Source organism: Cyrtonyx montezumae, unplaced genomic scaffold (assembly GCF_038088225.1).
Source record: "Cyrtonyx montezumae isolate F1298 unplaced genomic scaffold, pur_monq_1.0 scaffold_2, whole genome shotgun sequence".
Classification (NCBI taxonomy): domain Eukaryota; kingdom Metazoa; phylum Chordata; class Aves; order Galliformes; family Odontophoridae; genus Cyrtonyx; species Cyrtonyx montezumae.
The window spans coordinates 14,150,325-14,408,585 of NW_027071936.1; the positions used below are offsets into that span (position 1 = coordinate 14,150,325).

The 258,261-nt window shown below is 43.3% G+C and overlaps 3 protein-coding genes across 5 annotated transcripts; 1 reads left to right on the forward strand and 2 right to left on the reverse strand.

Moving 5' to 3' along the window:
- Positions 1-36,453: 36,453 nt before the first annotated feature.
- Positions 36,454-202,665, reverse strand: FRAS1 (Fraser extracellular matrix complex subunit 1). The gene is made up of 73 exons (XM_065736478.1): positions 202,585-202,665; positions 199,466-199,497; positions 150,679-150,786; positions 147,707-147,799; positions 145,023-145,182; positions 144,325-144,458; positions 140,505-140,588; positions 139,812-139,913; positions 139,513-139,704; positions 135,625-135,714; positions 133,810-133,957; positions 131,418-131,561; positions 130,984-131,118; positions 122,178-122,321; positions 119,884-120,024; positions 119,327-119,467; positions 118,302-118,475; positions 115,711-115,851; positions 113,488-113,631; positions 106,175-106,327; positions 103,226-103,372; positions 100,166-100,312; positions 98,534-98,674; positions 98,187-98,327; positions 97,462-97,602; positions 96,934-97,204; positions 95,653-95,734; positions 92,902-93,228; positions 88,703-88,856; positions 84,781-84,959; positions 82,714-82,830; positions 79,347-79,461; positions 78,717-78,854; positions 77,889-77,921; positions 77,048-77,179; positions 76,512-76,637; positions 75,735-75,982; positions 74,153-74,301; positions 73,590-73,752; positions 72,674-72,809; positions 71,516-71,706; positions 70,990-71,143; positions 70,272-70,535; positions 69,276-69,464; positions 68,842-68,961; positions 68,194-68,373; positions 66,116-66,240; positions 65,304-65,444; positions 64,601-64,828; positions 64,229-64,342; positions 62,864-63,014; positions 61,638-61,797; positions 61,036-61,198; positions 59,353-59,599; positions 58,427-58,771; positions 58,001-58,161; positions 57,486-57,633; positions 56,406-56,611; positions 55,774-55,930; positions 54,832-55,032; positions 53,352-53,539; positions 52,889-53,164; positions 51,700-51,932; positions 51,365-51,525; positions 50,732-50,946; positions 42,570-42,720; positions 41,778-41,885; positions 40,845-41,004; positions 40,438-40,554; positions 39,846-40,012; positions 39,300-39,505; positions 37,890-38,036; positions 36,454-37,415 (listed from the first exon to the last, which is right to left on the reverse strand). Exons 1-73 carry the CDS (start codon positions 202,640-202,642, stop codon positions 36,831-36,833), a joined length of 11,964 nt encoding a protein of 3,987 aa, XP_065592550.1. The 5' UTR covers positions 202,643-202,665; the 3' UTR covers positions 36,454-36,830.
- A 10,834-nt stretch (positions 202,666-213,499) lies between these two features.
- On the reverse strand, positions 213,500-229,400 carry MRPL1 (mitochondrial ribosomal protein L1). Of its 2 annotated transcripts, XM_065736463.1 has the most exons (9): positions 227,496-227,558; positions 227,281-227,386; positions 226,831-227,074; positions 225,089-225,172; positions 223,594-223,665; positions 223,267-223,378; positions 221,863-221,963; positions 214,388-214,469; positions 213,500-213,764 (listed from the first exon to the last, which is right to left on the reverse strand). In XM_065736463.1, the coding sequence occupies exons 1-9, from the start codon at positions 227,527-227,529 to the stop codon at positions 213,580-213,582; spliced, it is 1,020 nt and encodes a 339-aa protein (XP_065592535.1). In that variant the 5' UTR covers positions 227,530-227,558; the 3' UTR covers positions 213,500-213,579. The 2 variants fall into 2 exon arrangements, with proteins under 2 accessions (XP_065592535.1, XP_065592533.1); XM_065736461.1 differs by lacking the exons at positions 227,281-227,386; positions 227,496-227,558 and adding an exon at positions 229,226-229,400.
- Positions 228,807-258,032, forward strand: CNOT6L (CCR4-NOT transcription complex subunit 6 like). Of its 2 annotated transcripts, none has more exons than XM_065736453.1 (12): positions 228,807-228,983; positions 247,351-247,472; positions 247,897-248,083; positions 248,605-248,690; positions 249,120-249,209; positions 250,129-250,197; positions 252,090-252,247; positions 252,943-253,097; positions 254,166-254,317; positions 255,567-255,791; positions 256,506-256,708; positions 257,061-258,032. In XM_065736453.1, the coding sequence occupies exons 2-12, from the start codon at positions 247,361-247,363 to the stop codon at positions 257,271-257,273; spliced, it is 1,650 nt and encodes a 549-aa protein (XP_065592525.1). In that variant the 5' UTR covers positions 228,807-228,983; positions 247,351-247,360; the 3' UTR covers positions 257,274-258,032. The 2 variants fall into 2 exon arrangements, with proteins under 2 accessions (XP_065592525.1, XP_065592524.1); XM_065736452.1 differs by lacking the exon at positions 228,807-228,983 and adding an exon at positions 231,087-231,129.
- Positions 258,033-258,261: the final 229 nt, after the last annotated feature.

Below are 258,261 nucleotides of genomic sequence, written 5' to 3' on the forward strand. Positions count from 1 at the left end.
GGTGGGTTTAAACACGGTCAATGATTCAGATGGGGCACGTTTGATATCGTGTTGCTAGCATTGCACTTTGTCACATAACGTGAAGGAATCTTCATTGTCGTCGTTATTTGTATTTTGTTGGGGTTTTGAGATTTTTTTTTTAAATCTTCTACCAAAGATTTTAATTCAGCGAGGAAATGGATGCTTGACAGCAACATTTCACATGCGGTAAGGACCTACCAAGCAGCAGAAATTGAAAGTTTTGAAGAAGGGGGAAAAAATTACTTTAAACAAATGAAACGGTTTCAGAAAAGCACGCAATAGGATTCGAATCATTCAAAGTCAGCTACTCTGTGACACCAAATGGAGTTCAAACTATTGAAACCAATATTGTCTCCTGTAGTCTAGGGACTATACTATTAGGAAAATCACCATAAATAAGCTTTTTGCTTTTAGGCAGATGACAGTTTTTCCTGAACTATCCTACAACACGATCCTGAAATTTTAGACTATAATGGTATAAAGGCAAAAGGACCAGCGCAGACAAGGTGTTACAAAAGGAAGGAAAATGAATGCCCACCTGTCTCAGAGGATCTAGGAACGCAGGGAAATAACTCCAGAAGGAGGGATCTCCAACAGGAGATCGTTCCTCGGCGGCAGTCAGCCTTTGAAGGAGGTCTAAAAGGTGTGAAGCTTGGCTCTACCCCTTCCCTTCGCAGAGGCGAATTGCCTTCGCCTGTGCTCCCGGGGCTGACTCGATCTTCCCTTCAGGTCTCAACCGGAGGTTCAGGCTGTGACTCAGCGCTCCCCGTACAAATGGCAAAGCTCAGAATGTACCGAGTTCCTGTAAATATCGAGCATTTCTCAAATACCACAGTCAGCTGAAAACAGACGCATCGAGTTGCACGTGTTTCTCTGTTCTTAGAGCATCCACATTCTAAAATAGAGCACTTTAAGTACTCGGTACTCATTTTAAGAACTCATTGTCTTCTCCGCTCGTGACACAGACTTATTGCCTACCGTGCAGTCTTCTTGTGAGCCACATAAATGTTTTCCTTATGGTAAGACGTTCAGGCTCTTAGGCACGAGAAGCTTCTAATCACTCTATACAGAAAGAGTCAGAACACACACAGCAGCAGGCCAGAGCTCAACTCACACACTTGGTTTTTAGGGGGTGATGGCGCGACATCTTGCACCGTTTCATTTAGCCTCGGCCGTACGTGGAAGATGCATCACATTGGTTTTTTTGCGTAAATCGTTTGAGATAATCCTTACGATACTAATCCACAATACTTACTTTTTTTAGCAGTCGTAGTCAAAGTAGTGATGCTCATTTCCTGTTGATGTATACTTTCCATGGGTTTTTTTTCGTCTTTCTAACGAGTTGTTTTTTTTTTAGCTTGGCTTGCTTTTTCTTTTAAACGTTTTCCTTTGGTATGACACAAATTACATTTTTTAACTTTTTCTGTCTGCCAATTCTTCTTGATCTTATTTAATTAGTTAGTCAGTATACTTCACCCTTCTCTTCTCCACAGTCTGAGCTTAATGCTATCATAACTATAATCGGAAAGCTCTCACTACAGTTTCATCTGTCATTTCAGCATCATTTTGTGCGCTCGTGTTGGTGAACATATAGGAATAGTTCCAGAGTCTAGTTTGGGCTCATTTTCTCACTATTCAATGGAAGGTATAGTTCTTCTCTCATCCGTTCAAACCTTGTTTAACTACAGCACTTCAACTGCAGATTTAGATCAGATGTAAAGAGGAATTTTTTGTACCCAGGGGGAGGTGCGGCCGAGGCTGCCCAGAGAAGCTGCGGACGCCACCGCCGGGGACGTTCAAGGCCAGGTCGGATGGGCCCCGGGCATCCCAATCTCACAAGGGGCAGCCTTGCTCACAGCAAAGGGTTGAAACCGAAAGAGCTTCAAGGTTCCTTCCAGCCATCGCGTTCTTTGAGTGTGATTGTTTCTGAAATTAATTCTTTGTGGGATGAAGTTGAAAAATGAAGTTTTGATTTAGGAATTCGGAATGACTGCTGTCAACACCACTACCATTTAAAACACAAAGCAAAGCATGATTTTTTTTTTTACAGAAACAACCTAAAAACAAGTAGTTTTCGCAAACTTTTTCCCTCTCTTAAAAAAGTAATTACCACAAAGAATACAAGTCACTCCAGCAAGGAACGACGCAGTACGGTCCCAAAGCTGAAAATTCCTTTATTTTCTAGTACTGGTCATTTGACAGGGACAGAAACGTGTAGTTTGCCCCATTCTTATTCTTTCTCTGTGCTCCTCATTTATCTTTCTGATCGGGCTTAGACTACTTTTCATCTTAAAATGTTGCCGGATAACTTAGACAAAAGGGCATACTAGAGGTTCTCCTCTAAAACACAGGTGTTACAAGTATAACAACACACATGAGCTAGGTGAAGCAGCTGCACTCCATATGTAACATTCAGATGGAAAAAGCTGGCATATCTGCATTTCTTTGCATTACGAGTTCTCCTCGAATAGCATTAAACTCACTGGAAGAAGGAGATCACTCGAGACCTCTTTCCTTCTTGGAGGTCTTCTATGTGTATTCCGTATTAATAATATTCACATGAGAGGTTTCTAACTGTTAAGAGGTGGTTCGTAACTTCACTGATTATTTTAGAGAAAAACAGCAAAGTGACAAACTCATAGGAAGACCGTCGCTAGACTGACTTGTGACCGCTTGTTTAACTGTCCAATGTAGAGACAGATTTATTGGAGGTGTAGCCAAGTGTGAGATACGATGTGTGGTATTAGACTGATACAACAGGGAAATATTGTTGTTCAATGTGTTCTGTTTAACTTGAAAAATAAGCTACCACGTGGCTAGGGAAGTTAAATGTAGTAAAAGGAAAATAAGAAAAACACTGAAAACCTAAAGTTACATAACAAGAAAATACTGCATTCTACAACATTGAAATGCAGTTCTGCCAATATAACTTGTCCCGGTAGGTAGCATTTAACAATAAGTCCGCCTCACTGATTTGGAAATCGTAGATTCAGTGTAAAAAACATTAAAGATCATTATCCGTCGTCATTTCTGAAATAAATGAACTCAAGTTGAGATTAAGAGAAACAGTAGGCAGTAATATGCAACTGAATTGGTGCTATTTGATATTGATTTTTTCTTACTGAAATAGAATTAAACAAATTTAAGTGTTAAACCGATGTTTAAATATTCTGTGTAAGTTTGTAAAGCGAGACTTCAGTTAGAAAAAAGGCACAGTAACAAAACAAACCTATGTTGAATTCTCTGTGAAATCCTGTTCAGTATATTTCATTTCCTTTCCTTTGTTATGTTTCTCCCCTTCCCCGGTTGATTTCCCTTCTCATAGAAGACTTATTGAAAAATTATTTCCTTACTTTTCATTTTATTTTATTTTTTCTTGTTTCTGCTGATCTGCCAAGTTCCCTATCTACTGAAGTCTGCAGCATAGTGAACTAGCAATCACAAATTTGAGTTAACCAAAAAATAATAATTAAGCTAAGAGCTTTGTGTGTTATTTTATTTTATTTTTTCGCAGTGGCTTACAGATCGGTTCACATTGTGCCTTACAGAATTCTGGAATGTGTCCCAGGATTTGCCAGGTTAGTAGAATTGAAGTTATTCACCTAGCATATCCCCTTCGAACCTGTAATATACGAAGATAAGGCTTCACATTTAGTAGCTGTGTTTGTATTTCTGGTCACTAGGAGTTTATTTACCGTTATTTGAGAACTTCATTCCAGGTTTTCAAAAGTTACGTATAGCTTTCACAAATAAAAAGAAGAAGAGGCAGAGCGTAGAGAAAAGGCAGGCGGGGGAGAGTCTCACGTGATTATCCGTGCTCCGCTTTTCATCTCAGCCGAAACGTCCCATGATATGTATGTGCTGCAAAACATGCCCGTCTATATTCCATTGTTGTCAGCATACGTATTTTGATTAGCCAAAAGCAAAGTCAAACACTTCTAGGAAACCCTATCCTCAGTAACTCACTCTAAGGCATCTCCACACCTGCAAATTATCTGAAGTAGAGACTCCTGTCAGTAAACTACAGGGGCGGACACTAGGCTAATAGATCGGGTCTGAATGAGGAGGCCATTTCCCATTCGTTTAAGAAGTATATTGTTATAGGACAATACAACGATGGCAGAGACTCCGGACAAAGGAGCGGCTAACTTGACGCAAACCTAGACCGCTTGCGTTTTTGTTTATCTACTTACAAAGGTAGTGGAAAAATATAGAAACTCCCTTTGCTTTTATTGTGACGGGTTATTCAATGTCACCATCTTTTACACAGAAAATAGTAACTACCAGAGCAACAAGAAAATCCTACCTTAAAGGCAGGAGGAGATCTGTCAACACAGACTTATCAAGAGACAAATTTTCTTTTCAAGTTTGTTTTTTTGAATACCAAACTTATTACCAAACCCCAAGAACTATTTCTTTCATAGCAGAAATCTGTTGGCAAAATACAGCAGCTGTCCCAAAGAGCTTGTCGTCTAATTTATCTAGAGATACAGCGTAGCGGCAGTATTGCCGCCAGCACCATAAGACGGTGTTACAGAAAGAAGAACGCTCACCTGCTTCTCAAGATCTGAGCTCTGAAAACAAGTCCCCAAAAGAGAGACCTCTGCCTGCAGCCAGCCCTTAAATATGGTCTAAGAGGGGTGGGTGGAGCCCGGCCTCCACCTGCTCCGGGGGCTGACCGGGTCTTTTCTCCAGGTGCTCAATCAGTGGTTTTGGCAGTGACTTGACAGTTGCGATGCATTCAGCACATGAAAACAGTAATACAGCAAAACAAAAACAAAACATAACAGCAATGCAACAAGCATAAATGAAGATCAAAATAAATGATAAACATTGGCTTAAGTTAGCATCACTGACAGCGTTATAAATTCTATCTAGGGAGGCAATAATATGCTGAGTAGTAGGATACGCCTCAGCTATAAATAGGAAAATGACGGCTGTCGAGTACTGGTTTTCCTCATTCTCTTCCTCTTTCTATAGACCGCAGCTCGAGCGCTGAGGCGGCAACGTCATCTTCCGCTGAAAGGACTTTACGCAGTCTAGTATAAGAAGAAATTTCCAGGGATGGTGAAGTAATAATGCAAATCTTCCTGCATTCTTACAATCATATATGACAAAGTCCACCCCGCGTGGCGGAATTTTACTTACGTCCTTCACCAGCCTCCTGGAAAGGACGCTTTGTAAGGGGAAAGGCTTACCATACCTAAGTTGAAAGAGTCACTCACGTGTTCCTCGACCTTAATGATCTGTCTTCCTTCCTACCTTGAACTGAAGTATCAGGAATGTCTTGAATTCCATGACTTTCTAACTCTTGTGACTCACACCTATATCATTTTCCAGGTGTAGGTGAACTGAAGGATATGGCTACGTGAAAAGTTAAAGGTGACGCCTAGCATAATTAGTCAGGATTTATCTTTACGCATATTGCACAATGTTCTATGTCCAGGATATTTTTTTGACGTGGCGCTTTGTGAAGAGGGGATGATGGAGAGTTTATCAGCAATCTTTATCCGGTCAATGATCGAACGTTGACAAAGATTGTGCGGGCGACTCGGAGCGCTCCTGAACAATCTTAGCGGCGACTGGATCTTAGAGCCTCCCGCCTTTGGATTTCACGGGGACTAACCTGACGCAGATGAAGGGCAGGCTGGCCGCAGGCCTTTCACATCCATTTAAGATACGGTGTGGCATTATTTGTGACAATATAAATAATATTCTCTCCCTGATAAATAATGACAGGACGAGAGGGAATGGCCAGAAGTTGCGCCGGGGAAGATTTAGATTAGACCTGAGGAAACATTTTTCCTCTGAAAGAGTGGTCAGGCACTGGAATGGCCTGCCTAGGGAGGCGGTTGAGGCACCATCCCTAGCGCTGTTCAAGAAGCGTTTAGATGAGGTGCTAAGCGATTTGATTGAGTAGTGGGGTCGGGATGGTGATAGGAGGACGGTTGGACTAGATGATCTTGTAGGTCCTTTCCAACCATATGAACCTATGAACCTATGACAAAACATGTGTACTCTTTTGCGGAGTGTGGCTTTTTGCGAGCGGTGTTCATATTTGTGTATGTTTACATGTGCATATGTATATCCAGGTGCATATACTTGTGGTTAAGCAGAGAAAGGCTGTTGTTGCCTTTTCCAGGAGTTAAAGGCCCGCGGATCCAGCCCCGCTAGCGTCTGTGCACCTGACCCGCCTGGCCGGGGCCAAATGACTGCACTTCACACCAATGTGGTGAACAGCAAATGGCGTTTATTGTTAGCAGCAGCATCCCTGTATAAGTTAGGATCGTGCGTGTGCATTACTACTCCTAAGTGACGCAACATTTTACTTTCTAAAACTTTCTAGAAGCAACTTAGCAAAAGCGGGGAATTGTCTCTTCTCGCGATATCTTGTTCTGTGCCTGTAACTGAGTAAATTGATTACCTTGAGGGCACTGCTGAGATTTAAACAAACGCTTACGAAAGATTTGCTGGTTGGCAGAAAAATGAGAATGAAAACGGTGGAGACTTTCCCAAAGAAATCCCTCACAGAAGTAAATGTGAGAAGACTCCTGTTGAACTGAGACATGCGTGCGTGTATTAAGGGGAACGTTGGCCAGAAATCATATTTGAGTCTTGTTTGCGTTTCGTGCAAATGAGAAGTTGAGGACTTTTTGAGCTGGTAAGACACGTACAAGCTGTCAGCAACAGCATACGGTTGAAAAAAACCGGAAGAGAAATACACGTAAGTATGTCCAGCAAGAGAAAGTGTGACACAATGGACATTGTGGAAAGAAAGTTATGTGAAATGAAGGATGAGCTCTGGAGGCAGAAAAAATAGGTCTGCTCTATGGGTACAGCAAATTGTTTGTTCTGTGAGCTGTGAGTTTCTTTTTTTGCAAGATGTATGTTTTGTTTGCTATTTTCACCATTTCTCTGTTTGGTCTCTGTAAGTATATTAAATGTAACTAAGGAGCAAAGAATGGACCGAGGTCTACGCAGACCTACAAACGGGGCGACCACCCACCGCAGCGGTTGGGCTGAAGGGTCCCCTTCAAACTAAGCCGTCATGAGATTATATGATCTTCCAGGAGTCAGAACTGAATGGTGAGCTCAGATGCTAAATGTATCTATTTGATTTAATTTCAGCTGTATGGAGATACCGGCCACTTCCACAGGGATGGGCTTTTAAGCGTGAACTTGCATCTATAGAAATGCTGTGGTCCCTTGTCTGACTGGGGCCTTAGATGGACTTCCTTCGTCACGTAAACTGGAGGCAAGTACATACGTGTGGGCACCTGCCTTGCTTTGAGAGGTTTCTGACTTAATCTAAAATTAAGGTGATAGAGTTTGTCAGGCTAAATTAAAAGGACTAAGCAGTTGTAAATCTCTACATTGCACTTGATGTTATGTTTGTGGATTTGCAGGATCTCCTCAGTTGGAAGGGACCATGAGGATTACCGAGTCCTGCTCCCGGATCCACGCGGGATCGCTCCGGATCCTTCACCTTCCCTGCGATGCTGGCTTAATCTCGCATCCTGCATGAGTCACCTGTTACCCTTTACCCTGCACCCGATTCGTGCCACCGTGTCGCACGCTGTGAGGTCGTGTCTGTGGCCGCCTAGCCTCACAGCGGGATGTTCACGAGGGCATTTTTGTTCGAGGGAGCCGAGGCCTGTGGTTTTGGGCTAGCTGTCAGAGGCTCGGGTGAGCCCTAACGAGGCCCAGCTGTGCTACCTATGCGAAGGACCCCAGGTGCTGTGGGGCCGGGGCTGCCCCGGTGCAGCTGTGTCTTGTTGGGAGGCCGGGGCAGGGCTTGCCCCGGAGCCTCTTAAATATCCCTCCAGAAGCTGCTGGGAGATACGAGGCTTTTTGGGAATCTAGTGAGAGCTTTTGGGGGGTTTCACTCTTGCAGCTGTGGGTTACTGGATACTTAGAGAAAGAGGTGAGTTTCTGGGGCTTTTTGTTTGTAGTAGGTGGCTGGTGAGTTTGCTGTGTTGTTTTTTTTATTTTAATATTTCTGTTTTTTTCTAGAGCCATTGAAGGATTGGTGTAGTGTTCTTGCTTTTATCTGCTGGATTCTAATTTGTTGGCGGTTCCTTGTCATCTTGGAGGTGAGCAGAGTGGAGAGATTGTGTTTCTCCTTGAGTCAAAAAACCATCCAAAGGGCTGATTATAACTAAAAACAAAACTAGTTGATTTGAATTTTATTCTCTGTTGTTTTCTGTTGTTACAGGATGAAGTTTGCAGTGGGGTGTTTGAAGTGAAAAGGCTGTGAGTGCTGGCTGCCTCGTTTTTGTGATGTGGGAGCTTCTACACGGGCTACGTTCCCACTTAATTTTGTGCGGGCCAGTGTTGTATTCCTGCCTGACTCCCATCCTTGTTTTTTTTTTTCTGGGAGAGTTTGAGCACAGGGGTGCTGATGAGCAGTTACAGGTCAAACATGGCCCTGGGATGTAGTGTAATGTCTGGGGTGGCTTTGTGGGTCCCTTTTTTTTGCTGGTAACGGTGTCGTACCTCTTAGCGTTGGCCTGGTGCTGTTGTATTATAAATAAAGCAATCCAGTGTGCTGCTGAAGCATGTGTCAGAGAGCTGGGTTTTTTTTTTGTCTTTTGCAAGGTGAGCGAGGCCTGTGTTGGAGTTTCCTGGATGAGAGGGTCTACTGGGTGTGGCACGGTCCAGGCCCGGAGAGTCAGTAAGTAGCCAAAAGTAGTCTGCTGGGCTTCTTTTATGTCCTTTCATTTGGCAGCTCAAGGATGGTACTGGGCTTCTGCTGTGCTCTTTTTTGTTTTTGTTTATGCATGATTTTGTTGCTCTTTCTTGGAGCAGACTTGTTGTTGCAATTTTTTTTTTCTTAGGGGCTTATATGGAATGTGTGTTACAGGTGTGTGATGACTGCAAAGTACAAGCCTGAACCAATGAGTGATAACCTGAAGTGAAGATGAAGTCAGCCCTGAGAGCACAGGTGGAGATGGTATGCTTTTGAGATCTGAAAGGGCGGAGCCAGGCTTCTTTCTTCTTCCTCCTCATTTAAGGGGTGAGTGCCATGGAGGAAGGATGTGTTTTGGGTACCTCTTTTATGGGGTACTTCTTATATGGCATTGTCTTCTTTGTGAGTTTTCTCTTACTTTTTTTGTTACTGTTTTTGTTCCTGTTTCAGTGCTACAGATGGTGCTCCTCTGTTTATTTTCTTCATTAAGGGTGACTATAAGTACGGTGTAATATTGCTGGACTGTTTTCCTGGGTTCTGGCTTATGTGGGCACCTTAGGCGTTTTGGAGGTAAGCGGAGGTGGGGTTGGAGTTTTTCTCACCTTATTTGCGATTTAACTTAGACTGCGCAGCAAATGAAGGTGGTGATTATGTAAGGGAAGAATTTATAGGTGGCTTGTACTTGATTTTTTGTTGTTGTTTCTTGTCATAGGATGAATTCCTTAGTCATACACTTTGCAGCAGGAGTTAGCCCAAACGTGTGGCTTCCTCAGAGTGAATTGTGAGTGCTGGGGGCTTAGAGGTCATATAGCCAGGGGGGCTGCTGCTGGGTTACCTTACTATTTGGGGCCTGAGAGGCACTCTATCTTCGCTGTATTTTTTTTTTGTCTTCTTAGAGGGGTTGGTGCAGGACTGCCGTTCAGCTCCAGATGTCATGTGCTGTGGATACTGCATCCCGTTCTGACTCCATCGGTGTCAGCTAGCTGAGTGAGACTACAGTTTCTTATTGTCAGCTCGATCTTCTTAAGGTAAGGAAGTGTTGCAACAGGCTGTGAAATAAGTAGGGTTGTTAGGGTAAATGGCCATGTTAGTTAGGTTTGTTTTTGTTTCAGGGCGAGTCAAGGCTGTGGAATGTTTTCCTGCCTCTGGAGTCTTGAGGTTGTATATGTTCAGGTGTTGCTGGGCTGCTTTTCTGGCTTTTAATGGCTTGGTAACAATAGTGTTTGTTGCTTTGGGGTGCGAGTATGTTGTGAGGTCAGGTGTGGTTTGCGTTAAGCTCATTGACTGAGACCTGTTGCTCACGTGGAGAGCAATGTAGGGGGCTAATGTAATGGATGGCTTTTATTTGACTAACGTGGTGATTTGAAGGGTCCTGGTGAGGCCATGTAGCAGAATTTGTTTTTTTTCTGTTGAATTACCCATTTTCCTGCTTGGACTTGTCTTGTGAGGTGGATGTAATGTTGAAATAGAGTAGGAGAGGCTGAGTCTGTCCTGTTAAATCTTGTGTTGTGTTTTAGGATGAAGGTTGTGTTGGGCTTGTGTTCAAATGAGAGCGGGTGACTTGGAGCTGGTGTAGGGTGGTGAGAGCTTCTGTTTGTGGGAGATCGCATGCTCTCCTGTGCCTTGCTTGCTATTAGCTGTTGAGAGGTGGTGTTTTTTTTTTGGTTGAATGTTGTTTCAGGTCTTGGGCTGCAGTGAGATTATTGGAGCTGCAAAGCTGTGTTTGGTGTGTTGGTGGTGAGTGAGCAGTACTGATTGTATTGGTGGTTCAGCTTTGGCTTTCAAGTGTGGTAGTTTGGGGTCATGGTGTTTGGTGAGGCTGTTTTGTTTTTCAGGTTTGGATTTGTGATCAGGTGGTCCTGTTGGTATGTGCTTATGGTTAATTAATGGAGTTGTGGAGGTGAGTTGAGTGTGGGTGGTGGGTTGTGGTGAAGTTTGTTATGGTGTTGTGGTTATAGTCTTGGTATATGGTTAGGTACTTGGGTGATAAAGGGTTAATGTTTTTTTTGTGTGGTGTAAGTGTAAAGTTGTGTTTTCATGGAGGTGTGAGGCCTTGTTAGGTTGTGTTAACAGCTATGGTATTGTAGATTTGTTTTTTATTTCCTTTTTAGTGGAAGGGGTGGTGTGGTTGGTTTTCCTGTGATGATTTTTGGGTTTTGTTTTCTAGTGTGTGCACTATCTCTAAAGAGATATTTTTTTTTTATTTTTGGTGGGTGGGTGGGTATGCTTCTTTTGCTTTTAGGGCTCCCTGGTTACAGTGGCTCCCCCCTGTGAGTGGGGGTGGCCTCCTGGCTGCTGGGGAGCCCCCCCCTGAGTGTGGGTGAGTGGGGGGGGTCCTGGCTGCTGGGGTGCCCCCCCTGAGTAGTGGTGAGTGTGGGGGGGCTCCTGGTTGGGGGTGTTTATTCTCAGGATAGAGTAGTTGCTCTTATGTACTGGTGGCTTCTTTGAAAGGGTGTTCCTTGGCTGTAAGGAACATGAAGAGGTGGGGAGAAGCTGGGTACCCTTTTCTGCAGAACTAGAAAGGTTAAGACAGATCTCAGGTAAAGCTCTCTTACAAGGGCTTTCAGTTGAGGCTTATGGAGTCACTTAAACTTACCGGTCGCTTTACCTTTGTGTGCTCTAGGGTGCAGGATGTTTTCCTTCTCAGGGCTTGTTAAGCAGTCGGTGCTGAAATATTCCCATTGTGTGTCTGAGTATGCATCCTGTCTTTTACATGGATGTGTCACAAAGTGACTTTTAAACTAAAGAGGCTGAGGTGGTTGGAAAATAACAAGGCCTAGTGACATTATTTATCTGTTAAATGCAATTTCTAGTACAATAAACCACAGTACCTGCTACAGTGAGGAGATTGACAAGTTCTCTGGAGGTAGTATATAACTTGGGAATTTTGGAAGCTGTGGCTCTCAGGACTTACCACCTTAGGGGCCATCAGCGTGTTCCAGATGCTGGAGACCCAAGCGGTGCCTTTCAATTAGGGAGAAATTGTGACTCTCCCCAATTATTTGACAAAATCCTGGAAAAAAATAAGCCTAAGGGTCAATTCACAACAGAAGCGATTGAAGGCTCCTTTGGTGGCTTGGCTGACTTTGCAATTTCAGACAGTGAGATGATTCTGGTGTGAATTGTGGCAGCATAATTTCTTGATGGAGTTATTACTAGGGTTTTTTTCCTTCTGCATAGAGTTACCTGAGCTTGAGAATGGGTGTTCCTCTGGAAAGCAGACCAGCCTCAACTGCCTCACAAAAGTATTTCTGGCTTCCTTCTTTTTTTTAGTAAGGTAAGCTCTCTCAGATTATCTCTGCTTTGCATTTAGAAATCTCAAACTAGTGCTTCCCAGTGAAACCTGCTGTCTCTAATATGAACTAGATAGTTCCTCTGAACCTCTATTGCTGACTGAGAATAAGCTGCAATCTAAGTCACTAAAAGACAAAACATTTTGCTTTAACTTCTTAGCATAAGAAATAGCGTTTGTATTTTGCATCAGTGTAACAAGTTTGCTTGTTATAATCTTGTAAAACCTTTATGTAATTGCATGCTATATAGCATGCAACTAAATCACTTGAAATGGTACCCAGTAGTAGTAGTAGAGAAGTACAAAAAGGTTACCAATAAACTTCAAGTACAAAATTGGTTCCTGACTCTCGATTATTTGTTGAAAGTGTTACCTGATCGTAAAAACAAACAGGCTCGTTTACTTTGAGAGGCACCAGACATGAGTGACATCCTTCCACTACGTGCCTGTCTTGCGATGAGCAGCACAGACTGGTTAATTGAAGATGTAGCCTCCATGATTGCATAGCAAACAGAACTTCCCCTGGCCCTTTCTGTATTGACAGCGGTCTAGATTAAAAATGGAAAAAAGTCACATTCCTTATTAAACCACTATATACTTCGATACACTAAACACTGAATTTCTTAGCGATCCTTGCGTTGCTAATGAGTATGCTGGGCACTGGGCTAAACTTGACCATTAATTCTCAGAAATGAGGGTGTCAAAGATGGGACTTAAAGCAGTTATTCAGGTTCTCTGCTTTTAGGATAAAGAGACTTAGTTTTAAACAACTGAAAAACGTTAGTTTTTGCCAAACTTCTAAATGAATGGTTAACAACTGTAAAGACATTTAAACAGAAGACTGAAAACTTGTTAGAAAACACAACAGCCATCAATGTAGTGGTGCGCCACGGTTATTAAGTAGCCTTTTGTGGAGGTTGAAGAACACGCATACACCAGCCTAAAGCTTGCTATTACCAAATGGGGGTTATACTTTATATTGATTAATGGTGAGGCAGAACTGAATGTCATGCTGACCAGCAGGTACTCATCTCAGAATTTATGATATGACAGACTAGAACTTATGCTCAAGCAGATGTGTTACCTTTGTAGCTACAGGAACAGTCTGTTTCTTTCAGCAGCTGCTTGCACTTTTTTCTGATGTTTTTTTTCTCTTCACCCCTCCTTGTATTATATGTCAGGACTTCACTAGCCTTTCATTCCACAACTGTTTATCTTTTTTCTCCTTTAACTATCAACTTCAGTTCTTAACGTTGCTCTGCTTCCCAATTCTGTAAAACAGGAGACTGAACCTACAGTGCTCTCCTTGCTTTGAAAGCTTCAGAGTTGCGCTTAAGATGATGCAAGCATATGTGTTAAGTACTGGGTACCCCCTGAGCCCACCTTAAAGCAAGCAGTAGTGGTGAACTAGGACATTCACTTTCACACAGGGCCCAGGATCACAGTTGCTGAACTGTGCCACGTAAAAAGACAGCTCCAGCTCATGGGTGCTTTGCAGACCAAACGATGTCAGCTCAACAGGGTGAGGCAGTTAACATGATTAGAAAACACCTGTTTTCAGACTCTGTTCTGACTCTCCCACTGCCCTCAGCCCCTCCCTACATCTCGACTTCTCAGATCTGCCTCAGTCACACTACCCACACTTCAGCTACTTGTATCTCGCCCCTTTGCAAGTGTTCACAAGTAACATTAAGTCACACCGGTACTACCTGTCTCTCCAGAGTCCCTCTGCTGCTTTGGGAAAGCCTACCTCAAAATATTCTAAACAAAGGCAATGAAACACTGAGGAGCGTACTCACGGTGACCAACAGTGTGAGCAGCAGCTGAGTAATCAAGCTGTGGAAAAGTAGCACTGTTTAGGACATGTCTTTCGATATGCATTTCAAACTGTGCACTAAGTGCAAGTACCTATTTCAATCCGCATCTTCAAGTGATTATCAACACGCATACCCCCATAGAGGACAATGGTGGACTTAATAACACAGCAACAACCAAGGAAGCAACCCTAAGTTAACGAAACACTGTAGTGGAATGTGAAGTACCAATACCTTTGGAATTAAGGCTAATAAATAAAATGAGGACATAGAGTGGGTGTTAGAGCATCAACTCCTAATCGCTCTGTGCTCTACATGTTTTTATGATGAGGAATAACACTCACTACCACTCGCTAAGCACGTACAACCGTGACAGGGCACGGCCCCAGGCTGTCAGCTAAGCCCCTTTGGTTCCCGGGAGACCTCTTACTCACTTCAGTTGCAGTTTGTGGCCACAGGGTGTACCCACTCACTGGGGGTGCCCATCTCAGCACGCTGTGCTCAGACTCATGACTTGAAGCAGCACTGAAGACACAAGCACCTCTTAAATGAAAGACCACCAGAAAATATTCTCCAGAGTCATACCTGAAACATTCCGGCTGTCAATTAGCATTCAAACAGGAAGTCCGGAATCATAGAACTACAGAATGGTTTGAATGGAGACCGACATTGAAGGGCACCCAGGGCTGTACCTTACACATCTCCAGGGTCTGAACAAGCACAGCTTCTCTGGGCAGCCAGTGCCTCACCACCCTCCAAATAATTTCCACCTGCAATCTAACGCCTTGAGCAGCAGCGTGGCAAAGTTCATACTCAAAAGGGCCTGCGCTGCGCAGACGAAGGTCCCCCTCCCTGCCTGTAGAGCTAGCCTAGACCTACAGCAAACTAACACATGATTGAAACGCATACAGGGTGAACGCCAGACCCTCATCACCGCAAGTTTCGCTCCGCAGACCGGCTCCTACTCATCCAGGTCTGCTCACGTGAGCCCTGACAGCACCGACAGCCCTTGCTGACAGGTGCCTATTCCTCTTTTGTCCCCCAGCTTCTCCTCGTCCAGGAGATGAGTCGAAGACAAGAGAGGGGACCGAGCTCTGCCAAACATCAGAGCGACCCGGAAAGAGCCAGACCAAGTTCTAGGAAATGGGGCTACGTGAAACAGACACCTTTTCCACAAGCTCACACTACAAATGATTAACACTTAAAGCAGGAAACAAATGAAGAAATTAAATCTATTGCAAGTCGCTCCATCACATTTTAATCACCCTTCAGATTGATGCTCCTATGGGATTATTATTTTACAGGCGCTTAAAGCTAACTACCTGCAAAAACACTTCCCTGAAAGATGAAGTGCTTTTCGTAAGCTGGCTCTCCTCACAACAGGGATAAAATGCTGACATGCTCACCTACGCGCAACGGTCACAAAGGAACCTCCTCAATACACTCAAAAAATTATTTGACCCCAGTAGTGTTTGCTACAGAAACAAGTAACAAAGCTGTCCTTGGGAGCCGGATGCCCATTTAGTGCGTTTCACGTGGATCTTCTGATTTTCCTTGCTGCACCTCCTGGTTCTCTCCACGCAACATTCACCTTACTGGTCAAACACACATCTAACTTCTCTGGACTGCTGTGAGTCAGTCTCCTCAGATGCTTACTCTGTTTATCATCTGCCTCTGAACTCCTTCTACCATAGCAACAGCTTTGTGGGTTTGAAGCACCCCAATTAAATGCTTTCTCACCGCTGTCTGCTTGATGGTTTGCAGACAAATGTAAGGGTTTCTTTTTCTTATCGATTCCTAGCATTTAGTTCCACATTACTAACACATCATAAATAACAGCCTCACCTCATCTTAACAAGGTGCGCGAATCTGTACGTAAGTGCTTTTCCAGGGTGGCTGGGCAAAATGATTTGAACACTGCAACGACAAAGGGACCGGGGTAATGAGAAGATGATACAAAAACAAAAGATGAATGCTCACCTGACTCTGAAGGATCTAGGTTCACAGAAACAACTCCACAAAAGAGGAACCTCCAGCAAAATAGCTGGCCCCAGCAGCAGTCAGTACTTAAATTACATCTGAGGGGGGTGGAGCCTGGCTCCACCCCTTCAGATGGCACAGGTGAATTGCCTTCACCTGCGCTCCCAGGGCTGACCGGGTCTTTTTCTCCAGGTGCTCAATCAGGCTATGAGTCAACAGTCCCCACACAGAGACCATTGCAGCAAAGCTTGGAGGAACGGCAAAGTGCAAACACATCTGCAATTTGAGTCCTCAAACGCATCAGAAAATGCACCCCGCTGCCACCAGGCGCTTTGTCCGCTCCTGAACTCACCTGCCACAGGTGACACTGAAAGCCTACAGCACATCTGCCCCCCACAAACCTCTGCTGTCATCCGGCAAGGTTAGAGGTCTGCCCAGGGAAAAGCGACGGGAGGTCAGAGAGTTTGGACTCCGACGCCGGGAACTCTCACAAGGGAACACAGATGCAAAGGTCATTTCTCTCTGAAAATGGAAATCAAAGTTAGTTCTCTACATATATTTTATAGGAGCATTTAAATGCTTGGGTTGGAAGAAACTGCAGCTATCGTAAAGCTCCAATCCCCAACCTCAGTCACGGCTGCCTCCTACCAGCTCAGGGAGACCATCCACCCTAGCCTCGAACACAAACGTGGACGGGGCAAACAACTTCCCCGAGCGCCCTGGGCCAGGACCACTCTGCTCTCTCAATAAACAACTTCATCTTAACGCCTTGTCTAAAATTCCCCTCTGCTAGTTTGAAGTCATTCTCCCTGTTCCTATCACCACCAGGCCATGTAAGAAATTGGTCCCCCTGCTTATAAGCTCCCTTCAAGGATTAGAAAACCACAATGCAGTCTCCTCAGAGCCTGTTCTTCCATAGCCGAGCTCCCACATCCATCTCAGGAGAGAAGGAGAGCTGTTTCTCTCAGTCTGCTCTAAATCCACTCTGACAGCTCCACATTCTTCCTGCACGGGGCAAGGGATCGAAACTTCAGAACTTCACACGGGGCCCTCACCAAGGTGGAGAGGAGGAACACACCACTTCCCTCACCCTGCCAGCCATTTTACTAAGCGAGAAACAAAAAAAAACAATACACGTTAGAAAAAACAAAACAAAAAAACCACACTGCTTTCCAACATAACACAAACACAACAAAGCAAATACAGATAACAAAAACAAACAAACAAAAAAAAATAGGCTCACCCTGACTAAAAACTAGAAATAATTCATAGCACAATCACCACCACCGTGCACGTCCTTTCACTGTTAACCCTTAAATGAGGCTGAGGAGGGGTGGGGCCTGGCTCCACTCCTCAGGTGCATCGTTTCCACCCCGAGTTAGCCACACCTCCTCACCTGGTGCTCAGCTGTGGTGCGGGCTGTGACCAGGCAATCCCTCTGCGTCCACCGAAAAGCAAAAAGGAGGAAGTGTTTTAAGAGTTTACCACCGTTCATATTTGCAGGCTAATTTTAATTCATTCACAACAGCCTGCTGGACAAGTGAGGAAGATAACAAGTAACACAAATAAGCACCGAATACTGCGCGTGCTTCTTGTAAATCAGACGTTCCTTTAAAATCAGTTCAGAGCTATGTTTTTGGACAAATGAAGTAAAGAAGACTCCTTGCTTCCAAGTGTATTAACTCAAAGATGATATTGGTGACATGGAAACTTAGAATCTGGTTTGCATGCACAGGCATCATCTTAAATTTTGGGACCGCTGGAGTAAAAACGTGAGGAAGCACAGGCACACTTCTCCAGGAGAACCTGATGGGGATCTCTGCGCCACATCTGAACAGTTTCAGTTCTGTGTCATACTGAGCCAGTGAGACATACTGCATGTCTACGGAGAGTCTGTTGAAACACGTCATCAAGCATCTTTGTAGAAACACAGTAATGTGGAGGAGAAGCCATTTGAGGGCACTCGCCAACGCACATCCCACGCTCGCGGTTCTCTATTTCAGTTCGGTCGCTACGTGCTGAATTGCCCGCGTGCACAGGAAGGGCGTGAAGAATCAAGTGCCCATTGCTCTGTGGGGGTCCCATGACTTACTTAAGATAATTAGAAGACTCTGGGTTCCTTATACTTCCTTGACTACGAACATCCAAAGCTTTAGACCTGTCTCCGCAGAACCTCTAGAAGCTCTGTGGTGTTCACAGCATTAGAATTCCTCCTTGAGTAATACCTTACCTTGGAAGGCACCATAGCGTACGTCAAAAGCGTAGGGCATGGGAGAAGAACAAGTACAAAACATACAGTCTGGTACACGTCTGGTTCTCTGGGGTGGAAGAGCTCTATCAGAACATGATTTCTCACCACTGGATAAATGACATATACGACATTTGGGCCTGAAAAAGGCCTTCACGGCCTTTGCTTCTCCCGTCATTTCTACATGTTTATGACAGCAAACACTTGGAAGGGGCATCTAGAGTTCGGTTCACTGATGGGTGGCTGCCCTGAGCGCCGCTACTGCCCATTCTGTCAACATAGAGACATACCAGTGACATGGTAGGTGCTCGAGCGACGCTTCCTACCGTGAGTGGACTACTGCCTGCCGCCTGGCTCTCCCGGGAATCTGATATGCTGCCTGCCTCTTCTTCTCATCTACCGCGTCTGCCTTTTTGGGAATATACTATGCTGGCAACCTCCTTTTTGGAATATATGATGCCACCCACCTCTTCTTGGAATATCCTATGCCATCTATCTCTTCTCGGAATATACTGCTCCACCTGCCTCCACCGGTAATATACTATACCACCTGCCACTTCCATGGAATATTCTGCGCTGCCTCCCTCTTCTGTGGAGCATACTGTGCCACCTGCCTCTTCTGTGGCATATGCCACTCCTCCTGCCTCCTTTTGGGACGTACCACTCCTCCTGGCTCGCTTTGGAACATACCATTCCACCTGACTCCGGCATACACTGTGCCGGCTGGCTCTCCTCTGAATACACGGTGCCGCCTGGCTCTCTTTGGACCGGAGTACGCCACCTGGCTGTCCTTGGAATACAGTACGTGGGAGTCCAAAAAAAGACTATTCAGGGCAGAAGCTGCGGAGGAAGATAAACAGCGTGTGAATGCAACGCTGAGAAACAAGGGCGCCTCCAGAAGAGAAAAACTAAGTCCACAAGCTGCGTGACGGCGGCGTGATAACGCCCCTGACTGGAGAAAGAGCGTGTGGCTAGGAACGACTCTGGCTGGATAAACGCCCGCGTGCAATGTCAAGGAGCATTTGTGGAATGTTTAATGGCAAGTAAAGGCGGATGGGAGACTTACAAGAGAAAACTTGGGAATGTATATAAGGGATGTTACAACCTGTATTAGATGATTGGGGTCATTCGCATCCGAGTCTGTGCCTCACGTGCTGCACTTGTTTACCTTTTGCTTGCTTTAAAAGACACATTTTTGTCCTTGTCAAGAAACCAAATGAAGCTGATGTCAACAAAGCCCACCTCCCGGCACTCGGAGCGTCCACTTGTGTGAACTTGTGTCAGAAAACAGAGTTGTTTTCTCCAGTGGCTGAATGCAGTTTCACTCGAGTAAAAAGGAATCCTCCCGATACGCCTTTCAGCAGGCTGAGCTTCGATTCGGGCTACCACATCAATGTAATTAATGGTACGGATGGTGTCTAACAATTCTGCACTTTCAGTGGTAGAAACACAAGGCTAATATCAGATTGCTCATTAAAGATACACCCGACTGCAAAGCACAGCAGATGAGACGTTCCCCTGGTAGCCAGGTAATGAGGCAAAGACATCCGCAAGCACTTCAAATGGGAAGGCTTAAAGTCTTCGGTGATACCGCGGATGGAACGATCGTCACCCTCGTTGACACTGTCACTGGAAACAGATCGGCCCTCCAGTTACAATGGACTGTGAGTACTTCCAACCCTGCCATACCATAAATGAAATACTGCGTCATCTATTCTTACGTTTCTCAAAGCAGGGCAGACTAAGATAACAAAACAGACAACCTCCTCTGGTACATGCTTATTTGTGTGTGCGAATTGGGCCTCCCTGCTTGGAAAAAAACAGCGAAGTAACGATCTAGCAACAGAAGGAAAAAGAAACAATAGAAAATGAGAATTAAAAAAATAAATACATATCGATCTGGACATTTTGACACAATAAACAAAAGTTCCCGGGGAAAAAAAAAATTCCTTAGGAAAGTACCAAGTTTTTTGCTACTCTTGGCGCATTAAAACTGGAAAATTATGGAACTGCATTCACCTGGTCTAAAAACAAAAAATTTTAGTACATGAACTGAGCTTCTTTTAGTAGGATAGATATGTACGGACAATATTACGCCTGTTTGAAATCACAGACGTAAACAGACTGACTTACATCAGATGTTAACAAAAAACATATTTCTTTCAGTCGTTCTTTACAATTACAATACGTGACTGTGAATATATTATAATAACTCCTTTACTCAGACTCTTTTTATAGCTGAGCAAATCAATCGCAGCAAATAATAGGATCAACACAGGTGATCTTAATTGAGTTAATGAGAATGAACCCTCCCTCCAGTATCCCACGGCATGCTGTTGCCGTGCACCAGATGGCAGCAGAGGGGCACTCTTGCAAAACGGTCTGACATGGACGTGCGTATGAAGCAACGGTGTGTCACCAAATGTCTCCATGGTGAAAAAAATGTCATTCATCAACACTTGCAGAATGCTGATGGAAACCAAACAGTGGATGTGAGCACGGTGAGGCAGCGGGGGCTGCACGTCAGCAGCGGCGACAGTGACGGTGGCTCACGTACACCGGTACAGATTTCTGTAAGCAAGGCATGTTGGCTCTTGCTCGCAGCTGGTGAAAAATGCATAGCCCGTGGTGGAAACTGTGTTGAAAAATAGCGCTTCGTAGCTGAGAACTGCTCTTTTCAAGTATTGTTATTTTTCTCCACGTATCTGTATATAGTATTTACGGAAAATAATGGGAGGCACTACTTTTGGAGCAACCCGTGTAAATAGCAAAGCTTTCATCTACCTCGTGTCAGCTAAATAATAAGCTCTTTTCTTCAGAGCCGAAGCGGAGGGCCTGAGCTATCTGAAAACTGTTCAGGATGTGAAAGAAAACCCTTACGGTGGGAAAGCTCGGTACCTCAGTGCACATCTCTGGTGAACCCGACTTAAAATACTTCTTCGGAAAGATACCACCTGCAGCTTTGTGTACATATCGGGATATATTATTCAACATGAACAAGAATCGGACAGATTTAGGAATGCCAAAACATGGACAAGATTTTAACAGTGCAAGAAGAAAACCTCAGTTATAAACACATTGCTACATTTTATTCTTCCCGAACAAAAAGCAGCGGTGATACTGAAGTATAACGTCAACCGGTTTCTTTTCATTTTTATTTTTTTTTTAACCTCAAAACGAATTACATTGGCTTACATACAATCATTTGACACGATATAGTACCAGGCTTACTTTGAGCCAGGCTGTTTTTTCCCCAAAGACGTTTTTTTCCTCTTAAAAGATCTACATCTCTTCAAATGCAAAGGATTCTACGCACAAAGAAAAACCTTATCCGTTAGGAGTCACGCTACAGAACTCCATAAATGCGCAGCATTTCACAGTAGGGCATTGGAGATCTTGGCACTTTCTTCAGCCCATCTCAGGGGGCCTTTTATTTCCAGGGTCATCGCGACAACTTTTTCAATTCTCCTCTTACCGTTATCTCATTCACGTTTTCTTACCCTGTCACCGTGTTTCCCATTATCTTGATCCTAAAAATTATTATTTTTGCTCGTCCAAGATGTGGGAACGATAAAATTAATGAAAAAACTGCTTCTGCCAACTGTCACGACACCCTTATTTTGCAGCCCGGTCCTTTGCTATTCACCTCTGGATCGGTACACTGGCCATAATTCGGTAGCTAAATGTGATGAAACTGTTGTCTATGGCAAAATCAAACAAATAAACACTTGGAACTGCCCACAGCCTCTCCTTTATAGAGGCACGAGGAAGGAGTCTCCTTCAACTGTCCACGTTGTAAGCGATCACACGATAAACTTAGGGACTCTCATTTTGTGAGATGTACTTTGGACCTACTTCATCGATTACTTCCGGGACTTACTTCCTGAGACCATCCGGGAGTGCAAATCTAGCTCCTCTCTGACTTAATTCTGAGAAGCTCTTGTTCAAAATGAAACGAGAGCTGCGCTGGAGAACGCGGCCTTCTCCCGTCGCCATCTCCCGGCTACCTGGGACAGACACGGCCTCGCTGCCACAGAGCCTCAAGCTATGCTTCTTCCTGGATTAATATTCTTTTAAACATTAAGTATATATTTTTTTGCCTCTGGATTTAGACTATCTGACATTTATACAGACACCTATCAATTGCCACCTCATACCCTGAAGAACCCAGTGAGCTCGTTCTAGTCTACCCACAGGAAATGCTCTTCTTTCCAAGTATCTTACGATTCGTTTTCCTTCTAACATTTGATCAGATTTGTTGATGATGTCACAGCGAAGGTTCTCCGCGAGCGCTGTAAGGAGCATTCATTACTTTCTTCTGTATATCGAAAACACCTCGTCTGAAACCCAACGCTGCAGTGGTCCTACCTCAAAAACTATCCCAAGCATACAGGTCAGGGCGCTCCAGAAGTAACAGTTCCTATTTACTCCCATGGAAACTACAATAGATACAGTGAAACAGAAGGCACTACTTTCAGAGCAGCCCTCACACTTCCTAAGATTACTTTAGACAGCAAATATGGGAGAGAACACCTCGTAGATGTTCACGCCGTGTCTGGCCCCAGGTGATAAAGCTCCGTTGACCATCGGAGCCTTACTGCAGCAGAAACAGGGAGTACATCACAGTTTCATTCCCGCCATTGTAAAATCACAGCCATTTCAAGATTTACATCAACGTAAAAAAAGACAGACCGGGGCCTTCTTTTTTACTAGAAATGATGTAATATGTGTACTCACCTTCACGATTATGCTTTTGTTGTTTAAACATAATTTATTTGTCAAAATGACAGGGCTCAAAAACTTGGGTATAATCATAAGGGACTTGCTTTTGTGAAACAAAAGAGCGCAACGTAAACTTGCTTCTGTTGCTACCGACGTGAGTCTGTAGCCGTCGTACTCCAGGGTTGCTTTCACATTTCCGCTGTCAAATGCAACCGCATGAAAATACGGGGTCATACCAGAATAGGCTGGTTTTAATTTATTTTCTCCATCATTGCATGAGGTCCCCAAATGAAATAGAAAGACACGAATATCGCTGCGTAAAACCCATTGTCAGGAATTCATCGGGAAAAATTAACACGCACACAATAGCACTGCAGCAGTGTTTCTCTATTTGCAGGAGCGTTTCTCTCTAGAGCGTTTTCCCAAAGGTGCTTTTCTAATTTTCGTTCTACAGAAAACGTCCCTGACAGTTGAGTCACCATTTCCCTTTTAAACTCGTTTAAAACCCGTCGGGATGTGGTGCTCATGTGGTGCACACGATTTGGTGGTGGGAGGTTGGGGTGAATCGTCAGGCTGAGCTGGACTGAACCATCAGTCGGTTCTGCTGCCCGAGATTAATGCTTCTGTAATGACCACTATGAAATAGGCAGTTCCCTTTCTGACGTGCACCAGCCAAAACTTCAGGATCAGCACAGCGTCGGGTCTGACTACATCCTTTGGGCAAGTTTGCCTCACTGCTGGCACGGTCCTTTCTGCTCACTTACATGCCCAGCACCTATTTTCCACAGTAAGCAAAGAAGAACTCTTAGACCACATGGGTGAAACATTTCTTCCTTTAAAGAGGTACAAACTTTACACAGCCTTGAGGGTTCCCCCCCCACCCTCCGTTCAGATTTGATTATATTTCTAATCAAAGCAATTAAAACTCTACTGCACTGCGAAGCACACATGTCCAAGCACTTAAAACTGAACACGCTGCCCTTCACCAGAGCAAGCGCGTGGAAATGGATTTGCAGTTTAATTCCAACTCAGGCGCACGCAGATCTCTGCAGTCTTTCCTCTTTCCTGTTGCGTGAACTGCATGTCAGCTCTGACCGTCCTTATTGCTTTTACTGCTGTTGTTTGTTGGTGGTGATGCCGCTGTTTTGAGGAGGCTTCACCCGCAAGATGTAATGGAAACAAACTCAGAACCTGCTTAAGGCAATTTCAGAATCTTCTTCTCATACACAAACGTTTGGAAACTAATTCAGACCAAAGCAGCTGTTCTGCTGTCCGCTAGCACAAGTGAACGCTTACCGACTCAAGAAAATGCTCGACACTTCTCAGTTTAGACACACAGGGAATACAAAGCAGTGATACGTTTTTGTTTTTCTGTTTCCCTTCCCACTTCCCCTTCCCCTTCGTTGACCGTAGGAAGGATGAATCTCATGAGGATTTTTGCAGCTCTGTCCAAAAGCGATGACCGCTCCGCTGCTTCTCATCTCCTCAGCACTGGAAGACGCGGCCGGCTGCGGAAAGAAAACCTCTTTTCAGAGTTGTTCCTTTGAGGTCGACAGTTGATAGTAATTCCTAGGGAGTACAATTGCACAGTGAAATCAGAGCAGTAATTATATTAATTATAGTAACTATCCTCTAGCACAGAGAGCTAGAGGACATTAGCGTTCGTAATATCAAAGTATGAACAGGTCGGCATGATCTTATAGGCTAGTTCACGTAAATACTCAAACACAATCTATTGTACGTTCTGTTGAATAAAAACGTTTGTCTGAAAGACAGTCTGTAGATTTCTGACTATTTCTATAGCTCTTTTCTTTTTCCTTTCCAACGGAGGAAAAGCCAGAAAATCTTTTGTACAATTTTGCAGACGCACGGCTTGACTGGAAGATGAAAGGAATGACCTCTGAAACGCAACCGACAGAAAATGGCATTGAAGACACAGTTTGAACTTTTCAATAAGATACTTCGCACAATACTGATTATTTTTTCATGCCAAAACATGTACTTACCTAGAAATACGTAAGAAAGGACTCGGGCACAGCGTTCTACACTGCTGCAGATCTGTAAAACATCTCATAGCTGGTCATTTCAGACTTTGAGACAAAGCACTCTATAGAGTACAAGATTGGGAAAGCTTTGTTTTGGACAGCTGACGTGAAATAAAAGCAAATCCAGACAAAAAACAGGATTTGGTAATATTTCAGTCATTCTATATAATAAGTCTCTGTACAAGTCCAAAATGGGAATAAAGAACCAAATTTATTCTTATAGTCTGTCCTGTGAAACTCAGTACCACCCGAGTAGGTTTTCCTTTCGAGTTAAGTGGGAAAGTCATTACGCAAGCAACTTTTGTTCCAGACAACAATTTATCCTGGTAATGTAATCTATCTGCGCTGTTAGATGTTGACCAATTCAACAGAAAACACCAATACTAAAGATATACCTTACACACGCTGTACATTGAGGCAATAGTTTACATGGAAATGTAACCTCACGCGGGCTTTTAGCAGTACATTTGAAGAACTGAGAGGCACGAATCAGAAGTCAGACCTATTAATCATCTGCCTACTCTCAAGAGCCAAAAAGAGCATTTCTTTATTTCTGAGATGACAATATATGTTACTATACAGCAGCACCATGCCCTAACACTTTTCAGGCAGCAGGTCTGTTATAAACCAAAGTTCCTCACCGAATCGATCCTTCCCTCCAAACAAAAGAGGCATTTTTCCAAAAGTACATAAATTATTCAACCCAAAACTTTAAGTCATTAAAACCAAGACATTAAAATGGCCGTTTGCCAGCAGAATATTCCAAATGGAATCAAACATAGCACGTGAATGACAAATTCTGTTGTATTCGTGGGTCTGGAAAGGCCTCTTGAGCGCCCCGCAGATCTGGTAGAATAATACGGTACCAGCCTTCAGACGTGAAGATTTCCAACAGTAAAAATGAATATTCACCCGATGACCCTTACTTCATCTATCTGGGAGAAGCTCTAGCGGGGAGGAAAAGAGAAATAAAACTGAAAGGAAGAACATTTAACCCGGCTTTCACAGCTCACTGCTCAAAGGCAGCTCATTTTGGACCTGCAACGGGATGCTATCAGAGGAGATGAAAATAGTAAAAGATAAAAGACATAACAGAAATGTAGAAATATATTAATCAGGAGATGCTCACAAAATACACTTAAAGAAAGACATTTTTTGAATACAGAGGAGAAAAAATAAAGACAGACGGCGCCCAACATTCTCTCTCACAGGCACATTTAATGCTACGAGTTCCACTAGGCATTCATCGCTTAAGACCTTAATACTTGTTTATGTATGTTTACAACAGAAACACTCTAACAGCCAACATCCTTGTCCTTAGGATGGAACATCTCCGAGGTGTGCAAAATGTACTCACTTCAAGTCCAGATTTCAGGTAACTGTACACTTGCTCTGCTACCGACTTCAAAAATGGTGCGTGAATACTTACCCTGAACCGCAGCTATTATTTCATTCCACTTCATTTATTCTGCTTCTCCTATTAGAATAAACCATTCATATTCGTGGGCCTTTTTCCATTTGTTTTCAGGCAGCAGAAGCACAGTTCACAAAAGCATAATGTAAATGTGCAGTTCAGTTAATGTGGAAGTACTAACTTGCCGCAAAACGCAATTGGAATACAAAACGCGACCCATCGTGACACACGGGAAACAACTCTGTCAGATTACGATGGGAAAGACAATGTTATGTTTTGGACAGGTAAATAATTGCACTGGGGGACAGGAAAATTATTAAGAGATTTTTACAGAAAGGACGTATGTTAAAGTTGATAAAAAAGTTGTATTTCCCAAATTTTCATTATTCCTATATTTATTCTGTGAACAACACTCACGCTCCTGCTTTTCTGAATCTTATTCTTTAAAAGAATAGGAGCTCAACTAAGACGAAAGTTCACAGCAAGACATGTAAAGACAACACAAATCACTTCTGTGGAGAGCCATATAAGCTCTTGCAATATAACTGCTGAATCACTGCCTGGACCACTGATGGATCACCTGAGGTGAGCACTGAGTCAGCCGCAGGAGCACAGGTGGAAGCAATGCACCTGTGTGAACGGAAGGGGTGGAGTCTGGCTCCACCTCTCCCAGACCCCATTTAAGGGCTGACCACCAGTGGGGAAGGGTTTCTGTCTGGAGATTTCCTCCTCTGGAATTTCCTATCGTGAGCTTAGAACACAGGTGAGTAAATCTTTTTATTTCAATTGTCTCTTTTCCGTCACACTACTCTATTGACTATCCCAACTATAAAATATCTTAACTATAATACCATTAGGTATTATTCATTCCAACAAACTCACATGTCATAGCTGTTCACCAGGCAAGTTAAGTCTACTCATGAATTCGTGGTAACTAAAGCGTTTGGAACTTTGCTTCCACCTTTTATTTCAGCTGAGATCTTTTAGCTCAATGAAACCACAGGTGTGTTGCTTCCACTCCACCAGCTCCTGGGATTGGACTTATTAACAGCGTCTAAGGCTTCCCCTGAAAAGGAGAAGGGAAAGAAATTTGTTATGTGCAGACCAGCTCCTACAGTAACTTTCTACTGCAAGTTACTCTAGTCCTAGCTCAGTCTGACGTGCTCTATGTCCTAACACTGTAATATTATTCTGGTTAAGCTGTTGCAAGATTGCCCTTATTCAGCTCTGTTGAGAAAACCTACAGTACCAACAGGAAGATATAGTTTTCAATGGAAGCAGTATTAGCCGCATCAGGAGAGTTGTAACTAAACACTAAGGAAACAATAAAAACAAAATAATATATGTACGTAGTGTATTCTCACTAAATTTATAAAGGTAGAGTCCCTGCTCAGGCACAGCCAGGGACGATATTGTTAGAGTGCAACAGCAACTGACCACAGAGCACAGGAAGGACTCCAGAACTACTGCATCACACCTGATGTTTCAAGAACAGTTTGTTTACTACCATTCAAACAAATCGATGCTTGGATGTGCAAGTGTTTTTTGTTTCTTTTGTTTACACACATTTAAAAAAGAAAATGTAATTCGGTATTGCTTAGGGAGTTCCAGTGTGGCTCATTTTAGGTTTAATAGGTGGCAGAAGCCTCTCTGCTTCCTTTCACTTTTCTTCAGTGAAGACTGAAAAAGGAAGGCCTCCTGGATAATTTCCGTGACTTAAGTCCTTGTCTTCCAACGAAGAAGACTAATATGCATTTAAATCCTCATGTAAATATATGTATGCGTCTTTGCCTATGTATCTATATAGTTTCAAAACTTATTTCTAATGTACTGACGCTGTTGTTTTAGATGTACACACAGCCAGCTCATTTGACATGAGCAGTTACTGCTCCGGGGTGTTTACGGGTTGCTTGGATCCAATGGAGTTCCTTTTCCCATAGTCCAAAATAAAATCCTGCTTTCAATGAATATGTCCACACAGTACTAATTAGAATTAATAGAGGGGAAAAAAAATCACTCGCTTTTAGTGCAATACAAAACCTATTATTTTTTACTGTTGACAGCTACTAAGTGCAGTCACGTAAGTGAGAGGGACTTAACTTTACTTCCATGGAATAGGTTGTCCTACTAAGGTTGACTGTTTTTTTTAACTTGGTTGAAAACATTCTCAAGTAAGTGCTTATTATCTATGAAATTATACCCATTATTGAAGTCAGAAACATCTAGGTTGGAAGAGACCTTGATGACCATCAAGCCCAATCATCAGCTTGACCTACTGAGGCCCTTGACTAAAGTAAGACCCCCTACTGCCACCTCCGTGTCTCTTCTACACCTACACGGACAGGTTCTCCAACATGCTTCCCCCAGGCAGCATGTTCTAATGCCTGATCACCTTCTCGGTGGTTAACTTCTTCCTACTATCCAGTCTAAATCTCCTAAGAAAACTCACGACTGTTTCCTGGTGTCACTTAAGTTGTCACCTGCGAAAAGAGACGGATACCCCTTGTTGCAGCCTCCTTTCACTTAGCTGTAGAGGGCGATTAGATCTCCCCTCAAGCCTTCTCCTCTCCAACCCCAATTCCCTCAGCTGGTCTTCCTAACCCTTACTTTAAGTCCCTTCACCAGCTTTACTGCCTTTGCCTGCGAATGCTAGAGCAATTCTATATCCTTAATGCAGTGAGGTGTTTCAAACCGAATGCAGTATCTGAGATGCAGTCTTCACTATCTGTATATCACTCGTAAGAAACCATGAGATCTAGATGATTTTAAGTTCCTTAACAACATTTTGCACTTAGAGAAAGCAAAGGAGCAGTGAAAGAAATCATTAAACAGCCTTATTTGTTCTTATGTATTTATGCTGCAGCGCTGGTAGAAATCACAGTTTTTAATATTTATCTCAAATATAAAACAACTTCTATTGAAGTAATACCAAGAAACAGCTTGTAAGTGCAAGCCCACATGCCAGATTTGTGCTCTTTAGACGTGGGTGTCCTGAGTAATTACTTGCTGTCGGATGCCTAATGACCATAAACAGTACTCAAATCATCTCTTTACTTCAATGCTGCTGCTTAGCTTCTAAGTTCTACTCCTGCATCATACCTTCTCTTTCCAGCAAGGTTCTTTGGTGAGGCTTCTTTTTGCCTTCCTGAAAACCTACAGAAAAAATTAAGTCTTTCAAGATTATGGGCTAAAACCAGAATCTGAAAACAGTAGTCTAGCACTAGCCTCAGTGACACCAAATATAGAAAAAACAGCTTTCCGATTCCTAGCTTATCCTATATTTCTCACTTCTAGCTGCAAGGTTTGACTGCAGTTATAGCTCCTTTGCATAAGACAAGTTCTTCAATTTTAGCTCCGTACACTTAGTCTGAAAGTGAGATGTACAGGTGATTTTTAATTTGTGAGCTAAAATCACCGTAGTGTTTCATTCACTTAGGCAGTTCCCAACTTTATAAATGATTAGCTTTCGAAACTCAGGTTCCTGAATAATCCCCAGAATCCTCTTGGGAAGACTAAGGGGGGTCTGATGTCACGACACAGGAAAGGATCTTAACAGCTGCTTCATCTGTCCCAGTTTTACTGTACAACTACAATATCTATGATACATGTACAATTCTGACAATCCATTTCCTATCCAAATTTTTACCTTAACACATCCATTCCTTCTGTTTTTTTCCCGACTGCTTTATCAAAAATCTGGAAATGAGGCAAAATGGGCCCTCTCTGTCAGGCCTACTTGTTACAGATTTGTCTGACTAAGCTCAAGGCCAGCACTCCTTTGCAGCTGTACAAACTCATTCAGACCGCTGTGCAACAAGAAGTGACAAAAGCAGGTATGCAGGTTAAACTGGATGTTTTCCACCTTCAGTAAGCAGGAAGAGAAAACCTCTGTATACCAGAAACTACAGCTTAAGATGTCAAATGTTTACTTCTCATTTCGTAATTACTAAAATCTCCAAAAAAAAAAACCACCAGAAATGAATATTTCTGAACTGATAAATCCTAATATTAGTGGAGTGTGTCACAGTAGGAAAAACTATGGAGAGAGAAACAAGTACAGTATGCTTTTACACACTCATCCCAGAAGATGTGTTTTGTGTATACTGTTTAGAGTGCAAATACCATTAGACTGAGACATGCTGGGGAATCAAGCTTTCAAGAATAATTAAGTCTAAGGCAAACGAAGAGCACCACAGTACGGCACAGTTTAGCAGCACTAAAAAGATAGAAGGATTACCAGGGTGATGAATAAGCTCAGCAATTAGACTGGTAAAGAAAATACCCATGCACTTGGCTTTATATTTACTTAAGTGTATATTATATATATAGAAAGTATTTATATATGTAATAAATAGACTTATTATACATGTAAATAAGTAAATATTTATAAAACCTTAGGTTCAAATGAAGGAATACGGGTACACACAACATCCTACAATCCCCAGATTCCATAATCTAAGGCGTCTCGGCGACAAACTGAGGAATAGTGGCAAAACACCACATGATTTCAGCGCTACTTGAAAACCACCTCCCTCAGGGTAGTCTCCACTTGGCACTGCAAATGTTTCAGAGAAGGGTGGAGAAAACGCTAAGAGAAGTGGCACAAACCAAATTCATTTTTAGTGCCAATACTAAATGTTACAGGACTAGAGAAGAAAAGGACCAAGGCTGAACGAAATTAAGCCACGAACTCAAAAAATCTCCCCTCAAAATGTCAGTCAGTATATAGCATACAAGTTACTTTCCCTTACGATAAAGGAAGAACAGGTTCCAAGATTGCAGAGAAAAAATATTTTCTTGATTTGCAACTCCATTTCCAGATAACACAAACACATTACCTGTGATTTTTTCAAATGGTATGTGTAAAGTTGCAGTTGAACACGGGCTCATGCCTCTTCATCGGACTTCTTAAGACCTCTCTTACCGGAAATAAGTTTTTCTGACTTGAAAAAAGAATTCAAATTTACCGAAGTGGAAAGGGCACGCTATTTGGTTTGTGCGTAGCACGCTCTACAGTATGACTCAGAAGTGTTTCTCAAACAGCATGTCGTGGAGTACTTCACGCTAAGAAAACCTGCTTCACTTCTGGGCTCGGAAGGTAACCCTGAGGGAATTGCCACATACGTTCCCTATTGCTGATTATTTTATCGGTTACAGAAGCCAAAATAGCTTTTTCACAAGGACTAGGTGACTTTTTCACTAGTACAAGAACAAAAAGCCCTTCACTTCTAGGTCTGGTGTTACTCTGTTACAAACTAATTAATGGAAACCTAAGCTTTTGTAGCACACGCTGCCAATACATACTCCCTGATGCTTTCTTAAGAAAAAAAGAGCTCCATCCGCATTACAGAGGAAGCACCTATTTTGCTTTTCTGCTGTTAAATTTTGGGTACGTATTCTTATCCTTTCACGTGCCACACACAGCCGCTCTTCTTTTCAAGAAACACACAACCTCCCGTGTAAATGATACTGAAACTCAAATCCTGCTGGCCTCAAATGAGTAAATAGTTAATAAAGAAGAGATTCTACCACTACTATGGATCCGGTCAAAATTTTGCTACTCCTTTTGTCTGTGACACTAAAATGTTATCACCAAACAGGCACAGCTCTCAATAACAAATTAATAAAACCCTATAGAAATACATACAAGATTCCAGAAAGCAACGTCCCTACTCGTTGTGGCTCGTACTTGATTTATTGCTACGTAGGTTTTTGTAATGGCTAAAATAGCCATTCCTTGAGTGCCATCGGTTCAGAAGCAATCATCAGCCCAAGCACGTGAGCTCTGGCAAACTGAAAATTAGGTTTGTATCAACACAGCTCAGGCAAACCACACGCTCCTGAGCTCGGCAGAAGAGTGGTACGTCACATTGCTCACGTTGTCTAGAAGTATTCCTCACTCTTGCACAAAAAGTGGTAATCTGAATGGTTCTTAGCAGTCTGCCTCAGGAAAACGCAAAAGACGAACTAAAGTTATAGTAAAGCATTTCGCTTTCCCTACTGGAAGTCAGAGTTCAAGTAGGTCTCTGCCTCATCAGCACGTGGCAGTAATCAACTTATGCAAACACAGGGTTAGTATTAAAACATTTCCATTTGTTATTGTGCCTGGACTCCAAACATGTCAAAATCCCATTGTGCCAGAGTCCACGAACCGTAACCGTGCTCCAAAGAGTGCAGAGCCCGAGTTCAAGCTGGCTTGCCCAATTCCTGCGCCGTGAACCTAACCTCAGTAAACAGGACGCAGAATTGTTGGGCACTTACCGAGAACTCTCCCAGAAAAGTGCTCATCCCAATTGTCACTGCAATTTGCAGCGAGTGAAAGGCCTACGCTTCAGGGGTACCGTGTGTCACGAAGCAGATTCTGGCCTGCAGCTTTCACACGTGCTTTGAGATGTATGCGGATTTTCTCAAGTAGAAAAACAATTCCTCCTCTTCTCAAACCAACCTAAATCAGGACATACGTTCCGATCTCCTCCTGTCTCTTCTATGCCCCAAGGTACTACACTTCGTTCAATAGTACAAAGGAGTTAAAGTAAGGATGCAGGACCACCACTCTCACAGATCAGAGAGCGAGTTATATAGACATAAACAGATTTTCCTCTTCTGCTCTCTGGAAAACCACCCATTTCAGACCCTAAAACAGACCTATGATACTTATATTGTGTAGACAGCGCCCTTGGAAATATTCTGGGTCAGAATACCGACCCGTTCACACCCAAGTTCAGGGAAACCTGTTCTGAGAACCAGCATGCCTTTTGCTGACTTACAAATACGTTTGCAAGGCTGGAAAACTTAAAGGTAGCACAAAACTGTTAAACGCAAAGAAAACGTAGCAGTAAGAAACATTAATTAAAAACTGATCCATCACCTGAAAGCTGCAGAAGAGGCTGCATTCGCACCGGGGATACAAATGACAGCCATTTTATACTTCCTGTTTTCAACATCAAACTTCTAGATCTATTTGCTCCCCAGTCCCATCTCTCCTCCTTCCCCTGGGAAGCAGGGCAGTGAGCCAACGACAACCTCTCAAATTAAGCCACAACACAACAGAGAAGCAAAATGACCCTCCCCGTTGACCAGGGCCACATTACTGCTGAACTGAACACGCACTATGATCAGGTTCTAAAGAAGAGGAGGGATAAAACACCAGCAAAGAAAACCACACTATCAGTAGTTAAGGAACCATGCACATATAACCACGCCTAAGCACATCCCCATTCATCCCTTAAATCCAAAGTCATGTCTAGCGTTTGGCTGACACGTCTGAAAAAAATGCAATGGGAGCAGAGTTCAGCTCGAGGGTACCTGGAAATGAGGCATCGTACTTGGCTGAAAACCTACACCTGAGCCTGCCTGACACAGGACGTGGGTGAGATGAAGGGAAGAGCTATGCCACGTCAGTCAGCACTATGGCCCAAACAAATGCCACAAGAATCCACAGCTCAGCTTGAAGGATTTCCTTACGGGTGGAAGACAGAAACTAAAGGCTGGCAACTGAACCAGAAAGAAACAAGCGGCTTCCTGCTACCGAAGACTTAATTTAATAGTATAAAATTAAATATAAAAATAAAATATATGCCAGAGATGAAAAACTGATATCATTTGAACAATACCATGCAAATAAGTTTCATTCTCGGGGGCCTACATGGCAATGGAAAGCTACCAGGTCCTCTACTCACATTTGAACCGGTGCACCAAAAGGCCAAAGCTCGTCCCGTGATACTGACGCTCAGTATCTTCCTGTTCTTGCTCGTTCCTGCCTCCCAGTTTTGCACGCCGCTTCTTCTGCAGCAGCTCCTGAGATGTGAGGGGGACACGATTAGACCTGAGAAGCAAGAAACCTTGCACCTGAAGGAAACAGGAAACAACACCGCAAAGGAACCCGGCACGCAACCACCCAGCCAAGGAAGAGCTTGCACCCCCATACCCCCAGCGCATCCCCACAAAAACTACTCAGAGCAGCTTTTCTCACCTCACTGACGTACCGTGGAGTTCCAGGCAGTGCTGCAGGGGATCGTGGAGCCAGGCACACAACAAACAGTTGCCGGAGAGTCAGCTCCCCTGCTTTCAGGGGACCCTCAGCCGCTGCCTCCAAAGCAGAGACAACAGACCTCATTACAGCAAGATCGTCCTGTAGAAAGCCAACTAAGGTGCCATCTTTGCTCTGCTAAAATGTGACTGTGCGCCTTGTGAAAGGGAGGATCTTTCACACAGTTCTCCTCACCCCTCCTTGCTGATTTTAGCTTCTGGCTCCCATAGACGCATCTTTTCTCACATTCACCGGTTTTTGGTAACGTACCGGTAGGAAGTTAGACATTACCAATTCATAATGTCTACTGCCACAGATGGTCTTTAAATAGGATACAAAATCCTACATTCAAGCCTAAGTTTCTCTCCGAGTATCTCACCTTTCCTTCCTATAGAGCTTCTTCACCACTCGCCCGCCAGCCAACAGGAGCCCAGAACGCTGCTGTTGGATATTTTATTTACATACAACGGCTGGAAATGCTCACCTAAGCACTATGTGTTGCAGTGTGACTGTGAAGGTCAAGGCTGCCAGAAGTACCTAAGCAACTTAAAAGCTTAAGTCCTTTTTAGGCACTTAGAAACAAAACTTCGCTTTTGTACAAAGAAAGACAAGGAACGCGATCGCTCCCCAGAAAATGCGCTCCAACGCAAAGGAGAACGGAACATACTAGGAAAATTAACACAGGATTTTACTACTTTTCAAGTGCTTTCTTCCAGCTATTTAATCATGACGCTGTACGAAGAGAATCAAAAAGGAGGCTGCAATGAGCTGGGGGAAAAGGTACTTCTTAGAGCTGAAACACGCACAAACTCTGCCTTCAGCTTCCCCTGCTTAATGTACAACATCCACACAATGTTTCCTCTACTTAGTAAGTAATTAGCCAAAACCAATTAACTAAGCATTCGGTATTTGTGAGCCACGTATTTGCTACTGTATTGTGACACTGCACATACACGCTCACGAGCTGATGCACGCACGCACGTGTATACGCATCTGCACGCACATACACTGAACTCCCAAAGATGCATTCACGTAGACACACACACAAGTGCGTATTTATAACTCAACATACATATACATTGACACATACATTTTATATATACTTCTATGTATAGCACAAATTCATACACACGCTACAAGTTACTACTAAATTACTACTAGAAAAGCAAGTGTGTGTTACTTGATTAAGGGAAATGTCTACATTACCCCAAAGGCAGTACACATTCGCGATCATCTCTGTGCCGGGGGAGGTGGTGGTCACCAGACCCATCCCAGGAGAGGAACTAATCAGTGACGAAAGAATCCTCATTTCAGACATAAACTGGTAAGGATCTGGTGTGTCTGGGAAATCTGCTGCTGCGTTCTTGCAGGGATGCTTCAGTGGAGATGCTTGTTTCAATTACTTCGTATTACCTTTTCGGTGTTGCTACTTAAGCAGGCATAGGACAACAGCTCCTGGTGCTGCTCAGTGTGGCTGCTGGTTGGCAGCGGCGTCCCAGAGAGCCCGAGAATTGCACGCCCCCACCCCATTAGGGCAGCACCGCACCAGCCCCTCATGCTGAGTTCACACTGTGGGGCACTGTGCCCATGGCCGAGGGCTCCATACAGCTACAGCTGGTGCTGTCTTGCCTACCACTGTGCCACAGCCCAGGTAGCACCACGTGAGCCGCCCCACAGGCACCCAAGGCCGAGGAGCACTGCCACGTAGAGACGTGGCTCTGGCTGCTTTAGAGCCCAGGGGTACCCATGCTGCCCCCAGGATCAGGAAGCAGGTAAAAACAGTGGCTGAAGGCAGGGAGACGCGGGGAAAGAACAGTGCTGTCACGCTCTGCTAGGTTCATATTGAAACTTTACTCTGCAGCACAGTGAGATGTGACAATTCATGTCCCTTGACCCCCGTAACTCCCCCCAGCAAGCACCACTGCAGCAAAGGTCCCACAGTGCTACAGCCAAGCTGACAGCACACGGCTCGGGCAAAACAAACCCCCAGATCCTACGTCATCGAGCACTGAGGTTGCAGTTCGGATTTCCATCTGGCTTTGCCTCATTTTAACCTGCAAGTCAAGTCACTCTGCCTCTGATATTACATGAGGATACGTTGCTTCTGTTGCTTCCTTCCCTAGGGTGGTGGCGAACGTTCCTTCCCATATCCTGCTGGCAGACGCACTGTTGTGCTCGAGGCACAACAACGTGGATTCACAAACACACTGGGTTTCCCAGGGATTGCTAAAAGTGCTCCGAAGTCCTGCCGGGAACTGTGGTCGCCTCCTTGTGAGGGCTGAGCCAGGCCTCGCCGCGGGCCTGGGCCACCTTCCCAGGGGATTTGTGCCCCTGCAGCATATCCCCCCAGCTCAGACATCGGATGGACCGGTTGGGTGCGATGCAGGAGCTCAGCTACGGGCAGAGCAGTGACAGCCTGGGCTGCTGTGCATCACACCAAGCCAGAGCCACTCCTTTTCTCACAAGAGTATAAAAATATCAGCATACTTATACTTATCTTTTGGTTTTGGTTTCTGTGTTTTCTTTTCTTTTCACGAGTTATAAAAAGCTTTTACAAAACGTAAGTACGTGCTCCGTTAAACTTCTGTTCCGTCGTGCAAATTGTTGTGGACTTTAACTTCTAAGTTCACCTGCTTCACCTTCCTGCTTTTGACACCGGAGACGCCTCCTGTTTCCCTCAGTATATTGATATTCCTCACGGTGCAGTACTGGCTGTTCACTGCCCTCTCTGCACCCTTGGGCAGCTCCACCTTAGTGTTCAGAGGATGTTCCTCCGGGGCAGCTCGGACGGCCTCTCTCTTCCTCCGCAGCCTCCGGCACTTCCTGGTGACAAGGCACACTACCAAAAGCACCAGCACCAGCAGCATGACAGCGGCAAAAGCGCTCCCAAGGGAAGCACCTGTCTGCGACAAGGAGGCTGCGACCACGGCTTCCTCCATCTCCAAGATCAGGGACTTCATGTTGGTGCCGTTCTTGACCTGATCGCCCTCGTTGTCATAGATTAAGGAGTCATCCAGCATCAGCCTCCCATCGCCGTCGACCAGGTCTCTGCGGCCACGTTTTAAGGGGTGAGTAAGAGATCGCTGAACACGAGGCCCCGCAATGCTCTCTGGGCCTATTATGTAGATAACCTGAAGGTACCACTGATGTCCAGCTTCCACCTGCGAGGAAGGATGACATAGAAAGTTAGATAAGACCATTTTGTTGGGTGAAGGTAGAACTGGATGCATTTTTTTTCCAGTTTCTTGAGTCACGCAGGTATCAATCAGACGATCGGTGCGTGAGCACCCACACCGATACCCATCACCGAGTTGAGCCTTCTTGTCTGTCTTTGGCAACAGTAATAATTAACTAAGAACACTGCTAACCTGCGTTCTGGCTCTTCGAAAACGAAAGAACTGGGAAATGGGAATCTACACAGCCGCCCTTCATCGAGAGCTTCCTTCGCATCCCTCCCACTGTGGCAATTCCTGCTGTGGTCTGCCTGGCTTCCCCGTGTCCCAGCCGGCCTCTGAGCGTGGAGGGGGATCACGACCTGAGCTCTCCCGCCCCTGTCAGTGGGAAGGGGTGCGGAGCGCGCTGAGCTAGCTGACAGAGGAGTCAGTTCCAGGCTAACGACACCACGCGGTACGTACCTTGTAGAGAGCATCGACCTTGAGTGTAAATCCATCCACACCAGGCATGCTGCTAACTGAGTGAAACTCAGACAGTTCGGAGGCAAAGTGGGCATCAAAAGGCACATCGTGGAAATACTTATCCGTGACTTCTGGTTGGTTGCGGTCCTGAAAACCAGAGCAAGAGTGCACGCCATCAACGCTGTGCACGTGGACAACCGGGTGACTTCCGTGGGCTGCCTCGGTGAAACTGTAAAGGAAAGCAACTCTCCCAAGTGTCTCTGCTTCCTCTTGCCAGAGCTGACGTTGCCTCACCCTGAGCTCATCTCATTTTCTATCCAAAGGTTTCCTCCTCTCAGGTCAAATATTCCTTTAAAAGATGTCCTTTCCTGCTCAGAAACGCTTGCTCGTGCTCATCTAAACGGGCACAAATTTCTTAACATTGCTCATCATTGTTTTAAAAAGAAATTCTAACCCAATTTGGGGCATTTTGAAGCTCAGCCTGGGATTTCTGCACACCATTCCATAGAGAAGCCAAAAGCGGGGTCTCTCGGTAACACTTGTGCACCGCTGCAGAAAGTAAATCCGAAGGCCCCATTTCCACACACACCAGCATGTACTATTAATGATTACGTTTCTGCATGGGACATACTTCTAAGCCGTGTGGTGTTTCAGCGCATCATAGCGTTTTAGCACCGAGCGGTTCAATAGCAGGTTTGTAGAGAGGAGCATCAGGTGAAGAGCTTAATCAGCCAGCTCACGTGCACAGCAGATGAACAAACAGCACTAAGGTTACCCTTGTCCTGTAAGTGCTAATAAGGCTGCCAGCAAGGACGCTGGCAAATGTTAATTTGAAAGCATGTAATTAGAGCTGAGTGCACCTTGAGAGCATGCCACTGCAGTGAAGGGGGATACTGTGCAGCTGGTAAATTCATCTCCCTTTGTATAGTGCCTGTTCTGTCAATTCCGAGCCGCAGCATAAATGGAGATCGAGAGGATTTTTAAAATCTTGGTACATGGGGTTGTGTGCCTCTTTCATTAAGTTGTTGCTGATCCTCATTTGTTTTTTCTTTAGACTAAGACATACTCACAGATTAAGACTGAGAAAAATCTGGTCTCGTCTTTACAGCTCGGACCTGTCTGCCTAGTGCTACCAAAAAGCCGCAGCATTTCCCTTCTCTTCCCTTTGTAGACAGAGCCTGTTTGCTCTAGGGAAAACAAATCCAAAGCAGAAGCAGAGGACAGCACAGCAAGCAAATTATTTCCGTAAGAACCTCTTACAGTGCTCCCTGAAGTGCTACTTCTCCCCACAAGCAGGAACGTCGTTTAGCCTCCCATCTGTTAGGTTAGCAAGGGGCTGAGACCAGACTTTTCAGACACAACTGTACATAGTGCCCCACATTACGGTTTTGTCCACAGCAGAAAACTTACCAAGAGGAGAAATCTGTGCTTCAGGTGCTTGTTGGGTTGAATACAGCCATACTGCGGCCCCTCGTTATAGACAGTTCCTGTGGGGTCAAAGAAAGGCACGTAGCCGTCCTTGCCGGTGCACAGGTAGACCTTCTCCAGCTGCAGTTTGTAAGCAGCATTTAGGTTCTGTTCAGGATTCCACAGCACGCGGCCATACAGGATTTGCCCTGCAGAGATGGGACGAAAAACAGTCAGGTAAAACTCTCCAAAGGACGTCAACGAAGACGTTAACAAAAAGTTAAACGATTAACCACTGTTAGTCACACACCTCCGGCTACAAGTGGCTGTGCTTTTGTATATGCGCACATGCAGACGACAGAATACCCTGCCACAAGCACATTCTTGTCTTCTGGTCCCGGCACTGCAGTGCTGTGACACGCTCAAACCATCATTTCTTGCTGTACAAGAGGCAAAGCCATATCTGGGTTCTACCCCCCTCTTTCAAAGAAACTGAAGTTCTGAAAACAGAAACATTCAGTACGAGAGGAACAAGAAAAGAAACCTCACCTTTCGAAAAAGCCCCTTTGTAATCCATTTCTGCCAGAGACATTTCGGACTTGGTGGGATCCATGAGAAACACCTTCTCATTGTTACAGAGCTGAAACTCTGTGTTTAGGGAGTAGACGACAGGAACGGGGCGGTTTGTCTGCTGGAAGGCAATCGGGATCAAAAATCTACATTGAGACAGAGAGGAAACGGGTGAGGTTTAGTTAAGATGCACCTGAAGTTAAACGCCGGTGACACTAACTTACATCTGCTTTGCCTTTTTCCCATCCTGCTTCCGTAGCCCAGCAGACTGGACTACAGAGGTACTGGGACGAAGCTTGCCCGTTGCCTCTCACCCTGCCCAGTAACAGTGTTGTGCCCCGTGCAACCAGCTGCAGCTTTCTGACAGTAAGTCGAGGCTTTAATTCCCTCTGGGGACAACTGAAGGTTCCACAGGCTTCCGCGGCCCCAAGGCCGAAAACCGCCCAGCTGAGACAGCCCACAGGGGAGGTCACTGCCCTTCCCCTCCTGCTCTTGTGGTGCATCCCCCGCTTCCTGGGACCACGCAAACCATGCAAAACTGGGCTCAGAGGTGAAACCGGTGACTCCTTACCGCTCAGGAGCATGAGCCGTACAGGGCAGGGGCTTGTCTCCGGGCTCTATCCACGGCTGCGTAGGCTGCACAGTACAAGGAATTAAGAGGATTGTGTACTCTCCAGAGTAGTCCTTCCTGAGAACAGGTAAGAGACACCATCATCACCAAACACAACTCCAAGCTGTTCTACTAGCTGACTCATTCCGCCTAACATCCACGTTTTCCAAATCAGTGGAAGCAAGCAGGGCAACGTTCATGGCAGGACAAAACCCAAACCCTACGAACATCTACTTCAGCAAGTGCAGGAGGGACAAATTTGACTGACAGTGTTTAATTTGACCCCCAGCACAAGGAACATAGAGGAAAGAAGAAATAGAAACAATAACAGAAAAGATGGTTTGAAGAGCTGAGCCTGCGGTCCTCACCTGTTATAAGAGCTGGTTGCCCTCCAGAGCTGATAGGGAGAGTCGAAAGTCTGAGCACTCCACAGCAGCTGCAGATCAAACTCGATCCCTCCCAGGTGGTCTGGAGTCACTAAAGAAGACTTCACATCTGGCAAGCTGTGGTGCTCCATTACAAAGAGCCCTGCGGTGAGGATGAGGAGGTGACAGTAAGGCACTGGGAGATCCCACAACGCACACGTCAGCACAGGAAAGAGGGACCCCAAATCTCTCACTTATAGAATCATAGGGGTTGAAAGGGACCTCAAGAGATCATCGAGTCTAACCCCCCTGACAAAGCAGGTTCCCTGCACCAGGTAGGAGCAACCTTTGAACCTGCTCAGCACCTCAGCTACTGGTACCTCACATCCAAGTTCAGATTTTAACTTCTGGATGTAGCAGACTGGCTAGAGACAACCTTAAATATTTCTGCAGCCTGCTACTCCCAGATACCAGCAGACTCCAGGCTGGCAAGGGATACCCGTTCCCCGCTCCACTTCCTCGTTTTAGGGAAAGGGTAGTGAAACAATAGTGTGAGACTGCAGCAGAAGACATGGAGCTGCCTTGCCTAGTCGGGAACAAGAGAAAATGGAGAAGGCCTCTATGTAAGACATCTGCTGCTAGATGAAGGCTTTTAATCTAACGGAAATAATTATATCCAAACCAGCCAGGGCTTTTGAGGGCGCCAGCTCCATCACTGACGTTAGGCATAAAGTTTGTCAAGTTATAAGTGAAAAATGTGACGTATTTTTAGACTGAAAAGCTACTAAAAGCAAGAACAAATTGGCTCTTGGGCAGAAATACTCTGATCATGAACACAGACCTTAGCCATTGCTTGTTCTACTACCTGTGCTTTCAGAACTGGGCTGCATTCTTAAGGTGCTCTCTTTCTTCATCAGGACCAACATTCATTCTCACCTCTGAACTTGGCCTGGGTCTTGAACTCAATTACCAGTCGGCCATCCTCACGGATGTAGATCCTAATTATCTGCAGCCGGGCTGAGAGGACGCTGTCCGTCTGAATCCCTGTGTGGAACAGCAAGAACCAAGTCACTGGGGAGGCCAGGTGGCACAGCAGTCCTCAGGTGGTGTCAGTCAGCTCCACCTAGGTAGCTCCAAAAGCATCTGAGAAAGCTCCAGCGAGGCACATCTTTCCAGGTGAGTCAGCTACAGGCTTCCAGATACGTTGGGAAAGAAAAAGAAATGAGCTGGAAATAGAAGATGCACAGGATAAACCATAAATATACACAGTGATGTCAGATCCTGCGTGTCACCAGCAGCAGAAGACAGGCACAATGTGGGACCCGGTGCTGTGCCTTTAGCGAGGGGTTACGATGTGAAGAAGTCGATCTGTGAGAGCTGGGAAGCTGAGGATCACAGCTGCAGTTCCCACATGGGATTCAGTGGAACGCACTGGAGAAACCATGCCACATATCCCATGGGGAGCAACCTCCACCTGGCCGCAGAGGTTCTGATGAACACGTAGCTCTTCTCCTGCAGTGTGTTGGTGACAACTGTTCCATTAACAGACGCTGGGGGAAACGACAGCTCCCTCGCTAGGCTTTCACAAATGCAAGCACAACTGGGCTGACACTGCACGCGACCCAGGCGTGGGACTGCAGTGACAGTACAGGAAGTAAGAAAAAGGGAAAACAATAAAAAAAAGCGAACAACAATTCCCCTGTACACTCTCAAGTGTCTTGGACGTACCTGTTCTCCAGAGAACAGTATCGTAGAAAAAGGAGAACTCCATCTCTGTGTGATGCTCAAGAGAAGCCCAACCTCTCGGCGCTGTCACGTAAATATAGGACACATAGAGGGGGACGTGGACTGTTAAGAAGGACTGAGCAGAGTCCCGTACCTGTCAATAGAACCCAAGCAGTTGATTATGCGCTTTTCAAAGGGGAGAAACTGGCCTGGACTTGCAGCACGCTCTATGTTCACTTTCTGCTCCGCAAATAGGGAAAAAGCCACAGTACCTGCAACAGAAGACTCCTATTTAGTACAGGTGAGATGAGACCAAGCACACAGGGGCATTCGGGAGCAAGTCTTCCTCCCTTCCCTTTAACGCCTGAACTATTCACTGCAGGAATAAAACATCTGCATCCTCATTACAGACTGCATCCTAACGGGGAAAGACACAAATGCGCTGGGTTTGGCAGCACCCCTGTAGCTTCCTTGGTACCCCTGCGTCACGCGAGCTCTGTGGCACAGACGTGACCAGGCTGGGGAATGCTACTCTCTCATAACACACAACAGAAATAAATACAATAGCTTTATGTCACGGTGTTGTCCGTGACAGTGACCCAAGGGAAAACCGAGAAGGGAGAGGGGAGAGAAAAAGAAACTGCGTCAGTGGCCGCGCGGCCGCCCGAGCAGAGCCGCGCTCCGGGAGGGGGAGGGGGAAACGGCGGGAAGGGATGGGTCGACAAGAAAACAACGGCACGATCTGAGAAGGAACGGTAACTTTACTAAATCTAATAAAATTGAACAATTGAAAGAGAGAGAAAAAGTTTCAAACCAAAAGCTATGAGCTTACGCTAAGGAGGACCCGCAGGGGAAGCACACGTGCTGAACCTCCACGGCAGCCCAGAGCAACGCGCCCAGACCGAGCGCCGCCTGCATCCGGTGCGGAGCTCCGCCCCTCCCCTCTGCTGCTCCCCCAGCATTAACTCCTTCACTGCTGCATGATGCTCTGATGTGGAATACCGGCATCAAAACCACAAAACCACAACATTCCACCCCTTATTCCACATCATCACATCATGCTTAACACACATCTATACATAACCAAACAGTAATAACATGAGTTACATAGAAACATATATATATATATATATATATACATACATACACATGTAATTACAGACTGCATTCCCCCAGCATCAAATTCCCTTGTGGGACACACTGGACGTCCCCATTTTTATCCATTACCCACCAGGTGCACCCAGGTCCCTGCGCAAAAACGGTTCCACGGAGGGGTTTGCCCTTTCCAGAGGCTGGAAGGACCCACACCGCTTTTCCCAACATGCTCCTCACATGTACCACAGGGACCTTATCTCCCTCTATGGTCTGTAGGGAGCTGGACTGTGTAGGACCCTCTCGGTTGACTGATCCCCTAGTGTTGACCAGCCAGGTGGCTTCTGCCAGATGCTTCTCCCAGTGCTTGAATGTCCCACCACCCATTGCTCTCAACGTGGTTTTTAACAACCCGTTGTAGCGCTCGATCTTACCAGCAGCTGGTGCATGGTAGGGGATATGGTAGATCCATTCAATGCCGTGTTCTTTGGCCCAGATATCCACAAGAGAATTTTTGAAATGAGTCCCATTATCGGACTCAATTCTCTCTGGAGTGCCATGTCTCCATAGGACTTGTCTCTCGAGCCCTAAGATGGTGTTTCGGGCGGTAGCATGGGGTACTGCGTATGTCTCAAGCCACCCAGTGGTCGCCTCCACCATGGTGAGCACGTAACGCTTACCATCGCGAGTTCGTGGCAAGGTGATATAATCAACCTGCCACGCCTCCCCATATTTATACTTTTCCCATCGCCCTTCCTGCCAGAGGGGTTTCATCCTCTTGGCCTGTTTAATTATGGCACATGTGTCACAGTCATGGATAACCTGTGCAATGGCATCCATAGTTAAGTCCACCCCTCGGTCTCTAGCCCACTTATAGGTCGCATCCCTTCCTTGATGGCCAGAGGTCTCATGGGCCCACCGAGCTAAAAATAGCTCTCCTTTGTTCTGCCAGTCCAAATCGATCTGAGACACCTCAATTCTGGCAGCTCGATCTACCTGATGGTTATTTTTCTGCTCTTCAGTAGCTCGATTCTTGGGCACATGAGCATCTACATGGCGCACCTTTACACCCAACCTTTTTGTTCGGGCAGCAATGTCTTTCCACAGTTCAGCAGCCCAAATAGGTTTACCCTTCCGTTGCCAGTTGTCCTGTTCCCACTGCTGCAACCACCCCCATAAAGCATTTGCCACCATCCAAGAGTCAGTATAAAGATATAGCATGGGCCACCTCTCCCGTTCAGCCACATCTAAGGCCAGCTGGACGGCCTTTACCTCCGCAAATTGGCTTGACTCTCCTTCTCCTTCGGTGGCCTCTGCAACTCGTCGTGTGGGGCTCCACACAGCAGCCTTCCATCTGCGATGCTTCCCAACAATACGACACGATCCATCAGTGAAGAGGGCATACGTCTTTTCATTCTCTAGTAGTTCGTTATATGGTGGGGCCTCTTTAGCACGTGGTATCTCCTCTGATGGGGATGTTCCAAATTTCTTGCCTTCAGGCCAGTCCATGATCACCTCCAGGATTCCTGGACGGTTGAGGTTCCCCATCCGAGCTCGCTGTGTAATCAGTGCAATCCACTTACTCCAGGTGGCATCGGTAGCATGATGGGTGGGGGGAACCTTTCCTTTGAACATCCAATTCAGCACTGGCAGTCGAGGTGCCAGGAGGAGCTGTGTCTCAGTACCAATTACTTCAGAGGCAGCCCGAACCCCCTCGTATGCGGCCAAAATCTCCTTCTCAGTTGGAGTGTAGCACTCCTCTGAACCCCTGTACGCTCTGCTCCAAAATCCAAGGGGTCGGCCTCGGGTCTCCCCAGAGGCTCTTTGCCACAGACTCCAAGTGGGACCTTTCTCTCCAGCAGCAGTGTAGAGGATGTTTTTCACATCCTGTCCCAACCGAACTGGCCCCAGGGCCACAGCACGGGCTATCTCCTGCTTGATTTGCTCAAAGGCCTGCTGCTGTTCAGGACCCCATGCAAAATTATTCTTTTTCCGAGTCACTTGATAGAGGGGGCTTACTATGAGGCTGTAGTTTGGGATGTGCATCCTCCAAAAACCTACTACACCCAGAAAAGACTGTGTCTCTTTCTTGCTAGTGGGTGGTGACATACTGGTGATTTTGTCAATCACATCTCCTGGAATGTGACGACGTCCATCTTGCCATTTTACTCCTAGGAATTGAATTTCTTGGGCAGGTCCCTTCACTTTGTTCCGTTTAATAGCAAAACCAGCACCCAGAAGAATTTGGATTATTTGCTCTCCTTTTTTAAAAACTTCCTCTGCTGTATCACCCCACACAACAATGTCATCAATATACTGGAGATGCTCAGGTGCCCCACCCTGTTCCAGTGTGGTTTGAATCAGCCCATGGCAGATGGTTGGGCTGTGTTTCCACCCCTGGGGCAAACGGTTCCAGGTGTACTGAACGCCCCTCCAGGTGAAAGCAAACTGTGGTCTGCACTCTGTGGCCAAAGGAATAGAAAAGAATGCATTGGCAATGTCTATAGTGGCATACCACTTGGCTGCTTTTGACTCCAGTTCATACTGCAGCTCCAACATATCTGGCACAGCAGCACTCAGTGGGGGTGTGACTTCATTCAGGCCACGGTAATCTACCGTCAGCCTCCATTCTCCACTGGCTTTACGCACCGGCCATATGGGGCTGTTAAAAGGTGAGTGAGTCTTGCTGATCACTCCCTGGCTCTCTAGCTGACGGATCAAGTTATGAATGGGGAGCAAGGAATCCCTGTTGGTGCGGTACTGCCGTCTGTGCACTGTTTTTGTAGCGATAGGTACCTGCTGCTCTTTCACTTTCAGTACCCCCACAACAGACGGATCTTCTGACAGGCCAGGTAAAACAGACAGCTGCTGAATGTTGTCTGCATCTACAGCAGCTATTCCAAAAGCCCATCGGTACCCCTTGGGATCCTTGAAATGTCCCCTTCTGAGATAGTCAATACCGAGTATGCATGGAGCCCCCTGTCCAGTCACTATGGGATGCTTCTGCCAGGTTTTACCGGTGAGGCTTATTTCTGCCTCCAACACAGACAGTTCCTGAGAACCCCCAGTCACTCCAGAAATATGAATCAATTCTGTCCCTTTATAACTCGAGGGCATCAGAGTGCACTGTGCACCAGTGTCCACCAGTGCCTTATATCTTTGTGGCTCTAATGTGCCAGGCCATCTAATCCACACAGTCCAATACACTCTGTTATCCCTTTCCCTCCCCTGGCTGAGGGCAGGGCCCCTCTATTGGTTACCTGCAGTGACGGGAGCAATTTCATTGGTGGCTGATCTCTGCTGTAGTTCTCTCACCCGTGCTCGCAGTACAGGAGTGGGTTTTTTATGCCACTTCCTCATGTCCTCTCCGTTTTCTCGTAAGAAGCTCCACATGGCCACACGTGACATGATGTTACTGCCGTCATTTGCTCGTGCAGAGGGGCGGTTGCCTTTGGTGGCCGAGACTTTCAACAGTTTGATAAATTGCTTCATCAGATTCTTTGCGTCATGCTCGTCTTCATCAGGTGTTTCCAATACTGACACAGGTTCATCCCTATTCATCAGTAATGACAGTTCGTCCAGTATAGTTTTCTTTATCTCACCTACTTCTTCTGCTGCTATAGCTGCAATGGAAGCACGTGATGGTGGAAACTGTTGTTCAAAGTTTTGGAGTGTAATAGTCAATTCATAAACTGGGAGTCTTCTGTCTTGACCCTCGAATCTATGGAACATTGCTACCAGTGTACTTGCGTACCTCTCTGGTGCTGTTTTTGAGAGCTTGCGATATACATCAGGTGTGCACCTTACTCTATCAGGATCACGGTCCTGGTGTGGATTGTTAGGGACGAAATTGGGATCATACAGCATCTCTACTACGGCTGTTTCTCTCAAAAACTGGATGCCTTTCTCCACGGTGTTCCATCTTTCCACCTTAGGCTCCAGATCATCTTTGTAAGGGTATCTATCCTTTACAGCCACTAGTACTCGTTCCCAGAGGGTAGCGACTCCATTCAGACATCTGCCAATTCCTCTGTCGATAGCTGGGTCTCGGGCAATGCTTGCCAGTTGGCGGGCTTCGCTGCCATCTAGGGACACGCTGCTGGCACCGCTGTCCCAACACCGCAGCAACCAGGTGACAATAGATTCACCCGAGCGCCGTACAAACTCCTTTCTTGAACCTTGTATTTCAGTCATCTTTAGGGGCCGACGAGTAGTGGTAACAGTGACTCCATCATCATCGCTGTCTTCTCCATGTCTCTCACTTTTCTTAGTGGCCTTTTTAGGTGGTGGTGGTGGTGGTGGTGCTGAGGAGGGCCCCTCGCCTGGATCTTCCTTTTTTTTCTCTGCTTCTTCTTCTTTCCGTTCTAGGCGCAAGGACGGCCGTGTCCATTTCTGGCCTTCCACAGGGGCAACCGACACTGATACCGGTGCTTCCTGTGATTGGTCAGGTCTAACTTCGAGGTTTTCATTTTTGCTTTGGACCTTGGTTTGGAAACCATTTCTCTCCAGAATATCAATTATGGCTCGATAAGCACAAGCCAAACCCCAAACAATACATTCCTTCTCAGATCGTCCTGAGTCACATGACTCCTTACCTAAACACTCACTGAATTTCTCAGGATCCCACAGGTGCTCAAGATCAAAATTGCATAACACCGGGGGTCCCCACGCTTCTAATTTCTTTCCTAATTTTTTCCACCTTCCCTGCCATTCAACACTCTCTGGTTTTGAGGAACGCTCCCTCCACATGATGTAAATTACTATTGCAGAGAGTGCATGCAGAAAAACAGATAACACAGTTGCCGGGCTGACATCTTGAATATAGGTAAAGATCTGAAAAGAGTAATTGGAAACCGTTCCAAATGCCGCATAATCCGTCACGTTAGCCAGGGTGTTTAGGTAGGAGGCATGTAACCCCCTCAGCACACTAAAGTAGCTGTATATCCACATTACTCCGGTGCTGAACGCGAGGAGCTTAAAAAGACGCCAGCATGCTATTAGGTACATGAAAAACCTTAGTCCACTCTGCACCAGATTTACAATGGAGTGCCAATACTGCACTGCCCGCATCCTCCACCAATAATTGTCACGGTGTTGTCCGTGACAGTGACCCAAGGGAAAACCGAGAAGAGAGAGGGGAGAGACAAAAGAAACTGCGTCAGTGGCCGCGCGGCCGCCCGAGCAGAGCCGCGCTCCGGGAGGGGGAGGGGGAAACGGCGGGAAGGGATGGGTCGACAAGAAAACAACGGCACGATCTGAGAAGGAACGGTAACTTTACTAAATCTAATAAAATTGAACAATTGAAAGAGAGAGAAAAAGTTTCAAACCAAAAGCTATGAGCTTACGCTAAGGAGGACCCGCAGGGGAAGCACACGTGCTGAACCTCCACGGCAGCCCAGAGCAACGCGCCCAGACCGAGCGCCGCCTGCATCCGGTGCGGAGCTCCGCCCCTCCCCTCTGCTGCTCCCCCAGCATTAACTCCTTCACTGCTGCATGATGCTCTGATGTGGAATACCGGCATCAAAACCACAAAACCACAACACTTTATAAATCTGAGTGTTTTCCGGGCTGCTTGCACTCACTGAACGACTATCAAGTAAGTGATGTTACTTGACTACTCAAGAGCACAATGTTAGAAAGGGCTCAACAGAGCTCCCAGGTTGACTGCTCCCACTTGGACCCAAGGTTAGGCAGGCCCTTCTGACTGTGGGAACCCTCACTAGGCTTCTAGAAAGAGGAAGAAAGCTTGAGTCCAGGATCAGCTAGAAGTGCAGCAACACGCTTTTTTGTAGACTACCTCCCTAATATGTGGATTTGAACACCTGCAATGGACATACAATGAAAATGGCCACGGTGTTTCTGGGAAACCAGAGACGCGCAAGAATTCCAAAGACCTCGCAGTGCGGGAATTCGCATTAAAAACAATACATTCATTTGCAAAACAGTTATCACCAGACTGTAATTTGAAAAATACTAACAAAGAACTGCTGGTGAAGAAGTATACAAGTATAAGAGTGCTCTTCACATACTAGAAAAACCCTCCAATTAAGTCAGATATCCACACGTCAACCTTCTTTACACGAAAGCACTTCAGTCAAACCTGCATTTCAGATAAGAGCAAGTGCTAAAGCACGCTGCTGTCATTAACACACCTAACAAAAGCAGCTGTGGTCACACCTTTAACTCAAAAAGTTTCCAATTCCGTGAATTAAAATTAAGCAATTCTGCTTTCTCAGTACTGCCCCGAGAGCACCTGCAACGCCACGGGTCTCTAGCTCTGTATACAGCATTTATGATCTGTGGGGTGCAGCTGTACTGTGCAAGCCCCTGAAAGACCTCAGAGGCATTCCGGACTGGCTGGTGCCAGTCTCCACATACTGCATTATGCAGTTGCTCAGTTCAAGGAGCTGCTTTGGATTTGTGTAGATAACTGGAGCTACAAAAGGGAAGTTAACGCAGTATTCCAGACCAGCAGGAATTAAAACAGACTGCATTGGCTATAACGTTCTGACTGGAAATTCAACACAAGAATCTAAGGCAGAGGAGACTCATTTCAGTGAGATGCACGTTTGTAGTCTGTCCACGAGAGGGCAGTGGAACACATCTTTGTCGTGAAAACCACTGTTTTTCAACAAAACTTTTCTGACGTTTGGTCTGAAGGTCAATAAATTAAAGAATTACTTTAAAATGCCTACAGCCTCTCTCCACTGAACATGGCCTCTGCTCTGCTCTTTCCTCATTCGCACTGGCGAAGAATACGATCACAGTTGTAAAAGAACAGAACGCGAGTCTCAATGGTTTGTATTCCCAGTATGTCCTTATGTTAGGAAAAAAAACATTTTATACAAGCACTCTAAAGAGAAAGAGAATAAAACCTATGTTATTCCAATCAGAATTATGTGTATTTCACAAATGCTGTTTTGCTCTTGGTGAAGGAGGAAAAAATGTACTTGAGCTGTACGGAGCAGAGCAGCGGAAATACCCAGCGTGAATTCATGAACACACAGTGGAGGTCTCCCTGAGAACGGACAAGGATCGGGATTACATGCAGAGCTGAGGATGTGCCCTCTTACCTGGAAGTCAGCTGTCACAGAGCCTCCACAGACATCAATTAATTCAGTCATGTCATAATAGGCATCAAAGGTCCATATGCAGCTCTTCAGATTGAGGTGCTTGTACAGCTGGATTGTCTTTGGCTCTCTCACTGTGGGGTCGAACTGGTAAGGGCGGTCATAACCAGGACCGAGAACAATGCTATCATATGTCACTTCATCAAGGAATCCTGCCTCTGGGAGGAAGAGATACCACGACACGGATCACTTCAGATCTCAAGAGTTTCGGCCGTGCGCTGAAGTCCCATTTGCAATCTCAAGTCACGTCAGTGATTTTAAGTACACTGAGGACTTAATGTCTCCTCTCCATCACCCTAGAGGTCAAACTGAACGTACACAAATCTTCAAGGCTGAAAACATTACAGGAATGCGCTAACCACCCTAAAAAGCAAGCTTATAAACCTATTAGTTAAAGGCTGAAGTGAAATTTTAAGCTTAAAGGTAGAACTGCTTGAGCACAAACTGAACAGCGAAATGCAACGACCCTTTTCCCTCCACAGAGCAACCACGGGCCACATAGCCTCGAATGTCAGAGACAGAAACTGACGATATTTTCCAGCTCTGGCATTTACCCCAGCAATGACAACGATCTACCTGAGATGCCTCTAAGGTCTCTGATGGTGACCAGGTTGGAGCAGACGTGCTGGTGTCTGTAGATAGACTCAGAGAGCAGGAAATGCAGATTGTGCAGGGGCAGGGTGGAGATGAGGGGCAGCATACCATCCTGGTGGGGGATCTGCACCGAGATGTGGATCCTGGAACAAAGAGTAGACGAGAAGTAGAAAAAGCAGTGCTAGCAGACGTGGGAGTCCCACATGCCACACAGCAGTGTGGAGCAGACACAGTAAGCCTGGCAGCTGCTACTCTCACGCCAGCTCTGGCGCCCCAGTAGGGCCGGCAAACAACCACGCTCTCCTCCGTGTTTATACCTGTTGGGATGCTCCTTGTGTTTGACATCCAAGTACTTCAGAGTGGCAACGAACGACTGTGCCTGGAAGCCTCGAGCTGTCCCCGCGACCACAGGAGTGTGACAAATGGCACTGTCTGTCCCAATAGTAACTGCGTTGCTCCTCAAGGGGGTGCCCACGTGGCCAGCCTTGTCCACAGCCTTGGCCACGCAGCGCACGTGGAACCGACGACTGAAATAAATGCTGTCCAGCACCTGCAGGGAGCAAGGAGAGAGCAGTGTGCTCCTGGGTCAAACGCACCAGCACCGCAACCTCTCTCCGGGTCACAACAACACTCTGTCCTGGTGTTGTGAACCAGCACGGAAGTGAGATAGACAACTGCAGATAAGCAAAATGGGAGCATGTGCATGCCAGCGTCTGCTCTTCCAGTTGAGGTTGCAGCCGCAAAAGGAGCCTGATTGCTGGGTGCTTCATCGCTGCTTAAGTCTGCCCATACACCCGATGGAAAGGGAAGAGGGAACCTGGCCTGCGAAGGTCGATCTATCCCCTGCTCCAGGGATTTGCACAAATGTCTCAGTGCTCACAGCTGCTTCCTACATCAACAGAAGTAGTGATTTTAGCAGGCTCGGTGGAACAGTGCTAAATTTTCTGAAGCCAAAAGAAAATACCTCCCCCCCAAAGAGGCCTTCAGTATTTCGCACTAATTCACAAACCTGAGATTTTAATCTCTACGTAACCAAAACATGCCCCATTCATACCTGGGTATGCATCACGTAGAGACACACCCAAACGCTTGAAAAGAGCTGAGACACCACAGCTGGGAGAACCCAGGAAAATCCCCCAGAGCAAAAAAGCAATTCCGCTTCCGGGACGGGATACGAACAGCCCCAGGGACAGAGAAGTTTCAGGCCACACGTGGAGCAAGGTAGCAAAATGAGTACCTGAACTACCAGAGGCTGAACGAACAGCGTGATGCCTTTCCTTCAACTTGAGCTGGATGGGAAGAAAGCAAGCAACCCCGCGGGCAAAAAAGCGGGACTCCTGATCACATCAGTGCACTGAGCTTTCCCCTCAAGCACAGTCACTTTTTCCAGAGCCAGATTTCACAGGTGAGCGATCACACAACACGCAGACTAACAGTGCTCCCAAGCCCTCTGCTGACTTACACCGCATGCTTCTGTAGCCTGGCCATGCCAGTACAGCCACATACCTTATGGTTGACGCTGGTGAACGGTGTGTTGTCAGTGATGGTTTCAAACGGGGACCTGGCCCCATTCCCATCTGTGGGGGTTGCTACTTCCCAGCTGAACTGTATGGAAGACTGGTTGATCCCAGCCTCGCTGCAGCGCTCCTTCGTGACCATGAACCTGGGGAAGTGAGGGTCACAGGGAGTGACGCAGATGAGCGGATAGCCCGGGGAAGGGGATTTCTTGGCACCATCCTTGGTCGCTTCTTCCACACGGTCATAATCTGCCAGGGTGACGACCTGTATAGATGCAAGATAAGAGCATTTGCCCGGAGCTGAGGGGAGGAGGACGACAGGGAACCCTTTCCACTCACTCTAAGCCTGCAGCATCATTCCGGCTCTTCATGTTTTTTTCAGAAACCCTACAAGAATTTTGCGTCTGTACTTGAAGGGTACTAAATCACATTCATTGCCATGGGCAACTTACCACGGGAGGTGCTGGCAGAATCAGGCTGCCTGCTGCCTCCTGATCCAAAATAGTCACTGTTGCAGTGCTGGTGTCTCCAAGAACAGCTTCCACTGGGTCATCCGGACCCAATACCAGAGAAAAGGACTCATGCCACTCCCGGTCTTCATTGGACATGATCTCCACCTTGAACATGAGGTGGTCCACACCTGTGAGAGCATATGCAAGAGAAACTGTGAGAATTCAATTCATCGTTGTATATTGCTCTGAAGCGCTCATGAAAACAAGAAAAGCAGAGCGGATCCACGCCACGGCCACTGAAATACAGTGATAAAATACACACTATAAATTATATTTCTACTCATTGCTACTAATAATTTAGCCTTTTCCACACAGGATTTTATACATAAAACTCCAACTATGACAACTGATCAGATTGATCGGGTGATAAGTTGACTAGCAGATGCCATGAGAGGATTAATAATGCCTGTCTTATATTAGCTGTCTGTGACAAGTCTATAATCTGCAGAATATCCCACCTCTGCAGTGCACATCTCTATTCTCTCTCATACCAGCAGGCAGAATTGCTTCATGACAGCTTTTGTCTCAGCAACACGATCTACGCTTTTAGAGGATCCGGAAAGATCTCTGCTGAACCTAGAAGGACCCCTTTGCTAGATATCAGTGCTTCTGGTACAGAGGACTGTTCTGAAGGCCCTCCGTCCAACAAATCAGCCATTTTGCATCACAAAATTACTGCTGCATCAGCAGGCAGGGCTACGGCCCAGGAGAATCACACTTGTGAAAATACCACATTTTACGTCCTCATATAGTTTATTTGAAATACATTACCAGAAAAAGAAAAAGAAAAAAAATCACAAGAAAACTAACCAGTAAGAAAACAAACTGAGTGACTGAATGTACTCAAGAGAATACGAGGCAATATTTGGGCTGGTCTTCCCATCTTTGCAAGCACTTTTCAAGTTCTAGCAAGTGGAAGTCTCGGTCGTCTTTCTGTCTCCTTACAGCCTCCTCAGCCAAGACCTCTCCACCGCTAGGCCTTCATTCCCTCTCTCATTGCCATCCTGCTTGGATAGCAGCTGAGCACTTCGTATTTTGAGCAGAGGGCACTGGTGCTCAGAGGAGAAGCCACTACTTCGGGGTGATGGATGTGAGAATGATTAAGACAGCAAGGGGAATGGAGAAATGACCTGTTACAGCTGTTCTAAGAACTGCGTGTTTTCTCCCACAGACACTGCGGAGAACCCAAGACGAAACTGCAAATGAAATCGAAACCCCCGAATCTAAGGCTATACGATGTCTTCTTACACTTCATGCAGTTTATTTTAACGGAGCAGTTAAACAGGTGCAGTGTTGCGAGTCTAAGGCAAAAAGTCTCTTGGTCCAAATCTAACGTTTCCCTTCAACGCTCCTTTCTAACACACACTAAATGTCTGTGGTGACACCACCAAATCCGACTTCCCCTCCAAGAACTCTTTACCTGGGCCGAACTTGAGCACTCGACTCTTGGGGTAGTAATCCACTCCGGCCTGAGCGGAGCCATCACGAGTGCTGCAGCGCACCTTTGAGGTCCTGTTCTGATCCCCTCTGCGGACCACTTTGATATTTAAAGCAGCAATGCCCTCCGGTCCAGGCGGCTCCCGCACTTGGTATGCAGCTTCTTCAAACTCAATGGTGGGTGCTGTAAAGAAAAAGCGGCGAAGAAAAAAACTCCACGTTTGCACAGCTGTTCACAGATGAAATGAATGTACTCAGCAACCGTGCTGAGCCAAACCCAGCTCCTTATAGACTGTATCTACAGGTCTTCAGATCAGGGGGCTCTTCAAAGCAGGGGCCAAAGCTGCGGCTGTAAGGGTTGGATGTGAACTACAGCAAGGAGTGGGCAAAGACCCACACCTACGGTTGGGCTTCAGAGGATGGCATACAAACGTTACAGCCCTGCTTTGCACTGAACCACGTGGACTCGATCTATTCTGTGCAGTGGTGCTATAGCCTCCATCCCCCATCAAAACTGGGGGACCTGGGATCCTCCTTCTTTCTCCGTGGACCTCTCCAGGACGAGACACTGGAGAAAAAGCAACATCTCCCAGGGGAAGCACAGCTGAGACCGATACAATTGCAGGGGCGTGGGACAAACAGTGAATCCATCTGGGTGTTACCTGATACCACCCATACGATCAGATCAGTGCACAGAGCCCCCTCAGCAGTGACCATGTGACGGTCCAGCACACAAGTCTGTAGTTCTCCAGCAAACAAACCCGTATTTCCATAAGAAACAACCCAACAAAATAGATCTAATGGGACCACGTGACTGAAGGGGTTCATGTGATTAAGAGAATGAGCTTGATGTGACTGTGCTGATGGCCTCGAAATCGCACCCTACACCATAACTCCCACAACCTTGTTGAGCCTACTCCCTTACCATCTTCATCATTGGTGATGGTCACAGTAGCCATGTCTATCTTCCCAATCTGAGCTCCACTCCAATGGTTTCCAAGAGGGCTACCAAGATAGACATGGAACCGCTCCTCTGGTTCAAAGGCAGAGTCATCACTGATGTAAACACTGCAGTTTTTCACCTAAAGCCAAGTGAAGAGGAGATAATAGAAGACACTGAAGATTACCCTGAAGCCGCTGGAAGATTACCCTGTTTTCTCACTGTCTGGATTTCATGTCTGAGTACTGTCAGCCGTGGAAAAAGCACCCTTCTATTTTTAAGGCTACTCAGCGTGGAAAAACACAATTACATGATAAGAGAGCATACAGACAACATCCACTTCTGCAAATCCATCCTTGTTTGCTACAACAATCCCGAGTCTGATTGACAGAGGATTTGCATTGCACGTCTTAACCAGTTTTGTCGTGAAACAAAGACCTTCAATTCAGAGATGAGTCGTATTTCCAAAATCAGAAAGGATTTGTGATCTTCAGTATCTCTGAAGCCAGTCCTGACAGCCACCGTCAGCTCCCTCTAACACAACGGAGTCAAGGAAGAGATCTGCGCCTTTCTTCTCACTGATTCTTCACTCTCCCTGTAAGCCAGGTTCAGCTTACCTTCTCCCCTTTTAAGAAAGTGATGCGGGACTCGTCTGCATTTCTCCTCTCTGCGAAGTCCTCCGTGACCTCGGCTGTCAGGCTCTGGGTGTAGCACCTCACGGAGGATTCGTAGCTCAGGTCGCCGGTGCGGAAGATGGGGATGTGTAGCGCACCCTCCTTTTCCCTCACCGTGAACGCATCCTTGGTGAACTGCATGCTCGGTACTGCGGGAGGCAAAAAGAAATCAGGCAACACTGACATCCCAGAGAGATGAGTCAGTTCCACGGTGCCAGGAAGAGATCGAGGCACATACACCCTTGCAGAATGGTTGCACACAGTCTGAGAGACAAAGAATGAAACGGCAGCTTTATTGTGCCTCAGTAAAGGATTTCATTTCAAATTAACAAGCGAACATGACTGCTATCTGCCTTTCAAAGCACATGGAGCTGGTTGACCCCACGGCACTTCAGAAAAAATATTACCCCTGTTCACTGCCTTTCAGTCACCTGTTTCAGTGGTTCCTGAAACCTGCTCCTTTGCTAACACTGTGGTGCAGTTCCAATGTGCTGAAGAGCAAGACAGGGCTGGCGGGGCAGGATTACGTTTATGGGGCATGTTACAAAGGGATTACAAGTACTGAAATGTGTGCTAGGTCTCAAAGCATTATCCTACTGTCTGTGGACAGACATTGTAAAAATAGCTATAGCAGCAGAAGTGCGTGTTGTCCTTAAAGAAGCAAACATGACAGAGGAAGAGAAATAGGAGAAAAGAGCAATGAAAAGAAGAGAAACAACAACAACAGGAGATGAAACATCCTCACATTGTTAGTAGAGACTTCAGTCCACAGAAAGAATGAATGAGGACAGAGTTGTGTGCAGAGAAGCATGGCTGAGAGTGAACGCTACAGCAGAATTCACGTCCGGCCCTTCTGAAGTCTCCAAGCACACGAGAACAGTGATGCATGGACGGGAACAGGACATCCACATGGAACAGGAGGATCCCAGGAAAACAGGAGTAACCTCACTTGGACTAGCTTCTTGCAGCACTCAAGTGTTAAGAAGCTAGGCAGACCAGACGGAGCTGCAGTGGACAACTTACCATCTTGGATGATGTCACTAATGGCCACAATCGCTTGGAAGGGCTTTATCAGCTCAGCTCCGTGGGGTGAGCTCAGATAAACAACAAATGTCTCCAGCCCTTCTATCACTGGGTACTGAGCATCATCCAGGATTGTCAGAGTGCAGAACTAGAAGGAAAGCAGAAGTCCTGCTTTTAAAAATGTAAAGCTCCCTTCCTGGCGCTCGTTTTTGGCTGTCTAAAGCTGAAATTACATCAAGACTTTTCTAAAGTTGCTAATCAATGGCAACAATGTCCTAACGTCCTAAATATCAGTTCGGAGAAAAGGCAACAGCCAACCTTTACTCTAGGAGAGGTGGTCTGACAATCTTTTCCAGCTGCAGTGCTAATCTGATGTGAATCTGCATAGCAGTTTCATTTACAAACCTCAGGTGGATTTGCAAAATGGTCAAATGGCAAACACAGAGTGTACCATACACGAGAGAGAAGCACCCACATACGGAGCACACTCATCAAGAGACTAAGTGGCTCCTCACCTCTTCAGTCTTGCCCGGCCTGAACTCTATTTTTCTGGAGCTGGGGACATAATCAACTCCAGGGCTGGCGGATGGAGGGTCTGACGTCCGAGTGGCACACCACACCGAGGTGGCGGTTGAGAGATCAGGTCCGTGCCTGAGGACTGGAATTTCAATGTTTCCTGTATTGTGAGAGAGAACCAAGATCAGAAAGCAGGCTCGCACAACAAAAACATTCCTCGACCGTCAGCGGGTGCTTTTTCCATCACTGTTGCCCCTCACGGAATGCTGTTGCAAAGAACGACTCTCAGCACCCCCCCCCCCCCCCGGACTCAGGGCAGGAAGGAAACATTATAACCTTCCACGGATACTACATGATGCTGCTGCTGCGCTGCAAGTCACTCGTTCTGACACCTCACCCTGGTGAAAGCCCCTGCCACTCTTCACCTGCAGCCTCACTGACGGTAAATGTGGCATTTCCCAGGAACACCGTTGAGGCATCGTTGGGGCCACCGATGAAGACGCTGGCTGAAGCCCGGCTGCCGATGCGTGCATTATCTGAAGCATCGGCCAATACTATCTCAAACTCCTCTTCTTCTTCATATTCGCTGTCATCGATCAGCATGACATCACATGTCGACATGGTAACACCTGGTCCAAAAACTATGCGGCTGTCATCTGTCATCCCCCGGGACTTGAAGTCTGAGCCCGACTCCAGCATATAAAGGCTGCTTCCTTTGGCTGATTTGGGGACAGTGTAGCAAACAGCAGACACAGTGCTGCCAGCATCTCCTGAAATGCAACAGAAAGAATGTAACCTCATGGAAATACGTTTACTCTACTTGGTAGAGGAAATCAGACACTGTTGACTTAAACAGTAAAGCAGCATTCGCTACAGAAGGTGGGAAGAACACCATCCCTTCTCCTAAACTTGCACCAAAGCGGCCCAAGCTCTCGCTTCCAGGCACACTCCGAATTTGAACCCTTGGTTTCTATGTCCAGGAAACAGATGGCACTTCGGCACTTGCCTACAAAAGAGTGCAGGGTACAGTGGTAGGGTTCACAAGAAACACAGTACCTAGATCACAGAGAAACGGCAAATGAACACAGGGGGCTGCTCCTGCTCACCCTGAGAAAAGAGAGGGACTCAAGAGCAGGGAGCTTTGACTTGGTGGGACAATCTTTAAAGCAGAACTGGGGAATAAGCAAAAATTAAGCCATCACTCGAGCGTTGTTTCTCGCCATCTCAGTTGTACCACAAATCTATTTCACAGCCTGTACACAGGTGCCTCATGGCGACCTGTCTCCTGCTGGCTATAATCTCCAGGGCTCCTCATCCACCTTCTGGCAGGGTGGGTTCAGATTCAACCCACCTTTCCTTTCTACAGGCGCAGAGAGAAACCCAGCACTCTCGCTGACGTGGTACGCCTTCCTGTCGAACTGCAGCATGGGCTCATCCTCGGGGTCCGCGATGGTGACTGTGGCCCGGGTGATGTTGCCCAGCAGAGCATAAGCTGGCATGCTGAGCTCCACGGTGAAGCTCTCGGTGCTCTCAAAGACATCGTCATCGTTAATGACAATGGTGCAGGCCTTGGTGTCTTCCCTCTCCTCAAACTGCACCTGGAAGGCAGCAAGCGGGCTGCAGGAGTCTGAAACTTTCCTGCCCTTCCCACCTTAACCTTGCCCCAGGTATACACCCTGTACAAGCAGCATTGCACACCAAACCTTAGCCCAGGATAAATGATAGCAGAGGTCAAAGGCAGCAGCAAACTCAGTGTGTAGGCAGGCCCCCAGGCCTTCTGTTCTCAGTCAAGCTTTCAGACTTCTGCATGACTCTAAGTGACATTCCTATCCAGGCAAGCCTGTAATATTTCTGATTTCCCAAGACTACTGCGAAGCGTAATCTTAAAATCACAGGGACCATAAACTTCACCAAGCGACAGAGGTCTTGTGATGAACACTTCATGAACTTCACTCACAGACACAACATTTACTTAAACTGAAAGGAGTACAAGCTGGAATATGCTCAAAGTTAGGGTAACACTTCTACCAAATTACCAACAGCTGTAAAACTCAGGCATTTACACTCTGTACAGGACAAGAGAGAAAGAGTTAATCCGCAGGAAAAGCGGGCTATCTGAATGTTTCCAAGCAGCCTTTGGGTAAAAAGACATGACTACAAATTCCCAGTGCTTTGCTGAGAATGTTTACTGCAATCCTTAACTGCATAATGAAGGAAACTAAGTGAAAGGATAGAGGTGACTATCCCATGCGCAGCACTGAGATGACAGTGGAACCCCTAACAAAATTCTGGGGTCTCAGTTCTAAGAATAGTGGAGGAAGAAATGGCTGGGGTCGGAGAAAAGTCATAGCAACTATCTACACACCCTCTGTGCAGCCAAATCTTCAGGAGTTTTGGCTCTTGAAGATGAAGGCAAAAACAGAACGAGTAACTGATTAGGTGGAAAACACACAGCACTGCACTGCACTATGCTTCCATGTGGAGGAACAGGGAAAAGCACAAATCACGGATGGGAAGCTCACGCCCAATAGCTGCAATGGCCAACAGTAGGAGCACTGTAACAAACGAGTGCTTTTCCTCCTACGGACTTAAAAATCCCAACTCAGGTGCTTTTCTAGGAGATGAATTTTACATGCTACTGTGTTTAAATGCAGACTAATGATTTAGATGACAGCCACATGACTTTCCAGCCTTCTAAGAAGCACAGAAATGATTCCGTGAGCATCGTGCTCCATCTTTTAAGTGCTGGGCCCTGCCCCTCCATCCTTCTCACCCTCACTATGCATCAATCACACAGGACAAGGGAGATGTCAGGGTTAAAAAAAGCAACATAACAGCAGTGCCCAGGCATTCCATGCTGGGATACAGGTGAAAACATAACCCAGCTTACAAGCTTAGCCATGACGATCAGAAGCAAGCTGCTGCCCTCCACCAGCACACCCAGTGTGCCCTGCCCTCCGGCTTTCACTGTCACCCCAGGATATACAGACAGAAGGTTAGCTGCTGCTTCCCCCTGCCCCCATCCCCAGCCTACCTGCCCTGCATACTCCACATAGTCGTGCTCTCCAGACCGTGAACCAGAGCTGGAAGTGGCTGTTCCCTGCTCCGTGCGGCACAAGACAATGGCATACTGGTTGAGGTTACCAATCCGCCGCACGGTGACGCTCACAGAGCCAGCGCTCTCACTGACGTTGTAGCTGGAAATGCATTGAGCAGAGACAAATAACAGGCACTACTTAATACACACGCTGAGGGCACTGGCAGGACCTTCAAGCCGAAGAGCAAACTACGTGTTCATACTGACACCACCATCTCAAGTGCTGTTTGAACTGAAAATCCACAGAATGCTAAAAGCCAGGGACGTGGGCAGATGTCAGCACTGAGCAACCCTGCTCCAGGGTGTAATCCAGCAGGCCTTTCTCACTGAAACACGTGGTCGGCTCCCCCCAGCACACCTACAAATCAGCAGCACATCTGCTGCGTGTGGTGCTATAGCAAGTCCTCAGTCCTGACCAGGCATCAAGAAACAGGCTTAACTGATGGTAACTGCCCCAGAAATTTCCTCTCACGTTGTAGGCCCGTCACATATTAGAGAGTTCAGCCTGGCTCAACCCAGACAAGCCCCATGTCCTTTACCTGGTATACATAAAGCTGAGGAGAGACCACTGGATGTGGAAGACGTTGTCACGGACCACATTGGGTTTGCTGTCCTTCACGAGGAACTGAAAACTGTCCACAGTCTCCTGAATCTTCTCCTCACGCATCACGTACCGAATGAGGCCCTGGTTGACGTCCTCTGTGGGAGGAGACATCCAATGAGCCCACGCAGAACATCAGCACTTTTACAAATGAGCAACATAGACATGTGCACCCACACAGCCACAGCATCAGGATCTCCACAGGTCCTTCACGCTGCTGCAGCTTTTCTAACTTCCACAGTCAAAAGCCAGCCTACAAGCAGCGACAAGTCATCCCCTTGTCTAGTTGTTATTTGCAGTATTTAAAAAGAAGGTAAATTTAAAGCAGTTTTGATCAAATGCATGGAATATGACTTCGCTTGTGCAGCACGTTTCAGCTCTTTTCCATAAGCTGGGATGCCCCAGTGGGGCTTCTCACTGCTGAGATGTTCCGGCTCTAAAATAACATGGGCCTTTTCCTCTTTTTTTCCCTCCTTATTTTTCCCTCTTTTTTTCCCTGAGTACACAGGACACCAGGCTCTGCTGGCAGGGCCTGATGGCAAGGGACAGACAGAACTGCTGACATCATCTGTATAGGACTCGGTGCAGCACAGTGCGAGGCTCCACAAACCACACTGCCAGCAATGCTGAAGGCCGTGCTGCCCATTCACTCTCATCCTGCCTGGGGGAGGCTGGAGGGAGCAAGCAGAAAAAGCACAGTGGGTAGGAAGCAGAGTCACTCCCTCACCTCCTGTTGCTAGCGGAGGACCCACGGTCCCAGAAGAGCGAACTTTCCACATGCTGTTGACTTCGCACTGCTGGATAAACACCTCACCAACCTTAGGATAACACGCAAAATCTACAACCTATAACGTGCCAAACCAAATCTCTAGCTCTAACCTGGAGAGCCGAGGCATATCGAGGGACACAGGAAGGCAAAAATTGCAGGATTTCTGCAACTGACAAGAAGTGAAGTTCACTTCTTATTTTTGGACAAAATCTTGAGCCTTCAAAAAGAGAGCACCACTCCCCTGATCAGGCAGTGAGACTACCCTGTAGTCAGTACTATGATTTTACCCCTTGTCTTTGCCCTTCCCACCGTTTTTTCCCCTCATATATACGCTACTCAGACAAACTGAAGCAGCTGAAGGAAAAAAGCGACAACACACAGCCCATCTTCCATACCCTGAGAAAACGCGGCCACAGCTTTTCCCGGTTTCAGCTTGTTCTCCACATAACCATTCCTGGGACCATTTGTTATCTCATAAATCAGCTGTTTGTCATCTGTGTCAGGATCCATCGTCAGTAATTCCTTCTTAGTGATTAGATTTGTTGCCTGGATTAAAGCCAAACCAATGGAGTTAGACTCTGGAGATCAAGCAGTGCAAGTGTTTTTAATCAGTCACCCCAAAAAAAATCAACCATCCTGCAGCGCTCCATGAGGAAGATGCTGGGAGGTTTAAAACCTTAGAACAGAGGGGCCTTGGACACACAAGGGCTGTGGAGCCCTTGGCACACCCCACATCAAGTCACATAGCACAGGAAGGACTCAAATTCTGCCACAGATCTGGCTTAATAATAATCATTAAAGAACACGTGATTCCAAGAAAAGCAAATTCAAAACACGCTGCCGAGCCCTACCGAGTTGAGGCTAAAAGCTATGACAAACCTTCTGGTTTCAACTGTAAACTATCACTCCACTGACTGCAATGACGCCGAGGTGAGCCCTGACTTTGACAAAAGCGCTTGCAGTCAGCCTCGATTTCAGTGCTGCACTCAGGACTGTTCACGCTGCTTTAGTCAGCCTACAGTAACACACTTTCAAATGACCTCATACAGACCTGCCTCAGTGTCGCAACATTTTGCTTTCCCTTTAAAAAGAAAACACCTTTAAAAGCAAAAGAAAATAAGAGAGAGAATTCAACCGCATGAGACTGTAGGACCACTTTTTCTGAAGACAGGAATTTGAGCTGAGAAAACCACGTCTCAACACAATTCCTTAATACTGCACCTTCCAACTCTTTTTTCCTGGGAAGGACTGAGGTACTTCTTTTCCGTTAACACTCGGTTCTCAAAAATGAGCACAAGGAAACGTTCCCTGTGGTTTTGTTTAGACTTCGGCAAAACAAAGGCATGCCACAGTAAGAAATTCCTATATCTTGAAAGCCATACATCTTCAGTGCAGCTGTTGTAGCTTATAATCATGTCATATAATCATCCCTGTCTTCAGCAAAACTGAAGATAGAGTGTCTTGGGGAGGAGACACAGGGGGCAGAACACCTCTACCTGGTAAGGTGGGCAGAAGCTGCCTGAGCCAGAGAGCTTGAACAGGAAGTAAATGTGTGCTCTGGAGCCACACTGTCTGGATTAGCCAACAGAGCCACAGTGCAGGCATCCCTGCACACCTCTGTCTTCTCCAAGAGCAAAGAGGGGCACTTGCGGTCTATCACAGGAACAAAAACGCCAAAGGATCACAGTGCCCTCGTGTGAAGTCCCTTCTTCTGAAACAACCTGAGAAACATCCTAATCCAAACCCAGGCAACCAGTTACCTTGCCATCCACGTACTCCAGCCACTGCAAACCCTGGTTGGTGACCACCCTGGGTGTCCCATCGTCCACAGGGAGAATGTCCACTCTGAAGCGCTGTGGTGCTGCCGTCATAACCTGACGAAGTTTCAGAGAGACAGCTGTTACTTTGGGAGTCAGAGCCTTGGTCACCATATTTTCACCCCAGCTCCCTGTCTGCTTCATTAGGACCAAGATCCCAGAGCAAATATGCGTCCACAAAACTTGCTGTTACACCACTGAACAAGCAATAAAGCATCACATAACCAAGAATATTCAGCCTTTATCTTCTGCCAAGTCTGCCTCCTCTGAGGCAGCTACCTCTGCAGTCTATCTCACCTCCCTTCATCCCTTTACCTTCTTTCCTCCATCCTCCATAACGAAGAAGGGATTGGTCCCATCAGACACAGTGAAAGCAAAGCGATCCTTCAGCGAGTTGCTTCCATCGTGACTGTAGCTGATGCGGTTCTGGTAAATGTCATCCATCGTGAAGGTGGCGGTTTGGTGGTACTGCTGCCCATTGCTGGTGTGTTCAATCAGGCCATGTCGAGGGGGCTGAACGACTGTGAAGGTAATTGCCTCAACCTGCACCGAGGAGACAGGGCGATGAAGCTGATGACCCTGAACTGATTCACCCTGAGCTCTGCCTGTCCTCTTCTCTCTCCCAAAGCCAGACCCGGAAGGAGCACGAGGACATGCCATTTTCATCTGTGCCAAGCATAAATTCGGCATCAAGATTTAAGCTCAGCTCAAATCCACCAGGTTTGGAGAGGGACCGGGCAAGGGTTCGCTCTGATGATAACACGCAAATATTTTGTGTGCAGGTTTTGATTTATCTGTGTATCGGAGACATCCCAGATGTAGCACGTGTTTCTCAAGCCAGCGCTATGCTTTGTTCAGTCATCCATCTATTTATATATAAACTGGGCCTCCCACAAGCTCTTTGTTTGAAGTTGTTATCAGACAGGGTGTGCGCAGGGAGGGATGACACTCGCTCTCTGAACACGAGCCCGCTTTTCTGATAGCCCCCATGTGCAGCAAAGCGACTGAGGAACCTCACCTTCGTGTCAGCGTCTGTTGCTTTAAGCTCAAACTCTGTGATGGTTTTTCTCACACCTTCCTGAACTCTCATCCCAAAGCTTTGCACTACAGGTAAGGAATCATCCACAGGGTTTATGGTGATGTCAAATGTCTGACTGACCTGGAACAGGAGGAAAGGTCTCGCATGGTGAATTCAGTTGAACAAGAGCACAACTCCACTGAAACAGTAACACTGTAAGGAGATTAGAGTGACCCACTGAGATTGGGTCACTTCCTTCTGGACTTCATTTAGCGAGTGAACAAGAGCTCCTAAGCGAGGATTGTATAAACATGATCTCTTCTATCCCTCCCCACTAATTTCTTCCGCTTTCTGTGATGTACGTAGTCACCCGCTCTTCCCTCCACCACTCACTCTACTTTGTCCCTTTCCCTCTATTTGCAGCTACAATTTTTCCCTTTCAGAAAGTAGGAAGCAGACCTCTCTTGAAGGTCTAACTGTGCTTCTGGGTGCTTTATCAATGCACTGGATCAAAGCTGATCTCCACGAGCAAGCGGTAGACAGAAGAAAATCAGACGTTGGTAAATCAGTCTCGTGGGCCTAAACCTCAGGTAGCTGTCCTTCCCTTCACAGAGCTCTTACCCACCCTGTGGTACATAACATCTCTCGCAGCAGGGAAGACTATTGCTCAATTACAAGCTTATTTATGGCTTTTTTTATTTCCTATGCTATAGGAATCTCCCTCTTGACAGGACATGAGAACAGACTCCCAGCACATCCTACAGAATCAACAACCTGCTCAGACTCAGGGCAAAATCCATGCTGGGACCTACCTCATTTGTTCCATCAGACACAGAGAAGGTGAAGGCATCGGTATGCTTTTCAGCGTCACTAGTGTGAACATACTGGATGCTGTGAGAGGCCAAGTCTGCCTGGCTGAAAGAGCTGATTTTTTTCCCTAGAAAAAGAACAATAGGGGATAATGTGTATAGAAAGAGTGAGGCAGGGAAAAACACAGGGTGTTGGACATACGCAGCCGTTAAGTGTTTGGTATTGACTGGCTATGCTCTAATTCATATTGTACCACGTATTTCATAGGCACTGCTCAACAGCTTCTCAATGAAAAAAGGCACCCCTACAAACTGAAGTATAAACTTAGTTACAGACTTAAAATTCTACAACACCTCAGCTAGCACACCCTGTTCAGGATGAGCTGCTTGTCATAGAACAAGAGAAAAAACTGCTGCAAAAACATGACATGTTTTGATATTTTTTCTTCCATTCTCACTGCCACAAAGGACTGATGTAACCACGGTATCGCTGACTACGGGCAGGAGATTCCCAGCCTCATAGCTTACAAAAACATCCTCAAACTCTCTGCTTTATTTTCCCCTTCTTGTACGCCAGCACGTAGAACAGACTTAAGCCCCATTTTCCACCCTGATTTATACTGACGCTTCCACAGGTCCTTATGTGTGACACGCACAGAAAGGCGGTCAAAACCAATTTTAAAAAGCACTCGAGCCTTTAACCCTTACTGCTGCATTTGTCAATTTTTCTTGCTCTTATCAACAACAAAAACCCTGAAAAAAAGGTTTTCACTAGTTTATCATGTTAAATGGTAGCAGGCAAGTATGGCACATAGCTAAGATAGAGAGAGCTAGCATAAATAAATGACTCAGGAATGGTTGGTCAGCCCAGGCTTCTTCTGAGCTCATTCGCTCCAAAGGTTTGCGTCTTCTTTCGAGCACCGTCTCCTTAGGTTTAGGTCATGTACATCCTGAGAACAGCTCTTTCACAGTGCACAACCCTGTACCTTTTTCAGTCCACCACAGAGCCAAAAAAGCACAGCAATTCAAATCGTCACATCTTAAGTAATAAGGGGAATCAAATCCTTAATCCATCTATTTCAAATGCCATCGTTCAGTTTACAACTCAGACAAAAGCACTAGAAGTTTTTATCTCCTTCCAGCAGGGAATTTGCTTATTTAAATCCTTCTTTTTCTTTTTATTCCTACTCTGACAACACGCCTGTCAGAGTACGTCTTACGCAGCGAGGTTACGAGGCAAACCACACACTGAATCTGTGCTGTACAGGAACTGAATGCATCCTGAAAACACAGCAAGCACACTTACATGTCTTGCCAAGGAGAAATCTAATTCTAAGAAGAAATATCTACATCAGAAGAGCCTATCATATGACAGCACAGATGTAAACTACTACAACAAAAAGGAGTATGATACTAATACTTCTTGTGGATAACTGAGCATGAAAAGCAACTCTGAAATTCAGATCATATTGGCATGGAATTGTTTTCTGAGTTTCACAAGATTGGTCAAAACCTCCGTGAACTACCAGACTTCATTAGTTAGCAGAACCATCACACCACAAAAAGAACTGACTGTGTAATCCCCTTCCCCTCTCCAGAATGTAGCTGGAGATGAGGCTGGAGTTTAAGGTCCAAGGGGCAATGGCAGTATTGAGGGAAACAAAGGAAAGCATCTGCCCAAGAACGTGGGCTCTATTATCACGGTCATTATGGGATGGATTCTTTTGGGTACTGCACTCATTGTGGTCACAGAGAAGGCTGAAGGTTTGCCTGTCACCCATAAGCAGCAGTCAGTCCTGAAAGAGGAGATTCACACAGCACTGCACTAGACTGATCTGCTAAGTCCACCAGGCGAGGCACGGGACGTAAAATCATCCTCATCTGCAATTATCGGGCTGCAGTGACACCATGCACCTTATTCTCCAGCTCTCTGGGCTAATGGCCATCAGTTCCTAACAGGAAGCATAACTATGCAGTTGTCTCCAAGCTCGTTTTTCCCACAGTAAATCTTTAGGACTCAAGAGGTCTGCAGTGCTTTGCTGATAGGATCACCCAACCGAGCAAAATGTCATCCTACTAACCTGGAGAGGACACACGCTCCAGGTGCCCCAGCTGCGGCTGCTTGGTGAGCTTGTACTGGAGCTGGTTTGGCTCGCTGTCCTGGTCTGTGGCAGAGAGCTGCAGCGTCGTGATCTTCTTTGAGGAGTTCTCATCTAAGACCAGCCCTGTATTAGCGATGATGGAGGGGGGGAACCTGTCCTCTGAAAGGGTTAAACACGAAGCAGTTAAGAGAGAGTCTCTCTCCATCCCCCAGTGCTATTCCCACTGAGTACTAGCTCACAAGCAAAAGGCAGCGTAACCATACGTCTCCTGCACGTGCCATCCTCTGCAGGGAATCCTCCCCACCCAGTAATGTCAAAATGAGTATTCTGAGACTTGTCATTAACAGAGGGGATGGAAACATAATGTCTTGAAGACTACCTGGACAGAATGAAGACATTACAGAGAATTCTTATGCCCTTGCGTCTTTTTCAGTGAAGCTTGTCAGAGGCCAAAGAACTAACCTTTACAGCCACAAACTCTCCTCATGCCCCAAACTTCAAAGGCCTTAGAAGTGACAGAGAATAAAAGCTGCACCTCAGGAGTTCCAGCTTAATTTGCTGTACATGTGAAATGGGAATCTATAAAGCTTCGCAGCAATGAAAGCATCACTTTAGACTACTGTTTACCTAATACGCTAATATGAAAAACCTGGTCCATCAGACTGTCGCCATCTGCATCGATCACATCAAAGGTGAAGACAAAATTTCCACCAGGATCCCCCTTCTTGTGACTGTAAAGCACTTGCCCTGGAGAAAGGGTAAGGAGAAAAGAGGTACTTCACAAGCAACTTCATTTAACTCCCAGTTTGGAGTCAGGCTGATGCTACAAGCAGAGGTACTTGGAGCCCGATAGAGTTCCTGGATCTGGGTTTCATTGCTTCTCCTCTTTATTCTTTTTCTTCTACTGGCAAAGCCTTTTTACTACTCGCTCAGTGATTCTACCATTAACAACCTTATCTTACCTTCTCCTCCATCCCTTCTCTTTTTCAAACCATTCCTCCCCTCGTAAAGGGACAGCCATATTTTACTTGCCATGATTACCTAAAAACAGTAATTCTCACCTTTATTTATATCAGCCTGGGTAAAACTTTGGACAGGCCCTCCGACAGAAATCTCGACTGGATTATCAGTATCAGTCAACTGCAAACGGCCCACGAAGGGATCCCTCTTCACGACAAACCTGATCATTGTGTCATCTGGATAAACAGCTGCTGCTTTCAAGTGTTGATCTGTGACGTGTGCTGCAGAACCTGGACCAGAGAAAGAAAAAGCACACGTAGAGCTTTTTAGCCGATCCAGTCAAGTCTAGACTAGGCCACGTAGTCTATAAACAGAAGGCCACATTTTACAGAACCAGGATAGAGTACTTCTTGGGGGAGAAAGAAGAACCCCCCCCCCCCCCCATAAGCAGAACAAGCAGAGTGCTCATCCACAAGGATCCTCCACCTGTATGCTCACTGTGGCACAACAGTGTCCCAGGCACACGCTTTGCTCCTGCTCAACTGCCTGCTCACTGCTGGAGAGCCCTGGACTGAAAAGCGTGTGGGCACTGCACTGCCGTGGAAGAGTGGCTTTCAGCCTTGCATGATGTCATACTTAACAGCCCTGCACAACAGAGACAAAACAGCTTAAGTAGAGCTGACACACTTTCAGAAAGGAGAACTAAGGCTGAGTGCAGACTAAGTTTCTGAAACGTGAGCACACTTGGCCTGCGGTTGTCTGTCAGGACTGGGGTTATCTGTTCTCACACATGCTCCTTCTCAACTAACAAATGTAAAGCACTGGAATATACATTGTTTTTGGGAGGCAGCGCTTAACTGCAGCATGCATAAAACTATCTATGCCTATAACTCTTTTTACCCTGTCCTCTTCCCTTTCAACAGACAATCGATCCTTACTCCACTATGAGGAAATTATTTGGAGAAGACCTCCCCATCAAGCAAGAGGCATGAAAGCACACCTACACCTTGCTGTTACACTCAGCAGGAGATGAAGAGTTTCTCCCACCGGGCTGCCTGAACAAGTGACAGACACCATTCCCCCCGCTTCCCCCATACCGGCAGGGAGCTGCAGGACCCTGTTGACCGTCAACGTGGGCAGCTGCTTCTTCGGCAGCTCCATGGAGAACTCCAGCTTGCCAGTCTGCATGTAGAGACCGTCTGTGATGGAAAAGCTGAACTCATCTGTCTGTGCTGCTGCACCGCTCTGAGAATAAACAATCAGCTCATCCAAAATGTCCTGGTAGGTGAAGGATGAGCCCAGAGACAGCACACGTCCACGCTCTGGGGGCTCCACAGCAGTCTGCCTCCTGCGAAGGTGACCTGACAAACAACAGATGCATCAAAATTATGGGGAGGACATGGCACTCTTTGCGTGCAGGCTGCCAGTGGGATGCATGGAAGCAGACACGGTCTTACTAATAGAACTGATGGAAGGGTTTTTTTGCATACTGCATTCACTATACACCTTGCCTTTGCTTTATCACTGCAGGTAGATGCTCAGCTGTTAGGAACTAAATCCCAGAAGTGGAAATGGGATAACACAGAAGGGAGCTTCCCAGAGATGTGAGTGCAGTCCCTCTCCTCCCTCTCTCACAGATTGGGAAAACTATCAAAGAGCAAGTCCGTCCTGAAGCGTGATTGCGAAGTGACTGCTGGTCTAAATGTGCTTTAAGCATACATTTGCAGGCTTCCTTCTCACATCAGGGGCTATTATAGATACAGGCAAACACACACATACACTCCCACCGGCTTCTCCCAGCCTGTCAGAACTCACCATGCTCAGGACTTCTGGTTACCACGATGACAAGCTCACTGTTCTGGGTGTCCATGTCCCGCAGGTTGAGCGAGGCGTTGGTAACGACCACGCTTGAGCTCTCACGTACTCTGACAGGCTCCAACACCATCTTTGGGGGCTCATCATTGCGTCGCTGCACAGATCCCGAAGTCAAACAAGGGAAAAGGCAAGGAGAAATGTGCACAGTATCACTGCTAATGCCAACAGATGGACTACAGCGGTCTCTCCAAATTTCCCCAGTAACGTGGCTGCTTCTAAGAGGATGAAGACAGCCGAGCAAACCTGGGGAAGAGGCTGCAATGCACAACTCTTCTCTGGTGCGGCAGGGCAATTAAGTGCCTGTTCTAAGGGAAGGAAAAAGTTCGAAGGAAGGGAACTCTTTTATCTCCTACCCACAAATTATAAAGGTGCGAGGAAAGATCACAATTACAGGGAGGTGCACTTTAAGAAGTCAAGTGCCTACGAGAAAAGAGAGGGCTCCTGCAGCCAAAAAGCACAGGTGTACCTGAATGGTGATGTTGATGCTGTGCACCTCGGACTGGCTGAAGCCATCGCTCACGTAAAAGCTGAAAACATCACTTGTTGGCTCGATGCTTTCGTGGACGCTCTGAAAGTAGTAAATGCTGTTCTCTAGAAGATCTTGAATGGAGAAGGATGCATCTGTGGCCATAGCACTCTGCGGTCCAAAACTCTCACCTGTAAAACAGAACGCCTCTGGTAAAAATACGTTCAAGTCACTGATAAACTAAAAACAGAAGCAGCAGTATTAAGGGAAGAATGACACACTGAAGTATGCCAGGATGTCCCTATAATCTGCAACAAGGTTTTTGTCATCTTGTGACCTTTGTAGAAAGCAACATCTGCTGCACTAGAGCAGGCATAAGGAAAGTTGCAGTTTGATATGCACAGTAAAAGCAAGCCCATGTCTCAGAACTACTTACAACAATCTTCAGTGATAAGACCATGGCTAATGTGCCATCTGGCATCGGTACAATCACTGTATCAAACTACACCTTGAAAAACAGTTTCATCCCCCAAGAACACCGACCAATCGTGGACCACTCAAGGATGGAGGCTCTCCATTACCTAAATACCTCAAACTGGGAACAATTAGGATGAAGGATGAGTGATGCTCAGCAAACCATGTACTCCAGGAGGGCGGTATCTGCTGTAACAAGCTGTGACACTGCCAGCCCACGGTGATATTTTTCAAAGGGAAGTGATTTAAGTAAAATGATTTATGTCACTGCTGTTAGAATCTACTTAGCGTAACTAAGCAGACAATCCTCCTGGATGAATACCTCCGGACAGCCCAGCAGAGATTCTACTGTTTCTTGGGAACACAATGATATAACAGAGTGATATCAGCCATGCACTCCCAGACTTCAAGCTCACTTCAACATTTAGAGGAATTCAGCAGAGTTTGCTCCGTAGAACGGGGGCAGTCAGAATAAAGCATGATGAAAATAGCACGTTTGAAATACCTCGTAATGCCCCAGTCTCACAACTGGGGAGAGAATTAGAAAGCAATGTTCTCCAGAGACAGCTTATCTCGTAATGCTGACCACTGTACAGCGGAACTATGATGAGGGAAACTAGAACTTGCAATTTCAATATGTTTTCTTTCACTAGCCAGGAGGAAGAAGATTGCCAGGCACTTTACCTGTCTTAGTGTTTTCAATGTAGCCATATACAGGTAGAGAGATAACCGTGACCCTCAGGTCTTCCTTGGCAGCAGTATCATAATCAGCAGTTAGGTGGTGATGAGCCAGAAGAGGGACTCTGCCCCCTTCATCCACCTGGAAAACAAAAGCGTATGACAAAGTACAGACCGTGCACAGAGCAATGCATGAGTCACGACTCAACAAGTGCATCATCACTCCATGTTGGAGACTTCCCTGGTCCTCACAGTGCTCATATCTCCGGTCCTGTTCAGTCCTCCCTCAGATCTGTTAACCATGAAATAAGCTGGGAGGTGATAATAATAACAAGAAGGTGAGGTGGGCTGGTAAGAACAAAACCTGCCTGGCCCCTCCAAGAGAAGCCCGTGAATATTTTATTAGGGGAAAAAAGGGACCGGTAGAGTCACGATGACCTCCTGGAAAGCAAAATCTACTTTTCTTGTTAAGGAGAACCTTTTGAAGGCAAGGGAGGGTGAATGCCAAGCCAGAAAAGAGGGAGATTACTTCAAAAGGCTTTGATAACAAGTCTGAAATGCTATGAATCTGTCCAAAACACCAGATGTTTTCAGACTCTTTCATCTTCTGCTCATTTTTTTACAAACAACCTGACGAAATAAGGGACCAAATACTAAGCAGGGTAAATCTGACTTGTTCCACGGATATCAATGGGACACCCTAGGAAGAACCTGAGTAGAACAGACGTAAGCAGATGAGGTTCAGGGATGCAGCAGTACATTCGGACTCCTCTGGCCTTCAAGTAACTTCTCAACCCTCTTCACTCATATGCATAGCATCACGCTTCTGCAGAGATTTGCTCTCAGTCTAGGAAAACTGAGTGATTCCACACATGTTAAGACATCCTTACCATTGTTCCTAGTATCTCAGCTACCCACTTACAGTGATATGGTCAGCAAACACAATGAGCGACGGCGCTGTCTGGGCAGGCGTGATGGTGATGGTAAACATCTGTCTGTCAAGCCGGTTATTATCAGCATCAAAAACAGTGAAGTGAAAGACATCTGTAACCGGCTGATTGCTCGTCTCAAACACAGTGGAGTAACTGCAAGTCAAAACATAAGCTGTGTCAGGCTGTCTCGCTGACAGATGGGTTCAAACACCTCATCCACGCACCCCTCTTGGAAGACAAGTGGTATTTGGGTTCTCAACCCATTTCCTGAGCTCTTTGAAATCCTTGTTTTTCACACTGCCTACCTAAAGTATCACCAGGACACTGCACAACAAAAAAAAAATCACATAATTTGAACCGAGTACCTCCCAGATATGTGTAAACCTAATTCTGCATGCAGGAACTGCTCTCGTTTATAGTCTCACAGATTACAATTGCCAAGAAAATATTATCTTTGATACATTTCACTGTCCTCACACAGCCCTGAGCTCCCCGTGAAAAGCCCACTGAGCTTTTAACTAGCATGGCTTGAAGGAGAATAGCTATTTGATACCTGATCCTCTGATTGTTGATGTCTTCCATGGTGAAATTATAAACCCTGGAAAGCTCTTCAGCATGAGTGCCAGACGTCCGTAAGAGGGAGCCATACGTGGGCAGAGATATTAATTGGATTCTTATCTCTGAGTCAGGAGAATTGTTGTCCTAAACATCAAGGAAAAATAAGAAAAACACCATAAAACAGGATTAGTGTTTGCTTCCCTCAACTGAAAATGGAAGGATGAAGAAAACTTTGTTTCAGGGGAATGTATCAAACCGACAGGGCCAGACGCTCAGCTGATGAACACTGAATGAAGCTCTCGCGTTGAGAAAAAACAACTAGGTGGACATTCTCAGAATCTGCTACAAAATGCATTTTCCTTTTCTCCCTGCTCAAAGAGGTTCCCCCTTCTGTCCTTGCATTACACCAACAATGTCCCCTAGATAAAACCAGGACTTTTATTTTCAAATTACTTTACACACCAAGAGGACTGGGCCATTTACATAATATACTTCTCCCAACTCCAGCAAAAATGAGTCAAAAAGACACCCAGCAGAGGGAGCAAATGTTGCCCATTACACTTCAGAGAGATGCTCTCTGTTAAGCTCTTAGTAAAAGTGGTGTGGAGCAATGCTTCAAAAGCCGGTTTCACATTAAGCTAAAAGCTGTTCTTGGCTCTTTTTGTCTTCATTAAGTACAATCACTTCTGTGATGACTATAATAATGACTCATGTCATCTTTCTAACAAAAGCTTTTCTTGCTTGCCACAAAGATAAGACCCAAGGCAGAAATCATATTCTCAGGATATGGATCAGGAAAGAAATCCTCTTTTCTGTGACTGTTGTGCCCTTCACGTTAAACTTGAACTGCTCCCTTGTCAACCTTCTTCTTCATAAGGAGAATGGGACAGATCCCCGACTTTTATCCAGACAGATCCTTTGGAAAAAAACATTTGCCTGCCTTCTCATTTTTACCTTACTCTCTGCACTTCCCTAACCACCTCTCTGGCAGACACTACGTTAGGTTCACGTGTACACTGCAATCTCTCCAGCTTCCTTCCTAAGAGGAGCACATCTGTATACCTGAAATCCACTGCCAATATCTTTGCTGCTAAGCCACCTGGGAGGAGCAGAACACCTTTCTCTGAATTCTGCCTGCAGGACAACTTGTACGATACATGAACACTGGAACCAACTCTAACCACACCAAGGAGCACAGAATCTTGGTTTACTCCAAAAAATCCCTTTAAGCTTGTGCAGAAAAGAATGGGACGATTTCGTAGTTGTGAGATGGGGAAGGAACTGTCATGGGCTCATCGTCTTGAAGACCCACATGTGCCATTAGTGAGTCTGTTTGATACAAAAATCTGGGATAAACTCAGTTCTCATCTTAACCAGACAAAAAGGGACAGCCTTAAAACCCCGCTGAAAGCAAGAATCTGTTGTCCCCTTTTTTGTCAGGACACGGTCAAAACCTGAGCTCTTTGCCAAGACTCCACGCTAATGGCAAAGAGGTGTGGGTGGCAAAGGGTCCGTGTGGGGATTAGGCATGGGATGCTGACAGCATTCACTGGGTTTAGACATAGATGAAAGCTTACAATGTAAGCAAGGTGCAGTCGAGAGAGAGTTGCAGAGCTTTTACTAGCCACAGTGATCGCCAACAGGCAGCCTGGGGCCAGCTGTGGGCCGCTGTTATCCAGCAGGGACACTTCCACCCTCAGCACTGTGGTCACTGTGGTGACGCCGTCGGTGACAGAGATTTCCATGCTGTCTTCTGCTGCCGATGACCCATCATGCACGTACTGCAGAGCATTACGAGTGACATCCTCATAGGTGAAAGTGTCACCTTCCCGAAAAGAAATACGCAAGTCAGGAAAACTGCTCAGTGCACCAATCCAGCTCCAATGGCCTAAGGCCCCAATTTAGCAAAGGACTTAATCACATGCTTACCTGGTATTTAATACCACCCTTACAGAGCAGGGAGCCATGAAGACATTTACATAGGAAGCAATATACATGTACGGCAAAGGAAAAGCTGTAACAGCTGTTTTACTGTCACAGTGACTCTTTTCACAGTGACAGCTCTCTGGTACTCTAATCACAAAAGTGACTGCCCATCAGCCCACATATGTGATATAGAAAATGCACTAACTCAGTCAGGAAGTAAACAACAAACAGGAAATCATCTTTTGTGTACCCTCTCCTGCAGACACGCTCTTTCAGTCAAGAAGTGTAATATGTTTGTGGCCACAGCTGCATCTGTCAGAAGCATCTGTCTCCTCCTACCCAACTAAACCAGTTGAGTGGATAGCTAGAAACTGGATGTGGACAGGCACTCCCTCCTCCATGCTGAAGAAGATTTCTGCTCAACTCACCTGCTCTCATGTGCTCCTGCACACCTGCACCATGCTTGAGCACGATGCCACGATGGGGAGGTTTCACCAGCTCAAAGAAGAGGCCCTCAGGAGCTGTATCTGTGTCACTCACAGCCAACTGGATCCCTGTGCCAGAGAAATAGAACAGAGGCTTTAGCATCCTCACACACAGCTCTGGGAACATCCCTAAATTTTGTGATCTGCTTTTGTAAACAGAGCCGAAGAACTTCAATGTAGTCAGTAGCTGAAAAGACAAACAATTCTGGAGCATCCCTAGCCCAAGGGCTTGCTGCCTTCATGGAAATAATTAGTCCCCTGAGAATGTTTAGATCTAATGTTGATTCAGAGAACTTATTGCCAGGTGACACATAGTACTTCTAGTACGACAACTGCACAAACCTTGAGTTTTTGTGAGAGAAGTGCACATGTCCACATTTAGAAGGATTTTGATAAAAACCCCAATGAACCTCCTGACACCACCAGAAAACAGCTTACACTAAAAAACTCTGCTGCCTCATCCTTTCCAGCCTACTCACCGATGGTGGCCTTGCCCCCCTGGCTGACCTCCAGGAAAGGAGCTGTGATCTGGAAGACTGGAGGCTGCTGCTCTGCAGAGAGCAAGTGAATGACAAACACCATCTCTGGGGTTGTATGTTCTCCACCAGACACTAGACACAGACGAAAATAACAGCTGAACATAGGGATGTGCTTCCAGGGATTCACAAATCCACAGATCACCACCCCACACTGTTGACTTCCCTCCCACTTGGTCAATCTGCACCTTTGGCTGTGGATGTAAATGTACAACTCACACCTATCCAGAGGTATTCACCTTTGCCCCTAACTCACCTTCTAGCACAAAAAGTATAACTTGTAAAAAGGTGAGTGTGTGTGTGTGTGTGTGTGTGTACTATCTTCCATTCATCTATCAGGTGTACCCATAAGTCTCTTTGCAAGTGGATCACTTTGCATGCCTGCGCTAGATAATACATGGAAAGGGAAATGTGTTAAGCAAGAAGCAGCTAATTACTAGCAGTTCAATGGTGGAAAGGTTTCCAAGGCGTATTAAAAATAAAACCACTCACAAAAAACCCCAACAGATTAAAACACTGATGTCCCTGTGCAAGCAGGGAGAAAACAGGAATGAACATGACACATTCCAGGCAACTATTGGAAAAGGTGTGTCTACTCAACTGCATCTTAACTTGAATAAGACACTGCTGGGATGGAGAGGAATGAATATTCCTCGTGCACACGTATTTCCATAAGTTCCTACTCAGTGCCCACAGATGTCCCTTCTGAAAGGCCGAGCTGTAACAGGCAGTGGGAAAGTCACTAGGAGGAAAACTGCCAAGGAAGAGCAAATGGTTTGCATACCTGTGAATCGGAAGTTCACTGACTCTGGCAGACCTGATGGGATAAATACAAGCACAGAGTAATTGTAGGCAGCAAAGGACAGTTCATACTGATGTGGATTTAGAGAGCTTTCAGAGAAAGTAAGTGCAGACTTTTAACCAGACTGGAGACTTTCCTTACTAAGGAAAGCCCTTTTTTCCATGGCTTTCTTTGCAGGTACTGAGAGAAAACATGCTGCTTTTCTCCAGTCTGTGAAACTCCTTCTGATGTCACCATGAAAGGCTCGGTGAAGCACAGAACTGCATCTACCACATACTATCATTTCATCACATAATCCCATTCACCATCTGGTCAAACATGCTTGAACTCTTTCCTATTTTTCCTCCTCTACCTCTCACTCAAGATTGCTAACCTCCCGATGGCAGAAATCCAATATCCTGGCTCAAGTGATTCAATTCATACTCATCAATTCTTGTCTGAATCCCAAAGATTAAACACCTGTTGCAGCTGGCGCTCACGCACGGAAAGGTCAGCAGCTCCTAACCTCAGGGCACCAGATCAGCAGTTTGATCAGCAACACATCCAGTATTAGTGTCAACAATGCTAAATGCTGCAGCGAACACAGTCATACCCCAGTCGTTCACCCAATGCTGATATACTGAACAAGAGGCAAAAAATCATGTTGAAGATACAAGAACGGAGTGAACTGAAACGTTCCCATGAGGCAGATTCCCATGTCCTTTGTATTATTCAAATCACACGCCCCAGGGAATAGCCACAAAATCATTCCAGGACTGGAGGAGAAGCAGCAGTGTGACTTGGCACTGCAAAGAACATTCAGCTCCTTACCTGCAAATGAGAATGCAATCATCTCTCTCAAGTGTGGAGCTGCAGTCGGTGGACGATAAGCAATCTTGCCATGGTTTATATCTGCTTGAGTAAAATACCTGACTGGAGACAGAGGCCTGTCCCTATGTTCCACAATACCTACATAAACAGAGAGCTCAGTATTAAAAGAAGGAATCCATTTATTTTTAAAACAAGACACCATAGAGGATGGCTTCTGTTTATCTTTCCAAGTACTTCTTTTTACACCTTCAGCTGTTGCTAAGTGAGTCAGACAGCTGTGACTGTACCCAGCATGTGTTCTACAGAGCAGTACCGGACATGAGAAACTAAAACAGATTCTTCACTTGGTCATTTCTTCAAATACCTCTCACTCAAGAGGCAAGAAGCAGAAAGCCATAGTGCAACATTCAGTACCTTCTAGACAGTCATAGGAAAAATGTTTGTGCATTGCAACTTACTCCTGGACAAGCCAAAGAAACAAGACATCAGAATGGTAATGAAGGAGGACAAATAGTTTAGCAGATGCTTTCACAGAAAGATATCCTCTGAAAAAAAAACATTAAACGTGCTCAAAGAAGCATTCCAATTAACTCAGCAGAAAGCTGCCATGCTCCGAATAGATACACTTGCCTTGGCCAGGAAGGAGAGGGACTGTCACGTTAAACAGGATTTTCTCACTGGGAATCTCTGGGTCTACAAAGGAGAGGTGATGGGGCTCAATCACTGTCACTCGGTCCTCCAGCACCTCAAAAAACACATTAGAGCAAGAGCATGAACACCAGAGACACGGAAAGACAGTCAGAAATATAACAAGACAGAATTTGCTTTACTATTTAGAACTTCGAATCTAAAGGTCTGGCTCTTAGACATAAAAATGACAAAGACAGACGAGCTGAACCTTAATTGATTTCCTCAGACTTCTACACAATAGGGACTAACTGGGATGAAATTATAGAGCAAAATAAAGCTTAGTAATACATCAAATTTGCTTTTAGGGACATCTAAACTCACTTTCATCTAAAAGCCAATCAAACATGTAACACAGAAGTTGAGTACTACTATGCTCAAGAGCAGATGTCACTACGCAGGCCTACCTCCATTAAGTTCCTTCTGGGGAATCAGAAAGGGATTATGACTTGGGAAAAACAAGAGGCAAATGCTTCCTCCTTCCTGTAACTATGATCTTGCCTCCACTTTCAGACTGTCCGTAAGGGCGGCAGCATTTTTAGCACACTGCCTCCTACAGATGCTGGACCACCTCAGGTGGAGCAATTTCATTTTTCTGCCTATAGGAACCGCGAACAGATGAAGAAAAATCTGTTTCGATCTAACGCTCCCCGGACAAAGATATAATTCACAGCCTAGCTACTTTTCCCATCCAATCTGATGTGGCTGGGCTGGATTTGCTTTTAAAAGAAATCCTGAAAACATCTCAGTCATTCCCACACAAATATAGAGAAACCAAAGCTTTACTTTTTGTTTTAAGTCTGTCTAAAAATGTCCTGATCTTTCCATTACAAGGTTATCATCAGTCAAGGGTGGGCAGCGTGTTACAAGAATTATGGCGCTGTATGAATCAATCTAAATGGACAAAGGTAGTTAAGTTGCAAGTGTTCATGAACCTTAAGCCTGCAGAAATAATAGCTATGAGAAATCACCAAATTAAATGTAGTGCAGCTTGGTATGAAAAAATAGCCCGCTCATTTCATAATCGCTAACAAGACACGGGGAGTACAAGCCAAATTAGGGAAAGTGCAATTAATTCACCTCTGTTGGAACATCAGATAATCGGGTTCAGGAACAAATTGCAAGTTCCACCTACCATATCACACGCAGCTCACTCAGTCCTGACACTTTCATGCTGCTAGGTCCACCCTGTCAAACCTGTGTCCTATCCTGTGACCCAGGCTGCCCAGAGTAGCTGCGGATGCCCCATTCCTGGCAGTGTTCGAGGCCAGGCTCGATGGATTCCTGGGCAGCCAGATCTAGAGGCTGACAACTCTGCTTGTGGCAGGAGAGCTGGAACTCCATGATCTCTGAGGTCCCTTCAACCCAAGTCATTCTATGGTTCTACAACCTTTGAGACCAAGTCAGGACACTGAGGGAAGGTAGGGTTCCCTGACAACAGCTCGAAATAGTGCAAATACCATCAAGCCATCAGTTCATTTCTCTTCAGTACTCTCATACAAACACATGAGAAGAGAAACCACAGCCTCATCTATGAATGTCTGTTGTGAAGCACCAAATAAAAGCTTGACAACCCAGCTTAGATGTGAAACAGTCACATATCTAACTGGACCAAGTGCCATGAAGTTTATTTGTGATATCAGCGTGGCTGTACACAGCCTCTGTAAAAACTACAGGCTAAAAAGTAACAGCAGCATCCCTCTCACGCCACCTCAGGAAGTGAGGACAACCTTCCTTTTCAGATGCTTACAAAAACCGTCTCCTTCACGAACCTCATCTCTGTTTGCATTCAGTAGTGCATAGGTCAGGCTCATGTTACCAGCTGTATCGGTGTGGGGGAAACAGGACTATAGATGTCTGCCCAGTTTAACAATTAAAGCTTCAACAAATTTTCCCTGACCTTTCTCGGTAGGACGCTCAAGGAGACAAGGCTTACAGGTATGGGAAGACTTAACATTTTGTGCTTGCTCTTCTGCTGAAGCCAGACTAATTCTAAAGGAGTTCGAAGATGGATGAACAGAACTCAATCATGCTGATGCAAGGAAGAGCGCAATTTTATGATGAAAAGATTTAGGATTATGGTTTCTTCACAGTTGGCTCCAAGGTCTATTCGTCTCTCCCACAGGTAGGGCTTGCAGGTTGTGAGGCATACCTCAGTAAAATGTGTTTTATGGCACTATTGAATTTTGTGGTGTGTAATTAGCTATAAAATCCAGCACAGCACAGCTTAGTCAGACACCTCTCCCATCAATTTTGCCAATAATGGCAACAACAAAAAGTCAAGAGAAGAAAGACACATCACTGGCTCTTGCTCAGCAGCAATCTGAACATGTTTTATTAGTGCCTGTGAAAGGTCAACACTATTTTAAACCCTGACAAGGCCCTTGCGCCATGGAATCTTCACTAATTCTTCTCCCATTGCTTCCTTTGGTCTTCCCTTGCAAAGCCCCATACTCTCCTCCAGCCCAGGCACTCAGGATCAAAGAGGACTCAAAGAGAAAGAGGAAAGGAAAGGAAAGCTAGATTTGTCCCACATATGTGAGGGGCATGTGGAAAAGGCACACGCTGAAGTAAGAGGGCTCACAAAACCAACTCCAAACTTTTAAATTAACACAATGAGAAAATAGCTACGTCAGAGACACTGCTGTTAGCAAAATGGTCATTCCTTGAGTCAAAGCTGCAAGAAAAGGTAGTTCAGTCCATGGATGCAGATATAACAAGGCTTGCCTGAATAGTTTCCAAATGCGTTATAATCTGTGCTCCTAACATAATGATAAATGAAAACTTCTGATGTAGGAGGGCTACTATTGCAGTAAGTAAAGTGCACAGTGGAATTAGTGGAAAGATCTCCTCTCTAAACGAGTTTCTTCACTCTTGCTATTCCTATGCTCTTGCTATTCCCAATGCCTTCTCAGGAAATGGTACTCTGAAAATGCTAAAAAATACTTTAAACAATTTTATTGATTTCATCTTTTCCCTCTCCTTTCCAGTCTATATATACATTGCTTCTAACACTGAGTTTTTCAACTTGCTCGTTTTTGCTGTTTTTTTTTTTTTCCCACCATTTCCTTTTAAAGCCTATCTAGTTTTTTGTTTGTTTTGACTTTCTTCCATTTCTACCCTAGTTACCTACGTGGTACGTTCATCTCACCCCTTCAATTTAGGTATATGAATCAAGCACAATAGTGTGGACAACAGCAAATGCAAGAACCAACAATCAGCAGTTAATGCTGGATATAAGGCTTTGGTCACTTTGCACTGCAGCAATGAACACAGAAAACCGAGGTCAGTGGTGTTGGCACACACTTACAGCCATGTGCAAAGAAGAGCCAAGGGAAAGCTGAGGCGCTCTGGGTGCCTGTGGGAGCACAGCAACGTTGAACACGTGGCTTTCCAAGCTGGTTTGTGGACTGGCAGAGCTGGACACCTGCAAAGGAAAGATCACATGAATGAAAACTTGCTGGAGGACGTGACTGTATTTCTAGATCAGTTTCTTAAGTTTTTTCTCAACTTGTGCAGATCTACGAAGGCAAAGACACACAATGCTTCAGGACGTACCAGCCCAGGTACAGCAGGGAACCACGGCCTTTAAATGCCAATCAGTTCCTCCATCATTGCCCCTACAGTCTGTTTGCCAGGAACACCTGTTTGTTCCTGCCAGTGCTAGACACTGCTTCCAGATTTAACTTCAACTGGCTGCGTATTTTAGAGGAACTCTTCATCACGAGGAACAGAAAACAATGCATTTTTGAACCATCTTCCCACTCCCAAAATGACAACGCACTGTGCTGGCTTTTCAACTATGGCACCGCCTTGGCAGTAGCTCCCTGTGATCCCAGTATCTTCCAAGATAGTGCGTGTTCATGTTTCAGAAAGACCCATAAGGAATTTTCAAACGCCAAAATTAAGTCAACCGCATCTAACTTACCATAACTAACTCAAAGCGACAACGTGTGAAGCAAATCATATTACATTTGTACAAATTCAAAGAACCAAAACCATTCCATAGGGATACGCCCACAAACGTTCACAGCAATCCTGGGAGGCAAGTTCCTCGGTTACAGCTTTATCTGTCAGCAGGTACGGAAGCCCACACTTGATTTCAACAGAGCCCTCTGTGACTCAGTATAGAATTGAGGACACAATTTCAAGAAAATGCTTAAAAATGCTCAGCTGACTTGAACAGTTATTTTAACTGTTTGCAGGACCTCTTCAGAATTGCTCTCATCTGAAGGTTAAATATCAAATTACTGACAAAAACATGTCAGCTTGTTCTGAGCTGCCCCAGTCCATAGCTGAAGGCTCAGATGTGTTACGGTCTCCTGATGTCAGTCAGGTACTCACAGCTTCCTTTCTTAGTAGGGCTGTCTGTACAATTACTGCTACCACTCCAAGGCACTAAAATCAAACATTTAACTCATGCAAAATGCATACTCTTTAAGAAGAACATGGCAATTAAGCTACAGATTAGCTAGTTCAACATCGACACTCACAAATTCCTCATTATCACTTATGTTAATTACTTTAGAAATTACCTTAATTGTCTCTCTGGTGCTGCAGGAATACCTTCTGAGTTTTAAGCCAGGTGTAAAAAACGCTGCATACAACTGTTTGTGCTGGCTGGGCATTATGGGATGCTGTTAAATTTTTCATGCAAACATAAAGGGCCAATTTGTGGAATTTTTTTGGCCATTAGAACAGTGGGGAGGTGGGACTTATTGTAGTGTCACATCCGCTGGAGAATGTTCCTATCTTTTTGTCTGCTTGCAAGAGGAATTACTGTAGGGCAAAAATTAACAATTCACTGAGGCACTACAGAAATCAGGAGGGCTGCTTGGTGTTGGAGCTTGCAAGACAATCTTAACGCAAAAAAGACAGTCAGTACTCTGCACCTGGAGCATTACAGGTTTTAGGAAAAGGTGCTATAATTACCATATAGTACCAAGGAGCTGAAGCTACTGCTTGACATGCAATAGGACATACAAACTGTCAAGATACGAGCTACAGTAAGACACCTTACATGATGAAGCCTTTTTCACAGAGATGTGGATTTCAGGAATACCCTAGGAGAGCACGGGCCAGAGGACTACTGCAAGTATCTCCTCATGCAGATTTGCTACCCAGCCAGAGGATCCCAAGGACAGCCAAACACATGGCCATCTGAAACCACATCCCTGCTCCTCTCTCCTCCTCTGGGAGCCATTTCACCTCTAAAGAAAGCTGGGGGATGGGGCACATAATACTACAAAGAAGGATGGGAATGTAATATTGGAATGCATCCACCCTGGTACATACACTCATGCACCACACACCTACAAGTCTGTACGTAAGCATGAAAATGCCCACAGGACTGCTCTGTGAATATGAAGAGAAGTACCTGGAACTGGAAGGAGTCACTCTCTACTTGAGTTCCAGAGTGCCTGTACCACACGATGCCGTTGTTGATGTCCTGTTGGGTAAAAGAGGTTGTAGGTGAGGCTGCTCTTCCATCAGGCAGAAGCTGCCACGACCCTGCTGGGCCATCTGCTGGCATTGGGATCAGAAGCACCACTTCACCTGGGAAAATAAAGATGAACAATCAGGGCACAACTTATGAGAAAACAAGACGATGATGCGCTTTCACCAACACGCATCCAAAAACAAATGCCCACCAACTCTACATTTTTTTTCCATCTAGAGTGACTAGGAAATACAGCACTAAAACTCCTAAAAATCACTAATGAACCTTCCAACATCCCAGTGACACAGGGAAATTTTTATTCCTGCCTTGGCAAAGGGCAGGTTAAGCAGCTTGTGCATGGTCATGGGAGAAATACACGGCCAAGCAAAGAACAGGATCTGAAAGTTCAAACTTCCAAAATGTATTTTTGCTCAACGACCAACACATGTCAACCTTATATATCTGCCTGGATAAACTTGAGCAGAAAAACACTTTTTGGAGCTCCCATGAAGGGACAAGAGAAGTGAGACACGATCAGGGTTAAAAAGCATTGCAGCACACTATCCATCTTCCCCTCAAGGATACAACTTAAGTATCAGAACACAGCATACTAATTTTTTCAAGGTCAGCTTTCTTTTCCAGCTCTTTTGGGTACTTATTATGCCAAAAAGTATCCTCAACAGACTTCTCTGAACAGAAATATTCAATTGAAGAACTCTTGAACCGACAGAGTGAAAAAAACCTCTGTATCACAGGCTGAACAGAAAGTCTTCATGCCCTGGTGTGTGGTTCCTACTACAAAGAGCATGCAACTTTTGTATCCCTAACATTCCGCTTACTTCTGATTTTTGTACTGAGAAACAGGTTCTCAGCTGGACTGAAGTGTCACTGGCGTCCTGCAGATGTAAGAGGAGTGCAGGATGGGGGCACGTCCCATTGTTTATCAACTTTCCTCACATACGCCCACAAGGACTCAATTTTGATATCACTACTGATATTCAGATGTCTTTAATCTGAAAATATTAATTAATATTAATCTGAAAATATTAATTAAATACAATTAATCAGAAAGTAAGCGCTATGCACCAAAAGAAGAAACCATGGTCATCATTTTCCCCAAGCCACACAAAATGTGAATGCTCTTCCAAACTACTTACGTAAGTAAAATAAAAACCTGATGAAAATCTATATGATCAAAATAAATGGCATGTTTTTCTGTTTCACAACACAACTTAACTGCTTGGGGTTAGCATAATCTGTAAAAAAAAAAAAAAAAGTGCGTTTCTCCAATCTTTACTGTTCTTGGTTATATAAAGTTTATATGCTCTCTGCATAACACTTAGTTGAGCATTGTGCTTTTTTTTTACTTGTCTTAGAAAGTATCCCGCATTGCCACCAATTCAAAAGCCATCTTTATTACGAATCACTTCCACCCTCTTCATGGCATTCATCTTTCTGTTAGGCAAATACTCATCATAAGCTCTCTCAGTTCATTTCCCAAAACCACTATCATACAGAGTAGTAAAAAAAAGAAATAATTCAAACTGAAATATCACACTTCCATTTTATAATCAAACTCTACGCTGATATTCCCTTACCAGTGAAATCCACTGCCTTAACTACTTTCCCAAGCTGATGCTTTTGGTGTATGGGAGTTCAACCCCTGAATAAAAAGTGTGATTTCTAGAGATGCTAAACAAATCACTGAAGGTGTTAGGGCCTGCTTGTTGTGTATCCCTCCCAAAGAGAAGAAACAGTCAAACATACAGCACGCCTGTGTGTCTCACAAATTAATATTTAACTCAATCACAAAGAAAAACTCTTTTGTTTGCTTATGTAGTTCATGAACATAATTTCATTGGAAGCAAATTGTTTTTAAACAGAAAAGCATCTGTTGATAGGTTACACACAGGAGTGTACAGCTTGTGTACACTCAAGCAATTTCTTGAAATATATAGATCATACAGTTGCAATTTCCAGAGCTGTTCACGGGATTCAGGTACTGAAGTCTCACTCTTTGTAAAGCAAGTGGACACACATCACTTTTTATTGGCTTCAGAAATTTCATCCTCTAAGACTGTATTCCACACAGAGCAGTTTATGGTTTAACAATACCTGCCCTCAGAAGAGAATATTTCTTTCCAGTCACAGAGCTATATTAAAGATCTTCTGTGCTGGGAAAAGAGACAAGGGAGACAACAGTTCCATTTCTAGGGACAAAATGAAGTTCAGGACAAAGAGATACTTAGAAAGACAAGTCCTTCCTGGGAAACAGCTGTAGAGAACCAAGTCAACCCCTACAAATGTAAAGGATCTAGACGGGGATCTTCCTTCCCTAATTACACCCTTTCTGTTGGGTTTCAGGGTCTAGAAATATAGGACAAGCAGCATTCTTTGCACCTTTGTCTACAGAAATACAGAGGCTAATTCTAAAGTAGGTTTACATCCCAAATTTTCTACAGGTATGAATGTCTTCTCTTATTAGTCAAACACTAAGACAGACAGACAAGCCTTCCTTAATTAAGAATTCATTTTCTACAATTCTGTCTGATTTTTCTCCTCTCTTTCTATGAAATAATATTTTAGATGAAACTTTGAAGATCATTGATTTCTACTGCATATTCCTCACTTGAAGCTACAAACACATTTGTGTTACTGCAATTAATTACAGCAGAGATAATTATGGTGATACAAATTCAAGATGATATATTTTAGTTAGGGTTAGGCAGCAGGAGACTAACTCCTCAGGGAAGAATTCTTGTTTTCATCTAAATGCTTATTAAAATTGAGAAGAGAGTACTTCATCTGAAGAAGAGAACACAAATTAATTGTTTCTCTTCTAAATTGCAAAAATTACATAACGTATGTCTCCAACAGCCACTGGCAGCTGCTAAAAAAACCGGTCTGTCCTTACAGCAAAAGGAAAAGCCACAGCACTTAAATTAATGTGACCCTCTAAATTTATTCAGCTCAATAGATTGAAATTAAAAATACCAGTTCATAAAAGTACAACACGTATTACTTACAGACACAGCCCTAATGAAGAAAACAGTGATACTGATGTGGAAAATGTAGTATCTCTTTGTATGTTTATATTTCATTTCCCTCTGTATAGGATGCCTCCTCCTTTCTACGCAAATACTCTGAATTTCTACCTCAGTCACAAATCCTAGCACCTTCCACACTCGTTGGCACGAGTACAGAGCGTACTCCGAAACCTGCAGCCCTACACAGGGGGATGCTCATGTAAGCCATTACTCACAGATAGGAGATAAAAGCCTCTTGCAAGGAATTTGGAGACAATAATTATATGAGGATGAGAATGTTACCAATTCGTGTTTGAGTCAATAACCTCTTCCACTAGTAGAAATTAAATCAGATGTCATGGAGTTCTCCAATTCTTCAACACAAACTTTTGCTCAACTAGAGATAGATACTACTTCATGCTGCTCTTCAACTAGACATTAATTATGGGATATTATCTTCTGGCAGCGAGTGAGACTCTGCTCTAAATGCACTGAGATTTCACTACTCTTAGAGAAAGACAGTTGCATTAGGGAAAGTTACTAGGTAGAATAATAGTGCTTCATTACTTTGCATTGCACCTGAATTGGAAAAAGGAGATTAGTGGCAGTTATTCAGTATAGTATTATGACGAAATATTCCCTCAAATGCAATTTGTTTTGGGAAAATGCCACGGAAGGATCGACTCTGGTACGTCTGTGAAGAACATCCTTTTCCCCAGAAGCAACCAGAACACTGCACCTTTATTAAGCAGTTGGAGACTTTGAAACATGCAGGGTGAAGAGTAACACATCCTGCAGCTGCTTTCTGACAATAAAACAACAAAGAAATTTACCATGTGTTGGCTGGTCCTTGATGATGTTGTAGGTTATCTCAGAGTCACGGGCTCCGGGTAGCTCAGCGTGCAGAATTGTCTTGGAGATCTGCAGCATGCCTCCCTGGGGTACCCAGACCAGGGAATTTGTCACCAGCCGAGGGCTTCTGTCACTCTGCATGTGAAGGGGACAGTGCAAAGAGAATTCGATGAACGTCAATGATGCTGCACTAATGGAAACAGATCTACAGTGAAAACAACTATTTTGTAGCTTTTTCAACATACAGTCCTGGCTGTCTGCTTCAAGGAACCGAGGTGCATTTTTCTACATTTTGCTACACCTGTAGCCCTTATACCCAACTCTAACCCAGCAGGACAGACCCTGCCCTAAAGCGTTTTTCATTTCCTGTATCCAACCCCTAACCCTTCCCAATTTCAGCCTCCCTCTATAATTCTGTTTTTTACTGCCATCCTCATTCTCTCTCTTTTGACTTCTGACAATCGTGACAGAATTTATCTCCTTGGCACAGTGGAGAATTCATTACCAACATCACCTGAAAAAATGTGTCCAGCATCCAGTGGGTACTTGAAATGTATCTGACAGCTTGATGAGATCCACTTTTTCTCTCACCTCTCCTCTTTTTTTTTCTAAAATTAGACACTGTGCTTATAGAACAAACAGAAAAATCTCTCTACGGCACCTCCAGTATCTTCACACACATCCCCGTTGTCATGAGAAAAAACTGGTTCAAAATCAACCTCACTACTTTCTAGCAGAAAACAGGGCATCATTCTCACAGCTTTTTGACAAATCATTTTTTATCCAATATTTATTCATTCATTTTTGAAATCTGGATGTCAGGAATGGATGAAGACATGGTTTCCTGACCAATGTGTATTTCAGTAACCCTACTCTGGCATTCTAAGGCTGTACTAGAGCCCTTTGGGGCTCTACATTACTTTGTTAGCTTATGCTCCATTGGACAGCCCTCCAAAATACGTGTCCTCTTCAGTGCCCCGGCTCTTATAATACCACTTGCTCTAAGTGTGACTTGTGTTCTTGATTTCTGAGGATCCACCTGGAAACTGGCTGCGCCGAACTGCATAATCAGTTAAAATCTGACAGCTTCATCTAAGCGATCATCTTCCTCCTCATCAATGTTGCACATAGTAACGTGTGACCCAAAGAGCTGATGAAAAACTCACTATTATTTTATTCCAAAACTGTAATGGAGATGCTCAAAAGGGTTAGAAAAGTTAAATGAAAAATAACACGTTAAAGGACGATTTCACATCTCCATTTTGACACTTGCCTGCCAAGCACGTTTCACCCATTCAGTTTGCACTTACTTTGAAGGATTAATTTTCAAATGCCATATGATATCAAACTGCATCAGGTCAACAGCATCCCCACAAAACAGCTGCTTTATCTTTTTAGAAAACAAACGGAGTAAGCCAGAGCTGGTGCTACTCAAAAGAACCCTGACAATATATTTAAGTTCTGTTGTTTTTTTTGCTGGTGCCTTAGCACACAATTAATTAATTAAGAGTATGAATGAAATCACTGCTCAGGAAAAGCATTTTCAGAGTGCCTGCAGTGGCCTTCATCCTTCCTAATGCTACCTGCCATGCAGGGAGGGCGAGACGCAGCACCCTGCAAATGTGTTACAGACTGCCTACTTGAATCTCTTAGAGCAGTCCAAGGACTACTCAAATCTTTGAGTTCAGTCTTTGCAGATGTGTACACTAACCCATGGCAGCTGGCAATGACTGCAATTAGTGCAACTGCAGAAGCAGCAGAGGTTAGTAGATCTTGCAAGCTGTGAAGACCCCATGTTTTTCCTCCATTCACACCAGCCTCTTAGGAAGAAAAGGCATCCACGCCCCTACAGAAATAGGCATATCTCACGTGAGTTGGTCTGACCTCATCTGACTTACAGTACACAGCCTGTGATCACATTTTCTAGGACACAGGCTTACTATTCCCCAAGGGAGCGCCACTGGTGTTCTCTGCCAGAAACGGAGCACCCGCAGGTCTCAAATTAACTTCACAGAAGCTGTAATTGTTAAAGAACATCAACAGAAACATACAGCAAAGCAAATCATTATTAAGAGCCCTCAGAACAGAGGCTGACTATTCAGACTGCAGTAGGTCAAATGAAGTGTTTCAACAGGGGCAAACAGCAAAAAGAAAGTTGTTAGCAACCAAAGGAACTAAAAAAAGGCCAAACACCTTGCAGGAAACTAGGCACCCGTTGTGAATGAACACAACCCTCTAATTCATAATACTTAGAAGGTTATGTCATCCTTTTATGTTTTCGCACTTTCACCACAGTGGATTAATGTCTGAAGATTATACTGTCTTAGTCTATCGAATAGGAATCCTAGAGATGTCCTTTCATACCAGGACTGACTAAATAAAACCATCCAGCAATACAGTACACTAAGTTTCGTGTACTTTGATAAGTAGTTTGGTTTAAAAACCACTCCTCAAACTCTCACTCCGCCAGCCAGGGTCCTACCAGGCTCTTCAGCGATCTCTGGATGTAAATCAAGGAAAGAAAGAAGCGTGTTTTAAGCATGTCTCAATAGTATATTTTCAGAAAAAAAACCCTGCATCCAATTCAGCTCCCAAAGCTACTTCTCCAAGATGGTAATTAGGATGAGGCAGAAGCTGGGTGTCTGCCAGCTCCACCATCATACTGAAAGCTGTTCCACTCTCACCTCTGTCACCACCTTCATTCCTCTCTGTAGTCAAGCACTGCACACAGAGACTTGGAAAGATAATGAGAGACAAAGGAGCATAAAACTGGCTAATGAAGGAAACCGTAACTCAGCAATTCACCCTCACTGGCACTTACGAGAACCTGCTTAAACAAATGGAAATCAGAAAACAAAGTTGCAAACAACGAAGTGGTGTCCAAGTATTTCATAGTCCCTCTGATCTGATACTGACTCCTCAGGGCCACAGGAGGGTAAAGAAAGCATAGGTGGGGCTCTAAAAACTGTGACTCTAAAAACTCAGTATCGGCCTCATAAGCAATCCCTTTTTATTTGCAGATGGATCATGTCACTAATTTCCATTAATTACTACACTGCAGATTTAGGAGCACCCTCAGGGTCCCAATGGGATCAGTCCTTCCTTGTGCTACCTACACATAGACGTAAGCAGGGCTTGTAAACCCTCCTCACAATTTTCATACCCAAAACACTGCAAAAGACACTTTATAAAGGAGAGAAGGGGACAAAAGAAGAGCAACAGCATTTCCTCTTAACTCCCTTTTATGGAGTGGAAACACACAAAAGGTTATATAATTCTCAGATCAATACATAAAGAAGGCTGAAAAGTGGACTTTTCTTATTACTGTTCCACACTGACTAAGAAATAAGGAAGCGCTCAGTTTGTTTTTCTTTTTCTTTTTCTTCTTATTACCGTTTTATTAGGGTAGCTCAGTACCAGAATTGAAAAGCTTGCAATCATTCAGCACCTTAATTTTTTTTCAAGAAGCCACCACACGAACGGTTTCACTGGGCTGGGCTTAGCAGCTTCAAAAACAGACAAACGAAGCACCACTGTTTCTAACTTTACTGCTGTAAGCCCTGTAAAATTGAATACAGAGTGCTACTTCATGTCCAGATACAGAAGACAAATAACTGTTTGTACAACTATGAACTTCAATAAAAGTAAGAAACAAAAATTTTAATATTGATTAATGATTACTGAATATAGGTCTCCATACCCTGTCATTAGGGAATTTACCAAGCACACGTAAGCATCAGATGAAAGATTTCAATGGAGCCTGACCTTGGGAGACACCAAAGTACCCAAGATACACCCTATTAGCCAAGCAGCACCTTCATCATTCCCATCACTTCAGCCAAGGGAGCACTTTGACCGTCTCACCAGCCCTCTCTCTCTCTCCATCCACTCATTCTCCAACTTAGCACCCTTATCAGGGCAAAACGCTCACCTGCAACTTCAGGAGATGCACTTAAATTTTTAAATCTCAAATACAGACCTTAATTTTTTGAAGCTGCACAACCTGAGCTGAACCATTCCCATTCCAAGCCAAGAATTCCTGCAAACCTTAATCAATCAATCCACTACTTTCTCCCATCTCTGACCATGGCCTGACACAGGATTAGTGACACCTCAGAGATCTAGTGATATTTCTCCAGATTTCTTATTTGCCTGCAAAGATTTATGCCACAGCAAGTACCTTGGGAGCAATCTTAATGTGGAACAGGAAGTTCTGGAAGTGGTACCCATCGTTCACTTGCAGAAGAACAGCATCATCCTGGGTGTCTGAGCCATCGTGAGCATAACGTAGCAATCCACCAGCAAGGTCATCGAGGTGGAATAGGTAGACTGAAGAAGCTGAGTCCTCGGGAGGTTTGATCAGCTGACCATGACGTGGAGGCTCTAAAACCATTAACACGACATCCTGAGGATTGTCACCATCTCTCACATCGAGCAACAGGTTCGTTATAGTTCCAACTTCCCCTCTGCGGACAAGTAGGGCCTCATTTCTCAGCAGATACGGGGCCTGAAACACAAAAGCAGCTCTTAGCTGTTTGCTAAACCTTAGCGATTAAATCAAGTCTGGAAGGAAAAATGTGGGGTTAAGGAAATTAGTTTGCTTCATCTCTAGAAGCCTGCTGTATCTCAGCAGCAGAGGATCACTGTCTTTATTTCCCCACTCTAGTAGGAAGATCTAACATCTAGCAGTTTAGAATGATTTAATTACATTAAATTAGGATTCTTGAGCCACAGCAAGCTTAGCAAGGACAATTTGGGACAATTCAGGACATTTATACAGAAAGCAATTTAATTATCAGCCAGAATCTGTATTTACTTGCTGTCCGCATGGAGAAGAAACAAGGGACACAGCTTCACTTTACTAACATCCACAGAAATTCAAATGGAAATATGGACCCCAATTATTCTGGAAGGGCTACAATTTAGATGTGGGTCAGCAGCCCCACCTGGAACACAGACACCTCAGATGAAGATTCATATACATGAACAGCAAGTTCTGAGCTGGGGTGGGGATGGAGACATACCACATTTCCCCCCCAGCTGTCATAACTTAGATACCTTTCTGATGCTTGAAAATAGGACCCCCACAACCTGCATTTGGAGGCTATCTGTCTAAAATGAGCACCAGAGAAGAAAGAAAGGAAGCAAAATGCTCAGATGGTGAGCCAAACTGTGAGGCAGAAGCTTGAATTAATACTTCTAAGTAGAAATAAGTTCATCAGCTGACACTGAAGGATTTACTTCTACTTGTCTTGAACCAAGTCCATCTCAAAGTCATCTAAACTGGGTGTCATCAGCACCACTACTTATTTTCCTTTGACGACTCCTCACAGACTCACAGCACGCTAGAAAGAAGACTGTTAAGAGTCCACACTCCTGCTGATTCAAATTAGTTCTCCAGTTCTTCACCATCAACAGTATTCAAAACTGCAGTCTCTATCGATCACAATAAACATCATCTGCCATCAGTAATACCTTGCCTCGGGAGGTAGGCGATCCTGCAGAGACAAAGTCAAAGACCTGGGACCGTTCATCAGAGCTAACTGCTGCCATCTCACCTGTGTACAACTTATCAGGGTTATTAACCATCGACAGGCAAAATTCCTATTATTAAACCTCACTTATGTATTCTGGGGCAGTGACTGCAGCTGCTACTTAGGTGGATGTCCCACTGAGGCGAACAAGAGATTAGACTAAGAAAAGATTTCAGCGCAGGCCAGAATCAATACCCATGGAACAGAATCAAAATCCATGGTTTTTCTCACACTAGGATTGAAATCAGAACAATTTAGAAGTAATTGGATGACTAATACGGAATACGATTAAAGGCAACTCAATGCAATTATGTATCTAATGCCTAACTAAGATTCCTTAGGATAACATTAAATAGGACACACACACGCACATAGTGAATGTAGGATGCAGTGACCAAGCAAGCAGTTCACCATGTTTTTGGGCTGTTGGTTAACAAGCTTCTGATTCGTCAGTTTTTCTACAGAAGGAGTTCAGTGCAAGCTGCAGTCATCTTGGAAACATGGGTCCCACTCTACCAAGCAAGCCCATGGTGAACATACTGCCACCACAACCAGCAGTCAGCGAGGAGCTAAGCCTGGGCAGCTGCAGTATGTCTGGAGCATTCTGAGATGTCACGGCCCCACAGTGCACATCTTGCACACCTCTTAGAATCATAGAATCATAGGAGTTTGAAAGGACCTCAAGAGATCACTGAGTCCAACCTCCCCGCCAAAGCAGGTTCCCTACACCAGGCACTCTTCGCGCCTTGCCTTTCAGGGATCAGCCTTTAGAAAATGATTCACACATGTATTTCCCCGGTTAGTATCACTTGGGTGATGCTCTCCCACACTAGGATGCTATAGATTTTAAGCAACACCAATGAGAGATGTGGACACTTGACAGCACCATCAATTTGACCACAAATGGAGAGCAGTTTAAGAGAGATACTGTAAATAGCATGCGTTCATTTAAGTCCCAGCTATCCTAGAACAGAACATTTAAGTAAAAGCTATTGACTGTCAAGGCATCCCTACCATAAGAATCAATCATCACTCAATTGCCCTCCAGTAAGAGACTGAAGTAGACCATCTGCTGATCCAAACAGTAATTCAAATGCTAAGGACTCCTTAGCTCTCACTGATAATGGTTCTATGATTGCACAGCTACAATTCCTTCTACAAGCAAAATGAGATGGACCAGCTTCTTCAGTCACTTTACCCAAGTCCAGTTCTTCCAGATGACTCTGGCTGCCTCTCAGCTAAACGAGAGCTCGGCCTCACCTGCCTGACCTGAACACTAGCCTGAGTATTGCCCAGCTCCTTTGTTATCACTGCAAGAAACCAGGCCTCTGAATGGCTAAAATAAATAAATGAATAAATAAAATAAAGAGTTTTTTTTCCAAGCTTTGTTACATTACCTGTGTTGAAAATGCTTGAATGTTGATCACCTCAGGATGGGAGAACTGCTGATCGCTGACCCTCAAAGAAAGCTGTCCTTTCCTAAAGAGGTTCCCAACAAGCCAAAATGCAAGGTAATATAAATGAAGAAATCTAACAGGTCTCAGTAAATACATCACATGCATTTTAAAATATTATATATTCATCAAAAACAACTTAGCTAAAGATGCTTTAGATAAAGGTTTTGCAATAGTGGTTTTATGGAGCTTTTTTCCTGAAGAGTAACAAATGGTCCAACATACAATAAATACCTTTAACTATGAAATGATATACCCTCATTTCCTTTTACCCACATAGGATGGTGCTTACAGGATTAAATAATAGCTGATTCTAAATGTCAGCTATTCTCAGCTAAAGAAAAATGTCACTTATGCAGCTATGCATAGTGAAAAGAAGCTCCCATTCTTCGGCATTTCTGTTTCTTATTTATTTTTCAGTAATGCCACCAAAGGCCTTGTACATAAGGTTTCTCATGACAGAATCTTCATGTTTCATTGTGACTACCAGGCAGAAAAACAGCACGATACAGAAATTCATGATGCTCCTTTAACTCTGGTGAACACAATCTAACCCTTAGCATCAGGAAGACACCCAGAAAATCTTACTGCAATCAACGATCAAAGAAACTCCCTAATATCTGCAGGCAGAAATTTAGAACAACTCCACGGGTACCAGTCTGGGCCAAGGCCCAGATTTACAGTGACGTAAATCAAGCATGAAATTTGCCAGGATGCCTGGCCCATTGGCTGGCAGCAAGAGAAATCTTCCTCCTTGCAACTTGCTTGCAGTGTGATCACTGCCAGATGCTAATCACTGCTAATTGTCCCAGAACGCCAACAGAGCTCATACTGCAGGCAAAGCCATGGTAACTGAACGCAGGCTATGCTGCAGAGCAAATCGGTAACGTTTGAGCATCTTCATGACAGTTTCAGGAAACTGCTGTAAGAAGCAGCATAATATACTAGTTCTAAACCCACAGGAGACTGTTATGTTTAAAACAGAATCGTGCATCACATTTCTGGCAGGTGTACTACCATTACCCCTGATGTCACAAAGGGAAGTTATACACTATCACTTCCACTACAGCACAGTATCTCAAAAACAGAAGGAAGATTTATCTAGTAGCAGTGGGAAATGTGCTTTACTGAAGAATGCTTCCAGCAGACAAAGGAATACCTGTTTTCAGGATATAGAAATTTCCTTAATGCAGGAGCTTAGAAAAAGTATCCATGCAGTTATACCTGGATTTCCCTTTGTTGTGCACAAAGCGGACTCTATGCTCCTTCACATCCTTGAAGCTGAAGTGGTCACCTTTGCTTAGCTGCACTTCTTTCCCATTCACCACCATCACTAGCCTGCCATTGGAGGGAGTGCTGTCAATATGGAACAAGAGCTGTCCTGTGTCATCATCCAGATCACGCACATCCAGTAAGGAGAGGTCTAGAGGCTTTACCCCACCAATCCCTACTGTGAGGGTACTGTTTACATGGAAGCTTGAAGGATGCTTGCTGGCTAAAGAAAAAAACAAAAATGCACACACAAAAAAGGAGAAAGAAGTGTTACTGAATCAATGTTCTAAGTAAACACAACACTTAGAAAATCACACACGTGCGCTTTATGAAGAAAAATGTTGGAGAAAAATAGCTGCCAGCTTTTAACAGCCACCACAAAACTGCATTCCAAAAACACCTCTGAAAGAGCATTACATCTGGCCTTACAATCTCCTAGAAATCTACCAGCTTAGATGCCTTATAAGGACAGACACTCACCTTCACACTCTCTGGTCCTCTTGTTGCCATAGAATCCCTGTCCACAGGCAGGAACGCAAATCTTGTCTTTCAGAAAGGTGGTGTTGTCACAGAGATGGCAAAGGCTGTCACTGTCACACTCCAAGCATCCACGAGGACAAGCTGCATTAGACAGAAAACACAACCATACAGAGACACAGAAAAAACAATGCTCATGCTGGTGTGCAGAGCTGTCCCCCAGGTCAGGACGGAAACATCACTGCTGTTACTGTCTTATTTACGTGACAAAATCAAAGGAAACGGACAAACTGCTTAGATAAAAGAGCTGTTGAGAAGTTCCTTCTTCGTTTGACCAGTGTTTTGCATTGATTACAAGGAACCTAACCCAATCTTCCAAGTGGAAGAAACATGCTTTTAAGTTACCGTTCTTTCAATTTGAATAGAAGTACTCCAAATACATATTTAAGTCCGAACACAGCTTCTTGTTCCACAAATACAACTGAAAACTTTCTAACAATGTATTTTTAATATTGCGTTTCTATGGGCAGTGCGTCTAAAATGAATCTCATTACTCCTGCATTAGGCACATGTAAATGTAGATGCGGCCTGTTATTTAATAGTCAAGTTGACTGCATCAATTCAACAGCGAGTTAAAACAGCATCCCCTTCACCTCAGCCTTACGCAGCATACAGAGCACAGCCTACAACCCTGGTTCCTCTCACCACATTACATTCACATTGCTTACCTATGCATTTTCGCTGTGTGTGGTCTGCATAATATCTCTTTCCACACTTATGAACACACTGAGTGTCCAAGAGGAAAAACGGAGCTTCACAAAGGCTGCACTCATTTGGTTGGTGACACTGAAGGCAGTGTTGATCACACCCTAAAAACCACATGCAAAGAATGAATTCATTACCAATGACTGCTCCCCACACTATGCTGTAAAGTCCCCAAGCACTACAGCTCCACAGCATGCAAGTGGTGGACAGCAGAGAGAGATCTGATGCGTGAGCACATCTTCTGTGTGCATCTACTGGAGACAACAGGGCAACCCACTGGTAGAAGTGGTAACACTCAAGAAGAACTCACTCTGGCACGTGTCTGACTCCCTGTAGAAAGCTGCAGGGCACTGTTCCACACATGCTCCTTCATGAAGAACACTGCCCTCCATACACTGCAGGCAGTCGGTCCTCAGGGGGCCTTTACAAGCATTACAGCTCCAGTCACACTCTGAAAGGAAGAACGTCCACAGCCCTCTTTAGGGTGAACAGCTCACTCTGTACATAAACACCTTAGTGCAGTAAAATTAGTACAATAAAAACTGTTAAAGATACACTAAAGACAAATAAACAAACTCCTACTATGACTAATACCGAATGAATTACTACACAGGATATGCATTTCTTCTTCCCCTCTTGGATCTAACATGTCTCAGTTATGTCAAATATGTGCAGACTCAGCTCTTGTTCAGCAATAGCATGGGAGTTGGACTCGATGATCTCCAGAGGTCCTTTCCAAACCCTACAATTCTGTGATCCTGTAATTCAGACCTGCTATCACTGGCATACGTTTCTTGCCCATAAAGCCCGACTTTAACCCATGAATATGAATCCTCCTTCTCTGCAAACAATGTGTTTGTTGCTCATAATTATCCACCCTGCTTCATCGATCTCATCCTTTCCAATGACTGTAACCAAACGAAAATGCAACTGTTTCCCCTCATTGTCCAAATATGTGACTGGAAACCAGAAAGCCTCCAGATCCAGGCAGGATCAGATCTGTCTTCAGATGACCCTTGCAGTCTCTTCCCTACAGTCTTTGTAACAGAGTTCCAACAGTGAACCCACACCAGAGGGCTACTCAGGCTGCCAAGAATACTGTTTGTACCTTGGTGGTACTGAAAGGGCCTGTATCAGTCATTCAAGACAGACGCACTCAGCTGATGAGACGGACAAACAGACAAAAATAATAGAGGGGAAACAAAGACTCATTGAAATGAGTCCACACACCATGTCCAAGACAAAGCCAGCATGTGAATCCTGCCTCATTCCAGCACCCTCAACACTACCTGTCTGAACAACTGCACTGTTAAAGGGATGATGCCACTTAGCTCAGGTAATTGAGAGAGCTAATTAGTAGCGAACACTAAGCAGTCATTCGTATTCTATCACCACATGTCGGTGGCAGCACACAAAAAAGCCATGTTATCCTCACTGATTTCCATTATGGAACATTCTCCTTCGAAGTTTTGGAAACCCTTCAAGGTACATGTCTTCTAAATCACCCCAAATACATTCTTTGCAGTCATCCAGTGATGCAGTATTTAATAAGACAGAAAGAAGCAGGTAAGTACACAAGGCCCTGTAAGCACTCTAAAACAGATTTACACTGCTAAGCTTGCTCATTATTCAGCTGACCTATGACTAAATGAATTCCAGCCCACGACCCTTGAAAAGTTTGCTGGCTCACTTACTAAATCATTTACAAGGGAAGGATTTGCAATAATCTTGTTTTTCACTGAAAGGCTGAGGAATATGACAGATGACTGTTGAAAAAGAGAAAAAGTGTAAAAATCTCATGAGCTATCTGTCACTTAACAACTCCCTTCCCTCTATGTGTATTTTAAAGCAGGCTACTCATGCAGATCACATCGCAACATAACAGATTATTAGTCAAGCAACTTGCAATATTTTTTTCTTTAAACCAGTATTGTACAATCACCTTTGCAAGTCTTGGTTGAAAAATCCAGATAGTACTGCTGAGCACAGCTCTCGTACTGGCATTCTCCAAATAACAGGACCTTAGCTGGATCTCTGCAAGACGTACAGACTGTAGCTGATTCACAGTTCAGGCACTGGCTGCTGCAAGCTGTGGAAAGCCAAAGAGAAAGAAACATACTCTAATTACTGATGCACCAGCTAACTGTGCAAGTAAAAATGTTATTAACCTGCAGTCTCTCTACTCAAGGACTCCTTTCTCAGACACCAGTGGAGACTTCAGAATTTTTCCCTCTCATGTTTCTTCTCACAGTCCTAAAAAAGTAAAAAGCCTCCTTCCATTTGTAAAAGACTGCAATGCCTCCTCACAGAAACTCATGCTGTCTCTTCCTCTCCACTGGGAAGGTCAGGGTAAAACAATAAACTTGGATTCAAATCCCCAAATAACTGTCTACCCTGCCTCTGTCTTTCTTAGTCTCTCTAAGCAAACTGTGCCTCACACAGCTCCAGATTTAACTCACAAATGCACAAATTTAGGGATCATAACGGACTGCTAGAATTTAGCTTGTAAGCCCAGGTGGGACCAAAGTCCCATTTCACTTTATGCTTCTTACTTTTCATCTGCATAGTTTAAAATGTTGGAGTTCTAGGGTTCAAGGTGACAGGAAAAAGTAAAATAAATAAGAGACATACCGAATCCAGGACCAAAAGTCAGAAATGACTTTTGAGATGAGATACTTGAGCTCAGTCCTTTGATGCCCTTAATCTAAACTTGAAGAAATCCATTTTCTTTTGCTTTTCAATCAAGTTCGATTTTTACAATCACAACATTTCCAAATACAGAATATAATGTGAAAATAATGACACCGCTCTTCTTAAAATGAGACCCGATGTCCTTCAAAATTATCATCTGTTTTATCTCACCTCAAAAATGTCACCAAAAGTCTCAATTTTGATGAGGTGCAAATGAATTTCCAGCAAAATATTTATCCAATGATTCTAGTAACTATTTTCAGGTGCGCTGGTGACAGTTCCATTTCACCTAACTCAGAAATAACACACGGGATAGTTACTATCTGTACAGTGCTATGAAAAGACAACTATTAAAAGTACAGTAAAATACACAATGAGGTCAAAATTTGTAGAAATTACGTTTCTCCAAAAAAAAAAAAAAGGCCAAAACAGTAGACAAAAGTGTATTTGAAAGCAGTTCTGTCTGTTAGTAGCATCATCACAACTCTGTAACTGCTTTTTTATTAAACCCAGAAATATCTTCTTAAGCTTTGCATTGTTCTTTAGACAGTATGCTGTTGAGCTTAAAAGCATCTCAAGAGAGCACATGAATGCACTCAGCACCTCTGAACTTCACTGCAAACGCGAGTTCCTCAAAAGTGCACAGACACTAAAATAAACTTTGAAGAGAGACCAAATTTCCTCTGCCTATCTGCCAAGCTCTGATTACATAACTTTCATTACCTGTAAGTGGTAGTTTTCCAGCAGCCTGAGACAGCTGATATCTACATGGCTTATCAACAGTACTTTACTTGAAAAGGCACAAGTGACACTTGGAATGAAAAAAATCCAGTGCACCAACACACCATGCCTTAAGTCTCTTGCCACAGAGAATACATACACTTCTCAAAAAACCATTTGTAAATTAAGAGATTAGAAATGGCACATTGTAGCCAACCTTGCTTGCAAAAATCTATTTGCATTTGAGCTTCTGAACCAAATTCAGGAAGGGCACAGTCCTCAAAAACATTCCACTTCTACCAAGATATCCTAACAGAAGGGGCTAAGTATGTAGGTTTTCATTAGAAAAGGCATTCTGCTGTAGTTAGCAATTTAAGAATCCATACTGCAGGAAAGAACAACGAGAACCTACGACGCCTTTTTTATTCCTCTTTTTTTTAATTCCTTTCCTTTTTTACTTCATTATTATTACTGAAGTACATTTTTCTGTCAACTGAAGAGTGGCACAAATTCTTAGAGTTATTGCTTTGAACTCATGCCAGGCATTTCCATTTTCAATGGTAAAGTGGAAATGATAGTTTCAAGAGAACCATATATTTCAACAAAAGGCAGGTAAAGCTGACAAACATACCAGCTTCTTCCTATAGAATCTCATCAGTAAAGAAATTGCATCTAGATGGGATGACACCGATACCTATATTTACTGCATTGCAAGGAGTTATTCTATCATAAAGTGGTAATTTAAATCAGGATAATTCAGAACTAAACAAATCAAAGTGTTTAGGTTCAGAGCAACCAAGTCCCTTAAACACTCACTCATTTTTAGGTTTGTCTATTATAGTAGGTCAAACCAAGTGAGGGTTTTTATCTACTTCTTTTTTAACATTTCTGGGCCATAATTTTGGCAATTTGGAATATTGAGTAAAATAATTATGCGACGAATAACTCAACCGATGTCAAGGTCAAAGTAAACGCAGAGTAATAAAAGGAAGGAGAGGCTCTGAGAGATTTACAAGGGACAGCATCAATAGAATGAAATATTACTGGACTTAACACCAGACCAATTGTACGAAATAATCAGGAGGTAAAAATACCGTAGCTCTACTAAATCAGTTGGGGATTGCCTAAAAGCTGTATTTTGTTTCTACTGAGGTTCCACACCTGGGAAAAATGTGCCATAAACGCTCAGGTAATAATACAGCTTCCACAATAGACACTCGCAATGGGGAGCGGTCTAAGTAAGAGCTGATTAAAACTCAGCTAAACTTGTCCAGTTTTCACAAAGCACACACAGTCCACTGCATGGCCCCTTCTCTATGTACTACCGAGATGACTTAATAAGAAAGCCTACACAAGCTCTCCGGCAGATTTGTACTATAGGATTCAAAATCCTCCCGTCTTTGAAGCCAGTTAACAGAACTGCAACAGTGTTCAAATTCAAACCACGCTGTAGGCTGTTTCTAAGGCAGCTAATCACTTCTGTCAACTCGCATCACATTTTTAGACACTTGTAACCTTCCTTTTCCTGGCAATAGCAACAGTAAGTGAAAACACTGTACAAAGCAGAGATGGCTTGGAGGGAGACACTCACGTTTGCAGGTCTGGCTCTCATCCCTGTAGTATCCCGGAGAACAGACTTGAACGCACATGCTGGTGTGGGACAGAACCAGGCTGGTGTTGCAGGAGGAGCAGGAAAGAGGGCCGCTGCCTCTGCAGGTTTTACATGAAGGGTGACATCCTGCAGGGACAGCAAGAGCAAATGTTTCTGTTCGGTCAAAATTAAATCTAAGAGAAAGTACCAAATGGGTCTAGCAGAAGTATTCTCAGAGATTCAGTACCAAAAATCCCTATTGAGATCTAGGATCTTACTGGCGCATAGGGCTCAGGTGCAGAACCACAAGCATCTTGTGAAACATGGCTTAAATAGACGTAGTTGTGCTCTCATCTCTTTCTCTTTTCACCCATTCCTTTTTTCTTCAATCTTCCCTTCCCCTTAAGAGCCTTACAAGATCTGACCTAGAAGCGTCTATCAGAAAACAGTAAGGATGAGGAAAGCATGTGGTCAGTACCCCTTCTCACGCTGCCTCTCAACTATTTTCAGGTCAGATACTCCTAAGTCCAATGTACTCTGCTTCTAATCCGCCCTGGCAGAAACATCAAGTGCTCTTCTAACAGCTCCACACATCCCTGAAGATTTATATCTGCTCGTTCAATAGGAATTGCACCAGCTACAACCTATTTCAAGACTCAACGCTGAAAGAGAGATAACAGACAATTACACAGAATCACACAATCATAGGGGTTGGAAGGGACCTCAAGAGATTACAACCCCTCTGGGAAACTGCGCCAGGGCTCTGTCACCCTTATCATAAAGAAGTTATTCTGCATGTTAATATGGGATGTCCTACACACAAGCTTTAGGCTATTACTCCTTGTCCTATCGCTACACAGCACCACCAAAAGCCTGGCCTCACCCATTTGCCTCCCACCTCCCTTTAGATAGCCATGCATTTCTCTATATTTTACTAATGACTCTGTAGGCATCCACCACATTCCTTCCTCCTAAGGTCTCCTGTTTTTCGAGTTAAAGTACAGATGTCTACTTGGTTGTTCACTGTACAGAAGACACAAGCTGCCCCCTCTCAGCTTTCTTCCTCTTCCATTTTGAGATGGGCAGAACTACTCAGAGCATGCAGCGCCTATAGCCAGCAGCAGAACAAGCTCTTCTACTTTCCTTTAATAGTAGCTCCTAACAGTTGATTTGATTTTGCAATATCGCTGAACACTGAGATGGTATTTGCATAGATGTCAAGATCAGAGCAAGGATGCCATCATTTTGTACGTGAGTCTAGAACCAGCTACCTCTGCATCAATGCAAGTGCCCACATCAAACTTCCACCTCTTGCTATACAGACTAAACCCTCAGTTCTACATGATCCTCCCGCTTCACAGCCAGCAAATCCAGATTGTCTCAGATATTTTTATGTTTACCTTCCTTGTTTTCCTTATTCTCTGACTTTCTGCTTCTCAGTTTGGCTTACAGATCTAAAATACCACAGCAGAGGAGGCCAAGAGATCCTAACAACTCCTCGAAAAGGGATACAAGCACACAAAATTATTAGTCTATTTCATGTCTTGATACACCTTTATCTAAAGACTGATGTCATCATTACACCTATCAGGCCAAATTAATCACGGGTGAGAGCAGGCAAAGGAATCAGAGAAATGACTCCATTACATCATGATGGAGATCTTAAATGCCAGCACAAACTGTAATATATGTTCTGACACAGTCTGAATAATGTAGAACTCCTTTTAAATGAAACCTTTATAGTAAAAGGAAGAATTATTATCCCTAGGCTTAAATTTCTAGGAAGGTAAAAATATCTCTCTCAGGGGTTTTTCCTATTAAATGACACTGAATAAATTTCGCAACTGTCAGAGATTTCATTTGCCAAAAACCAAGTAAATAGACAGCTCCCAGTGTGCTTGAGAGCTTCAAAACATTAATCATCAGCAGTCAGATTGGATTAGAAAAAGTTACTTCCTGCAAAAGGTGTACTTTTGGCATCTACATCTTAATGCTAATGTGAAGAATTTCTCATTTCAGTTTTCTTCCCTTCAAATGAACTGCAATACTATTTGCTTTGCGTAGGATGCTTTAACGTGTCTCCATTGGCCACACAACAAGAAAAGCAGCCCACTTATTTCTGAGAGTTCAGGAATTGTAAAGCTGCTCAGACACAGCTTGGAACACAAGATCACAGCATGAAAACAGAAGGAGATAGATGTACATAAATGGAGAATCACAAGGTTGGATAACAAAATATTATTTCAATGCTCCCTCCCCCTGCACAGATGAAAAGTTCAATCTACCATGCCAGCCTACCTGCAAAGGTAAATGAAACTAGCTTTTTGTGTCAGAAGTTGCTAGAGACTTTTGGATCATTACTGTAGCAAGACTAAACTGAGAGTATAAATGTAGAAGGGATTGATACTCCACTTTAGGTAGCAGACTTCTGGAGAAGTTCCTACTGGGAAGAGGTCTGTTTTTTGTGAGTGGAACTTCCACGGTCCTTCGTGGAACAAGTTCAGAAAGCACATTCAGTGTCTGCATCCTGCAACAGTGCTGGTACTACACAAACTGGAGACCTGGTAACGGGCACACGAAACATCTCCGTTTGAAATTACCCCTGATTATATTTAAATAGCCCACTTCTTCACAGAAGTGACCTCAGAGAAGCTACTTCTACACAGAACATGGTGTACTGTCATCCTATTCTCAGTGCCACCGCCTTTGAGAGGTAGGATTTCCCAGGCAGACAGAAAATCTGCCCCTCACCTCTTCCTCACGAGCATAGCCTTGCACGGTGCTCTCATTATACTTACTAATCGTACTGTAACAGTGGGATAAGTCCCACTAGCCTCAATATGCGCTCAAGACAGTGGAGCACTGTGGACCGAACAATAAGCAAACAATATGTCACAAGGATCTCTGCCATCTTGCTGCTACTTGAGGGCTCCTACAGGGACTACTCACGTTTGCAGGCACCACTCTCCAGGTAGTATCCCGCCGGACAGTCAGGAACGCAGCGATCCCCTAGGAGCAAGTGACGGGCGTTCTGGCACTTGAGACAGAGGCTGCCGGTGTCCCGCAGGTTGGCCACACACTGACGGCACAAAGGATGGCAGTCTGAAGGAAGCAGATCATAGATACTGTCACCACAGCTGGACAAAACAGAGCTGATATAGGGGAACATGCTACCAAGAACTCAAGGAAGACATTAGGGACATAATTTTCAAAACCTCTTAACTGGTACACAAGAGCAAGACGTTGAACACTGCACTCCCTAACATCCCTAATCTGTTTGTCAAGTTCTTGGCAATGTGTTTCCCCAAACTGAAAACACTGTGATGCTCAGGAAGAGCATAAGATGGGGATGAGGGCAACACATTCATCTTGTTCTCTTCCTGAGCATCATGATGTTTCCACTTCTCAGCAGACACATTCTCTGCATCTCTTCTGTCCTATCGAAGCATACTCCATTCCATCTGTCCTTAAGTGAGCGTGACAAAGCTTTGTGTCAAAGCCAATTCAAAGGTCTTTTCTTCTTCCAAGCCATTCTCTGCTTTTAGGTGCTTCTACCAACAAATTCATCCTCAGCAAACTCCCATTTTGAAGAACAAAGAGCAAAAGCTGCATAGCTGTACAACCTTCTCCTATAGTTAGTTCATCCTGTTCAGATTTTCCCACGCAAATGAGATATCCATACCCTGAAGAGGACACAGCAGATCCCAAAGCCAACAGCAACATTTAGAGTTCACATGAGAGAGCCTCAAAACCTTTCCCTGTTTCTCTTTTTTTCCCAGCAGCACATGAACTCATGTCTCCTGACCCTTCCCTGAACTTAAGCACTTCAAAAGATTTTACAACAAGCTTTTTGTATGCACAATGGGGCAGTGTAAGGCAACCTGGAGGCCAAATTAATCCTCATTATGGTAATTCAGAAAATTATAAAGGAAATGACGACTGCCTTGAAAGAAATGTAATTATGAGGCTTGATTCCAGTACCCAAACTCTTGTCAGATTTCTACTAAAGGCTCAACTTTCTGTCTTTTGTCTGTTGTGACAGCATTACTACAGATTGTCAGGCAATCTAAATTTACAAGCTGAAGACAGGCTCACATAGGAGACTGGGGGAATTCTGCATCCATACCTGCAGGAGTGTAATAGCAGATGTCGTCTAAACCTCATGTGTTTTCTTTATACGTAACACACAAAATCCACATTGCAGATGCAGCTCAGAAGTCAGTACAACCCAGACTGCACACAAGATTCAAGGCATTCAAGGCTCTTAAAGCAGCTGCCTCCTTCACTTCCTGACATTACTCGAGATGCATCATCTGTCTAGTATATGTCCACACTCCCAACCTTTAAGATGGGAAATTAACAACCAGACAGGAGATAAAGGTGAGCAAAATGAAAGAGTACGCTAAAGATAGTGATCCACTGAGTTCTCAATCCATCACTGTCAGGACAGCACTAAGAAGAGCAAAGCAGTGCACGAGGACGCCCTTAAATTCAGTGACAGACCCCCAAACTTGCTTAAAGGGATTACTGTATTGCAGATTCCTGACTCTCTACAGAAGAGCTTAATATAACCAATGCATCATCCTAAAGAGCATGTACATCTTTACTGTCAGAGCAAGTCAAGGTCCCAAACCTGCCCTGCCATCACATGAGAGATCTGTCATTGTATCTGCCGCCCCACTGAAGTAAGAAGGGACTAACAGAATACAATGCCTGAGATATCATCCAAACGTCCCTGAGTCTGAGATGTAATTGTATGTACAGGGCTGAAGGTGGGGAGATTAGTTTTATGCATTCATATTCAGTAAATTAACAAATTCAATTAGTTGCTCACGCTTCTTAAGTTCAGCTTCCAAGCTCAAAATAATACCCCTCTAGTTTAATCTGGAAACACTGGTTTCTATTACAGAGAGAATTTTGGCAAGAGGCAGTAAGTAACTGAACCCTGCAACTGTTTTCCAGTGACTGAGAACAAGGAATACCTGTGTATGGTCAATAGGTTCCACAAACAGAGAATAAAAATGGGACAGTGAAAACCCAGGGTGCCTGAAGTATCTTCTGTAAATAACGAGACTTTTCCAAACTACTGCTTAAAAAGTTATCTATCTACAAAACCAGGTACTGCTGTACTGCTGCAGTACAGTCTTCTCTTTATCCTCTGTTTGCTCCTAACGTGTTGAAAGAGATCTTTTCCTCAGCTACTGCTTTATGAGAAATCAGCCCCATCACTCTCTTCCTTCTTTGTAAATCCGCAGATCAAAGAACTCACAACAGCAAAAAACTTCCTGATATTCGTGGTGAATTTGAGGGACGCTGGGGAACCAGTGACAGAGTAAAGGAAGAACTGAAGTACTTTGTTTTGGAAAAAGATTATTTAAATATTTCACAGCAGGATCCCTCAGAAACAAAGATGAAAAGAAGCAGCGTATTTTCTTTATGCTTCTCAACAACAGCTCACACTGGTATCTGCTTCCTGCTTCTGCCTTCTTCCTGTCCATCCTCAATCCAGCTCAGCTGGCAGGTAAGTTCCTGCCCGAGTGCTTTGGGATTTCAGAGGCTTTCATTGCAAGTCAGTGTGATGTGACTTAACAATTCTATCAGACTTCTTTCAGAATCTAAGAACTGCATTCTTAGAGCACCACATTACCATCCTGCTCACAGGATGAAGAAGAGTCCCCCTACTCATTCTTTTGACATAACCAACCTGCCTCGAAACAAGCCCGTCTCCTGCTACCCCTTCAGCTGGATCTAATTTTGTCCTCAGTTCAACAGCCTATGCAAAAAAATACAAAACTTACCTATCTCTGATTTTCCTATAAAGCAACTTTCAAAGTGACGTATGATACAATTACTTACACCTATTTCTGTTTCCAGATTTATATGATTTCCACACCCTCTTTAGCCCACAAAGAAAACAAACAGAAAAGATCTGTGCCTCTCCTATACAGAAAAGTATCTATTTTATACTGTTTCCTTGCCTACAAATAGACAGACAAATTGAAAAAATTCCTCTGAAGTGTTTGTGAACACCCATAAAGGAAACTACCTCATGGTTCCATGATTCGATAAGCAATCAACCACTTGTAATGTTTAAATACATCTTCCTTCTTAAGGGCTCTTGAGAAAAAGGTTCCCCCAAAATAAGCTTCTCATTATACTCTAAGGTAAGGTATCAGGCTTGCAACAGAGCAGTACTTTAAGTACCACGTCCTTTACAGGCATAACAGCATATAAACGCTCACTGGAGTAAATCCAGAAAGAAAAACAGTATGATTGATTCTTAAGGACACTTAGCACTGACCAGGAGAAGGGTTTGCTTCTCCCATTAAAGCCCTGACGGGGACTTTGTCACACAAACAGGCAAGGTGAACGCCATGTTTGCAGGCAGCTGTCTGCACCTTCTGAAAAGGCTGGGAGCTTCTGTAGGCAGCAAAGGAGGTGAAATCCACCTCGAGGGAACCTGGCACAAACAAGACCAGTCCCAAGTAGGGAAATGATCTGCCATCTTCCTCATCTGCCAATTTAGCTGTTGATTTCTGTAGCAGTTTGCATGCCAGCGATTAAGTGGAGCTAAGCTACCGATTTCCTTCTTGCTCTGTTTAGAGAAACTCCAACTCTTTGTAATGATATCAGTGTCTCCCTAAAAGCAAAGCAACAGCTCATTAATTTTACAAGGAGCCGAGGGTATTTCTTGTTGTCAGTGTGTGCCTTATGGAATTCTAAGAGCAAGGCAGAAGGGCTTGTTATAGGCATCCTCCCACGTAAGCTCTTCTGGTTTATCTTTGAACATTTTCACAACTGTGCAGAGCCTAAGAAAGCGAGGGTCTGAGCAGCTGAACGCAGGGACTGGAGTTTCCCTGCAAGGAAGCCGATTTTTTCTAACTGCTCTCGCACCAAGTCAGGAAAAGATCAATAATGAAGCCTCAAGACAAGCAGAAGACCTATCCAAATTAGAAAAAGTTAGTGCTGGGTTTTATGAGCTGGGCAGGAGCTTTAGCAGTGGTGATATTTTTGAGACCGATGCCTATAACAATATCCATAAGCTAAGTTGGATCAGCAGCTGAAAGAGAGAGAGAAAGAAACAAAAGAGCATTTTCAAAGCTAAAAAACCAAGTACAGAGAAGCCTTGAAACTCAGCAGCAAACAGCTAAAGCCACAAACACGCTCCTGTACATACACTTCAGATAAGAAATAATATTTATGAACTCAGCATTCTAAAGAGAACTGACACAAATTCAATGTGCCCTAAGTAGAGCTTGGAAAGACATTGATCCATTGAAATTTGTGTCCATTTCGACTTTCTTTCGCTAACATTTGAAATGCTTATTTGGTTATATGTTGAAAGCAAGTTTATTTTTCTATTAATAAGGCAAATGTTCCAATCCTCATTCAAGTAAAATGTACAACAATTACATTAATTCACAGGCAATGATTTCAAGTGACAGTTGGTCTTCTCCACCCTGTGACATATTTTCCCTGCATGTCTCCGTAAAGTATGACAGGCAGTTGCACTGCACAGCAGTCCCTGTAAATCACAACACAGTTCTGCCTGGAGGGTCAGAAATTAGACACAAATTGGAAGATAACTGTAAAAAAAAAAAATACTGCTTTGGGAAGCAAAGAAAACAGCTTTGTTAGATTCTCAGGCATATTCTGTATTACGGAAGTGTCAGAGGTTTTAATGCTTTGTTTTATGGGACAGCTGCTCTTTAACAAGTAATTAATAACTTGCAATGGCAAATTAAGCAGTTCAATCAGTGCTGAATTAAGACAATGAGTGAAATTTAACAATCTGGATGTGGCACTCTTTTGTTTGTAGCAGAACTGGCAACACATATCCTTTTCATAATCATCAGACATAAATCTGGCACAAAGACCAACACACCTAGGACTGCAGGCACCAGACTAAAGCACAACATTTATTTATTTATGGCTGTGGCTGTGCTCCAAGGATTTTAAAAACTTCGGTTAGATAACGAAGCATCACTGCATCTATCTGCAAGATCTCACTGACATCAAGAGTCCTCGTATCACAAAGATCAAGTGAGAATATGTACTGCCCTCTTAAAGGTAAGATGAACACACGTGAGTCACAGAGCAACAGCAAAATCAGAGCTGATAGGAGGAACAGTGTCTCCTTATGCTCCTACTGTGTTGTACCTGAAAAGCCTCTCCTGTTCTGGGGTTATAGATTCAAACATTACTAACACTCAGTGATCCCAAGCACTATCAACTAAGCCTTGAAAACACATTTCTAGCTTCAAGCCTTGAAAACAGAGTTCTAGCTTGAGAGAACAACTCTCCAAACAGTGAACCCATTCAGGGTTTCATGCTTCAAAGTAAAGTTTGCCCCTTAGCAAGAAGACGTTGCAATCACCAGAACAAACTTGTTAGTTTGCAAGGAACGGATGCATCACCAAATTGCTGTTGCTCTGGAGCCCAGAAAGCCAAGCAAGGTTCTTTGCAAGTGATTCATTGCTGTCAGAGTAACGAACCTGGAGGTCAAACCATGCCCTCCACATTGCTTGCGTGACCACACAGTTTGCAATTTCTTCTCATTATTGCCAGGCATTGTGATGTTTACCTACTCACTTGGGAGCATCCTTATTGCTTCGTGGCATTTCTCCAAACTTAGAAGAAGCAGTCATGTAAAAGGAATAATTAACACACATAGCAAGCATCCAGCAGCAGAGAAAACACTTCTGAGACAAAGTCCAGGTTTATGATAAATAGTGCATGTATACATATATATGCACACATATATATATGTACACACACACACACCTTTTGGTTTTTTTTTAATAAAACTTACAGCTATAACATCATGTTTCCAGCAGCCTTTTTCACAGGAAACATAATGCAAAGGAATGGGAAAATAAAGTGCAAGATATAAAGAGCATACAGCTACGATATTACAGGACATTAATGAGCATCATTATAGCCCCTGAAATTTTACAGGGCATAAAAAGCTCATCACACTAAAATTACTTTCAGAATTATTTACTGAATTACTTTCATAGTGTAATTACTTGACTATATGAAACATCTTGACTCCCCACTCTCACTTTCTAGAAATTTTAGGGGATATTTTTCTCAGATACTCTGTTCTGTCTCCTTTCATAGATTAAACAGTAACCGTTGTTTACAAGGAAGGTGAAAATAAAATAATCTGCAGAGAGGAAAGAAATAAGTATTTCATTAAAAAGAAAACAAAATCCAAGAACACATACTGTAAGCAAAAAGAAGTCCCTGTGAAAGGGAACCATCTAGATTAAATTGAGAATGATAGCCTCTCGGTGGATACATTTACTACATTTATTGCATTTTACGCTTTTCTTAGGATTCTTTATCTCATATGGAACTGTTCAACCTAGCATAAGCCTCACATGCTGAATCTTTTATTGATAAAGAAAAAAAATGGCTTGATAAAGCTCAGAAGTCACTGGAGCTCTTCCCAGGGTATGTTTATAGGCGTCTGTGTGATGGATTAAAAGTGATTTCTCTTTTTAAACAAGTAAATGCAATCAGTGGCTTTTGATGATAGGCTTAAGTGCAGGCACCAAGCACCCACAGAGTATAACCCCTGTGCATAAATCCTATTATCTCTCAAAAATGCACACAGCAATCCTAGCTGCGCCAATTTTTTCTTTAGAGCCCCCAGAAATTGCTTCTCTGAATCACAAATGTTTCCTTAGCTCACTTCAGTGAAGCTCTGTGCAGCACTGAAGCAGCTTTTCTTGCTCTGGGTCCACCAGTACCCAGGACTCTGAGAAGAGACCCCAGTCCTGGTAACTGCCAGCTAACGCTCCCAAGGCTGCTCCATCCCAGGAGAGACAGTGCCAGCCTGCTGCAAAGAGAATTCAGAGAAGGACAAAAGCAAGCATCGTGCCTTTAACAAGCACAGGGTGCTCTCACAGAATGAAAGGACAGGGAATGCAGTGACAAGACCAGTGTAAAAACCAGACTGCAATAGGATACAGTTAAATACTTGGCCTGACAAACACAGTCGCAGCCCATCCTATTCTTGAGGATATATTCATTATGTTATTATTAACCATACGAATGCTCTATTAATTGCCAGGTATACCAGTCTATACATGTGATCTCAAGTCTTCAAGCAGCAGCAAGTTTCCTAATGGCATCCTGTATGATATTTCACCCACAACAGGCATTTTGATTTCTTCCTGCTGTATGCCCGAGTAGCTGACAAATGCTACAGGAATACCATCCCAATGTAAGAAGCAAGGCCTTCTCTTACTCACCCACACAATATCCCACCAAGTTGAGGTACTGCTCTTCCTTGCAGCTAGTCCTGCACCTTCCAGCAGCCAGAGTCGCGTGGGGATGGCAGGTTAAGCACTCCAAGTCAGAAGGGCCACGGCATGTCTTGCATGACGGATGGCAGGCTGGGTAAGAAAACCATCACTTGTTGTTATGCTTTCGGTGTAGTCTATCTTATACTCTTCCCTCCCCAGGAAAACAGCCTTTACAATAATCATTTACTCCTACAAAACACGGACATAAAACAACACTCAAAAGCATCAGTGACTGGCGAGTTGTGGTTTGGAAGGCTCTTAGATCCACAATTTGAATAAACGAGATGAAAACAAAGAGTTGAACACTGAAATAAATAAACAGCATTTATTCTCTGTGTTAATCTAGGTATATATGTACACAAAATACAAATAGATTGTCCCTTTTATTCCTCCCTCTGGTATACGCACATACACGTAAGACAGAATGGGACTATACAAAAATTACACTGGCATGAATTTGATATTCATAAGTGGGGAATTGAGGAAATTTCTGCACAAACCCCTCCCAAATTGAAGCCAACAGAATGTGATTCTGTGAACGCTGTGCCAGCTCATTAGTTACTCCATCTCCCAAATCTTAAACAAAAGCATTGCAGAGCAAGTGATTAAGATTGTTCAAAAGTACTTCATTCAGACTGTTTTTGTATTTTTCCATCTTTACAGCCAGATGCCATATTTCCATGGTTTCCACACCTGATCTGAGGGAGAAAGAAATACTAGAGCTAATGATCTGTAAAAATCTCTTAGAAACTACTTTAGAAACTTTTCCATGAATAAAAGCAAACAACTTCGAAGTCTCCCACCTCAGGACTCCCCCAGGCTACATAAAATTGCTCACTCCCCACATGGAAGCTGAGCTTTTCACAGCTGCCACAGAATACAGCTCCAGTGTTTGAGACCTAACATGCCAAGTCTCACCACCTTCTCAGCTTCTCAGGGATCAAGCCTGCGAACTGAGCGTTTAAAAAGAAGAATCAATTTTCTAGACAAACCTCTATTAACTGAGCTTCCCTGTTCAAAAACTGCCAGAGATACAAGCTGGCAACATACTGAGAGGCATCACTTTCCTGACACTGATGTTTTGTTTCTAAGACATTTATATAAACCTGGGATCCAGAATCACATAATACAGCAGTTACCTCAGCTATAAGGCGGCAAAACCCAACCTCGAAACCGATGAAGCTTTACAACAATAAATACATTTACAAGAAACAAATACATTTACGTGGCAGACTGTTTTTCCTTGGACAAAAAAATCAAATAAACAGAGCAATGCAGCACAGAAGGGGCTCCTCTCCCTGAATTTGAGCCCTCCTCTCCCTGAATTTGAGCCCTCCAAGGGCAGCAACCAATAGAACTTCAGCAAATTTATCCGGCTGTCATAAAAGATGTAGGGAAGCCTTACTCAATGAATCTATTGCAAAAGAACAGACATCTTTCAGATGACTTTGAAGAGACCAATCAGATTTCAAACGCCTGCATTTCCCCATCTGCCGTACTTAAAAGCAAACAATAAATGGCACACCCCAAAGGCCACAATTTTCTGCAAGTGGCATAGAAGATGTAATTGTTGCAGTCACTTGGAAGGTCAGTAGTCAGAGCTATCTGTTTAAATGAGATCAAACAACCTGAATGAGAAGCCCACCTGCTGACCAATGCTAAGACACAAATAAACAACACTGTACCTACCACTGATCAAGCACATCCATAGAGGTAATGGCTTTTCTCCTATATCTGCAGAATTCCTTCTTTTAAAACTTTGCCTGATGGCTAGCAATGGATTAAAAATGAAGCTAAAGCTAATTCAGTATGCTTATCTAGCCTAAGAAAAGTAGACCACATTTCAGAGCTGGCCACTAAGATCTCTTCCGCAACAGTGCTGGCTAAGAACTTCATCCAAGCCCAGTGAAATGGAAAGTACAATATTTTCAGGGAAGCTGTCCAGGGAGTAAAACTGATTATAATTTATGATTCAATGTGTATGCCTCCCTCCCATTTGGAAGAGATTCCATTTCCCAAAATTGGACTATTCTATTCTCCCCTGAAAATACTTAAATAGCCTCATGTAAATCTGACAGCATCTCTAATTACTTTTAGAAATGCATTACAAAACGTGCATGTAATGAAATTCCACAGTATAAGCTGCAGGTGCCTGCACTGTGCACTTACAGGAACAGTGATTTTGCTGGCTGAACAGCCCCTCTGGACACTCAGAGAGGCATCTGCCCTCGAGCAGGACGTGGGAAGACAGGCAGGCTGTACAGTCTTGAGAAGTGTTCCCCACGCAGCCTGCACAGGAGGAGTGGCACTCTGTAGGGAAGAGAAAAACAAAGAGACAGAAGCTAGAAATCAATTTAGCCTTCTCTCTGTTGTTACTGTCCTACAGTGCAGCTTTGTCCCCAAAGACAATAGTAACGTGTTTCCCTTATAGGATTCTCTGCCTTATGAAAGGTAGAAAGGGCAAGAATGCAAGAAGACTTACAGCACACTCCTTGAAGATAAGGAGCAACCACAGACACCTGCATATTTAACAGCTTTGCACCCACACAGTTTATCTCCAAAATGCAAAGCTGATGCAAGACAATATAAAATTATTCTCCTGCCTCTAAGAGCTCTAGGTCCTGCAGACTCAGAGACCAAAATCATCTTTTGTTATGACCCTATAGACATCCCAGGAAGGATTTTCAATTCAGCATCGTTGAACAGTTATCATCAGTCATTCTGGAGCAGTCAGATCAAATGTAATGTTGGGCTGGCCATCTGACTTCACAGCTCACAAAGTGAATGTTCATTAAAAGGATTCAGCAAGAAGGATAAGAATGCAGTTAAAATGTTAAGACTTAAGCCTTTACGGTACCAATTCTAAAACAAGTTAGTTTAAACGAAATGATTTGATGAAATAAATATACAAACTGATTATCTAAAAGAAAACCCTATTCATTATAAAAGCAGTGGCTTGAGGCTGCAGGTTGCACTGTGTTAAACACAAAGGAAGACTTCCTGCCCTCTAAGGAGACAAGACAAACACAGGGCTGGAGAGAATAAAAGAAAGTAAATGATTAATGCAAGTACTGTTAGCTGCCTGTCAGAGAGCCAAGAAGAGAATTCAGGGATCCTCATCACAAATGTTATGCCCTGAGGACTATCTTCTGGCTCCACTGACTCAAATAAAATCAGAGAGAAATTTCTTACTTTGAGCAGGGAAAAATCAAGTATTCTAAAACAGAAATATTACTCTTGATTGGCTGGCAATTCACAAGTACAGAGTTAAAAAAATTCAAAATCAACATTATAACCTACATATGAATGTACTTTTTTTTTTTCCTGCACAGATAGTACAGGCATGTTATTTATCTGCTGTGGGTCTGTATTTTCAAAAAGATGCATCTATAAAACTTGTATGAGAATTCAGATGGGTAGCTAGGAGTCTGCAAAGGTGAATATTCACATCCTTCTGCAATAAATCAAATTACTATCCTAATCCCTTCACTAATACAGAAAAGCTAATAAAGTGAGGTTGTGCTGACATTCTTGCTCAGTGACATAATTGAGCACTGTCACCTATCTCTGCTCAGGCCTGTTTGTGCATGTCTGTTCACACACCTGAGGCAACGGTATACAGCTTTCTTTAGTTAGTTGCTATACCATAACCTGGATTCAGACAAGAAAACACATTCTCTGCCAAGAGACAGCCACTGCACGAACTGCTAGGTTCTGCATTAATGCCTTCAGGAACCAGTCCAAAGTACTGAAACTTTTGTAGCATGTGTAGGTCACTGATAAAAGACAGAATCATTCCATAAAGAAATGACATTTCTTCCTTTTAAAGAGCCCTTAAGGCAAAAATAAAACAAAAAACAAAAAAACCCACAAACTCCTGTCAATTTGATAAAACATAAACAACATAAATTTATTTTAAATCAAGTCCACTTCCAAAAAATCTTTTTGATGCTGTTATTACTGTTTCATTATTCAAGTACTGTAGAGTTACCGTCTTCATGATGGCTCTTTTCACATAGGGAAATCATTTCCTCCCATTAAGCTATTTCTCCTTTCCCTTCAGGTGGTCTGTGTTGCTGTGAGGAATTCTGGCTCATTCAGCCTGAATCCATATGCACTGTTTTCAAGGTAGTGCAATGAGTTTGTTGTATTGACATTCTATATGGCTGCCACAGGCTCTGTATAGCCCAACTGAATGACTAGCTGATATACTCAGGCAGAATTCTTCAGTGAAATCTCACAACAGTGGGAAACTACATATGTTAGTGAACACCATTTTAGCCTCTCTTCTAAACTGTAGCCTTCATGGAAATGCTTCCTGCTTGGCACTTCAGGAGCAGCAATAGCACGTGTGCTGTAGAGCATATGCATCAGAGTAGCTTTCACAAAAGAAAAGACTGGTGAGGGAAGCGTTGACCTGCTACAGGGGATAAATGTGGAGAAAGCTCAGCCTTTTCTGAACAGGACTTAACAAATAACCCTGCTTAAAAACAATACAGTGTTAAAAATAGTATACTCAACTTGAAAGAAAAGAAAGCTAAGCTAAGGTGGTCAGACCAGAATCTAATCATTTAAAAAAAAAACCAAACACCTAAATCCTTTACTGACAAATCACACTTAGAGTGTATTTTCCTCCAAAAGTGTTACAGAGGAACGCAAAGCATGCTAGAAGCAAAAACAGTACAAAGTGACCAGGAACATATCAAATCAGCACATCTTGTGCTTGAGGCCTCAAGGAACAGTTTCCATTGTCAACTCACGTCTGCAGACTCCTGTGACATCCAGGTAGAACTGGGCTTGGCAGCTTGAGAGGCAAAAGCCATACACAGCTTCTTCCACAGGCTGATGGGGCTGCAGCACATCCTCTGGTGCCCAGCACTGCAGGCAATGAAAGGCCCCTGGGCCAACGCAGGTACGGCAGGATGGGTGGCAACCTGTGCACGTGTAAAAAGAGCAGTCAGAGCCACAGCTCCAAGGAAAGCTGTCTCACAGGGATGGACAAGGCCCAGTAACCATGCAAAGTTGGGCATCGTGTGAACACAAATTGGGGGAAAACACTGGTTCATGCCCTGCTGTCCTCTTTCCAATTTTGCACTGTGGTAAACAGTCTGACAGTCAAAGAGCTAACCACGCAGCCATGTCTTGCAACAACTCACAGGCTAAGGAATTTGTTCCATAAACAGAAGGAGTGCTGTATCATCTTTGATGGAATAGAGAAATACTCTGCTGCCACACCTTTAAAAGAACAGCTCTTCCCTTGAATAAAGTTGATAAACACAGTTGGAAAACAAAAATCTTGACTGCTTGTGGCACACGATTACAATGCTCCTTTAATTTTTGGAACTGTCAACGTGAACATAATCTGACCATCAAAATAGCCAAAAATAAAAGTATGATGGGCTCAAGGGAAGCAGAAACCCATCTCTTGAATTTTCAGGTTTTCCACTGTTGCAAAATGTATTAAGTATGTGTATTTTACTCACCCCTTCAGTCATCTTGAGAACTGACAGCAATGTGTGCTTATCAAGAGCATGGGATAAAAAAAGTCTCCAAGACCAGTAAATCCTGAAGGTATGAAATTACAAAGTATTTGGGAAAATCTGCTTCTTCTCACAGTGGAAAAGAACCAGTAGGCAAACATGGAAATTACTCATTCCTTGACAAGAACAGAGTAAGAATCAGTGTTGCATTTGAATTCCCAACAATGAGCACAGCCCAACAAAAGCCAGCACAGATACATCAACTTGCAGCAGCTGAGGAATTCACTCAAAATTACAGAGCTTACCCCTGCACGTGTTGCGATCCTGATAAAAGCCCTCTCCACAGCTCTGCAGGCACTGGCCCTGGTGCAAAGCCAGAGGAAGGGAACAGGAGGTACAGTGAGTGGCCAGAGGTCCCTCGCAAGTGGAGCACGAATCATGACAAGCTGATAAAGAAACAGAGCACATGGAATTGAAATATTCTATTTTCCCTCCTTGCAAATTTTATTGCTGACTACAGTATCCTCCAGCCAACAATGAAAACTCCCAGCTGGCAGGATATTCAGCTGTGTGAACTAATGAGAGCAGAAGTTCACTATTAATAACCAGTAACACAGTAATAACTCCTACTCATATTGTGCTGTGGACATTTATCTCAGTTTGTCTTAATACGTTTCACATGGCGAAGAGGTTATTTAAAACAATCCATCACAAGAAAACCCCCAAAGAAAATAATAAACCACGTTCCCCGTGCTCAGTTCCGCAATCTTAAGATTTCCTCCCCAAAGGAAAACATTTGGGGAACAGAAGACATGTGGAGTGCTCCTTGAGAGACTTAAAGTTCATGCAATATGCATCTTACCCCTGCATCTTCCATTGCTGCCTGGGAAAAGTCCACGTGGGCACTCTGCAATGCACTTCCCATTGTGTAACACCTTATCTGAAGCACAGGTCAAACAGCTGGGCCGGGTTGAATAGCATGTTTCACAGGACCTGTCACAAACTACCAAAGAGGGGAGCTCAGTAATGAAACACTCTCAATAAGCAAACAACAGAGGTATCAAACCAGCTAGATAGATAAACTTTTTTTTTTTAATGCTTTTTAAATGGCACCTTTTAAACATCCGTCTCCAGCACAAGTAAACTTTCATACTTTCCTAGAAAAAGTAGTGACATTCACAGAGGGAGACGTGCAAGTACAGACATGTATTCGCTGACCTGTATCGTGTCTACAACTCCTAAGTACAAATACCAGACCAAATAGGTTTATAGTCACACTCCCTCCTTGCATTTGCAGCCCACATGGAGGAACGCCTGGATGGATTAGGGAAAGAAAGACTTACAAATCCCATGGAGTTTCTATTCTCTAAAAGCAGGTCACTTGGAGTGAAAGGTTTGCATCCCCATGCCTGGATCCAACTGCTAGCACTGCAGGTTGTTTCTGGTGCTACCCTTCAGCAAAGGGAGGGGGGGGAGGATGATGTCACTGCTGCCTTACAACTTGTATCATCCTGCCTGCAGCAGACTTGCCTTCTATTTGGTCAGCACTCTCTCCAGGTCCAAAAGGGTTTTCATCCCAACAGCAACTTTACAAGCTAGGCTGCTGTGGCACAATTATATTAATGTTCTGAAAATCATTGTGACGGGCTCTGCCTGTAACTTTTTTTGTCTGAGCAATGCTTTAAGCTGAAAATGGACGCCAATTTTGCATATTTGCATGCATGTCAGACACTATAATCTCTTATTTTTTCTTTCCTAATAAAAAACTCAGAAAACTAATACTCAATGAATCCAGACACAGGTTTAAATGTACTGGGTCATAAAGAAAAAGACTCTCCAGCTAGTGTTGCATTTTTCTTTCCTGTTCACCAATGGTCCTACAAATAAAAAGCATCTCATAAATGTACATAACTCTGTATAACAAACATCAGTTTTCAGACTGTTCAGGAAATAAAAGATGGAAGAAAAGTTGAGCAAAACTTTACCATTCCCTCCCTCTTCCTACAAATCAAAGCCACAAGCACTGAAAATGCATCTAAAATCAAACACTTTAACGCTTCTAACCCATTTCTGTGGTCTATATTTTCCCAGGCAGTTAGTTCTGAAATCAAATGACCAGTTGCTTTGGAGAAGCAGAACGAAGCTCTGGCTCCCTTAAGTCAGCAGCACTACTGCTGGTAGCAGGACTAAGATTTGTACTTGACTAATTTTTGTTTCTTTTCACCACTCACTTTACAGGAGCCTACAGGTCTCCATCTGGATATCAAAACCACTGTTTTCAGAGAATGACGAAAAGCCTGAATCCTGGAGGGTGTGAGGAACAGCTATGTAGTTTTGATGATATTTTATTGCGCTGGCAATAAAAATAATAAAAATAGTTAAGCTGTACCTGGGTAAAATTTCACTTGGAGCTTACATAATCTTTAGCGGCAGAGGCAAGACTTCAATTCTGCACATTTCAAAACACAAGTGTGTAAAATTTACCGGGGCTGTGGCCAAAATCTGCAATAATTTTGTCAACATGCTGCCAGTTTTCGGCTTTCCCTAGTTAGCTGTGCCACAGCTAGCAACAACACCATTGACTACAGTGGAAAGTCCTTCAAAGAAGCTGGAGGTGGCTGCCAGCAGAAACACAGGCTTGGCACAAATGGCTGCAGCAAATTTTAGACTATTTATTGGAGGGTTCTTTTCTTCCCTTCAAGATCTGTTCAATTTAGGTTTGGACTTTTCCCTACAGCTTTTTCTTCCTCCTCTTCTCAGCAAACCTTCCTAGCTCCCAAGTCTCGTCCGTTGTGCAGATATTAGTTATTGTGATGATGAATTACAATCAAATTCACAGAAACCTGCTGGCAAGGGCCATTTTTCTTTCCACAGATAAATGGATTTGTCAAGCTCTCAAAAACAACTCAGGTAGGCTTTCAAGCTGTTCAGTGAGAGAAAAAACATTAAACCTTTCAGCATCTGATTAGCTTAAATGAATTAATAATCTTACAAACAAACAACAGATTTCCTTATCTGATATTTATGCACAAGGTGCATCTGGCTTCTTAAACACGAATAAAATCACAGCTGCTGCAAGGCTGAAAGAAATATTGATTCCATTTTGCAGAGCATTTCTTAGATTTCTTGCAGTTGAGGAAGAAAACAGGCATTTACCACTGCAGACTCCGTCCTTCTCATAAAATCCCTTTCCACAGCTGGTCACGCAGAGCCCTGCTTTTAGCACACGGGACGTGTCTTTGCAGGAAAAACAATTGTTGTCAGCAGGTCCCCAGCATGAAGAACAGGACTCATGACAAACTGCAGGAAATAAAGGCAAAAGATTAATGAATGACCAACTTTCAATCTTCTTTTTAGAATGAGGAATTTGCAGCCATTTTCTTTGCAATTCTGCTCCTTGAATTTGAAGGCATTCACTGCTTTGGAAAAGAAAAAAAGTAAAAACAGATCTCTGCTCTTCCTGTTTGCATTTACATTCATCTCATCTCAGCAGTACGATTTACATCATCATTTTGTACATGCACTGCAACACCTAACGTGCATCAGCAGTGTCTCTGTAGCTGTAGTATGACTAGAAGAGTGTTGTTAATACCTAAGTCCAGTTCATCATCATGCTAGAGGGAAGAGGCATTCCCTTACTGAGTAGAAACACTGGCGGCATCTCTCTGAGTGAGCCACATATCAAGGCTGGGATACAGTAGCGTTTCGCATATGCCTGAAGTCTTATCACATCCCTGCAATGCAGGCAAGTCAAAATGCCCTTTTTCAGGCACAAGGACGTAGCAACATAGGGGCCCAATGGTCATCCTCAAACACGATAACATCTCACAACCATACTCGCAGCTGTATGTAGACCAACTCTGCCCACAAAAGCACATGTCGAACGAGCCACCTCATTCAAAACTGTCAAAGTTCAACTGTGAGAAAATCCAGCCCATTGACGATCTTTAAGGCCTTTTTCAACCTGAGTGATTCTATGATTGTGGTTCCCATTTATGGTGGCCAAGAAGGCCAATCTGATCCTGGGGTGCATTAAGAAGAGCATGGCCAGCAGGTTGAGGGAGGTGATCGTTACCCCTCTACTGTGCCCTGGTGAGGCCTCACCTGGAATACTGCGTACACTTCTGGGCTCCCTGGTACAAAAAAGACTGAGATCTCCTGGAAAGAGTGCAGCGGAGGGCAACCAAGATGATAAAGGGCATAGAATACCTCTCTTATGAGGAAAGGCTGAGAAACCTGGCTCTATTCAGCCTTGAAAGAAGACTCAGAGGGGATCCAATCCACGTATAGAGGCAAAGGGACAAGGCTGGACTCTTCTCAGCAGTGTGTGGTGATAGGAACAGGGAAATGGCCACAAACTGAAGCATAGGAAGTTCCTCACAAATGTGTGTGCAAACTTCTTCACAGTGCAGTGACGGAGCACTGGCACAGGCTGCACATAGAGGTGGTGGAGTCTCCTTCTCTGGAAACGTTCAAGACCCGCGTGGATGCCTACCTGTGCAACCTGGGCTAGGGAGCTGTTTGGGCACAGGGCTTGGACTCAATGATTTTAGAGGTCCCTTCCAACCCCTACAATTCTGTGATTAAATCCCACGCTACCAGTGCTTACACCAACTTCACAAATCACAGTTCTTCTAGCTATCTTTTTTTTTTTCATTGATGCATTCTGAACGAGTTCTTAAATTTACTATTTCACAATCAGGCAGGTACATGCTTGTGTTCTCAGACCACAGCAGGTAGGAGAAAACAGAATTATATGACATTTGCTCTGTATCGATGAACATGCCAAAAGTTGCAGCCACGCAAGACCAACTCATCCGTGAGTAGGCACAGCACAAGGCAGGAATCAACAGATGCACCAGCAGCTGCTCGCTGAAAATTCTGGCATTCTCTGGGAAGCTTAATCCACGTAACTAAAAGCACACTTACATGTGGAATGGTGACAAAGGCAAACACCTTCCTGCCAAAATAAAGCCCCTAAACGAGTGACAATTCATCTTCTCTGCAGTAACAGGTGAGAATGAAGCACTTCCATTCCAAGACCATGCCTAACATTTCAGGGCAAGGGCAGAACAGAGATGGAACGATTATGCGGGACAGCACACAGCCGTAAATAAGTTTACAGCAAACAAGCAGTCACCAGTATTCCCCTCTCACTCCTGTTCCGCGTGACTTTCATGCTTCTTCTGTCTGCCTGAAGCTACAACTGCTCCTGTGGTTTGTTAATTAACGAGGCAGAGCACCTATGTTTGCACTTACATAAGTCATACTGCCCAGAAGATAAACACCCTATCTTAGTGGATCTCATTTACTCCCTGAGGCAGAGGGCGTTATCATCTCTATCTCCTAGACAGGCAACTGAAACACAGATGTGACGTAACATACGTGGGGTTAGAAAAGGGAGTGTTTAGGGGCTAAGATACAGGATACATATCCAGCACTTGGTCCTTTGACCTTCTGGGTGGTCTCTTCTCCAAAATTTGTTTTTGGAGACAGTCACTAAGTCCTTCGCTTAGTTTACCTTTTCTCATCCCTTTTTTTTTTTATTGCTTTGTAAATAGCTCTTTGCTTTCTCCCTTCTCACCTTCCTTCATATTTTTCCCCACATTCTTCCTCAACTCTCCACAATGCTCTGACTATTCTACCTGGTTCCTGAATACTTCTACGTGAGAAGTCTGTCATAAGGATGCTAGGCACTCTGTGCCTGATAGGATCTCTCCCACTGAATCCTACAGCAAGGTAAACTAGCACATATGCCATGACTATCGAGTGCATTTAATTGTGGATGAATCACAAGGCAACAAATACCAGACATCCTATTTGAAGGCAAAGATCTGTGCACACTGTTTTGCAACAAATGGTAATTGCCCTTGCTGATGAAAAGCTCCATCTCGTTCCAGCCTGGATGATTCTCAGGGCATGTTTACACTCGCAAATTAACTGCCGAGTATGAGTTCATGCTGTAAATTCCTAGGTACTGAACTGTCCTCACTTCACCTTCCAGTCAGGAGTATTTTGCTCCTCTTGAGCTCACTTTAACTATTCAACACCTTTCTGAAAGGATGGACACCAGGACTCGATCTTCTAACAATACATTCCCCACTGCACAGCTTGACTTCACTGTTAACTTGCCTAAATTTGTTAAGACGTCTGAAGACCCAGTTGTTTTCAGAAATCGTCATGTACTTTCTGTAGATAACATTCCTTTCCAAGAAATGTTTCTCTGTCCTGGCAGCCTGGTCTCCAAACTCTGTTTAAAAACAGACAGCCTTGCACACAACTGTATTAAAAATGCCCTTTTCCTATGGAAGTCAGGTCAGCTGGGCAAATACTCTAAGGCTGTCCTCCCACTGGGCACCATCCACTGCCTGCAGCAGACAAAGTGCTTCTGAGTACCTCCTCACCTCTATTTATTCTCCCAAGCAGCTGCCCTAAGCTGTCTTATGTGTAGGGCAAAATAAAATCCTGGCCTCCTTCAGCCACACATTTTGTTGAGTGTAACTCTTACCATAAACAGCACCACACTGGGAAAGCTGTTTAGCATGGCTGGACTCACATTTCAGGCTCTTCTCTGGAGCTAGTGCCCAGCAGGACTGCCTCTACCAAGTCTACACACAGTTGTTCTGCTGGGCTTTTGTCACAACAGCCACTGTTCTCACCTACAGTTAAACATGGTGCTTTCTCCCACCTCACCTTCCCTTCTGGCTCTGCCCCTCTTATGCCCTTCTTCAGACATACGGCTTACAGGGTTAACAGAGCAGCCCACAGTTCCAGCTCACCCACCCTGTTCTCTTTGCCAAGAAACCTCACTACAAATGTTACTTCAAACATAGCCAGCAGAAAAACAAGAAGGAAAGATGTTTAACGCAAGGGTAACAGCATTCTCAGTGCCATACTTTTAGTGGGAAACCTGTAATGCCTAGACTTGAGCCAGGGAATGATACCAAACGGCAGAGTCTGCAGCCTGGATGAGTTTAGGATCTTACTTCACTCCAGTTTCCAGTTGGCTGTCACAGCTCCCTGTACTGATCCAGCAAAACCACTTCAGTGTATCACAGCAGCTTTCACGTCCTTAAATGAGGCAGCTTTTATTTCAAAATAACATGTCTTCCTAGAAAAGAAATGACTTCTGCGGTTTCTCAGCTACAGTGAGAGAAATGAAGCGCATCCCACTGGAGGCAGTCACACCCTATGAGAACACCCAGTGAATTTGGTAAAATGCTTGGTACCATTCCGAAATACTGAACAGTGATCAGGCCCATATGGTTCCTTTCAAGCAGCGGATGTACATACTGAGGTTTGGAAGAAGGCAAAGAAAGGAGAAGGAATGCGACTTGATATTGGCAAGACAGACATAGCATTTGGGAGCACAGCAAATGACTCAAAGTACAAGATCAGTAACAATTTCCTCAGGTTGGCCCACAAAAGAAAACACCTTTGCAGCAAGCCTCAGCTCTGCTACCCAGGCTCTTGCTGGAAGCATGTTCCACAGACTCTTCTGACACAGCCATTTCTATATGCAAGGTGGCATATGGCTCCAGGAGCTATTAATTGACCATTTCCAGATGACAAAAAAAAGCAGAACCTTATTCCTGCCCCTACAGATACAAACCAGCGTTTCTTGCGTTTGCAGCAAAAGGAACCAGGCAATTTATTTCCATATCTCAGGGACTGTTGCCCAAGTCCAGCAGCTAACTCACGTGCCATCAGATGGCACAGCCACAGCTGGAGCTGTTGGTGTGGCTGAGACAGCAACTCCACCCTGTCCAACCCTATGTTCATATGCACTTGCACATACCCAGCTTGCAGAGCCTTTGCTCTTTCAGCACTGGATCACTGCCAGACTCAACAGCTGCTCATTGCCCAAAGAGCCAGACACCAGCTTCACTGAAAAAGCAGGGGAAAAATTGAAGTATTCAACGAGCCACTGCCAGCTAAACCATCTTTGTCTGAAGCAACTAAGTGGCTGTGAGAAAATGTGTCAAGAGAAGTGATGGCATTGCCAGGAAACTGTTTTCACCCTTCCTTGCTATTTTCAGTTCCGATTCAGTAGGTGTCATTTTCTATTCCCTTTTCTCTTTGGTGAGAACGGACACATATGCAAGACTGTGCACCTTGCCCAGACACTGCTGTGAGAGTTAGCTTGTGTTTTTGTAGTAGAAGCATCAAAGTATAGGCCCTTACTAAACTTACAACCTTCTTATAAAATGGCTGCATAGGTTGCTTTTCACAAAAAATTGCTGAGGCAGAGACCAGCAGAAGACAAGGCAAATATTTTGCTTGAAAGCAAACTAGAGCATTCTGACTAATTCAAGATAAGGCAGGGTAGGTATAGCACAGGACAGAATAACTGTGATAATCTACACCACAGGACTGAACAAACATAATAATCTGTAGAACGAATGCAATAACCTAACGAAATTCTGCCCCCCTATCTCCAACGAGAAATACAAAATACATACGAAGACTACAGGCTAGTAAAAGATTTAGTACGGAAATATTCCTTAGTAACTGTGTTGAGAAGATCATGAGGCTTAGATGCTCAACCAAGAAACCACTAGGAGAGATGATAATGTTTGTCAGGAAAAAGGAATATAATGGGGTGTATTTTGTTGACATAGTTGGCGTTTCCACTCTTGCTGCAAGAGGCTGCGCATTCACCACTGCGACTGCAAATAAAGCACGATGCTTCACTAAGGTCCTTGCAGAGCTGAACCTATTGGCTGAGAGTGTTTCTCACACTGCTGCTGAAGAAAAGAGGTTCTGAAGATTATGCTTGACCTTCTACAATCCTCTGCCTCAATTGACACAATGGTGTTCATTAAGCTGCAATAAAATATCTTCAGAAAATCAATGCTAAACAGTCAAAACTTAAGGAAGCACTTAATTTCTGTGCAGGTGACAAGAGCACTGGCTCTTGTCTACCACAGGTAGCCCAGAGAGGCTGTCAAGTCTCACTCCTTGGAGATCTGTACTTCAGAAGTCAGTCAGGTGGCTGGGCTTGGGCAATCAGCTCAATCTGTACCTGCTTGAGCAGTCTTTTGGACCAGATGACCTCCAGAGCTCCCCTTCCTACATAAGCCATTCTGTGGTTCTGCAAGTCTTGCTTCTTAGTGAAAGCAAAAGCACTGTGGTGGCTCCTGAGCCAATGCATCTCTTTCTCTTCTCTCTTGCTCAGGAGTCACTCAGAAGTGACTCAGGGTGTTTAGAAGACGACAGGTCCTGCAAAGTGATGTGCCTTTTCTTTCCCGATTGACTAGAAATCAAACAGCGACTTAACAATCCACTTACCAAACTGTCTCATATCCATGTCAGCACAGGTGTAAAATTGCCCAGGTTGATGACAGCAGCTAATGCAAATAGCATCCCAGTGAGAACACAGTTCAAAATCACTGCCTGGCTTTGAGAAAGCACAGAGAGGTCCATGTTCTGTGCTACGCGGTAACAGCAGCCACCTCTAACCTGTGAGCTGGGAATGCATAGCTTAGGCATATTCAGTCACTTACTCTCAAGGTGAGCCTCTGCAGTCAGGATACAGCAGAGAAAAACAACAGGCTGTGAATAAAAATTCAAGGGCTTGACTGCATTGCAAGCTAGGTCTTTTAGTATCAAGTTACACATCTCAACATTTGCACTTCAGGGGATCAAAGCAGAAGCATTTGTGTTCTGCCTAAGCTTTTGAATAATCTTGAAAAACATAAATAATTAAACTAGAAAAATGCAGTGAGAACTCTGAACACCACAAGTCCTTTGAGTCCTTCTGCTCTGCCAGGCAGACATCTTTCATTTTTGCTTCACTTCGCTTCACCTTTGCTGTAGGCTTCTTAACTGTTTGCATGACCTATTTCTTACACGGAAGCCTTCATCGCCACTCTGTCCTAGGTCCAATACAAGTGAACCACAATCTTTAAATACACCACTATGGGTTCTCAACTTCACATTATCTTACTGGTTTTAACACTCTAACGAAATAGATGTGGAGTCAAAGGCATGAAACAACCTTGGTGTAAAACTAAAACTGGGAAGAGATCAAAGAACAACTGTCCTCCAAAATTCCAAGTACATTCAGTTAAACCAGGTGTTATAAAACATCAACAAAAATAAAGATTAATTTTGTTGCAATGCAGACAACGGTGTCTCAACAGCAGATAGGAAGAAGAAACCTCCTACTACTCATCTCCAGAGTGAATTCCACAAGAGAGACTTTACTGGAACCGTAACTATTAACACAGTCTAGTTCATTCTTTTTATGATTTTGGAACATGCTTATCGCAGTTGTTAAAACCATTATGAGAAAACTATTCCTGAACAGCCTAAGGCCCATCTGGGCAATCAGATTACAGATCTGTAAAAAATGAAGAGAATACAAAGGAAGAGTGAATGGAAACGAACTATGGACTGTATCTGAAATTTAAGACTTATTCCACTAGTTTTACTTTATGCAGAAAATGCAGCCAGGCAGAACTAAAGCAAATCAGTTTAATTCCCCCGAGGAAACAGGAACAAATTTTCCCAGCAACTTTCAGCTACCAGCATGCGTGACTGCAAATTTGGATGGAATGTACAATCAGTAATCTACAAACCAGTAATAAAACGAAACATTAGCCTTCCCCTCCTGCTTCAGCAGTACACGGGCACTGCCAACTAAAACACTGGTAGCAGGTGGAAAGGAAATGGTAAAATAAAACCAAATGAAGTAGAAGATTATATGATACTTAAGACTATAAATTCTTTTGGACTGGGTCTCTTTTTTTTCTATTTATATGCACACAATGGGGTCCTAGTCTATAGTCAGCACTGAAAGAGAGTTTCTCAGACTTAGAAAACTTAAAACATATAATCTGCTCTTTAAGGCAAACCACTTCAGAAAAGGAAGCTGGACTTAGAATGTGAAGTGCTTTCCCTTGAAATTTGCCAAATGCCCTATGTTTTTGTTTAATTTTAAGCAGCAAGGTTACTTACAAAGAAATTACAATAGAGGCTCAAGAAGCTGAGCATACGCTCCACACTGTTGTTGAATTAGAGCTGTAGAAATAATCAGAAGCCTTCAAGAAAAGGCCAACGTTGAGAAAAGCAGTAACTTCAGAGAAAACAAACTGTCATAATGAAAAAGCTGCTGCTTTACAGTTTGGGAAAAAGAAAGATATTTCAAAGGAGAAAGAGAAGCTCATAAAAACACTATTAAAGACCCATCAAATAAGAAACTTTAACATTGCTGTCTTAATCTCAGTCTTTCTAAACACTATGGTATAGGATTTAGATATATACCAGTTGTCTTAAGGAATTACAAATTTACTTATTAAATATTCTTCCTGAGGAGAGTTAGCCCTACCAGCTTCCATGAAGAGAGAGTGACACATGAAACAAATGATGGTAGAACAGAACAAAAAACAGTTTTAACAAGTCTTTACTGTGAGTTTTTCTGGTCCTATCAATCCTCCATCCTTCCAAATAATTTTCTCCATATCTCAAAGTATTGCCTTCTCAGAGGTTAAGGATTAGCAGCTGCAGCTTAGACCATGCTCAGCTAAAAAAAAAACCCTACTCAGATCAGATCGTCAGGCAGAGTTCAGGGTGTTATATCTGTAGTAAAATTTAAATGCACACTCTGTTCTGCATCGTCGACACCACAAGGAACACAGTCACATTTCCAGAAGAGAATTCTGAATTGAAAAAGAGGACTGTGGTGGCAATCTGAAACTGCAGTGTTCAAAAGCGGAGAGTTTTAGACCAACCAAGCTCATCAGCTCAGGAATTTTAATGAGTATTTCCCCAACCAGTAATCGGTTTTATACTGTACAACCTGGTTCCTCTGATCACTCCTCACTTTACTCTACGGTGAACATTAACACCTATGTCAACAGCCAGTCCCCCAACAGAGAGTATATCTAATCATTTGGGTAGTGCTTTGTCTGCCATTTTGTTATCACAAAGCACTGTAATCTTTTTTGCTTCAAGTTACCTGCACATATGAGTTGATCCTGAAAGAATCCCTTCCCACATGAAGTCACACACTGCCCGTTCTTCATTAGCAAGGATGTCCGGCAGGAGGTACACTCGAAACCATTCGTACAGGCTGAGCATGTTTCATTGCAGGCTTCCAAGAGAGGAAAAGGAAGATGCATAAATTCCAAACGTATTGATGCAGCAAAACAACCTCTGTTCTGATGAAGAGACAATTTTATCTCACTATGGCAAAAGAACTTCAGAATTCACTCTCATCTGAAACCTCTTCAAAGTCCTAAGCCTATGGCTACCACTCAGTATGTGCCTGAACACTTTTCCAAACAGAGCTTGACAGTCTGTATGGAGTAAGCCTGGGGGATTCTGCAATCAAAAGCAAAACAAGCCACAGAAAACACAGTAATTTGGCAGTGCATAACCACTGCAGATTACCTAAGCAAGTCTCCCCATCCCGATAGAAGCCTGATCCGCAGGTCTCCACACAGCGCCCATTCTGCAGCTGCTTCTGCACATCACGGCAGGCAATACAGTGATCAAAGGACTGTGAGCAGGTCAGACAGTCTGGGTGGCACTCCCCTGGCACAAAGAAAAGACACAAGGGTAAAAACCATCAGCAGTGTTTTCAGTTGAAAAGAGAGAAAGAAATGCATAATACAAAATCCAAGTAAAATTAATTATTAGCTTACACTGCTGGTTCATGTTCTGTTAGTTTTGGAACCAACAATTTCTGTTGGTTTTCTTTCAAACAGGCATGCAAAGGGCTAAATGTTATATTTTTGTGTCCTAGTATGTGGGAACATATTGTAAAGACTCATTTCCTAGGCTATAGATAAAACAGAAATTTCTTGCCCACACTGTTGTCCAGCAGTAAAAATCATAAGCCATCAGGAATTAATGGCCCAAAGCAACCTAAATTTCTGTTTCCTTCAGGCAAACCTTGCAATAAGACATCTGATGCACCCACATCAGGTCACAGAACAGTGCCAGACCGCATCCCCTCCAGTCAGAAGCTTCATGTCACAGTGCTGTAAAAGAATTTTTTGACCACAGGTCAAAAGATCTGACTGGTCTCTCCACAGAGACGAGGAAAAAAGACTATTATTTCTTTACTACTGAGTTACTTCTGCTTGCTGGAAGAAAACCTGTCTGCTTCTTTCTGTCAAGTCAGCAAAAATTATCTCACTGCTGAAAACGCTCCATTTACACTACATAACCTGCAAGCTTCCAGGCAGCTGGATCTAAATTGGGAATTTCTTACCAGTAACTTCCCAAAGGTACACACAACTCCATCCTCACAGACTGACAATGAACCAACTGCTCAGAGAGGGAGAGAATGGACAGTCTTTTTTTGAATACAAAAAAAAAAATCCCTCTGTGCCAACTCAAGTGTTCTTAGTGAGCGGGCATATTTGCTGTTTATTTATTTATTTGCTTGTTTTTTTACAAAACACAACTTCACTTGGGGCAAGATGCTTTACACTGGCTGAGAATAAATGGGTTCTGTCTGCCTGCTTCCCCCAGCACATCTGTGAGAAGCAGCAATAAATTTTTACTGGCTTTAAGGATGTAGATGTGTTAGGGGCTGATGCTCCAGGCTCACAAGTCAAACTACCACAGCCTGGGTTTTGTATCTGTTTCTCATAGCCTCCAGTGCAAAATAGAATAAGAGGGAAAACTCTAGGCTTCAGTGAAGGAAATGCCCATTTACATTTTAGAATACAAAAATGCAGATTTGGCTCTGTAAATCCAATGCTATGACTTCAAAGCGTACATTTTCCAGAGAACTACCACTGCAGAAGCTAAAAGAGTATTTTCAAGGGTTACTGGTACACTGGTGAGTCTTGATAAGAATAACAACAGATAGGTCCAGAGAGCACTTAATAATCTGTTCCCTCCATAGAAGTCGGTGCAGATGCTGTTGCCTTTTGAAAATCCAGGACAATTTTATCTGGACTGCCCCAAACCCATTTTCCTCACTTTTCAATTTGCAGAGCTTTGCATTTTTATTAGCACACAGTAAATAACAAGCTTTAGCACATTAATATGGCAAATGTGCCAAACCACTCCATGCAAACGACAGTATAATTAAACTGTGAAACTATTTTCTTTTTACGCAGATAAACCATTAACTGGAGCACTGTGATAAAACCAAAGTTAGATGAATACAAGAACGGCTACCAAAATGAAACATTACAAACCACACATAGAGCCTACCAACTACAAAATGTAAAGCCTACCAACTGTGATGTGTAAATGAAGAAGGATGAAAACATCCAGGGGAAAACAATTAATCTGTACGTAAAATTAACCTATAGCTAAGGCTATTCTGATTTTTCCAAACAATTATTAACTGGCAGCTGTTCTGCTCCAGGTGAGCAAGGGGCTTAACACTGTAAGCAAGAGAAACAATCACCCATAAACTCCAAAACTCATGTTAAGATTTGCATAGAGAGTCATCTGCATTATAAAATCTGTGTTGAAAAAAGGAGAAGACAAAACGCTTTCAAAACACCATTCCCAAGAAGAGACTCTTGCCAAAAGAAAGCTACGATTTAAAGCAAGGCAAGTCAGTAGGACTGACTTCCATCCTTCAGGATGGAGCCCTATGCCCCTCCAGTAAACCAAATTATGGAAACCAGTTATTTTGCTGCTGCAGACTGAAGATGAGTTAAAATTCACACCAGGTATCAGACCAGCAGGAGGGATCCCAAGATGTGCCCTGCGTCAGATGAGCGCACAATGCATGTGCTCCCACCCAAAAGGAGTGATAAAAAGAATAAAGGAGAAATAAAAGTGATAAAAGCACGACAGCACTGGGTCATACCTGGCTGGCAGCGTGGACAGCAATCACCCTTCTCCCTGACAGCCATGCTGCCTGGTGGGCAGGGTGAGCAGGAGCGCTGAAAGCAGACCACCTCCGCATCTCGGCATTCACACTCTCTGCACAGCCCTTCCTTCCATGTCTCTCCATTCTGCATAACATGACATCCAACAGCCAGCATTAGGGCTCTGCACCACCAGCACAGCTGCTCTGCAGTCAAGCCAAATCAAGATAATGCCTCAGCAGTAACACTGGGTTTGCCACCCAGCAGGGATTCCCTGCTGCTTACTGCTTCTGTGGTGAAGGAGAGCCTCTGTATAAAAACTTTTTTTCCTCATGTGTGGAAGTCCCCCCATGAACTTCAAGGCTACACCAGCGATAGCAATATGCTAAACATCCCTGCTTCTTTTTCAGCTCTGAGGTCAGTTGGTCTTAGTCTATGCATCTCTACACCTCTTGGCCTCTTTGTCTTTCCAAATCAAGGCAATCTGCAAAGTGCTTATGGAGAACAGTCCACGGCCTGTGACCTCCTGATCACATTCCCTCTTAGCACTCCCTCCATAGAGAGGTGTTTTTCAGTTAGCACTAAGTCCTTTCTGCTTCTTACACCAACCTCCATTTTCTCTAACTCAGAGCACTTTCTCATATCTCCGAATTTTGCAGCCTCACTTGTTCACATATTTTCCCCACAGTTCAGTAACCTGTTTGAGCAGACAGCCTTAATCTGTTCTGGGATTGAATCTATTTATTTGCACAATGACCTTCTTGTCACACTTTAAACCTCCTTCTAACCTTGAGATTATTTTACTTTCTTTACTCCTCTCTTCTGTTCTACTTTAAAAGGGCTGTCCACACACACTGAGCTGGTGCTATTTGCTTCCCTCACAACTAACCATCCCACCTGACACTGCCAGCTGACTAGTAATGGGAGGAGACCGTCCCCCCTCCTGCTGTCTGCATCTCTGCATCTGTTTAGAAGGTCACCAAAGCTGCCCCTGGTGGCTGAGGCTCTGCTGGTACCATGTGAAGAAGTAAACAAGGCAGAAACAAGTCAGAGAGCATTCTGAATGCTTATGAAGCTTTTGTGGCAGTTCCTCTTGAAAAGAATAACGCACAAACCAGAATAAACCTAGCATCTTAATATATTTTATCTCACTCGGGTCAGAGAGAGATCTGAGAAAGAAAAGTAAAGCATGAGCATTAAAAAACAAAACAAATAAACATAAGGCCAAAAAAAACCCAAGCACTGAATTTTTCACTTTGCAAATCTGTTGGCAAACAGCAGCCATGAGGTCCAGCTCTCATGTGACAGAGCAGTGAAAAGACCATTACTGGTATATTTTAACCATTTTATGTTTTCCTTCTATGTAACTTAAGAAGGAAAGTTCCTTGAAAGTATTTGTAAAATAATGAACTCGTCATGGTGAACACTGTAATGACTGACCCAGGCAGAACATTACACATTGCCTCTGCTATACAGCCTCTACCAAACAGGTCAAAAGTAAGTTAATTTAACCTCCACGAGATGCACAGGAAACCAATGAATACAGAGATTAAATATTAATGGGAAATGATTGATTATACAGCAGAAAGGAAAGCAAGGCCGATTTAAACTCTGCAGCAGATGCAACAAATAAACAATGTAAATTTTACAAATTCCATACGTTTTAAAAGCAATCTGCAGATGATACTAACAGATAATTTTTCTACCGCACTTGCAAATAATATCCTTCTCGGAACAGAGGAGGGAGAGTCACTTCTCCAAACCTTTACCAGCGGAATTCTCTATTTTGTGCTCTTAAGTACCACAATACTTACAGCTTTGGTATGTTCTTTGTAAACACAATAACTATTACTTGAAATACACTCAGGACAGCACTTCCCATCCAAGTGAATTAATTCTTCACCCTGTGAAGAGAAATGTTGCAGCAATTCAAATGGAATCAACAATACCAAAAATACTGTGGAATGCAGAGGCAGAGCCGCTCTTGCCCTGGAATGCAATCTTCAGTTTCTAATTTCATGTTATCTTCTCTGTATCCTATTTCATCTCTGTGAGTACAGTTTGAAAAATGTGCTTAATGAATACTGCAGTTGCAGAACCAACCTCAGAAAAGGCAAGGGAACTCAGTGAGATAAGCTTACCCCTAAATCTTGCTGAGATAGAACCCTTGGGTGTAATACACTGCAAATATAAAGAACCGGAGTACCATTTTTTACTGTCCTTCTCCAAGATTTTAATGGACCACAATCACGATCTGGATGCATAAGCGTTCAAATGAAGGTACCTTCATTTCCAGTGTTCTGCTTTTTTGCCCAGTAAAGTTTCAAAGAACATGCTCTATTTATGGAAAAATCCTGTTCTTCATTACAACTGTAGAACTCCACAGGTTTCACTTAAATAACCAATAACTTTGGTTTGGAGATAATAAGTTAGATGGAAGAAATGAAGTGCTCTGACTGAGCAGAACTTCTTGTGCCTAAGTGGAAGCTGATTATTCAGGAAAAACGAAGACTGTCTTAAGGAATTAGGGTACAGCTCAAAAGAAACAGCTTCTGTTTCCTGATATGAGTTGTTTCTCTACAAACCAGATTCTCACGCGCTGTAAATTTAGGCAAGGTGATATATACCAGTCATAAAACAGACATAAGCCTACAAAATCACTACAATAAAGAAGCTACAAATGAATGACTAAATTAGATTTGGTGCCAATCTGCAATGAGCGCTCCTTCAATTTATGCTCATTAAAAGTCAATGTTGATATTCATTCCAAATCTCGGTGGACATAGTTTTCCTAACTTTGCAATCAGGCTGATTACTCTCCTAACCACAAACAGAGAAGTCATGACCACTCGTTAAGCGTTTGCAAGGAGCTCACAAACCCAAAGAAATCCCACAGCTCCCGCTGGTTTCCCTTTCAGCATGTTGCTTGTTTCTCTGTCTGGCTCACAAAATTCAACTCAGCACCAAAGTTTGACAGCTCTGCTGAAATACACCAGCCACGCATGCATTCCAGCACAGTCACTCCAGGATAGTTTTCACCTTGCCATCCTTATCTGTATGTGACCTACTTTACATACAGATGGGGCAGTAACATCACCAATGTTCTTCACCGATGCCAACAGCTAATCCCAGCTATGCTCAGGTAGCTCTCAGGCATTTCTGAGAAAGGGCAAGAGTAGAGAAAGAGCACACAGTTTTTGGTCTTTGAGGATCACACACAACCACAATCTCTCTCTGCTCGTTTTATACGTTTTTGTCACTTTAATCATTACTTCAAATTGCTGTTGGCAACACTGAATCTCATGCCATCACTACGTAGTGTAAACTTTCCCATCCTCATTCCTACCTACCTCCCAAGCCACAGTCCAAAACACTAACTACAGGAAAAAGAGAGCATTTCTCTCCTACCCCTCCTAAAAAAAGCAACGCAGGCAAGCTAACCTGCCAAGGCTCAGAAAAGAGTGGCTATGGGAGATATTCCTCAGGCACATATCTGAGCAATGTTACCAGAGTGCTCAATACCAGGCTGCTGGAAAGTGCTCCAGCAGGACTTCGTGATGCTGACAGTTTCAGTGGTTTTGGTTGAGTGCATCCATTTCTACATCCAAAACTATCCCAGCCTGCCATGTATCCCTAGCTTACTGGTACCCTTCTGAAAATGGCTTTCTGAAGATTAGGTCGGAATCCCTGCAGACACTCTCACATGGCAGTTCTGCACAAGTTTCTCTGAAAAGGTTTAACAGCTAAGCCTCCACTCTACCCTCACATAATGCTACTATACTGTGTCAAGCTGTCTAGGATTTGCAGTTCATATCTGTGGCCTCATTACACTTTAGACATGACAATGTGACCAGAAAATTAATAGTGCCTTAATGAAGAGAATCCAAACGTTCCTAGCTTCGCAACAGATTTGTTAATGCAGGTTCCTAAACGTGAAAAAAAAAGGAAGAAGAAAAGGAAAAAAAACATATTTTGCTTTTTGTGAAAATATTTTATTGCAGTTAATTAATATGCATTGTACCACTGAGGTAAACTGTAACTGCACTAACTTGAGGAAACTATTTTATCCTAAGAGAAGCTATGTAAAATAATAAATCCTTGTGCAAATATATCGAGAGGGAACAAAACTCCCGTCTGCAACAAAGGACGCTGCCTTCCTCTCTCTGTCCCCCTAGCAATTACATTTCATTCAATTTGAAATTGCAGTGGTTCATACTCTGACAATCTTTCCACTTTGAGATGCCCAGGCTTTGAGCAGGGTGGCTACTTTTGAGAACCTAAGTTTGAAAAAGAGCTGCCTGAGTGATAACGCACACACTATTGAACCCTCCATTTTGAACCTTACGTGTCATCATCTCCTGCTATCATTCTGTAAAATGTCCCTGGCTTTTCTGCATAATGGATTTCTTGTCAGAACCCAAGATATGAGCATGAATATTAAATAATTTTCCCTACTGAGCCATGACAGCATACCATCATCGTTAGTGTAAATGATCCAATTTACAGCCAAAAGCATGCAGGAAGCTGACTGAAACAGATGCCAAGTGCTCAAGATTTTATGACAATCACAACTTTCCATCCAGAAAAATCTCTCCATGCAGTTTAAGGTCAGATGATAATCATCACTCCTACATCAGTGACAAAAGTTTGGGTCAATGCATTTTTGCTATTTAAAAGGGCCAATCTCAGATGAACACATGCATCTATGCCTAGATACATCCTCTCTGCATGCAGATTCTAACTTTTCTGAACATCTGAACAATCTGGTGAACCCATTATGTGCAGTGTGCAGACTTCAGGTACAACACAAGGGTACTACTACTCAAAATTCAACATGTGGGCAGTCACCAGGAAAGCCCTGTTACTGAGAGAGAAAGCTCAGAAGGCTACATATCCTTCCTTTCTCTTCACTGACTCTGTGGAGTAGCTGGTACAAAGCAAGTAACAACCCACTGATTAAAACAGATGCAGTAAGAACCAAGGTAGAAGTCTTACTGCACTGCAAAAAGGTAATCCAAAATGTGTGTCTTTGCCCAAGAGTGTGTGCCTAACAAACATTTAAACCTATTTAATGCATTTTCCATATTCACTATAGAACAACTATAACATAACCTGTCAGGGTATTTAGAGTAAACAGCTTAGGAATAACACATCAGCTTCACTTCCATGCCCAGAATGGCACGGAAAAAATGGAGAAAAATAGAATACTGCTTTTGATGCTCAACCACCTTACTGAAAGCCACTGTAGCATACAGAATGGTGGAGCCAGAAGTTGGATTCAATGATCCTTGTCAATCCCTTCCAACTTGGGATGTCCTGTGATTTCTTTAACTGTTAACTATCTCTGCCCGGTACATATCTCTGCACATTCAGCTCTGGGTAAAGCCAGTTGTCACTGAAACTAGATGTCTCTGACATTAGCAGGCAAATAGCAGGGTGGGAGATAAACTAAGTTAAATGAGCCACTGACGCAGACTGTCATGCTTCGCAATGCAAGCCTCGTGAGCAGTCAACCTTGCACAGAAAATCCTGAGTTTACTCTCTCCTTTTCTGTGAAGCCTTTTCAAGGTAAATGCACAAAAGAAGCTCCAAAAGGAGGGCAGCTTTTTTGTCTCAAAACGTCAGTTTTGGAAAGAACAAAAGGGAGTAAAATAATCACAGGACTTAATGGGTACATTTTCAGAGAATAAAACCTTTCTTACCTTGGCACATTCCACTTTGGCACACTCTGCTTTGTGACAAATGACTTGGCCTTCATCACACATGCAGAAGTCACAGTGAGTAATATTCCACATCTCACCGTGGTACCTGGCAGTGCCGTCATACAAGCAGTTTTCCTTGGAAGACACACACTCCTCACAGCACTTCCCAGGACGCTGCACTTTGTTCTCTCCCTACAAAGCATCAACAGCCATTGAGAGGCAACACTTAGCCGTGCTCATAGGGACTCTAAGCACATGTGCAAAGTGACACACAGTCAGAATGAATGATTTTCAACTACCTTCTCACATATAACAGAGTCACAGGTTTCTCTCAGACATCTGACTGCCCCTCTATGACACACACATGCATTGCAGGCATTTTTTTTCCACTGTTCACCGTGCTGTTCAAAAAGAATAGGAGAGATGTAAACAACTGTTAAACACTCTTTGTAAATAACAAAGATCTTTCCAGAAATCTATGCAACCTATTGAGTAGGATGATTCCTTCTGTATATCTGTACCCAATGCCAAACTTTTCTGAAGAAATGTTACTTTTACATCATCAGCAAACAGGCAGAAGATATATGAGACCTAAATGATGTGTCAGTGTGTACTTATATATTAATTACAAGCTAGAGACATTGTTGAGGCCTTCACTGCCGTTACTAGCCAAAAATCATTATTAGCAGAAAATCACACAAGATACAAATACTTTGACCATCACTACAGCTTTCTACTTTCCACTTTCAAAAAAGTGTGAAAAGATAAGTGCCTAATCTGCTTCACCATGCGAACTTCCTTTCTGCTTGCCAGCAAATTTTTATCTAGCCCTAATTTCTTTCAGCTCTTCTGGCTGTCCAGGAAGAGAAAAAGAAATTGTTACACTATGTTATTAGTGCTGGCAGAAAGTCAGACATGAGGGAAAGGGAAAAGAGATTATGTGCCAGAAACGTGTGAAGAGCTGGCTCTTGGTGCAGCTCATCAGAGGTTACCTGGTATACCTTTCCCGACACTGAGCAGGGCTTTGGAACACATTCTGGACAGCATTTTCCAGGAGACATCACCAAAATTTCATCCTAAATAGAAAGCAGCAGAGACACAAAATAAGCACATGAAAAGTTAGCATGGAATTCAGCATCGCTACCTGGAATTCCAGGCATTTAACATCTGTGTGGTAAGCCACAGTCAATCCAGGCTTGGTTTTGGCTCCAACCCATCTTCACAGTATGAGATCAACAAATATCTCCTTCTTCCCATTTTCTGGGCTTCTTTGGATGGCAACAGAGATCCAGATATGTAGATAGGAATACAGATAACTATACGTACACAATAGAAATATAGACGCATATACCCAGGTATACAGATATATAGAGAAAATACATATATCAAGTTATATATATTAAAAAAAAAAGCATGAAATCGAGGGATTGGCTCTTAATATACAGAGGTGTTTGCACTGTACTAGTTAAATTCATGCAGCACAACTGTCTGTACAATCATAGAACCATTTGAGTTGGAAGAGACCCACAAAGATCATCCAGGCCAGCTCTCTTGCAATGATCAGACATTACAATTAGATAAGGTTCCTCAGAGCCATGCCCAGCCCGACCCTGAATGCCTCCAAAGGACGAGGCAACCACCACCTCTCTGGGCAACCTGTTCCAGTGCCTCACTACTCTTAATCTTATTATAAAAAGTTTCTGCCTTATGTCCCATCTTAATCTCCTCTCTTTTAGTTCCAAACCATTTCCCCTTGTTCTATCACGGCAGACCCTGCTGAAGAGTCTGTTCCCTTCTTTCTTATAGTCCTCCTTTAGATACTGAAAGGCTGCTATCAGGTACCTCCAGAGCCTTCTCTTCTCCAGGCTGTACCCCAGCTCTCTCAGCCCATTCTCCTAAGAGAAGAGTTTCATCCCTTGGATCATTTGAGTGGCCCTCCTCCAGATGCATGCCAACAGGCCCATGTCCCTCCGGTACTGAGGACTCCAACTCTGAACGCAGAAATCCAGGCGAGGGCTCACCAGTGCAGAGTAGAGGGGCAGGATCTCCTCCCTCGACCTGTTGGCCACACTTCTTTTGATGTAGCCTAGGATATGGTTGGCCTTCCAGGCTGCTAGGGCACACTGCGTGTACACATCCAGTTTGCCATCCACCAGAACCCTTAAGTCCTTGTTAGCAAGGCTATGCTTGACCCTTACATCTCCCAGCTTGTACTGACAGCAGGATTGCCACAACCTAGGTGCAACACCGTGAACTTGGCTTTGCTGAACCTCACGAAGTTCACCTGGCCCACTGCTGGAACCTGTCCACATCTCTCTGGATGGCTTCCCATCCCTCAGGCACGCTGACCTCACCACACATTATAGTATCACCCACAAAGTTGCTGAGGGTGCACAATTATGCTTAAATTTGGACTTAGAACCGGAGTATTCCAGTTTCAACTTTTTCATTACTAATTTACATCATGTTGGAATAAGGCAGCAGTTCACATCAATATAACAATTACTTCATACTACAGTTCCACCAGTTGAAAACATGTAATTCCCCTGCTATAATTTCACGTACATGCGATGACCTGGAATGGGTGAATGGGTATAGTACTGCTCACCAGCACCTCCCTTCAGCCACATCAGGATGACTAGGCTGGAAAAAGCACAGCACTACTATCTCACCTCCTTTTTTAATCACCTCACTAGCTTTCAAAGAAAAAGTAGACAACTGCATATAAAAGTTCACAACTGCATGTTTCCCAGCAGCGTTAAAAGAGCTCATTCATCATGGATTTTGTTGGGACAGCATAATTAAGATCTTCTGTTGGGCCCTTATGGTGGCTTACTGGGCAGACATAAGCAGCAGCAAAGCTCCCTGCAGGCAAGTACAAAGAATGAGCTCAATCTGCCAGAAACTCATTTTGCTCTGGAAGCAAAAAGTGAGGCAGGCAGATCTGAGGACCTTGTATATTCAGAGTACACATGCCCACAGAAAGCACATTCCTAAAAAGTTAGGACCTGCCTGCCTCTCAGATCCTCTTCTCCAATGGTGGGACGTACTCAGGTGTCCTTCCACATGCAACAAGCATTTGTGCTTGTGCTCACACAGCACCAAGGGAAAGAAATAGCTTCTATCTGAATGATGGAAGATGAGAGTTTAAGACTGGTGTCACTCTGTTGGGAGAAGTTATTTATTTGCATTTGATGGGAATTAAAGAAAGAAGAAAGGAATACAGGAATATGCAAGAAAATGTTAGGTATGATTGAGAGCAGAACTGAATCCCTGCACAGCCTGCAAACGCTCCTTCCAAGGTACCTGGGCTTGAAATAAGTGGAGCACTACCAGAATTGGCTTTCTGATGCATTAATGTGGATGGCCTCAGCTAATTATTCTCAGATACATCACAGCAACAACACAGTCATTTTTGTTTCCACTAATTAAATTCCAATAAATAGCTGATGAAACATTAGTGCAATCCATCAGCAGGTAACATCAGTCCATTTACAGTGGGGAAGGAAGGACGTAAAGCAGGCATAAATTTGTTTTAATGTACAGTACTTAAGTCAACTAATAGTAATTGAGTATCTCAGGGAAAAACAATTAGCAAGCAGAGAAACAGGTGTTTTTTCCTCCCATTAAAATAAAACCCAACACCACATCTGGTCTAGTAATAGAAATCTGAGTAAGCATGAATAGGAAAAAAAGATTTATGACTACTGCTTTTGTTTTTCTCAGTGCTACAGTTTTCTCAGTGCTCAGTGCTCAGCTGGAGCACACGTTCCAAAGGAGTTTGATTCATCATTTGAGCACATCAGTAGATAAAAATATACATGGGCAACGGCAACCCCTATAAAATAAAGTCAGGATCTGAAAAAGACAATCCCAGGGAGCGAGTTCCTGTACTGCACAGATGTTCTTTGCATTGCATACTGTTGTAAAAGAGCACATTGCAGCGCCCAAGAAAATTGGGACAGTGGTCCCAAGGAAAAGAAATCCAAAGAGCATTAAAACGCTCTCAAGAACTTCCAGCATGTAATGCAATAAGCAGAACTCAACAAAAAATCAAGTCACATGTACAGTGTACAGCACTGTATGTAGCTGTTCTTACTAGCCAGAGTGTTAATACTGTATATGTTTTGGCTGTTTTTATCACTGCTTAAGTGCTAAGAACTTATCATTTGTCCACAGCATAGACCTCAGAGACAGCAATACCCCACTTGGGCTAAAACATTGAGTCACTGTGTGAGCTTGGGTAAGTCATCTTACTTGTTTTATTCATTTCCAAGCTGAAGCAGATGTAAGAAAAGTGCTCTGAGGCTTCTGTTTCATCTCATACCTAAGGGGAATTTAATCCACATTTGACTTGTGAAATTCAAATGATACTTCCAACCATATTTCTAGATTTCTTGAGAAAGATAAATATAGTAAGCAAAACCTGCTAACCAAATACTAAGGCTTATGAAGGTAACTCTCATTAAAATCTTGTGCTTTCATTCCTTCCCCCAAAGAAATGAAAACATTTTCTGATCAGTTCTACAACTTTTTTTTTCTAAAACCAAAATCACTGTTTGTTTGGAGCATATTTGTGCTCAATCAGCCAGTACATACATGACACAAATACACTGATGGAAACAAAATACATAGGGAAAGAGACAGCACGTTTGCACTGAAAGACTTATCCACCATTCCACATACAACTACTCCATTTTTCAAATCACCCACATCTCCCCGCTAACATGTACGTTTGCATGAAAAATAGATCTTGCCAAGGGAAAGAAGATAGCCATGAGTAGCATCTCCAGAAGGCTGCTGAGTCCTGACCTGTTTGCACAGTACAGCCTCGCAGGAAGCCGTGAAGCACTGAGTTGTGCCATCCCTGCAGACACATTTGGAGCACCGACCAAGGCGCCATTCCTCACCATCCCGGAACAAATGGCCATCAAAGTAGCAGGGCTCTAAGAGATAAGAAAGTAACAGTTGTTTTTTTTTTATTTGTCCTTTTCCTTTCCTTCACCCATAATTAAAAATGAAACCTTATGCATCTTGGAAGTCAAAATTCTCTTTTGTTACTGTTAATTTCTGGTTTGACAATTTCAACAATTTTCAAGGGCCTTAGATTTGTGAATTAAGCTACTGGATTTTAAACACACGAAGTATCCAACAGCTCAGACATTTTTGGAACTTTCAGCCCAAGTTTTCAAGTGCGTCAAGTGCCCTCAATATGTAGGAAATACCTGCACTCTTTTTCCAGATTGCAATACCCAAAATAAAAACATATTCAGCACACCTGCTCACTGCTGAAATCTTATTACTTGCTACAGGCCCGCGAGTGAAGCTATTAAAAATAAAAATACAGTAAAAAGATGGAAAGAGAAAAAAGCAAAACATTTGATCCCAACGTCTTTCCAATGGAGCTGAAACAAAAGCTTTCTACATTTGTGACTAGGATAGTTCCAGCCAGAGAGATACTACTTGGACCACTGGAGTCAGAGAGTAGCCTGTTCACACATGATACTCACCTCCAAAGCCCACACACACGGGACAGCAGGCTCCCTGGGCGGTATATTGCAGCTCATCCCTTCCACAAGTGAGGGCTGGGCAGGCTGTGAGGGTGCAGCTCACTTTCCCATGGGCACAGGAGCACAAGATACATCCAGAGCTAGCCCACTGAGTGCCATGCTGCAGGAAACAACGCAAAAGAAGGCAAAGAAAATACATGCATGAATCCAGCTGCCAGTGAGACTTGTAAATGCATCTTCTCTCTTTTGAGCCCTCCATACTAGTATTTAACTTCACTATTCTGTCAGCTCAGTGAAGAGCTCGGTACACTGTAGCTCTTATTTCTGGCTGCTCTATTAGGGCAAAATACAGATTAAAATTGGTGAAGTAGCAAACTTGTAGACCACCATAGTTTTTCCTTCCTTATGCAGAGGGATATCTAGCAGTAAAACCCTGCCAAAGACTCAGCCTAATGGATATATCTCCTCTTTACTACAGTTTATTTGGGGTGGATATGTTCTCTTCAGATAAGTACTCAAGAGGGGCCCCAACACACATCTGACAACACTGAACACCCTGTGCCCCACATACTTAAGCTCTTCACTATGAGTAAAAGCTCCTAAGTTTTGCTATACATTAATGCAGCAACAAATATCTCTGCCCTGAGTCTACATGAGGCAAAAGTGAGCCCGAGAACAAATGTGTTGGTGTGTTACAATGCTCTCCAACAAACAGAAAAAAGTTTATTTTCACAAAACATGAAGTAATATATCAGGCAGGGAGAAAAAAGCTCTTGCCAGATAAAGGAAACATTTTCTCCTACGTAGCTACCTCTAGGCCAGTGTTGTTAGCTAGATACTTGCAGAAAGAAGCCATAAGGCACTATGCTGGCTTAACGACAAAAGAAAAAACTTCCTCCTTCAGGCCAATCTGTGCCAACCATCAGGAGGAGACTTTGTACTGCCAAAAGAAATCTTTTGATGTTCACCTCACACTGGAACTTGGGTGTGACACACAGCATACGCACAGATATGCCTGTAGTCCCTGTGGGTAGGTCTACTTATTCTCCTGGCTCACAAAGACTCTCAAAGAACCGAAAGGAAAAAGCTGCAGCAAGAGTACAGGAGAAGAAAAATGCGGCAACTGCAACAAGAAATACAATGTAATACAGTGGAGCATCACCCAAATCACAGGTACAAAGAAATAATAGAAACCTGTAGACGTGCTAGGCCTCCTACTTCTGCCTCAGTCCAGCTTGCAACACAGGTTGTGCCCCATGATGCTGAAAGAGTGTTACCACAGTATCTGGTCCAGATGTTTAAAAATATATTTTTAAATGTACACTAGGAATTTCAGCATATTTCTTAAGGTTTGGACCTGAAGTGCCTTTTTTCAAACAGAAAAGTCTGTAAGAGACCAGACATAGGATCAGGGTTCCCTGTTAAGCCATTTTTCTTCTGTATGCCTTCTATTCAACATGGTTCACTACTAGCCATGGATACAGGCATTCTTACCATTTTGGCCTTCCAGATGCCTTAGGTGAAACCACATGCTGCAATCTGATCCTTGAGTAATTCACAATTATGAAACCCAAGCGGTGAGACAGCAATCCATCTCTATCTGCATATATGGCCACTGATAGAAAGTGTTCTTTCAGAGAAGCTAATAAGCCAAGGTCAATATGTTTTGGCTCTCGTAACGTTCCTATATTACCTCAGTCCTTCACAGAAACAGCAAAGTGAATGAGTACGTGGGAAAGGAAACTTTCTCCCTTTAAGCCAAGCATGACATGATATTTGTAGAATCAGAGAATAGCTTCAGTTGGAGGGGACCTCAAAGATTGTCTAGCTCCAACCCCCCTGCCATGGGCAGGACTGCCAACCACTAGGATCCCAGGATCCCATCCAACCTGGCCTTGAATGCCTCCTGGGATGGGACATCCATAACCTCTCTGGGCAATCAGTTCCAGCACCTCATCACCCTCTGAGTAAAAAATTTCTGCATAATATCTAGCCTATATCCTTCCTCTCACAGTTTAAAGACATTTCCCCTTCTTCTGTCACTATCAGACTGCATAAAAAGTCAAGTTGTCTTGACTTATCAAGTTGACTTTTATCAAGTTGGCAAAGACCTTTGCCAAGCTACATAAGCCCAATTCCCTCAACCTTTCTTCAGAGGAGAAGTGTTCCAGCCCTCTGATCATCTCTGTGACACCCCTCTGGACCTGCTCCAACAGTTCTGCATTCCTTCTGTATTGGGGGCCCCAGGCTTGGACACGGTACTCCAGACAGGGCTTCATGAGGGCACAGTAGAGGGGACAATCACCTCCTTCTTCCTGCTGGCCACTCCTCTTTTGATGCAGCCCAGGATATTGTTGGTCTGTTGTCCTCTAGGCTGCAGGAGCACACTGGCTCATGTCCAGCTTCTCGTCCACCAAGACCCCCAGGTCGTCTCCACAGGGCTGCTCTTAGTGAGTTCTTCTCCTAGTCTGTACCCACATCTGGGTACTGCAGTGACACATTCAATTTTTTGCAAACTTTACAGACCAAAATCCCACTATATTATCTGACAGTAACAAAATACAGCTCCAATAAACCATCCTTCCTCCTCATGTCAGAAAAGCATCTTACACTGCTATGAAACAAGCAGAGAGCTAAGAATTGGAAAGGATCATCCCTGTCAAAGAACATGGCAAAGTACTCACGCTGTGGATCTGTCCTTCGTGCTGGCAGTATCCTTCAGCTTGGGAGGCACATTGAGGGCAACATTTGTTTGGGGCTATTTGGAGCACTTCTCCCTAGAAAGATACAAAAATCCAATAAGAAGTGTACACAGAGTAGAAAACTGAACATGAAGGGAAAGATACGGGGTTTGGCTATATTCAGTGCTTTCCGTTTGAAGAGAGAATGTATTATTAAGTAAAATATATATAATGCTGCTACATAAAACTCCTCATTGAGAACCATCACCTCATTTGCTGTTTTGAAGGTAAAATGTCAAATACAACAGGAACAGAATTTACACTTCTAACAGTGCAATTGTGAAATCCTGGGCAGGACTAGTTTTCAAAACAGAATACATAAATGGAAAGCAAATATCCAAAACAACAAACAGGATTATTCACTGATCGTTATCCGAGGAACGTGTTAGAGCCACAACTTTTCGAATAGGTAACACGTCTTCTACACATACAGAATGGATCTCAGTCTAACATTTAGCCACATCAGAAGCTCAGCTGGTAGGCAGAATGGATACACATTCATCACCTGAATGTCTACGGTTTAATAATCCAGCACTCTGTAATAACACTATCTGAAAATTAACTGAAAACTACTGACCACTTCTAACTACAGCAGAGTCTGGTGACACCACTACCACTTTGCTTTGAACATTTTGGGGACTTAGCAAGCTGTTTGCATGCTGCATCCTGATCAGCAGCAAGAAAACAGGTGACGCTGATGGAAGCAACTCATGGCATAAGGGAAAATCACCAGTACAGACATTAGCTAACACTGAGGAAGATCTAAGCCTTCTATCCTTGAAAAATCTCCATGGCGTCTCCAAAGCAATGCTTTCATGTTCCTCACAGCTGCATGTTGATCTTACTGTGCAAGGGTGTCTGTCACTGATGGCAGCACATCTGGAGGCCCTGGTACCACCTGACTACAGGATTTTTCTCTCACAGCTAATAAAAGGACCAGACAACTTTACTGATGCGAACACAGCAGCTGGAGAGGAAGAAAACAGAAAAAGAAAACCAAAACCAGTGAAGGTTCAGGAAGTAAAATGTAGTACATTTTAACCAATAAGGTCACTTCAAAATACTGCATGTTTCTCAGGAGACGTTCTATATCCTTTCCCCGAGGGTAGGGCCAACCTCACAGGGATTGCTCTTGCTCAGGAGGGTGTCATCAGTTTCTTTGCTACAATCAAAAATGCAATGCTCCTAATTGTCCTACCTATTACTCCTTTATTTATATGAGAAGTGTGATAAGAATTATTTGAAATGTTACAAGTCTTCGATGTTTTCTAAAAGAAACATTTAGATTTTTCAAACTGAAAAAAAACGTATTACTGCAGGACTTCCTTCACTATCATCACTGGGTATGCTTTTGCAGACCCTCTGTTTTCGTTTATACCTGGTGTTGTACACAGCATCAACAACATTAGCATCAGTCTCATTGTTCGTAGGTGGGAAATAAAGAGGAATGGTGATTGCTGACCTTGGTTCTTAGTGGCAAGATTTTTGAAGGATGAGCAAGATTTTCAAACAAAGATCCAATTCTTCTCACCGTTTATGTTGCCAGACCTTTGTGGGAGATTTAAGTTGTTCGTTTTGAAGATTACCAATGCCAGAGAGACACAGACTCATTTTACACTGTAAATCTATTTCCGATTATGAGCTTTACAGTTGCCACCTTTTCATTTATTCTTTTTGTTGTTGTTGTTGTTTGTTGGTTTTTTGTTGTTGTTGTTTAAATGAATGACATATTCTCTAGCACACCCATTATTAGGCATACAATGACAGCACTCTCTCTTTTGTTTCTCTCTTCAGTACAAAAATTCACAGTATTTCAGTTGTGCTTTAATCAACACACAGTGATAATAATGGAGAAAACAGTAAGAATCAGAATTACTTCCCTGTTAATACTGTCATATTGGAAAATATTTCAACCTGGTTTATAAAATCATGTAATTATTATATTGGCAGTGCTCTTTAAAGAAGTAATTTTCATTGTCATTCATGCATTCTACCCTAGTAATCCAGATGCTAATGCAACACCAATTCCATGGCTAATTACATATAACCATTAATGAAGGCTCAGACAGAGAAAGATAAACAGGAGACAATGAAGCTCAACAACCATCACAAAGCACAAGAAAGTGAAAGACAATCTCTGCTCTGTTGTTGTTCACCAGGGTGGAAAGCGTCCATCTGCCTGCCTGACAGTGACCCAGCTCCATCTTTAAATGAAAGGTGACTGGAAGCTGGGCTCATGCTAGGAGGTCTCAACTCAGTTTTGGGGCCTTCTTTAGGCACCAGTCTGCTCTCAGAGCACCAGCAGTCTGCCAGCTGTTTTACCATCAAGCTTCTGGCTGTAGCAACAGCCAGAGGTGGTCCATCGCTGTGCTGCAGCCAGAGGCTTCACACACTGGGCTCTGCCTGTACATTTCCCCCTCAGGCTTTCATCAGTGAGGAGTGAATGAGCACAAAGACTGTTCCTGAGCCTGGGCAGTCCCACATAACCTGGGAGGGAAAAAATGAATTCACTGCTCCCCCGTGTCCCCCAGATCCTGCTCTGAATCAGATTCTCAGGTTCGAAGAGAGCTGCATGGAAACAGCTGAACACAGAAGTTTGCTACAGTGACTGCCATAATAATATTGTACAGAGATAAGCAACCAGCTAATCTACTTATTTCTCCTGAGAAGAAAACTTAATGTTACATCCTCTTCTTGTCCCCCTTAAAATAAGAGTTTTACCTCCATGGGGACTGCAGGACCTATGCCCCCCACTATACCTTTATGTGCACTGTGTGTATCCCCACATGACAATTTAACATGTCACTATTCCAGCAGTTTAAAGCAGAAGAAGGCTGGCAACTCCAGTGAGACCTGACATTTCTCCTACCACAAAGAGCCAGCCAGCTGGTGTTCAGATCACTGTAGCCCCTCACCTTCTGAAAGTCACACTGAGGATGTTTGCAGACAGTAGGTTCACAGGTGACAACATTGCTATGGCAGCTGCAGTCTTGGCAGGAATCTGGCTTCCAAACTGTGTTATTCTGCAAACAAACAGAAGTTGAAAATTAGACTCATACAGCACAAGGTGTGCACTATTTTATGAAACAACAAATGGCTCTTATCAATCAAAACAGGCTCTAAGAATAAAGCCTGCAATGGACAACCTTCCCTCCCATACACTTATCAATCACAACTCTGGTACTATTCATTCAGTAAGTTCAAACATACAGTTGAAAGACACAGGCATACATGGCAAATAACCAGCTCCAGCAGCAAGACAGCTGATAGGAAATAACCTCCAGAAACCTCAAGGTGTCTACTGCATATTTGTGACACTTCTCCGTAAAGTTGAGGTGGTCCAAACTGCAGCTACTGTTACGACCACAGCTCGTGCTAAGGCACCTGAGCTAGCTTTAACACTAATCCATCCCTACACAGATTTCTGTGGCAGCATGAAGCATAGCACACGCTGACGGGAAATACGCGGGACCTTACTGAAAGCCTTGATTTCAAGTCAGTTCTCAGCTGCTGACTACAATATTCAAAATATTGAGCCTGCAAGAACGTAGAAGGAAGGGTGCACAAGATGAAATGGTGATTTAAATTGAGCACATTACATTAGGCTGTTAGATGGAAGCAAAGGTCTAAAGAGCATAAGATGCAATTAAACTGATTTAGTCAAAAATGCAAAATGCGTGGTCAGCTACAAAGAGGCTCTACCTAGCCACATCTATCCAGAACAACATGGAAGATGGGAACTCTAACCAAGCAGGTGGTCCAGCAGATTTAGAAATAGTTGTCACCACCACTTGATCAGTGCACCCGACTGGAACACCCACTGCTAATTTGCAAAGGTTTTCACCACCCCTGTTTGACCCTTTCCCATTCCCTCCACATCAAGGTCATGATCCCACGCTGCTACAGGGCTTTCATAAGCCATCTCAGGCCCTTGTCCAGATGCTCTGACACTTCGCAGACATCTCCTCCTCTCGCAACAGTTTCTCCAAGGTCTGAGCAGCCACTTGGGACTGGTTACTTTTGGAAAGATGCTTGGAAAACAAAGCTGTCCTTCTCTTTACTCTTGAACACCGACTTCCAGCCATCTCGATGCTAAACAGAAGCAGCATCCTAGAGAAGCAACCAAGGCTCCTGCCTTCCTACGAATACGTGCATGGTGAATATGAAAAACTGCCTTAAGAGCAGGGAAGCTTAAGGCACTATGTTGGAGCGAACAGACTCCTTGATTGCACTAGGATGCTTTCGTAGAGATGACAGCCCATGAACCAGAAGGCTTGCACCATGGCATCCCTCAGAGCATGGTGCACAGTTTTTGTAGGCAGGGTATCAGGCAATCCACCTCACTTTCAACCAGCATAATCACTGCACTACCAGCAACGGATATCTTAGGAGGGGGATGCAGCTGGGATGTACTGGCTGCTGGGTCAGATTTGTCTGGCAAGGAGATACAGCACTAAAAAAATATGTGCCTGAGCACAAAAGATGATATCCCACTAACAGTGTATTGCAATAGGCAGTGAGTGGCTGGCACTAAGAGCACTCAAAGGTTTTCTCAAAATGCCAAGGCAATGCAAATGGAAATGAGTCCCTCAAAATTGCAACGAGGAGAAAAGAGAGTAATGAGGAAAGGGACCCAGCTTTCATTTATCACGAGTAAAGGTTGAAGTTTAAAGGTTAAATTTGCCTATTCTTACTTAGAGAGTCTCAGTGATGAAGTAAGACAACTCACAAAAGCAACAGTTTGCTATTAGGATACCTACAGGGTAAACCACAGGGTCAGCACTGTCTTTATTTCAGAAATCTTTCCTCTTGCCTGCACTGAGCTCCTCTGCAGTCGTTAGTTCTCCCATGTCAAGTTCCCTTTCCCAGCAGTTTAAAAAAAGCTACCAGTAGTACTGAGATATTATGAAAGATATATTAATTGCTATATCCATATTTAATTATCTGCTTTTAAAAGGCTAAAGAAAATGGAAAGAGGAATAACAGTTTCTTATTATAACAATTCTTTTACATTAGTCGGCCACTGTCCACGCACTAGGCTACATTTATGCCATAAAAGAGATTTTCCTGCACAGTACAGACAGCTGCTATCCAAGCCATAAAGCCTCACTTCAAACTGATCTGAAAGATGGCCAGACTCTACATGGTGTAGTGATTTACTTTAATGAGTTACTTGACTCATAGTGCAATATACTACTGAGGTAAAATGAGAAAGGAAAACACGATCACCAGTTTACCAGCAAGAACACGTTCAGGGCTAGTGAATGAAACTATTCAGTGTGCTGATACAATGCTGAAACGTGCCTTAAAAGACCATCAGAATGTTTAATGAGAGCAAGATCTTGAAAAATCCAACCCTTGTTTAGGCACTCACAGAGAAGCTGCCATGCTCTGTGCCGCTCTGACACCTCAATGCAAGGATGCAACCAACCAATGGCCACACCATACACAGCCAATGCACAAGCATTGTACAAAGTGCCACTGTAGCAGGACTGACAGAGAGCACTGATGGAGGCACCTGCTGATGTGCCCCATCCCACACACCCTTGAGTAGAAAAGCCTCATTTTCAAACTGGTCTCTTTGTCAAAACAAAATGGTTTAATCTTTGACATACACATCAAACTGTGCTTCTCCATTTGTGGCAGTGTTTATGCACAGGCAACGAACAAGCACTCCACCAGGGTCAGAAAAGTAGGGGAGTTTGTTAATGATGCTGGCAACATCTCATCAAGGCATGAGATGGCAGTAACGGATCTGTGGGGCAAGGTATCAACAAGACAGAGAGGACATCGTTTCCATTCTGGTAGTGCAGCTGGAACTCCTTACACACACATAGAGCAGAAACCTAGAAACCATTCTGCCAACAGATTTAATGCACAACTACAGACTAGATTTGGGTTAAGTTACAGATGTGCAAAGCTTCAGTTAGCACTCATGCTACTGTTAACCCATTCTCCTCTCTTCAGCATACTCAGATCCACCCTAAGACTTGAACGCTACCGTAACATCCAGAACTCCTAACATCTTTCCACTGGCAAAAAGTGACAGCTAATCATCAAAACCATGTGATGTATCTATTGATCTGTTCACACACTCGTTTATTTCCAGCTGGAGGGGAATTCCAAAACAGTGGGTGGCAGATGAGAAAAATCTGTGCACAAGTGATGTCAGCATTGAGAAGCTGCCTGCATTTTAAACTTGGCCACTCACTGTAGGGTGCAGACAGTCTCAGAAGCCACTGGAGGACAAGCACTGGGCACACGAGAGGGAAGGGAAGAGATGGTTGAAGGGAAGAGCTGGTTGAATGCATCCCTTGGGCACACACAAAGTGCTGCTTCCAAGGGGCAGGTGAGGCTCTGAGATCGGACTCCTGACCACAATTAATTTTACTGATTTCTCTACAGGGAGGTGGAGGGTTACTCTCTGTAACGCTGCTGAATGTCTGAGTGTCATAGTCATGGTGAACTGAGCAAAACGCAACGCTCTGGTTACAAGCCATTTGATGTGCAAGCCATTTAAATTTCTCTGAGATCAGACAGAAGGGCAGGACACATCCTTCACACACGATGAAAATACACAAAAGAAGCAGGAATTCAATGCTACAATAACTTTTTGGTGGGATTGCTGGGTACTACATCAAAATCATACTTAAAACTAATTCTGCCTGGGTGTATTGCTGAACATATGGCTAACAGTCACTAATATCAAAAAGCATAAAAAGATTGATCGATGCGTATGCAGAACTCTTATGACCTGAAGAATGCAGACTGTAATCACTGCTGGTATTCTCATCACTCTTGTTTCTTCTTTTTCATTTCAGACCTGACTCTCTGGCTAAGGAAATCAAATAGAAGCCAGCAGCCCGTGCATGTTCTGCCTCCAGCTAACTCCAAGAGCTCAGTGAGCTCATGCTAGGGTAATATGCTCAAAGCAAAGCAGAGGCAAAGAAAGGCTTCCAAGTCACTCTGCTGATAGCAATCAAAGTACCAAGCAACCAACTAACAAAGAAGGATCCCACCAACCTGGACTCCATGCTGCAAGGCTTCATTAGTATCCATCTAGCACTTGAAAGATCCCAGATACTACTATTTATTACAAAAAAAAAAAAAATTCTGTAGACACTTAAAAGAAATGCTGTAAATCCACACTACATCTTCTCTAAGGCACTGAACCTCAGTGGATAAATTATCTGCAACAATTAAGCGCCAAATTTCTATCCTGTTAAGAGTATACTTTTATCACCAACACTTGAAGAGACTTTTTCCTTACAACTGCTAATATAATTAACAGTAATAAATAAATAATGAAATACTGTGCACAGAGCACTTTGAAGATGGAAAGCACTCCTTACGCACCAAGTAGGGCCATTATAACTAATTAATGGTTTGGAGTTCCCTACATCAGAAGAATAAATGATACCTAATTCGACTGAACCTAAAATGCCATGCTGTAAAAAGTGATGCACGTGTTCTACTTGTTTGGATTGCAGAACAGGACCCAGACAAACAAGATATGCTCCCAGGCATTCAGAGCTTGACGACACCTAGACACAATGCAAAGCAAAATAAAACCTAAGACACTGGAGCACAGCAAAAGCATGTTGGGGGTTTGGAGAACACTGACAAAAAAGTGGGACAGAAAACACAATAGCTGCACATTCAGAAACGACTGAGATGGAGACAATAAAGCAACTGGCTGTCATGGTAAGAGCATCATCTGAAGGGCTCAAGAGCAGAGAGAGTGGAAGCAGAAGCCCAGGGCAGCTAGAAGTTCTTCTGGGTTGCTGTTGCCACACTCTTGCATTAAGCACAGCACAGAGAGACCTAAATCTCTTCTGACGTGCTTTTTTTGATCAGTCTTCCTAACTTCATAAAGCTGCACCTGTTCCTCCTCTATTTCTGTTTAAAAAAAATATCAAAAATAATGGGAACCTGCTATTAATATCTAAAAAGCCTCAGTAACCTGATCAGAATAAACTTGGCGTGGGCTCTCGCAGCGCTAGATGACAATCCATGCTCTATTCTGGTGCAGTGACTGTGGAAATAAGGCGCGTGCAACAGCTGCTTTGTCTCCCTCCCACTTCCCACGGTTTCATGGAAATGCTTGGCCAAGCCATCAAATGCCACAGGATGCTGGATTCCCTGTGCAGCACAGCAGGGTCAGCTGCTTGGGGGCATTGCTGCAATTACAAAGCAGCAAGAAGGCAGCAGTTTGCAGCTAAAGCCTTAATTGTGGCCAAGAACCAAGGTTGGAATTTTTAGTATGCTGCAAACAGTACCATTGACATTGTTCATTGCGTGTTCTTCTAGTTGCCTCTCCCACTTGTATGAGACAGCAGTAAAATGTGATTATCTCACAACAGGGCTGCTCTGTCCCTGGGCACACATAAGAGCGACTCCTGCATCTGGGGGAGTGAAGGACCTCACCGCAGCCCATTATGTTCTAAAGGGCCGTGGCTCAGCCAGCAGCAGTGCTCCAGTAAGGCCAGGCCACGCAGACCTCCTGTGTGGTTCTCCAGCACAACCGAGTGAGGAAGGCAGGTATCAGGTGTCAGGTGTCCCAGAGCAGCAATATGACGCTGCTTTGTTGAAACCTTGGGCAGAGCCCAGAGCAATTACACTTTGGTAACAATTACCAGCATCACCCACCAGCTGCCAAGTGAGGAGACTTGGCAACTCAATAATAGCGCTTTCATTCATCATTTCCACTCCAACTAGCTGACAGTATCAGGCAATTGGCAGAATAACCTCAGGCGTAAGGGAAGCTGAGCACTACGAGTTGTGCAGGATGGATCCGCGAGCAAAACAATGAAGAGATGGAAGGAATTCACAGATGGAAAGGATTTCTGGTCCCCATTCACACATATTTTCTCCTGTAACAGGCCGCTGCCAGCAATGCCAAGAGCACTTTCCAATTTGGCACACACACGCATGTAATAACCCCTTAGATATGGTTTCTTAGGTTTACTGCAGCACACTCATGGGCAGAACACCATGGGAACGACTCAGGGTCGGAAAGCAAAGGGAAATGCAGTTGGGCTTAACTGAAACAGGTGCAGGCCCACACTCCTGGGAGATAACAGAGCAGTAAGGGCAGAGCACACAGCGGCATCGGCACTACACCACCGTGAGCATGTCGCTTTGATGGGAATTCATGACTAATTTTTCCCTTCGTCCAATTAGTAAGTTAAAAAGTCATGCATTAAAACAAGGTGCTATTCCCAAATATAGTTTGTTAGATGCTTTCTATAACTTCCAGATCAGTGTTATGCCTTTTATTAGTTGACCAGGCCTTTCAAAAAGCAAGACTCTGCAAATAAAACCTCCCCACAGCCCTAAGGCACTGCAGAGCAGGGAGGACTGTGGAGATGATTTAATCAGTCACTGGGGTGCTGCAGCAAAGCACTATCTGCCTTTCACACTGACACAACAGCAGTCACCTACTGCTCAAAGTGAACAAACTCCCTGTGACCAAACACAGGTAGAGGAACTGAAACGAATTTTGTAAACCATCAGTGCTAATCATGATTTAAATCAGCACACAGAAACCTTTACTTAGACCAACAAGTCAACTACTTTTATGCTGCACTGTTCCTATATAAAGGTTCATGTGTTTCGGTTGCTAACCACTACAGTATATTCATCTGTGCTTAGATGCACCCTTTATACTAAATGCTACCTGTTATTACCCTGGTTGGAAAAAAATCTCCTACTTTACTGATAACCCCTTATGTGGCCTTAGTTTGTCACATGTTTATTCCAATTTGCTCCCATTCCTCATCTATTGGCATCAACTCCTATCAGTATTTCTGAGTAACATTTCTGAGTAACATTTCTGAGTGCTCTGAGTTAAATTATTTCCTCTGTAATGAATATGTAAAAAAAAATAATAATTGTAGGAGAATATTTTGCATTAAATTACAGTGGACTCAAAGTATCTTAGATGCACCTCAGAAAATTTTTGCATGATGATCTCTGCCCAAATTTTAATGCTGAAAACAGGGTTTTCTCCCTGTGCTTTTAACCTTTACTTTTTAGATTTAAAGGAAAAAAGGATAAACTGCTTAAATAAACTGAAACTAATTACTGCCTTGGCCTAAGAAGAGAAGGCTCCTATTGCCAGAAATTGATTTACCACTGCTTTCCTACGTTGAATGAAAATAATCCACAAGTTCTAGAGACTGACTTATAAGAAACAACAACAAAATCAACTGTAAATCCATGCTGCTTGCTTTAGTTTGCAATAATGTAAATGATTTAAAAATAATCCTAAGAAATAGTCAGAATTTCAAATGTGTCTTTTCAAACCAAGTTTATGTGAACATATCTGTTCCAATTCTGCATGTTGCTATTTATTTTTTATTTTATAAAAAATTATTTTTTCACATTTAGCTATGTGGATATCTGACATGAAGCTAAAGATGTCACACACCATGTTAAGCAAGTGTTCAACACTAGCACCAATAAACAATGGGTATTTATTTGGAAAACCAAATATCATTTTCTCACACACCTTCTGCACAAAGGTCCTGAATCCAAGCAACATACAAGGACTTCACTTTTATGGACACCATGTTTTTATTTCATCTCTTCTCTGGGAGCAATCATTTTAATCTGTGTCTATGGTTGCCTCATAAAACCAGGACCTGGTATAACCCCACTATGAAATCAGTACTGGAAGAATCAGAGGAGAAAAGTTTTGAGTGTCTCTCTTCTCATGGTGCAAATTGGGCTCATAAGCATTTTTTATTTTATGTTTATTCTTTTTTTTTTTTGTAAAGCTGTGTTGTACATAGGAACACACATTTCCTAATGAAGCAGCAAAAGCCACATGCCAAGAGAGAAGCACCTGAAAAGACGCAGTTGCCCTCCATGTAAACCCACAACTAAAAGCTCACTGACAGCGCAGCAGCCCTGATACATGGCACTGTGTTCAGTTCTCCTGGCAGGGAGCACAACTACCCAGACCTGCCAGGAGCAAAACACTACACACAGTAAAAGACATGCAATAAAAGCGTTACCCCAAAGAGAGGACTCTGATGTCCTTTTGGACGTCTACCTGTGCAACATGGTCCAGGAAGACTACTTTGGCAGGGGGGTTGGACTACATGATCTCTAGAGGTCCCTCCCAACCCGTACAATTCTGTGATGCCTTAACCAAGTTCCCTCTCCCTCTTGAATAAAAATGTCATTTGCATTCAAAATAGATTAAACACCACCAATTTTAATAACACGACCCAAATCAAAAGCTTGGTTTTAAAGTCCTGCGATGTTAAGGTTCACTTGAGGTGCAAAGCTGCCTCCATTTTAGAAGCTTTTATCCAGACGTAAAGCAAGCGGGATTTCTTCTTCATTTTCTTTGAACTGAAATCATGAATTGTTTCTTATTTTCAAGCCTTCAGTAATGGGGCACCTCTTATCAAACATTCCAAAAAAAAATAATGCTATCTATTAACTTAGAGTTGTTTTATGGTTCTGCACTCGTACAAACCCCCCACGCAAAGCCCCCAAGCACTGCCAGAGCAAAGCGGCCCAAGGTTCTGACTGAACCACAGACAACACACCCTGCTCTGTATAGAATTACAGGGGTTAAGAAGGGAAGGGCAGGAATGCTTAGAGCAAGTCATTTTTGCACAGATCCATTACTCCTCAACTTGACTTCTTGTAAAAACATTTTCTTGAGCACTAGCAACCAGGCAGGATAGCCTAGAACAGCTTGCAGTTGCCCTGCACGCTTTCTTCACACGCTGGGCACCTCTATAAAAGGACACAGTGAACTACAGGAAATAAACCCAGTTCTCAGAAGCAAAGACTTGGTAATCTTAATACCACTGCACTCACTGAGAGCAAAGATCCATCTTGCCTCTGACAACACCCAAAGTCAGATGAGAATATAAAAAGGGACAGTGATGTTTCTTCCAGAAATACTCTCTGTGCAATTTACAGTTCAGAGATTTCCTAAGCCAGAAGTCATGTTTCTGCATTTAATAACTCCCAGGGCCATCTCATCTGTGAATGTGTCCACCCCTTGAACTCACAAAGGCTTTAAGCATCAACAGTTTACAGCACGGTTTTAGCAGTTAACCACACGTGGGGTGAGAAAAGCATCTCCCGTGTGGAGAAGCAAAGCCAGGACTGTGCTGTTCTGAAAGGGGCAAAAACAGCCCAGGCAAGAAAATACTAGGTTAACACACCTTGCATTTCCCAGCGTGGCCACTGAGAATAGCTTAGGTAAGGGAGGGTGCAAAATAAGGGAATAAAAAAGAAAACCTACAAGACTTGCCGGTCTCTGCTTCCATTTCTGCAGGTGGCTACCAAGATCTGAAGCAAGATTTTTCTCTCCCCTGTGCTTGCACTGCACTTTCTACACTGCGTTCATCCAGACTGAAGCTTTCCTGGCACTGAGGCTGGTCTTTTTTAGCCCTTCTTCAGCACTGCCATCGTGTGCCCCAATCTCAAGGCAAAGAAAAAAGCTGTGGTTTCTAATCTAAGCCAGGAAACGGCAGCGCTGCTGACCTATGCCTGCCCCCACTGATGCCATCGGGCTGCAAACAAAACCCTTGTGCATACATCTTGACTGCAGAGAACTTGGAAAGGGTGCACAGAGAGACAGTCCTTAAACAAGAAAGGCTTCTTCCATTTACCTCCTTTTGCTGCAGATTTTTTCCACGCCCAATTACGTGTTAAGTTTCATGGATCACACACACCAGCAAATCTCCTTAGCATCCATAAATAAATATTTACTTTCTTTTCCCCCTCTTACTCAACATTTCTGACATATTTCAAACATCCTCTCCCAAATGACTTCTGAATAAATATCAAATCCATTAAGTTTGATTGAACAGTTTTTGCTAAGAAAGGAGGTAAGAGACAGATTTAACCTTAACTTCATCATAGCTTTAATAATAGCATTTATTATATTATGGCCACGATCTCTGGAGCAGCAGGAGTCAGAAACTCTGGTGTGCAACAGTGTGCAAGTGCATCTCAATGCCAAGTGCAGCTTGACCTGCCCAAAAGCAGCAGGGAGGCTTTATTCTGTTCTCTGAAATGTTGCTACTCGTTTAAGAACTGAGTCTGAGAAAGCTGCCAGCACTTCAGCAGCCATCAAACGCTAATGGCTGCAGAACCACAGGCAATCACTATCACTATATTGTGCACAGAACCAGAGCTCGAAGTAAAAAAAAAAAATAAAAAAAATCACCTATTTTAAATTGGTCATTAAACCAATTTGATCTAGTGCATATATTACCAAAGATTCCCTACAGAGCACAGCCTTACTCTGCTTTTTAGGAAACACTGCTGGCCTTCTGAGCACCTGTAATGTTTTCTAAGGGAGGACTTGGTAGTCCCAACACAGACAGGTCAAATGATAAAGGAATACTGCCAGTAGGATAAATAATTTCAAATTCATCCTGCCATGCTGCTGAAAGGCAGGCATCGTGGGGCCAAATGCTTCAATGTTAACCGTATCTAAGCAAAGCAAAATGAACAAGACAGGCTAAGCCTTTTATCCCACTCCTAACAAAAGAAAAAATATCAGGGTATGAAAATCATTGCAGCTCAGCCAGCTGATTCAGCAGAGAAAGAAAAGCTCCTTCGGTAAAAGTCATTTGCAATAACCCCTCTGAAGTACTACACTATGTGAAACATGACTCTATTTTTACTTCTCGAAGGCAACAATATACTCCAGGGCAATTTTGCAAGCCACTTAAGTAAATATCTGTATATCTCCAACTCCAAGCTGGATATTTAGGAAGCATCCTTTGAAAGTGCAAAGCAAGGAAAAATGTGCTTGAATCCTACTATTGTTACCATGGATCCAGGCACAGTAATCTCTCATACAGCTCCCAGAAAAAACAAGCCTTTATGCTCTTATCTTTAATCTGAGCTCCCCATGCAACAGATTAATAAACCGGTTCTCTTTCCATCAAAAGTGGTAGGGGACCCCTGCAGAAGTCCTACAGAGTCATTAATCTCCACAAACAAAGGCTTCGTTACTGCGCAAAAATGATTAGGGAAGCCCAGTAGTACGGGAGACTGCTTAGGCAGTCCTCATGTCTTCTGGTATTGTTTCAAGAGCCTCTGGTTCGCTCGCAGCTGTCAGGATTTAACAAGGTGGTCATTTTATTACTAAACTAACTGAAATTAATGGCAGCAGAAGATATGTAACAGCACAGTATTTTACTTAAGTACACAGGCTCCATGTCAGCTAATGTTACAAGTAGTTAAATTAATTGACTTTGGCAGAGGAGTTACAGGCCTGAAAATAAAATTAGGCTTAAAACATCCTAGAAAAGATAATGATGACTTAAGCATTTGTGTACTTCTTATAAAGAGGCACCTGTGACCTTTTCTGATGGCCAATATATATTATAATCCACTGTTTTTAAACGCTCCATGGCATCCATCTTTTGTCTGTTTTATCCCGAACTTCCTGTAGAGCCATGTTTAGCATTCCATCACCTCACTGCCCTGTGCTCACCAGGTAACACGAGCAGGCGTTCCTGCCTGTCTGCGCCTCAGGAGAGGGACTACCTACCCTGAGAACTTACCCAACTCAAAACCTCTGGCTGGATTCATAACGACAAATGACAACTCAACCTGCTAAATATGACTACCCAGATTAAAACTCCACCCCCTAAAGGCCAACACGCTAGTTAACAGCAACAGAGAAAAGTCTCCCACTTTCCTGTGTCTAGCAAGAAAAAAGCAATTTCAATTGAGCAGTCAGTTCAGCATCCGTATCTGTGCAAAGCACAGCATCATGAGAAGGTTGCAGAGGCAGATACAGCACGTGCCTGAAATAAGAAGAGAGTGGGGGGAGGCTCAAGCACATGGAGAAATACAGTGTTCCCAATTGATCAGCATAAGATCCTACAGTGAAACTACTACTTCTGTGAAGTGGAAAAGAAACACATTCCGGAAGGAAACACAGTGACTCATGGAGGTACATCTTATGACAGGTTGCTGGCAACTCTCCCCATGTGCACCTGAACAACGGCAACTTCTCCAGCAGTTCCTTTTTTTCTTACTACTGTTTGATAATATCTGTCCAGTTGCTATCCACATTATCAGCACATTCAACTGTCTGGAGAGCGTGAAAAGAAAACGTAACACAGAAGGATTTCACCTTGAGATACGCCCAGAACTGACTGACTGGAGGGAAAAAACGGTATTACAATTTGAGATTATAACACACAGTACAATTACCACTGAAGACACAAAGAAAGACTTCCCTGACCTCATTCTTCCATCCCTGCACATCACTACGAAAGCGGTCTACTCTTCTAGCACAAATGCTATAACCAAGAAAACCTACACACGCCTGTAATTGCAGGCCAAATAGTTTCCAAAACTCTTCTTTGGCACTGGGGCAGTGAATGACTGTCAGGACAGAAGAAGAGTGAGAGGACCTCTCACAGTGTGGGATGAAGGAGAGAAGAAACTGCTGAGATAAGAAATACGGTCCCCTACTTTTCACCAGCTCACAATCATGAATATATAACTCAAGCAAAACAAAAGCTGAAGAGTACAGTCAATTATCCCTTGCTCTACTAAAGAAGAAATTCCACCAGTATAAGGAAACCCTGTTGTTTTGTTGTCATTTCTTCCACAAACATCTCAGTTATTACGTTTTCCTAGTGAACTACTAATGGCAAGCCCGGTATTGTTCTTCATTACTGTTAAGAACACACCCACATACAAAGCCAAGTAACATTTTTCTTTGTAACAAACCCATAAGCTTTACAATGCCAAAAGCTCCTTCTATCAAGGTTTTCCCTGAAATAAAGGGAGCCTGATTCTCAATACAAGAAGCACCGCCAAGACCCTGCCAGACATGATCTACAACCACAACTTCACACTCCTTCACCAGGGAGTTAGCACCAGCAAAAACAACAAAGATTCAAGAGGAGGAGCACAAACAAAAAGCGCTTGAGATTGTCTATAGGGAAGCAACTTCGATAGCAGGAAGAAAAAACTTCAGGGCTGGAGACAGCAGTCAACTTAAACACAAGTCATCTGGGAGGTTGAGACATGAAACACTCACGTAAGGCGTTTAACTCCAGCTTGTGAGTTAGGTTAGAAAACAGCAGAAAAAAAAAGCCAGGCCACAGTTGGTCTCTGCAATAGAAGCATCGTTGTGGTAATGAGCACAACTGGCTGTCAGCCAGAAATAAATCATATTATAAGTTGGTAAGTGGCAGGATTCAGAAAGAAGTAAATCGCAGCTGCCTTTTGGGCTCATGTTGGAACACTTCATTTTGCTTTCATTTTTCAGAAGCACTGCATGAAAGGTCATGGCAAAATAGATATCTATGTTTATTTAAAGTTCAAGTGCTGTAATCCTATCTAAATTATATTTAATATTTTGATGCATAAGAAAGCGTATACCATGATTCTATGACCTGCTCTTCCAGTATAACATCAGACACATCAGGGGTTGCTCTAAAAATAAATGCAATCCATACTTAACACATCTCCCCAATTTGCTCTCTTTGCTACAGTCTTTATTCTATTGAAAAAACAATTCTACAAAACTTGACTGTCCAGAAGAGAAGCAATATAAGGGACAAAGATTAACATGACCTCATAATAATGAGCTCATGCACATTATTATTTTTTTTCCTCTCACTCTCAGGACTTAACATCTCGCTCAGAACAAACCTGAGGTAAAAAAACAGTAATAATTTATATAGGAAATCCATAATGGTGGCAAGAGCTTTCAGGGTAAGAAGGAGCAAATGCATAAGCACTTGTTTAGACTCTTGAAAACAGACCAGGTGGTGCTTAAATCTCTCTGATGCTCACGGTTTAGGGGAAGGACAGTTTTACATCACATCATTTCATTCCTGCACTGAAGCACTGAATCTACAGGAGCTCTATATGAAAGATTTAGCAGAGTCAAAACATTTGCATCCCCCTTAAGTTCAGGCTGAGGAATAAAATGCATCTCCCATTAATCCTCAGGCATGCAGGAATGGGCTGAATATGACTGAAAATAACACCTGAAAATTTGCTTTTGTTAAACTTCAGCTAGAACTATTTGAATTCTGTTCCCTTAATAAGCCTAAATGAATGCTTGCTAATGTGTTTTTTTCCAAGCACATCTCTTGGATGTACAAAGCCCCAGGCTTCCATGTCCAGATGCATTCAGAGACGAGAGATTCAGAGAGAGCTTTCATCACATCTCTCTCAGCGCTGCCATGGATATTTGCCAGTCTGAAGATTGCTCACTGACAGGGTGTGAGCTAATTCTTGTCATGCTGCTTCACGCTTGGGTAGGAATAATTGCTGCCTCATTACAAATTTAATAACACCACCATGATATGGTATAACTCTCGTCTTTGCACATTTTTCCTTTTTTTTCTTTTAATATTCTTAAAGAAGATGTGAAACACATTAACTGTTATAAAGTTCCATGATTTAACTAAATTTTTTTTCCCCTCAAATAAGTTAACAATTTGTCAAGCTTTTGTGCAGGTAGCTTTTACAGAGGTTTGGAAACACCTCCACGATGCTTTTAACTCTAAGTTCTTGCAGGATCCTGAAAGGGTTTCGAGTTTTCCTTCATCTGCATCTACACTGAGACAGCTGCCCTGAAAGATGCTCAGCTTTTCTGAAGAATGAAAAGATCTATGAAGAGCGACACAAGAAAACTTCATTAAGGAACCTTCTAACAGATGGGTTAAGAAGGACACACACAGCACAGAAAGTGAATTTCCCATTCCATTCTTCCCTTACCAGCCTCCTTTGAGAGAGAAGCATAGCATGGAACTGCAACAAATAGAGCCACAGGGGAAGCAGGACATATCTACTATGCAAATCTACCACAGCCAGTCATGGGCTGTGAAAGAGTCACAGAGCAGAACAGCAACCACACTCACCATCGATGTAGGGAAGGACAGGGTCCTGCAGGTAAACACACAGCCAAGCATGATGATCTGCTGAGAAAAGGTTCTGGTTGGAGAATGTTTCCCTGCTGTCTTTTCCAAGTACATGCATAGGCAACACCAGAATCTCAACAAAAACTCAGCTTATTCTCTTGCTGCAAAGATCATCGCTTCAGCATTTTGTTCCCTTTGCCATTGGTCCGATACTCAGAATAAGAAATCTAGAATTATCATCCTCATGTGCTTTTAAAAATCTATTTTCAATTATTTTGCCTCTCTCTTTCAAGCATTGGCCAGTTCCTCTCTGATCCAAGTTTCTGCTAACTCAATTTGTGCAGAGCAGCCAAGCAATAACACTGTGACAAGGTACACATCATCCACTCCCAGGCAAGCTGTTAAGCTACTGTCCCGGGGCCAAACCCATCCTCACCAAACAGGGAAAGTGTTTTGGCTGGCCACGTGCCACACAGTCAGGGAAATGCTAAGTTTTTAGGAAGGCTTAATCCTCCTTCATCTGCAAACGGAACATGGAGAAGGAAATAAAGCCAGAGTCAGTCCAATTGAAGCAGGCAAACAGCACCAGGCGGTCTCAAGGCAAGCACAAGGAACCTACAGCCAGCAGACTTCTGATCTCTTCCACAACCCCAGCACGTGGTCAGGTTCAAAGGCTTCCTACAGCAATGATGTGCATCCACAGCTGAATACGTGGGGGGAGGTAAATGTGCCACCACTCCATTGTAATTTGTGCAGACATTATTTTCTGGAAGTTTGTATGAACTCCCTGAATGGTGCGCCTTGAAAAACACACTGGTTTCATTTGTCACCCTGCCCAGTCTGAATCACAGTGGGAGGAAGGTGAGCTTTCCAGCCACAAAGCTCTTTCTTGAGGGACTGTTTAACGCCCTTAGTTCCTCACCATCATTTAACCCATTTTATACTGTGCCATAAAAGCAGGTGACATTATCAACAGCCTGGACACATCCTAAAGCTATGATAATCCCACAAAAGGTATGAATGTGACCAATCTGACTGCACCGGTAAACTCAGTTATAAGGAAAAAGACCTCCAAAGAAAAACCAGGTTAATCCTTCGCTGTGCAAGACCAGTTTCTAAGAGCACTGCAGTGAGGCACAAAAGAATGTCCCCACAGCAATGAGACCTGACAAGTCCTTGCAGCAGCTTGAATCACTGGACTTACTCCAGTGCATCCACCTCTCCCACTGACCTTAGTGATGGAAGTTGCGACCACTGAGGCCTCCAGGCTACAAATGATTTCAAATGTCTGCCTACAGCTTATTTCTCACACTTATCAAACAATAATAGATATATAACGTACAACCTGACAATAAAAGGGAAAATATATTACAAATTTTTTGTTACACTTTTCTTTCCTCTTCTAGCTTTATTTTTTTCCCCAATAAAGAAATGGAGCTGAACAGGGAGACGCAAGACTACTGAACTACCATTCTTTTTTGACGGGTATTTCCCTGCGGCCATCATGCAACGTGGAAGGGGAGAAACAAAGGCCCACCATGCAAGTAAGTGTTGATTAGAACCTGAAAACAAGTCAACTAGACTGAACACTGTTAAAACAAAACATACTCTGGGCACTGCAAAGACAAAATAAACTACAGTTGAGAATGCGAGGAATCCTGGAAGGAAAGCAACATATAATCAACAATCCCTATTACCGTGAGACACCTGGAAGCATATGTCAGGGACTGTAATTAACACAGGTGAAGAGCAGCAGAGACAATGAAGGGCATGTGCAAATGCAACACTGTTTGAGTCCGTGGTGCTGTGAAAAGAATAGATGACAATTCCAGGGAGGAAGCCACACAATATTAATTATGATAGGGTTAGCTCAAGAGTAATAACTCTGTTTTACTGCAAATATCAGAGACAAGCAAGAAGGCAAGCTATCCTCCCCAGCACTGCTCCTTCACTCCACTGTGCTGCGAGACTTTCAAAGAGGTCCACGCAAACAGCGTGATGGATTTTCCAAACAGTTGCATTCATCATTGGATTCTGACCTTCATAGGCCACCTCCTTTCCTGAAACTTTAGTTAGCTTTACCTTGAAGAAGAAAAAAGAGGAAAGTAAGGTGAGTCGTAGGAGTGAAGATAGCAGCTGTAACCAGCCTGTTCCTCAGTGGCTGGGTAACATCAAGCATTTCAGTGCCCTCCCCTATCCTGCAGTAAACATTGTGCTTTAAATCCACATAACAGGTGTTTGAGTCCTGCTGTTCATCTCACTCGCAGTTTCTGTGAGCTGAAGTGCACGTTTATGAGTTTATTCTGCAAGCTGAGAGCCTGAAAGAAGCTACTATAAACGTAACTGTCACCAATTACTGAGCAGCAGCCTGAATAAGAACATCTCTGCATAGGGTACATATATGCAGTGTTCTTGCTAGTATTTCTGCAGCAGAATTCAAGTGATCACCCCTGTCAAGACAGGAAAAAAAAAAAGCAAAAAACCTAACCCTCCACATAACATCCTGAAATTAGATTTAAATGAAGTTTCTGTGGCTGCGTGCAAGTTTGGAACAAGCTGCCACAACACAGTAAGGCTTGGCAGTAATGGTACAGAAGACTATACCATACCCATCTAGCAGGGTTGACAAAATAGTTACAATTATGAATGTTGTATCTGCAGGAATACAGAACTTGCCCTTAGCAAAAACTTAAATATTGAACAGAGGTTGTGTAGTGACAGATGAGTGCAAAGTGGCTGCATTATCACCTTCCAGGACAAACATGAACACCAGACATAACAAGTGGAAATGGCATCTCTGGGCACAGGCTTCTAAAATACTGCCCCTGCAAACATGCACCAGGCAGCTTCAAACTGGGAACAGACTCATCAAAACACAAAGGGTTACCAAAAGCAAACCTGTAGAACTAAAAATTCTTCAGTTTCCTCTCATCTTCAAAGTAATATCAGTCTTTATGAAGCCAAAAAAGCACAGCGTGTTGCTGAAGGAGGACACGTGTGTGCACCACCTCTTCCTTCAGATGTGGAAAGGTAACTGATGAGAGCCAGGCTGTTCCTGCACTAGCAGACAGCAGAAGGGAAAAGCCAAGTGCTGTGTGCTCCCCTCCCTGTCACATGCCAAACCCCATTGTGCTGAGCCATCAAGACAGCCAAGCAACACTGTGCCTTGAACACAGGATAAAAAAAACCCTGTTTCTAACTCCACTATTAACTTCCAGAGATCTCCTCAGGAAGAACAAAGATACTAAATTCAGAGTTCAGCACAGGGTATACCTGGCACGAAAGCAAGCAGATACAAAGACAACTCTTACCTGTCTGATTAATCTGGGTACCACTCCCACCTCCGCAGGCACAATATACCAAGATGAAAATACTCAAGATCTACATGCACAAGTTCCATCACATCCTCCCCACCCCCTCCCACCCACCAACATGCACTGTGGTGAAAGAGTTTTATAACACAGTGTGTCTCCTCTCTAGAAAAAGGACTAGTTACTCCCATGTAACTTCTATAGCCGTCGCTCACGCATCATCTGAGTTACATTTACGGGTCTGTATCTCCAAGCATAACGAAAAATAGGTCAGGGTGCCAGGAGAGTATAGACGTGAATCCAAAGCATCACCTCAGCAAAAAGACAGAAGAGATGGGGAGAAAGGAGAGCAGACAGCCCCCCAGGCTCCCTGCTGGCTCCCCTGGCCAGAACCAGAGGAAATAAAAGGGAACCAGCACTTCTGATAACTTCCTCCAGCTGCACCACCTGCTAGGAATAGTCAGCACACGGGTCCCAACACACGCTATGGGATAAGAAAAGATCACAAAGAACGTCCAACAGTGAGAGCCTGAGAAGAATGTTAATCCAACCAGTGAGCCCTACAATGCATGCTCAGGGGAGCAAACTGTAATTCAGAAGCCTGACAAGCTGATGTTTTAGAAAAAGGAAAAACATCTTCACTTAACCTTTCTTTTGTGACTTTTTTTTATTTCTTATGGACACAAAGCATGAAATTCTCAATACTCAAACCATTTTACCTGATCTACCTTTTCCCACTTGTGGCTGTACTTGCTTTTGTTTCATTGGTCAGCTCTGTTCCTTTCTGCACGCATTTCAAAACTTGCCTGGATGGGGAAAGTCCTGTTGTGACAATGAGAAAACCCACGTTTTGCCGCCCACTGCAAACTCAATATTCAAATGTCTTCAAAATTTTCAGATGAGAAAGTCTCCAAATCTTCCAATTTTTACGTTTTTATACTTCCCCACAATACAAGAGCACTCTAAAATAAAGACCACATATTAGTGGTGATTTTAAATATCTCTGACAAAAAGGACAGTTAAGTATTCCAGCAAAATGTTTCATCTCTGGAAAGTATTTGTTTCCAAAACCTAGAAGGAAAGTCATTTTGGACAGTACTGTATGCAACTTTATGAACACCTAGCACAGCATTAAACACTTCAGCTCCTTGTCTGCAATCATTCTGCAAATTCATTCAAAGAGCAGAACTAGAAATGCAAGTGGCTGAAGCTGCCACTGTCACCACACTGACTGCCACAGCTGGCAGCCAGCAACTCTGATGGGAGCATAAGACACACTCAAGCCTGGAAGCTTTGCTGACACTAAACACAAGTAGTCACCTCTCCCAGTGAAAAAAAATCAAGATTAGAGAAAGACCTAAAGTTCAAACACACTTTGAGAGAATAAAAATATTGCCTTTTCTCTCAAAAATACCTCCTGTGGAAGTTGTGCCCTACTTTTCAGCTGGTCACACGTCCCATCCCAAGAGCTGAGCTTTTCATTCTATCAATGTCAATGTAATGTAAAACAACTTTAATATTTCAGGCGGATGGGCCTGGCAAATCCCTTCCTTCCAGATGTCATTTAAATTTTATGGAGAGGCATAAGGAAAGTGATTTATGCAAGATGGAAGTCCTAGGAGGAGCAGCCTGTCACACACAATTCTCATACTATGTCCATTGTTTCACTGCAACAGCAAATTGCACAAATTCAAAGGAAGGAGACAGCGGGGAACCATACCTCTTAAGAGACAGGCAAAAATGTAAAGCTTTCCACTTTTGTGTCAGCAAGCTGGTAATGAATGACGCTCCATTCTGTTTGGTGGCCTTCATAAAATGAAGCCCATGGTGTTTTGATTCCTAAGTGGTCACAGGTCTAAATAGCGTCTGGAAATTAGGGTCACTTAAAGGACAGTTCCAGTAAAATAGACAAAAAAACAAACTGAGCTTGGATCACACATCACTTCCATCCTCACAGACAGCAGCAGCCAAAACTAAGCTAACATAGATGGTTTGGCTGCAGTGTACTCCCTTCTTAATGCTTTTTTAAAACACAAGTACGCAATTTACAAGCATATGCTTACACATCTTGCTTTCTCACTCCAAAATCTCCCAACTGACTCCAGGAGCCAGGGGTATTTGCTGGCACCTCAAGGTTCAACTGGCTGTTGAGTACACCAAAACACTGAGCACGACTCTGAAACACAGCCGAGTGCAAATACACAGGAGGTTATACACAAGAGTGAGCAAAACTAATCTCCTCATAGGGAGATTTCCACTATTCCAATCTAGAAAACAATTTCAGTAAGACTACTAAGAGGAATAACACAAAGTGCTTCACAAAAAAAAAAAAAAAAACAGCATGGAAAGGCCTGAGTAATGGCAGGCAACTACCTTATTGCCAGCCATTTTTTCATCTCTCAATAAGCAAACCAGAAATAAAGCCTTAATTCCTCATTTTTTAAATACTGTTTTCCAACGAAGTCAGCAGGCAAGCTGCCACCCAGGCAAGCTCTCCATCCTTAACTTCCAGCTAAAGAATTAAGAATAAAAACTGTGTTTAACCAAACACACATCTGACCCTGCATCAAAGCTGTACCTTGCCCTGCTTAGACTTTCCCATGGACAAACAAAAGAAAACAAGTCTCTGGGCTGCAATTGGTTCATCTCATCCTGTCCTTTGGGCAAATTGAACTTCAGTCCTGCTAAGGACAGGGGCACTAGAGATGCCCTTGTGCAAACACTTGGCTTGTCTTAATTACTTCATCTTTGTGCATTCAGCATTTTGCTGATATATCAGCAAGTACAGTTTTGCCTCTGTTTTTTGTTTTTTTTTTTCCTTTCCACTCTTGACCTCTTCCTATCTTGTTAAATTCAGGAAAACTAATCTTAGAAGCTGAGCTAACACACTGTTGCAGGAAAATAAATGAAGTGTCTGCATATGATACCAGCAAGAGACAGAATCCTTATCATTCGTCCAACTATCACAGGGATTTGTATCTTATGGTTAGGCCATTATGATCTAATTCTTTTACATATTATCTAGAGGCCATTTACTTACAGCAACCTGTGGTTAAGGGGCCACATCAGCCACTGTTGTACAAGTTGCAGTGCTCACTACCATACTCATTTGTCAGTCCTCAAACAGGCTCCCATAATTTTATCAGAATAAACGCTCAGCAATTTATGCTGGAAGCAGGCACAGGTAGATTTTATCTGAAGCTGGTGAGACTTCAGACATGCAGCTGAGATCAATAAGGATCTTTGCAACTCTATCTATGACTGACAGAAGAGTACTGGATATTTATACCCAGCCTCTCCCCAGAACAGCTTCCAGTACTAACTGCAAAGTCTCCTAAATAACCTGGCCTTCCTGACAAATCCCATTTTGGCTGTGGGTGAGGAGTTATCCAGAGTGAGGCTCCAGTGGATAGTAAGTCTGATGCTCACAAACAATGCATGCAACATGACGTTGCGTTCCCAGCGCATTTTCTGCTTCTGAAATGGAAGCTCATTTGGGAGTTCGGGCTTGGAGCGTGCGTATGCCGTCTCAATTCTCCACTAGAGAAACCCTAGAAACTCCAGGGAGAAATGCAGCTTCAAGCAGTGCACCACAAGGCCAGATGCAGCTCTAAAAAAGCTTCAGAAATGGTAAAACACATTTAACAAGTGCTTCAAAAAGAAAAAAAAAATAAAAACACATTATGACATAGAAGTCACGTCACAAGAAACAGATGTAATGTCTGCTAACAAAATGATGAGGGAAAAAAAAAGACTATAAATGAATAAGATAGGGTTATTAACTACTACTAATGCTTAAGATAATTTTTCATTGTTGGCTTTACCAAAGAGAAAGCTCTACAGCAGTACCCAAATACAGCAGTACCCAAGTAAACAAAAAGAACATCCAATGAATGAATCCATCTCCTAGAGATGAAATACAGGCCATGAAATACAGAAGCTCTCTAAGATGCTTTCTTGCTTTTTGCTTGAACTACACTGCAAAGGAAGCAAATGTTTCTCAATCTGAAATGTCCCTGACAAATGCTCATCTATAGCCAAGGGTAGTTTTAAAATGCAAAAGACAGCACAATTTGCTTCAATGCAAAAGTAATATTCTGATTTTGCTTAGTCTGGTCTATTCTTCAGACACAAATTGTTTCCTTGATAAAAATGAAAACTTTCAGATTTTGCACTTAACAATACCTATTCTTTCAGCTAGGTCTCCTTTTTAATACTTATGAGATTCTCTTCTGCAGAGAAATGCACTAAATCATGACTGAAAAAGCAAGGCAAAGTACCCCTCAGTGAAAACCGGTGTGCATGGCGGCCCGCCCTTTTTGGTATGTTTGCCTGGATGAGAGAGCTTTACCTGTGACTCCTTTGACATTTCTTCACAAGAGCACATGGCAGTCTGACCCAGATCATGATTTATATCTCAGCTTTCCACTGAAGAGATGCCAATATCTGTAAACTGACCCTACATCCTTCATTTTGTTCTGTCATCAACTAATTGCACGAGACAGCGTACAGTACCTTCACAAAGAACGAGCAACAAGCAGAATTTATCACACACAATAGCTCTGCACAAAAAGGAGTCTCACAAACCATTTGGTGCTGTTCCTGCTACTTAATCGAAGAATCAGATCTCAGTTCACAAGTGGGCTGCTCGTATTTCACAAGACACGACTATTTCCCACTTTGAGGAAAAAAAATACACTGCAACTGTCCGAAAACTAAGGGAGGTCTTTTGGAAGAATTCTCTGTTATACTGAATACCCCTGAGATGAAGCACTTGATCTGAGAACAAAAAGACAGACCAAGTTCTGCAATTCTTGTGAATAATTAATTTAAGTACAAGAAAATGCTCTTCTTGGAAGACACCTTTCCTGAGCAAGCGCAATTTATAAGGGTAGAGCTAACTCCAAGTAACAAGAAGGAAAAGGTGTTAAATAGGTGATGATAGAACTAAAGATTTCTCTAGGAAAGCTCCTTTTCAGTGCATCTGCAGAAAAGTACTCTTTAGGCATGACAGAAACCTTGCACAAAGAACACCTCAGCAAATGGGAATGCAGCAGTGCGACTGCACAAAGCGCTTGCTTTGAGATGGCCAGCCCTTGTCAGATCTGAGTGCATCCTTGACCCTAGCCCTAACTCCTCCATATTTCTACAAAGGGAAGAGGAACCTTGCTCACACAGTGATTATTATTTCTCTCAAAGGCATCAAGGCTTTTTGACCAGCTTTGGAATTCTACTCTCATTTGTCAAGAGCTGGTATTGTTGTTTATTTTCCTCTTTTATGCCAGCTGTTGCAGCTACTAAACATTAAAGTGTTTCCAGCCTCCAAGGCAAACAGCCTTCTTTGCCAGCAGCCACGGACACCTTCAGAAATTCTGCAAGACACAAAATAAATGATGTCACAGGGCTCAGAGACATTTTCCAAAAACCACATGCTGGAACATATAACTTAATGCCTGGTTGACACCAGACAGAATGCAAACACTTCCAGGCTCACTGAACAGAATCTGTCAGCTATGCTACAGCTGTGGACAAGGCTGCTACTTTAGGTGACAGAATCTAGAAGCATAACACTTGCAAAGCTCCATGTAACAGGCAGCAAAGCTACCTCCAATTAAGTGACTTCAACAGCAAATGGTTTGTCCAGCTGGAGTTACCCAGCCAAACAAATGACCAAGCAAGGAGCAGGACCACCCCTCTGGCCCGGACAATAACAAAAGCCAAAAAGACATCAGTATTTACCATCCATTTCCACCAGATGTACGTCTAAACTACTTTCCATTTGTATCTATTTCCCCTCCACTGCTAATAGGCTTTTTCTCAATTTCAGAATTGAACACACAAAAAAGAAACGCAGGAAACAAAGTGTTTGCACGCGCCACTCAGTCTTCCATTTCTATCCTCTTTCTTCTGAACTGTCAGAACTGTACCCTTATTTCCTTTTTCACTCCACCTGTAGTACTGTCTGCATCTGTTTCCTAAAGCTTGTAAAACAAAATCTAACATTACACTCAACTTAATCAAGTCTGGAAAGCTATTTATTTGCTTACATACATATAAAATGATATGCTTTTTTCGTTCACAATAACTTTAAATATGATTTAATCATCTTCAGTTTTGCAATTACATCTCCGGCATCTGCGAATACATTCAAGGAAAATGCATCTGAGAACAAATGTGTTTTATAATCCCCGCAACCTGTAAATGATGTGTGCCTTCCCTAGAGTAAAGTCAGCCTTCTTCAGCTTTCTCTGATTGATGCCTGTAGTTCACTTAAGGATTTCTCCCTGTTCAAGAACCATTCTGAGTTTACTGGACCCACAGCAAGCACCCACCCTGTGGCTCTGTCCATCCTGCCCACTGCAGGATGGGGCTGGTCCCACCCCAACAGCTTAGCTGCAGTTTCAACCCATAGTATCAAGCAGCAGCAACAATATACAACGTGAACTGCAGACTGAGCAGAAAAGAATTAACAAAGCCATTTTTAACAGCCCCTGTGCAAACGGAGCCTCGTCTGGGGACACCTATTTCCTGGTCAATCCTGTTTCACACTACTCCAATACAAAGGGTGACTTCTTTGCTGAAACTTCATCAAACAAGACTATCAACCCAGCAAGGAACAGGAAGACCTATTTCTTTGAAAAAGAATTTGAAGGAAGATCTTCCCATTACTACAGCCTCTGCAGAAATAGCTTCAAACCTAAAAGCTACACATTCAGACCAAGCAGAAACCACAGCCACAGTGAAAGAAGTATTACTGTATTTACTGGAGCAGGAGTCTCGCTCTGAAAACATGCATCCTCCTGCAATCAGTGATTTTAGGTACAACTGCCTCTGCCCCTGATATTTACTGAAGTACTAGCTAGTGTTTATACAGAAGAGACGATATTTCAAGCCATTATAATCTCCTGTGCTAGCCAACTAGGATGTTATCATTTCTTAACATTCTTAAAATTTATCATTTTATCTCAGCTTTAATAGAAGTACTGAGTACAAAGGGACAATCTCCACCAAGCAAGTCTTGTTTAAGAGCGATCTGTCCTGCAGCCGTGCCTAGAGACCACACACTAATCCTACAGAACATCCCAGCAACACATGCAATAAAAACAAACAGAAGGCTTTGTAAACCCACAGAACAGCATGAGAGCCAGAAGAAAGGTAAAGTCTCTCATCCCCTTGGGGAAAAAAAAGCCTCCATACTTCATGTATGCGTGCATAGATATGACAATCATAAAAAGCCTGGGTGAAAGAGGTCAGGGAAATGTGAGTGAAGGCTGCAGATCAGGCCAGAACTTCAGAGAAGAGGCAAGTTTGCAGCTCCATCACAGGATGCAAGGCATCCTAGGGCAAATCATTCAGCATCTCAGCACAGCACCTGCAGAAAAGAATGATTTAGAGAGGCAGTGGTCACAGTAAACACCATGAGGAAAAAAAAATAAAATCCTGAAGAAAAATACAAACAAACACCTCTTCCACTTCTGCTGAAACTCAGGATCACTCAAAGCTGTTCACAATTTAGCTGGGTTTGGACTTGCACTGTTTTATTATTTTTGGTACTTTACTCAACTGGCAGCCTGCCTGACTTGCAGCCTTTGAGATGTCACATATCTTGCAGCTGAAAAACAAGCTCACAGAGATCCCATTGATACTCGTGAGCTTTGTAGAAATACTGAAGTAATACTGAAGTTTAATCATTCACAGGGTGTTCAACACAAAGCAACCAGGCTTCCTGGGCCACATCTGTGAAGAGACCCAGGGTGGCAAGAACAGGTAGCATTCAGTTGCCTGTACACATTAGATGGTGTGCAAATGTGGTGCTTCCTACCCAAAGAAGCATGCACAGCCAGCGTAGCAGAGCACATTTTGAGCAGGACTGAGGATCTTCCCACAATGGAACGGTTTCAGGAGTAAAAGAAAAAGGAACTCCGTAGCATTTAATGACAAATTAAATAATGAAAATCCTAACACATCCCCTCAAGACATCAGCTTGACCTGCTGAACACAGGCACTGAATCATGTTATGTGATGAGGCCCAGAGGCCAAATAATCTCTTCAGCTGCATCTAGCCTATAGAGAACAAGAAGTGATTCCTGTCAGCACTAAACAACAGGCCACTGAAGGGGGACCTTTGTAGTCTTGAATACCTTAAAAGGAGACTCTTAAGACAAAACTGCATTAAAAAAAAAGAAAAAAAAAAGAACTCTGACTTAATGCCAATATGAAAGAAAAAAACAATTGTTTCCTCAAACGTGCCTTCATTAAATGGTCCAGCCTCTTAACGTGCTTCCTATATTGACAAGAAACATGCAAGAGCGGTTTCTCTTCTGAAGCCTTCCCAAAATCTCAAGATTTTTCTGAAGGAGGTATCTAAAGTAGAGACCTCAAACCTACATTTAAGCAGTCACGCATCAAAGTATTCAGTGTTATTCAAAAGTAAATAAATAAATTAAATATCATACTCAGTTGAGCTTCCTGGAGCTGAGAGTAGCCACAGTACAGCTAAAACAGCCTCTACAAGCATCAATATGTCATAACAGGCCCTGCATCCAGTCTACCTTCAGCCTCCCAGTTTTCAAATTGCCGTACAAGTCACAATTAAAAAAACTGTCTGCAGGCAAGGATTTGGGAGATGATGGAGAAAAGGCAGAGCTATTCTGGGGGAACATTTGGAAAAAACATTCCCACTGGGTATTAGATATACTACAGATCCTTTAAGGACAGGCCAGTATCAGCATATAATTCTTCAGAATGGGCAAAGAGGAACAGCTACGAGCATAAATACTCAGAAATGTCTAATACAATGCCACCTTCTGAATTAAAAGCAAGCAAAACACAGTCATTCAGTGCCGGCAACCAAGACACCACATACAAGTAAAAGCACTTGAAAATAATTCTCCTGCCTGGAAAGCAGATGTCTAATTCATTTAATCAACCTTTCAGTCCCTCACCACTGCAATGACTAAGTTGTCAAAGGTGAAATCACAAGTTCCAGATGAACTAATCCCGTGGCCTCCATCATGATCTCCCTCCCCTGACACTTTCTCCTTCCTGACCCACTTCCCAGCATCAGTGCCAGTAACTATGGGACTTTCTGCTGAGCAGATGCCACCTTCTAAGTCACCAGAAAATTCAGCATTCTTTCCTCATTCCCTCTGAAGGAGGCAGGAGGAAACATGACCAGCCCTTCCTGCAACAGCACAGTATACAGTTACAGTGAAATGACACCCTCACATTTCCAGCGACAGATGATATGCTGAACTTGCATTTGGTGGATCTTGCTTAAAATTAGAAAATTAGCACTTAGGATATCAACGTAGAGTCAAAAATTAAGCACTGCTGTAAAACTTCAACTTGTAGTCAGTGTTAGACATCAAACCTCCTAAAAACACAGTATCATAACCAAACATAGCAGCCAAACAAACTGGGTCTTCTATGGTGTTCCTTCTCAGATTTCCACACATGAGAAAGAATCTCAGATAAGTTTCACTGCAGAACATCAAGAACGACTTATTGTATCAGATACAGCAGGACTTGCTGACTAAGAACTCATCAGTCATTAGCAGAAAGTTTTCTTAATTCAAGCTACCAGGGCTTTACTAGATAAGAAGTTTAAAAGCTTGTGGTTTAAAATTCCACCACTGAAGAGATAGAAGAAATTGCTTCAGCAGATTTAGACAGTGAAGAGATATTCTAAACTTCCTACAGAGTATTTTCATTTTCTTTCCTCATCATCCTATCCTATTTCTCACAGATTACAGCACAGCTACCGAACTTGCTTAATGAGGTTTACACAACATTATAGGTACTTGATTTAGCTGTCACAGCTACCATCTGTAATTAATCCTCCCAGGAGCTAGTATGCTGCACAGCTTGCTCCCATAATCTGTATTTCTCATGTGGTGCAACTTATAACCTCCGTAATTCTCATCTCACGTTACTTTCACGCCACTGCATCTTCTCTGCACTCATTTGGCCACTCAGACCAGCCAGTGGAGATCATCACCCACTGGAAGAGGCTGTAAGGAAGCTGAATGGTAACGGAAGCAGGAAGGAGTTCCTCTTTTCCCCTATTCCCTTTCTTTTTCCCCTATTCTCTTTCCTCTCCTGAAATCATAGAATACCATCAAGGATCAAGTTCAACTCCTGGCCCCCAAAAGGACCATCCAAAATTCAACGCTTATATTTGAGTACCGTCCAAACACTTCTCAACCTCTGTCAGGCTTGGTGCCATGACTGCTTCACTGAGCAGCCTGTTGTGTGTGCCTGACCAACCCCTCTCCATGAAGAACCTTTTCTTGACACCCAGTCTGAACCTAATCCTCTCCCCCTCAGTGCTCCATGAAGAAGAGATAACACTTATTCACAAGGCCTAGAGGAATGAAAAAAAAAAAAGAGTTTACAAAACCATCAACAACAAACAAGCTGTTTATTGATGGGAAATCCAACACAAGAGCGTTCCAGAGGTCCATACTGTCTGCTGCGGCCAAGTTAACGGTGGAAGCAGAAGCTGTGATGCAGGCAGGGTGCTGGCCTACAGCTTCTACAATTCTGCCATGATGCAGGCTTGCTGAGGGTAGTGCCAGGTCATGCCCATCACAAGTGGATCCACTTCCATAAGTCCTTGTGAAGGATACACCTCCATAGGCTCCTCATAACGACTGGTAGACAGATGTACCTGCTACCCTTGCCATTATCCAGATAAACGGCATGATCTGGCCACACACCTTTCTCCTGCTGACACTCCTGGGCCTCATCTCTTTTGCCGATGGATCCATGTTCACCATCTGCACACCACTGGATACATTACCACCAGCCCTGTTTGGAGAAAGAGCTCTCCTGTTTAGTTTTAAGAAACATTTGTGGTTCCTGAATGCTAGTCTGCACGCAGACTTCCAAGGAGAAGCTCTTGCCCTTCTAAATCATCTGCCAGAAGATGACCCTGAGGTACACAAAGGACACAATGATGTCCAGGAACATCCAATCTTGTTCTGTTTATATCAGATACCTTCAAGACTGCAGCCTCTCTGGACTCCTTTTTGCCTGAGCATTCTAAAGGGGAAAAATCTTTTTATTAACTCCAAAGGACTTACTACATTGATCTGCTGCTGCTCTTGGTTCGCTACCATAAAGAACCTAGCTTCATCTTCCAGCATCCGTTAGGTAGCCTTCTCTCCTTCAGGCTGAGACACTCCTGCCTGAAGGACCCAAGGCCCACCATACCTCTCTGAGGGAGCCTGCTGTCATCCTGGTACAGAAGCCAAAAGGAAGCCAAGACCACAGTTGCCATCTGGAGGCTGGAGGAGTTTGTGCTTTGGGACAAGTGAAGCGTAAACAGATAGGAAACAGGCCAAGTGCTGGATGCCCAAAGACCCCAAATGTTTGTTCTACTGGAATTCATCTCTGCCTGCAGCCAGTAGTTTGGCAACAGAAACACAAACACGCAGCTGCTCCTGGCTGCTGGTACAAGATAAGAAGAAACAAATGCTTCTGTGGTAGGTTCCCCAGATAAACTATTATACGTGCTCAAAGGAGTCATGTACAAATGTGTTAATACACATACAACAGATCCTTGCTTTCCAAAGCAAATATCTCCTTGTACTTCTACACAAACAAGATTGAAATAAGCAGTGAGAAGGAATCCCTATGCTTTAACTTCTCCATAGTTAATTCACTTCAATGAGATTTCCTCTCCCCGCGGCTGTTGTATGATTTCGTGCTGAATACATGCTTAATGTGCATGACACGTGAAGGCACCAAGGCAAGAGAGTTTTGTGTACTGGTCATTTCCAAACAGACAAGCGAAGCTCATCTCCCTCTACTAACATTTCAAAGGAGAAATTACTGCCCTCTGAAACCACAAGCAGATGCTGAAACAGCAACAAACACCTGAGTAAGGGGCTGTGCCAGATCACTACCTTGTTAACAGAGATACAGGTGCTTAAACATTAATAGGGGGGAAAAACATGACAGAACCAGAAGAGCAGAAAAAAGAAATATGTAGGAAGACTTAAGTTCTAATAAAACTACAAAAGAATGACAAAAACAAGAACCCTTGCTCACAACTTGCCCCCACCAACTTTCACTAGTAATTTTTACTGAGTCTGGGAGCCCCAGACCGGCTCAGGGTCTCACAGCCTACGTGACCTGGTACTCCAAGTGCCAGTTTGCATTATCACAGCAGAGAGAACCTAAAGGAGAGAGAAAGCAAGCCAGTGTGGCTGGAAGCTGGCACGGGGTCCCTCTCAATTATTGGGGGAGGCTGGTGACCAAGTGACGGTACAAACATTTGCTTCTCCTCATACCATATTCATCCACAGCACCAGTAAAGGCTGGTGACATTCACCAGAGCTAGTCAAAATACTGAACCAAGTGCTTTCAATTTAAATACACTGAAAAATAAAAATCTTTGTGTAACCTTTTTTTATTTGGACTGATATACCCTGTAGATTTTTTTTAATGTTATTCCAACAAACTACCCAAAGATCACGTTTACCAGCGACCACATTTCAGATTTTGTATGCACAAAACAAGTCCAGCAAAAGCTCAAGCATGAAACAAACTTCCAAAGGCACAAAAATACAATCACTTTTTTTGATCAGCCTCCAAGCTCTTTTTCTGAAGGGTACTCACTTATCTCCCAGAAACCTGGCACACAACATGCATACCTCCTTATAACACTTCAAAGGTGCAGGGTACTTTCTCTGACGCATGCCAGCTGCTGAGGATACCTTGAGCACTTCAGACCCACCTGTGAGAGAGCTGCCCAGAAGCCCAGAGAAGGGGGAAACCTTTCAGTCCCTTGGACAATGCAGAATGGGGCTCAAGACATAAGAAACAGGCTGCAAAATAGCTTTATAGAGTCAAAATACTCCCCACATGCACAAAATGAAGAGGTAGACTAAGAAAAAAAACCAAAACACTTGGTATTCATATGAACAACACATGAGCAATTTTCTTCCCCTTTGGCTCCCCACTAAAGACGAATTGCAGCTCTGAAACATAGGATGATGCCTGACAGATGGATTTTAAGCACTAAACTTCTCTGTGCTTCATATTAGCCTTTATTTCAACTCATACAACTTAGTAATTTTTGGACGGGGTTTCAAACAGACGTGTACAACCTATCTGCTGGAAAATATGCTCTGAATTGAGCAGGATGTGGCATGTAAATTACTTCAATTAATAGCCTTGATTCAGAACAGCAATTTAGGCAAACACTTAGAAGAAATCTCCTTCAGGAAAGACATCAAATATTTGCTTACTTTCTAAAACAAGTGAACAAAAACCCATTCTCTTCATCTCTGAACTTCTTAGATTTCTGAACATCAGCAAAATCACAGCAGAGCTTTCGGAAACTTTTCAAATGCAATTCACTCTGGGTACACAAATCACTCAGCAATGCGCAGCATACCATAAACTTACACTGGCTGTCCCCTCACCTCCTGCAGTACTTCCTCTTCTTTTCCTGAAATAAGCCTAAAGGTCATAGACTCGAACACAGTGAAGTCCCTCAACTAAACCATTTTCTAGCATCTCACTACTAGATTCAGTTTCTTTGTTTTTTAACACGTTCTCTTTCTTTCTGCCTATGTACCAAAATCTCCCCCATTAGCAGTACATCTCACAAGGGAGGGTTTGTTCCATATTCCTGTTCTACTTCCACATAATTTCACAATTCACATACATGGCTAGTTTAATAAGATTGCTCTGTTCTTCACCAAACGAACCTTCTGGACATTTTTCCTATGAGTTTTTCCTAAGAAGGAAGGTCACAATGGAGCAATACAGTCACCCATAAACTCAGCCCTCCAGTCCCCTACTCATGCTGATTGTTTCCATCCTAAGTCAGCAGAAATAGATCCAGCACCAACATCTATAATTTTCAGAATGTTCAGGGTCCCTGGCTAACTGTTTCATGCATCCTGGTCATGGCAGCAGCTTCTGCAAACAGCATGTGTCAGGTTATAAAAGCTGAACATCACAGGTCCTTCCCTCTTTTAAGGTAAAGGAAGGGCTCTGCAGATACAAAGAAACTTTGGTGTTTTTTTAACTTCCAAGTGTGCTAACGCCTTCCAACCACAACCTCACAACTGTTTTGAACCTTTTGCATCACCCAGTGGAACAAATGGCTTGAAGGCAAGTCAGCTTAACAGATTTCTCAATCATGCAATGGATGTTGGAAAGACAGTTGCATGAGTCTTGTCCTTCACCCAGATCATCCCTTTGAAATGTTATTTCAGCACTGTTGCACAGACAACATCCCTGACACCGGAAGTGAACTCCTAACTCAGGTATCCTTTCTAGGAAGATTACAGAACAAGTTCTAACTACTACAGTCCTCTTTTTTTGATCCATATATTCCTACTGGACTTAAACTCTGGCCTCCACTGAGTGTCTAAAGTCCACAGCTCAGAGTAGAGAGGCTTTCCGCTTCTCTAAGTCCCTAACCAAATTTGATAAAACTCTAAAGAGGCTCCTGTAAGTACAGTTATTGAGATGCACTGTGCAAAAACATATAATGCCTGCAGGAGCTTTTACTTATTCATGTACACGCCCCTATTAAAAGGCGAATGAAACATTAGCAGAAAGAAAGCAGAAGGGAAGAAAACTGGAAACCTCCCTTTAAAACAAGTCTTATCACTGATCAATTTTAACAATCTTGTATGTGCTAAGGATAGCATGAAACTCCAGATTAACAGTTGCGCTGTAGTGCTTTTGTTTCAAGACCACTTTACAGACAGTGCAGTCAATAAACAAGCAATTGGAAAAGGAGGCCAAGAGCTCATCAAAAATCCCCCGGAAGTCAAAGATCAGCTCTCCATACCAGCACAAGACAGGTATTTATCAGCTCTCCGACCCGCCCAACCGAGCTCTGTCAATTCAGACAGATATCAACTTAGTCACAGGAAGGTTTTCAAATACAGATGCCAACAAATTGTAGCTTTCTCACTTCCATAACATTTTTCAGCCAGGTTAGCCAGTAACAAAAACAGCCTGATTTATACCACTAGGAGACAGAGCTCTGGAAAGCAGCCATTGCACACAATCCTACAAAAACCCAGGAGGGCAAAGGAATACAGTTCCTTCATGGACCATACTGAAACAAACAACAAAGCACAATATGAAAGGCCAACATTGTCATTCATCCCATTCTGAAGAAGGGCACAAGAAACGGTTCACAGAAAATAAAGCATATACCGCATGGCAGAAATCTGCAGGGGGTGACAGGACTCATTGTGAAGGGCCAGGAGAGGAGGTCAGAAGATCCACTGCTAGACAAGCTGTTTGTCGGTAAGTGAAGAATTAAATGAGAGCTACAGACCATAAAACTGAAAGGACAAACCAAGCAAAGAAACAGCAAGCTGTGCTTACCAAGGAGCCCAGGCTAAGCCTAAACCAGTCCAGTTAAGAAATGATGCAGCATCTCTATCAACCTGTTCAGATATGAGGTGGGAGAGGAAAAGGCTATAACATTGCCAGTTTTACCTAACCCTCAGCTTAGTACAGAGCCCTTACATGGCCTAAATGTAAAACCATATTAGGCATTTCTCCTTTTACAAGACTTCTGTCCTGTATAATAATCTTGTCATACTTCTGGACTGAAGTACTGAACTCAGCCCACTTGTGCATTTCCTTACATAGTCTGATCTGGAATGCCACAAACACTACATGACTCAAAATGGAAAAAAAAAATCCTTCAGAAAAATCAAAGCTCCCACATACTTGCTCTTCTATGTTACATTAAAACAAGAGGTTATAAACAGAGTTTCCTGGAACTACGTGTAAGCTGAAACGCATCACTGTTTTTATAGCTCCCATAGCTGACTTATGCTGTCTCCATCACAGAAAAGCACAGTGCTGACACTTACGGCACTCTAATGATATCAGATACCTAAAGCTTTTAAAATATCGGTGCAACCACGTAAGGGAGGAAGGGCTCACTTACCATGACTGTCTTTCCTATCGTGTCTAACTGAGAGTAACTGTTAGGAGGTTGTTCTACAAAAAGTGATGAATTCAAACAGATGCTCTCATCATTTCTACTGCAGAGCTTGTAAAAACAGCTTCTATAAATACACTAAAAAAGCCAATGAATTACAGAAGCATGAAATGACTTCAGTGAGGTTAAAAAATTGCTGGCATCATACAGAAAACACTGAAAATATTATGTTCAGAGTCCTCAATGCAGTACCTACAGAGACAGTACTGCTAGTTTTAACAAGGAGATTACTTATTGAAGCAGCAATATGAGAAACAATCATCTCCTCAGTGTGGACATGTGGATTTATCAGTTATTTCTAGACACTAAAGAAGCAATTTGTGTAAACAGAACACTGTGCAGAAGTTACAACCTCGAAGATCAGATCAACACCAATGCTGGTACCTTCAACACAAAATATACATTCACAGACTGCAAGGATAGAGATAACAATGCTATCATTAACAAATTACTGTGGTTCACTTTGTTAAGCTAAGTGTCTAACAACCCACACCCTACCTAACATAGAAATGTCACAACTCTAACTTGAAACAAACCAGAAAAGCTGAGGCTACGTTCTAAATCAGAGCTGCCTGCATCTTGCATATTCATAACAAAGCCACACACTGAATGCTTGCTGTTTATCAAGCATTGATCGACAATACCTAAGGGGTGGAAGCTCAGCATAATATTCTGCCTAGAAGGTGTCATTACTAGTTGATTTTTGATACAAACACTTCTTCGTTTTAGTAGGTTTAGTATTATCATCAAAATAATAATAATAAAATAAAAACACACACAGAAGAACTGAGGAGAAGGCTCCATATTTTAAGTCAATGTATCCAACAGCCTTGCCTGATACATTCAGTGTGACACAGAAAGCACACACACCTGCCTATAACTAAATATAAATACCACGCCAATGGCAAAGTGGACAGTAGAAGACTAATCAAAGCAGAAACGCAGTTAACTGTACCATACCCTCCAAGGATGCACAATATCACTGATTACGTCTTCTTCTAGATACTTCAAGATGCTTGTCCCTCTGATTACTGAAATTTCTCTTTCTGAAGCAAGGAGAACTGACACTCCTAGATCTTGTCAAAAGATACACTGTCATAAGGGCAGATAAGAGACGGAAATACCTATGAAAAACCCAGCACACTCCTTTCCAAAGCCTGAGATCCTAAGATCTCATGATTGTTCTATAGCTACAGAATTCTGCTGAAACTTAGAGGCAAAGATCCCATGACCTTATGGGGACAGGCCGCAGCTAAAATGACACAGAGAACTGGACAGGACAAACAGAACTCTATGCTGAAACACCAAAGGACAGATGTGGCATTACTAAGCTATATCTTCCAAAAGAAAAGGTAGGATTGTCTTCAGTCATCTCTGACAAATCACAGTACTAGCGGACCAAGCAGACAGGAAAAAAAGAACACTGCAGAGCTAAATACTATTCAACTCAGTTCTGCTTTTTAGTACATCAGTGCATCTCAGATATGCTGCACCATCACAGATTCACCCTTCCTTAACCTTGTTAAACACACTGCATACATCTGATTACACTGAGTTATTCAGTAACCTCTTAGGAAGAGAAATTGCAGGGTTGTTGTCTTGGTTTTGGTTTGGTTTCCGTAATAGAGTAAAGCAAAATATTGCAGCCATGCCCAAACCTCTGCAGTTGTAAGAGCTACCGCAGTTATGCAACAGGGCTAACAGCCACAAACACTGTGGGTACAAAAGCAGGGTGGTTGTGACAGAAAACCTCCACGTTATGTTACCTTGGTGTCACCTTCTGCTGGGTAAAAACCATAAATGGGGGTAAGATAAGAGCAACCTGCTTAAACCAGAGAAGGCATAGAACCATGCCAGGACGCAGCATTCGAGTACAGAACACCACATAAACATAGAAAGAGATATGGGTCTAGAATACCCAGCAAATGACCCTTGCTTATTCTCTCCTACAGAAGGGAGAATGGCTTTCCTATTTTAAAGCCTGAAAAGCCAAAACACAGCTCCTTTTGCTACAGCACTCTTCAGTCACGTAATTTTGCTTCCAGCACAACTTTTTACCATTCCTTCCAATGCTTTGCCATTAATTTCTAGTACTAAAGCCAACATGCTCCTGATAATATTTACATTCCCAAAAGAAAGCCTATGATATAAGATTCCTCACTAAATAAACTTGACAGCACTGAGCTTCCCCAGTGCAAACACAGTCCACTTGTGATGACAGATGTGTTGCACGTACTGAACACACACAAAGAGTGCTCGTGGGCAGAGGGAACACCTTATGGACCTGAATGCTTAAGTCTCTCTTTCTCTGTAACACTGAATCTCAGCATTTCTGGGGACTAAAACCAAACTTTGTTGGTAATAAGCTGCCTAGGTAATGCAAACTTAAATATTGGGTCAAATTCTGCTCAATTCATACATGATTATAACTCAATTATCACAATTTTATCTAACAGGATGTCCCAAATGTATTTAAGAGTAACATATTCAACTTGCTTTTGTTCCAAGTATTTCATAATTTTGTAACAAATTTTCATTATGTTTATTGTTCATTCTGCAAATCTACATCTTAAATAAAACTCAGAAAAGAGACTGAAGAATTACTCCTTGTGTCACTCATTGGAAGCACATAATTCACTTGCTTTTTTGGAAAGATTTCCACAACAGCAGCTTCCTTTTTCTTTAAACGCAAGGATCTTGTAGTCCACTGAGGAGCTGAGAGAGAAAGCAGTAGAAACAGTTTTTACGAGCACCTACACTAAGGTACAGCTTGGGTTTCCAAAACAGAGCACTTGTCAAATTCCGATTCTTCAAAACAAAATAAAATCCAGTGGAATAAAAATGTAGCCAAGGATGTTCACTCTGTAACACTGAGAAAAACTGTAAATTTATTCTTTAAATACTAAAGAAAACAATGTACTCTCTATGTATACAGGAGATTCTATGAAACAGCTAACAAGTTAGCTCATGTTTTCACCTGAAACCACGCCACCAGGCTCGATGCATACAAGGATTTGCACTCACTAACTCAGAAATGGTCATTAGTGTGTCAGTAATGACATCTCTTTCTAAATGAGGACGTGCTGCAAGTTTATTACTAAATAACTGAAAACATGGATCCACTACCGAAGAAACAACTTACACCATATGGGGCAAGATTAACTTAGGTTTCCTGCTGGCTAAGCACCCAAAATCAACCATTCCCACCTATCTATGACCATATCCACTAAAGTAGAGCCATATATGAACCCTCAGGAAACAAAAAGGTTAAAAGTTTCAGGGAGATTTCTAGCTTGATAACTGTGACAAATGGGTACGAATGTATATAGCTGCAAGGTCTAACATAACTTATCTTTGTCATCTTGCTGCAATGCCTTAATTTCAGCTGCCACTGACATCAATGAAAACTCATGCTCAATACCAACTTAAACTGATCAAGTTAATCTCTTTGAATTTGAGCCTGCAAGAAGTTCAATACCAATCTAACTAAAACACACAAAGTTCATGAAACTTCTGGGGTCTTTTGAGCGAGTGAACATCTAGCTCAAAATACTACCAATTCATATCAGAAGAAGTAAGACATGGTCATGATTCCTCTTGTGGGACAGGAAGGGGGAGCTTTTTTTTCCTCATTGATCCTCAGAAATTCAGTTAAGGACCTCTAAAATGTCTAAGACTTTCCTTTAGCCACAGTACTCTACATGGTTATAGATCTGATGCCAAGATCACAGGGATAGTTAGAGGATTAAAGACACTGAAGTAGCTACAAAACTGAGTAAGTGCTCAGTATCTTATTCTGTTAAGTCTCCTTAATCTACAGCTCAACAATAAATCATAGCATTAAGAGAACTACAGTGTCTTCCAATGGAAGCCTGCTACATAGAATCACATGTAAAGTTAATTTTTAATTTAACAAGTCTGTGAAACAACTGTAATGATGAGGGGGGTTTCATACTAGCATCTCCAATAGAGATGTAAATTACTCACAGGAAAAAGAAGATAAAAGAATGCATGAAACCAACTTTGAAGATAAAAATTTCAACATGGGACTCCTGTTCAGACGCAGCAGTCCAATTTTGCTTTAAGACTGATAAAAACACTAGTACCTATTCCAAAATACCAAGCAGACACTGACCAGTTTATCAGAATTTGTCCGCCAAAAATATTCTGAGGTTGAGAAATGAGGTTCTGAACACAGCCTAGGCTGGCAAATGTGCAAATGTAATCTGGCACCAGAACAGTTCAAAGCTGACTTTCCCTAAAGCTCGCTGACATATGCCAAGTAGGAGCAAACAGCTGCAACAAAGTTCCCTATCAACAACTTTCCTCTTCACAGCTTCACTGTTTCTCTGGGTTGTCTCCCTGAAAACATACCTGAAGGGATAAGGCATAGGATAAACACTTCCAGATTCTGCCAGTCCAAGTAGTTCTGTTTTGATCCTGAACAAGAGAGCACCAAGTCCTGTTTTTCAACACCAAACAATCATTTTAGCTATCTATATGACTATTCAGGAACACGAGTGCAAAGCCTGGCCTTAATAGATCTGCAAAATATTTTGAGAATTAGTGGAAAATATCACATCCTAACTAACTTTTACATAGCTATCTGCTGTTCCTTGGTGATGCACAAACCCATCAAAAAGTGACTTTTCCATTTGCCCTGACTCACTCCCATGTCAACTGTTAGATATCCTACTGCAAAGGCACAGAAAGCAGCTTACAGAACATATAGAACAAACTCAATCCATCCCAACCATTTCAGTTATAAACAAAATAACTTCCTCTAAGCTTATTTTTATAGAGAGAGAACATTTCTTCTTGATGCCTCCAACATTCCCACTGACAAACAAACCAGAATCCTTCTACGTCATCACAAGAAAAGGGTGCCCAACTTCCACTCACCCTGTGTCATTTGACTCACAAAACACTACCCAGAAGTTCTCTGGAGACCATAAAAATGTATAGCAAATTTCTACTGGTCCAAGGCACTCATTTCAAATGCAAGTTATTTCTCAAACTACTGAAAAAAAAACTCTAGCCCAAAAGACCTTGGCATGACGTCCAATGTCATTCAAAAGAAAACATCATGGTTGAGATATAAACCTATGATGACTGATACTAAACAGAAATTGAAAGCACTGACAGAACGCATAGCTGCTGGAGAAACAAGCACTCTCAGCTTTTAAAAACTGCAGCAGTGTTCACAGCATCTTTCTCAAATTCCATACACGACCGCTTCCCTCCAGCTGAATACCAACACTAGAAGGCAACAGCTCAAGTTCACAGATCACAGCAGTTTGCCATGAGACTTGCCCAGGGTATAGAGCAACACACAGAATACACATCCATATACAGGAAGTTGAAAAAACATTTTGTGCACATCAGGGCCATTGCTTGCTCCCGTGTGCCACAACAGAGAGCACAAACATTTAAAGCTGTTTTCCGAAAGGGATTTGTTCTTAAAGCAGGAAAGCCAGACCGAACTGCCATCTCCCTTCAGGGAGAGGCAATTCTCTACCCACCATCTGCCGTGAGTGGGATATGTCTACATATACAGTACATGTGCAGGGCATGCAGGGATCACAGAGACACAGTCATCTCCTACCCTGTATACCAACAAGAAAGGCATATGAAAAAATCAACACTGCATCACAGGGATTGGCAAGCATGCATGCAGGGGCGGGTAGATACTGACAAAACAGTGAGACTGAAAACAGATCCTCCCCATCTTTAAGCTCCAAGCAAGCGAGCTTAAGTCACTCTTGGTAGGCTCCTTTTTAACAATGCCCTTCCATATTTCTTTCTCATTTCTTTTCTAACACAAAATATGAACCACACACGTTCAGATTTCTTTTTCTTTGCTCCAGCCTTCTGTCTTCATTTTCTCACTCCTAAAGGTGCTAATATACACACGTATTCACAGTGTCAACTCGACTTCTGTAAAATCCTGTCTGGGAATAATTAAAGCTATATTGACTTTGTGGTTAAGTTCAAAGACCTTAATAAGTCATCTAGAGAACATTAACGTTATATCCCAGGAATATCATTACAGATTTTTCAGTAGGCCATAAAAGCTATAAGATAACTGTCTCCAGAGCTGTGGCCTACTGGCTGATCTCCGCCGCTAACAATTATTGGGCTGAGGAGAAGGGAAATCAGTTTTTCAATGAGTTGCCATTTACGACTCCAGAAAGAAAGATGAAAAGCAAGTGCTGACTGTTGAAATATAAAATCAAATTGTAGCACATTTTGCCCACAGAATGATAAAATGAAATCTCTTCTAGAGAAGCACTCACTCCTGACCTGAGTATCCTCTTGAATCTTCTGCTTGTGGCACTGTAGCACTGCATTCACCCACTCCCAGCCTGCTCTTTGCTTCCTGTAACCCTGCTCAAGTGATAACCACCAGTGGTGGTTGTGATGGCTGCATCTCATTTCAGCAGATGACCATCAGTTGGATGTGACTGGTTTTGACAGTGATAAATGGCCCCAAGTGGATCTGTGGGAAACAATGTAAGAGCCAAGGGGTAACTTAAGGCTGTGTGCTCACCTAACCACAGCACTGGTCAATGTCTCTCAGGTCAAGCTGGAAGCATGTCCAACTCGCACCACTTCTGGCAAAAACAGACAGCAGTTCGTGAGCAGTAAACAAATATGGCTATGAATCAACCATCTTATCCCATAAATACTGCACAGCCCAAGAGCCCCTCGAGATCTCCTGCAAGGCAGTGAGCTGCCCAACAGATCTTATCCTCATTAGGGACACATCTCAAGGTTACACCTGCTGCACAGGTTCTTTCTGCCTGGATGCCAGGAGGTTCCTTGACATTACAGATCATCAGTAAAAGACTAACAGCTTACTAAGCTTTGTAAGCTCTACTAGGATTATATCCTTGATTGGTAGTGCACATATAATCCCTCAGATAAAAACCACTGACCAAGACTGGGACTGGGATATAGACACACCTAGGCTTCTTATCTTTTTGGGACAAGGAGCCTAAAAACCTCAAGGGCAGGGTCTCCCAGATGAGTGTATTTAACCCTATCCTCTTATATGGTAAAAAACAACTAGACTGTGCCTTCTCAAATCTAGTTAAGTCACTGCCTTATTTATGATTAAGCTGTGTCAAATTACTATTTCATAACAATAAATATATTGCTGCTTCTCTTTTATGAGTGTGTACTTGTATTTACAACAGGCACACAGTTCAGTCACTGCCAGACACAAAGGCAAGCCTCAAACACACCGAGATGTTCATAAACCTATACAATACCAACCCAAGTGAACAGAACTGCTTTGCACCCAAACTGTAGGCACATTCCAGTGTTTCACAAAGAACAGCATCAGCTTCTGTCTTCACACACTGACAGATCATAACACAACTAAAGATTTGATGACTATCATTTTCCAGCTCCACTTTCATCACACAGCCCATTATGAAGATAACATTTTTTTTTCACCCAGCATTTTTACCAGCTGCAGGACACTGCCTCCAGCTACAAAGCTGGCACTTACAGCCCCAGAGCTTTCACAGCAAGGCCCAGGTTAAGCATACATTCCAATACCACAGAGCTTCTTGCCTGTGCCAGCTCAATTAGAAAATGCATTTGAGACAGGTCCACAGGTGACATAAGCTGTCACCTTTCTATAGCTTCCTACATTGTTTTGCTGTCCACAACTTCCCATTCAAAAGCACTGCATGCATTTTCCACCAGCAGAAACTCTTTCCTGTAACTTCCTTTAACAATTAACTGGACACTCTAAGCCATACTCTAAAGAGAAAATAAACAGGAACCTTGATCAAAGTTTGGAGAAGGTCAAGGAGAGGGAAGGAATGAGCAAACACAACCTGATATAGTAACGTAGTGAAATAAAACAGGAATTCTTCACGTGGGGAATTAAGGAAGAAAAAAACTAAATGAGAAGTTACAAGGACTCACTTGCTAAAGAAGACTCTTCCAGCGTCTTTAGAGAGTTAAAAGACAAAATGATTTGTGAAATTCATAAATGACTAGTAACTGTTGAATTGTTGCAGTGGTAAATGAACCTTTGAGAAATCCAACATCTGCCAAGGCTTTGGTGCATAGAGCCTATAACTGTGACATTAAACGTTAATCATCTACTTAAAGACCACATTTGTGGATGAATAGCTGCCATCCAGGAAGATCACTGAAATGGAAAACACTGAACAGGACAGCTCAGTAAGGACTCCAAACTCCAAACACAGCTGATCCAAAACTGCCTCCCACAATACAAAGATGAAAGCATAAGCCTTCTGCCAGCGCATGCAAACAAGAACATGACAACCAGCAGATGCTCAGTAGTTGCAAGGTAAAAAAACACAAGCTGTAGAAAGCCCAGTGTCTCCAATAGCCTCAAAAAAAAAAAAAAAAAAAACCACAGAACTAGCTTTAAGCTTAATAATATGACCACATTTCTTTTGTTTCTTCTCTGCACACTTCAGAGAGAGCTGCAAGGCATCCATTTCGCAGCACACAACGACATAAGCTTTGCTTCTGCTGCATCGAGTTAGATGTTAAGGCAAAAACACCAGCACCACCACTCTGTAGCGTCTTGGCGGAAAGAGACATCACTCCCTCAGAGAGTGGACTGCAGGACACGAGTCCCTGTGCTACTCCTCTTGGAGACTGCTTTTAGTCTCCTTTTGGAGACTGTATCTAATACAAGACAGTGCATAAGCAGCTGTTAACAGTGCCAGTGGCCTAGAAATTTGTCATTCATTGCAGAAGACCGTTCAGTTGCCACTGGTGTTGGTTACTGGTTTCTTCACGTAGACAAGCACGTGCAAAGTACACTATTTACCACACCACTCATTTCTGATACGTTAGTACCTTGACAGTACCACTGAAACACAAAAGCCCCTCTAAGGCATGGCTCATAGACAGCTCGGAGTCAGAAGCAGAGCCTTCCATCTGAAGCTTAACTTCTCTCTCCTACCAGTTTGGCAGAAGTGTAGTGCCAGCAGAGCCTTCCTGCTTTTCAGGAGAAACTTACAGTAACTTTCCAGGACTTCACTGCAGGAGTTGTTAATCGAGGGGATAATCACACCATGGTGTTAGAGCTCCACAATTGCTTTTCAGGGGTAAAAAATGAAAAGCAACTAAAAAAGGGACTGATGTGCAAGCTATGTTGATCACCTTTATATAATACATCATATTCCTTACACCAACATAAAATACATAAATAGATTCTGAGGTTCTAACTCTATGCTGTTTATTATTGAGAACAAGTTCCGTTTCAAGATCCTACAAATAAAACAAACAGTAACACTGGATGATACCAGCGCTCAGCTATGCTGCTAGCATTCTTTCCCTTGTAAAAGTGGTGTTTATAGTCCTAGCCAAAAAAAATTGCACGTCTTATAGTGAAGTGGTTTTCATATTGAAAAGAATTATTACATCATACTAAAACGTGTGCCTTGATCCACCAAGTAGTAACTCTTAACTGAAGAAGAGACGAGATTTCAGTACATCCCCAGGAGAAAACTATTCATCTTACATCCAAGCTTTTTAACTCGTGCCATAAAAAAAACCATGGAGCCTACCCACATTCCCCCATATTATGCTATTATTATCAGGAACACAAAGAACATGAGCAGCACACGTATTATTAAAAAAAAAAAACAACCAACCACACAACACTTTTCAAGTAGGTACTTTCATCTTTATTTTCCATCTTCAGTTCATCTCAGCACTCTGAAATCCCTGAGGAAGGCATTTCCTACGTAAGAAGTGTCTCATTAATAAACCTGAATGACATACAATTCATGTAAAACGAGAGGTATATTTTCCATCACCTTGCACTTCCATTCACAGCCATATCATGCAAGGATAAATTGGATATTATGCAATACACATAAAACATTATTTACTGTTATGCACTTGCCTGATGATGTGAGAGGCTAGACAACAGCACTGCAGAATGAGAACCCTGATAGACCAAATTCACCCCCCAGCTCTGGCCTCTCCATAGCTACCTGAGAGAGTGACGACATCTAATTCGATCTGCTCAATAAATAAAGATTATCATAGGGCATCATTCAGATCTTAACTCTGCAAGAATAAGAACATGCAACAGCAGGGAAAAAACTACCACAACCTCATAAGTCTCCCACACAACTCATGACCTCCTTAACACTCATGACAAAAAGGTCATCTGCAGAAAAGCAAATTGGAAGTGCTGACTGCTCCGAGAGGAACCCCAGCAAAAAGAGCAACAGAGCACTCTGTAAAACACTCATCTGAACATTACACAGCAGAGATTCATGCTGCTGTAAACTAGAGTTTATAGCTACAGAATATTACTTGCATGTTATAAACAGGAGTTTATAGTTCTGTTCTCAAGAGGAGCTGAGGATGTAACCCACAGGCTAAGTAGGAGCAATTAAAACACATTTTTTTAATCAGCGATTTTCACCATCTTAAAAGTTACTAAGAAAATTTTCAACTGTTATCACTGATTCTCATTTTATTTTTCCAGTATTAACTTGGTATCCTTCTAAAAAAAAAAATTTAAAAAGAGGTTGCTACCCCGTCATTGCTACTCTAATTTCTTCTGTTTCCTAAACAGAAGTTGTCTTCATCTTATAAAGTTGTATTCTAAGTAGTCAATTTATTTAGAATAGAAGCTATTCAGAATGGGATGTATTACTTCATGTTTGAAGAAACATTTTCTAATTATACCTGCCCTTTCACAAGGTACAGATGGAAATAGTGGGGAAAAAAAAAAGGCAACTTGATATCAGACTTCCTTTAGAGTTTACGTAACAACACACCTAAGCAAGTTCAGGATTTTTATGCTTATCTTTTTTGTTCCTATTGACAAAAAAATCTTCTTATGAACATATTAAAAACACATTATATGTAGTCAGTCAGGCCAGAACACTTCAAACTGTTTTCACAAACTTTGTAACATGCAGCAATAACAACATCACATGCATTCTTCTTCAGACCCTGGCAACTGAGAAGAAAAGATCAAGCAAGAAGTCTTCCTCTAACTACACTAGTCATTGAAGTAAATTAAATAAACTAAGCATAATCCTAATTTAAAGAAAAACCTTTGGACCTATGCAGAGGAAGTGGTCACAAACTGAGGCATAGCACGTTCCTCACAAATGTGCACGGGAACTTCTTCACAGTGCAGTGACGGAGCAGTGGCACAGCTGCACAGAGAGGTGGAGGAATCTCCATCTCTGGAGGCGTCCAAGGCCCGCCTGGACGCCTACCTGTGCAACCTGGGCTAGGGAGCTGCTCAGACAGGGGGCTGGACTCTGTTCTCTAGAGGTCCCTTCCAACCCCTACAGTTCTGTGACCTGTTGTGCAAGAGGCTGATTCTTGCTCATTCATCTTCTATGTCCGTACTTTTCTCCTATTTTGTTCTAATGTCTTCCTCTATTGTTCCAGCCCTTTGCCATGGTTTCAAGAATGTTACCACTAGATCATCAGCTCAACCTGTGGTTTAATTAAAACACAGCTGATCAAAGTTGTAATTATACAACAAATGTTTGAGAACCTGTGATTTTTATGAACAGAATGATTAAAAGCTCAGCTATCAGAAGAGCTACTACACAGTCTCTTCCCTTCTCTGGAAAAAGCACAATTGCTAAACTAAGTCTCTTCTTTCAAAACATTAAGTCAGTTAAGAACTTCAACCTTCAACCCCATTTTAGAGTTAGGCTTTTAAATGAAAATGGAAAAATAAATTTTCGGTAGAAGCACACGTAAAGTAGAATTTACTGTGGAAGGTTAGGGCTTTTTATTCCTTATTGTTGTGATTTCCATTCAAACTTCAAGATTAAAACCGTATTACACTTCAAGAGAAGCTGCTGCTTTAACACGTATAGCACTTGTCTAATACTGTATCTGGAAACTTGCAAATCAGTCCATCAGCGTAGAAATTCACCCATCACCAGCAGCTATTGCAACAAACCATAACCACGTTTTAACAAAAACAGAAATAAAAGTTGACTGGACATGCTCAGCTAATCTGTCCTTCGCTATTGCAAAGCTTAGCAGATAGAAAGTGTAATTCATGAAACCACGCTTGTCTTCTAACCCAAGTAATACCTTAAATCGTGACCCTATTCTTCCCCTTTCATCCCGCTGAAAACCATCCTTGGCATAAGCTAAAAGGAAGAACAATGCTGATGGACTTCACCAATACCTCCTCCAAACTTGTTCCTTCACCAGAGCACAACAGTCTCCTCATCCCCACCAACACCGTCCTCCAGCTAAGAACAACCCACAGTGTGTAGTTTCTTCTCTGCTAAACAAAGGACGCAGCTGTGCTTGCTGTATGGACCTCAAAACTCTCTCAAAGATTAACAAAGAGGGAATAACAGAAGCCTCCTCAACACAGTTGGGAACAAAACATAAAGATATGTTTTTCCTCAGAGGAAATGCATGAATAGAAGTTGACCCTTGATACACAATCAGCTAACTCAGTCAAGCAAGATGCAGAATGCTCTCCTCAATGTTAAGGATTCAAGTGCAATAGTGGCACTCACTATATGTGAATGCTTGATTCATGCTCTAAAGATTTCTCAAGTGATTTCAAGAGCCTGCATTTGCTGCAGAGGGAAAACAGCCATGTGACATAAAGCAAGACCTGCAGCAAGTCCTATAACAACATAACAGCAGCTCACTTACAGTTACTTGTCTATGACACATGAAAAGAAACAAAAATAAATAAATAAAAAGAAACCCTGAGTAGTATGAGGCTGAAAGGAAAAAAAAAAAAGGTTTCTAACCATAATTTAAGGAAGTTTCTGCAGATGTATTTGCAGGGAGAAGTGAACAACTCTTTCAGTGCCACGGGCACACTGCAGTGCAGTCACTGCAGGCAACAGCCATCAGGTGAGGCTGCAAAGTTTGACTTGACATCTCCTTGTCATTCAGAAAAGATGTCTTCTCTGTGAGTAAACACACAGCATAAGTAAAGGCACATTCCTCCTCCACAACAGATACTATCAAGATAATATCCTCAGTCTGTAGGTTTGCCCAGCACTGGCATTTCTTCAATGAAGACATTTCTTTATAAGCAACTTCCTACGATCATACACAAACACTAAAACCACAAAGTTATTCCCTAACATACCCTGCTCCCCTCTGGGCATGCAGCAGCATCACTAGTGAGGAATTCTACACCTGTGTTCCAACTCAGAGAACAGATGAGAATCTCACACAGTCCCAGACTAGGACAGTGTCTGCTCTTGCAAACAGCTCTATAAAGTCAAGGGTACTGCAAGCAAATTCTTTAAATAAGACATAGGTAATGCAAGATATCCCATAGTCTTCATGTACAAACTTTATGTTAGGATATCAAGATCTGCACCAGCCTTTCAAACACAGCTGAAAGAGAAGAGTAGGGAAAGAGCATCAGAACAATAGAAGCACAGAAAGCAAAAAAATTGTGAATGACATCAGTAAGAACTGCCCGCAGTAAGCTGCTCTGCTTAAAAAAGAGTGTTCTGTAATACAGTTTATTAAGAGCCCAGATGCTTTCCAATTGCTTTTAAAAGACTGAAGCTACACATCCCATTTCTCACAGAAGCAAACTCATTTGGCCTGATAGGCTTCCCCCAAACCACCCACACAAAACATCCACCCCCAACAACTGGCCCCCACGTTTCCCTCTTAGGGCGACAAGACTTCCTAGACCAAGGGTCCAGGACAGAAAGTCAAAATCCATACAATGGTCACATGTACTTCACACACAGCATGTGTCCAACAGCTAAAGATCACAAGAAACACTCTAGGTTTTTTTGGGACACTGCTACAAGCTGCCTCCCAGACTAGAGCAACCAATCTCTGAGCAAATCAGCTGCAGGACCAGAGGTTGGAACAGAAACAATCCAGAAAAGCAAGCTTTTAGCCCATTTTCTTTGAGCCCGAAGTACCTATGCAAAGAGGAAAAGTGTTACAGAACACAGCAGTTTTTCAAGAAGCACAGATTTCTATTTATGAAGTTATTCACTGAGTATGTACATACAGAGGAAGACTACAAAACAAAACACTTTGGGTTTAGAAAGAAGAGTCGAGGTACGTGTTACTTACCATAGTTAGCTGAAAGAAAAATAATTTGTTCAAGTGCCATGATTAATACCCCGTTAATTTAAGGCAAAAAAAATAACAACTAAACACAGAATGTACCTAACATTACCGAGACAATTTAGAAAAGACTATTCTGTCCTGCTTAGGACTGCATGCTTAAAATCTGTATCTTCCAGGAGCCATAAAATCTCACACAAATAAAGAGATGGAGAATGGTTGGTTTCGCTAAGACCTAGTGAGAATTCTGACTGCCCTGAGGGAAGAACTTATTTTGCCATTGTTCTCCCTGAAGGACGAAGACTCACAGCTCTGCGACCAGCTATAATATCACCCATCCCTAGTGGAAGAGGTGACTAAATCAACAGTCAGACTCAAGTTCAACAGCACCTTCTAGACCACTTCAACCAGCATTAATATATTTCAGGTTACCTACCTCAAACAACAAGCCTTGATAGACACAGGCACCTGCAGGACAAAACCAGAAAATAGGTTACAATCAAGAAACCATCAACCACCACCACTTCCCAGTCATACAAGCGGAGCCTCACAACCCAGTAAACATGAGGCAGAATATAGTGCATTGAAACTGGGGGACACATTAATCTCAAAAGGACCAAACCACACCGTCACCAAGCAGAAGATTTTTCTTTTTGATCAGGCCAATCCATTCCCACAATAACCTTACAACCTTCTCAGATGGGAGACAAAATCCAACATCTGGTGCCACTCAGGTGATGGGGGAAATCTTATCTCCCTTGGCTGCCGTAACAGCTGCCTCCTCTAAGATAGAAATTCTCACAACATACACATAAGATGCAGCTTATGATTGTATTTTTACCATGATTGATGTCCTGAGCTCTCCATGAAATACAGGGAGCCACTGCTCTTCAAGGGCAAAATACAACTCTTAAAACTGCAGTTATGTGGTTACATGGCATTTAATTTGCATGCTAAAGAGCAGACTCATCTCTGCGCTGTTATAATCATAGATTATAAATCCCTTTACCATTTACAGGAGAAACAAATAAGCACACAAATATCCACATAAAAACATTGTGAATCTGAGAAGAGCTGGCATGAATTCCTGCTACTAAATCACTCCACGTGCAATGAGACACATTTCCCCTATCAACAGGCTCACACACTCCTGTGTCCTCCAGGCTTCTCACTACCAACACCACTGGATGAGGGGAAGCATCTCCAAGCAAGCGATAGGGAGATGTGCACCCAATTCAAGCACATTTGATATGCTGTACTTCAATTAATCAAATAAGAAGTTAGAAAAGAAAACCACGAGTAAGTTGAATGACAGTTTTTCCATTTATTTTCTGGGAAGCTGCCATTCTCAAACAACAGTATGTATCTGTCTATTGAAAATGTGACAAGAATCTGAAATCAGAAGCAACCCAAGAAATTGAAAAGATGAAAAGCTGCCTCAAGGGACCACCCAGACAACTAAGAAACCCCTTGTCAGAGAGTGTTTCCCCCTTCCCCCCTGACAAAAGAAAAAAAGCAGATTAAACAAATTTGTACAGAAAACCTTGGAGCTACATTGCTTCAGATCAAGAGCTCCTCCTCTGAGCCAGTCCTCAGCTGAGCAACAAGAGACTGCAAAGGCACCACCAGGAATTACTTTCCTTCGACAAGAAGACGAGCCACAAGAGCCTAGTCGTGCTTCCTTCAAACCCAGCAGGAAGTTTTCTGCCCATGCTGACAACAGACAAATCGAGCCCTGTCTTTCTCATACTCACTGAGTGCAGAAGAGAGCTGCATGCTGAAACACTGAGTTGCATGGTGCCACTTGCAGCACCCTGAGCTACATGGTTAGCCACCTGGCATTTGGAAAACAAGCCCTGCATTTTCCTAGTGGTGTCAAGGGATTTGAGCCCAACTAAGACTACCTACAATTACCTGTTCATTCATTCACTTGAATCTCATAGCAACTCAGGATAAACTTAGTGAAATCTCAACTTCATGATGCTGCATTTGCTTTCTGGAAATAGCGGTTACCTTCTTGCCGCTCCACACTCTCCCCTGAGAAGAGGTAATTTCAAAGTTCATCATCCTATTGCACCTCAAAATTCAGCGCAAAACACTACAAAGTCACTCACGACCGGAAGGCACATGAGAAATCATACTCAACACCAATTATTTAACTCTTTTCAAGAGTAAAACATCCAAGCTTTCACTGTCCTTCCTTTTTTGGTAACTTAACAACTACAGTTCCTTAAAAGAGCCAAAACAATGATTTAAAATCCTGAAAGGTGAACTATTGTGTTGAAGCCCACACTAAGGACCTGAAGTCCTTAAAAAAAATAAAAAAAAGTGTGGGACGGGGAAGAGAAAAAAGAAAAAAACCCAAACCCACCAGCATTTCCCATTTCAATTACTTATTGCATGTAGGGCCCTCTGTGCCTAGCCTTGTGAATACCTTGCAAGAGAGCAGTCGTGTGCCAAGGATCTCATCGTGTCTACAGCACAGAGCAAGGCACGGAATGAGAGCAGCTGCCTGAACAGCATGTGTACTGCCTCCACTGCACTCTGCACACAGGCTCACCTCAACCCACGTGCAAGCACAAAGACAGAGCTTGCTTCTTGCTCTCTCTGTTAAAGGCGCATTTCGCTCCCTCACCAGTTACAAAGGAGGACACTCAGAGACAAAAGATCTTTACAAGGCTTGATAAATCCTCAGTTTCACGTGCATCCTAACTTTTTACTCTTGTTGTTCTCAGTTATTCCTATTGTTCCAACATCCCACCCAGCAGCTCTGCCCCGAGCCCAGGGCCTCGCAACACACGTTAAACAATAACGTCCTTTGCAGCATCCCAGTTTTCCATGCAACTCCACATCATTGGTTGCAAAACTGATCCTAAAGAGCCCCCAAAGATCAGTGCCTTTCATAAATGGAATGAGCGAGGGAAGAAACCCCCAAACTTTCTGTGTAGTTGTTGGGCACACAGGATACAGGCGGTTGATGGGGGGTGGTAACTAGCGTCACACCGGGAGCTGCATTTTGAGAACAAACCTGCAAAATCACAGCACAACGAGCCGCGCTGCACTCCCAAACCTGAGACAGCCATAAGGTCAGTGCTGTGCTGACAGCTGCCATCAGATCACCGCACGGAGCCTCGCACTGCTCCTCACAAAATACAGAACGCCATAAAAAAAACATATATTGTATTTTAACGTGACCTAAGAAACCAACGCTCAACGCCGTGAGCACGCTTCGAGGCGAGAAGTTGCACCTCACCCCTCTCAAGCGAGCAGCAGCGATGCCTGTATCCCGCTCTCCCCCTCCACAAGACGGTCTCACGGTGCCGCTCTCCGCCACCACCTGCGACGAGCAGCGGGACAGGCAGCTCCCAGCTCTGTCCCCTTAAAAACCCTCCTCGGAATAACCCGCCCGCAGCTCGGCGGCAATGCCCTCCCCACCGCCCCAAAATGGCGGGGGGGCGAAACGAAAGCCCCGGGGAAAGGCGGCAGGGGGCTTCTCCTCAGCGCTACGTCCTTCCCCGGCGCTGGGATGGGGCCCGCGGCGGGGCAGCGACTCACCTGAAGCGGAGGCGGCCAGCGCGGCGCCGAGCAGGCACAGCGGCAGCCAGGCGCCCATGGCCGGCCGCGAGCGAGGGAGAGCAGCGCGCTGCGGGGAGGGAAGGCGGCGCCGCAGATCGGGTCCCGCCGCCCCTCGGCAGGTGCCGGGGCTGCGCCTCGCCGCTAAACTTTCCCGCAGACAAAGCGGCCCCGCTCCGCAGCCCGCCCGCCTCTCCTCGCTCCCCCCCCGCCCCCGGCGCTGAGCGGCGCGGGGTGAGGAGCACACGCGCCCGGGCGTGGGGCTGAGCTTCGCCGCCGCCTCCGCCCCCGGCACCGCGGGGCTGCACTGTGACACGTCGTGGGGTAGCGCCTCAGCTCGGGTCGGATGAAAGCTCTGTTAACATAGAACAGCATCGCCCCTACACGAGGAGGCTGTGAGCCGAGTCGGTTCATTGCTAAGGACCTACTTCATAGCAGGATGATCAGCGAGCAGATTGTCTGTGTGTTTTGGTTTGTTTTTTTAACCCTCCTGCTTGCTTTCGACGCAGCTGGTCCGATTAAACGCGACTAAGGCCAGCTAATGTAATAGCAAGTCCTCACGGTAACTCCATCTGCTCAATCCTCATCACTTCCTAATGAACACTGCCGCTCTGAACTCAGGAGTTCGAGGTCATTTTTCTTTTCAGGGCTGGATGCCATTCATTACTGTAACAACTCCAGCAACAAATATGAGGAATAAGATGTACAGCATGGCACTGATCCAAGTTTCAAGCAGCAGTCTGCACGATGAGATTGATCTTGTCGCTGCTTTACCCCGTTAGTGCTCATTAGCTGGTAGCAGGAACTACTTAACACAAAAAGTTGGAGCAGAGAGACATCGCATCTACCAGCGCACACATATAAGTGCTACCTAAACAAATACTTCATTTTAATTTAGAACACTGTAAAATGATTAAGGGAGTGAACACATGGGCCTTAATTCCCTCTTAGTTAATCAAATAAAAATCAGGACAGCTTAAATGAACTCACAGGAGTGTGAACCAGGAAAGGCAGGTGGAAATAGTTAAGAGCCAGGCATTCAGTGCCCATTAACTTTATAGCTGTGCAAAGCCCTAGAGGTTCCTGTCATGTAGAGGCACTTCTGTACCAGGTGCACATTTAACAAAACAACCAAATAGACCATTTCTGGCTGCTTGCTGTGCTCATTTTCTGTTAACCAGCAGCATAAACAAGGCAACCAAACACTGTCAATATTTTCTTGCTATATAACCACCTTCCCCAAATGCACAGCATCTTTCAAATTACTGCTGCAGTCTGCCTGTAAGCTTTGAATCAGATGAGAATCAGATGAAGCTATGCAGAAATGCAGCCTCTGACATACTTCAGTATTTCAGTCAGTGTAGGAGAAAAGCTCCAGGACAACGTAGTCTAGCAATAAATAAGGTGGCTTATGACAGACTTCACTGCAAAAACCAGTAGAAAACAAGATAGTCTATCAACTGTTCATGCTCTTGGTGAGTTTTTTATTCAAACCAATGCAATAAAATAAGCAGAGTCTTGCTTTTGTATGTGCTATAGAAAGAAATGGTCAGGAAAAAAAAATGATTACTAAGGCACGCCAACAATATTTGGAAAATCAATCTGTTAACCTTCTGCTTTTGCATGTACTTTCCATCGCTGTGCTCAACTGCATGCTACTATGTTTTGTTCTGCTGTGTCTACTGCTCTTATTTTCATTCTATCAATTTTTCCCCCCCATCTCCAGAGTGAGTGCTAACCTGCTAATTGTTTCCAGGCCTCTACCTAGCTTCTCTAATTTTTCCAGCTTTCTTCCATTAGATCTTACAAGGGCAGCTCACAGTTGCTGATTCACCTGTGGAGTGACCAGATTTTGCTCCTTTGGCAAAAAATAAAATAAAATAAAATGGTGTTTTCTACGCTTCAACTGCCATTAAAAAAAGGGGGACGAGAAAGTCAGATTTACTATCACTTCTTGTACTTCACATGTTCTTAGCCATATCTACTCATACTCCTATGCCCACAATCTCTAGCTCCCCTGATCTGAAACATTTTGCTCCCTTCTGCATCCTGAGCCTTACTACTACACTAAAGCCCTTAAACTTTTAAGGAAACCAAAGGGTTTGAAAAAATTCAGAACTGAAAGCCAATGAAGGCAGCTCCTTCAGGTGCATATGACCAGTCCACAGGCAAGAGAAGCTGAAGATCCAAGCTGAGCAAAAGAACAAACATGACCCTTGAACAAGTCAACACCTACACAAATCTACTCTGCATTCCCAGGCAACATACAAGAGCAAAGATTTAAGTCTACTTCTTTCCATCTCACCAATGTATATACAGCATGAAGGAAAGTACTTGAGTACTTCTTTTCTATGAGAATCCATTCTGGTCTCACCAGACTTGAGTCAGTGGACTCTTGATTGCATTAAGAGTATCTATTTCACCATTCAACTGTGAAAGCAGATTCTGTTACAGGTTTTAACTCACTCAAGATTACCATAAAAGAAGCTTGCATTAACAGTATTTTAAAGAAGCCATTAAAGTCAGTCAAAGAATTCAAGACATTATTTTGGATACGTAGCCATTCCAGAGGAGAATGCTCTTCGTAAAGATTCTGGAAAATATAAGATACTTAAAAGAAAACAATCCAAGTTTTGCACCAAGGCCTCAGAAATTCTATGTTTTTATATAGCCTTCTCCTTCACATCTGCTTGTTTTTATATCCTTAATTCAATACAAAACCAACACCTGTATTTTGAGTCTGCGAGATACATCTTCCAAAGCAGATTATGACTTTCCTGTAGGAACTTTTTAAATAAATGTAAAAATTCTTCTACCAAACCAGTTATTTTCTGGAATATCTCAAGAAGCAGCAAGTAAACAATTAAGAAACAGATTTTTCTGTTTTTGCCATACCTGATTTTAATTTGGGGGGGAGAGGGAGTCGGGACATCTTTGGGCTATATCTGCTGTCTCTGAATTAATTTGTCTCTCAATTATCTCTGAAGATTATTTAACCTGACCAACTCAGAAAGCAGTAAAATAAACTGACCTTCTTCAGAGAAGAGTCTCATTACTGTGCTTGCACAAATCAGAAGTCTCGGTGTCCATGGAAAAAAAACAAATTCCATAGAGATAATCGAAGAGAAAGAAATCAAAGGCAGGTACAAACAATCCACAATGAAATTTCACTATACCTTCTTCCCTTCCCTGGAGTGAAAAAGCACACATAAGATGCAACTCTCCTAACAAACATTAAATGGCAAAAACAGTTCATCTTTGATAGCAGTGCTGTGCTGAATTGCAAGTAGCAATCTTGTCAAAATTCAACAGAAGTCTCTACCGGTGGATATTTTCCTTGGCATAAAACAATAAAGTGCCAGAGGCTGTAACTGTGCCCTAAGTAAACCACAGTTCTCACATGAAAAACAAACAAAAATGGTATTAAGTGGCAGAAACTTTTTGGGGGGAGAGGATTTAACTTCATTCCCTAACATGTCAAGACATTCCATCGACAAAAAGCTTGGCTTGATTTTAATGGTTCTTTAAAGGATCTTTCTAACCTAAGCTTGAGATAAAGCATGAATGGGTTTTATCTGACCAAAGTAAAAGCAACTTCCTTACATAGTAATCTGATGCTGTGATAAAATTAGGAGATGAAACTTGCTCTCATGCAGCACAAAGCCTGATATAACCTAACATCTTCAACTACTATATGTTGTATTTCAGACTTGTCAAGATGAGCAAAAATCATTGACTTATAAGTAAATATATTTTGAGTAGACAGATGTATTTTAAACACAGTGACTAAGTCTGAGACACAATACACTAGTATACAAAACCCATCCTTGATTTCAGTTACAAGTTTTCCAACTTCTGTAGCCTTTACAATAGCTTTTCACGAAAGCTTTTGAAAGGAAATGACAGTTTAAGTGCCAGTCTAATAAGCTTTAAGAAGAATCTTCATTTCAGGGTCTGGCATTTCAGTACAGTACACATTTTACTTCTTCACAGTATCCAATACCTTTAATATGCAAGAGCACAAACGACTACTGGAGTAAAGGAAATCCAGTAATTCCTTAATGTTGCCACACATAGTCAAGGAATAACGAGTGATTACTTCCATGTGCTATGCATAGCGGTGAAGCTTCGTTAATCAACACACTTAAAACACATTGAGATAAGACTTAGAAATGTAATAGTCCCATCAAGCCACTACAGTTCGATGCTGAATTATTTTAAAGATTTTGAAAAAGATATATACATGAAATATTTCCCTTATGAATAACCTACACCATTACTGTCTCCTTGCCAATACGCAACTGTCAGAAATCTCTAGTAAAAGCAGAACAAAGCATTTCCCATTTCTCTTTACAGGGTGCCTGCTTTTCCGCTGGGGATAGCTGCACAGATGTATCCATAACACAAGCTGAGCACCACACACACACCTGGTTTTCAGCTTTGATGAAGCATTTGATCACCTACACTCATTCAGCAGGGCTTTCCAGCTCAACTGCAGTCAGTCTAGCAGCACCTGGGTAAGAAAGTAAAGAGGCCATCAAACAATACAGGGGGAATCATTCTAGCAGGCACTAGAAACCTCAGGTGTCAATGTCTTCTTACCACACAGAGCATGTACGTATATTGTGCCAGCTAGAATTCTGTTTTTCTCCCAGTCCCTGAAATCCACTCCTCTTCTCTTTTAGGGTTTACTGGGGAAGAGTAACTTTGCTTGCAAGATCCTTGTGAAAGAAAACACACTTGCAATGGTTCAGAGCCCCTGAAATAAGGTTTTTCCACAAGGCGCCTCTGGTGTAAAGTCAATGCTCACCTTGTTAGCATGCCATTTTTCTGAACGCTATCTGCAGGTCACTGCCAGTTCTGTTAATCTCATAACCAGACTTCACTAATGTTGAAAAACATCGTTTTACTGGCTTCCTACAAAGAAGCATATTAAAAGAAATTGAAGTACCATTAGCCTCACTGCTCCCTTATTTCCACTCCAGTCAGTTTTCCTATGGTCTTGCACAAGCCTTGCTGTACTGTAATCACAAGACTCCTCCTGCTGGAAAAACAGATGAAACCTTCATGAGAGAAGAATGTATTGGTTAATCACTACCCTTTCTATTGAAAAAGAAAGTATACTTCAGGCTTGAGTTTTTTGCTAAGCTAAACAGGAACAGCCACACTAATGTTTTTCCACTCTAACAAATCCCACAAAGACTGAAGTTTTAATGGCAACCTTCAGCACAGGTAAAATAAAGGTACAGGCAAAAAAGAGCCATGCTCACCCAAAGATCCCAGTAAGTTAGATCTCTCACTGCCACAGCCCTCACGTATACATGTTTAGCTCCACGAGTGACCAGGACAACAAAGCATTGCACAGTTACCGCATGCAATAACTAGCTTTACTTGAGTGTTTCCCACTTGCCATCAATTTTGGAAGGATGTGATTTCCCCCTTGTTTTCAAGCACTCTTACAGATAGAAAACATCACCTCATGTTTGAGTTGAATTGTACAGTAGGAAACTCAATACTTCTTTGATTACTTGCACAGCTCTCACAGGCTGTTCTAGCAGAAAGCACAAACTTTGTTCTCAAAATCCTCCCCAGTGAGTACTTGCCTCTGCTACGTGGTAGAGCACTCCCCGTGGGTAAAAGCAACCCTAGAACAAGCAACCTGTATTGAAGGGCACGGATCAAAAGCAGTACTAAGCTTTAGATGTTAATGAGCACACCTAAATCAACTCTCTGTTGTTAGTTAGGGACTTAGCTAATGACAGAATTTCCTTGACCTTTTTACCATCTCTATGTGTGTCATGTTAGAAATAAAGCCTGCCTCAGCACTTCGAAAGACCTCACTTCCTTGCAGGCACAATTTGATGTTTAAACATCAATGACATACCTGGATAGGCAGCATACTGTTCCCAGATCACTCCAAGAGTTTTGTACGCTTCCAAGTGCACAGTGTGATATCTTCAACAAGCCTAACTTTCAGAGCAGATACAGACATAGGTACAGCAGAACTTGTCAGCTCTGAATCTGGGAAAGTTAACAAGAACGTCAAATTCAGGATGTGTGCGAGGCTGTCATTACTCAACGTTTTGGACATCTCTAGTGCTTAACAGCAACAGAACAGCAACTGTGAGAATACTGTTAAATCCAACAGTGAGCAGCCCAGAAAATCCTCAGTGAGCTTGGATCAGCTATCCTTCCTTCATATAGGTTTTGAACACTACATTTGCAGTACCCCTACCCTGCTCTAGCTTCACCTCCAACACATAGTTTACAGGAAAAGCTCTGTGAACTCAGTTTGACCTACACAGATTCTCGAGTGCGACTAATTCCCGTACCAGTCTCACATCCTAAACCCTTCATTCCCCACAAACGCATGCATGTTTCCATCACAGTTTCTTCCTTGTTTGGGCATCGATTTATGAAAGAATCAACTGCAAATTTAAGTTCATTGCCTGCTTCTCCTTTGTTAAAGTAACAGCAGTTTCACATAGAGTAATTTAGAAAGCAATCACATATCTGCATTGCTGTGCATATTGCAGCACTCCCTTCTTTCCACAGGGAACACTTTGCAATACTCAAACAGTGGCTATTCCAGGTGCCATACATGATTTCCTGCTTTCTTAGGCTGATAGCACATTTGAGGAAGCAGAGAGAGTGATCATTAATTCAGTAACCTGATTATTTTCCAATAACAACTTTTGGCTGAAATGAAGCTGCCAACCAAATTCAGCACAGCTTAGATTATGTTAAGCAAAGTTGGACAGGATAGAGTGAAGAACAGAAAACCCTTAGGGAGTTAAGACACCCAGCTGAGCACTCTTCACTTGAGCAGCATATGTGAAGACGGCTTCGTGCTTCCATCCACTCTCCCAGGCATCTCTCCCCTCTTGCTGATGGCAATATATGCACTGACAAGTATGGCTTATAAACAGAAAAGACCATTTGGAGCCTCATCTGCTCTACAAGAACAGAACATAGCTGCTCTCAACATAACTTAGTGTGAAGAGTTAACTTAAATAACTCTTTAGCGAAGGGTACTCTAAGTGTCTGTACTAACTGCAAATTAACATCACACAAAAACAACGCAGACGGATTAATGCCTTGAAACACATTTCTTGCTTTGCCATGCATTTACGTAGCAAGACTACATTAACACTGTTTTACTTCTGATAGAAGATCTGTGCTCTCCAAAGCAGGTAGTAAGCATTCATCAACAGAAACTCCAGTAGAAGTTTCCGTCTTATCAGACTTGACTTAAAATAACTTCAACTATTTATCTGTCCTAAATGTTACGTACTGCTGTAACTAATCAGAAACCAGAGAGGCACTACAAATACAAACTGAGCAAATAGTACACCAGCATTCAATTTTAGAAGCAAGAAATGCCATCTTAGTTATGCTTACTTAAGCAATTAAATGGATTTTTTAAGGCATACTGGCACAAGAGACACATGCACAATTCCCACTCTGCATGTTTTTGGACTAAGTCTGTTAAATGGGTACAACCACATGTTTCTTTCACCTTTTCATCTCTCCTCTATTTCAATAATGCATTTCAGGATAAAATCACGATACACACAACACTTGCATAATACCATTTCAGTATTACACAAACCAAGGGCATTGTTACTACATCAATTCATAAAGTCACAACATGCATTCAGAATTGCAAGATAACACCTGAACAAATGCAGCTAAAAGTTGGATGAGTTCATTAGAGACCTTTTTTGCTCACTTGACCTCTAGAGATTCATTTTCAGTATTGCCACAGCAGTCACCACCTTTCTACAAGAATACATAGCATTTCACATTTTTACATCTCTGAAAGTACCCTCAACTATCAGAGGCTAGGTCCACACGTATATTTACACTTAAACATCACTTAAAGAAAAAAATCCATATTTTAAACAACACATTTAGACCCTAGAAAACATCCTATTTATTTCTAAAATTTCAACTGCTAGTGATCCATTTGAGATGCACTAAAGCTTAAGAAACATGTCCTCAAAACAAAGCACGTGTCCCATGGTTTGCTCTCCCCTGCTCATGCAAGGACACATCCTCAAAACAAGCTCCAAATGAATAAAAGGTTACAGTATAAATGCTGTACCTGTACACGACTCTGTACTTGAGCTAATGAAACCAGACATAGTGCAGGCACGGAGCTTGCAGGAAATGACACAAGAACAGCTTGTCAGAAGTCATCAAGTCTTCTTTTGCAGAATAAGTTGCTCTCCCCCTCTACATTGGCATGAACTAGACTTACCCACACACAACCACCAGTAGTCACTACAGCACCTATTTAAAGCATAGGATGAAGGGAAGAAAATCCCTTAAACCTTAAAAAAATTTATATACCTTAAACACTCAAAAAACAGTTTCTGTTCATTACATATCCTACGTCGTTTTCAGAAACTTGCCTTCTGTGTCTCAGTTGATCAGTAATATATACCTACCTGTAGGAACAAGTAAGCATCTTCCCACGCAACATGTTATTTCTTGATCCAAGTAGAATCAGAACAAACTGGATGTTTAGGCCAGAACACTTGACTGAATACATTCAACACAACATTATAGCTAGTCACACCAACACAACTTCCAAAACCAACGCTGTTTGTATTACACTTTTTCCTACAGGACATAGAAGCATAGCCCACAGCCAAAAAAGACTACTTAAGAGGCTGAACGTCTCTGTAATTCAGCTGAAGTCAGTGTGAAGACTTCCTTTAGTTCCTTTGGACAAATAGCTTTTGAAATTGTATAAAGCATTCCACATAGTTATAAATACATGTTTGTGGCCTAACAGCAATATGCCAGGCACCCTCCCTGACTGACAGCAGCAAAATGCTTCAGATGGGGATACAGCAATTTCAAAGCAGGTAAGTGCAGCTCCATTAAAAACAGAACCAAACCACATCCTCATCTCCAATAAAAGGAAATACTGTAAGTCCCAAACACAAGTAAACCTAAGCAGTTTGGATAACCTTATCTCCTTTTGATTAGTTGATCCTTATTGGAATCATATTAATTGTCTCAAATGTGTTTCTACCCACACATGCCTAATAAAGAAGAAGGAAAAATATCATGAACATTTAAGACAGGGAGGGAACAAGAACGCCACCTGCTGGAAACAACATGAAGTAAGCTTGGAAACATGACACAGCCAGGCGGAAAAACACATTGTTTCAGACAGCTAGTCCTCAGCTCACATCTAAGAGTTGGAAAACAACAACTAGATACAGTAACAGGTCAAAGCAATTGCCACACAAACAGTATTCAAGTCAGCAGAACACCAGAATAATATTACATGTATACTGATCATTCTGATTTCATATTTCACAGTTTGCAAAAACAAGTCGTTTTGGTTTTAATTGGTTTGACCCACAGCAACTAGTCCCAAAGAACAAGAAGTTAACGTTGCCAAGTTGAGTCTTCAAATGTATTTAAGAGCTAAATCCTCATCAAGAGCTGAATTTATCTATCAGTAGTCTAGCACATCAGGCTGTGGTATTCCTAACAAAGACCGCTATTTCAGATAACAAATCTTTGCTTTTAAGATTTTACACCAAATCTAAGTAACCTTCACAGCTATCAAGAGTCAGAGGAACAGGTTAAGCTAGTGAATGACCAAAAGGGACTCCACAACCCTCCCCCCATATTGGCTGGATGGAGGCTCCCCATCCCCTCACTAAATCAGTAGTTCCACAACAGGTCCATGGATGCCATTGCATCTCCACAGCAACTAATGGAGCACATGGCCCTATACTTATTAAAAGCTCACTACTCATCTTAGGCGCTTTCCATCCCCATACAGGAACACAATAAATCCTCAAGGCATCAGTCAGCATTATTAGGTAAAGTTTCATCATGAAGAGCACAGGAAGCTTCCTACGAGTCATCTGTATAGGAGGATCTATTACTATAGTGAAGCCTTCTCACCCTGAAACCCACTCACTTACCCCAAGCAGTTAGCTGCAAACCTGTCAAAACAGCTTTCTTACCTTCATGGCAGACAACCAATGCATATGTAAATTTTGCATTTGGGGTGAAAGCTGAGTGAAGATAGTTAAATAGATGATAGTCAAAGGAAGGTCAAGCTGGGTTTTAGGAAAAGATTCCTCACCAGAGGTGGACAGACACCAGATGAGGTTCCCTAAGGCAGTGGTCACAGCACTGAGCTGCCCAAGTTCAAAGAGCATTTGGACAGCACTCGAAAACAGCGTTTAAATTTTAGGTGCATCTGAGGAAGCAGTTGAGCTCTATGATCCCTGTGGATCCCTTTCTCCTCAGGATCTTCTATGATTCTAGGATCAACTCCTTCCAGCTTATTACAAACACTAATTGGATTCCCTGAAAAGCATCATCAGTCAGGCAAAGATTAAACATTTTTCTATTAATGTTGCACAATCACTCCTCTCACAGAAGACACCTGTGGGGAATGTTAAAATGTTATTAACTACTACAGTTCATCCCACAGATTCAAACAAATTCATCTCTGACAGTTGCAGAAAATGGGACAGTAAATTAAAACTGAGCTCTTTTCTCTTTGAAAGTTACACAGCAGCTTCCTACTGGGAAATGCAGTAGTTGCTCTGTGTGGAACACAGCCTAACATACAGAAGTACTGAACACTATGCCACTTCCGAAGCATAAATAACCCAGGATTATGGACATAACGTGTGCTGGCCTTACAGCTGCAACTGTGGAAATTCGATGGTGATGGCTCAGAATTCATAGCAGAATGTATAACAGGCTAAAAATTATCATATGCAAAGAAAAGCTACACACACATTAGAGATTTCAGCTACCAACAGAAAAAACCTAAAGGCATCTTAAGTTTAAACAGACTTCCATTTCGGATCATTTCTTGTAACACAATTTTTAAAAATGAAAGATTTATTTTTTTTCTTTACAGAGTACGGTTTGAATGATACTGTTTGCTTTCCAAGCTTGATCAGATCAGATCTACGAGGACAGGCATCAGGTACTAACAGTTTCTTGGACAGGTTTTTCTTCATCATCTTCTGCAGTTTCTTCTGCAGTTTCTTCTTCTTTTTCTTCTACTTTTTCTTCTGCTTTCTTTGCTTCAGGGAGAAGTCCATCGAGGTTCAATAGCAAGCCCTCACTGGTTGAAGACCTAATGACCAGCTTCTTCACAAAGGGGCCTAAGAACACAACGAATACCAGATATTCAGTTACTACACCAATTTTATGGTCTCCACACTGATTTATCTTAGTTCTAATCCAGATTATGCCAACATAGGGAAGAACCACAAAAGTAGATCGATATGCATCAAAAGACTGAAATAAAATAAGCAATGGTAGATACACTAATACAACACATTCTTGCTACACACATCAAACATAAGTCTCCGTTGTAAACACCAATCTTCGTTATGTCGACACCATTTCTACACAGCTTGGTTTCCAAGCACTGACTACTCATTCCTTAAAACAATTAAGCCCTCTTCCTAACAATGCCAGAATGACCCCATTGGCACCAATGCAGCTCTAAAACATGTTGCAATTGGTTTTCCTCTACTTGCAGCTTCATCTGACTGACTAACTGAAACATAAGTTTCAAGTAGTTCACATCAGCAAAGACACACTCTATCAAAGCCTTCATGGGCTGTCCACTACTTCAGTTGTGATTCACTGAGTTACCCAATTGCTCTCTCCTCCTATCCCAAGCAGACAAAGCAGTGTGGACATAACACCCTGGTTAACTCTCACTTCATCATTTTGATTCAAAAGCTTCAAATAAGGAATAAAATCAATAACTGCTTACCAGAACTAGATGGCTTGAACTTGCAGATATCCTCAATAACTGTTTTCAGATTGGCAACTATCTGCTCTGTAGGCATATCCAGCTGAAAAACAGTAATGCAGAATTAGCCACGATGATCTTAAAGCCTACGTAGACATACCTGAAGGTGCTGGGCATACATTAAATCTGTTTGTATATTTATTTTTTTTCTCTGATTCTGTATTTCTACTAAGATGTTAAAAATCCCACTAACATGTTTATCAAAATGTCTTAAGTATTTTATGAGGTTTTGCTGTCTTAATTATTTTCCATCTTTCTACCCATGACATTAAAGAATTACACTATCATAGCTCCATACACACGTAGCCCTAAAGATGTTTTAAAAATAATACACAAGCACTTAAGCAAAATAGTAAATACATGAAATATGAGGACACATCAAGAGTCAGCTGTCAAAACACAAAACAAATCAATTCCTAAAAAAAAAAAGCACTTGAAATTTAAGGCATTAAGATGCATAAAAGAACAATAGAAATAGTGAACAATCAACCAACACTTGGAGCCTTGCCCCATTTTTACTTACCCCATTCAACTTCCTACGACTTGCAGCACATGCATTGAGCACAGAGCACAGACCAGTCCACAACTACCTATTTTATACACTTAAGTTACTACCCATGGCTTTTTTGATTTTCCAACCAAAACCATGGACTGGTGGCTCCTCATTCTGCACAGTGTCCTTAAAAACAATACACCTACACACTGCTTCAGGTACATAAGCAGCCCTCGCTGGATTATCTCATGTATCTGAGAGTGAACCAACACCGTTCTAAAAAGAAATATTACTTCCTCAGATAATGAACACCTTAAACCATAACTTCTACTTATCTCAACCAGATACTCTTTAACAACGAGCAACTCATGAAGGAGAGACACAAACCCAAATGTCCTTGGGCCAAATCCAGGGCCACAACTCTTAGAAAACAAAATTGGCCATTCCCAGACAATGTGCAGGACATCTTGCTTCCAGGAATGTCATATTCTGTGTGCCCTCTTATTTCACCTACATAATACAGACATCTTCACTTCATTTGTATGCGAGTCATTTTTTCTTTTCCTAGAAGTTATAGAAATTGAACTAAGAAAATAGCATTTTTCTTACAGAATTAACTCCACTTCAATAGACTGTACAGTAATCACTGGGGCCCTAACTTTCTTTCCAACTCCTCCCAGTGCAGCATAAGCAGATTTCATTAACATCTCACTTATCCATAAATGTACTCATTACAATAGAAATGTTGTTAAGCTTCAGTAGTCTCCTCCCAGATTTGGTCCATCGATCTCTTTTTAGGCACTTCTGGCAGACTTCTAATCCAAACACCATTCCCCTGCTACACAGGCCAGTAGTCATTCCTCTTTATTATTGCTATGCTGACTGCAAAGTGTGATGATACACCTTTGATAAATTTACAGATGTAAAAATTTGTTAGCTAATGCTGAACATCTTACTTTACTGACAGACTAATCACGCTTTACAGAAATAAAATAAAGAAATACAAGGAACAATCCAACCAAAACAATTTACCTGTAATAAATAATTAGTAACTACACTTCAAATGAAGGTTTGAGTAGTACCTGCTTCCAAATCTTACACTAGGTTCACATCTAAAGTAAGCCTGCACTTGTAAAGCCTGTTAACTGTTAAGTAACTCACTCAACAGTGAGTAAGTCAAGGAGACAGATAGTTTTCAAGTTTTTTTCTGAGCAATACATTACAGTTCTGAGAACTTAAGACAAGAAAACATACCAAGAAGGCAATTATCTCATCCTATATTCGATACTACAAGAAAATAAGGCAAAGCACATTACATTCCACCAAACAAGATGACATCCCTATAGAGAGGGTGCCATAATTTTATTGATATGTCAATGGCTCCATAATAACCACATGTAATACCCAAAGGGTTCTGACTATTTCAAAGTAGTATCCACATCTACACGGTAAGTACCCCACAGTAACTCTTGGTGTGTGTACAGTCACTGTGTTTCAGCACTTAAATATTTAGGTTAATTCTATGCTTACCCAAACAGACAAAAGTACTCCAGACCAGACCTAAAGCTGTGCAAGCCACACTGCAGACTGATCCACTAGGAAATGGTCTGCATCTTTAAATCTTGAGTCACTCTGACAAATAAGAAGGTCTACTAAAAGATCAACTATTAATCTAATTCTAGTCCATCTTGTATAAAACAACAAAGTAACTTAGAATACTAACAGTATACACTACAGCTGGAACAGAAAATTCAAGTTCTTCCCAGCTTACTCTTTCAAGGTTAGTGCTACTCTAGAGAACAGTGTCCTAGATGCTGCAAGGAGGGTTGCAGAAGTTCATTCAATCTTATTCATAAGAAACACGAATCTTCAACAGTCTCATTACCTCTGCTGCCTACTGTGACATTACCTAAATATATTCAGCATTATACAAATTTAACCAAAACAGAATGAGGAGTACAGACATATCATATAAATACTTAAAACAAGAAATTGAACTGCTTTCCTGAAATGCGCTAGGGGAGCTGTATCAAGCAGTGAATCCGCGCTACTAATGTAACTACTGTGTGTTACTTGTAACACACACATAACAGTAACCATAGAAGGGCAAGAAAACCTAAGAAAAAAAATGAAAAGAACATCAATGGCAAGGACACAGAGCACAGCAGAAAACAAGGGGAACGCTCAGATAAAGGAACATGAAATCTTTTAATTCATAGGTATGCTAACCTTAAGTCAAAAGGAAAACCCCGTAGCAGACAGAAGCATGGGATTCAGATGTATCCCCCTCATAAGCAGGGTTTATGTACACAAAATACATACTAAATATCAAGTGAACCAATCCCACTTTCCTTGTTTCTGTGTACAGTGCAAGCCCTGCAGTTCTCACTGGAGTGACCTTGTTTGCTTTTCTCTACCAAATTCCATCAGGAGAAGGCAAAGAGAGCCTATTCTATTCCCTCCTCTGTACATCTGAAAGTAGCTTTCAGTTCAGACAACAGTAATTTCACAACACATTCAAGAAATTTAAAGGAGCTATAAAGCTTAAGCTTCGGCCTCATTCTCACATCCTTTCTATTTCCAGCTGTCAATATAAAAAAAAAAAATGCAATAACATCATACTCTTAAAAATACTGCAGTGCCAAGAGTCTCACACAGCAAGGCAGATCAGTTCACCCTCTACTCCCAGAACCCATCACGCACTCTTGTGAGATGGCCAGAAGATTCATTAGCACCTATTCACCAACGCATTTTCCAGCTCCTTCCTTAACTTCCTTAACCTCTTGCCCACCTCAAGTCAGTCACAGAACACAGAGGCCTCTACATTAAATGTAACAAACCAGAAATTGGAGTTTCAGCAATTGCATTCAGAACTCAAGCTCCCCTTACTCAAAAAAACCCTTAGAGGATAATGCAGTCATTAATAATTGCCTGCTCCAAAACTTGAACTGGAATTTTTATGGCTTCATGTTATGGCATGTAAGAGAACTGGGCTGGCCAGCAGTCATTCAACCAGAAAGTTTCAATAGTTCTCAGAGCACTCAAACTGGGCTTAAAGCTGCAGTATCCAAGAGGAAATTAAAGAACAAATAAAACAAACTACCCCCAAATCCCCTATTAGGGCCCTTCTAGGACAACATTACTAGAACAAAAAACCCACGGACAGCAGCATTTCTAGTCTCCCTTCTTCAACTGCAAGATCCAGAATTCCAACTACCTACAATAAATACATACCTCTGTCCACTGCAAAACAAGAAATAAGCTCACTAAGAGACATGAGTTTGTAGCTGTTTTTTAAGTATCCTTTGTTTCCTAGAGCTAGTAAGAAATGAACAGATATGCATTTCACCTTTTAGTTAATATAAACAGTAAGAAATTGTAGAAGCACAGTAAGGTGTCAAGTAATTAATAGTGGTACTGCGACCAACATCCTGTAACAATACACGACCTCTGCACATCTCTGCACTATTCAAGTAAAACCACATTTTCCTCTACTTCAAGAGAAACACTTGACTTGGCTGAACTCCAGGAACTGGTCCTGAGAGGCTTCTAAAGGAAATGTTAATAAAACCTCTTTAGAACAGGTTTAGAGCTACTCATAACAAATTCTCTTTTGAGTTGGACCAGCATAACTAAACAGCTGCATTCCACCATAACCCAGGGAGTAGAATAACTTCCATCACACAGCAAGGGCAGAAGCCAGAGCTTCTCTTCTTTCAGGAACAGAAGAAAGCCCCCAAACCAATAGCTGTGTGCTGACACGTGGCAGATGAAAAGCTTGTGCAAAAACATCAGGAGGACAACCAGTATCAGCCAGAGAACCACACTGACAAATTTCGTGCTGCCTTGCTTTCCACCGGCTTCTGCTTAGTTAGGAGTCTTCCTGAGAAAGTAGGCAAGAAGAAGGGGAAAAAGCAAAACTAAGTAAAGAAAACAAAACCCCTCAGAGCTCTCAATAGGAATCTAAACTAACAAGGACCCTGTAGATACAGTCTTCTCATCCTGGCACTGAAGTGGGATGCATTTCAGAGATGGTAGCTATAATACTGCTCTTTCAGAGGCAATAGAAGTAAAGGTAAAAATGCAGGCTATAACAACCCTTACTGAGGCTGTCCTTGGTCTTCTCTGTTGTAAAGTACTATTTCCTAGTTCTAGTTTAGCTTGCTACTATTTCTACCACATCGCCAATTCCCTATTTTGTACCAAATTCAAGCCATCTGCCAGTAAATAACAGGAATGACACCATTCCCAATACAGTGTAAACCACCAGGACCTAGGCAGCACCTTCTACACTCACTGAGGTAGGTAATGTGATGCTGAAAGACCCTAACACCCCAGACCCACCCGAGGCTGATTTGTTCCTTCAACAGCCTACTGCTAGTGCAGATGAGCACTTCTGTTCCCTGCCTTAACACAGATTTCCATGCACTCCTTTATTCTGTACACCCAACTGCAGATATATCCAAATTGGTCTCACTCTCTCCATACTTCTAACCCTATGAAAGTAATCATCCTCCAGAGCAAGCAGTCCATTCACAAAAGGTACACTTAAAAATAAAAATCTCACCTCTCAGAAAAATCTTGCTTTGTTTCATAGAACCATCTCCCAGGCAGCTCTGCACAGATGGGAAAACCAACTGGAAACTTACTCCTGCTGTCAAATTAATTCATATTCTGATTTTTCCAACTACCTCCAACTCAAGAGAAAATATTTTGTTGTGCCCTATCTAAATCCAAAAGCAGTGTCAAAATCCTCAACAGAAAAGACTAAGCTGCCCTCTCCAGATAGTACGATTTTGAAGGAGATAGCTTGAATGTTCTCATTTGACTCTCTTCTACTTTAAGTCCCACGTCTCAAAAGAACTTCCCACATTTTCAGCTTCACAACACCAGATCTACTATTTAAACCTAACTACTGCCAACTCGCAGGCTTCTCAAAGGCGTCTCAATTACTTACTACATAAGAGAACACAATTAACACTGCTGACTTAGATGGGAGTGCAGCACAGCTTCAAGCTATTGGCCATAACTGAACTAACAGGCAACATATGACAGCAGCACTAAAGGGAAAACATCTCTTTAAAAAATGCCAGCCTGGCAGAGTCCCAAAAACATCCACACTACCACCTGGAAAACAGCAATACATGTTCACATCCCTGTGTAATTCACAAACGATTATTTCCCTCGCAGGCAAGGTTTAAAATTAAAGAGCTCTAGATTTAGTGGTGAGCAGACAAGCATAACCACGCAAAGCTCCCACAGCCTCGCCTAAAGCAGATTTCCTTCCAGCAACATTGCACAAACAGCACAACTAGGTCAAGCAAAGGAGAGCAGCTACAGAGGGTGGAAACACTATGCAAGCCATAGCCACAGACATCCTTCTGCACACAACTCTCAACATGCCACATGTGCTGTACTAGTCACCTCTGCCACGTAGCTGACAATATTTGGTCACAGCTAAACTGTGACCAAGTAAATCCCCATCACACAGCTTCCAAACCAAGATTAAATGCTTATTCACAAGTACCTGCTATTTACTAATTAAAAACAAAATTAAATCATATCTCAATATGCACCCAAAACCTAAAGTAAAGCACCAGCATCTCACATCAGTAACACAATATAGTTGAAATTCCAGAAACCCTAGCCACAGCAGAAAGAAGATATAATGAGTAGAACCAACTGCAATTGCTTCAAATGTGGTCAAAGCACCTGAGTTGTTTGATCATTTTCATTCAAAACCTCTGGGTTAGAAAAATAGAAGAGCCTTTACAAGATGCTTAATTTGCAGGTACTTTAAAGGGTGATCTACAACGTAAGATGAGGAAAGTTAAGGAAATGAAAATTTAGTCCAAAGCAAAGGCAACATAAAATAGGGTCAAAATGCTAGAAACCAAGACACCTATAGGTTGTGGTGCTTCACACAGTCACATTAGACTTGCACACAACTAAAGACATATGGGTAGGCTATGAAAACTTAATACATTCTATACTTGAGGAGAACTATCCTGAAAACCTGTTCTGAGTACTGTATATAAGAACAGGCCCTTTAAATTCACACACACAACTCACAGGAGCTAGCCAAAATTAACAGGCTTGCTTATCTCTACCACCACCAGACAAAACTGCTGAGATTACAAGTCTCATAAACTTCCTTTCTCCACCAGTATCAGCTAATGGAAAGTTAAATATAGGCAGGATTACAAAGAGACATAACAGAATGGAAGGAAAACAACTCAGAACAGAAAAAAGGAATTCTTAAGGAAAAGGATTAAAGCCTTTAAGAGGAAAAAAAACCCTTTTCTAAAACCTAATTTGTTACATGGCAGTAGTTAAAGCACAGGTAAATATTATGATATTTAAGGTGTGGTGCAATGAATTGTTTTTTTCAGATCCAAACCAGGATCAAAGTTCTCAAAATTAAACTAAGTCTGAAAATTTAAACATGAAAACAGTCCTTAATTATTAGGGTCAAGTGAATGCTTTTTGTTCCCCTTGTGCATACCCTACAGACTTATAACCCATAAACCACTAAATAAAGCTTTGTTTTTTGCACGTAAAAGTGGTGGGGTTGGGGAAGTCTGCATTAAAAGCAGAAACACTAAAGGGATTACTAGGAATAGGGCATAACCTGGATTTGAGCTGCATCTAACTCTGTTCATTAATACAATTAATTGCCAATGGAATGGCAAGCTCATTCTCAGCACCCTTAACTTCTCAGGATTACATGAACATCACTCTCACTCAGTGAAGCCATCTTCCATCATCATACTTCAATGACATACAGTCCTCACATCAGCTCAAAAAACTAATTTTGTGTGTCACTTAATACATGGGCCAGCAAAACAGTGCTTAGAAATCGTGGGACAACTGTTTTCTTCCCTGTTTCAGTACTAAGTTCAGCTCCACTGAGCACAGTTAAGAACTCTCCATTACCACTTACTCTTGCTATCCTTGTCTTGATCAGACGTTCATCTTGTACCATGTACTCAAGACCTTCTCTGAAGAACTGTAGCATTTTGGGAATATCATGGCCCAGGGAATCTAGCACAAAAACAAAAAACAACAAAACAAGAAGGTTAATACTTAATAGTGGGGCAGAAAATACTATCAGAAAAGGGAGAATTCAGTGTTTCACCTCATGGCAGTTACACACCAAGCAAAAAATACTGTTTCCGTGCTTTGTATTATAACCTCTCTCCAAATTTCCTCCTTTCTCACTATTCAGCAGATATTTGCAGCTAGTACGGTTAGATAAATACAAAACTAAAATGACACTTCAAATAAAAAACTTGTAATTACCACACATATGTAGTCTTTATCACCTAACATAATTAGCTGGGAGATCAGGATCTGACTAGTTCAACTCTGAACCATCCCCAAGCATCTGCCTTGGAAACAAAGTCTAACTCTGTAATAGCAAGATTACACACCACCTAAGACACTCCAGCCCAGTGCAGCCATTGCACAAGTAAAGACAGCTGGTTTTGTTATCTCAGCTGCAAAAGCTTATTTGACAGATTTACAACACCACACAATTGCTTCAAGTATTGTTTCTCCCCCATCTTTGGATGGCTCTGAGATAAATGAGCCATCAAGAACCCACGAACTAAGCAAGTTAATAATGAAATAATACAGCTTCCATTTCTCCCTGAAACATCTGAATTATTCTGTTGCAATGCTCTGGACAGGTTAATACATTTGCTGCAAACATTTAGAAAGCTAAGAGCAGTGCCTGCAGCTTGCAAAACCATTCTTAAGACAACTGGGAGAAGTAAAGTGAGCATTTGTGTCAAGATTCTCTGTAAGATATAGAGCTCTAAAACAAATCTAAATAAGAAAGAGAGGCCAAAAATATTTGGAGGATGACATTCAAAGCTGTGAGAATCTGACCTGAGTACAGTTTCTCACGCATAATAAAGAGGGAGAGGCCATACATGTAAGTGAACAGGTAATATACATATAACAAAAAGCATGAAGAACACTCATTCAGAAGCACAAACACAATCTGTAGTAATGGAGATGGGACTGGAACAGCTGTTAAACAACACATTTCTCCCAAGCTGTTTCTATTTTCTTAAGTTTACTGCACAAAGTTCACAGTGCTACTACAGTTGATCACAAACAGAATAACAAGACTTAGCTCAACTGCAATCCCAACACTCGTGTTGTAGGAGAACAGGGGAAAGGCAAGAACAAGCTTCATAAACCAACTCTCATTTAAGGCAAAACGTGGCTTAGTGACATGCAGCAAATTACTTTATGCAGTCATATGTCTTAAAAAAAAACCTCAAGAGTTAAATCTTGTTCTAGTATTTAGATTTGTAAGAAAAGATTTGCTTCTTACTTCTTTTAGTGCTGGGGTATTTTCGTTTTAGCTTGCTTCTTAAAGGTATCAGTTTTGGCATTATTGCAGGAACAGCTACGTAGAAATCCATTTGAATTTCATCTTCCAAAATCTACAGTAGAACAAATTCATGAGTATTTAGGAACACAGTAAATTACCCAAGCACACAAGCTCTATCTACCAACATACAAAGCAGCATTTCGCTACTCATATCAGCTACTAGCTTCTAGCTAGAGATTTTTTGGATATAAAGTTTCTCACCCCTTACCTATCAGTCACTGTGGCAAATAAAAACATTTATTTACTTAGTTTCTAAAAAATAAATACCCATTTGATTAATTCAACACCTCCCACAACAGCAGCTCCATTCTCTCGAGCTATTTCAGCTTCTTGTTCATCCTGTTGGAAGAAAAAAAACAGAAGCGAATAAACATTTGTGCAACTAACTGCTCTATACCAACAGCACTGGAATGTCCTAAACCTAATCAGAACCCAAAATATCCAACACCAGAGATTTAACGCTGGAGCAGTTCACTCCAGGTCCCAATAAGAAACAACAACCAGGACTTCAGTACACTTCTGGTAAAGAATTCAAGAACCAGTCCATCATTTGGAAGTTACAAACATTCATCCACTAGATGGAGTCAACATTTAGTAAACACCACAAGAAAAGAAAGGAGAAAGCCACTTAAAACAACTATAAAATAAGGCTACTTAATTTTGCTAATAATATTTGGCTTAAAGTAGCATTTAATTTCATTTCTCTTCTGCGAGGCTTAGCTGTTAATATACTGTGGAATATGAAATAGTATCAGGCACTGCCATATGGCTCAATCTTTTGGAAAAGGTAAATATTCCTGACCAAAAGTCAGAATGAGGTATCCCTCACAAGAATGAGTTGATTAGCTCCACCCTTGCACACAGTGGTGTCATGTGACTGGAGTCCCTCAATCTCCCTCCCCATTCACACCTTCAGAAGACATAGGGTCTCTTAAACTGACTGAATTTGATGTTAACAGAGAAGGTTTCAAGACACAGCAACTTAAAACTGGGCACACTTAGCAGGCCTCAGTTCTGTAGGATTCTCACCTTGTAGCTTACGCAGAAAACAAAAGACAGTTTGAAGGGTTATACATTCAGTTCAACGCACTTCACTATGATAACCTCAAGTAGATTGCATGCAACTACATCGTTCAAATAATTAACAGGCAAAAGACAACAGCAAAAGAACCTGCTAGGTCTCCACTGAGGTAATACGACTCCATGCACATCACACTTGTGAACTCCTAGGACAGGAGATAAGACTTGAGGGGAAGGTTATTGCATTATTCCAACAGGTTGCTTGCTTTGGGTTTCTATTCTGCTAGTTACTCCCTATCACTATCACGCAATTGCATTCTTTTACAATGTAAGTTAAATTGAATAACAAACACTTCCAGTTTACATTGCCTACTAGGGCTTAAGACAACAAGGTTGGACACGACTGCTCCACTAAGCTGCCAGTCCTTGCTACAGAATGGTCAAAGTTTTTAACTCCATTTAAGTCTTGAATCATCCCTTCACACTGCGAACACCTGTGCAGATGTTTTCTCCTTGACTTCACAGCTAGAATAAAGCACATATGTAAGGATAACATAACTAAACAAATTCAACGTGCTCTTTAACATATTATGACACTGAAGACATACCCTCGACAGATTTGTGAGTTCTATAAAGCAACTGAAGAGCCTTCTCAAGGCCAGCTACAGTACGTACAACACAACCAGTTCCTTCAGAAGAGCATGTTAGATTGATAACATAGAAATAACTCAGGCTTACTGACCTCCGTGAAAACCAAGACCTTATTTGTTTCATCTGTAAAGCGATAGGGAAGAAGAACAGCGCTTGCAAACTGTTCCACTTTTTTCTAAAAAGAAGAAAAACAATGAAACAAAATAAATGGTGAAGAGCAATTCATATTAAGTACCTTTGTCCCACACAAATGCAGCCATCTGACAAAAGCACGAGCACTTACACTGTACTTACATAACAACCATAATAAAAAGACCACAAGGCATAAATTCTGACTGCTTGTATATGCCTGGTATAGAGTAGAATCAAAACTACACCAACTAAAAATGTTGAAGTTATCTGTGCTGCAGTTAACTCAAGTAAAAGGAGCAGGGGTGGACTGCTACACACTCAGGTGGTATCACTGAGGTGCTACAGTCACAGCTTATCTGAATTATGTTTATGATTTATCAGATAATGCAAAACAGCTGCAAGAAATGTGTTCCTTGACAAGGCATAAGCATACCACACCGCTACTAAAAACTGTTGCAAGAGTTCTGTACTGCTTTAAGCAGTAACTTACCTAGTCCTAAAAACCATCAGTATAATAAAGAAGATATCTACCTAGACACAGGAGGAAATACACTTGAAAAAGGATAAACTTGTTTCTAAAAATGGGGAAGCAGAAAGTTCTAGGGCAAACCTCAACTTGGCTAGACACCTTCAAATGGATTAAAGGGATGACTAGTTGTAAAAACACTGTGCCAAGATGACACTCAGACCAGAATCCTAATAACACCTTAGGCAGCTGAGAGGGCAATAAATATCACCCAGCAAAAAATACCTTTACACTTTTTCTTAATTTCTTAATCTGCATCTTTTTAAGACTTGTAAGGACACCATCCACTTGTAGTATCATGAAGAAGGCTCGCACCAACATACCCACTTAACAGGACCATGTCTTTAACCACAGCCAGGAAATCAGATGGCAGCAAGACACTCCTCTGTTAAGCTGTTGTAAGACTATTGTTTGGAGGAATCTGAGCCCTCAGGCACTTCCAATTAACACATCGAGCCCCTTCTGCTCCGGATTCAAATCCAGACTGTCATAATTTAGGAGGTGGTATCATCTGCTAAGTGAAACTATGTTCCAAAATTGCGGAGGACACTAGCAGCTCTCCAAGAACATACCAGGGCTCGTGGATAAGCTACAAGGGTTCCACGGAAATAAACAATGAAATAAGGTTCTTTAAATAAATAAATAAAATAGGTACTTCCCTTGCACACAGAAGCACCCTCACTCCACCAGCGCCCATAAAAGAATCATGGGTGAACATGCAGTAACATACTTCCATGGAGCACAACAAAAATAGACATTAAAACACGGTGGGAGGAAAAAAGATAGGAAGAAGCCAGGCAAAGACTTGTCTCTACAACAACCATTCCAGAACAAAACATGCATCAAAAGCAATAACCTAGGTGGAAAGCTCAAGTAGGAATAGATCTTAGTTGGATCAGTTCTGTCTGAACTTGAATTTCAGTCACATAATAGTCCACCTTCATCATTCCTGAAAGTGCTCATATTCTCCCCAACCATTTGAACTGTACTAAATAAGCATGCACACAATAAAGGAATAAAGTCACCTACAAACACAAACAACATTCCAACACTTTGCCAGAACAGCTGCAAAAGCCAGCTGAGAAGACCACTAGTAACATCTACTCTACACGTAAAACACAGATTTCCACATAACAAAGAAAATAAATAAATGATGGTAGATACTTTGAACTTACCTTCTTTGGTAGATCCATATCCAGAGTCACATTAATATACACAAACTGCTTTGGGTAGGTGAAGTCCAGTTCCTGAAATTTCTTTAACATACCCACAGCTTCTTCTACATTGTAGGACGGTCGTTCGTAATACCACGTCAGGTACACATCATCCACAGGCTTGCTCAACAGCGGCCGCCTGCCACGTCCCTTTTTCTTTTGGGTTCCTTCCTGCTTGTTCTTTTGCAAACCTCTTCCTGCATTTCTGACACACACAAAAATCCACAAAAACAACAAACCAACCATGATCAAAAACACAAAAACAACAAACCAGCCGTGATCAACTATAAAACATTACGTGCTGTGATAAGCATCAATCGACAAAGAGTTACAAAGGCAAGATGCACACAGTAAGAACATGCAGTACTCCGGCACTTGCTCTATTACGCGAGGAGCCCCCGTCACACTCACTTGGCGGCCGCGGCGTAGAGGCGGGCGGGCGGCCCGGCGCTCAGCGGGACGGCGGCGGGGCACCGCTGCAGCCCGGGCGAGACCCAGCGGCGGCACGGGGCCAGCACTGCGGGGGAAAACGAGCACGGGCTCAAACGCGCGCCCGGCCCCGCGGGGATCCCTCCCGCCTCCCTTCCCCGCCTCTCCCGGCCCCGGTGGCGGCCGAGCGCCTTCACCTCGCCGCAGGAACCAGCCGGCGGGAGCCGCCATCTTGCGCAGACTCCGCAGCGCAACGCAAAATACGTCCGCCGGGCAGCGCCCCGTCGGAAGCGGCGCGGGTCCGTGGGGCTGAAAGCAGCTGCGCGCAGCTGGGGAGCGCGGGGCTCGTGGCAGCCAATGCCACGTGCCGGTGGTTTGAACGCTGCGCTTGAGCTAGCGGCAGTGCCAGCAGTTGTTCGCGTATTTCTAGGAAATAATATTCCTGCTGTTTTCTGGCCGGATTCCACGTGTTTCACGTGCGACTGGGAAAGCTGTTGCCCGTCTGTAAGCTCCGTGCTCCGGGTCACTGTTACAGACCTAGCGCTTCAGCCCTAGGCAGGGCACACTGGCTCACAGATAACTTGTTAATGATCCTTCCGTATTACCTGCGTAGAAACCAAAGGATTCTGAGTATTGAGCAAAATCACTTCTTGCATACATCACAGCAAGGAACCTAAATGTAACAAACGTATTCTGCAAAGCAGGGCCTTGGGGAAGCCGCAGTCTGCTGTACAAGTGTCTAGCAAGCCCCTGGGAGATGCTGGTCCTGCCAGCAGTGACCCCAGGCAGGCCACTTGCAGAACCTGGTTTCTCAGTTACTCTCCCTTTTGAGAAGGGAGGGAAACAATACCCGAGGTGAGGGTGGTGGGGTGCTGGCCTGTAATGGGAGCCGGGAGATGTACAGAATGATTAACCTAGGCAATGGGAGAAGGGAGGGTGCAGTCCTCCTTCACTGATCCAGTTGTATTTTTCAAAATAGACAAGTAATGACCAGAACAGCTACAGGCACCCAGATAAAAACAAGTCACAGAGGAGCTCAGGTCACCTCCACCTCTGGAGCAGCACTGGACAGCACTGGGCTCCGATGCCCGCACACCACTGACCCGCTCCGTCGGGTCCGCTGAGAGACGGGGTTTCGCAGCAGGGGGACACTTCCTATGGAGAAAGAGGCGATGACAGACAACACCTACGCCCGCAGAGGCTCACGCTCAGTGCGGGGCCCCGTCACCCCGACACCTGAGTCACTTCCTCAGCCCGCCTGCGGTCGCGGGGCGACCTGCTCCTCCCGTCCTCCCCGCCAGACGCCGCTCTCTGTAATTAACCACAATTAGCCACGGAGGGCTCTTTTCCCTCCCTACGATCGGGTCCCCGCTGGCGTCCCCCGGAGCAGCCTCCGCCCCGCAGGGCCCGCTGCGGGCTCCCCGCCACCGCCCCGGGGTCCCGGCACCGCCCCGGGGTCCCTGCACCGCCCGCCCCGCTCCCGCCGCCTCCTCCTCTCGTCCCCACCTCCCGCTCCCCCGCCCTCCGCGCCGCCCGAGCCCCGGCCCGCTCCTCCCCGCCGCCGCTGCTGCCGCCGCCGCCGCCGCCCCGTCCCCCGTCCCCGGCGGGCCGCCGCCTGCATGTCGTTGCTGCCCGCCGCCCCGCCGCCGCCGCCCCGCCGCCAGCCGCCGCCGCGCCGGATGCAGGTGAGCTCCGCGGCCCGCCGGGGCCTGGCGGGGAGCGGGGCCGCCATGTCGGGGCCTGCGCCGCCCGCCAGCACCGGGGCCAGCGGCCGGTCGGGCGGCTGCGGGCCCGCCCGGGAGAGAAGGGAGGCCGCGCTGAGGGGATGAGGGGCGGCGGGGGGCACCGTAAGTCTTCCCCGGCCCGGGGCTCGGGCGCGGCCGTGCGGGCTCCCCGGGCCCGCCGCCGGGGCGGACCGGCTGCTCACCTGGGCGGCGGGGAGCGCTGCTTTCCCTGACGGGGGTCCGGCTGCCGCGGCCCCGCGCTCAGGTGCTGGAGAGGACGGGCACGAAGATCCGAGTTTGTGCCGGCCGTCCGGGGGCTTGCTCCGTAAACTTCTCGGTGGAACATGGCGGAGCGTGTCCCGCCGTGTGGCGGCCCCGCCGCCCGAATCCTCGTCCACGTTCTGTCTGACCTCCCGAGACCTCGGGGCGAGCGGCTCTGTTTGCCCGCTGCTGAAACTTGGAGAGGAGAACGGGTGTCCACTTTTGGGAGCCACAAGTCGTGTTGTTCGGCCGCTGCGGGGACGGGAGGCCCGTGGCCAAACGCGGTTTGTGAGGTGGGAGTTTTGCCCCTACTGTGCCCCGCACCTCGAGCCAACCTGGAGGGGAGCACCTCACCCCGAGTCGTGCCTGACGTGTGCAGACATGGCCGATAACAAAAGTGATGATAACACGGCTATTTTTAGGGTCTGCCATTCCTTTCAGATGTTTTTTGCTCCAGTACAAGTTTTTTTAACAAAGAAATACAAAGTGCGTTGTGTCAAAAAAGAGCGTTGTCCCTGTGACGAAAGCCCAGGAATTCCTAGAAGCAGCACCCACACTTGGAGGGCCACAGGGCTTTGTCAGGGCCAGAGTGTGGTCTTCACAAACACAGCACCGACAGCGTTTTCATCCTCGTATCTCTCTCCCAAAACACGATGTGATGGTGAACCTTGTACTGAGAGCTGTCCATCCATACCACAGCCCGCTGAGCCTGGCTGCACGCTGGCGGCACTCCAGCCTGAGGCAGTTCTGCATGCACAGGTCCCTGCATGGCCCCTTCCGTTTCCACTGCGTTGCACGGCAGGCCGGCGTATGCCTTATCAAAGCTCTCCAAACTGAGGGCTGTGGGACTGCAAACACTCACCACAATCACTCCGTGCCCTGCTGAGGGTAGTGGGACATAACTACTTCGTTGTGCTGTTTTCCTCCAGAGTAGATGAGTGGCGTGTGCTGGTGACATCATGCGGCTCCCTACCTTGCAATATCTGTGCATCACCATATTCGTGGCCCACAGCACCGTGTTGATTCATCCAAACAGCATTTATGTTCCAATATCTACTCTCCTTGCCCACTGTCTTTTGGGATGCTTGGGGATTATGGAAGGCCTGTGACCACCAGGTCAGGCTGAGCAGTGGGAATTCTGCAGCGCCGTGCTGCCTGCTAAGCAAACCCCATTGAACACTTCCAGTTTTGCTCTCTTTCCACTCTAAGTGAGGAGTTCTAGCACTACAAGTGCTGAAGTACAACAGAATGGAAATTACTGTGTCTTGCCTTCTCTTCCTGCAAGGGCTCTTGCTTTCTAATTTAGTCAGTGAATTTGATTGAAGTATAAAGTGGCTGATAGGTATTGCCACATCCCCTGGGCTGAAGTTAGGTTTCCTTTCCTGAGATGCTGACGTGCCCATGACAGAGGAGGAGGAATACCTGCTGTCAGACTGCTGCAAAAAGTTTGTTGGGCAGCAGTTGCAGATTCATTTTGAGCTGCTGAGCTTCACACCGGGCCTATATGGCAAACTTCTGCTGGCACAGCTCTGTCTGCGAGCGCTGTGACGAGGTGTGACCCGTGACTGACATAGCTGTGCCAGCAGAAGTCCCTGCTGTAGATGCAGTTATCTGCAGGAGTGCACTTTTACTGATAGGGCTTGTTTTCGTTTTTAAGGGTGTTTTTCCCCCCCCCCCCAGCAGTGGCGGTGTCGTTGCCAGCAAAGCACAGCACCCTTAGGGCGGGAGGAGTTGGTGTGTCTGGCTCAGAGGGGACACTGCCTGCGCTCTCTGCAGGCAGCTCTCCTCTCCCCGCCCCAGGTATCAGGAGCTCAGGAACGTCTGCTGTGGGAATTCTCTTGCTGAAGTAAGTGGTGTTATGACTGCTGCTTGTTTTCTTTCCTTGCAGGGATCTTTGTAAAGCTTCGTTTCGGGCGATAAGCTGTAGGGTTTTTTTTTGTTTGTTTGTTTTTTATTGTTTGGATTCTGGCTCTTTTTCCTTACTGGTCTTGCTTTTATAAAAAGCAGGGCAGGCTTTGCTCTGAGCCTGCCAGGCACAGTGACATTCAGCTCTCACACCAGTCCTACAGAAATCAGCCAGAACGCGATCCCAGCGCATCTGTGGGCTGTGGAGGTAAAACGAAAGGGAGCCATTGGAGAAAAGTTTATTAATTTCCACACTGGGGTGAGTCTTTACTTAATTTAAATCTAAAGCCTTGCAGAGAAAACCTTACACTGATGTAGATCTCAGTAGCTGCTTTCTTCCTTGTTCAGGCACAAATGGGGAGGTGCTTTTTTCTTTCTTATTCTTTCTGAGAAGATTTTGCTTTCAGTGGTAGCATCAGTAACGTGTGGAACTCTTGAGCAAATTTCCTGTGCAGAACTAGTGCTCAGGTCAGCCATGGCTGAAGTTTAGAAGGGGAGCTACATACAAATAAATGGTTTGCTCTCTGGGAAGAGATTAGTGAGTCCAGAGGGCCTGTGAGGCACTGCATGTCATCTGCTCTGCAGGGCACCAGGAGCCAGCGTCGTGCTGTATGTGTTGTTAGAGAGCATAAGACGGCACTCGAGAGGACTTACTAAAATAAGTTCAATACCTCTTATGCATACATTCCGAATCTAATTCAGGAGGATTTGCTGTGGATTTGCTACTTAAAGTGTTAAAATGCTAAGCCTCTGCTAACATTTTTCTTAATTCAGTGCCTCTTTTGACAACGGCCTACAACAGAGTTTGCGTACTTGTTACCTGCTTCCTTCAGTCCAACAGAATATTTCTTCTGCCTGAAGCAGATTTGTTAGAGCTGTGAAAACATGGACACCTCTTGAACACGCAGCCACTCTCCTCTGCATCTGTCTGCATCCCACCAGCAGCACAGGCCAGTGGCACAGCCAGCTGCCTGGGTGCTCCTGCCTGAACCCATTTGCCTTGTTCTCAGGCCTTCTGTCATTCCCAGCTGATTGCGTAGAAATGGCGAGTAAGCCTAAGGGCTGTGCGTTCTCCCCCATTTATCAGGTTGTAAATTAACTTGGGTGTCAAAATGTGCAGGCTATTTTGAGAGGCAGCTGCCCCAGCTGAGCTGACTGCGCCGTGTTGGTGCCAGAAGGGGAAGTCCTGCTTTGCTCCCAGCTCTGACACGTGTCGGACCCTGTGCTGAACCGGTTTCACTTGCTTGCGTGGGAGGCAGAGGCTGCCGGATCATCACGGGGTACCGTGTAGCTTCACCTGTTGGGCAAGCCTTTGGCCTTCATAATTTGTCTGCACGGCTTCTGCTTCTCATCTGTAGTAATAAAAGCAAAGAGTGTTTTAGTACATTTCTGTATCTGATGACAGTGTTTCTGTAGCTTCAAAGACATCTCAGGCCTATGTCGATAAACATCACACGTGTACCTCCCACCTCCCCTGAAAATGAACAGGCAGCTCGGGAGGGACTAATCCAACCCTCGAGTATCCTGCAGGAGATGTTGGACAGACTTCGTGTGCAGGAGTTTCGCTCGGTCCATTTGTGCCTCTTTCAGGAGTGCCTCGGAGCAACCTCAAGGTGACGAGGTGGCTGTAGGTTTGCAGCAGAACGTATGGCCTGGTTTTGTGAGAAGCTTAGCAAACACACAGAAGTGCAGTGTGATGGCACCATACTGGATGTGATTTGGTTCCTGTTATTTGGGAGATAACTTATGTCCCAGGTCAGCACTGAAAACAACAAGGACAACAAAAAAACTACCTGAAATTATTCCTAAGGAAAAAGAACCCAAATGCAATGGAGGGGAATCTCACCTGAGAAATTGTTCTGAAATCCTGTTAAGCAGAACTTTTTCAGCCACTTGCACATCTCCGGCAGAGGATCGAGAAAAGATTAAGTGGTGTTCTGACACTACCAGGAAGGTTTCCCTCCAGGTTTCAGAAAGCAGTCATTTAAAACACGATTAAAGCTGTGCTTTGGACGAGGTTCTACAAGAAACAGTTTTTAACACCTTCCCTTAAAAGGTATAATTGGCACAGGCAAAAATTGCACAAGATTAAGAAAAAGCAGCTACAAACAATTTTAGATACCACTTGTGCAGTCAGCGAACAGAGATTTTGAAGTTAAACAAGATCAGCACCCAAGGTTGAGCAGCAGAACCCCATTTAACCGTTGCATGCCATGCAAATAACAGATTTAACCACAGCTTGTAACCTGCATGTGTACACAGGGAGCAGATAAGGTTGTGTGTTCTCCCTTACTTTGGCATTTCCTGATGTAAATCATTAATGGCATTGTATGACTGCATGGCATGGTAGCTGTTTATGCTCAGCATTCAGCTAAAGGGTTGTATTGTCTTTCTGCTTGCCTGTAAGGGAGCTTTACACATAATATTTTCTCTAGAAAAGGTGTATAAAACAAGCTTAAAAGGGCTGTAGGACTCTCTCGTCACATTTCCTGAGAAGTGAGGTCTGTGGTGTAGTTGTATGTTTTAAATAAAGTTAACACTGTGTGTTCACTGTCTGCAGGCTTATTTCACAGGCTTACAGCACTGCAGCGCAGTCATGTTGACAAAGGTGTTCAGACAGCCATAGACCAAGAGAAGAATGAAATACTTCTTCCTTTTTCTGTCAGAGTAAACACGTTGGGGAACATGAAATGCTGCAGCTTGGAGCTGTGACTAGGGCTGGGGGAGGGAAGAAGAGAAGGGGTCATTACTTCACTGCTGAAAGCTGGATGAGGCTGTCTTATGACACTGATGGTTAAAAGTGGCAGTGTCACAAATAGTCAGCTTGGGCTCAAAACAGCAGCAGGCTGGCTTCAATTCAGGTACGTCCGTGGGAACTCTCATACAGCTTTATTTTTTCCATCAAATTATCTGTCTTGCCTACAGTTATCAGCAGTACTTTTTCTAGAGGGAAAAGTTGCTGGAGGCAGCAAGGCTGATGTGGGAATAAAGATGCCAGCTCCATAGGGGGAGCATACCCTTTCTGAATCCACGCACTGATGGCATTTCAGATGGGATTTCGGTCTTTTTGCCCTTTTTTTTTTTGCAAACCCGTTTACAGCTTAGGGGTTGGTAAATCCTAGGCTGCTTTCAGACCCAAACCACCCAATCCTGCAGAACACCCCACAAGTCATCCCTGGTGATGAACAGAGAGACTGAGGTGAAGGAGGCTTGTTCATTACCCTACGTGAAGAGTAGAGGAAAAGCCACTGTGCCTGCAGCTAGAGGCAGCAGGAATTTTTGCAGCTGGAAAGTCAGAGGCAGCACTCCTCCACAGAGCCCTACACCTTCATCCCATCTGTCAAAAACACCCACGTGGGGTCTCCAGAGTCTCCAGAGGCCAGTGTTGGCAGTGAGAACGCTGCTTACGGGCCCTTCATCCTGGCCCCTAGGTCTTCCACAGACACGACTGGGAGTCACAGCCTGTCCCACTCCTGCTTGTGGCCACTTGCATTGGTGGTCTCAGGAAGCAATGTGGAGAGGGAGCTGTCTTCTGTTTGGCAATAGTCTACACCTCACAAGCAGAAGGGATGCACAGCCTTTGCCTTTTGGATCACAGAACAGAAAAGGGAGCTTTATCCCTGCATTTAAAAGGACATTGTGTATTGGTTTTAAGACATTTTAACAGCTCTAGGGACCTGCCTTACTGACAGATCATTCTGAAAGGGAGGTTTTATTGGATGGCTAAGGGAAGTTTTGTGAGAGCCGATAGGCATGTCTTTTGCTTACATTTGAAACCCAGAACACGTTCGGAGCAGCGGTGCCAAGTGACCCCCTCTTCTTTTATCCTTCTGGCTTTTCTCTGGTGTCAGGATTTATCTGATATAATTTTTTTTCAGTTCAGCAGATTTTACAAGTGTGAAGAAAATTACAAAAACATCTACTTTTGGTCAAGCTGTTAATAATAGCCAGGATTTGTAGACTGTGCTCGAGTTTGCTGTTTACCCTCTAGGGCAGCTGAACAAATTGATTGGGTAGCTTTTCAGGAACTCTTCCATCTGACTGATCTTGTGACTTCTAATCAAAAATTAGTTTTGCTTTTTTTCTTCCCAAGAAATCAGTGTAAAAGTTCTCTCAGAAGGCTCTTGCGTTACTTCGAGTTCTTAGAGAAGCATGTTGAGGAATACTTCCTTCTCCAGATTCCTAGCTGTTCTTTTCCCACAAAGTACTCACAGGAAAATTGAGGAAGGGGAAAAGCAGAAAAGCCATCTTGTATGTTTTGCTGGGTATTATGGTCCCGTGTTCTGTTCACAACAGAGTGGAGAGGTCTTGCACGTTTTCAGATTTTCAGTTATGTGCAGCTATAGCTCTGGTGCTCACCATGAGGATTTCTCCGTGGTCTAAAAAGGTAGAGTTTTCCATGGAAAGGCCCAATTTAAGCACTGCAGAAACTTTTCTCTTTTCCATGGAAGCTGGGTAGTTTGCTCTTGGGAGGTGGAGGTGAATGGATATCCGAAGCTTGCTTGGCCCACATACCTCGTGTTACACTTGCATGAAGTTAATAAGCTTTCTCGTGGCTCTGGGATGAGAAGGTCTTCCCCAAAGAAGTACCTTAGTCTTTCTTCTCAACCAGCCTCGACACATGGGGAATATCTTCTGTCCTCATTGCTCTGAACTTAGAGAGCTGGAGCAGAATTACAACACTGGCAGGAAAGTGTCATGTTATCACCTGCTCGTATGCAGGGAGAAACGTGGATAGGAACAGCTACCAGTGCTGTGAAACAGAGACTGTTTCTTGGCTTTTCAGAAAGGGTTTGTTCACTTGCTTCTTGTCAGAGCATGTATCGGTATGCAGCGCTCAGCTCTTGCACAAATGACACAGGCTGCTTCTAAACAGAGTTTCCTGCTGATAAAGAGGAATGTGAAACTTAAAACACATTTTTGCAGGGCACAAAGGCAGAGTATTTGTCCAAAAACTGTTCTCTCTAGGCAAGAGAAAACAGTCCTCTTGGCATTTTGTTAGACTAGAGGAACTGACCAGCCCAGGGCAGGAAAAGGCCAACTGGGGCAGTGGTGAAAGTAATTCCAGAGAACTGATGACATGTCCTTACTGGCTTCCTCTATACCTTTAAAATTCAATTTGTATTTATCCTGTTACATGAATTTACAACTGGCCTTGGAAATGGGAGAGAGCTAGCACAGGATGAACTATCCACCCAGAAGAAATTTCCACTTGTGAACGCCTTTCCTCTAATCCCTTTCTGTTCTGGAAGGTTAAGAAAGCAAAAGGAAAACAGAGGTAGGTAACTTTTCGCATGCCAGAATACAGTGAAGTGCCAGGGTTCAGACTGTCACATGGCTCTTGGCTTGCCTTTTTTCCCTCAGACAAATTAGGTCTTGCCATTTGGAGCACTTAAATCTTCAGGCATATATTTTTTTTTTACCCGTGTCTGACTATGGACCCTAGGATATCTGTTTCATTCTTTGATGTATTTTTTGGTATATGGTTTGACTTGAAGACCACACAGTAAACAGTACTGTGATGAATGGCAAGATGTTATTTTTTCCTCTCATAGTAACCCCAAAATGCTGCTGAACTAAGCTCCTCTTGTGCTTCAAGGTGGTACTGTTCAGTTTTACGTTGCTGGCCATTTCTCTCATGGCAGCTGGAGGTATGGATAACTCTGGATACATATACTTCGAAGAATTTTCTACTTCCAAAATTATGTTTTAAAGCCTAGACAGAGATGTAGTATTCTTGAACCTGTACCTGTCTCTTCCATGTACTTTAGATGGTTTAGATGCCGCTTCTGCAAAGCAGTGGTGTGTATGCAGCGCAGAGGTGAGTGATGCGTGGTGGGACCGGTGTCCCTTGGTTGAGCTTCTTTTCTCTACCTTCTTTTAGAGATATTTTTTTTCAGGTATATACAGCAGTTAGTGTAATGAATACTTGAGTGCCCTCACATCTCAGTATGTTGTCACACTGTCAGTGCTATGGCTTGCTCAGTGTCTGATGGCTTGTGTTGCTCTGAATCCACAGTGAAGGACCACAACCACAATTCAGCATGACAAGGACAGAAGAGGTCATGCAAGGAAGCGTTTCCAAACACAAATTGTCAGCAGTTACTGAATCACCTTCTTGTGTGCTCTCATGTTAACCGAGAACAGAAAACCAAGCTGCTTATAACACTTGGGGAAGAATTGCCAAGGCTATTCCCTGATTAGGTAAATGAATGCATGTCAGATGAAATCCCTTCAGATGGCAGAACAGAGGAACCACCCAAATTTAACTTATTTTTTGGCAGAGGAGCGAGAGGAATTGCTGTTATCTCTTTGGCTGCACCCCTTGCTAGGCAATGTGTACCATGGGGTTCATTCCCATATGGCCATTTCACTTCGATAGACCAGGAGTGAGCATTGCAGTGGTCATTCTGGGCAACAGAATTAACCCTATACTAATTCCGCTTCAGAAACTAACATGCATCCACGATTGGGCAGCATCTTCACCCACTGGAGAGCCCAGCTCTTGTAGATCTCGTTGCAGTCAGATGTTATGGATGCTGGAAGCAAGTTAACCTTCAGATGAGTCAAGTCTCATTTTTTGCTGGATGAGAGTTTCTTGGTCCCAGGAGATATCTTGGGTTATTGTTGGCATCATTTCTCATTTTCTACCATTCTTGAGCACAGCTAGAAGAGTCAAAGTTAACTGTTAACCTTGCTTTTAAAACTAAATGTAGTATTTGGAAATTAAGTATGGTGTAAGTGTGCATAGGAAAGATTCGAATTACTGAATACAGAAGCCAATTTGTTTTTTGATACTTGAATTCATCGTGCTTTTCTGGCTATCAGGCAAGCTTTTTTACTTCTTCAATTAAAAAAAAGTAAAGTAACATTTAAATATACTTTGTAAAGGAACTAGTTTATGCCTAGGAACTTCTTTATTTTTAAAAATGTCCCTTTCATTTCTCCTTGTCTTTCAGGCATCCTAGTGCAGCATCCCATAGCCCCGTGAAACCCGACTGCAATCTGAAAGGGCTACTTTATTACATCAGTGATTGCAACACAGTTTCCACTATTGGTGTAGTTTGTTGTTTTTATTGTTTTTTTTTTTTAGTTCGGTGGGGGGGGGGGGGGGGTGTCTTTTAATCTTGTTAATTTGACTAGTCAAAATCTACCTGTGGCTGAACAGAGCAGGTCTTGTAACTTGAAAGCTGTTTGAAGCATTCTTTCTGGTGGCACATTTCCACATTGTTAATTATTTCTGCAAAGAATAGATTGTGAGAGATAAGCTGCCTGTTACCTTCCTATCATATAAGGAGAGCAGCTGAAGTGCTGCTGGCCTCTGCTTATTTTGTTAATGTGTTGGCAGCCTAGCACCTAAAGGTAAAGATAGCATTGTAGCCACGGAAATAATCTCATTTATTCTTTTCTCCGAGCACAAACTTTCTTTGAAGGATGAAAGGTTGTTGATGATTGGACTTGTGTTTTAAAGAAAAGGATAAATGTTTATTGAGCAGATCATTTCAAAGTTGCTGCAGTGGAGTGTGCCAATTAATAATTCTGGTGTAGTTTTGCTCAAAGAACAGATCGATAGCTGGCTTCTCTCCAGGTATAGATCCTGAGCAGTTGAATGAGCCAAGGTGTTGGCTCAGGGCAATCTGAACAGACTTTGTTTCTAAGTGAGTGGCTGAATGAGCCGAGGTAGAGGATTAGGTTTGTCAATAAAACAGCCCCTTCCCAGAGGCTCGGAGGGATGCTAGGAAACTACAGCACTTTAAACTTACTCAGTGCTCAGTTTTCCCATGTCCTTGACTCTGCCAATGTCATGCTGGTACTAAGAACACATCCTGCTCTAAGTGCACCACTGGTTTTCTTTAGTGCCCACCACCCAGAACAGTGTTCTGTGCTGATGTTTGCCACGGATCAGGCCCACAGTGGCTGCTTCCTTCCCCGGGCTCCTGATGACTTCAGCCCTTAATCCTTTAAGCCACTCCGTCCTGTATCTCATTAAAAGACCAGCACTCTCCAGGGGATGGGACAGCACTGCAAATGGGTCACTGCTTTAAACTGGTGGGGGATGCTTGTGTAAATAAACGTAGTCTGTCTGGGGGCTTCTGGTGAGATTTATTTACAGGCTGTCTGTTGAAACTGTCTTCTTGCCCCATAACAGATGCTGCCATACATTTCTGATAAGCAGAGCTTTGCTTTTGAGGACATACCTCCTTGTGTGTTTGCATGTAAACCCGTGCCTGAGAACTCTGCTTAAAGATGCAGGTATGAAATGCATCTGCAGACAAAGGCAGGTGTTGCTTACTGTACGACTGGATGCAGATCTCCAAGTCAGGCCCACAAAGAGAGGTGACAGTCTATTTCACACAGGGCAGAAACTGTCCTTTGTAAGTAACAACTGAAATGTTAACACAGAAATCAAAAGAACTACTTGGTGCTGTGTAGTACTTCCGTGCAGCAGACAGTTGAGCTCTTCTTGTAAAGGAGGCCATGACACAAAGGAAAAGGAAGGGTGGAAACCTGCATTTTCTTGTGTTACCTGTGATTTAAGAAAAGCCTGTCTTCTTCATTTAAAGGAGATGAGGGAACAGGGTGTATGTCAGTAGGACAATTAGCATTTCCATCAAGTGCCAATTGGCTCTGATATTAATAGAATACAGCCAGCTCCCTCCCTTCCCACTCCTCCATTTAGGTCTTGATGCTTTTTTCAGAGTTTGCTGTGACTTTCCTGTGCTCCTCTTGGCTTTCATGCCTTTTGCTGAGGTGATCACGTGAAGCCCTCGGGGATCCCACTGCCACTGAAGTTCCCGTAGGCTGCAGTGCCTCGGCCACCTCCTATGTTCTGTGTCTCCTCCAGCAAAATCATTACACTGTGCTCAGACTTGGGCTGGGAATGGAGGCAAGTAACGCTAGGGATGAGCAGGGGGTGGGAAGCCTTGCGGGACGCGCTTGCTGAACGCTGCTGACCCCAGCTGTACATCTCGTTTGCTTGCTTATCGGGGCCTGACAGCCCACGGGCAGCAGACCTGTGTGAGCAGAGCCAAGCTGTGATGGGCCTGCCAGGCAATTCTGCGCTGGAAGCAAAGCAAGCCGTGTGCCTGGGGTAGTGCAGAGCTGCTAATGAAGAAAGCGAGGATTGGCTGTTAAACAGAGCGTGTGAAACTTGAATAGCCTCCTCTTGCTGAGCCTAATCTAAGAACCACATGGAATAAGAACTGAAGCAAGATTTGGACAAATTCCACCGTATTGTTGCTGTGCTGGTTGCTGACACAGCCTTGTCACCACGCTTCTGGGTTTGCTAGCGGGTGAGTGAGTGTGAGTCCGAAACCCTGGCGGTGTCTGCCAGAGCTGCCACCACCCTGGTGAGGTCTGCAGGGGCAGCAAGCATCCACTCCCTTCTGCTTTTCAGCTCCAAGACACCTTCTCACAGCTTACAGCATGGCAGAACAGCTAGTCGTGCTCTCAGCATCAAGATGGAGATCCCACTACTTACTCTTCTTGTTTTGCACTCCCCTTACATGTATAGAAGATTGTGTCAGCCGTGAGACAAAGCTTCACTTAGGTCCATGGAGGAATTCTGCTGGAGGAGGCCTTGGTAGCTGCTAGTAAGGCCAAAGGAAGGCACTTCTGAAGCTTATTTTGTTGAATTATTTTCTGTGTCTATTATTTATCTTAATCACGTAGCGGAGGTGGGATTTTCAATGAAACGTTCAGCTCATTATGTCTGTAAGGACTTCCTGAGAGTTCCAAGTTAAGGAAGTTAAGAAGTGGAGATAGAAGTAACAAAGGTATCCTAACTCTCACTAAACAAATTTGTTTTCAAACATATATGACTGATGCGGTTCAAGAAATCATCCATATTACCTTGTTGGATTTTTCACTACATTAGGATTTGAGAAGAACCAGTGGATGTAGCTTGTGAACACAAGCAAGCTTCTGTCTCACCCCACTTGAAACATCATCTGAAAAACAGCCTGTGCTGAGGTTCTGTCTGTAGATTACTGTTGGAAGCAAAGTAATCATTGCTACAGACTTGAACGACAGAAATAAATGACCTTAAAAGCTGAGGATTACCAAAGTTCCCCTGGCTATGTGTTTTTGGACTTCTACTGCTAAAGAAAAGACAGCTGATGAGTGGATGTGCATAGTCCTACTGAGTTAATGTAGAGGAGCCCTTTGTATTGCAGTCAGTGTGCCATCTCATGAGAAAGGATTTCCTTCAATGAGGGATAGGAAAATAAATACCTCTTTTTATAGATGTATAAAGTGTGGGTTTTTGGTGGGTTTTTTTTTCAGTTGTACTTGTGGACTGCATAGTTTGTTTCTAGTTCTGTGGCACTAAGCTTGAATTCTTAGCTGTTCTTACTTAAATTCAGTTTTGACTTCAGATTTGGTCTTGCCTTGGGATTTTTTCCACTTTTTAAGCTGTCCTCCTATTGGTAGGACATTAATGCATGTTCAAGTAGCCTCTATTTATTTACTTTGATCATACTTTCAGAGATTGTTTCAAACCTCAGTTTTGGCAAATGACTAACAGAAAGCTTATTCTTCTTTCAAAAAAAAAAACACAAACATAATGAAGTATTTTAATGCGTTCCACCAATAATCTCTACTTCCAATCAGATTACTTGGAATAAGAAATTGAAGAGAGACAGGTATTGTGCTGACAGACTCACAGCACTTGTCGAACTCTCGGTAGAGGTGGTTGAACATGTTCCTGCAGGGTTGCACAAGGAGAAAATTCAGATCCAAGTAAAGACTGTCACAGTTTTCTTGCTAGTATACATAATGGGTTCTGGGTATCCCGATAGACCTTAAGGTAACACATGTGTACAGGTACTATCAGTTATATTTTAAACCCTCATAACACACCATTAAGCAACTACTGTATTTTTTTGTATCTTCACCTCGGAGTACTCTATAAGTCCATTTTTATCTTTGTGGGTACTGGCTGTACTTTCTTTTCTCCTTAGGGAGATGAGACCGTTGTCTGACGCTCATATGAAAATGGAGTGAGCTTATTACAGAGCAGCAGCCTTCCTTTATGCTCTTTGCAACCACTTATTCCTGTTTACAAAATACATAGATTAAAAATGGCTCGGTTTTCCAGCTTGTGATCCAACTTTCCAGTGTTAAAGAACGTGTGCCTGTGCGTATATACACACATACACATGTACATTCTGGGCTTGTCAGCCAGTGAGGTTTTGAATTCTGGTGAGGGATCACCATCTGGAAGTGGACAGTAAGCTGTTCCTGTGCAGAGGAAGGAGGAATGATTCAGGGCTGTCTGCTGGATAGTTTTCAGGATGCTTTGGCAGTTTGACTCATGTATACACAGAGACTGAAAATCACAAAGAATGTCACTCTGCTGGAGGCCAGGGTTTTGAGTCGTACCAGTGCAGCCATTAATGTAGGGCAGCAAAGGAGATGAAGTTACAGCTCTCTTCTACTTCTCAATTTCGGTCCTTATTACTTATAGACAACTTATTTATGCTTTGAGTTACGAAGGAATGTAAATAGAGCAACATTATAGTAACTATTGGTTAAGAAATTCATCTTCTAAACTCTCTGGGGAGGGGCCTGGTCATTATTTGGGAACAGCACACAACTCTAGGGGACTTTGACCTATCTGGCTTCAAAGTCCTCCTGCAACACAGATGCCAAATAATCTGGACAGCTTTATGCAGCGTTTCTCTTTCCAGTGATCATACGTTAATGCTTCTGTGTTACGTGGAGCATTTACCTTCAGAGGAAGAGATCTGACTTTACTAAAAGTGATACAATTTGTAGGGCTGCCTTCAGCTTCTCTTTGGAAAAGTCACACGTAGTAATTCATACCGCTGACTACATCTCCCTTACCTCATGTCCTCCGCACCTGTTTAACTTGAGAAGATCTGACATAGAGAAGAGCAGTGATCTTTTAGGTTGTTACCTCTTTTTTTTTTACTTTCCGAGCATGCAGAAGCTCTGTTTGTTGCCCAGTATATCTCCAGAGTAAGAGCCTGCAGTGCAGTGTGGTGGCTTGACGCTTCCTTCCTCAACAGACCACACTCTTTGCATCTCCCGTGCTGCTGTGTGATGCTTTTTTTTGTTGTTTTAGTTGATAATCTATGCACTGTGGTCTCAGATCCAGATCTTCTTTACTTCACGCAATCTCAGGGTCAAACTGCTGAAGTTTACTTGGTTAGATTTTTAGCAGAGAGCAAATTTTAATAGCTTCAGAAGTTTCTCAAGGGAGCTCTTTGGGAGAAAAGGAATCGAGGATTGTTTTTTGTTGTGGCCCCTCTTCAAAAGAAAAGAAGCTAAGTGCACATGTCCTGCTTGTATCATAGCCCTATTAACTGGATATCAGCAAAGGCCTCGCGCTGAGCTCACCCACAGCTCAGGCTGACCCGAACCTGTGCTGCTTCCATCCCACTTTCTCTTTTTGATGACGCTGGTGCTCGTCCAATTTTGGGGTTAAACAATGCGAGGAACTTGGTGTTGCTCCCTGAAGGCTGAGCAAAAATAGATGAGGATTTTTTGGCGCTGGTTTAGTTCCAGGACAAGCAGAGAGGGAGATGGGAACCAGAGGAGCTGGGAACCCAAGCAGAATTCATTTTTGCTTCAAAAAACTACATGCAGTGGCTTTCAAGTCTTGCTTAATGTTGCTATTATGCCAAAGAAACAAGCACATTTGATTTAAGTTTGTTTTCCTTTTTCCGTAGCTGTGGAAATCGCACTGGTCCTCTTTTGACTCACAACTATTTCAAAATAACATTACAGTGACTAACATCTGAAAAATGTGCGTGGCGTTTGACTCGCAGTTCAGGGCTCATTTCGTTGGAGGGCCTCCGATTGTCACAAATTGCTTTAAATTGGCAGAGCGCTTCTCATAACAAGTGATATTTCAACATAATTCAATTGGGTTCCCTTCCCAAGAGGAAGCAGTCCTCCCGAAGCTTTCTGGGGATGTCACCCAGTCAGTGGTCACCTCCTGGCCCACGGGCAGGTGTGGCTGCTCATGGGGTGACTCAGCCAGCCTTGTCGTGAGGGCCCTGGCATGTTTGTTCTACTTCTGCCTGGTAAAGAGGAGTGGAGCTGCAGGAGTACTTTAGAGAGCTTATAAACAGGAGGGAGACCGACTTTGTACTTGGGCAGATAGCGACAGGACAAGGGAAAATGGTTTTTAATTAAAAGAGGGGAGCTTTGGGTTAGATGTTAGGAGGAAAACTCCTTACTCAGAAGGCAGTGAGGCACTGGCACAGGCTGCCCAGGGAAGCTGTGGATGTTTGCTCCCTGGATATGCTAAAGTCAGGCTGGATGGGGCCCTGGGCGGCCCCGTGCGGTGGGTGGCAGCACTACCCATGATGGCGGGGTTGGAACTGGATGGCCTTTGAGGTCCCTTCCAACTCAAGCCATTCTCTGATTCAGTGACCCAGCAGCCCAGCAGCGGGGCTGCCAGCCCAGCTCTGCTCAGCTGCTTGCAGGCTGTCATTCGGTGCTTATGACTGCAAGGTTCCGTGGCTGGGCCCAGCCTGCCCGAGCTGCCAGCCATCTGTGTCTGGCTAGCGATGAAACGGCAAGCAAACAATTCATTCAATACTAATCATTTCCCGCTTGCCTTTTTAACTGGCAAGGTGCCTTGAAACTCATAGGAAGCAGCCACGTCCAAGCCTTTGGCCAACAGCATGCAGCAGGGTGGGTGGGTGTATTCTGTGTGCAGAAACTGAGATTTCAATCTCTCTGGGTCTGCTATTGCAATAACACTACGGTGAAGCAAATAGGAATACAAAAGCCAGGGAAGTGCAGCCCATCTCATAGAGCATTCACTCAAGTGCTGTTAAGAAGCAAAGTTTGTGATGCTGTAGCCGTCCCAGGGCCAGATGTGGGAGAAGTAAGGTTTGGTTTCAGAGATGACAGATTAAGAAGCAGAATGAAGACCCGTCCTGGTTCAATTCAAGTATTAAAGATTAAGACTTAAAAGTTCCAAAAAGCTCTCCCTACCATAAGCCCTTAATCCTTTGTTGGTTTCCCACTTGATTTTCACCACAGAGCCTTTCAGTTTCCCCCCTTATAATCCACACTGTGCCTTACAGATGAAATACATGCTGCCAGGTAATGAAATCTCATTTTCTGTTAAAGGATCATTGTGAGTAATCCTGTGACAGTGACAGGACAGCATTACCCACTGCAAAACCAGCTGGCTGCTTTTTGGCATGGAGAGACTTGCTCTCTTTGTGTAGTGCCTGAAACGTTAGGGCTGTGGTTCTGCTCTGGGCATATAACCTGTAAAGTTCCTTTGTGAAGACAGGGGATTCTGCACCTCCATGTGTTTAGCAGTGAAAATAAATCCTATAGAACATGAGAACTGGAAATTTAGGACTGCCAAAGCACAGCCTGTACCTGTTTCATTCATCTCCCCAAACTGCATCGCTACAGCTGAGAAGTGTGAGCAAAGAATCCTCTTAAGCCACAGCTCTTGTTGCCATCTCACTTCACCTGTAAATAGCAGGCTGCTATGATTAGGACAGTGCCTTGTATCTGTCCCTGGAAACAGTCTGAATTCAGCACGGATGGGATTCCCTTGCACGGTCATCGGGGAGTGAAGATGTAGGCCTTTAACTGGAACCACTCAAGAAGGGCAGCTCTTCTGTCTCTGTGTGGTGCCAGAAATGCCTGCCGGTTGGAAAAACAGCAGCACTTTAAGCTCAGCTCACTAAGGAGATGTGTGGTTTTCAAAGAATCAGAATGGTTTGGGTTGGAAGGGACCTGAAAGCCCACCCAGCCCCTACAGTGTGCTGTGGGCAGGGCTGTCCCCCCAGCTCGGGCTGCCCGGGGCCCCACCCCACCTGGCCATGAGCACCTGCAGAGATGGGGCACCACAGCTTCTCTGGGCAGCCTGTGCCAGGGCCTCAGCGCCCTCTGATTAAAGTGTTTCCTCCTAACATCAAACCTGAACCTGCCCTCTATTAGTTTCAAACCATTCCCTCTTGTTCTGTCATGATCTGCCTGTTTAAAAAGTCAATCTCCCTCTTGTTTATAAGCTCAGATTTTTGTGTTTGGGTGTTTGGACGAGGTGAAAAAACCTGGACGAGTTTCTTCAAATTCTTCATAGGCTTCTGTCTTGTCAGTTCAGCAAACCAAACCAGTTGTAGTTATTTTAAGTTATTCACAGCTATTTGGAGCCGACTGTAAAAGAGACATCTAGGAGATAAAAAAAACATTCTGGAGAGCAGCTGCTTTGGATTTCTGTAAAATTGAGGTTTGTGTATTTTGTGTGCCTGGAGAGGAAGAACAGGGGCTGCGAAGTCCGGTGAAGACAAAATTCAGCTAATCTTGTGTTTTTAAACCAAACAATTCCTCTCCCCCTAGGAATTCTGAGAGCAATGGTCTGATGAGGTATGGAGGGGAACCTCTCTGTGTCATCCGTAAAGTGCACAGTTCTACTGCCAAGAATCAGGAAAGTGAGATCATTTGGATGTGTGTGTGCAGGCTCACCCTGCAGACACAAGTACCTGGATAGTTCAGGTTTTGGACTGGGTTGAAGCCCTGTTTGTATAAGAACTGAGAAAGGGAATTCCACCCGAACTTGTTTTGGATCTCCGCACCCTTTAGGAGTAAAAAGGTCTTGATTGATAGTGAGCTTGGGAAAGCACAGAGCAGAAAAGCTAGGTGGTTAATGGAAAGAAAAAAAAGAGCTAATTCCCCTTTAAACTTCAAGTTTTGTGAAAGTGGATGGAAAAGGAGGACTTTGCATCTTGAAAATAATTGCTGTAAAAATGAAGTTGTTGTTTCCTGTAAAAATGAGGTGAGGGAGAAGTCTGCTCAAGCGGATGAGTGGAATGCTGTCACTGTGTCTACGTGTTCTGCACGCAGCAAATAACTCAGTGATGATGTCGGTCGTGGTTTGGACTGGGGTATAAACTAAGAAATCGAGAAATTCTGCATTGGAGAGGTACAAGGGAACACTGCAGAAAACCAAACATTGTGGGGAAAAGGTCTTTTCCCATTGCAAGTCCATATCCTGCATGGATCTGAGCACCTGCTGAGCTCCATCCCCTGGGCAGCTGGGCTGGCATCAACATAATATTTGTGGTACATCCACACCAGGCTGTCCTGGGGAGTGTGAAAATGCTGGAAATGACAAAGTGTTGTGAAGCGGCAGGCGGTCACGGTTGTCGTTGTCTTTCAGACTAACAGGGATGCCAAAGGAAAAATATGATCCTCCCGATCCTCGCCGAATTTACACCATCATGTCAGCAGAAGAGGTAGCTAATGGGAAGAAGTCTCACTGGGCTGAATTAGAGATCTCGGGTGAGTTGATTTGGATTTGAGTTTTGGTTTGGCGGGGCTTTTGAATTTAAGAGCTTCACAGCCCGAGGACTGCATCAGCCACTCTCAGGTAGGGGATTCTGCAGTGAGAAGAGTTTTTCTACATTGAGAAGGAGTATTAACTTATCAGGTTGCCTTCACGCTTTCATGTAAAACGTGAACTGAGTCTGGATGTGAGCTGTAGCAGCATGTTGCTGTCCCAGGCCTCTATCTCCAACTCTGCCCTCTTAACAGGGAGGGTCAGGGAATTATTTAAGAGCTGTCATAGGACGAATGAAGGTATCTTCCGCATGCGTAGCTGAAGTAGGGGGGTATTCTCACGTCCCAGGTGGTCTGTTTGTAATGGAGGGTGTAAAGCTGGAGGGTGTAAAGCTGACTGAGGAGGTGGGTTGGTTTTATTTTTTAGGTAGAGTGCGAAGCTTAAGTACGTCGCTTTGGTCACTGACGCACTTGACTGCTCTACACCTCAATGACAATAATCTTACTCGCATTCCACCTGATATTGCCAAGCTTCATAATCTGGTTTACCTGGATCTGTCATCCAACAAACTCAGAAGTTTACCAGCAGAACTAGGAAACATGGTATCTCTCAGGTAAGAGAAAGCACTTGGCTTACATTTTCAAAAAGAAGTCCGTATTCTGAGATGAGGACTGAGATTTTTTTTACTTGGCTCCATTCTTGTTTACTACCTCTATTCTTGGATTTAAAATCTGAAAAAAAATCAAGGTTGATATGAGTGTTCAATTCTAATAATTACTTCTGGTTTTATAACTCTCTTTGTCTGATCTCTATAGATACCTATCCATAAGTCAGGTAGTGTTCTGCTCTGAATTGTTCTCACTTTGAGATTTTGTGATTGCTCACTGTTTAAATAGTCTCTGGTTTTATTTTGCTGCTTGTTTGGATGGGTTTTTTTTCTTTTGCTTTCTTTGTTTTTGCTTAGTTTTGTTTTCCTAACGTATTTCAGTTGCGCTTTAAAGATTTGCATGTCTTGGCGTAACAGAAGAAATTCAGGGTGAAAAGTGCTTTCTTTGAAGATGAGCAGCATCGTGCTTTAAGAGTTTTCTTCTGAAGTGACACTCATCAAAAGCATTTTTTTTTGCACTGTTGCAGGGAATTGCTTTTAAATAACAATCTATTACGGGTTTTGCCTTATGAACTTGGACGGCTCTTCCAGCTACAAACCCTAGGTTTGAAAGGTGAGTGAGTTCTTTACAGTTAAATATTTCTCAGAGTACTCTTGACTTACTTAGTAGGTCTCAGAATCTTTGTGCATTACCTCAATGTTTTCTTACAATTTCAGATATTAAGCAGCACTGATTAACCACTTTGGAAAATAATGCTTTTTTTAAACAGTATTAAGCTGCATTATGAACCTATTTTAAATCCACAAATGGGTAGGTAAACTCTGTAACTTTCTCTTTATTGAGGTGAATCAAAAGAAGAAATTCTTGTGTGCTAGCTATTTCTATTGCGTCTGTTGCTGTGGTATTCAAGAGTTACAAGCTAAGCAATCTAAATACCTTCTGGGTCAATTTGTCTGTTCTCATTATGGGAGATTTTCTTTTATTGGAAAGCCTCAGGAAAGTCAGGCAGCTAATCACCCAGTTGTTCTGTGTTGTTGGCAGGCAATCCTTTATCACAAGATATTCTCAGCCTCTACCAAGATCCAGATGGAACTCGAAAGCTACTGAACTACATGCTTGACAATCTAGCAGGTGACAGACCTACAAATCTTGATTGACAGAAATGGTTTAAAAGCATGCATGTCTGATAGTATTTGCCACTAAAGAAAGTGATCTGCTGAGGAATGTTTTCTAACTGCTTTTGTGTTTTTGTCAAGCATTTCTAGTCGCACACACACGCACAGAGGAAGAGGTTCATATATATATTGTGTAAGCTTTTCACAGGTTACACAGACGATTGTTCTCACCGCTGTTTGAAACCCTTCAGTTACCACAAAGTCTTCCCTGTGAAGCCCATTATGATACTTTCCCCTAGAAGTCAGAATTGAAACACAAAGCAGAATGTTAAACGTAGAGACACAGTTCTTATTAAGAATATCCAGTACCTGCGTCATGGTTCTGTAACTGAGTTTTTTGTTTTGCTATTTGGTCTCTCATATTATAAAACAAAATGAACTTCTGCCTCTGCTCTAAGTTTCCACAGATGGAATTTTAAATGGTCTTGGGGTCAGCTCACAGCTGAATTTTAGTGTTGTAAAACGGCTGTGTTTTGAGGTGGCACTTGTTTCATGCCAACTCATAGCAGTCTCTTGCTTTGTAAGTGGAGAGTATGCATGGCAGGAATGATGGATGTACACCAAAGTTCTCGGAAAGGTGAGCGTAGGATGTCTAAACCACTACAAGATTTATCCCTTCTTCCTCAGCAGTATTTTCAGGGTGCAGGTGTATTTCAGTGGTTCTAGATTGGAAGGCAAGAGATAAAAACTGAATTTTACAACTGACCAACTTTTTTTCTGGCATTTGAATACTTTTTGTATATCCTTGTCTCCCATGGAACTTAAAAAGGCATGGGGAGTTGGTATTGCGAAGTACAGTATGGGACATTATTGTGAATTCATCAATCTGATTTAGCATCTGGGTTAATCATTGTTTGTGTTGTTTTTATTTTTAGTTCATCCAGAGCAGCTGCCTCCAAGGCCATGGATTACTTTAAAAGAACGAGACCAAATTCTGCCCTCAGGTAAAACTGTGGTCCTTTTCTCTGTGTTCAAAGAGTGATGTGCTTAAGAATTCTCTTTGGCTTTTTTTTTTTTCCAAGTGATCTTCTGACTTACATGGATCAGATGGAAAACAACAATTTGTGTTTGTTTTCATTAAGTAATTAACACATGTCTGTGCTGTAAATATTGTTTTTGTAATTCAGATGGAATGCTGGCCATTTGTGTTAGGCTTTTTTATAAGTGTCCTGGTCAACGATATTTTTTAAAGATATTTTTTTCAAGTCCTCACAGATGTAGTAAGAACTGTAAAATACCTGCATACAGATGCCGTATCCAAGCGTAGGCAGACTAGAATGAGACTTCAAGAAGTCCGTCTGCAAGGGAAGGAACAAAACGAGTGGTACTGAAGTTAATGTAATGCCCTCTACTGTTGATTTTGATGAAGTTCAAGAGGCAGCCTTCAGTCTGCAAATCCAATGCCTTTTCCCCCTCTTGAATGTAAACCTGAAGAAGCATCCAAGAGCTTTAGTCAAGAACAAAAATGCAGAAGATCAGATTAAGAGCAGTGTGGAAGTCCTCTGCATTTTTTTTCCATTTTAGAAGCCCAAACTTGACTCAGTATTACGTTAAATTAGGTGACACTGTAGTTAAGATCATCTGTCCCTTTTTTTAATTAAAGAAATGGATCAGAACAAAAAAACAAATCAGAAAAAAAAAATAGTAAGAAAGGGGAGAGGTGCCAAAAGTCCTGCAAGCCACCACCACATTAAGTTCCGCATTTCCATTTTAAATGTGTTAACAAATCAGCATCTCACTGCAGTTTTTAATCCAACTTCCTTAGCAGAAACACAATTTAGAAGCTGTTAAGCATTGCATCAGCTGAGCGAGCTGCGGGATATTTCATGGTAAAATCTGCAGTAAGCCAATTGGTTGTGAACTGCATGAAATCAGTCGTACAAAATTGAAACAACTGAGTGGCAATCTCCTTTGACTACAAGCAGAAAAAAAAAAAAACAGCTGGGAGGTCACCTCACAGTAAAACCTCACTTCTTTTTCAGCAAAGATGAAAGGTTTTGGTAAAAAATTGAAGAGAGCTGAGAATTTTGTACGTGAAATAAGTGTGTTTCAGTTTGAATTACCAGCTGCATGCTGACTTCTCTTTTGTTTTAATGTCACCAAATAATATATTGAGTGCTTGCTAATTCATTACTTCATCTCCCTTTCTCTTCCTTGCCCTCACCTAGGCCTCTCACTCCCTGTTGGACTTGATACACTTGTACCAGAAGCACTATGCTTTTCTAGTCCACTAGAAATGTTGTACAGGTGCTAGGAAAACAGTACCAATGTTTTGCAAATAAACTGCTTTAAATGAAGTCTTCCAAAGCATTTCTCTCTGATGCTGTGGGATCATAACATGGTGACAGCATGTTCTGTAGCCTGGTTTTGATTTGGCTGTAGAACTAAATGAGTCCTTTCACCTTAAAGTAACCATATCAAGGCACCTAATGCAGTAAATACTAGTTTTTTTCTCAATGACAGAAATGGCTGCTCCTTTCCATCTCCAACCCCCAAGTCCAGAGAGACGGTTCCTAGTTGTTGCCTTCCCTCATTCCCAAAAGAAATGAAGATTTAACTGCAAAATGGGATTGCATTGCTTTGCTATGTGTATTGAGCCATCTCATTTTGGTAGTAATGCTGATTTTTTTTAGGAACAGTTTAGCCTTATGTGATAACTGCTGGCTCAGCAGGGCCTTTGTTAATCCTGCTCATGAAACTCTCAGTGGAATAAGCCCACTTGCGTTCAGTAGGCCCTCCAGAATAAACTGTACAAGATGAGTGTTTTCACTCCTCTAGTTCAGCATTTGCTGTCTTTAGAGAATGGTAATATTTCCCCTTCTTTGTTTCTTTCTAGCTTCATTCACAGTTATGTGTTACAATGTGTTGTGTGATAAATATGCCACTCGGCAGCTCTATGGCTACTGCCCGTCTTGGGCACTGAATTGGGAGTACAGAAAAAAGGGAATCATGGAAGAAATCGTCAACTGCGATGCAGATATCATTAGTCTACAGGTAACTGGAAAACTGTTTTTCATGAGAAACAGAAAATGGCACTGTTCCTGCTTGGTGCAGACGTTAACATCTCCAAACTAATCTCACTAGAAAACGAGGGATCTGGCAAGTGAAAGTTAAATACTGATTGTCATTGGTACATTATACTGTTCTGCTATGAAAAATGCATTGTCAGTGTTCAGAGCAGTTGAGCACTTCTGCCTTTAAAATTGATACTTTGGTTTCTAAGCAGGGTCTGTGTGAGTTAAAATCATGCACAAGAAGAGAATATTTATCTCGGTGCAAAAACCTCAAGAGAATACTCTTGGAGATCAGCAGTTATTACAAAGAAAATGCGTCGTTACAGAACAGGAGAGATGCTGTTGTGATAGAGCTCTCAAGGTTAAATATTAACTGCTGCTGATACCTGCCATCCTGTACAAAATTTTAACCTAAGACAGGAGCCACACTCAGACGTCACTCGGTTGCTATTCAGGATAGACCTGTCACTTTCCCTTTCAAGGGGATTCTAGGATATCCAAGAATGCAGATCTGATCCCATCAGGCCATTAATCGAAGAAGTGACACGGCTTGGGCAAACAGAAGCTTTTGACTTTGGTGAGGGCTTCTGATTGCAAGCCAAGGCAAGCACTCGCTGTCACATAGGAAGGGTTTACTTGACTTTGTTAGCCTGAAGTATATGTGTTCAATTTTAGGAAGTGGAAACGGAGCAATACTTCACTCTTTTTCTGCCAGCCTTGAAAGAACGAGGATACGATGGGTTCTTTTCTCCAAAGTCACGTGCCAAAATCATGTCTGAGCAGGAGAAAAAGCATGTGGATGGCTGTGCAATATTCTTCAAAACCGAAAAGTAAGAAGCAGCTCTTCTTAAATACATCAGAAGTAGACTGATTGAGGTCTGAAAGTCTCCTTCTCTCAGTGTGCGTCAGTGACAAAATTCCTGTGCTATAAAACAGAAGATAAAGTTCAGTACAAAGTATGATCTTCCTTCTCCTTGTGTTTCCCTATTTGCAGCAGACCTTCCCTTTTTTTTTCACCCTGTGAACAAAGCTATAACTTAAGGAACATGAAAGTTGGAGGGAAGGTAGCATGAGTGAGAACATAGGTGCTTCGTGTGTGTATTTTTTTGACTGATCTAATAAATGTCTCACCTTCTTTACGAATTCTGCCTTGTTCAACAAGTTTCACCCCTCTGAGGTGAATGTTTAAAGGCCTTTGATCTGTCTTAATCTTGTGGTATTAAAAGGTGCATTGCTCCCACAGGATCACTGAATACTCTGCTTTAAGGTGGGCGCATTATTGAACACCTGCTCTGTAAAGTTACACTGCCCTAAAAGCATCAGATCACACTATTCACACTTCTGTGGCTCTCATAGTGAGAAAAACAGATCTCTGTTTGTTTGCTAATAATTGTTACACTTTTCCATTATTATTACTTAGTTAAAGGACAGAAACAAACCAAAAAACCCTCCTTTCCATAGGTAGCTTTCAGTTTGTCCTGAAGCGAGGCACTTCCAAGCATCCTAAGGATGGAAAGGAACCGATGGTGATGGCTAGGGGTTAGAAATAAGCTATTTCTTAATAATACATTTGCCCAAAGCCTTTAATTATTGATTCTTTTGCCTAGAACACCCCAGAAGTGGTGCAGTAACCTCTGTACATTGAGCTGAATGTGGTATGGAAACAAGCAGACATTTCTTAAACCTCACACACCTCATCTTCCATAAGAGTCTTTTACTTTCCATACGGAGAGCCTTACCATGGTTGGAGGAATACTTCTTAGAATCGTTTGTGCTTTATGAAATGGGACAACAAAAAGAGCTTGCTTTACCTGGTCTTGTAGGCTTGTCCTTGGATCTGGTGTTCCACACAGCTGTACATCATGCATGTTTATATGTGATTCTGTTTGTTCAATCAGATTTTCACTGGTGCAGAAGCATACAGTGGAGTTCAACCAGGTGGCAATGGCTAACTCTGAAGGTTCAGAAGCTATGTTAAATAGAGTGATGACGAAAGACAACATCGGAGTTGCTGTGGTGTTAGAAGTGCACAAAGAATTATTTGGAGCAAGTGAGTATGAGCACGGTTATCTCATAGATGGACTCTCAGTTTCACCTGAAGGCAGGACCTATTCCTTAGGTCATGCATCTCTGTGTAATATGATTGCCATTGGCAGTGCTCACCAAATACCAGCAAACAAGCACTGTTCACTGTGCTCATTTGAGAAAGGGTAGCCCAGCGGTGGCTGACAGGACTCAGGTGATCTGATTTCCTGTTCTAGTTGTGCTTTCATCCAGAAGCCCAGCATTCAGCTTTCTCCTTTCAAGCTTTTGTCTTTGTTTAGTTCCACTACTAAACTCTGCTTAACAGGTTAGGCTTTTTCAAGGTCACAGCGTTTGCATGCCTGTGCTCTTACCAATAGTTGTTGCTTGTGCTCAACTTTTATTTTCAAGTCTTTTTTTTTCCCTTGACTGAATTCTTCTACCCTCCCCTAGTGATTACATGACAGTGCTGAGGTGCTGATGTGGAACAGTGATATTATCGGGTGTCTTTTGATGTCACTTGATTGACTGGCTGTCACACTGACATTATGTTTGATGCAGTAGACCATTTCAGGATACTTGGAATTGCCATCCTGCTCTGCCTGCAGGTCTGCTTTTTTCTAATACGTACTCTTCAAAGGAGCCAGATGTCCAGACTGCAGGACAGCAAGAAGCTGCCTGTAACTTTATGCCACACCTTTCAGAGGATTGTTTCTCAGATAATAACAGCAGCTGTAGTGTTTTCAGACAACTAGGTTGATGCTGCATTTATTTAAGCAGGTTTGAGATTTCCCCAAGGGAACAGTTTTCCACGCTGCTGCAGCTAAGAGTCAGGAAACTCTCTTGTGGTGTAAACACTGAGTAGAGGTGCGTGGTTTAAAGGTCAGGCGATGACCACCTTCGTGGTGATATTCATAATGCTCTTTAGTGACTGCACATTGGAATGTCACTGAGAAAGTCTGTCCTATAAATGTGGAAGTGAAAAGGAGAACATTCAGGGGATGTTAGGAAAAGCAGTGAAGCAGTACAGAAGGAATACAACTGTAATTCTGTTGGATTATGTTGATTATGTATTCCCTGTACTGATGAGTTTTGGTGAAGTCGTACAAAGGAGCAAAAGTTCAAGTAACACTTTTTTTCTCAGCAGTGAAAGCATATTCGTCTCCTGGAGTGTGTCCCTTCAAGTCCTTAGTAGTTAGACCCTGATCATAACGAGGGAGAAATCTGCCGTGTTCAGCCAGTCTGCCTTGTCACTAAAATGATGTATTTCTCTCTAGGTATCAAATCTCTTCATGTGGACAAACAGCTGCTCATTGTGGCCAATGCCCACATGCACTGGGACCCTGAATACTCAGACGTGAAACTCGTCCAGACCATGATGTTTGTCTCAGAACTGAAAAATATCCTGGAGAAAGCCTCAAGCAGGCCTGGTAGCCCAACAGCAGATCCTAATTCTATCCCCCTGGTGCTTTGTGCAGATCTTAACTCATTGCCTGATTCAGGTAAGGCTGATTTCAGCGTCTTAATTTTGAACGTAATCTTTTTAGATTAGCTTTTTTCTGCTGAGGGAGACTGGGTACCCTCAGTACTACCCTGGCTAGGTGCTGCTGAAGGCTTTCTTACTAACAGTCGTCTTCTGAGATCTGAATGAAGAAAATGCATGTCCTCCAGCTGTGGAGCTTACTTTTTGTGATCTGTTGTACTCTCTAGAGGAGTTAGTCATGCCTGAAAAGGTGCATAGAAAAGCACAAATAGATCTTGAGTAAATTCTTAAAGAGAAACCAATGCCTTGAGCAGCAATAATGAGCAGGATGGACGTGCGTTCATGACATCATGTGAGCATTTCCTGCAGAGATGTGCTTGCTTTAGTAATTATGGTGCTTGATACTGTAATAACAGGAGTATGTGTGAAAGCTGCCTCTCTGGCACCCCCTGTATCACATACACATTACGATACACATCCCCTGGTGTTACTGGAATGCCAAAAGAACTGTAGCAGCAATGATGGCACACCTGTGTCCTGTGGCTGCTAGTCAGAGAGCTGTAAATGTATCAGATGTGGGCAAGATCGCTGTGCAGATTTGCACTTAAACAGGAAGCTGTTTTTATGCTGATTTCGTACGGTCTCTCGTTGATGCTTTTATCAATTCCAAGGTGGAAATTTTGTGCATCTTCTGTTTTAAAGCAACTGCCTGAATCCTTTCCTTTGCAAACAGGTGTGGTGGAATACTTAAGCAATGGCATAGTAGCTGACAACCACAAGGACTTCAAGGAATTGCGTTACAACGAGTGTCTCATGAACTTCAGCGGCACTGGCAAGAACGGGGCTTCTGAAGGAAGAATTACGCATGGCTTCCAACTCAAGAGCGCCTATGAAAACAACCTGATGCCTTACACCAATTACACTTTTGATTTCAAAGTAAGCAGTGATTTTTCTGAAATGGCAGGCATTGACCTGGTCTCTCCAGGATGCTGCCTTAATTTTCTGACCGTTTCTCTCTGTTCCTTCATCACTGGCTCCTACATTTGCTGGACTCTTTCCTGCCACCCCAAAGTCCTTGATTTGCTGGCGTTTGTAAGCTTCTCACCTGGCTCTGGTCAGGGACTTAACGAAAACGGACGCAGCGCTTTGAGCGCAAAGTGGCATGTGCACTGGCTGCCCTAGTTGCAGTGCTGTGCATCTTCCCGGGAGTCGCAGCCAGCAGCCAGTCGAGTTGAGGTTGCCAGAACCGAGGTCTGTTCTCACTTTTCGTGTTTCTCTTTCTCCCTAGGGTGTGATTGACTACATTTTCTATTCCAACACTCACATGAACGTGCTTGGTGTCCTGGGGCCTTTGGACCCTCAGTGGCTGGTTGAGAACAACATCACTGGGTGTCCACACCCTCACATCCCTTCAGACCACTTCTCACTGTTAACACAACTCGAACTCCATCCTCCGCTCCTGCCTCTTGTCAACGGTGTGCACTTGCCTAACCGGAGGTAGTGGAGCCCTGCCCCTTTGAGGGCAAGGACCTGTTGTTATGGACCTGTACAGTTGTAAATCAAAGTATATAGGAGTGAAGTATGGCCCAACCTTAAACTGCTTCTTCAAGCTCCTTTCCTTATGTGTTTGATATGAGATTTTGCACATTTTGGTGCATATTGGTATCATTTGGCACTAGGGCTGGAACCAAAGTATTATTCCCTTTCCAGGTTTTTAATTTAATTTTCTTTTTTTTTTTTTTTAACTGGCAAGCTTTTTCTTTTCGGTAGGAAGCTGCACTTAGAAATGGACAAATGAGATTAAAAACTTACGTATTAACATATTTAAAGGTAATGCTTTATTCCAGAACGTGGTAAAATGAGCCAACCTTTTAGGAGAAAAACCTTTTAGAATGAAAAACAAGAATAGAAGTGATTGCTTTGTAGAAAGAACATTAGAAATTCTGTTTGAACCCGAAATGGAGACTGAACTCCTAGTCCAAAATAAATTTTGCACATCAGCAAAGCACTTAATACCTGACTATAAATTATTAGCAGCATGGCCCAGCCCCATTATCTAATACTAGAAACCAAAGATGGCTTCGTATCTGTGATAAAACTTGAGCTCTAAATTCTTCTGATGCAATTTCATTTACAACAAAAATTCCAATGAACCTATGTCTCACGAGAATCCATACGTGAGGATTTGATGTCATTATGGAGCGCTTGCTTGGCAGATGTGATGGTAACCTTGTTTTGGAGCTCTGAAGAGCCTGATTCTTTCTGGGTAAGGTGTTCAGGAATCCAAACAATCCCTGTGAGACAGAGCTGCCTCTGCCTTGTCGAGCCAGGACAACATGCTGATCAGCAGAATAGGTCAGGAACAGGATTTGGAAAGGGTTTGCACTTAAGAGTAAGCCATTGAAAGCCTTTGGGAATGGAGAAGTTCCAGATCCTCTCTAGGTTCCCTTTTCCTAAGGTCATTTGCAAATACGAGAAGCTTGGGGTGA

What these genes read in the sequence shown, in the direction of transcription:
- FRAS1 (XM_065736478.1), bottom strand. Translation starts at nt 202,642, where the DNA reads ATGGGCGCCTGGCTGCCGCTGTGCCTGCTCGGCGCCGCGCTGGCCGCC. An exon ending in TGTTTGCTGACCATATCACT is followed by an intron (nt 72,810 to 73,589) that starts GTAAGTGGGTAG and finishes TTTGTTTTCCAG; the next exon opens with GTGGATGAAGGGGGCAGAGT. An exon ending in CTGTGACAGCTGACTTCCAG is followed by an intron (nt 42,721 to 50,731) that starts GTAAGAGGGCAC and finishes TTCTATTGACAG; the next exon opens with GTACGGGACTCTGCTCAGTC.
- MRPL1 (XM_065736461.1), bottom strand. Translation starts at nt 229,368, where the DNA reads ATGTTCCACCGAGAAGTTTACGGAGCAAGCCCCCGGACGGCCGGCACA. An exon ending in CAGCGCTCCCCGCCGCCCAG is followed by an intron (nt 227,075 to 229,225) that starts GTGAGCAGCCGG and finishes TGTGTGTGTCAG; the next exon opens with AAATGCAGGAAGAGGTTTGC. An exon ending in GTTCAAGCCATCTAGTTCTG is followed by an intron (nt 213,765 to 214,387) that starts GTAAGCAGTTAT and finishes TTGTGTTCTTAG; the next exon opens with GCCCCTTTGTGAAGAAGCTG.
- CNOT6L (XM_065736453.1), top strand. Translation starts at nt 247,361, where the DNA reads ATGCCAAAGGAAAAATATGATCCTCCCGATCCTCGCCGAATTTACACC. An exon ending in CATGCTTGACAATCTAGCAG is followed by an intron (nt 249,210 to 250,128) that starts GTGACAGACCTA and finishes TTTTATTTTTAG; the next exon opens with TTCATCCAGAGCAGCTGCCT. An exon ending in CAGATATCATTAGTCTACAG is followed by an intron (nt 252,248 to 252,942) that starts GTAACTGGAAAA and finishes GTTCAATTTTAG; the next exon opens with GAAGTGGAAACGGAGCAATA.